We start from the raw sequence: 236,867 nt of genomic DNA, 5'->3' as shown, positions 1-236,867 counted from the left end.
GCCCACGTGACTGCAGAGCTCCCCTTCCTGGAGATCGTGGCCAGGACCCTTCTCGGGCTGAGCGTTTCCGGCCGGACCCGAGAGGGAGCATAGGTGACTCCCAGACTCTGCGCCCTTGCTGGGACCTGAGGATGGCCCTGCCCAGCTCGGCGGAGAGAGAGAGCCGGAAGCTCGGGTCTCGCAGCAGTCGCGCTCGAGGTGCGCACGGGCTCCGACGTCCCCAAACCGATGCAACTGCCGGGGGTGCTCTGGTCAAATGACATCAAAGTGACTTGCTTCTCTTTTCTGTAAAAAGAACCGAAACCCAAGCTCAGAGGCACGCAAAACAAAGACTTCTTTCCCAGGTCCTAACCTGCCTGTCTAGTCCCCTTTATGCCCCTACCCTGCTCCCAGGGGCAGCATGTCCTGTACTGGGATCCCACGCGCAGCTTGACCCCTGTGCCTCTCCAGGACAGCAGGCAGCAAGACAGCCGAGGGAGGTGGCCTCCGGCTGGGCCGGGGGCTGGGCAGGGAATTTGGCTCCCAATTCTTGCTTTTCTCTCCCTTCCTGCTCTAGCCTGCGGGAAATCCTGAAGTGGCCACTCGGGATTGGGCACCTCTCGGCTTCCATTCGGCACTGAGCATGCTCCATGGCTTGTTGGGCTGTAAGGACACCTGGGCATGTACCCGGCTGGAGTTCTATCGGGGCTGGTAAGGGTGTGGACAGATGAGCTGGTGGGTCCAAGGCCTGCCCAGCGCCCAGCAGACAAGGAATTGAGACATTAGCCCAAGAACTGCACTATAGTGCCCATTGCCCTCTGGCTCCCACTTGGGCAGGTGGCACCAGAGTTCAGAGACGGGCCTGGACCACTACGATTTCTCAAGCACCCCTGAACATTAAAAGGAGAAGAAGAAGAAATTCCAAAACAGGATCATAGATAAAGTGGTTCATTTAAACATTTTGGTTGGAGAAGTTAAGAAAAAAACCAAAACAAAACAGTGTAATATAACAGTGTTGTTCACAAGATAATTAATGAAGTAATAAAAAATGTAACTTATCTGCTAATGGGACCTGAATTTAAATATGTGATGAACATATTTCATTTCATTATTGTTTTTCTGTGGCTTTATATGGAACCTCATCTAGAGATACTTCAAAAGTCTAAATTTGAGTCTTTAGCTCACGTGGAGCCACCCCTTCGCCCGCTTCCCGAGAAAGGAAAAGTGTCTTAGGGCCAGGGTTACCCAACAGACCTGAGCCTAATACTCAGACAATAAACACTATCCTCATTACTAAACAGTGACTATGAGTCATAGTGTGTGCTAGATACTTAACATATTTTGTTGCATTTCATCAGGACAAGAGCCCAGTGTTGTGATCCCCTTGTTACGGGAGGAAGCTGAGGCAGTGATGCACTGCCCAGATTCCCCTTCATGGAAAGGCTTGTTGTCCCAGCTGCTGGAAGGTGGACAGCCTCCAGCTTTTAGCTCCTTCAGGGACTGCCTTCACTGCAGAGAGCTGCCTTGCCCAAGGGCATGCCCTTCCCCAGGCTGCCTGCATTTAGTGACTGATCTAGGTGAGGGTAAAGGACTGGCCATTTTGGCCCAACATGGAACAACTCTGATGGGTCATTTTGGCTTCAGAGCTCCCTGTGGAATAGGTTGAAGCTATCAGGCCTACATGACAGCTCAAATTCTCCCTCTGCCCAGTCCAGCTTCCTCCTGGCTCCCATCCACAGGTGTTAAGCCCAAGGGCCCTCAGTAAACATCCTGCACGCTATTCTCTGTCTCTGGAACCAGGGAACCAGGGAACCAGGGAACCAGGAATTCAGCCTGCAATAGGCCCAGAGAGGTTAAGAGACTTCCCTGAAGTCACTCAGTATCCAAGTAACAAGGAAAAGCCTGGGCTGGGGAGGCAGGGGAAGAGCTAGAGGGTCTGGGGGTCTTTGTAACAGAAAAGGGACAGGCAGGAGGTTGTTCAGAATCCAAGAAAGACCCCTCAAGTCCACAGTTCATGGAGGTCCCAAGGGCTAGATCTCCCTGCTTCACTGGCAGGGACACCCATAGCCCCAGTGTCAGCAACTCAACTAGACTAAATCCTTTAGTGGATGGCTTTTGGGGCTTCCTCCTTGGAGGAGATGGAATTTGAGATAAGCTCTAAAAGTATGAGCAAATGTGGAAGCAGAAAGGCCAAATTGGGCAGCAAAATATAGCAAGGTAGTTGGAGGGGTGGGGGATGGACTGGTGGAATGACATTATTGGATGATAGGCAGGCTGGAAAATTCTGTGGGGAAGGCTCTGAATGCGGTGATCTGATGTGGTGTGCAGTGGGGGCAGGCAAAGGCTTTCCTCTAGCCTCATCTCATTCCACCCATTCCACCCATGCACTCTCTGTGACATCCCACCAACCCCCGCCCCAAATCCATTTCCTCTCGGGGTTTGCCTCTGCTGCTGGCCTGGTCTGGCCATGGCTGATACTGAAACCGACTATTTATAGCCGTTGAAGACAGATGGAGTGGCAGGGCCAGTTTCCATGACGCCAGGGCTCCTAGAGGGTGGCTTCCTCTCTGCTGGGTCCCCCCCCCCGCCCCGTCCCCTCTGGGTACATCTCCTCTCCCCTTATGTCTAACACTCTGCTTCCATGTGGTTATTCCTTGGGTAGCATCAGGGCTGCGCCTAAGTGAGAAAAGAGCAGGAGGCCAACTAGGAATGACAATGCTGAATACAGGTACCACCACCTGGCCCCGTCTATCCCCGACATTAGGCCACATTCCAGACTGCAGAGAGGTCTCAGCCATCACTCCTGGGTGATGTGTGCCTGGGGTCTTCTTCTCCTACACCCAGGCCTAGCCACCTAGCCTCTTCCTTCAACCCCCACCCACTGACCACCCGAGGTTATGAATCCCAGATAGAAAGGGAGGATACAAACCACAGAGGAGTTAAAAGAGGAGGTAAAAGAGGTCAGAAAAAAATTAGTTAAGGTGGGAAAATGACTGTGAAGATATTTGCTTCGACCCTTTGAAGCATAGTAAAAAGAGAGGTCTGCCATTTGTCAGCTGTGAGGATCTGGGAAGTCATTTAGGCTATTGGGGCTGTTTCTTTCTTCTCTTTTAGTCAACAAGTATTTATTGAACCCTTACTGTTTGTTCTGTGCAGTAGAAAATCAATAGCAAACAACCTCCCTCATGGAGCTTACATTTTAGTGTAATGGACAAATAATGAAATAAATAAACTATATGATATGTTTTGTGTATGTATGTTTATGTAGGTGTGTATGTATTTAAATAAGTATGTGTATGTGTATTTGCATGCATGTTTTCCTGCCAAAAGACCCTAGAAGCAAAGATAGTCCAAAGCAATGAGTACACTTGGTATCCAGATGTTGGTTTCTAAATACCATAAAAGGAACCAGGACTTTTCAAGGAAATTCTAGTGCTGTGTCAGGATAGGTGCAAAATGAACCCAGAATAACTTGTTGTACAGAAAGTAAGAAAGTGCTTGAAAAAGTGGTAGGGGCATGTTAGAAGGACACAGATTCCTGCTTAAAGGGGCTCCCATTGACCAAATTTGGGATAATTTAAGCATTAAAATAATAAGGAATTCTAGCCTGTTGGAAAAAGTAAGAATCCACAAGTCCTCACAGTAGATAGCTAGCTAGCTAGATGATAGGTAGATTAGATAGATAGACAGACAGACAGACAGACAGATGGAGGGAGGGAGGAAGGGAGGAAGGAAGAAGGGAGGGTTCTTGGTTACAGCAGAGTTGTGAATGCCAGCTAGTAAATGTAGAGGGAGTACAAGAGTTTGAAAATCATCATTTTGCAACTATCATAGTAAAGATCAATTCAGGCAAAAATCATCACTGGATGCAAAATCTAGGGTGAGAGTTTGAGGAGGAGAAGGATGTTTGTATGGTCTTCAAGTATCTCCCCACAGATTGCTTATTAGATGCAAAGGATAAAAATAACAATACATGGTGAAATCCAACACCATCTTGCCAAGAGGTTGAAATTAACATCACCAATGAGGGGCAAAAGAACATGGGGTGACTCAAATATGACATCCTGAGAAGGATATGACATTGCTATGTAACTTTCCAGGCAGGAAAGCATAATCTGAATCTAATCCCAAGGAAACATCAGACAACCCCTTATTAAATAAAAGAGGATGGGGGAGGGACTATACGCTTCAAAAATAGCAATGTCATAAAAGACAGAGAAAGATTGTAGAAACGTTTTAGATTGAAGGAGAGTAAAGAGACAATCCAAATGCAATATGTCTGATAGTAGACTCAACCCTGTACTGGAGGGGGAAATGGACACAGATGGTAGGTTAAAGTATTACACCAATGTTAAATGTGCTGGTTGAAACCTAGACTGTGGTTGTGTAAGACAATATCCCTATCTTTAGGAAATGCACACTAAAGTATTTAGGGATAAAGGGCCATATGTATGTAACTTATTCTCAAATGATTCAGAAAAAAGTCACATGTATGTGAGTATGTGTGTGTCTGTGAGAGAAAAAGTGCTCACAAATGAAGCAAATGGGATAAAATGTTAACAGTAGGTGAATCTGGCTAAAGGACATATGGGTTTTCTTTGTACTGGCCTTATTTTTGGAACTTTTCTGTAATCTTGAACCTATTTCCAAATAAAAGGGGTTTTTAAAAAGAAAAAAATATATATGAAATATAAAAATATGGTATGAAAGGGTTGCAAATGTTAATAAAAGTGATAAGGGAAGACTTCCCCAGAAAAGTGATTTGAGTCCAGACCTGAACCAGGTAAGTGAGAAATCCATGTAGCTATCTGGGGTAAGAGCATTTCAGGCGGAGGAAATAGTAAGTTCAAAGATGGGAACAAGCCTGGCACGGTCATCCGTCATTGGCAAGAAGGCCAGTGGGGCTGCAGCTGTGTGAGGGAGGTGGGAAGGAACAGGAAATGAGGTCAGAGAAATAACAGAGAGCCTGACTGGGCAGTGCCTTGTGTGGCATTTTAGAAGCACTAGGAGTAAGAGGGAAGGACATGAGGGCTTGGTGCAGAGGATTAACATGGTCTGCCTTTTGTTTTCAACACTCTGCTTGCTGTGTTGAAACAGATGGAAGAGGAGGCAAGCGCAGAAGCAGGGGCGCTGTAAGTCGGTTGTAGTAATCCAAGCGAGAGATGGTTATTGGCTGGGACCCAGGGTGGGAGCAGAGGAGTCTGAGCAGTGCTTGGATTCTGGCTATATTTTAAAGCATTTGCTGACGGATAGGAAGGGAGGTACAAGACGGGTGTCAAGGATGACTCAAGCATTTTGGCCTGAACAGCAGCTACAAGGATGGAATTGCCATTAACTGAATGGGAAGAGCCTGAGGGAGAAAAGCTATGAGGGTACACTGAAGAATTTAGTTCTGGACATAATTAAGTTTCAGACACCCATCAGATATTTCAGTGGAGCTGTGGAGCAGGCTGTTATATATATGAGTCTGGAGTCCATGGGAGAGGCCCAGGCAAGAGAGGAGCATCTAGAGGATTTTTGAAAACACGAGAGTAGATGAGGGCACCGGGAGGATAGGACAAGAGGTGAGTACCATGGATTGGGCCTGGGAACACCAACTGTAAGATGTTGGCTTGGGAAGCAAGGAACTACCAAAGGAGACTGAGAAGGAGCAGCTAGTGAGGTAGGACGAGAACCAAGAGAGAGTGGCATGCTGGAAGCCAAGGGAAGAAAGTGTTTTGAGGAGGAAGGAGCGATCCGGTGTGTGAAATGCTGCTGCAAAGTCAGGGCAGCTGAGAATTGAGAATCAACCACGAGATTTAATGCCGTGAGGGTCATTGAGGGTCCTGAGGAGAAAGGTTTTGTTAGGGTGTGGGGACAAAATCCTGGCTGGAGTGGTTTCAATAGGGAGTGAGAGGGGAGGAATTGGAGATGGTACAGACAGCTCTTTTGAGGCATTTTACTGTAAAGGGAACAAGAGAAACGAGGTAATAGCTAGAGGAGGAACAAGATCAAGAGAAGTTTTTCCTTAACTGATAGGGGTCTAGACCTTCTTTGCAAGGTCGTGGAAAGGTTGCTGGATATAAGGGACTTCATTGTTTCTGGGTAAACGGGGCACTATTGTTACTCTAAATCTCTCTCTGGCCTGCTCTGGGTTGACCTTCTAATGCTCCCCCTGGATTAAACTTAACTTCCTCTCATGTTTCTTTATGCAGCTCTTCTGGAAAGCCGTAGTCTCTCTTTTCCTGGATTCCCTCTTCCTCCATCTCGCCTGGCTTCTTTCTCTCATAATTTCCTAGAAGTGACCTCTAGGTCCACACCAATTGCTCTGGCACACCCCTCTTTACCCTCCTCCTGGACTCCCAATGCCTTATTTTAAGGAGTCCTGCTTTGTTATTTTTTAATTTTTTTAGTGAGGAAGATTGGCCCTGAGCTAACATCTGTGCCAGTCTTCCTCTAGTTTGTATGTGGGACACCACCGCCACATGGCTTGATGAGTGGTGTGTAGGTCCACACCTGGATCTGAACCTGCAAACCCCAGGCTGCCAAAGCAGAGTGGGTGAACTTAACCACTACACTACCAGGCCAGCCCCAAGGAGGACTGCTTTAATTCTTTGGAAACTTTTTGAGAATACTTAAGACCATTCATCTACAATTGGACTCCCAAGCTATAGGTGATGAGGGCACCTCCAAATCCACAATCATTTTGTGGGTAGGAAGCATTTTATCATAGAAGAAGAGATCTCAGGAAGTAGTATCAGTTGAGGGAGGGCGTAAGAGGATGAATTCTTAGTGACAGAGAGGACAGGACAAATCCAAGATAAGTTCCAAGGAAGAACTGACAAGTCCTGTCAACAGTTGTACGGCAATGTATATGTGTTGAAAGCCTTAAATCAGCACACCCTTTGATCTAGCAATTCCACTTCCAGGAACTTACCTAGAAAAAAAGTAGGCATGTAAGGTACTAAGAGTATGTAAAAGGTTGTTCATCATAGAATTGTCCATAATTGCAAAATTTTGGAAACATCCTAAGTGTCAACAATAGAGGGCTGCTAGATATACCATGGCACATGGATACCATGTAATCATCAAAATAATGATGTAGAGATAAATATGTATTGTCAAGAAAGGTATTTATGATAAGTCACCAAACAAGTTATGCACATATGTGTAGAACAGTTTTATTTCAATAACTCTGTATTGTTTAAGAAGTAGAAAAAAATAACTTGTAGAAAAAGGGGTAATAAAGTTAGGAGAATAGGTAAGATTGCACAGGCAACAGATTATAGAGAGAAGCTTGGGGAAAATCCATATTGAAGCGGTGAGGAGAGGATGAGAATCTGCAAAAGAATTCAAAGAAACAGCGAGGGAAAAGGCAGGAAGATCTCATGGAAGCCAAAGAAAAACAGAGCGGCCAGGAAGGGCTTGCTTGTGATACTAACTGCCGGTTGGCTACCCAATGCCATTCCTAGCCCTCTTCTGCCTTGCCTACCTCCCTTTGGTAATTTCTTTATAGCTGGGAGTAACCACATGTTCAGCTCCAGCCAATGAGATGCGGGAAGATGTCTGCTGGGGGGCTTTTGGAAAAGATTTTTCTTCCCTAATGAGGAAAACATGCACAGAGAAGACCTCTGTCCTCTATTGCTCCCTGCTTCTTGCCTTGAAATGCAGTTGGAGGAGGCATGCGATGCTGGGAGCTGCTATGGTAGCTAGCTTGCAATCACAAAAGAAAGGCCAAGGGAATCAGAAATACTAACCCAGAGCCCTGTGTGTTTTTTTCTTTTTCCTTTTTTTCCCAAGGAAGATTAGCCCTGAGCTAACATCTGCTGCCAATCCTCCTCTTTTTGCTGAGGAAGGCTGGCCCGGAGCTAACATCCATGCCCTCTTCCTCTACTTTATATGTGGGATGGCTACCACAGCATGGCTTGCCAAGTGGTGCCATGTCTGCACCCAGGATCCGAACTAGTGAACCCCAGGCCACCAAAGCGGAACGTGCGCACTTAACCACTGTGCCACCGGGCTGGCCCTGCCCTGTCTTCTTTTCTGCAAAATGTGAGACACATCTGTGTCAAATAAACTGTCACTTGTTGGGCCACCTGCTATTGCAGTTGAAGTCATTCTTAATTGAAATATGAAGGAGTACAAAGTTCTTGGTGGCCTTTGAGCTCTGCAGATCTATGATGCTACACAGGGGAGCCATAGTGCAGGCAATAAAGGGTTAGTGTAGTGGTGAGGAAGTACAGGCAGTGAGGCTAGACACTTCTGAGAAGCTTGTGAGTGGTAAAGAATAGGGTGACATGGAATCAACAGAGGTGCATGAAGATTTCTTCTATGCCGTTGATGCTGTTGTTGGCTCTGGCAGAAGACTAAGAGGGACAGAGACCTTTTATTGAACTTTCAATGTTCAAGCACATCATAGCTGTTCATCAAATGGTTATCACTAGTATCATTATTCCATGAGGTCACTCTTAGAGATGTTATAATCTTTGGGTAAACTTTAGATGTTCTGGAGGTACACTGGTCTGCAGACTTGCCCCGGCTGTCTGTCCTTGGAGGCAACAGAGTGTGATCAATGGAAATGACACTGGCTCTAGAGTCAAACTAAACCCACTTGCTTGCTGCATACCCTTGGGCTGAACTCTGAGTCTCAGCTTCCTCACCTGTAAATGGAGATAAGAATACCTACCTCATAGGGTTGGTATGAGAAGTAAATGAGATAATGCATAGAAAGTGCTGGCACACAGTAGGCACTGGAATAACTAGAGAGCTCTGTGGTGGGCACTGCAGGTTGCCTTCCAAACATCACTTCCTCTTCCTCCTTCCTAACAGATCTCCACTTTGGTCCAGGCATCTCCCCCTCCCAGATAAGGAAACCCAGGCTCAGAGAGCTTAAGGGGCATTTCTGAGGTCTCACAACCTAGTGAGTATCAGAGGCAGCACTTGAACTCAGTCTTCTGACCCTCAGCCCATTGTTCTTTCTACTACCTCTCCTTTTTTGGAGAAATTAGCACATTTATCCAACACAAGATACCTGGCACACACAAGTTCTAAACTGCAGTCTGTTTCTCCCCAAAAGCAAGAGAGAGAAGCCAACTGGCTTTTATGACCTAGACTCAGAAGTGACATACCGTCTCTTCTGCTATGTTCTATTGGTCACACAGACCAACCCTGATAGAATGTGGAAGGGGAATACCGGGAGGCGAGAGTCACTGAAGGCATTCTTGGAAGCTGGCTACCACAAGCATCTTAACATTACTATGAAAACAGTTTTGACTTTATGAATTTCCCCAAGAGGGCTTGGGGACTCCAAGAGGTCCACCGACCCCAATAATATAATCTCTCATCAATCTACATGATTTATGCTACTATTTTGAAGATGATTCTCACATCTCTTTGCAGATTCATCTCACTTTATCAGATCTCTCTTTAATAACGAGTTTGCCAGAGAGACTCTTAACTTACCCAGTATGTTGCCTCTGCTGATGCCAGAGTGAGGAAGAGCAGAGTACTTGTCCTCCAGGACAGACCTCATAAACTAAAGTGTCATGTGGTCATTCATAATACCTCATCAAGGCCTGTTGCATCCATGGGTTCATCTTAAATTTTCTTGAATATTTTCAATCTGAACCACCTTCTTCACTAACCCATTCCACAAATTACCTGTACCAAGTGGTAACTTCTTTCATTGGTCTTAAAAGGTCTGAGCTAACCCTGAGACAGGCTTGATCTCTACATACTAAGACTTGGTAAATACACCTGTGTACAATTCACGCAAACACTCTTCATGACTTTGAGATGCTAATCTTTGTTCCCTTTCAGAAGAGTGCTAATATTTTTAGTGCATGATACAGTTGTGGCATGCCCCCCTGGTCACATCAGCCCCCTCCTCTGGATGGACATCCTCCTCCACCATGTTCATCTCAAGACGTTGGCTAGCAGAGCTTCAGCACATAGCTTGCATTCAGCTACACTGAAGTTTGTACTGGGACAGGGCAATGGTGTTCCATCTTCCAAAGTTTGTGACAATAATGCTCAAAGTCCTGTTTGCACAGTGGACCACTCAGTTATCTATCCAGCTACCTTCTGCTCTTCTTATAGCTGAATACCCTTCCCCTGGCCTTTTCCTCTCCCTCATTCCATGAGGTTCCGGTGGGGCTGCCAATCATGCTCCTCCCCCTTTCGCCAAAATGATTAGTCCAAGGAAGGGTAAATATCCAAATTGGGCCTGCCAGGGCCTAGAATTGTTTTCAGGAAAGCCAAATAGGAAGGCCCTTTTGTCTAGTCTAGAGTCAGAGAACTGGAAGAATGAGGCTGGAGCTGCCTGCAGTCATGTTTCCTATTGCTGCATTCAGTAGGTGAAAATGTAGCAAAACAAGACCACAATGCCAAGAATAAGACAAATACAGACAGAAAGTTTGAGTCTCTGGATTCACTCCTGCCTGAAGCTAGTTCCAACTCTCTTCTTCCCAGTGACATGATTCAAGAATGGCCAGTAGTGTTGGGCTTCTAGCACTTTTCATTGAAAGGACCCCTCATACAATTGACTCTTTGGGCCAAATTATATTGTGAGGGATATGCTTCCTGAAGGAGCATATGCTGAGAGATAATTCAGAGAAGATCTAGAAAGAGGACTCTGCAGAAGGGGCTGGCCAGTAAAAAGGCAGGCAAACCAAGGACCAGCATTTCCTAAAAGCAGATAATGGACTAGTTTTAACTGGGTGGTGGGGAAACAGACACTCCCATGAACTTGGCAGGAGTATAAATTGGTATGATTCTTTCTGGAAGGCAATTTGGCAGTATCTCAAGATTTGAAATGTTCCTGCTCTTTGAGCCAATAATTGCACTCAATGCAGCATTGTTTGTTGTGGTAAAAAGCTGGCAATAACCTCAAATATTTGCATCATCAATAGGGGATTGGTTAAGTAGATTATGCAAACATGTCTAAGTTCTGTTGTTAATGGGGGAAGCATATAAGATGATACAAAGCATTTATTTATAGATGTATGTATTCAGTATGTGCAGAGAAGAAAGCTTGGAGGACCATACATTGGATAGTTAGCAGTGGTTATCTCTGTCTGGATGACTATAATTATGGAGAACTTTCACTTTCTATGTTTGTACAAGCCCAGAATAATTTGAGAGATTAATTTTTGGTTTATTTCTGCTGCTGTAAGAAAAAGGCAAGATAATGTTTCCTTTCTTTCACTATTAGTACAGCCATGTGTCGCTTAACAATGGGGATACATTCTGAGAAAGGTATTGTTAGGCAATTTCGTCGCTGTGCAAACATCACAGAGTGTAGTTACACAAACATAGATGGTATAGCCTACTACACATCTAGGCTGTATGATACTAATCTTATGGGACCACCGTCATATATACGGTCTAGTCGTTGACTGAAACATTATGTGGCTCATGACTATATTCTAAGTTCTAGGATCTCTGGCCCCAAGGATTCATTCATTCATTCATTCATTCATTTGATCAATAAAGGATTGAGTAACTGAGTGCCAACTATGATAGGCACTCTTCTTGGTGCTGGGCATATAATAGCAAAACAGAATCATTACCCTCATAGATTTTATATGACTATGAAAATAAGTATCAGATGGTGATGAGTGTTATGGAGAAGCATAGAAGAAGAGAAGGGGGATAGAATGCTGGGGTGGAGACAGCAGGGTCCTATTATGTATAAAGTGGTCAATGAAAGCCTCATTGAGAAGGCAACATAAAGACCTCGAGGGAGGGAGGTAAAAGCCATGGTTTGTGGGGGAGGGCCTTCCAGGCACAAGGGATAGCATACATAAGCCATAAAGCTGAAGCATGCTTGATGAGTTCGAGGCTATAAGATTGTGTGACTGGAAGGAACAATGAGAAAAGCCAAGGTAAGGGATAGGGGCAGGCAGTGTGCCAACCGGACTTGAGGCCATTGTACCACTCTGAGCGAGAGGAGAAGCCACTAGAGGGTTGTGGAACAACTTTAAAATGATAGTTCTGGTTGCTCTCAGACTAAAGTAGAGGAGGCGAGGGTTGAAGCAGGGAAACCAGTTAGAAAGTGATTGCAGTGATCCAGGTGAGAGGACATGGCTGGACTATGGTGGTTGAAGTGGTTGGGTCCTAAATGTATTTTGAAGATATGGCTGATGGATTTGTTGGACAGGATGGAGGGCATGAGTGCCTGTGACTCAGGGCCCAGTATTGAGGCTGTCAGACCCCTGGAAGACAACCCTTCTCCAAGACTGAGACATCAGCCCACTGAGGGGGATCCCACTGAGTCACCCCAAACAGGTGGCAGTACAAACTGGTGCCTTGAGTTGAAGGAGACAGAGGAGGGTAGAACCAGGGCAGAAAGGGTGGATGTTTTGGATTTTCTGTTATGGGACAGACCCATCAGCCGTGTGCAGCAGGCTCCACCTCAGAGACTGGTGTGGTCCTAAGCATGGGATGCCAGGAGAGGCTGGATGCCTAGTGCCATGGCCTTGCCACACTTGCCACACACCGTTTGGGATGGGGAAAAAGGACAGACTGCAATTTCACCCATCATAGCAAGAGAAGACTCATAGCCAGATTTAATTTGATTTAGAAAAACTAAGTGCTGTGCCATTTCCATGCCTTATGGAGCAAATAAGACCCATTATACACACTTTATAATGTTTCACTTTTGCTTTAAAGAGATATATGCATTATTTTTGTAATCAGAAGAGACATAAACAAATGTTAGAAAGAATGGTGAAATGGTCCACAATAATTAATTCAGTGAGGGTCACGAAGTTAGCTTATTGAGAAAAGAGTAAGGTAAGAAGTGGAGCAAGATGGAAGGCAGATGGTAGGTGATTAAGAATGGAAAAGGAGAGTGTACAAAGTTGAAGCAGTGAACAGAAGCCTCATTGGAGAAACCTGGCGAAGGAGAGAAACAAGGAATGGTAAGAACAAACATACGCCACACAATTCCGAATAAAGTTTATTAAATAATATGTACAGCAAATGTAGTAATTCAGCACATCTAGTTATCAAATCAATCCACTGCAATAAAGAAAAATAAATGAACAGAAAAAAATCTGTGTCTGCACAGTACATGCTCTTGGTGTGTAATTGAAATGGCAAAACTTTAAATTAATTGGTTATATAGAATGTCAGTTATTTTCTTTCAGAATATAATCCTTTTTGTAGTAACTTGTTCTAGCAATGGGGCTTACTATTACTGCAGATAAATATGACTGCAAAAAAAAGAAAAATCAAAAACAAAAGAAAAACTATAACTGAGATAACAGTTACCTTCTCTCCCAGAAAGAATGATTATTTAAAATTTTAACACTTTTCCATGGCTATTTTTGTGCTAAAAATCTGCAGGTGAGTTATTTGGAATTCCTTCATTTAAATAAAAATGCAAAAAACTTCATGACTTCCTTATTTTACCCCCCTTCAGTTCAAATTTTTAAAATTATTTTTCTATACAAAGTAGGTACATGGGCTATACAAAGTTAAATATACATATTTACAGTCCCACTTCTTAAGCATATGATATTTTTCTTTTACCGATCCCAGAGAGACTGTAAAAGAGAAGTAGTTTGAGGCCTGCCTTTGCCCAGAAGCATGGCTAATATATCAAAATGTGTTGCAAGGCATGCCGCCCATTACTTGCACTTGCTGTTAATAAACCTGTATAAACATTTCAGCATAAAAATAGGTATTTTATATTACTAAATGTCTGAAGACAAAAGAGCCATTGGAAACCTTTGTTCCCTGTTTGTCATATGTAGGAAGCTGAAGTTTGATGCAAATTTTAACATATTTTATTAAAGATGGGCAAATTGGTGAGGCATACCTGGGTTTCTGGAGATATACAAATACGTGAGTCTGGCATCATATGCAAATGTGGCTTTACAAATTGGTTTTATTTTCTAGCTGTATTTAAAGAGGTGTTCAAAATTACCTATTTAATCAAGAAGCGCCCCTCAAAAAACTATTAGATAAGATCATGTTAATAGCTTGCATCTAAGAAAAACAGGAAACACGTTAGCCAACACAAGAATTACATTCCAAAATGGGTGAAATGCTGCCGTGCAAAATGCACGTGCAAATGCACTTGTACTATAGTCCCTCAGAGAGAGTAAGTGAGAAAAAAGCAGTGCCCTTGGATGGTGGAGTGGACCTTCCAAAGCTATGAGTCTTATTTAAGGAATATCAAGGAGGCCCTTTCTACTCAGGAAGCTCCTTCACCCCACCTGCACCCCCACCCCCACCATCAGTGCCACAGCCTTTTCCCCTTGGGATTAAGGAAGGCTTTGCTCTGTCCTAGTTAAAAACAAATATCTCCGGGAAGAGGTAACACATTCCTCTTATGAGTCATTTACACTTTAGTGTGAAGGAGTCAGTGGCAGTTTCTTTCCTGAGAGCAGGATTTGAAAGAAACACAGGGAGAGTGAGGGTACTGTAGCTGACTGAGAGGGGCTGGGCAGCAGATGGGATCCTAAGATGAGTAGTGGAAGCAGAAGCTGAGGCAGAGGCACTGAAGACAAACTTTACCTACTTATGTAAACTCCAGACTTTGGGATAACTGTCCTGGGGCAATTCTGAGCTATGTGCAGACAGCCAGGGTTCCTGTACACACCCTACCACCTACAACTACTACTCCTATTTGTGACCTTGGATGTGTATTTGTGGGGAGGATGAGAGTTTGAAGACTATAGAAATGGTTCCAAGTATTTCCAGCCCTAAACTACTCTCAGACAAAGGTTCTTCCAGTACCCTACTTGTTCAAAAGTGACCTAACAGAGACATAAGTATGACAATTCTTTCTAGGATCCTTCCAGGGAAAATTCATCTCTTCCTCTCTCACACCCTTCTTAGCACATATCACAGTCTCTCTTGATTTAGTCTTTTGGTGCGTGTCTGTCTCTCCAATCACCTCTGAGTTCCCAGCAGGCAGGGAATGGGTCATTTCTATCTTTATTTTTCCAAGGGGTCTAACAGAGAGGCTGATAAACATCCTTAAACTGGACAGAGTTGTGACTGAACACCTCAGACGTCACAGGGGCCTCCCCTCCTCAGATCTGGCCCCCCACAAAGGACAGATCTCCTGGGAGTGGCAGAATCACTGCCTCACACTTAGGGCCACTGCATCTGCACCTTCTGCTCTGAAGAGAAGCCTCAGGAGGGTGCACCAGGATGCACAACCCTGGTTTACTACATTCTGAATGGTCCTTCAACTCCATTGGGGAGTAAAAACGGAGACACGGTGAGTGTCTTCTAAGGCTTGGAGCTACATCTTGCTCATCGGCATCCAGTGTACATCAGTGTATGTTAAAGGAATCACTGAACACCATCCGTGGTTTTCTGTGAGAAGAGGCCTATCAACCCCAAACTTTCCTGGCCAAAAACAATCCAGAAAAGAAAGATTAGCAATGGTGTTTTGATCAATGAAACTGTGCTGCCCTGAAGGTGACCATTTATAAAAGCCAGTGATATGGGAAAGGAGCACACTACAAGTGACCTCAAGAGCTACCGGACTTCTTGACTTAATCACTCAGAAATACAAATCTATCTGCCTGGTTACCCAGCTCCCATGGGCAAACCTTGTGTGCTTTTCTGTCTGAACACCAGGGGCGTCAATGGCCATGCTGCATGCAGGCTGAATAGACAGGGCGCCTGAATTTTGCCTCTATTTCCCTATGTACCTCAGTAGGTCCAGTGAGGGACTTGACTTGTGTAGTTTGGGGGCCTCCATCACTGTCTAGGGATGGCCTCAGCAGCCCAGATGGATCTCCAGCAGTGTTGGGGATTCAGTGGGCTCTGGGGAGGCTGGGGATAGAGACTGGAGGAGTCTGCGTGTGCAGCCTTTGGAAAATAGCTGGGGATCTGCCTGGTGCTGGGAGGGCTGCTTCAGGCTAACCGACCCTTTTGAGCCAGAGCTGGTCAAGGCTGGGGCAGTAAGAGGCATTTCTGGGCTAACTGCTCCTGGACTGTGCTGCAGGTCAGATAACCCAAGAGGGGTGAGGAGGGGAAGGCTGGAGTGGCTCCCAGAAGCAGCCAAGTAAATACAGATTTGCCTCATTCCTTTTTGCTCAGCACATGGTTCAGCCCTGTCTGATGCACAGTAAGCTTAGCCAGGCTCAGGATTTAAACACAACATTTCTCTGTCCTTTCTTTTGCTTCTTACTTTGTCCATTAGTTCTCCTACTGACTCAACGTTTAAATAAAGAGACCGGTTTGTGAATTATGCTTCATCCTCCAATAAAAATAATCTCTGTGGTTTTCAGTCTTCTTATAGATACAAAGGCTTTACATAGTTGCCTGGAAAAGTACCAAACTGCCTTGTCCTTCTTGAAGTACCTATAAAAAAGCACACATACGCACAATGAGAAGACTCACCCATGTGAGTTCAGAGAACAGCATATGGTTTCCAAAGCACTTTCCTCTATCTTATCCCATGTAGGCTGAAAAATAATGCTGGGTGTAAGCAAAGCAGGTATTTCTAATACTCCCGTTCTTTCAGAAGAGGAAACCCAGGGTCAGAGAGCTTAAGTGATGTTTCTGAGGTCTTACAGCCTCATAAGCATCAGAGGCAGACTTTGAACCCAGATCTTCTGACTCCCAGCCCACTGCTCTTTCCAATACTCATATTTGGAAGAATGAGCACATTTATCCAACACATGAAGATACCAGAGATTTAGAATTCCTGAACTGTAGGATTTCTAAAAGTCCACTGGATATCAACACATCAAAAGGAAATTCCTCTTATAAGCCTGTGCCTAAGACCCAGATTGACTCCCTGTCTTTGCTACCAACCATATTAGGGTTCCCGTTGAGCCAGGAACACTGAGCTATCTGGGAACAAAGCCCTTCCTGGCCTGCTCCACGTCCAGAATTGCTGGATCCCTAACATAGTTCCTTCTCTTGGGAGTCTCTCTCTAAAGCTGAGGGTAGGGGTGGTGGCAGATGTTTGTTGTGCCTCATTAGCAGACATCACAATTTGATCATTGTATCTTTTTCCCAACTGGTTTGGATATGGCTTCAGAATCCTCTTGAACACAACAATTTCAAGCAGCCACTACCAATGGGTTGGAGTTGTTACCCAAAGTGAAACTTCTTTCTTCAAAGCTAAAGACATCTAAAACAACTAGTTGAACCCCTGAGGGGGATGGTCAAGAAGGATGCAGAGAACTGGGATGGTAAGGCCCAGAGATGTGTTCACATAGCTAGTTACCACTCTCTTTACGGATGAGAAAAATGAGCTCTGCTGGGTTACTTTATTCAGTCTGAATGAAAACACCTTTCCAAGTGTTTGAAGAATGGACGAATCCAAAATATTTCCTTTACCTAGCTGCTGGGGATGCCCCCATTAGAGAACTGCCACCTCTCACCCCATCCCAAGTTCTCCTAAAAAATGTAAATACTCCTGGAAGAGTTTAATGGCTAATAGATACTAAAGCTGCACTCTCCAATATGACAGCACATGTGGCTACTGAGCCCCTGAACCATGGCTAGTCTGAATTGAGCAATGCTGTAACTATAAAATATACATCAGATTTCGAAGACATTCTTAGGTACAAAAATTTTTTATACTGATTACCTGCTCAAATGATAATATTTTGAATGCATTGGGCTTAATAAAATATATTATTAAAATTAACTTTACTGGTTTCTTTTTACTTTTTTCAATGTGGCTTCCAGAAAATTGTAAATTTTATACATGGTTTGCATTATGTTTCTACTGGACTGCACCGCTCTAGAGTGTCGCCGACTTCTCGGACCTGATTTCCTTTTGAACAGAACAACTCGAGGCAGTGAGAGCCACAGGCTTCTGGGGGTCTTGGGAGGATGGGGTAGCTTTCTAACAGGCTGGTGAGGCCAAGGCAAATCTTTCTGGCCTCCCATTTATGCTGAGGCCTTGCTGTTCTCACTATCTCAGCCCTGACATAACTTCACTTCAGCAAAGCTTTTCCAGGGAGAATAGGAAAGAGCTAGTCTTTGAAAAGAAGAAAAAGGTAAAGCCAGGTGTAGAGGGGAAAACCGAAGCCAAGAGTGAGTCAGTGGCTCCCAACATCATATTCATGCCTGAGCAGAAAGCACACAGGCTTGGGGAGAAATGGGCCTGAGTTCAAACACCAGCCCCACCATTTGCTACCTGCATGGTGACCTTAGGCTAGTTACTTAACCTCATTGGGCCTCAGTTTTTGAATCTGTGAAACAAGGATAATTCTTGCCTTAGGGGCTGTTTGTTGGGAGAACTTCAAAAGGAAAGTATATCCAGCAAGTGTCTGTTTTGTAACAGAATCTCAAGAAAGGTTGATCTCTCTCCCCTGTTCTATAAAGGTGAATCCTTTCTTTTAATTAAGCAGGTTGCTTTGCTTAAACTCCTTAGAAGCCTGGAGTAAATAAATAAGGTCTTTGGAATGTCTACATATATGCTTGTGTTTCATGGTACAGACTGAGGCTCACTCAAATGTTCTTGTGTTGTTTCATAAGAATTTTAAAAAATAAAATTTCCAAATGTAGAACAGATATATGCAAAATAGAAATACAAACAGAACTCAGTTAATGAATTTGACAACTGCCCTTCCATGCAGTAGATGTTGGCATATTTGGTTTTGGGTCGAACATTAGTATCATCCACAGTGTCTTGAGAACAAACATAAACTGGGTGGCCCAGCATTCCTAACGGTAGTTAGGAATCTTCTTTCTGTGCAGAGAATACTGCTCTTTGCATGGCTCATCACTCCTACTTATTCCTTCAGTACACAACTAGAAGAGCATGATGAGATCACTTACCAACAAACCATCCATCATCACATTTTTCCATCACATCAACAATATCTCCATCTCGGAGTTCCAATTCATCATCGTTCTGTGGTATATAGCTATACAGTGCTTGGTAGCTAAGTCTATAAATGAGAACATTGAATATTAAGTGACTCAAACACTGATAGGATTAAATAATGAATTTTTAAAACCAATTTTAGTTAAATCAACCTTCGGGCAGTGTTTCCTACTCATCAGTGGAGATAAAAGTATTTTATTGACCATTTCTCTAATAACTTAGCATCGGAGAGATCCATTCAACATGTGATAAGTAAATTAAGACTGACAGGGATGGGGAACTTCTGAAGCAAGTCATGATCTGTCCTTTTATTTAGCTTTATTTGGGCACCATAGCCAAGCTTTTTTGTCTAGATGCTCCCCCTTTCAAGTTAATCAAATTTTTCTCTTAAGACAGGATAATATATGTAAATTATCAAGGATAATCAGAAGTTACTTAGGTCCAGAGACAAACATTAATTCTGGTCTAATATACTGTTATTGTATTAACATTATAATAACGTAATTGGAGAGCATAAGGCAACTGTCATATATATATATAAAGATATAAAAAGTACATTCCTATTGCCTCACTGTTTAGCAAAACTACCTTGAGTTTCTTTACATGCTGACACACACTTCATTAATTGCTTTTAAACGTGGATGTCATTTTTCTGAAACTCCTGGAAGCATTTTGCTGTTTTTCTATCCAAGCGATCTTTTGGGGTTAAGATTTTTATTTACTTGCTAGTTGGCCTAAGGCAATCTGGTCTGTGCTGTTCTGTCTGTCCTAACAGCTACAAGTTGAGAAAGCTGGACTACTTGGGGTGAAATCCGATAGCTGCTTTGGCAATGAGGAAAAGTTTGGTTTTTATTTATTCCTTTGACAAATACTTAAGAAGCATCTACCATGCAGCAAGTTCGCAATTCTGTTTACTCACTATTTTGAAACACAACAGTAGCAGGCAAAACTTTGCAAATGAGCCAATCATCTACCATTTCCAGTAGATGTCAGAGAATTCCCATGTTTGGGCAAGAGAGACTAGAAACAAGGAAGTGGAGTCAGTTCCCAGAAACAAGAAGTTCGTTCTCCTCTGCTAAAACCAAAGGGACAATGTAACTTTACGTGTTTGTTCAAATGTAGTGATACTTTGGTAGATGGATATGTCTGCCAGGAGGAAGGTCTCTAATGAGGAATTAAAGAGATGCAGATGGATTTCAAGTCAGAAAATAAATACATTTTTGATGTTTCTGTATGTGTCTGCTGTCTCCTACTCAACCTGGACTCCTCAGAATGCCTTATCCCCTTAACTTCCACTGTGGCTGCTTTGCTAACCTCAGCTCTGGGAAACAACTCCTGACATCTGCTTCTCTGTTCTCACTCCCAGACAATGGAGACTGGCTGGAGAAGTCCCGTACCCTTGCTGCTTGGGTCCCCCTCACCATGTCAGGTCTGATTTTGGACGGACATCATGCTGCTCAGGACACGGTTCCATCGAGTCCTTCCCCCAGCTCCTCTGCCACTTCTGGTGCCCAACTCTCAGCAGAGGGCTCTTCCCTCCACCCCTGTTTCCTGAGAGGAAGCTTGCTGTGGGCAGCACTTCGATTTTCATCCCCTCTGGGTTTAAGTCTCCACCTTCACCCTCCCTCCTGTCTGTTCCCATGTATGAGGACGGGTCCCTTCTCCCGGCCACGTTGAACTCCCTTCCCTGGGCTATTTCCTTAACTCACATCTTCTCTCCTACATCTTTCAACTCTGTCAACTCCTTCTCCTCTGGTACAAAAGTGCTGAAGTCTCTGCACCCTAAAAACACCTCCCTTGTCTCTGCTACCCCCTTGTTCTATAGCCCCGACTCCTTCCACTCACCATCAAACCAACTCATCAGACCTTTCTAACGTAGCATCTGCTCCACCTCTCTAACACTGCTGTCTCAGAGGTCACCAATGATTTTTCCAGTTCTCAGATAGAACGCCTGGAGGACACTTCTCATTTCCTCCCCTCCTTGGCCTCTCTGAAGCAGGGGGCACAGCTGACCAAACACTGCTTACTCTGTTCCACACAGGCGAGCGCTCCGAGACCTTCTCCTGCATCTCTTGCTGCTCCTTCTCTGGCAGCTACTCTATTGCCTTAAAAGGATCTACCCTCGGTTCTCTTCTCCCTGTATCTTCTTGGGTAATCCTGTATACTTCCATGCACAAAGCACCTGCTCTGTCCTAGCCTAGGCCCTCATCACTTCCTTGCTGTATTCATATCTCCTAATCAGTATCTTTGTCCCTTGTCTCTGAAATCCACCCTCCACTCTGTTGCCAGAGTTATTTCCCTAAAGCAAAATATAATCATTATGTTCCTCATTTCAAAAACCTTCAATGGCTCCTGAGTGCCTACAGAATAAAATCCAAACTTATTTCAATTGTATCCTGGATTCTACAATCTGGTCCCAACCTACTCCTTGAGCTTCGTCCCTTTCCCTCCGTGAACTGTATACCGGAGCCACATGGGCCTTCTCAAACTTCTCCAAACACACCACCTACCCCAGGCCTTTGCACATGTGGTTTCCTCAGCTGGGAAGACCTTTTACCTCCCTGTTCTAGATCTCAAGTCCAATTTGTCTTTCAATGTTCATCCCAAATCCCCTTTCTTGCTTGAATAGAGTTTACTTCTATGTACTTAAAACATAGGTGATAGCCGGTAATTTTTTTTTGAATGAATGGATTGACTCTATTCATTCATCCTCAGTCAGAATGAACCACTCCTTCCTCTATATTCCCACAAGAGGACTGAAACCAGTTAGACAGCTCCCCTTTGCCCTTGTATGGCACTTAATTCTTTACCTGTCTCTCTCCCAGGAGTCCATGACCTCCTATGTTTACCTGCCACCTCTTTTCATGTTGGCTGATTGAAACATGACCTTAACTAGAAATCTGCATAGAAGCTGGAAGTGATTTGTTCCTTCCCACAAATGGCTGCTCCCATAGTCAATCAATGACCCACTTTCTAAGGCCAACAGTCTGCTAAAAACGTGAGAATTGAAATTCACCAAGTGTACTTACAAATCTTGTGAGGTTTGACTCCTGTCTGGGGTGACTCTTCGCTGCTGGGCTTGAGGTTGCTGAGAAATGATTAAAGATGATTTATTGTCAGAAGGGGATACCTTGTGATGAAAGTCAAGGGGATGAGAAACAGTGCTGCAGTAATGAACAGATTTTTCGGCAATGTTTATGATCTCATTGCAAACTGCTTCCTGTGAGGTGGCCCCGAGATATCCAGAAACCCCCATAAAAGTCAACATGGGGACAAAAAGAAAAAAAAGAAAGAGAGGAAGAGATGTAACATTCCAGACGAAGCACATAAGTCCAGGGAAACAACAGAGTTGAAGATCCAGGTTAAAAAAACAGATATTCCCGTAGTGGAGTGCAGGAGGAATCCAGGCGTAAGCATGGAAAAACAGGTAAGATACAGAAGAATTTGGGATTTAGTATGAATATTAAAAAAAAAAAAAAGGCAGCAGCATAAAAGCCTGTAATTAGTGAGTAACTGTTACAAATGGAATAATTTTAGGACAGAAATGCAAGTATGAATCCCCAAGCATGCACTAATACATTAATCTAATCCCACATGTAGGCAGAGTAGATATATTGTCTCAATTCCTCTGCTTTTTTTTGAAAGGGAAGGAGGTGGCCTGACATCTCTCTCTACTACAATGGCCATATAATTCAAGTAAATAATGGCTCTTGAGTTAACCAGGCATTACTCCAGTCTGGACTCTAAAAGTCAGTAAGGACTCTCTTTAGAAAAGCTACATTCTTATTCAACAGGCATCTTACCACATAGCTCTTTTCAGATTCTGTGAGATCAGGTCCTGCTCTCAATGAATGATGAGAAGGCTGTGATCACCAAGCAAATTATAAGGGAGACAATTTAGCAGATGTCACATTGGAAAGGATTCAAAATAAAAGCATGAGCAAATACGCGTACCACACCATCACATTCGATGACACCGGATACTCGCGGCCTACGGCCACCGAGTTTCCAGAACAACACAGTGGGTGCACAGGAGAAAAGGCAATGTACACAGTTAGAAGCAAGCTCCAGGCAATGAAATGGGAAGTTGGGAACATGGCTGCAGTGAGATAAGAATGAACAACACAGGGTCCCCAGTTTGATAGGGAAGACACACAGAATGGCTATCTTATGGAGCAGTTATGTCCCTCCACAACCACACACACTGGTCCCTCATTCTCAGTTGGCATCTACGGAAGGGCTGCTGTATCAAAAGCCAGTTTAATTTATGTTGTTGACTGGGAGCCTCCTCTGGCAAAGCAGGCTCATAACATTAGCAGGTATGCTATATTTCAGTCCTTACAAAAACGGAAAAAGAGAGTAACGCTTTTGAAAAGCCGCTTGGTAATATCCGAAGTATCAAACAAGACTGTTCTCCTGGAAAAATCTGCACAGGACGCACTCCAGCTACATAGGAGATGAGCTCAGATATCTCTCAGGGCAGAGCCTGCTTCCAGAAATAGAACTATGCATCCTGATACAGCTGTAGAAATGAAAACATCACTCCTCACTCACCAGTTCAGGTACCACATGCTGACATGGAAACACGGGTGCAATCATGGCCAAGCAAACCTGTCTTTTAAGTGGGACTCCCATAGTAGAGGCCAGGCCTTCACTGGAAAGGTGTTTAGAATCATTTTTCTCAGAGAGGAATTCAATTCCAAGCTCTGGGAAGTCTCCCTAAATATATATATTTGAAGAACAACCCTTGGAGAAATCCTCCAGGTAACCTGCAATAATAGCAATGAGCCATTGCAACTCCAAGATCTTCTAGAAGGGCACTCAGAGATCTTTTGTATATGACTCGCTTGTTTTACAGAGGCCCAGAGAGGGCGAGGGCCTCCCCTGAGGTCACACAGTGAATTAGAGGTAGACTTGTCTCTCGGATTCATCTACTGCTCCACCAGACCTTCTCTTTCATCCTCAGATCATTTCCCACATTGTCAAGTGAGTTCAGTGACATTATCTTCTCTGAGTCCCACAGAAACCCTGGAGACAGGCAGGACAATTTATCCTGTTATTTTCTAAAACCCAGAAAGCTGATGCTCAGAGGGGTTTAGTGCATTCCCCAAACACAGACAGCTAGTGAGAAGTAAAGCTGCCAGGCTAGTCTTTCTGCTCCACCACACCACCCCCTCCTGTTCATCTCCACTGTATATGTCCTCATCCTTTAGCATGCCCTGCAGGACCAACTTCCATCCTAGACATCACTCTATACTCTTGTCCTTTTGGGAAACCTCTTCAAGTTCTCCAAGCCCATTCCAATCTGCAATCACTTAAACGAGTCCCCTTGGACTCTGGCAGGAGTGAAGGAAGAGACAGAACTGGAAGAGGCCATCTCATGCTCCCTCTACAACATCTCAGGATCTACAGGGCCTTTGCCAGGTAAATGGGAGCTGACCTTGTATGGCCTCACTCACCACCCATCCAACCTCTGGATCAGGGCTTCTGTGTAACAAAGGAAAGTAATGATATTCCTTTACATTTCCAAGCACCTCCTATGTGGGCTTTCATGTGGTAGAAGAATGAAACTTATTCTGGGCTCCCTGAGTAGGTAATACCCACAGGCAGATTTTGACTTGATAGAACGAGAAGCTTTCTAAAAGAGCCGTCCAACGATAGAAGGGGCTGCCTCCAGAGGAAGTGAGTTGCCTGTCACAGCAGCCCTCCAAGCTGAGGCTGTGCTGACTGTTACTAGTTGGGATATCACAGAGCAGTGCTCCTAAACTTTAATGTATGTAGGTACACCTGGGATCCGTTAAAATGAAGATTCTGATTTGACACATTTGGGGTGTGTCCTGAGACTATGCATTTCTATTTGGTGAAGCTCATGCTGCTGGTCCACAGGTCAACTCTGGGGAGCAAGGCTGTAGAGGACCTCAATTATCTGACACTGAGGTTCTTTGGCTATAGTGTGCCAAGACTGATCTGCGTCACACCTCATGAAAATAAAAGTTCTCATAAAGATCAAAATATTTCCAAACTCCAGCGGGTGGTCTAATGACCTCAGGTGCAACGCAGAACAAAGAGGACGTGGACAATCTCCTGACATGATCTCCACAGCTTACAGAAGCCCACTAGCATCTTTCAATCAACTTAATTCCGAGGATTGACTGGAATAGATCATCTAGCAAATATTCGGCACTTAAAGAGGTTGGTGAATCAGATACAGTGAGAAGGACATGATATTTTACTATCCTTTTCTGTTGTAAAGCACTTTTTTATTTTAGCAGCTTTCAAAGCACATATAGGTCCATTACTTCATCTGACTCTTGTACTACCCCTTGGACTTTGGAGGGCAAAAAAGGAAATTTTAGGGCTCAGGGAAGCCTGAAGACTTGCACAAGGTGGCAAAGCCGGTGAATGCTGAGCCTCTCAGTGTCTGATCATCATACGCCACTTCCCTCTTGAGTCATATTGGGACAGCTGGTATAACCATGATAGCAACACCTGGCTTCTGTCTCTTCTGAAAACAGGCACTGTAACTGCTCTTCTTGATGACTTTTTCTTTAAGTAAAAGCTATGGTGTGAAGTAATAGATATTGCCCGGTCATTAACCCAAGGCTCCACAGTACTGGAAGGGAAACTGATAGTCCAGCTAAGACCTTCCTCGGTCTCAGGTCATATTCACATCAGAGGATAATCATCACCATAGCCTTAACATCTAGTGCAAACTTAACTCATCTGTAGGGATCACTTGATTCTTTAACATTTGTGGGACAAAATGAAGGAAGAAGGCAAGATAAACATTTATCCTATTTGCTAAGATTCAGTTTCTCCCTATTTGAAATGCTTTCCTTAGATTTAAATCAAACATCTGATAGGGATGAAATATAAACCAGTCTTTTTGGCTGGTGCCATGGGGTAGACCCTCAGTGGAGGTGGAAACTATTAATATCCATCACAGGGATTTGCCCTTCACTTTGAAGGTTGTTTACCCTCAGATTTTTTTCCTCTAGGCATATGTTTTTTCTCTCCCTGCCCCCATTTTCTAACCGTGTACAGCTTTATAGATCTCTTCCTCTGAACCTATGCAGTCCAATGTGGTAGCCAGTAGGCACATGTATCTACTGAACACTTTAGATGTGGCCAGTATGAAATGTGCTGTAAGTGTAAAAATACACACTGGATTTAAAAAGCTTAGTACAAAATAAAGAACGTAAAATATCTCATTAATAATTCTTACGTGGATTATATGTTAAAATGATACTACTTTAGATATATTGGGTTAAATAAAATATATTATTAAAATTAACTTCACCCGTTCCATTTTACTACCAGAAAATTTAAAACTACATATGTGGCTCACATCACAGTCCTACTGAACAGTGTTCCTTGATCCCACCCCAGGTCATCAGGGTCTGCCCTATTTAAGCCTAAAACCTGATACAAGTTCTAACCAGGCCCTCACCCAGGGTTAAGAATAAAGGGAGTATTATCCTACACTAAGTACATTTTGGACTCTTGCAGATACATTGCAGTTTTTCACCTTTACAAAAACAGCAGTCAGCCCAACACACACACATACATACACACACACACTGCACTTCCCTCCCCTCCCCCATCAACAGTAAGCAGGTGACAGATAGTTGCTGATTCAGAAACTGCTTTTCTTCCATATTTGAAGACGTACACACAAGTTGCCCCTCTTGGCCTAGAGCCCTTGTTTCATTTGCCCTGAGCGAGCAATCCTGCATGCGTCCTTGCTCTGTTGGCCTTCACTTCAGAAGTCCCTCAGAAACCTGATCCTAGCTTCCTTGGGGCCGTTAATCCCTCGGGATCGTAAAACACCTGGTGCTGCTGCAGAGTTACTAAGCATCCTCTTCCAGTTTTGGGTGTGTGCCAAAGCCTTGAAGACCAAAATAAATTGTCCACAGACTATGAAGAACAGCAGGAAGTCCTGGCGATGTGTGCAGGATAGAGGAACTCAACCTCAGTGTGGCCCCAAACCCCTCTCGAAATACCAGGAGTCTCTCGGAGATGCCATTCCTCTAATCATCTCACATCCCCTATCTTCTCATCTCCTCAGACCCCACCTCACCTTTCTAGTCACCCACAGTGGTCCCCCAGGGGTACACTGGACTGGGACTGAGAAAATCTGGGTTCCAGGCCAAGCTCTGACACTAATTTATTATCTTTTGAGCAAAATGCTTAACTTCTTTGGACTTCAAGTTCTTAATAAAATAAGGGGATTGTACATGATTTACATAAATGTCCTTTGGGCTCTTCCCAAAATGTCCAAACTCTGCCAGAGGAGTCGGAAGACCTGAATGATGTGGGCTCCTGGGTTTCAGCTCTAAGAAACCTCCACAGGACTCTCAACACAGTTTCTGACTCCACTGAGTTCTCTTGAGTTTATTGAGAAAAAGATCCCAGCTTGAACATAAAACACATTACAACCAATTAGTTCAACTGCTTACCACCTAGACTTAATCTCCTTGCAGATTACTCCATAGATAACACATGAGCTTTGTTGTAATTTGAACCCGATTACCACACTAAACTTAAATGCTCAGCCTTCTCCTCATAGTCTGCACTGTGGTCTTCAGTTTCTTTCCTCAAACAAGCAGAGGAGTAATGGCAAATGTGTATTCAAGTATGAAGAAACCAAAAGCTTTCTAAGAAGATACCTTTGTACTCAGAGTGGGAGAGAATGAGAAGCAGGACTAATTTGCAAAGTACAAATTCTGAATTTTATCAACTCTGGATTTGTGTAACCCAACATAAAAGGATTCTCCCATCTTCTACTTTTTTCCCCCATCTTCCTCTCTTAGGTAGACTAGGGTAAGGAGGACAAAATAAACTACCTTTGTTTCTTTTCCCTGTTAACCTCAGTATCACACAAGTATTTACTGAGTCCTAACTACACGCTATGTGCTAGCTGCTTTCATCTCCACATCTCATTTAATCCTCATAATAACTCAATAAGGTGGTCAACACTTACCGAGGCAGGATTTGAACCCTGGTCTCTCTGACTCCAAGTCCTGTGCATTCCCCTAAATCCTGGTCTTCTGGGCTTGTGCTCTGCCAGAGGCAGATGTTCTGATCAAGAGGTCACCTTAACTTGCCCAGTATTCTGCAGCTGTGGCATTAGGGTTTCTACTGACATCCACCACTTCTCCTAACACCTTGTCAAGGGTGGACACTTGAACTTGAGGTCTGAGTTCCCTTCCCTAGGTATTGAGAGAATACCTGCTGGTTATTTTTGTAAGAACTGCAGCCAATGTTTCTCCTTATCCCGTAAATTGTTAAATACTCTCTGCATTTATTCAGAGATTTCCCTCCTGAGTGAGTCAAAGGAAAATGTTTTCCACTTTCAGTTGGCTATCTTAACATTTTTAACTTCCTTTCTGTTCTCAGAAGTTGCATCACATGCTTTCTCTTCTATTTTTGATTTCCATGCTCGCAGCAGGCCTATACCTTTGTTCTTATCTTTCTGGGAACTAACCTACTTTCCACGTGCTAAGGGACATTCCCTCGAAGTCACCAAAGCCCATCTTTCTGTGGTCAGTTGAGTAGCTTTCCTTCCGCTCCTTTCTCTAAGGCCGTAGACTAGTCTGTCGTGTTTCTCAGATGCATGCTTCGAGGACACACAGCTTTCCTGAATACTTTTATTTTAAACTTCATGCCCTCAAATTTTATTGTTTGACTGGCTTCCTTCCCTTTAGGAAACAAACTGACACCACTAAAGCTTTGCCACTTTTCTCAGGCCTCAGTTTTCTCATCTCATCATAAAAGTCAAACAGATTGGGGATTCTTACCCTGGGGATCCATGGACTCATGGGAGCTCTCAGATGGACTCAGGTGGGAATCTCTTCATACTTTATGCAAAATTCTGTGTGTGCCACCCTCTTCCCCAAACTGTGGCCTAGAGTCCTCCAATGACCTCAGATTCTCAAACTTTCCATGATCCAGAAAATGTTACGAGTCACTGGAGTAGATGATCTTTAAAGATTATTTATTTTTTTTAAAGTATGCATTTTGGTGAGGAAGATTGCCCCTGAGCTAACATCTGTTGCCAATCTTCTTTTTTTTGTTTTTCCCTCCCCAGAGCCCCAATACATAGTTGTATATCCTAGTTGTAGGTCATTCTAGTTCTCCTATGTGGGATGCTGCCACAGCATGGCTTGATGAGCAGCGTGTAGGCCCATGCCCAGGATTTGAACCAGCGAACCCTGGGCAGCTGAAGTGGAGCATGTGAACTTAGCCACTTGGCCATGGGGCCAGCCCCTAAAGATTCTTTTTAATTCAGATATTCTATGAGGCTCTCTCACCAACTGCAGGGGCTCAAAAACCAACGCTGGACGCCAGTCAGCAAACCACTATTTACTTGGGGAAGCTCAGTAAATATTTGATGATGCCAATGACGGAGATTTCCAAGATACTCCTCCCCTTTCCTTTCTTGATTAATTGTTCTAAACTTTCTTGGCCAAAATTACATCCAACAAAATCCAAGAACTGGTTGATGATTCTGAATTCTTGGGCATTTTGTATGTATGTGTTTGTCCACTTAGTTAAGTTGTTCCTCAAATAATAAAAGGAAAAACTTTCATTTTTCAATTGAGATGGTCTGCAGATCTAGAGCAAAACTACTTAAAATTTTGTATTTGTTCTTCTTTCTCCTTTCAACTGAAATTCACACAGGATTTTTAGCTAATCATAGAATATCAAAGCTAGAAAGAATTTCACTTCTCTTCTCAAATCTTTTGCCATGGACAGGGAAGCTGTCAGAGAAGGGAAGTCACTCCTCCAAAGGCACACAGCAGCCCAATGGCAGAGCTGAAGCTAGAACTCAAGTATCCTGACTTTCAACGCAGTGCTGTTCCCACCCAATCCTGGGTTCCCCTGGACACCCCCTGCACTCCATTTACCCACTTCTGCTGTTCAGAGAACACACACCTAAAACATGCAACCGACCCAACGTGATATCAGTTCGGGAGTCTACAAAGGAGTGAAAAGTCAAACCGTTTCACAAGTGTTCGCACATCTGCAGAGAGCTAGGGGCAGCAGGTGACTGGACAGGTAACTAAGGGGAAGGAAAGCAGCAAAGCTGGGATTCAGCACCAAACAGGCAAGTTTGACAACGGATTCGCAAGGGTCACCTGACTGTGAGGAAGATGACTGGCACGCTGTTAGGAGGTGCTGCTGAATGTCCGTGAGGCACCGACGAGCCCGTCCAAGCTTTGCTCCCAGCCCCTTCTCCAGACTCTCCCCTTCCATCCACCTGCAGACCCCCTAAGTCTCATCCAAATCAGGAGCCCACCATTCCCCACCCCACTACATGTTCCTACTTCTGGGCCTTGGCTGGCCTATTTGCTTGCCTTGAATGCTGCCCCCTTGCTGTTTACCTATTGCAAAACTCCCTGTTCTTTAAGCCCCAGATCAAACGCCACTTTTCTCATGAAGTCTTTCCAGACAGCCACCTTCCCCCTCCTGCTGCTTATTATTTCTCCCCATCTTGAACTTTCAGAGTGAACTGTTTGTGACTCTCCTTCCTTGTCTGCATCATAACTATTTATGAAGATGTCTTATTCCCCCAATGGAGAGTATACACTCCTTTAGTTGGGGTCAGTCATTTTTTATGTTCACTCAACAAATATTTATTGAGACCATCCATATACCAGGTGTCATGGTCCCTGATCTTAGGGCACTAATACTCTTATGGTGACAAACAGAAGCAACGGGGTGAATACAAGAGAGCTGAGATGTGCCCCCATAGGTCAGGTGCAGGGGGCTGTGGAAGCACAAAGTCAGAGCACTGAATCCAGTCTTGCAGGGGTAGAGGTAAGTTGTCAGGAAGGGCTTCCTGGAAGAAGTAACATCTAAGTGGAGAAGTGCAGGACAGGTGGGAATTATTCAGACAAACAAGCAGGCGAGGCTTTGGAAGATGAGGCTGACCTGCTGTCTAAGGTCAGATCACATGAGGCCTTCTGAGCCTGTGAAGGCAGAGAGACTTTCCTGAGAGCAACGGGAAGCCCCTGATGATGTGCACCCCTCTCTCTCTTGCAGCGCTTAGCACAGTGCCTGGAACATCCTGGATGCTTGAATGAAAGTAAATGATCATAACATTTCAGAATGTCTTTTCATTTAAGGCTCTCAGGTTAAATTCCCTTTGTTTATTGGTCAGACACTCAACCTAGCTTCCCAACAACTATAATAAAATTGGCCTTTTGGTTCAGATCCCCACAGCAAGGAGAATAGTGACTGGCAGTTTTCCTGATAACAGAAACTGGTCTGAAATGCATTTATCCAAATAAGCAACACAGCCTGAGGTCACGTCATCCTGAACAGAGAACACCTGTCATTTAAGTCCCTATCATCTTTAGCTTTGACACCCAGAGAGGGCCTCAAGAGGCAGAAAGATTCTTTTGAAGGACCCCACTTCCCGAGTTGCTGGCTCCTGCTCCCAGGCACAGGAGGGCAAAGGAAAGGGGTGAGGAAGGAGGTGTGTGGGGAGGGGCCCTTTTCACGCAAACCTCTAGCTCTTAACAAGGAGGCCAGCGTACAAGGCCTGGGCACACCCATGGAGAAGGGGCTTGAGCTGGAAGAGCAGGAGGAAGGGAGGTGACAGGAAGTGGTCCACTTGGGGTCTGGCGGTCCCCAAAGAAAGGAAAATCAACTTTCAACAGGCCCGGCTTTCCGTGTTGCCAGCTCCTCCCCTCCTATCCTCCATTAGGAAGCGGGAAGTGTACACCGGACCTTACTCGGAGCTCCAGCACCACGCGCTCTTCCTGTATACACTGGGTCCTGGAATCGGGCCTTATGACTCACTGCTGACAATAACAAGGTCTCCAGGCACCGTGGGCTGACTTGCAATGTTTACAGAATTGTTCTTGTGTTACAGACATTTAATTCTTTTCAATAGCCACTTCACTACCTCTCCCCAGTGAACTATTCTTTCCTTCACTGGACACGCCCTTTTCTTCCTCATAGAACACACATTCCAGGGGCACCTGTTCTGGGGCCAGGCAAAGCCTTCCCCAGGTATTGCTATTTTCCATCAGCCCCACACTCAGGGCAGGACCACCAATCCACTTTTATGGTGCCTTCCCCCAGGCAAGGCACCACACTTACCACATTTAATCCTCACAACTGTCCTATGAGGGAGGGACTGTCACTCCTACTTTGCACACCAGAAAACTGTTGCTCAAGGAAGTGAAGTGGCTAGCTAGTGAAAGGCTAAGCCTGATTATTTATCATTATGCCACACTGCCCTTCTCTGCAGCAAACGATCCTCCACTCCCGATGGTTAGGCTGGAGCTGGAGGTCTGGCCTCACCTGTGGTCCAGGCCTCTGTGCTCCTGAAGCCTCCAAGTACGCCTCTATTACTGCTCTGTCCGCCAGTCTCACTGGAACATAGGCTCCTCAAGGGCAGGGATGCGATGCCCTCTGTACCCTGCCCAGAGGCCGGTATCCACAAGCCTTGAATAAGTATTTGTTGAATGAATAAAGAAAACTTTAAAGGGAAACTGGGACTGTAGGTCTGAGGATCAAGCATAGTCTCTGTTGAGGCATAGTACACAGTAGATAATAAATGGTTTGAAAACATCTTCAAGAATTCCATCTGGTTCTCAAGACATTCTAGAATGTTCTCAGTTCCAGCAGCAGTTCTAGATCACCCCAAATGGATAGCTTCCATTTACAAAGTGCTAACCATGTTCTGTTCCCGCTCCCCATGCTTGGCACTTCACAGGCATTACTTCATGGAATCCTCTCAACCACTCTATGAGGTAGGTGTCACCTCCATTTCACAGATGAGAAAACTGAGGCTCAGAGAAGGGAAGTAACTCCCAAGTCACTAGACAGTAAGAGGCAAGCAGGCATTCAAACCTGGCTACTTTGGAGAAGCTGCCCAAAGTCTTTGACTTTTGGGGTATTCAACAGCATAGCCAAAACTAGAATCATGACCTACTTGTCAAATTTATCTCCCCACCAAATTTTTCAGCCCTCAACATGCCCTAAGGCCACCGTGGTCCAAAACCTGAAATCTTTGCAGCTGACCCAGACAGAAGATGGGACAGTCACCTAAAAATCCGGCGTGCCCATTCAAGGACCCCATACCTGTCAGAGCCCCAGCACTGGGCCTGCACGCCCCTCCTCAGAACCAATGCATCTGTTCATCAGTGAACAGAGGCCCCGCAATCCCACACAAACACGAGACAGGACGAAGACCTGACGGAGCTGAGCGCAGGCAGAGCGCCATGGGTTATGGAAACAAAGTGCGTCTCACACAAAACCAAATCACACTGAGCAAACCGCAGCCTGGTGTTCTCAGCTGTGTTAGTCAGAGCAAACCGAGGACGATCTCCAAGTCATGAATGGGGCATGAGGAAGGCCTGCCTTCTCTGGGGCTTTTGCATGGCGCCAGGAGACACCCAAAGTGGGGGTAATTTCTGTATCACCTCAAGAGGCCAGAAGACAGACTGTCCTTTGCCTTCAACTGTCCCCAGCCCTGACACCTTAATTGATGACCCCTCCATTCCCTCCTGGGTAATATTTTTGCTCCCAAGGCAAGCAAACGGGTCTCACTGGCATCTACTCGGCCTCGGTAGATGGACCATGGGTGAGACGTCCGGCCCACCCTGCCAACTGAGACGCCAAGGCACACACAGTCATGCTGCAGGCCTACCTGGCTCACACCACTCCGAGCAGCCTTCCTCTCAGCCTGCTCGCCACCTCTATGCAGCTCTGTCTGCTCAGCCTCCCTTCCCGGAAAAGGGCTACCCAGGGGCTTGCTGGGCCGGCTCTCCTCTGGGGTGTGGAGATCTGAGAGTCTCTGTTCAGTGCTCAGGCACCTGACCACGTCTGAAGGTTTCAAGCAGCTCTTCTTAGAGATCTTGGGTCCACCAGGGCATCTCTCACCTGCCTCCCTCTCTGCTTTCCTCTCATACCATCTGCTCTCTTCTCGCCATGGCTGCCGCTTACCCTGGCTGCTAAAGGCATTGCTAAGCTCTGAGATGACCCTATCAGAGCTCCCAAGCGGTGGCTGGGAGAAGCTATCCTGGCGGACACCTGAAGTTGGCATATGGATACCACTGTCTCCATTGACATGAAGGGAGGCCTGAGTACTGGGTGCCAGGGAGTAGGCTTTGTGGGGGGCGGGAAGGGCCAGTGGGGAAGCTATCGAACGTGGGGTGGAACGATCTGACCAACTCGAGTGGGGTAGGCTGAGGGACAGGGAGGGATTGGGCCTTGCCATCAAGGCGAGGTGGTCAGTGTCATAGATAGAAGCCTCTGGCAAAGGAGGCAAGGGTGGGGTCAGGGCCAGAGGACGCCTGCCTGGGACCCCTACAGTCAGCGAGATCCACTCAGAGGTGACGGCATGCATCTCAGGGGACAGGGCTCGGTGGGGGTAAGGCAGAGATGAGGGGGCTCGCATGATAAGCTTGCTGTGACTGGGAAACTTGAAAAGAAAAGGAGAGAGAGGAAAACAAAAGAAAGAAGCAAAAGGTACAAGCGTCAGCATAAAGAAGAAAGAGGAAAATAATCACAAGGGACATATAGAGAGGAATGAAACGGAAAAGACGAGCGGACACTCTGGTGTCCAGAGAGGAAGTTGTGTGGTTAGGTCTGGAGATAAACTGGGATGTGCGTGTGTGCAGGCGGGGGAGGAGGGGAGAAGCAAGTGGTATGGAGATGGGAGAAAGGGTCCCATCACTGCAGGTACACGTGGTGCCGGCCTGGTTTGCAGAATCAGACTTGCAAAGGGACACACTGGAAGCTCCCCACCCAACCCACCCAACAACCTCTGCAACTGAAGCCCTGACTCAGAACCACGAGGTTAAAACATGACCTGCCACTGCCCTGGCCTTTCCTTGGCTTTTATTCTCTCTAGGGGGCCCGGCAAAGGGCCTTCCAGAGAAGAGTATGAGCAGTGTAGTCATTTTGTTTTATAGTCATGCTTGCCTATGGTCAAGTGAAAAATCTAGTGGAGTTCCCCATATTATTACAAAGCAGAATGCCCTCCTGAGCCAGTGATGGCGGGTGGAAGAGGAGGAAATGGTTAGAAGATGAGAGAAAAGAAGCACTATCCAAGTGTCATCCCAGGTCCCTGGGTCCTGTTCTCATCCCTCTGGACATCAATCTCTTTCACAGGAGGTCAGCCCACCATGCCTCCCCAGAGCCCAAGGTCCTAATTTTTTCTTGGCTTTGGGAAAACGGGGATGGGTTTGGAGTAATGTATATTTTAAAATGTTTCCTCATAATTAATGTTCAGGTAAGCAAACATCTTATTATAAACCTACTGCCTTTTAGCCCAGTGTAGATGAGTTCCTTTTCCAACCTAGTTTCTGCTTGTAAAGAATACTCTGGATCTTTATCTTCTGCAGGCCAACCTTGACCAACAAGATGACTAAGAGAACCACACTGGGCCATGGTATGTATGGTACCGTGGTGGCACCCAGGGCACCAGCTTCACAGAGGATGGGATGTTCCCAGTACAGAGTTTTGGACCAACCGATAAAGACTCTTATTTCTCTCCCTAGTCATCTTTTCCCCAGAGCAATCAGCTTAAGTCCCTCCTTTATCCGCTAACATTTCTCCCACCAAGTGCTGAAAAATGTCATCTGTATGCATGAAAACCCCAGTGTGTCTACTCTACATTGCTCAGGACAGTTCTTAGTCACAGTGCTGAAGAACTATCCCAGAGGGGCTATTTGCCAATAGCACTGTGTGTTTGTCATGCTGAATACGAAAGCCAGTGATGAGAAGCTTAGGTACCTGTGGGCTTGCAGTGGCACTACGACTTGGGGAAGAGGAGAAAGGCAGGTCGATGTAATCCACAGGGTTTTTCACCAGTGGCCTTTTGATCACGTCCACATAGGTGATGGGGAAGATGCCTTGCCGGGACGTCCCTGGGATCCTCCCTTCGTACCAGTTCTCATCCACCTGTCGAAGCAGCATGATCCTCTCACCCTATAAGATACAGCAAGGTAAGGGTCCCTGTCCCACCACGCCTCAGCATGTCTGAGGCCCTGCCTGAACCCTGCTGTCCTGCATTGTTTATTGCTCAGAAAATCCTTCCTTGCTGGACCTGGATGGAATTAATTTCACTGGACTAGAGATGCTAACAGCACTAGAGCCACCTGGATGCTGGGAAGTGAAGCTTGGTCTCTAAATATTTCAGTAAAGGAGAAGGCCACATTCATTCCCCCAGGTTAGCAGACAAATGTAGTGTTTTGACTCATTTAATACAAAATAGACAGAAATCCGATCTTCTCTAAGGCAAAGGTTTTGGGGGGTTATCTTTTTCCCTCCTTTTAATAACTTTATTTTTTCCTGCATTGTTCTAGAAAAATTAAAACACAAGTAAACATAAAGCAGAAAATAATCATTACCCATAATATTATCATGTGGGCATAATCACTGCTAATGTTTTGACAAAGGCACTTCCCAGATTTAATCCTATACATGTGAATTAGACTTGCATATATTTTTTTCTTAAGATAATTGTGTATGCACTGTATTTCCCTTTTCCAACTCGTTGTTTTATACTTAATAACCTACTTATTTGTGAGCTTTATTATTTGGAGCCTCCTAATTTGTCAAGAAATATAATTCTACAGTTTTATTGGTGTTGCACAGCTTAATGGACCACTGCAGGGTCTTCTTTTTTTTTTTTTTTTTTTTAAAGATTGGCACCTGGGCTAACAACTGTTGCCAATCTTTTTTTTTTTTTTTCTTCTGCTTTATCTCCCCAAACCCCCACTGTACACGGTTGTATATCTTAGTTGCATGTCCTTCTAGTTGTGGGATGTGGGACGCTGCCTCAACGTGGCCTGACGAGCAGTGCCATGTCCGCGCCCAGGATCCGAACCCTGGGCCGCCGCAGCGGAGCGCGCGAACTTAACCACTCGGCCACAGAGCCAGCCCCATGCAGGGTCTTCTATTGTACGTATAATGATGTGATTACTAGTCTCCTGATGTTGGGCAATTAGGTTGCTTCCAATGTTTCTCTTTTCTGTGAGATGGCTCATCTTTTTCCAAGGCATGTGCTCACTTCCTTCAACCCTCAATACAATTACTAACTTTAATAACTTTAGCAAGCCAGAGAATTCTGACATGTAAAGAGGGTGTTTGAATTCCTGGGAAGAACAGAGTCTCTGCATGGCTTAATTGTGTTCAAAAAAGCATGCAGAGCTCCTCGAAGGCAATAATGGTGATGATGATGCTGGCATCTCCTGTTTACTGAGCACTGACTAGATCCATGTGTCATGCTGGGGGCTTCACATACGTTGTTTCATTTAATCCTCTTACAAGAGCTCTATGAGGGCCATTTATCTTCATTTTTTATATGAGGAAATGGGGCTCAGAAAATTATTTAACTCCCCAAAAGTCACACAGTTGATATTCTGTGACTTTTGACTTTAAAGTTTTCAGACTTCTCCGGTGCCGAAGCACTTGCTTTTCTCCCCTTGGCCACACTGATATATTGTAAAACCTAGTGGCCAACACAGTACTTACCACATCATTAGGTGCTCAATAAATGTGGGCTGCATATAGCTTATAAAAGATGTCCGAGATTCCAGAAACACTGCCTTTAGTTAGTGAAGTCAATGTAGTTAAACCTTGACAAGCCTAGGGTCTACTTTTAAATACTTCACCTCAGAAAATTCTCCAATTGCCCTTAATGCAATCCTTGATTGGGCGCATCTCTTAGGCATACCGACTGGCAGGCCACTGCAAGGCCACACCCCACAATACCAGCACCATCCAACAGAGCCCCAAAGCATCGGATGAGAGGGTGGCTTACCTTCCTGAAGGACATTTCTACTTGTGTGTCACCATTAAAGTTAAACTTAGCAATAGCTTCTCCATATTCCAAAACCTGCACTGGTGTCAACTTTTTGGGCTGAGCCTTCTCAGCAGGAGGAAGCAGCTGGGAAAGGAAAAGACGCAAAAGCAAAAGAAGAGAGGAAAATGGGGAAATGAGAGGAGAGGAGGAAACAAAACACAAGTTTTCAGTAAATAAATGGTGCTTTGGGCACAACCAAAGGATATTCCTTAGAAAGAAAGGAGCTGCGGTACCTCAATGTAGGTGCGCGGGAAGATGCCCACGCGGCCGTGGTGCTCTCCCTCATACCAGTTCTGATCAATCTGCTTGTAAATGTAAACGATGTCTCCCTTCTGCAGAGGAAGCTCCCTGTCAACAGAGGGTCATGGCATTTTAGCAGATGTTTCAATATGTGTAAGAGGAAGACACTCAGTTTTTTAGCAAAAGGAGACCTCAAGTGAGGTCAAAGGGAATAAATTACAGAAGAGGGGGCTCCACATTTGAAAGTTTGAATCTCACTATTCAGGAAATTACATTACCTTTGGCATTTTTCTAGTCTCTTGTGGAATCAATGTTAACTTTCACACTGACGAGCACTCGAAAGTGCTCAGAGGCCTTGTTAGTTTGCTGTGGTTTTTCTCAGTTATCTTCTGTGAATGCCAGTCTTATGCTCAGCATATTTATGCAACACACAGCAATGCACCCAGCAATCTTAGCTGATGTCCATTAAATGATGAAAAATGTCTCCTAGATACTTTCACTGCCTTCACTACCCTCTTCTATGCCAATAGCAAGGCATGCCTTCATTGCTTTAAACTACCCTCAAATTATTTGCACTAAATTGATATCCTGATATTATTTCCTCCATTTAGCCACCCATCCACCTATACACTTTGTCATCTATCCATCTATCATCATGCAATAGAAAAGCTCTGAAAGTAGGCCAATCTGGGTTCAAAACCCAGTTATACCATTTACTAGCTCTGGGGCCTTGGGCAAGATTCTTATCTCTGAGATACTTTATCAAAATAGGAGCTAATTCAGGGTTGTTGGAGAATTCAGCAACAGACTACTAACAAAACACCCAGATGGTGCCTGATATATTGTTAACACTCAGTAAATGTAAATTAATTTCCTTTTCAACATGGAAAAGGGATCTTGGAAAGAAAAGTAGATTTTCCTTCAAATGCTCTTCATGTCTTTTTTTTTTTCAATATTTCCATATCCATCCCTTTGTTTGCCTCAATAATAATGGTGTTAACCTCTAACCAGGACTTTTTATTTTATTTTTTTTTAAAAAAAAAGAGAAACATAAAGATAAATTATAAGCAAAATGAAAAAAGGAGAACAAAAATTATAACTTGAAATTTTCTTGAATTAAAAAAAAGTGACCTAGATCTTTTCCATTTGAGTCAAATCAATAGCATGGAAAGCAAAGTCTCTGACTTCAATTTGGAGGGGTGTGCCTGCTTTGCAGTGTGCCAGGAAGTCCCACGGTACATGAGAGCTGCTGGCTAAACAATGGGGGCACATGTGGAAAACTTCACAAAGTCAGCACTGTGCTGAAGGAAAGAACAAGGCAGCCTTTGTGGGTCTCACATTGGTAGACAGGATTCTAATCCTAAAGAGGCCCATGAAGGGATTCTGGGCATTCATCTCCGCAAGAAGGAAAGTCTTTGGCCAAATTTTTGCCATCGTCCTCCTTGGGGGTGTTTCTGAATCCCGCCCCCCCCACCCCGACTTTAGCTCCAACTATGAACACATGGATGTGCAAGACCCTCAGCATAGCCACCCTGCTGGAGACCTACAGGCTGCACACTCTGCCACCCTCAGTGACTTGCAGCTGTAGAGGCAGAAGGCTGTGACGGCCCCACTGGTAAGAAGGGAGGATAGCTTGTATGAGAATGAGAGGTCTGTAGTCGTGGCCAGAGATGCACCACAGGGTGCTTGGGGCTGCCACGTTCTTGTACTCTGGACCACACCCCAATCTCCCAAAGAAATACATGACAGAGTCTGGCAGTAACAAGGTTTGAGAAATGATCACATGATATACTTTAGATCTTTTCTGGAGTGTCACCACGTACATTGGCACAGTAGAGGCTCACAGGAGCCTTGGGAAGGAAACTTGTTTAGCCTTGTTGAATCCTGTGTTCCCACAGAACACTTTTTTGAGTAATATACTGTAGGGAAAAACAGAACCCAGTGACAGAAGATGTTTAAAAGACTCAGGTCTATGGATCTGTCGTTTACTCCTTTTAAAAGTTTTATTAACTTCTTTCGGAGGCAGCATGGTATGATGAAAGCACTGACTCAGGAGAAAGGAACCCTCTCTCCAGCACGAGCAACAGTGATAAATGGTGACAAGTTCTGTCTATCTCAGCTTTCTTACCTGTTCTATTTGACAGGGTTGCTCTAAAGACAAAATTGTTTCAAGATGTTGCTAAATGAAATCTAGGTAAATGTAACATTATCATCACAACACCATTCAATGAATATTATATGGACCTTTCTCAATTCAAAGAAAAAGGGAAAGGTATCTACTTGATTCAACTAAAAATTTATATATCTGTTATCCTGTCTCTGGTTAAAACAAAAAGGGGGAAGCGCTGACTTCTGCTACACTGTGCCACATGTTTTACAAGGATTACCCCAGCTGTCCTGCAGGAGAGGCATTTTTATGCCCATCCTACAGATGAGGAAATTTGAGGTGGAAGAGGCTGATGACTTGCCCACGGTCAGAGAGACAGTAAGTGGCAAAGTCAGGATTCTAAAGCCCATGATCTTTGCAGCACATTATGCTGCCACCTCTTGATAGCTGATGAGCTAAAGGACTGGAGTAATTACAGACAAACCCAAGTGCACTAGATTTGTGCCTACGTTCTGGAAACTCTGGCCCAGTCACTCGTTTTGTGTTGGAGGAGGTCAGAATTATGGCTGAGCAGCCTCCATGGCCCAGCATCCGAGGACAGGGAGCTCTCCCTCTCATCACCAGACATGAGGCCTCCCATCAGCAGGATAACGGGATGGCTGCTGATCATTGCTGCCAAAGAAAACTCACTGCCCATTTTAATCCATAATTGGATATGAAGTGAACAGCTTCCTTTTGGAACCCAGTCTTTGGTAGTGTTTCCCAAATTTCATTCCATGGAAAATATAACAGTTTCCTGGTTGTCTAAATTTAGATAATACTGGGTTAAATAAACCAATCAGATTAGGTTTCTTCATTGAAAGACTTCTAGAGCCATTAAAATGCCAACAGCAAAGTATATCTTCAAGGGGTGCAGGAGGTATAAACAGTATGCAGTGGTTCCCAGACTCATTTCTATGATGGAACACTTTCTTGGAGAAATATTTTACAGAGCTAGCACTCCGGGGAACATACTTAGAGAAGTGCTGGTCTCCTGCGGGTTCCCACAAGCCTTTAATCTCTCAGGATATTACAGCAAACTGGTACAGTTATCATCCTAGAGACTAGTTCAAGTTCCTTCCACAGAAAGGGTGGGTGTAACAGTACAGACCTCAGAGGATTACAGTGTAACCTATGTAACACTGTGACATAAAGTACTTTGTAACATATGTAAAAAGCTTTGAACAGTGCTTGGCAGGTAGTAAACTCTATCAACTATTGTTTTTTATCATTATTTCTCCAACTCTTCTCTACAAGTGAACTTCTATGTTTCAAAGAGGCAGTGAAAATGACAAATAAATATGAGTGGTGGCACTTACTTTAGTGTCTGAGCTTTAAAGTCAAATTTAGCTCTGGCGGGTCTCATCTAAACACAAGAAACAATGACAAGTTAAAATCGCAATTCATGTACAGTGTAAAGGACACATTTTCACAAGTTTCCAGAAAGCAAAGCAGAAAAATCCACTCTAACTAGTTTGTTCTGGTGTAGAAATCTGGGCAAAATTCCACTTGTCTGACCTTAGCAGACCGTTAGATGGATGTTCGGTCAATTAAATCATGCATGAGAATCTCCCTAAGGACAGCCAGATCTGGGGAAGAGATAGTTATAAAAGTCCCAAAGCTGAAGTGCTGGTTCCCCAAAGCTGACCATGGCTATTAAAAAAAACAAAACAAAAAGCAAAAACAGAGGTAGCCAGAAGTCCTAAGACAAAGAATGTCTACTATTTTGGAATTATCACTATCTTACTCTTCAGAGGACATCTTCTATTTGTCCGGCTTAAATTATGATCTGCAAGTGGAAAACCTGATTCATCCTTCATGTCATCTTCACCTCCACATATCTCTCATGGTCTGTGAGATCATGCCAAAAGCCAGATAAAGTGAGCCATGAGCTCACTCTTTCTCCAGGGCTTCCATTCCTCTTAGGTAGCCCTCTCCTTCCAGACCCCAAGGGCTGGAAGTCACCCTCAGCCCCAATCTCTACTTCCTCATCAAGCCTGTCATTAAGTCACAACAACCCACCCTCCCACCCCTCCACAACCCCGCTCAGGCCTGACCTCTAGTTCTCACAGGCACAAAGCTTCCTTTGAGTTCACATTCTCTTCGCTCTAATCTACTGTCACTCAGGAGCACAAATAACATTCCTCAAATACTTCTGTCACATCACTTCCTTGCTTTGAAGTTGGCCAAGGCTCTCAACTGTCCCTCAGCTCAAGGCTCAGTTCCTGATGCAGGTTAAGGGCTGTGAGTAATTTCTCCCCACTCATACCTAACTGCTTTTCTCTCTTATTAGACCCTCTTTCTGTATTTGCTACCCCTTATCTAGACCTGCTTTGTCTGGAATTTCTTCATCTCCACTTCCAGCAAAAAGTCCACCTTTACTTACCGTATTTGCATATCTTTCTTTCCCATTATTAAAAAGTCATTATTTTAACTAATTTTTTTTTAAAAGAAAGGTAGGGGGGAGAAGTCACGTGGGCAAGTTGTTTAAGGCTGCCAGTCTAATTCTGCCTGAAGCCGTGAGCAACTCCAACTTCTTCAACTGCGATCACTTTCTGGTCTAGGGAAACAACGTGATGGAAATTAAATTACACGCCTCCTCTTCAGTATTAGAGGGCGTGGAAAAATGGGAGACTCCAGGTGAGGGAAAAAAATGGTATTTAAAAGTTTCATCAAGTTTAGTTTTAGACTCTCATTCCTCAGTGATTTCCAGGCTCCTCAAGCTAGGGTCTTGTAGGAATCTTAAGGGCCATGAATTCTCCACAGGAATTTTCTGTTTTTGCATTTTCATGTTGATGTTTCCATCCATCTATACACATACATATTAGAGGTCAACTGAATGCCGACCTTATAATCAACACCATACAATTTCAATTGCCTGCATTTGTGTCTGTGTGTGACCAAAAAGTATAATTTAACAGTTGTAGGCACATAAGGAAAGAATAGATGTGGGGTTAATGATAAATGACAAGTTCACAAGAGAAGGCCAAAGGACCAAAATTGCATGGACAAAAATTTCAGAGTGATTCCACTCAAAAAACTGATGGTCACCCCATGACAGCCAGCTGTAGAACTGTGTGAACTGTACAAAATTTATACTAAAACAGCACCAGATTCACACTTTGAGTGGTAATTGAGTTCAAGCAAAACTATATCTCCTATCAATTAATAAAGTTGTACAGGTTTACTATTTAATTTGTAAATTGAGGGTTGCTGAATTTTTGCTTTTTTCATTAAAGGGAATCCATACATTACTCAAAGTTGAGAAACGCCGATTCCATTGAACTTTTTTTTTGAGGAAGATTAGCCCTGAACTAACATCTGCTGCCAATCCTCCTCTTTTTGCTGAGGAAGACTGGCCCTGAGCTAACATCCATGTCCATCTTCCTCTACTTTATATGTGGGACGCGTACCACAGCATGGCTTGTCAAGCGGTCCCATGTCCGCACCTGGGATCCGAACTGGCGAACCCCTGGCCGTCAAAGCGGAAAGTGCGCACTTAACTGCTGCATCACCAGGCCTGCCGCTGAACTTTTAAGACATATAATCTGAGTCATGATTGGTTATCAAGAACAGCATCTCTTTGTTATCTTTCTATATCTGCCTGAGGCCAAATCCATATTTCCCTCCCCTGGCCCACAGTATTGTGTTACTTACTAAAACAGAGATGATTATTATGGGGCGCCTCTTCCACTAGACTACCAGCTTCCCAAGTGCAGTCTGAGTTCAGTTTCTGCCTCCCCATAGGGACCTGCACAGAACTACCAGCCACCCAAATTCTACTGAATGGGACTGACGTATGTCTACACAGCCTGGGGCACCTGGGACTTGGTCTCTATTTTCTCATGTCCCTCAGTCAACATCGAGGGCAGTGATTTTCAAAGTGTGGTCCCCAAACTGGTATCATCAATGTCACCTGGGAACTGGTTAGAGATGCAAATTCTCAGGTCCCACTCCAGAATCAGAAACTTTGTGGATGGGACCCAGCAATCTGTATTTTAACAGGCCCTTAGGGGGTTCTGATGTGCCCAAGTTTGAGAATCACTGCTCCAGAAGGGAGGCGGGGTGGGTTGGGCAGTACTGGCCTCTGTCCATGAGTATTCTGTCTCAGTGGCATTCTCGTTTGCAAGTGTTGTCTATACGGGGTGAGTATGCAGCCCTAGGGGGCCTTTGCATGTTTCCATCTTCTCCATCACTCACAAGCAGGCAGGCCTGTGAATGAGGATAATCCATCACCAGAGCATTCAAACAGGGCAGTTTTGAGGGCTGGGGGCTGCCTTTCCCTTGCATCTGAGTAACAGTTGCTAACTTCTGCCTCTTCCTTACATATTTTCTTTTTCTCCATCACCTTAGAGTCTTCTTCACCTCCCCAGCTTTCCCTCTTTTAATCTGCTTCCTTCATTCCTCCCTTTGTCACAGACACCTTCTATTTCTTTAAAAAGCAAAACAGAAAACAAACCATGCGATGAGTAGCCAGTGGTGCCTCTGTCACTCAAAAGGTAGAACCATGAATATTAACCTATTGAAAGATTATAAAACTGTACATACTTTGGTGCCACTCTTCCGTTTCCATACCCACCATGGCCCAGATACACACACTTCCCCAAAAGGAGCTAATCTTCAGCAGGGCTACTTAGGGTCACATGGCAAAACAAACTCTGACGCAAGAGGCAGCACTGGCCAGCACAAGAATTTGAACACGTTGACCTTAGTGCGGCAGCCAAGGCCTGGCTAAAACCACTTCAAAGGTTTGCACTTCTTCATTCTGTCTATAAGGTTAAGTTTCATAATCTCAGCTAAGAAATGTCAAAATTAAGGAAACAATTGAAATATCTCTCGGAGAGCTCTCTTCCCCTCCTTGGGCTTGTCCTAACTGCAAAACTCCTTGGGTTTCAAAATTCTTCAGTGAGGCTTCAGCACTAGTGAACACTTTATTCAATTAATTCATTCTATAATACCAAGCAGCAGTATTGTTTCCTGGTATTTCAATATTAATATCACTAAATTTCGGGGCCTGTGTAAATGGCGTAAATAATGCATCATAGCTAACTTTTGTAATACAAGTTTCATGAAACCATCTCTTCAAAGAAGAATCTTATAATTGCCCACACTATAGCTACTAATGCATTTGGACTAAAGGTTCAGGTTTCTAAGCAGAACGCACAGGCAGCACAGTATCATGATAAAATGCAGGATGTGGAGGACTGGACTCATGAAGACAGCCGATGCTCTAAGGCATGCATTAGGAGTGCGCGCCAGCAGATCCCGGCCCCACAGCCAGGCATGCTTGAACATACAGAGCACAGGACGTAATGGGAGTCATGTCCACTGACCAGCCACAGAAGAGCCAAAGCAAGCCTAAGGGAAGCCAGGATGACAGATGCTGTTGGGAGAACTAATCTGGCCTCCAGAGGGCAATGCTGAAGGGAGGCAAATATGGCTTTGGGTCAAGCAGCAGATAGAGGCAACCAAAACAGACCTCTGACCCAGATTTCCTTTTTGCCGTATCGTCTATATTGAGGAGGTCCCCAAAGCGCTCATTAGTGATAAACTGATGGTGCGTCGGAATGACGCCCGTGTGGCGTCGAGCTGCAATATCGGCCTCTTCTTGCTCTCGTTTAAGTCGTCTCTGGTCCGCTAAAAGTTTCTGCCATGAAATTGCATAAAATGGGCAGTGAATCATCTGGTCCAGGGCATTGGAAAACTGCCAACAAAAACAACTAAGGAAAAAGGTGCTAGGTCAATAGGGAGGAAACTTTAAGGGTCAGATGTCAGAGGCGCTTTATGGCCACAACTACTAAGTCCTGCTATAACCAGCCCTCCCCGCCTCGTGCACTGTGTAGGAAGGAGACAGCATTGCACAGGAGAAACCCACCAGGGGAACACTGGGATACAGGGAAGGATAAATTCCACACAGTTACACTGTCTGCAAACCATCCCCTGGCTCGGCCAAAGCCTCCTTCCTGCCTCCCGATACATGGGCAGCAAAGGCCAGGTGACCCAGGGTACATCAGGAGCGTTCCCAAACATGCTGGGCTGGCGGCAGGGGACTGGAAGTGGTTCCTTACCTGGCTTAGGCAGTGATGAATTCCCACAGTATATTCTCATGGTGGGACCAGGGCTGGCTGATTCCTTCTGCCCAAATCAGGCCTACCACACCTGCTATGGGCTTTTACTATGTGGGGTTGGTGGCAACTAGGTCATTTTTGTGCTTCCTATATCTGTTACTCTAACATGCTCAACAGAACAGAGATGGCCATTTGTGAAAATATGGTACCCCTTCTCCCAGGCCAGCCAATCCGTCCTCTGGGTACCACTTTTAGGAGGCCTTAGCACATGCACCAAAGGCTATTTATGTAACTAACAAACAGCATCACTTACTTTCTCAGGTACTTTTTTACTTAGATGAAATGTCTTTATTAGATGAAATTAAGCTGAGCTTAAGGCAATGATGTAGAATATAAATATAGAAGATAAACTAAGTAATGGTACTTCAGTTTAGAAGAAATAGTCTCTCCTAAATTAAGGAAATAGTCATCTATTTCTATTTTTAAAGGTCTTTTAAAATAACTAAGTAATGTTGCATTTTACCAAATGTCCTCATTGCCTATAGAAATGACCCTATAGAATTGTAAGGTATTTTCTCATTCCATACCAATCATACATTCCTGAGATTAACACTCTTTGTAAGAAAGCACTAATTAGAACTGATCATTCCTAGCATTCTCAATAAAACATTAGTCTTCTTCCAGCAGGCAATTAAATGCCTCAAGTGACACCTAGCCCCAAAGGATGAGGGGCCCATTTTTCTATTTTTCTCCAGGGTCTACAAATAATAAAATGGCCATGGGATTTCCAGTGCTCAGGCAAGTTGTCATAAAGATGAAATGAGAAAAGACATGAAAAAGTGCTTTGCAGAGCACAGCAAAGCCCTGGTTTCTAGCTCTGCCTCTAGTATAGGTTAATCTGCTATGCAGCCCCAGGCAAGCCACCACCTTGGTGCGGTCCTTTCCAGGATAAAACAAGAGATTGACTAGATGACCACTAATGTCCCTTCCAGGACTGACATCCTGACATCATCAATGCTAACAGTAAAGCATTTGCATAGAAAAATGCCAGGACTCCCAATCCATTAGTTGGGAAGTATGAGTCTTTCTGCAGCCATGGGAACAGACTGATGCTTGAGGCTGCCATACCCCTTGTGCTGGTAAATGGCCAAAGTTACACAAACTGCCAGTTACCCCTGGTGCTCTGGCAAAAGTTACATAAGATCAGTGAAAGTAGACAGTGAATGGAGCAAAGCTCCAACCCAGTATCTGAATCTGACCTCAGTAAATCCATCATTCTGAAAGTTTAACCACATAAGCCAAAAACCATAGACAAAGACACAAAATTTTTAAGGATCTGTGAGCCAGTGTTATTTAAGAAACAAGCTGCTCACCTTCCATATGCAGCTTTTAATATACCAATTGCTAAACCAACTAAGTAAAATATGCCTTCTATGTGGTAGGCAAGAATTCTATCACGAAACCTTCCATGTTGGATACTAGGGTTTATACTAGCAAAATGGAACATCATCTTCTTTCATCATAGCAGCCCAGGCCAACACAGGTGGGAATCTTGTATCTCAGTGACAGTGACTAGAAATGAATCTGTTCTGTGGCCTGATGAACACCCATTGTATGTGAGTTTTTCATCTTGTTATTACAAATAATTCTGGATATGGAATGCTTCCTCCTGTTTCTTCCCATGGACACGTGCAAGCGTCTTACTGAACACTGTCTGTATTGTCCTGGAGAGGGGGAGAGCTATGGGCTCTTTTGCCTCACCATCTGGCAGTAATGATTATCATCCAGCTCTCCTCAAAGTCAGCCTTACCCTAAATCCTTAAGGAAAACCCACCTAAACTCTGAAACCACTCAACAAAACAGAACAATGTAGAAAAAGTGCTTTGGACTTTACAGGAAAAGGGACAACTGTGTACATAGGAACACCCTGCCGCTCCTGCCACCAGATTCAAAGCAATTCTTCCATCTTTTAATTCATTACAGAAAAATGGGCATCAGAGTGTGTTTAATCTATAGGACTCCTTCTCCCAGGAATGCAAAGTCCAGAAAGCATGTCTCTTAACAACACTTTATCACAACAGAAGCTTGTGATTTCACCCATTTAAGCTGATAGGCAGAACTACCTCTTCCTAAATCCCCCAGAGGATGGGCTCCTTTCCTGGCCCTGTCAGTCATACATTTCAGTAGCTGCACAAAAAAGTCCACGCCCCAAAGTTCTTGGCTGGGTTTTACCAACGTTTATTGGGGTATCCCTCTTCTTCTGAGTTAAAGACAACTTCTTCCAATTGTTTTATAAAATGCATCACGGTCATTATTACTTTTCAGTTTCCTCTTTCTCCTACTGCATCCTTCCCAATATGAACTGTGCTTTGTGCCAACAGAGGGATGGGCAGTATTGGAGAAATGTGTGGGTGGATCTCCCTAGAGAATAATAAGGCAAGGGTTAAGGGAAGGGATAAAAAAGTGAAGCAAACTCCAGGTTCTCCTAACAAAGCACTGAATGCAGGAGTACTGGCTAGACTTGGCATTTAGAACCTAGCACCTTGGGGAAATCAGTCTTATTTTTTGGAAAAGTAGATCAAAAGAGGAATGACTGAGCCTATGTCATATAACATGTCACTCGTGAAAACTCCAATCTTTGCTTCCAATTGCTGGGCCATATTGCTTCTCTGACAAATGTTTAGAATGTTTACTTCCTTCATATTTTTAATCTATGCAAGAGCTAAGAGATTTTAAAGATAGCATTTACCTCTTTATCATCATGACGCCTTCGAATAAATTCTTCTGTGGATTCCAAGTAATCAGCTGGTATAAAATGTCTTGGTGATTCTGAATCTTCAAAACAACAAAGTAAAATTAAAATAGGCAAAGATTTAGTGGGAAGCCAGGCTGGGAAAAGCTTTCACCTTTAATCCACGATAAATATCAAGTTTTTACTGTTGTTGAGACCAATGACCAATAATCAAATTCTGAAGGAAAAAAACCCAAATCCCCCCCTCCCACTTTTTGGATTTATTTGTGAACTAGTTTAATACAAAGAAAACTAATCAGAAGACAAAAGGTGAGCAAAGAGAGAGGACCTTCTTTGAAAAGTGTCCCTACTAAGAGGCGTGCAGGATCTCACAGGGACACACCGTACACTCACACACACACAGGGCCACCGAGAGAGGCTGCCTCTCAAAAAACCACGGGGTGAGTCGGGATTGGTGTGAACTGCAAGGGGTTCAGGAGTTCAAATGAACAAATTTCTCAGATGAGCTAAACGGCCAATTTTTCTTTCGAAACAGAGTTTGGTGGTTAGTCTAAATGACATGAGGGCTTTGTTTTTAAAGAAGTGCAGCCACTACGAGCCATGATTAATTGCCAAGCAAAACAAACAGAAAACAAAAGACGGACCAGAAAATGAGCACCAAGGGCACAAGGGAGGAGGGGACAAAGCAAGCACAGTGAAGAGACGGGTGAGACCGGCAAATACACAAAATGCCACCTCCAAGGGATGCTCCCAGTTCACTTTGTGGGTTGTTGTTCCTGTCCAGGCCATGGTCTGAGTACAGCACAGAGTTCCCATTATTAAAGGCCCTCAGGCAGACCTCCGGGACCACAGGTCTCTCCTGAGGGGGCTCTGAGACCTGGCACAGCCTGGCCATGGTGTGTCGGGAGGACATCCGTCTAGGAACCAAGGGCTTTCCCCCGGAAGGGGGCTCGTCCTGATGGGGCTGACTGGGGAGGTTTGGCTTCTGGCCTGCCCGAAGGCCTGAGAAGTCACCAGGGGAAGGATGTCTGGGGTGGTGCTGGAGGGGCTTTTTCAACCGAAAAGGGAGGGGGCTCATCAGGTAGATGTTCCTGAGGAGCGTGCTCTTGTCCCCTCTAGAATCCGGGCGCCAGTCAGGCTGTCTGGACGTCTGCTGCTGCTCGTGCTTCCGGATGGTGGTGAAGCGGGTATATGAGGCTGGGCAGGTGCCCTTACACTTGTTGAGGCGGTGTCTGGGAAAGTCTCCATGAACACTGCCACTACTGCCCTCTCTGCTGTCACTGGAGACATTTGAACAGTGGTCAAGCTCATCAGAGCAGGCAGAGAGAGGCACAGAAGGCACAAGGCCCCTGAAGCCCAAGGTGGGGTCCACCATATTGCTACGTGTCGGGGAGGCATAGACTCCCCCAGGGTTCATCCCGTCCATCTCCCTGGGCCGGAGCTTGGTTGACTCCAGGAGAGACTCGGCTGAGCGGGCTGAGGTCAGGCCACTCTGGGACAGCACAGGCGTGGGGGACTTGCTCAGCCTGCCAGACAGGTCCAGGGATGGCATGGACCGGGACCGCTGAATCAGCTGCTCAAAAGCTGTGATGCGGGAGGAGACAGTGTGCTTGGGGATATGCTCTGAACCCTCCTGACTGGGGCCCAGCTCACCCCTGGCCAATGCCAGGCTGCTCCTTTCAAAGTGGGAGGCAAGATCCCGCACACTGGAGGAGGAGACAGATCCTAGGAAGAGGCCAGCTCGGTTGATCTGATGCATGTCCCGGTACAACATGGAAAATTGCATCCCAGCCTTTCTCGAGAGAGGGCAGGGCCTCCTGGCGCTGGTGCTGTACTCCTGCAGGCTCATGGTGCTGCTCGACTTGCTGTCATAATCCCGCCGGGAGCGCATGAGCAGGTTCTCGATGCTCCCCCCAACTTGCAGGGGGAGACCTCTCTTGGAATCATTCAAAGAAATGGAAACACAAAGGTTCTCACAGCTCTGAGCCTTTTCTGATGGCAAGAGGACACTCTTCTGTTCCTGCAAAAGAGCGCTGGGAGCAGAGAGCCTGGGTTTGAATTTGGAAGGAAGGATTTCTGAAATGCAGGCTTTCGCAGCGGACAGGGGCTTCTTGTGTTTACATACAGGGCCTAACGCATTGCTAGTGTGAACCGTTCGGCTATGAACTGAAGATGAAGAAATCATGTGAGCATTCCCACCTTTACGATCCACTGGAAAGCATGCAGAATAAAATAAACAGACCCATTAGGTTAAAGCTAAAAGCTGCTTAAAAAAAAAAAAAAAAAAAAAAAAGAGAGGTAACATGCTCATTTGTCATAAGGGCTTTTTTTTTTTTCAATTTCCAGTTGATGTCCGGAAGCAAAATAATTTGTGCTGCAAAGCAGGTGCAAAGATGCAACGAAAAATGGCCACCCTACTAGAGTTAGGAAAGACTAACAAAGCTCAGCTAATTTCTAAGAAAAGGGAATCAGAACGAAAAGAGAGAAAGAGAAATGCGTCAGGGAGAGCAAGGCTGGGGATTCAAAGGAAGGGGACTATTAACACCAGAAAGAAAAATGGCCGGTGAGAAACCAGGGGAGGGGACTAAGAGGGCTCAAAGGCCTGGACAGGGATTGAACAAGGCCAACTTATCTCTGTTGTGGGAGGTTCACCCGCTGCCAACGCCCTGACAGCAGTGTGGACGGGCGGGAGGCCTCCAGGCTGCCCCCAGTTACCTTTAGTGGAGGCCGAGCTGGATGGTCGCTTGAGCCCACTCAGGCCCTGGAGAGGGATGTCTCCACCTTCCAGGACGCTTTTATAGATCTGCCTCTCGTTCTCCAAGCTAGAGAGATCTCCAGGAGCCCCATCTGATTCCCTCTTCACTGCGTGGAAGTTGGAAGAATATATACTAAGAAAAACACAATGTTAAAAGAAAGAGAGAAGAGAAAAAAAATAGTTAAGAAGTTAGTATTTTTAACATTTTTGCAGAAAGCACATTACCAGCTGAGGACAAGAAACACACTTCCTGACATCCTACTACAGCACCATCCTTTCTAAAGGGCATTTCTATTTAGAAACAGAGTTTTACAGACAAGACAGGCCCATGGTGCCTCTGAATGCTCAGGAATCATGTCCAAGAAGCAAAGTGCTCTAACTGAGATGACCGCATTTATGCTTTAAAAGAATAACTCTGAGAAACACTGCCTGCTGAGGGAGGGCAGGAGAGAGACGGGAGGAGGGCAGGGAGGAGGGCGGGGGGAGGGCAGGGGAAGGGTTGGGAGGAGGGGAGGGGTTGCTGGCGGCCCGGTAGCTGCACACAAAGTAGAGCAGTTGAGGACATGAGTGGAGCCTCTGACGTGTCACCAGCCAGAGCTGGCGACTTACAAGTTCACTGCTTGGATTATTTTTCCGGGTTATTCTTCACAAGCACTTTAGCAGATAAAGAACAGTGAAAGGAGGAGGTCCAGCTGTCCTGGGTCTCCAGGAAAAGCAGCCACCAAGGACAGTTGGAACCTGGGATTCTATACGCTCTTACTATCCCAGCCACATTTCACACCCACTTCTTTCAAAATTTGTATTCAGAACCTTATGATGTGTATTATGAGTATAAACTACTGCTCATCTATATCCTTCACTTATTTTTATCTTGTTGAAATTCTAGGTATTTTTGCAAGTTACCACAAATCCTTTTTGGAATGAGGTGAGGCACAGAAAAATCTAAGAGCACTTACTCACTGAACCCCTCCCTCCCCTTCCCCTAATCCCAGTCTTCTATGCCTCACCCACTGACACACTGACGCACACGTGCGTGGGCACACGTGCACACACACTCTCTCTGTCTCACTCAGACAAGCAAATGACCCTTTCCCACAAAAGTACTCAGGATTCCACTAAGCTGCTTTTCAATCCTACCGATTTCGGCTTACTGGTATCAATATGGATTTTTCAGCTCTGAAGATGTATGCAGCTTCACTCCTATTTCCTCATCCCAATATTTTATTATATTATCAAGTGTATAGGAAAGCTTAAAGAATTATAATAGCAAATACACATATATGCCCCCCGCCACCACATTCTACAAGGAACCCGGGGCTGCATTTGCTTTATCACACATGTATGCATCTCCTTCCCTCTCCCCATCCACCATGATGGAAGTATTTTTACAGGTCACGCAGCCTCTGGGTCCCCACGGTCACAGACAATGACAGCAATAGCCACCCCACACAACTTGTGAGATGTGCTATGTGGGAGGCACTGTGCTGAGCGCTCGATCATCATTCTCTCTTTAATCCTCACAAACAATCCTACTTTTTCTATTTTCAGACGAGGAGATGAGGCACTGAGAGATGCAGCCACTTGTCACATCAGCCACGGTTACTGGAATAGCAGAGCTGCGACTGGAGCCTCGTCATCGGGCGCCACACAGACGGTATTCTCGGCCGTTGTTTTATATATAACATTTCCCTACAACCAAGGAGGAAGTGCCTTCCAAGAACCCAGGCTCACACACCACAGGAAACAGTGGGCTTAAGGATGCTCAAGCTCTGTGTACGTCGCTGCTGCCAAGTGTCACCTGCCACGAATGCACGCCTGGGATGAGCGGCTCCAGAACCCAAGAGTCAGAAATGGAAAAGAGCTGGATACTCCAGTAGAACAGGTGATGTCTCTGAGTAGCTAAGTTCCCCTGAGCAATGCAGTTGTTTCTAGCACTGGTAACACCCCTCGCAGTTGCTGCTGCTTACTAGGCCCTTACCATGTGCCCACCACTGGCATCAAGAGCTTTACATGCTCTATCTCAGGGGACTGCCCAGGCGGCCATGGTTCCCCCAGCTCCCTCCTTCTTTCTGGCCTAGGTCAGGGGATCAAATGCTTTTCCCTTTTCCTCAGCCACACGGAAGAATAGCACTGGGAATCTAAGGGCAAAGAAAACCAACCCTCAAAGCTGAGAACATAAAGGCATGCGAGGGAAGGGAGTCTACAGAGCTGCTGCCAGGGTGTGTGTCTCAGGGGAGAAGCCTGCGGCAGGGGCAGCATGGGGCAAGTCTCTCTCCCCAGGCTGTGCCTTATTTGCAGGAGCTCGCTAGACTAGAGGGTCCACAGATAGACTCAATAAATATTTGCTGAATGAATAAAAGGTTTCTGAAAGTAAAATGGGTGCACATGATCTGATTAAGGATATGTCTTGATTTGTGAGATTATGCATTTAGAAATTCAAATTCACATAACACATTTACTTAGGGTGCCTAGCTCCTGACATTGGTGACCAGGGAGTCATCAGAACGGTGGAAGAGTAAGACAGCAGGGAATAGGACGGCCCAGGCTTAGGCTGGCTGTCCTTACTGGTGCCCCTGGCCCCTGCCTGGAGGTGCCCACTCCCACCACTAGAGACAAAGAGTCTTGGCTTTCCATGCTGGGGGGCCAGGCCTAGGGACAAGGGAAGCCACCCTTGCAACTTGTGGCTCTCCTGCTTCTGCCAGCAGAGGACGCTCACAGACACCCTCCCCAACCACCCCCTGCCAGGTTCTGATTGACAAAAGTCATCAACTCTTAGCTGGAGGGCTGGAGGACCCCTAACGCTGACTTGCAAGGTTGTAGCACTATATGCCAATTTAAATAAATGAAAGCTCATCTAACGTGGCTTTACCTTTGAATTTTGTAATTAAAAATAAATCTGCCTCTTTTCTAAATTGTCCTTTCACAGTCCACGCTCTTTTTGGTTGCATTTTCTGATTTTGTCCTTCAGTTTAACCCCATGTTTCTCCTTTCTGTGTGACCTCAACCGCAAAAATGATCCAGGTAGAGCTGTCCTTTAGCCTTGCCAACCAACAGGGGTGGTGACTGAGGTCCATTTTGTGAGGGGACAGTCTCTAAAGCCCTGCTCACCTTGCTGTGGGGCTACCAGACCTCTCTCAGCACTGGGGAGTGACTGTGACAGCGGCATCTATCCTGCTGTCCTTTGAAGTGCCTCAGCTTCAGTCAGAACTTGCAGCCCCATCTTCCCTAGTTCCTCCTAACTTTGGTCACGACTCTCAGCCGTGACCTCAGCTGCCTGACCTCATGCCTCCTCTGCCTCACCAGTGGTCAGAACTCACCTCCCACCTACAGCCACCCCACTTTCTGGCTTTAGTCCATCCATTATCACCATTTTTTCCTGCTTTCCCACCAGAACAACAAAACCAGAGCTCAGGAAACCTCTCAGGATGGATTTGCTATAGCCAATTGTTTTCTTTCTGATACCAAAGCCAACATGTTTTTTCCAGATGTGTAACACTTTGCGACTCAGGTGCTCCTTGTTTAAAAAGAGTATCTAAAAGCTCTGGAACATGTTTTTAAGTGTATCATCTCCATCAGATCTCCTAGAGTTGGAAAGAAAGACAACATTGTTGCATTGTACCAAAAGGCAAACTGTGGACCAGAGTGGTGAGGCGTTTGCAGAAGGTCACTAAGTTGTCCCATCTTTGCCTTGTTCAAATAGATCAGAGAGGATGAGAAACGCCTCAAGCAGACTTGCTGAGGAAGGCGCAGTCAGGATTGGCAGCTACTGATGACTTAACAGGTCGAGTCCAGAAGCTCAGCTCTCAGCAGATTGTGCTGAGCCAGTTCCCAGGTCAGAAGGAGCGAGCCAGGAGACACTATGGAGAACTCACCCTCTGGCTAAGATGCAGAGCTGGCTGCTGAGTTCCAAGGAGATTCAATGAAAACACACTCACTGGAAGAGCGAAGTGAGAGAACAGAGCCATCATCTTGGGGCCAACTGTTTCCAATTGTGCTAATGGGGGACTCTGGAGGAGGCGGGCGGGGTCCTGGCAGGCTGTCCTTCCAGCCTGACTCCAACAAGGAATGTGGATCCGCTGAGGCAAAGCGCACTTTGTTTAAAAACTTGGAAACAATGTTTCTCTGACTCAATTTCTTTCACCTGTAAAACTAATACCCGTGGTGAGACTGCCCACCTTCAAATCTGTTACCTATGTAGACCTCTTTTGAGCTCCAGACACATACATTCAACTGCCTTCAAGAAATCTCCCCCTAGATGTTCCTCAGCCATCTTAAACCCAACATGTCTCCTTGCTCCCCAAACTTAATCAGTCACAAAGTCCTGCTTACCCCCGTGCCTGACACAGCTCACGTTAATCCCTATGCTCTCTTCCTCCCCAGCCACCCCCTCATCACTGCTCACTTACACCTCTGCAGCAAACACACAATCACTCCCCAGTCTTCAGCCCTGACTCCCTCAAATCATCTTTGCAAATCACTGCCAATGATATTTCTAGAAAAGATCTCAATCTCAAAAGAACGCCACTGCTCATTTTATTCACTCAACAAATACTTATTGAGCACCCATTAAGTATCAATCACTCTCCTGGGTGGAGATTCAACAGGGAACAAAAAACAGACAAAAAAATTCCAGCCTCGTAGAATTCACTGTTCAAAACCATTTGGTGTTTTCAGGAAAAAAAAAACCGAACTGCCTTTTTTTTTTTTTTTTTTTAAGATTGGCACCTGAGCTAACAACTGTTGCCAATCTTTTTTCTTTTTCTGTTCTTCTTCTCCCCAAAGCGCCCCCCCCACCCCCCCCAGTACATAGCTGCATTTTCTAGTTGTGAGTGCCTCTGGTTGTGCTCTGTGGGATGCCGCCTCAGCATGGCCTGATAAGCGGTGCCATGTCCACACCCGGATCTGAACCGGCGAAACCCCAGGGCGCAGAGGCAGAGCGCGAGAACTCAACCACTCAGCCATGGGGCCAGCCGCAAAAGTAACTGTTTTTAACTGTGGCTTTGGGGGAAGGTGTCTAGACACTCTGGAGAGGGTAGTTTCATCTTATAGCCTTTTGTACCACATGAAAAAAATTTATTTTTCATATTTATAATATTATTGCTATTCATCTTTTATTTGTTGCTCCTCTATAAAGCCTTCCTTTCCTCCCCTACAAAACAGAGGTGCTTACTCCTTTCTGGGTCCCAGCACTGCGTTTACCACACTGGATTCTGATTACTTACAAGTCTGTCTCCCCATTACACTCTGAGCCACTTGACAGCAGGCAGTTTATCTTACTAACCTTTGCATGCCAGGTGCCAGCATTGTTAATCAATAAATATTAGTGGAATAAATGATTCCATAAAATTAAATGCTTATATGCACAGATTTCTGACATATTTCTAAGGTCCAGGGGAGTCTTAACGGTTCCTATAGTTCTTCAGGTGTTTTGTGTTTTGATCTTAAGTTAGAGTAAGAGGAAAAAAGTGTTTTCTTAAAGAGCAGCTTGTTCTTGAGTGCCACCTGCTGGCCAAACAGAGTAAAGCTCTTTGGTTAGGCAAAGAACGTGCCTGTGCTAATCAATGCTGAAATGCTAAGCAATTAGTCTACACTGCTGATTTATAGATCTGATAACTCTAGGGTAATAAAATACAAAATTGGACATACATTGTGATAATAAGTATAACAAATATATTTTTTGAGAAGAAGGACTTCCCAGGTTCTTTTAATATTGTGCTATGTAATCATGTTAGTTAATAAAATTCTAAACTCTAGTCTGTTGAAGACATGCAAGTGAATTTAAAACACCACCATTGCCTCTCCAGTGACCACAAAGTTTTTCAACCTGGACCATCTGTGACTCCTCCTTCTTCAGTCCTTGGGTCGTCTTGCCAATATTTCTGTCAACACATCATTCCCATCCACCCAGAGAAAGGAGCCAGAGTCAGTTTACAAGCTGCCTGTCTCGGTGCTAAGTGAGTTGGATTCTAGTCAATGAAGATTATAGCTGCATTCATTTCATTTATTCAGCAAACATTCATTGCGCACTTTGCTACATGTCAGGCACTGCACTGAGGCTGGCTCCTCATCAATGCCAAATATGGAAAAACCTTACCCATTTGAAGAAAGTGGGAGAAAACCAGGCCTGAATTACTCAAAAATCCCCAAATGGTAGAATAGCAGGTGAGAAAAACTCATCTATTCCTACCGAGTATTTCAGGAGAGTTAGGCTATGGCTGGAAAACCGAGGTCTTTGGAGATCTATTTCAATGATATAAATAAGAGTGCCTGATAAATTAACACATCAAATATCTTTATGTACACAAATACTCAGACTGTCTGAAAGCAGTTTGCTCTTTTAAGCAGTTTGCATTAGTCCTGTTAACTGCTAACACAATATTACAAATGGTTGCTTACATTGTTTTTTAATCATTCAAATACAGTAAATCATAGCCTGCCTTCTGTTAATGTATTCCCCACCCATGAATCAGGATGGGGCAGATGAGAGTTTACTGCCCACACGAGTCCCCTGGCCCAGAACTTCATTGTTCCTACTCCAGCTATAGCTCTGCCACGTACCAGCTGTGGAACCTTGGACCTCACACTGCCTTTACATGCCTGTTTCCTCACCTAATAAAATGGAGATTAAAAACAACGCCTGATCCTGGAATGCTGAAAAGACGAAATGAGGTAAAGTATATAAGATGCTCAAAACAGCACCTGGCACATAGCAAATTCTCAATAAATCATTAAAGTTATCATTTCATTCAAGACCTGTGCTCTAACTCTGACAGCCCGTGGGAGCTCCTTTCTCTTCTCACTTTGCCTTCTTATTTACTAATACTTATTTTGGGGAGTGTTTTGCCCCCCAAACTATTAAGGGATTATATCTTATGTTCCTATTATAATACCTAGCGTAGTGCTTAGATCCAGTAGAGCTAAGGAATTCACTCAGCCAGCCACTGAGGCAGCCTCCTCTGTCTTGTGCATTTTGGGGAGATGGGAGTGAGGAGGTAGAGGGGGAGACCAGGCAGCAGGGCTAACACTGTGTAGTCCCGAAAACAGCAGGAGCAGGGAGAGATGTGGTGCAAACAGGCACTGGCAGTCAGGACTGTCAAAGTGGCAAGGTTTGTCACTGACAAACAGGTGGACTGGGGGACAAGGAGAGGGTGCTAGGAGCTGTGGCCTTGAAGAAGCCCTTTACCGCCGCCTAAGGTCATTTGGTGGGCTTCTCCTCTGGAAGCACACCTCTAGGACCTAGAGGACCTGTGACTTGCCATCCTTGGAGCTGAAGGCACAGCTCAACCAGCTCCTTAAGAGAGTGAGCGTCAGAGCCCAGAGTGGAGGGAGAAAGGGGAGGTGGTCTCAATGGTTCTTCTGAGCTTTGATGCCTCTCTGTCATACTGGTGGCCTGATCACCAACCCCACAGTGAGTACAAGAGACTTTATACCTGGCCTTTTCCAGGATGGAACTGGCCTCTAAGCCAGGTAATTTTTCCTCTAGCTGCTGTCCTATTACATCTTCTTAATTTCTTCTTATGCTCTGGGGTATATTAATCATAATCACTAATACACATATTTATAAAAGAAAAATTAACAGAATGGATCTAGCTAGAGATTTGGTCACTACCCTAAAAGGATTAAGGTTTTTCCAGTTTTCCACTGAAATACCCAAATCCCAGCTGACTGACTTTCAAATGAAACTTCTCTTGCAAAAACGCCTTCTCTGGCCAGCTAGGTAGGACATGCTCAAGTGATCATAACATTTGCCCAAAAGATCCACAAACTCAGCATTCTGACCAAGTCAAGCTTCTATTTGAACAGATGAACTGTGCTCATTGTGGATTTACCCAACCCAAACAGAAAAGGTAAGAGTTGTACCTTTCCTCCTTGTCCTATTTCAAAGAATGAGCTATAGACGTGATAAGATGTGGAGACACTCCTACCTGAACAAGCTCCCAAATTACTGGGTGCACCAGACACTATGGAGATTGCCCTCAAGGAATTTATTATAATTTATAGCAGTTCTAAAAGCAGAAGAGCATAATTCAGGTATACAGCAAGAGAAATAAGTGCCATAAGAACCACTAACGTGAGACAGGGGCTAGGAAGGCCCAGTCAGCACCTGTTTATACAAGCTAAAATGCTTGCTATTTACCATGTATGCCAGAGGGAGGAGCAGCACTGAAACATTTTCAGCTGGGATAACAGCCACATGGCAAAGTACTGAGACAAGTACCCTGAAAGAGGACTCAGGATGCTTTGGAGAGGGGGAAAGGAAGCTGGTGGTTACACCAGGAAGAAATGAGTGAGGCGTGCACACACCATCCAGGCAGAATCCTAGGATTGGTCTGGGAAAATAAAGCCACATCTCTGAGAATCAGACAAGTGAGACCCCCTTGGTCCCATCTGTCCCCGTGACAATCCAGCCCAGGACCCAGGCCCCCATTCCCCCACCCCGATACCAGATGCGCCGTCTCAGTCGCACACGCCCTCCCTCCAAGAACCCGCCAATGACAACTTTGATTCTACACTCAGACAAATAAACCCACATTCTAAAGGTAAAGATGCCAACACCGCGACAAGCTTATCAAAGGAAGCATCACAAAATTAATTTGGAAGAGGAGGCGAAAACAGAAGAGAAATCATTAGAAGACTACAATTAAACTGCTACTTATTACCAAACTGTACATCATTCGAAGCTACTAGACTGCTACGAATAACGTACACTTGGGTCCAAAACACAAGCCTCTCCCCATTTCTGACATCTCATACATTAAGCCATGTAAACAGAGTGGCAACTTACTATCCAGGAGGCTCTGAAGAAATTTCCGGAGTGGGGCTGACTGCTGAGCTCTGTAAATGTCAAAAAACAAAAAAAAAGAGTGTAGATGATTTACTTTGACTCAGATATTTCAAGCCAAGGGGTCAAAGAGAGAAGTCCCTTTCCTTTCCTAATTTAGATAAAAGACCTCTGGGAGACAGGGAGCCTGGCTGGAAAGGTCTCAGTGCTTGTGGAGGGCGGTGCTCTTTCTCTGGGAGGATTTCTGGGCAAGCGGCCTCTCTCACACTCTGGCCTTCTGCCTCCCAGTGGCTGCAGCCAAGCTCTCCGGGTGGGTGAGGAGATGGCCCACTCATTATATTTATCTTCAGTCGCAGGCCCATTAGGTGGCTTGGCCCACCATATGGGCAACATGCATTAGTGACATGGACAGCACAGCCTCCACCAGCTTATCCCCAGGCCTCAGACCACCCCCTGCCTAGCCCACCACAGACCCCTTCATGCGCCCCAGATGCCACATCCAGAGAGAGGGTCACCCGACACTTTAGGTGCAGAATGAACAGAAACACATTTGAAAAGACCATAATATATTTAGATAATTTGTTTACCCCTGCAGATTCAGAAGTGTGGAAATGGGGAGAAATACAGTTTCACAAAACCTATTAATGATCACTTCAGCATGAGTGGGGGAACATTGTATAAAATTACAGGCCACGATGCAAAAGGAAGAAAACAATTAAACAAGAGCTCCATGCAGAGATACAGCAACATAATTATGTAGTTTAGGGTTTCTGTTGTTGTCGTGGAGAGAAAAAGGCAAAGGGCTCAATATACTTGTTTTTAAAAATAATGTGCTAGTTGAATAAATCCATGAAAAAGTCAACTTTTAAAGGTACTCCTATCCTATTAATGACCATTTCAAAGAAAACAAGCTATCTGAAGGAGGAGAGATATTTGGGAAAAGGAGAGAAACACCAGGAGAAAGAAAAGGAAGAGATTGTGAAACAGGGAGGAAGAGATGACAGGAGGGGAGGCAACTTCATCAGGGCTCACTCACCTGGCCCTCAGCCTGCTGGGTCCTTTCATTTCTGAGGGCACCTCTGCCCCCTCTCCTCCCCCATTATTCCTCAGAGAAGGCTCCGCTCTAATCTCTGCATTCATCCTCCCAAGTCCTTTTGCCTGCACTGGTCTCTCCTGCCCATCCTCTCCTGGAGTCTCCCACCCTTGGCACATGTCCCATTCTGGGTCTTCATCTACTTTTGAGGGTGATGCCCCTGTCTTCGTCTTGGAACTCCTTTTGCAAAACCCTGCTGGGTCCTCTGGGAACATCCCACCCCTTTCCTTCCTGAGCACATCTTTCGATCAGTGCTGTACCCCTGGGGGATCCCCTAATTCCTCACCACATATTCTAGGTCCCATCAACTGCGCACCCAGCAACCTCCAAAGTCTTTAGAAGCCTCTTGGTTATCAAATCCATGGACCTGTCCTTGGAGTCTATCTTTCGGGACCTCTCTGGAGCAGTGGGCAGTTCTTATACTTTCTCCTCTTGCTCCATCACTCACTTTTCCTCCTACCTCTCTGAACTCTTCTTTCTCTGACTCTCCCCTTCTCTTCCATGTCATCCAGCATCCCAATGGGTAGTTGTTGGTCTCTCATCCTTTGTCTCAACATGAATGAATTTTACATCTACTCTAGGTCAGGTGTCTTCATCTGCTCCCAGTATGTCAACTATCACTTCTCTTCAGGTGACTCCAATTGACTTTGTAAGCCCCTGCCTCTCTCAGGAAACCTAAGTCCTATATTTCCAACTGTCTACTGGATATTCTGTGATATCCAACCAGTCCCTCAAAAATAACTATCTAAAGCAAATTCCTTCATCTTACTTCTGCAATGATTTTTCTCCCCATCTTTCTTATGTGACATACTGATGTCTCCATTCTTCCATGTTCCTAGCCAAAATCCTAGAGTTGTCTTTGTCTCCATCCCATCCCCCAATTCTTTGCTCTTCGCACAAATTAGTTAAAATTTCCCATTGCAATTTCCTCTGAGATCCCTCTCTCATCTACTCTTCCTTTCCCTTCATGCTGGTGCCCTGGAGTAGGGCCTCTTATTACTACATGCCTGGACTACCACAGTAGCGTTCTTGCCCTCTCAACCACCAAATGGAAGTTTTCCTTTTAATTCAGCCTGTCCAGAGTGATGACACTAACCTTCCTAAAACACTTCCTGAATTACATCAATGGTCTGAGGGCAAAATCAATCATCTCCTTAAACATATTTTCTGAGCCTCTACAATCCACGGTCAACCCTCTTTCCCAGACCTACCTCCCACTATTGCCACCCCAAATCTTCTATTACAGCTGAATTCATCTACTTGATTCCTTAAATACATCCTAAACATATTCACTTCTGTGCTCTTTTCCGTATCTTAAATGGCTGCCCCCTACTTTCACCATGTACCTAAGTTCCATCCATCCTTTAAGATCTCAGCTAACTCCTCTGAGAAGTCTCCCTGATTTTCCTCAAGATTTCTCTTTCTCCTGGTACTTACAGCTTATACCATTCATTCAGCTCTTAGCAGGCACTGCTGTGTACTGCTGGAGATCCTTTATTTAGAAGTGTGACTAAACTATCATGATTCTGAAGGCAAAGTCCATTTATTGTGTGATTTAGAAGCTCCCTCAGCGTGTCTCAAACATATCTGGGACAAATGGACAACAGGTATCTGAAGCAACAGGAAGACGATTCATTTATGCATCAGACACTTCTCTGTGCCCATCCTGCCCCAGGCAGGGGTCTAGCACCAGCAGCCATCTCCGCCCTCAGGGAGGCTGCAGTTAGTTCAGCTGCCTCCCTGCCTCTCTAGCTGCCTTTCCTCCTCACATGTGTCACAGAACCACTCTTGTTATTTTAGACTACTTTGAAAAGTGCCCCGATTCATTTTTGGCTGACCTGTAACCTCAGTGCTCCCGTCCTGCCCAGCTCACGTTAGGACTTACCTGCAGGCACAGTTCTCACTGTAGAACCAGCTCAAACCTTCAGTCCCACAGGGGCTACAGCTGGTTCCAGACTCCACCCTGGTTGGAAACTCCGCCCCCACTTTCCCCGCCCCATCACCTACTGCCTTGATTGCGTGCACTCTGGCTCCCCGTTTGTGCCTCCTCCAAGTTCTGAAGGAACTGCTGGCTGCCCCCTCCTTCAGTGACCCTGGATTTCTGAACCCCAACTCCCCTGATGTGCCCGCAGTTCCCTGGCTTCTGACCCTCCTACCCAGGCCCCCTGGCTGCTGCCGTAATCCCCTGGTATTTTTTGCCCCTGCCCTGGTTTGAGTCTCTGGCACTCATGACTATTCGTACCCAAACCACTCATGCTGGTGGTCTGGCCCTCCGTGTCTTAGCTCTGCTTAAGTATAACACGGCCCATTAGCATTTTCCACTTTTCCTGCCATAGCTTGTGGGCCTTCCTAGCTTCTTCAGCAGTGTCTGCATTCCTTTTTTATTTTCTGTAAAGATCCCCTTTCCTTGTAATAGCCTCTTTTGTTCTGTCAGGGAGCCCTGGGGGCAGTTTTCCAAACATTTGGGGATTTTTCCCCCCTTGGGAACCCATTTACCTTGGACTCTCTCTCTCTTTCTGACATATCCTTTAATAAACCACATTTGACACAGCTCCCTTTAAAAATATCAGTGCAGGTTGAGTTTCAAATGCTTGCTTGCGGCCAGGCTGTCTGGCCTCTGGAGCACATTTTTTCATTGAGAACCTTCTGACCTTTGAAATTACAAATACTATTACTCTGACAGTGCCAGGCACATAAGAGGCACTCAGATCACCACTGCTGTGTTTTTGAAAATGATCTCTGAGGTTGGTATCTCCCAGGGCTGCAAAAAAAAAAAAACAAAAAAAAACAAGGGAATTGCCCAAAATATGGCTCCCTGAAAATTCAGAGAAGGTATACTGAGGGGAAGGAAGGGAAGTTAAAAGAGTCACCCTCTGAAAGCAGAGAAAGAGAATAAGAAGGCGGGGGAGCAGTTTAAATCACCAGCCACTCTGCATATATTTGAAAAATCCCCTTTAAGGAAGATGCCAACCTCAAAAGAAATCCAAGCAAAAATTAAGTCAGGGGAAGAGGAATCTACAACGCAAGTCAGAAAGCCATGCAGCTTAAAAATAACCAGCAGCACCGTTTATCACCTCAGCTACATCAAAAAGCAGAGAACAACGAAGAAAATAAAACAGAGCTTGAAAAAGAACGGACGGCAGGAGAAAAGCGGGGAAATACCTGGGCCAGCTCTGCACTGGGTGTTTTATTAAGCGTCTCCATTTTTTCTAAATCTGCCTCTAACTCTGTCTGGCAGAGGTTGAGATCTTTTTCTAGGTTAGTCTGGTTCAAGAAAGAAAAGATGGGAAAGAACGTTTTAGTTTAGAGGAAAGGCAGGAAGAATGGAAGGTTAAGTTTGAAAAATGAATTTGTTTAGTGTTACACATTAATAAGGCAAAGATGGCATGACTCAAACACAAAGGGCTCACTAAAAATTAGTTAAAGACAGGAAAACAGGGAATGCAACATTAGGCATATCAAATAAATCCTGAAGTTATCGGAGCTTGAAAACTCTAATGCTACTTGCTAAAGAGAGGAGCTACAAATACCACAAAAACCTACCTTTAGGGAAATACCTATTTTCTCTCTTTTCAGAGTATGGTGACTGTGACAAATACTATATGTCAGAAGAATAAGTCATTGCTTTAAAAACCTCTAGACATTAGTGTAAGTCTTAGAGACTTTGTTAAATAATTTTATCATCAAGCCAAAAAGAAATGTTATTAAGTTAAAAAAAAAAAGTGATAACACAAAAACCCCACAACACACTCACACTAACCAGGCTAGAGAGCACACACACAGCCCACGGAGGAGGCACGGAGGAATTACCTTTCTATCCTCTCTAGGAAGGATAGAGCAGTCTCCAGGAGTATAATCCCATATCTTTTTGGGAGGCTGACGGGAAGCAGAGGAGGAAATGAAGAAATGAGCATAAAGACATAAAGACAAACACGGAGACTGGCTCAAACAAAGAGGGGCACACTAGGAGAACCATATCAACACAGGAAAGTGAACTCAAAGCAAAGGGGCGGACGCTCGGCCACCCAAGGAGGCCGCCTAGGGACCCTGCAGAACTTGGGAGCTGGAAACATTAACTGGGAAGTTTGTTTCTATGTCTGTGTCTCAAGAGTAAATCATTGTTGGACTCTAAATATTGAAAACTTAAGGAAAAAGGGGAAAAAAACCATTGACACCAATTTGAACAAAAATAGAACCTTCTCAACTCCTCATTGTTCTTTTCAAACTAAGACTGACACTGAGATTCTATATAAGTGGATACATCAGAAGATTGAAGCAATCTTCTCCACTGTAAAATTCATTATGTGTTAATCAATGTGTGAATTTGGAGATTTGGCCAATGGAGGGTAAATTAAACTAAATATGCTTTCTATGGTTTGTGGCAATGAAATCCACGTACAAAATGGGTGTTAAATATTGCACTGTATAACTAGACAATTCCACTAGACAATTTTAACATGTCGTTTTACAGTTTAACTAGACTTTGATAACATGGCTACTGCTAGAGCCATACCTCCCATCTCCCCCAGAGGACAGAGTTTATACTTTGAATTTAAACAGCAGACTGCAAGGTTATTTTTCTTTTCTCCTTTAATTCTTCACGTTAGAATTAGAGCTGCATTCCTGAGACAGAAATCTGCCAGGAGGACTGTCATAAGTTTAATGAGGGAGGGGCTCAGAGGGTAGGACATCCAGAAGTTACAAGTCACTTCTAACTCTGGCACCTCTCTCCGGCCAAGCAGACCTTCTTGTTCTGCCTACTTAGACTTGAAACTTCTTATACAATGACCTCTGCGAAGAAGAGATCATTAATAGCTCTTAGAATTTTGTACAAATTTCATGATAACCAACTCTGTGGAAGCATTCAAACTGGTTTACATTGTGACATTTTGCCTTGAGCTTACTTATAGAAATCATATCAATTTCTGTAAAAATTAGAGGAGGAAAAGGAAGAAAAAGTTGACACTCAGGCTCTTTGTAACGAATTTGCAAAAGAAAAGCAATCTGATTCCAAGGTAAGTTCAACACTGACAGCAACAGGTCAGTAATGTCAGCTCTGCATATGTACGTTCTGCAATTTGTAAGTAAGTGCTATTAACAATTATCACTCATCTTTAAACACTTAATACACTTTCATCTGGATCGTTCATCTGCAGAAGCAGACTTTTTCAAGCCACTCATGGTACCCTACTCATGTCTTTACTGCAGAAAACTAAGACAGTGTTTACAAATTAAATTAAATTGGTTTTAAATAATACTCCCCAAAATGGTCTCTGGAGTCTTCAATTATTTGATATTCTACAACGACTTATTAGAGCTAAAAGGCATTACAGTCAGGATCTTGCTGAATTCTCAGCTCATTCTGGGGGGCCTTTAAGTGAAGGGGCTGAGGAAGAAAGGAGTTAAGGTAGACGTCTCGCGTCACAGTTCTGACAGGCTTTACTCACTGGGTGGGGGGGCCCTGAGGTGGTGTGGAATCAAAAGTAGAAATGATGATTCACATGATTTAGTAGTTTTAATTTCATTGTGCTTCTGAACGACTGAAAAACCTTCCCAAACAACTCCCATGGTTTACACCACTTTTATTTATGTCTCTTACTCTTTTATGGTCTAAAGTGATTGGGGTAGGAGAGAAGAAAACCTTTCTCCCCACTCCACCTTCTTCCCAAACCTTGGGAGTAACGTCCAGTCATCAGCCTGGTTCAACTAGATAACAAGCCCACCCTTAGGATGCCTCAGACCGTAAGGAACTGTTCATCTTAACACTGTTCCTCAGGATATGGGCATTGACTAAGTTATTTTGGCAAGTCTTCAAAAGTATTATCTTTTATTACTTGAAAAGAGCTACACAATAAGTAGTAGTCCCATTTAAGAAGGACTCTAAGGTCTATGGAAGCAACACACATGTCTTCAGGGAAAATGCCATTTTGGAAAAGCATCTCTAAGTCTTTAAATAATTAAGAAGCAGAACAACAGGGTCGGGATACAAATTATAGGAAGGTCCCAATACACAAAGGGACTGTGTTCTCAACATTTATTTGGATTGGTCGTGTGGTGTCCAGACTACAGTTTCCAGTAGAAACAGTGTTAATTTACTGAGCTCTTCACAGAACCTATTTATTGTTTGCTGGGACTGAAAGATTGTCCATTGCTAACAAAAATGGAATTATTTGCAATGTTAGATTTAGTAAAACAAACCAATCACGATTAATTAGAAAATATTGTTTCATAATGTTTCCTAAAAGCTGATATTTCAGATAAAATTAATTTATTCAGCAAATGAGGAGATGACTAGAAATTTGTGGATTCTGAAAGGGACTTCAAAAACCAATGGCACAGACTCTTTTTATGCATAATTTAAAGCTAATACCTTTTACTCTCCCTGATGAAAGTATGGCATTACTATTACATATATCAATCATGGTCTTTTTTTGAGGGGGAGGGGAATTACACATATTAACAGAAGTTTTTGTGAGATAATTGGGCAGGTTTTAAGAAAAAGAAGAAAAGGAAAAGGGTTAGGATATTGTTAACTATTTGCACATGGAAAAGATTGCCTGCGGTAGACTTCCTTGATGTCTGAATGACGGACAGCAGGGAAAAAAGGGAGAGAAAGGAGAAGGGAGGTCTTCAAAGATTTGGGGAGGGGAGGAGATGGCGCAGACTTCAGGTTAGATGCTTCCCCCGCCACTGGTCAGTAGGTGGCGCTGTTCATCCATGACAGCTTAGCCGCACCAGCAGACAGTGTCTAGGAGGGGCAGGACGGGAGAAACGCCTGTTCCTACAAGCAGGTTGTTTGCAAGCCAGGTGCTCCTAACTCCGAAATACCTCAACTTTCAAACAAAGCTCAGCATAGCTAAATCAAATTCCTAATTCCAGAGCATCAGCTTAATTTCTCTTTGTCTTCATCTTAATGAAAAATATACACAATGGAATTTAACATTTTACTGAACTATAAAGTTAATTCCCATCTGCAAACAAAACTATCCTTCTAAATCATAGTGATTCAAATGCTGGATTCAGTGCTTAAAGTCTCACACAAACATCTAACGAAATGTTTTATTTTTATACACTTAATCTCCCTCCACCTGTAAATTCTTTTTGCAGCTGTAATAATTAAGACTTTAAAGTAACTGGAGTTTTAAAGTCAGTTTCCAATCACCTCCAGTGGAAAAATGAGGTCAATTCTCCCTTCTGTTTGATACTCATTCAGGTGCGGGCCTAAGAAAATCCTCCTTTAAGTACCAAAATTCAGTTTGTACCAAAGCCAACTTAGACACATCACAGGGAAGCTGCAGAAGAGTAGGCTGAACACTAAATTTGCCAGAATTCCTAACTCTCATGTCAAATGTTGGTAAATATTATCCTAATTCATAGAAATCGTTCCCTAAGAGTCACCTGTAATGGGTTTGAGTTCGTGGATCACATCTACACAGAGAGGCACTTTTTGGCCTGCTAAGCACTTGCCTTGCACGTGTAATTTCAAAACTTCTATTTAAAGCAGTGACACTGCTGGTCTTCTCAGGGGGTAATGCATTTTCCTGCTTGTCTTCAGGATGCCATAAAGACTTTGGTCACAGAGCTGAACCAATGGCTGAAATAATGCCATTCACAAGGCGGGTGATAATTATTGCTAGTGGTGGGAGGTCCTAAGACAAGAAATGATTTAGTCATGTCTCCCTGGGATCTTCTGGCAAGAAATACTTTCAGAGCTCACTGGCCTTTCTTGGTGAAGTAACACAATGGAAAGCTTACAGGTTGTAGTGAGAAATGGACGAGCCCACCATGGACGTCTGACACGGCTGCTCCCCACTTCCTGAATTCCTTACGAATAGATCTGATTCTTTAGCAGCAACAATGCATCAACAGCATTATTTTAAAAGGTGTCTATAACCACTGAAGCTATTAAACTTACCGGTTTCCCAAACTCCAATTCCGAAAAGAATTTATACCAAGGTTCATTCTTTAAATCTATCTCTTCTGGGCTTATATCCCGACTCTATAGGGGTTGGTGATAGGGAAATGGAAGAGAGAGAAGGATAACATTATGCAAAGATTACATAGGAACAGGCCAGTAGAGATGCAGTGGTTTCCAGGTATATACAGCAACTGCATTCAACAGCAGCAATCATCCATTTTTTACTGACACTAGCAAAATCAGGGAGCTAAAACAGTTGGGAGAGGATGGGTCTATAAAATCAAGGACACTGGGCCAGCCCCGGTGGCCAGTGTTAAGTTCAGCACGCTCTGCTTCAGTGTCCTGGGATTCGGTTACGAGGACAGACCTACACCACACTGTTAGTGGCCATGCTATGCTGGCGGCCCACATACTAAAAAGTACAGGAAGAGTGGCACAGATGTTAGCTCAGGGCAAATCTTCCTCAGCAAAAAAAATAAAAAAATAAAAACAGGGACACTGAGGTAGGGAGCAGTGAGTGAATCATTCTCAGTCCTAAGGCAGAAGGCAAATAAACTGAAGATGGAGAATTCTGCACCATACTGCTTCCCTCCACAACAAATCGGAACACAGGCATAACAATACTCCTCGACGATTATCTGTATTGTGGGAGAAAAAGATTTCGTCTTTACAAAGAACTACCAGTTAGGAGCAAATTACCTGGTGAGCACACCAAACATTTAGTCATCTATGCCAGGTGAGTAGAGCAAACCATTTTTAAGGGCTAGTACAGTTTTAGTACTTTTTTGCAAGGCTGCCTTAAGGTTTTCAAAATAAATGCAAATACTGACACTTTACAAAAGCCAATTTGTTAATACTGCATCTTTAATGGCACATGAGTACGTGAGAAACCATGTCCCACACACAGTAAAGTGAAAGATGATATAAGTAAAAACAGAGGACACAAGTGAAAAAACATTTTTAACAAGCACCTGTGGGGGATGAATACAGACAGAATAAACTTTGTGTTCTAACAAATAAATGTGAAAGAACTGGGAAAAAAATAAAGGGAAAAGCTGAACAAGACAGATAACAGAACAACAGGGGGGAAAAAACTTCTGGGTTATGTTACACAAATAAGTTAGATTTCCCACTTTATATCACCCTGAGAGGTACTTCACACAGACTGATAATTTGATTCCGTGGGATTTCATATTTAATCAAATATTTATGAAGTTCTGGTACCTTGCTCTGTGGAATAACATGTGTTTCTGGAAATAATTAGCTGGAAAATGAATGCCTGGAAAGCAAATCAGGTTTCCCCTTAATAAACTGAAGATACGTTCACATCAGACAAAAGTGTTAGAGACTCGTGGCTTAATTAAACTCATTTATGTATGTACGTTTCAAAAAAAAAACCTTGATAGTCATAAGAGAGAGAGAGATGGTGATTTTCTGACAACAATATGAAACAGAAAATGTACATTTTCCAGGGAGATTGAAAACAACATATAAGAAACCTCACTCTCTCAGGGCTACAGCCCTCGAGGAAGGAGGCTGCCAGGCCTGCGGCCACATCTTCAGGGAGACCGCTTCCCAGAGCAGCTCTTCCTGGACCCGCCTCTCAACGCTCGGTTAACAGCCCTTTCACAGCTTGTAGAAACGGCTTAAGCCTTCTTGGTGACCTTTACCAATCCCTTCTTCTAAAATCCTTAGAAGAATATTTGCCATTATTTCTACTTTTGCTTTAAATAGAGGAAGACATGGCAGAGAACTTTTCTTTAACTGAAATCCACCGCATTTAAGTTCACTGAAACCAGAGGACAACACAGAGTCTGTCCTCTTACATCCACACTGAAACCTCCTCCAATTGTCTTTAGGAGGTTAGGGCTTAAATCTTGAAGGAGAAGGCGTGCTCCTTCTCAAGGGACTCTGTAATTATGCGAAATAATGGATTCTAAATGGATTCTGTATTTGTCCAGTGAAATGAGACAAAGTACCTACAAGGACACAACTATTCAGGCAGAACTGTTTAGACACTGGGACATCCTAGATCCTTATATGATGGGTTTTCATGAAACTTATTTCATGTTTATTATTTTACGAGACTATTTATAAACTGCTCTCTGGGAATAGGTTAAGTTTTGGGGTTTTTAAATAAAACGTACTAACTCTGGCAGGAAAGTGCCTGAATGTTTTGGTACTCAGTCCTGAATGAATTAACCCACTTTATTGCCAAAAGCTGTTTGCAGATTGTTTTACTGCCGAGGTTAACACTGCATCGAGAACTGAATCAGGAGGTATGTCCGTCAGCTCGGCCCGGAGCAGCTGGCCTCAGTCCTCTCAGCTGCCCGAGAGAAAGTTAAAGAAGCAACACCACACAGCACTAACATCTGCGTTTGATTTTGCCATTTATAACTCAGCTGTGAATCCAATTATGGGATGGACAAATAGAAAACGTCCTTCTGGATGCAGAGCGGGATCTCTGCACTGGCAGGCAGGGCAGATTCCTCAATGCCAGGTTACGTTCTCTGCCACCCTGGGCTATTCTTTCCTAGCTCGGCAAAGTCCTTGGGAAGGGCAAGTGACTTGCTAGGAAAACGCCTGATTCTCCTCAAGGACAGTCTTGCTGCTTAGACAGGAGCCAGAGACTAGTTTCAAATTTTAATTAAATCAATAATCTGAGTGTGCTACATTCATTTGCCCAGCACTTTATAATGTTCATATTCTTTGACCCACATTATTGCACTTGATCCTCTCACTCGGTAGAGGTGGGCAGGTCAGATTAAGATTCTGTTTTACAGATGAAAACTCTGAGGTTCAGAAAGCTTAAGTGACTTGCCCCAGGGCATAAGGCAGAGTCAGAATTTGAACTCAGAATCCAGATCTTCCACTTCCTGGTCCAGTGGTCTTTGATCTATACTGTATTCTACTACACTTTTCACATTCCCCAGGAGAAGGGGGTAGACCCACTAAGTTTGCAAATAATACCAAGCTAAAGCAGGGTAAGTGACAAACTTGAAAAGCCGGGAAGGAATTCAAAGTGACCTGACTATGAACTGGGAAGAAACCAAATTGGTTTTATACTTTGAAATATATATTGTGTCTGTAACTGCTCTTTTCACATCTGACCTTCCCACTATATTCCTATGGGAGCAGGGACCCCAACATCTAACCCAGGGCTTGACACATAAAATTATTATATATATATTTGTTGAATTGAGCTAAAGTTCTGTAAGGGACTCTGGAGGAAAGCAAAGAGAAGAAAGCCTGAAAAAGGCCATTTCTGACAAAGGAGGGTCTGACTAACAGATCTCCAATTCCGAGGCCTGAAGAGAAGAACGTGGACTCATACTACGATAAGAGGGGGCCACGTAGTTACGAAGAACTTCATATGAGTTTGCCAAGTAGCTGAACAGGTCATGATGGCTATAAACCTCCTGAGGGGGATTTTGAAGGCAGTACAGTGTTTCATCTGTCAGGGACGTTCACTCCAGCGACAAGATGAGCTCTAAGGTGGCCTTCACAGTCTACCACTCAACCCTTCCTGCAAACAAAGAATAGATGTGTCTACAAGGTCACAATTTAAAATGCAGACATGAGTACCTCGAATTAGGAAAAAAGCGTTATTTTTTTTTTCCCCAAAAGGAGTTGTGCATTTCTGAGAGTAAATTTAGATTCTACATCTGTCACTAGTTACCATACTTATTCACAGTTAATAATAACAAAAAAGCATGTGCGCGTGTGTGCGTGTGTGTGTGTGTGTGTGTGTGTGTGGTGGTTGGGTGGGGGGTGTCCTCAAATTCTGGCATACCAGATATTGGATACCAAAAGGCAAGACTCACATTCCAACTTTTCTGTTCATGTGGCCAAAAGAGCAGGAAAAAAAATTCAAAAATAAAGGATTAATTCAATGACTGTGAAGAGTAGACTGTGAAAAAATAGAGATTTGACTGAAATTTCTTTCTAAAATGGAAGAACAGTGCTAAATAGAGTGAAAGGCACTAAATCAAACAATTGGACAGTCATGTTCCTCCCTGCCCCGCCTTTGGCGTTTATGTCCCATTCCTGGATCAGCCCAGGGCCTGGGACAACACAGGGAGTGTCCTGTGTAGGAACGCCCACATGCTGCCTCAATCCATGTGGACGGTCACCACAGCTCTCCACAGAGGGCCCCCTATGGGGGTACTATGGGGTACTTTTCAGGGTTTTGGATAAACAACATAAACAATCCCAAGAACTATGGTATGGAGCATACTTGTAATCATCACAGTATCAAATGAGAAAAACAAAACTATTCTTTTTTCCCCCTAGTTCTGAATACTGGTCAGATTACTAGAAAACAAGGAAAGGAGGAGGAAACAAAAAAGAAATTAAGAAAAGAGGCAAGGCTTCAATAAAAGCAATGACCATCTATGAACAATAACATTGCCAAAAGAAAAACACCCAAAGGCCTACAGAGCCCCTGAAATCATTTAAATGTATTAACATGTTATGATGCGTCCCCAGCTTGGTTTTCAAGTGTCAGGAATATACCCAAAGCACATGACTTTCTTTCCAGGAACGCCTGTGTGGTAGGTTACCTTCCATGTTTATCATCTCCCAACAGGGACAGAACTTACAATGAAGCGTGGAGTCAGAGGCAAAATTCTCTGCTCCTCTCTGAACTTTCCGCTTAAAATAACTGTGGTGCACAGTGAATGCTGAAGAATGACAACTCTAAAGCATTTCTGTGAACTGTTGACCTTTTCTCCTAATTAAAATTACTTATCCCTTTGTGCTTTTCAAGATGTCACATTTTTATTTTAGTAAAAGTCAAATCAATTATTCCTTAAAAACACGTAGAGCAGAAGAGGTGGAGGGAAAGTAATTTGAACTTGCATTTCAGAGGCCTACTTATTCTGCACTCAGTGTGGTAACAGCATTTTAATAAAAACCAATCCCCAGCATGATAATTCCATCCTGCTGGCACGGCTGGAGCCCTGCAGTGTGTGTGGAGCTTCCGACAATCCCTTTAACCATGAGCAGAATTCTGAACCAGCTTTTTCTAAGGAAGGGTAAGTAAAAGGAAGCATGATTGGCAGATATGAAACTAATCAGTTTGCAAAAATTCTTCCCGGTTTCACAGAAGAAGCTGCTGTTCCAGGGTGGTCTGCTACACCTGTACAGGCCATGTTCCCCACTTATAATTGCTTGGAGATGTGAACTTGCACAGAGAACCAGAAACCAGATTGAATATGAAATTCGTCCTCAATATTGCACTTGTCAAAAAAGGAAGACCTAAAAGACATATTCTAACAGTCTGGGGCTTTTTTCTAAGTCATAACATCACATTAATTATTTAGCTCTTAATGATGCACTAGTAACTTCCACAAAATGTATGCATGTTCAAATAAGAGTCACTTTAAAAAAACACCTGACTTTCATCCAGTTAGTAACAAGCCTGATAAATTAATGGTTAGATGTTTAAAAAAAGACAGCAGCAAAATCAATCTTGACATTAGTAAGAAATTTTAAATTAGTTAAAACCATGCACAAAAAGAGCAACAAAGCCACGATAAGAGGATTCTTTCAAAGCAGAATCTTGGGACTTATTTTATGAACACCTGCGAAAACGAAAACGGTAAAAATACTTCATTTTTTCATTGTCTTCTAAACAAAGCAAGTCTATCTCAAGGGAAAAAGAATGTAATCCAAGTGCACAATGCATCCGGATTAAAGAACGCGGGCAGGGGGAGACAAAAGAACTTTAATATGCACATTACCATCTTTTCGTTGGTCAGAACGGAGGACTTGCCAGGCTGATATTCATAAATGCTTTTGGGCTCTGCACGGTATTTTCTTGTATCCACTTTCTTATCTGGGGGCTCCCAGTCGTTTCTGTAGAAAGAAAATCCTATTAGAGCTATTTTCATGAAAATTGGCATCCGACACGGTCTGACTTTGGCCGACTATAGTCAAATAAAGGAATTTTTATATCTGAAGCCTAAAATCGGACTCAGCACGAAGCATTTAGTTGTGCTGGTTTCCTTCTCAAAATAACCAGCTAAATCTCTGTTTCCTTCACAAAAGGCCTGAGGTGTCCTGCGTGCACAACCAGGCACCAGGAGACAGAGAGAAGAGAAAGAGAAGAGAGAGCAGCAGCAGTAGCAAAGCTTGTTTGGAAAAATCCTTCACCTTGCTCTGCTCTCATGAGCTTATCATTCCCCAAACATGCCTTTACTTCCCACTCATGCTAGTGCAGTGAGAGAGAATGCAGGTCCTGGAGCCAGCCGGCTATGGTTCCAACCCCTGCTACAGCACTTGCCAACGAGGTGATCTGGGCCAAGCACATGACCTCTTGCTACCTCAGTTTCCTCATCTGAAAACCGGGGTTGTTGTAACAAGGATTAAATGAGACAGTACACATAAATCACTTAGCAGAGCACCAGGTCCATCGTAACCATTCAATAAATGTTACTTGCTATCACAACCGTGTTCTTCTCTATTCTACACCCCATCCCAGTAACCACAAAAATTGCAGCCTATGGCACAGATACTTAACCTGATCCAGTTATGGGTTCTAGAGGACACATGAATGCTTGGTAACGGTCTGCTAACTTTTTATGCACGTACATTACTGCATTTTGCACTGTCATGATTTAGTTTTTCTTGTAAGGCTATAAACTTCTTGAAGGCAGGGACAATGATTTATATATGCTTATATTCCTCCATAGCCTCTGGTTCAATCTGCACACAGAGTGCACCCAGTAGGTGCTTGATGAATGCACTTGTAAAGAATTTATGGGCATGCTCAGCCTTCCTTCAAAATAATTATCAAACCCTTAGGCAGATGCCACTTATGCACATATGGGACTTTTAAAACATTGACTTGTCTATAAAGATGGAAAAGGTATAGAGGTGTGAAACTGAGTGTGTATTTAAGGGAAAAAGAAATAATTTAGTTTGGCCAGAGCCTTTTTTGTGCTGAGAAGTGATGGAAGATGGGGCTGGAAGATACATAGGATACCCGTCAAGACGGCATAAGAAGGTTGCTCCATAGGGCATAAGAACTCACTAAGACAAAATTGGGTCATTTGATGTGGGCATTAAGAGCTGACTAATGCCATCGTTAGAACCAGTCCAAGCCTTACATCCCAATAATACGTGTTGCATGAATAAATAGATATTAAAAAGTGTGGCATCATTTTAAAATTATATTCTCTGCTGTGGACCCCATCAGTATGCACACAGAGTATAAAAACACATGACAAGGGGCTGGCCCCGTGGCCGAGTGGTTAAGTTCGCGCGCTCCGCTGCAAGCGGCCCAGTGTTTCGTTGGTTCGAATCCTGGGCGCGGACATGGCACTGCTCATCAAACCACGCTGAGGCAGCGTCCCACATGCCACAACTAGAAGGACCCACAACGAAGAATATACAACTATGTACTGGGGGGCTTTGGGGAGAAAAAGGAAAAAATAAAATCTTTAAAAAAAAAAAAAAAAACACATGACAAATCTTACACCTAAGATTTCTCTTGGAAAAGGTAAAAAGTAAGATAGTCAACATTAATTAAGCCCATACTATGAGCCAGGCACCACTAGAAACGTTATATGTATTATCTTGTCTTATCCTTGCAACATCCCTACGAATGTAAAATTCATCCCATTTTACAGATGAGGACACTGAGACTCAGAAAGGGTAAGTCACTACTAATAGTTGACAGAGCAGGGATTCAAAATCAGGTTGGCTTGACTCCTGGGTCCCATGCTGTCTGACCCAGCAGAGAGAGATTGTACATTACTGGTAGATTGTGTATGAGGGCCTAAAATCACAGAGCTGATTGTGGACAAGGGAGCACTTACCTTTCTGGGCTTGATTTTAGTGAGGAAGAGCGGGCCGGGAGGGGAAGTGTGGCCGACCTCTTAACTACCTTCTCACCATCAATGTAGCTCATCTCACTTTTTGAGCGAGGCACAGAAAGGGGAGATTTTGCTGGAGAAAGAAAGTGGGTACAGAAGACTTTTAAAACTGATGAAAACTGAAAACAGGAAGATGTCTTCCCTCATCTGCAATGCCCCTTCCTCCCCCACAACCGGGAAATTCTAAGTCACTTACTGTCTTCAGAAAAGGAGTATCGAGGAGAGTACAGATCTGAATCATCATCTATTGAACAAAACAAAATGCAATCAGGAGAAATCCAGCTCAAGTGAGAGAACCGAGTGACATGTCCCCCACTTCCACCGTCCTGCACCGGCATCCAGCCACACCAGGGAGCCCAGCAGAGAGAGGAGGAGCCAAGCGCTGGAAGCTACACCACGGCAAACCACATTTGAAAGGAGCTGGGTTTGTAGAGCCCTCCCACCCAAAGAGGACCTGCAGTCCAGAAGGTACATTCATGATGCCTGGGGGATGACTGCCACCTGACACCAAGAAAAGCATGGGGACAAATAGCCAAGGGTCCTCCTCAAAAGAACTTCCACAAGCAAAGCTGGAACACAGGGTCACCAGCCTGGCTGAGTCAGAAGCAAGGGCTGAGACAGATCCCTGGATGCTCACACTTAGAATCTCTGGTCTAGCCTGCTGAGTTCCCCCAAGGCCTGCTACTAGGTGGATGGGGAGGCCCAGAGGTGTGGCTGCTAGTTCCCCAGCTCAGCTGTGACCTGTTTTACATGCTAAGGATCCACACACAACAGTATTTAACAAAGAGGTTCTGCAGCTAAGAAAACCCTCAACCATTTGTTTTGATTCCACTTCAACCTGGTTCCTTGAGTAGCTTTCTCTCCTTGGAACACAACACACCGGTGGCAGATGTGGTTATCTGGTTTGTTCTGCAAAGGTATTGCCGGGAGGGAAGTGTATAAATTGTGACTCTGGATCAAGTCAAACTCACATGAGTTCCTGTGTTGTGAGATGGCTCTCCAAGGGTGAGACACACATCCCTAAATAAGCCAAGCACTGGGGCTCTCAGTGGCAGAGTGGAGACAAGATCTGAACCCCCCACGGAAGCAGCTGCACTGAACTAAAACTGAGACCACAGGCACACTTACGGAACAGATTTTAAAGCTGGGACTGTCCTGAAAAGGCAGGATATTTAGTCACTACATCCACGATGATCCCTCCAAAGCACTTCTCCAACCAGAGCTAGGCTGAAACAGTCAGCCTTTCCTATTTTCTAATATCTTGCTCACCTGAATTCAGATAATACGTTAATGACTATGCAAATCATTTTAAGTTTCAGAGCAGTGAAAGTCAGAATATTTTGTGAAACGTAAATAAAGCTAGCACAACTATGACTTGAGTAAAGTATTATTCAAAGACAGCCTCTCTAACTATCACTCTTTCCTACTTCCTTCTCCCCTCCCCACTTTTATCTGCCCCAGATCTCCACCATCCAATAAAAGCATTAAGTACCAAGTTATCTTTTCCCCTCCCGCCCCCTTTTTGCTTTAAAGGATAAGAATGGATATCAAAGTTGAACAGGGCTTAAGGCTCTCCTACCAACACAGCCAAGCCTTTCCCTGCTGCACACTGAGCACGCAAGCTCATGTAACTTCTGAAAATAGTGAAGAGAGAAAATGACATCCAGAAATATATATTTTGAAGTACTGTTCTGAAGAATTTTGTGTTGCCTTGTTGTTGTTTTTTCTTTTTCCTAAACAGAGTTTCGGATTATTGTACTGATAAAATGCCACCATGTCAAAGAAAACTAAAAATCAGCTTTGATTGTAGGGATTTCATTGGAAAAATGGTGCCTGCCAAATGAAAAACTAGCTTAGTTAGGAACCAACGTAGGTACTGCTTAAAATCCAGCCTAGCATTTTAGCTCAAAACCCTATGCATCCCTGAATCATGGAGAAATTACAGCCTATCAGTAGATGGTGATGTGAGAGTTAATTTCTAACTATTACCTGGCTCTTGAGGTAAGAAGGAAATGAGGAGGAAAATGACATTTAAATATTCAAAGATTAAAAAAAAAAAAACCTGAGCTCTTTAAAAAAATTTTCTCTCTAGAGCTTTCTAACACAGAATTCTAGAAAATTTGTTAGAAGAAAAAGAGAAATCATTCTTATAAGATGGGGAAAAAAATAGCACAGCTTGGGGAGTTAAACAATTTATGTATTTTGAAAAGCGGAAGTAGGAGAGATGAGAGGTGAAGGCAACAGAGAAGTCTGAATTACTGAACATCCTTAAAGCTATCTCTTATGTGGTGCAGGTAGAAAAATAAATCTCACCCATCCAAGGAGGGCCTGGGCGTCTCTGAGGAAACAAGCTTTTCGTTTCTCACAGCGTCCACGGGATCTGAGTCTGACACTGTGCACTTCAGTTGATTGGACTTTCAAGGGTAAAGAAATTGTACGGACTCATCTGAACATCCAGGGGATGTATACATTCAATTTTATGTTTGTCTTGCTAATCTAACAGAAGAAAATTTTACCTACACTTGTGAATAAAAATAACAGCAGTTAACCGATAATTTACTAATACCATCTCACTCAATCCTTGCAAAAACTCCAGGAGCTATGTAAATATTCCATTTTACAGACAAGGAAATAAGGCCCAGGGAGGTTAAGAAAATTTGCCCTTAGCCACACAGTGAGAAGGAGACAAAGCAGAAATGGATTCGAGGTCTTTCTGACTCCATTTCCCTGTGCTGCCTCTAAGCTCTGTGATGGGGAGGGGTGTTTTGTTCTATCATCACTGTGCCTCATCTGCCCAGTCCTGGGAAAATCTGTGGCTATTCCATTACAATTTTTATCACGGAAGAGGCAGGGGAGGCTGCTATTCTGAAACTCAAGTCACGCACTGTCCTGTTGGCCAGACTGACTCCCAGCCCTTGAAGCCTTTGCTCTATTTTTCTGCATCACCCCCTCCCTGGTGACACTTATGCAAGTTTTCTAAGTTACCCCACCACACTTTTAGTTTGCCTCCCGCTGGTCTCCAGGGACAATGGGTAAAACTGCGTCACTCTTGCTACATCTTCCACTTGCTACTCCTTGCAAACCTCTCCTGGCATGCTGAGTCCACACTAGGGTAGATGGGCCTGAAGTTAGAAACACCAGTTGATGCGTATGAAGTTACAAATACCAGTGAATGGAGAAACTGAAGATAAGGATCACCTTCTGCATCTCCATACACTAGAGTTAGTCAAACTAGGGAAGGGGGGAGAAAGAGAGAGAGAGATTAACCATAACTAAGACACATGAAACGAAACATTTCTCAAGTGATCTACGAACACAGACACTGTGTCTGAAATCCTGCCTTCAGTATTCTCGTAGGGTTCTTTAAAACTGTGCCATAATGGGCTCAGCTGAGCCGGGATCTTGTGACTCCTGCTCGTGGTGGAGCCACACGCGGATTGTGCCCCTCAGAGCCCAGCACAGCAAACACCAAATCTTGGCAGCAACACTCAGAACCTCCTGAGCCAGGGACTTCCAGGAAGCTCTAACACTAAGCGGGATTTACTCAGGGTGAACAATTCACTTTTGGGTCCCAAAGGCCCCTGCTGAGCTCTGATGTTTACACACCAACAGTTCCCCTCTGGGCTTTGGCACTCTGTCCTTGGAGGCTCCATTTGGGGACAGCTACTCTCCTAAAACTGCCAGGAGGCACATAATTGCCTTTCAGCCACAGAGACTTTAAATGAACTTCTAAAAAAGACCTTTTCTGGGGTTTTTTGGGGAGAATTTATAACAATCTTAAAGACACTGGAGAAAGTGCTCGTTGAGAACAGTTGTTCTATAAAAGAGATGCAACTGACTAAAATGGGATGGTGGGCAAAAAGCAGTACTTGCATAATCACTTGCCTATATCAATTAAGTTTCAGTTTTATGCATTCCTTAGGCCTTTAAACTTAAAATTATTTTTCTAATATCAACGAGTTATTTTTAACACAATCTTTTTTCACTGCTCAATTTAATTCCTTCTCCTGCTTCACCCACACACACCTAGGAAGAGAAAGGAGAAAGGGGTCAAGATAGACACATACATCCACCCCACAAACAAAAATATTCAAAGAAAAGGAGAGACATATGCAGAAGTGGGTACAACGTCTGGGTGGGACTGGAGAGGAAGAAGAAGCAAAAAGGGAAAAGGCTGAAGGTGCTCAGGAATAGTCTAGGGAGCTTGGGGAAAGATCTCAAAGCTGTCTATGATCTGGTTAAAGGCAATCGGATTTGAAGGGATGAAAAAAAGATCAACACAGGGTATAGAGAAGCTATAGAAGACAAATTCAGGGAAAAAATAGAACCTGAAAGAGTAGAAGAGAATGAGGTGGCACAGGACAGGAGCGAAGGGAGCATAAGTTTGGGAGGACCGGAGAGCTGGAAAGAGACTCACCATCCTCATCTCCTGTGGCATTCCTGGCCCTTGAAGGTGGAAGCAGAGTAACTGCTACTGTCTCCACTATCCTGCAGCCAGTCAGACTTTTGTACTTGCTAGGCAGAGAGCTTCCGGGCAGCTCTACTTAGGAGAGCAAAGGTGACCACTGCGAGCAGCTCAGCCCCTCCTCTGGGAAGGACTCGCTGGAGTTTGGGCAGGAGGCACAGATCCTGGCCAGGCACCTTCACAATAGAACTGTTTGCTTGAACTCAAGCAAAATAAGCCTATTCTTAGAAATCCTGTAAGACCAGTCGAGGATTATTTTAACCCAGATATAGATGTGCCTGGAAAATCAGCCTCATAAATCCTTGTCTTAGGGCATCCTCATCCAGGAATAAGGAAACAGCTCAATGAGACAGACCACTATGACATGTCACCACCTCCTAGGGATGCCTACAGTCACTTCACCAGGAGGTGGTAGTGGCCACCACCAGCCTGACAGTGGTGGAATAGGCATCCAAAAGCAAGGGGAAAACTGGTCTCTGGGATGTCACCTTTGGCTGATAGCCTTCACCTTGACATGGCCCAATGGGTCCTGACAGGCCACAGACCACAAAGTAACACACCAGTTGCCTGCTTTTGCTGATCCTGAGGCACCCTTTGGAAATATCTCCCCGTTTCTTGACATCAAGCATGTCAAGGGAGCCAACATCATCTGGCAGTGTTCAGAGTGGAAAGGGTAGCCCTTTTGAATCTGTATTCCCTGCTCTAATTCTATATCCAAACCCCCAAAACTGCACTGGGCGTGTATCTTCTTCCCTTTCTGAAGGGCAGGGAAGGGTGGTTTTCCTCAGTGATCCTCCATCCTGGCCATGTGTCAAATCACTCAAGGAGCTTATCCTAACTACGTATTCCCAGACGCCATCCCAGGAGACACTGGCTTAGCCGAGTGAAGCATGACTGACTCAGAAGCAGGCCACGCTGGATGCCTGGAGTGAGGCACACAGTGTGGCAGGAGGGTAAAGGAATCAGTAAAGCAGTGGAACAGAGTAGGTAAAAACCCATGTTTGGAGAGCCCCACAGAGCTGCGTTCGAATCCTGGCTCTGCCACTTCAGGTGCGATCTTGCACATATTACCTAACCTTTCTGAGCCTCACACTCTTCATTGATAAAATGAAGACTTACCTCATGGGATTGCTGGGAGGAGGAAAATGAGACAATAATTGTGATGCCCTCAGCATGGAGCCTTTTATTTGGTAGGGCTCCATAAATGGCAGTCCCGGCATAGTCATTGCAGTGGCTATGCTATTATTATTATTAATAGGATTCTGACTGTGAGCTGCTGAGGTGCTGGCCACCACCCTGCTGTTTCCTAAAGAAGGGGAGGGGAAGAGGCAGCGGTGGCATTTCTGAAGCTCTTTTTCCACAGCTTGTTCCTCTGGCTCCTGCTTCAGAAGGAAACCGTGGGCGGGATGTCTGAGGACTCCTCCCAGCAGCCCGTCCATGGTCTGGGTGCAGTGGTGGGTGGGGCAGGCGCTGGTGTCCATCAATATCCCCTCTCCCCACCCCCACAATCTTTTTGACTTAGTGGCATCTAAGATGCAAGAAAGGACATTTGCCTTTAAGATAGAGATTGGAGGGTAACTCCCAGACAAGTAGCTTTGGGTCAGAGGAAGGAATGACGAGGAGGAGAGGGTGCGTCGAGGGAAAGTTAAAAAACAAAGTAAAACTCACTTGCTTAGCCTTTCTTGAAAGTTATTCCCAAAGAATTTCTGGTAAATTATTTATATTTTTGATAAGCTTTCCAGCGACCAGGGCATGTAGTGAAATTACAGGAAATAAATCTCCTGAATTCATTCTACTGAATTCTTCCCAAATTTCCTAGCCCCAATTCTTCCCAGCTACCTCATGAAACAAACTATACACAACATCGCTCCAGTCCCACAGAGTAGTCTCAGAGGTTATAAAATGACTGGAAGTGACTGATTCTCGTCGAAATTTATAGAAGTTTCCTTAAAAGTTCATTTTAAATCTCATTGATTCAGACATGGTAATTCTATTTATCTTCTGAAAGTCTGGCCAGAAGTTTACTTTTTCACTGTTAGCTAGAGGGGGAAAAAAGAAGGTTGCTAAGCCAGGGTAAGCAAATTTTCACATAGTCCTTTACTATTGAGGAGAATCAGCTTTGAGACACTTAGAAATGTGTCTTTTTATGCTGTACCAACAAATAGAATTTAGACAGAGGCAGCAGCAACCCTTAGGCTAGGTTTTGACAGGTTTATTGCAAATAATTCTAGTTTCAAATTCTGAATTCAAACAAAACAAAACAAAACAAAAAACAAAACCCAGTAGCAACAACAGTCTCCTCCTCCCCAGGGGCTAGACTCTGGAACGATGGCTCACGTTTCTCAGTAAAGCTGTCTATTTTTTAATGCTCATTAAAGTCTGTGGGTAGAGCCTCGGGTGCTAATCCATCTTTAACATCTTTCTTTGAAAGGCATACATCTTTCCCACCTTAAGAAGGGGGTACAGAGCCCAGGGCACCTATCGGGAGCACAGGGCTGAGGAGGACCTGCCCGAGCTCACAGACATCAAAACCATAAGTCAGAGAATCCATTACTTAAAAAACATTAAAATAAAAATAATTCTTTAAAGCGATCTAACTCAAACGTTTCACTCTTTTGTCAAAGCTTTCATCTAATTGCATACATCTGTGATCTACGTCTGGCACTGTCATCTAGGCAGAAGTAGGGGCAAGTCATGGAACCTACCCTATTTTTAAAAGATCTCCAGGGAAAAAGACTTAAGACTTTTTAAAAACTTGTGTTAAAGTATAATCATCTGGTTATTATGAATTTTTTAAGTCCAATCTAATTTTTTCCCTTTTATCCCTTAAGACTACTTCTTCCTTTTCAGTCTTTGAAAATAAAAAATAGTAAGGTCTGCTTCCTAAATTATAGGTGAAAAGTTATCATGTCATCCTCTACCGTTTATGCCTGTAGACAAAATAACCTTAATTCCCTCTTATGCCTGACTTGATGTGTACCAAGAAGCAGACGTCATCATCAACCAGGGTTGCTAGGTGTGGCAGCTGACGACATGGCAGTTCTAGGTGTGAGACCACGAAACCCTACGTTCAGACCAACAGGCAGGCTAACAACGGGAGCCATAGCACTGCCCGTGACAGGCCTATGGCATTCTTCCAGGCCAATGGGAGCAACTGTTCTTCTCCAAAGGATGTCTCTAGGTGGCTTTCCTCTGCCCGTGTCAAAAGGATGCTACGCCTTCAGTCATGCTCTGTGCTTATCATCTTCCTTAGAAAGGAATCCTATCTTATTGAGTGAATTGGGTTTGTAAGTCCAAATAAAGTACAAATCAAAAACTGCAGTTTGTCAAAATTACCCTGAAAAAAGTTCTCCCTCATTCAACTCAGTCAGTTGTTTCTTAAGCAACGCTTTTAGCTAGAATCAGCACCCTAAGATAAAAACAGTAGGTTAGAGGGCCGGCCCAGTGGCATAGTGGTTAAGTTCGTGCACTCCACTTTGGTGGCCTGGGGTTGGCAGGTTTGGATCCCAGTTGCAGACCACCTACACAATGCTCATCAAGCCATGCTGTGGTGTCGTCCCACATACAAAAAATAGAGGAAGACTGGCAGAGATGTTAGCTCAGGGACAATCTTAATCACCAAAACAAACAAAAAAAAAAACACTAGGTTATCTCACACCAAATAGACTCTCATTTGCAGTGAGGAGGTCACTAATTAAAATTAAGTCATTGGCTTTTAATTTTTAAGTCTGAGTTTGTTTGGTAGACTTTTCTTTTCATTCAAAATAGGACACAGGCATGAAATGGTTGGAAACCAAAGACTAGCACATAGCAGGGAGTCCAAAAACAAAAGATGGCATTTTAACTAAAACTGTATCTAATACACCCCAGCCTGTCATCTCATACATGTTAAGTGAGCAGTATAAGTTTGGGGAACGACGAACTGGATGACTTTACCGATGATGAGAAGGACTGTGTGGAATGGTTTTTCTGAGCTAATTATAGCAGAGAAGAACAGAGGTGGTGGCACAGGGCTTTGTCCCTAAAAAAGAACTCTGGTTTGATGGTCCAAAGCCTTCACTCATAACATTCTCCAGCTATTTAACAAGGACCTACTGTGTGCCAGAAAGGTTTTTCCATGGCCTTCTAGACACATGATCTTGCAATTGCCACCACACTGGACATAGTACAATGAATTGGTCTTGTCTAATTCCTTGCCAGATGTGAACTTTTGAGAAGAGAGGACATGTTTTATTCAAGGCACTATCCTCAGTTTCAAGGACAGTGCATGGCACAGGCAAGTGCTCAATACCACTTGAATGAATGAAGTTAGAGCAGGCAACATCTCATCCTAGAAGAGCACTTAATGAAACTTCCTCTTGCATACTCCATCCACTCCCCTCTCTCAGGGTGACTCATCCAAAGATCAGACAATCCCTGGGACTAGGATCATTCTCAGGTTGTTGCCCTTAACTCAGCTTTTGGAATCTTCTTTGACACCTAGACTTTTTGCCCTAGAAAAGAATCTCTCTCAAATGTGGCTGTCTCTCCAGCAGGTCCAAATTCTTAGCCAGCTCTTTCATGAAACGTTTTCCAGCTTGGCCAAAGCCCTTATTTTAAAGAAATATCCTCCCCCAGTATTACTAAATCTCATACCTAGATACCTCTTTGGGAATTCCCCACCAAAGAGATACACCCTGAGGGCCCATGACAACAGGGACCCAGAGATAAGCCAGCTGCACATATAGGAACTGGGTAATTTTTCTGTTGTTAACAGCTTGGAATGTCTACCTCTTGCCCATCAGCCATAATGACTCAGCTTCCCTGAGTCACCGCCCAGCCACCAGCACCATGGGACCACCCTAAATACAAAGCCTTTGGTAGCTAGGTTCAGGCAGCTTTTCCCAGAACTCCACATGTTCAGAGGATAATAACTAAGTTACACTGACTAGCCCATTAATCATGTAGATCCCAAGGGAATAGGATTAAAATACCATCTAGATAGACTCCAGTTACACAGTCAGCGAGGAGCAAGACAACACCACAAACACGAGGTTAGAGGGAAGCAAATGATTGGGAGACAGCCCTTAGCCACCAGGAAAAACCCCAAAGTGAAAAAGAAAGGAACAGCACTGCTACAAAGAGGCACAAGATTTTCCTTTAATTACCTTCAGATTTAGGACTAGGAGTAGATGCAGGAAACTGGTAGGTAGGAGTGTAAGGATTGTCCTCTGCAGCAGAGAAAAGCAGCGGATTTTGAAACTATCCACCACGAAGTGGTGGAACTGACAAATCCCCAACTGACTCTTTCGAATGGTTGATTACCTATTTTAGTGTTATTAAAGCACACGGGCAGCACACTTAAAAATAGATTAATGAATTAGAAAGGACTTAGTTATTTTAATATAGCACATCATGCAAATGAGTGAAATTAAATTTTCACCAACCAAAAACAACTATAAAAAACAAAATCTAAAAGCCAAATCTTATTCCTATAATGGAACTATAAGAATTAATTTAAGGCTAGGACAACAGATACACTGTCTAAGTTTATGGTACCTTCAGAATTTTGCTGGATTTCAGGAAGTTCAGGGAATTTGTACGTAGGGAAATAAGGGTTTTCTTCAGGAGTGTCTAGGCAGAGGAGCAGGTTTGGGAGAGAGAATAGAGGAAGATACAAATGGAGAGAATGAACGAACAGGAATCCACACACAATTTAGGCTCCTTGAATTCTGGAACATACTAAGCTGCACTGATGATATGAAAGAACTTCAAACTGCTTTAAAAAATCCAGTCCTTTTGCCTGCATTACTGAGACACATCTAAGGACATAATATCATTTCTCTTCTAGGACAAAGAATTACATATACACAGGCTCCAGGAAGCAAGAGGCATTTAACACAAAACATGAAGTTTTTGCCTATTATAGGCAAAAAATATTAAGCATACTAATAAGTAATATGGAATGAAGACGTTATAATAAAATGATTTTTTAATCAAAATTTGACATTAGCATCAAGGCAAACAAGTGGATTCTTAATTTTCCAAACACCTCCCTACCATTAAGGTAGGTAGTTTCACTTAGAACCTGAAATTTAGGCTAAGTTGATAGCTTCAGCATATGAGAGGACCAACACTGTCTATGGGGCACAATTTTTCACATATTCACGGTGTCTTGGCATCTGGGCTGCCAAAGTTGGGTCCAAAGGTGAGAGAGACACAGACTGCTGGAGGAAATGGATATCAGCTTTAGGAAGTGACCAGTGGAACTGACACTGTCCAATCAGAGACCCAGCATTTAGCATCACCACTGTGACTGAGCTCATTTACCCAACCAGGGTGTATTTACTCTTGGCTCAGAAACGCTCAACACAGAGCACCTCAGTATCTAGAAACAGTTTGAAGAGGGGCACAGCCAGGTTCACTGTGAACACTGTAAGAGCTAATTAACAGTGATGTTAGCTGGCAACCACAGCTAATCAGAGAGATTGGTTATTTGTGGCTTAGGCCAACACCAACCAGAATGCTTTTGCTTTGCCTTAATGTGTCATCCGTGCCAGGCGGCCAGACTGGATTTGGCCACAGGGAAAGACAGGATGCTTTGCCCTTGGGAGGAGTGGTACCCTTCCCACGGTGCAGCTGCATCCCTGCCTATCAGATGACTGGTGGCACAGGTGGATGGGAGCTGGTGGAGTCATGACCTGCCCGAGCACTGGCCTGGGAGTCTCCCACCATGCTGGATCACCCGCTGACAGCCCAGCGGGGCCCTGATTTGGAAGTGCTTCTCTTCCATCTTGAACTGGCTTTGGTATGTCAGCTCTTGACTGACTCTCAGGACTACCTGGCAAGTGCTAGCTCCCAGCTGGGGAAGATAATTTTTCACATTACCACCACCTTACAGGTGCACCATGGCATTCTACTTCACAAGGCAGATTTGCTCTCATTTGGACCCTGCAACTTCCCTCAGAGGAACGGAAGTGGGACAAACACAGAAAGGTACACAAGTGGCCCAAGGTCACGTGAGTACTTGGTCCCCAAGGTGAGAACAGTTTTTAACTCCCACTTCGGTGCTTTCTCAACTCGCTCTGCCTACAAGGCAGTCATGGGCTGACACGGGCAGATGCATCTAAAGCTGGAAGCAGGTGGGAGTTGGAGCTGCTCGCATCCCAGGCAGGGAGATGCTGAAGCACAGGCAGAGTGCTGGGCTCAGCCTGCTGCATCCCACAACATCTGGGAGGGAGGACTTGAGAGCTGACCTCAAATCCCACATGTGAGGCAGGCGCACAAATGCTCCCTCCCTCCTCTGCTCTGAAGACGTATGGCTGGGCTCAAGCAGGCCGGTGCCCAATGAAGGCAAGCGACAGGGCGCCGTCTTCCGGCATCCTGAGGAGTGAGTGTAGGTCCTCACCACCACAGTCAACGTACGGGCACAGCACAGCTTCTACAAATGAAAATCAGTACCTCTGTTCAGTTTGTGGATCTGTTTAAACATAGTCTTGTACCAGTCTTTTGATCTCTCGGTGTTCTGGAGAAAAACAAAAGCAAAGAGTAAAATAAAATGAAAGTCCCGGTACATTTCAGAACTTCTAGGATTAGAAAATCAAAATGGAAAATGACAACATCTAAAGTCCAAACTCATGTAACTCTAAACATCTTTGCAATCTCATATTTAAATCTTTTTGTGTGTGTGAGGAAGATTGTCACTGAGCTGACATCTGTGCCCATCTTCCTCTATTTTATGTGGGATGCTGCCATAGCATGGCTTGATGAGTGGTGCTAGGTCAACGCCCAGGATCCAAACCCGTGAACCCCCGGGGCCGCCAAAGCAGAGCGTACGAACTTAAACCACTGGGCCACCGGGCTGGCCCCCTTAAACCTTTTTTTAAAATGCAAAACTCGTGAGAAAGAACAAACCAAGAGATTCAGACCCAAATCTGCAGAGTGATATTTGGCCAAAAGGATGCAGATTTTGAAAACAGTGGATGGAGGATCCACTTGAAATGTGTCCATTCTTATGTAATTTTTAAAAATTTCATTTTTAAAGAGAATCTCTCTCCATAAGTAGACGACTAAATTGAAGTAGAGCATAAGAGACAAAGAACATTTGCTTCCCAGGCTGTGCCCCACCCACTACACTTCTGTAGAAGTGTATCTACATCACCTCGCACAGGGCCAGATTTAGAACGCACACATTAAAACACAGCCCATTACAGCAGCCAATGCAAGAGAGTTTTCATCCCAACCACAGAACTAGGCTGGTGTTTGTGTTTGCTTGTTTTCTTCCGATAAAAATAAATCAAGCAAGGGGACAGATAGGTGGTTAGACCAGATATTCTCACTCCTACTTTATAGACGAAGAAATGAGACATATAAAGTCAAAGTCACCCAAGGCTGCAGAGCTGGAGAGGTGAGTGTGAGGGCCACCTAACATGATAGTTATGGGTAATGGTTTGGGAGTCAGACTATTCCGTTACAAGTTGTAACCCGTCTGAGTCTCTGTTTCCTCATCTATAAAGTGGAAATGACATTTGCATCCACCTTGTCGAGGGAATGATGTTTAAATGAGATGACACACTCAGCAAATGGTAGCTGTGATTACTATTAGTAATAATTCTTTCTGGTTATTATTATTATTATTATATACTTATTATTACTTAGGGTCAGACAATAGTTCCTTTGAGGCTTAGCCCACTGCAGTTTCTATTGGCCTCCCCAAAAGGGACACAAAAACCAGTCCATTTGCCAAGTGGAAATCACAGAGAAACATATGGCAGCCAGTGTTCTGGTGGGCACGTGGAGAGGAATGGAATTCCCTCTAATCCAGTTTCAAGAGTCAGGCTTCCCGGGGGGCTGGCCCCGTGGCCGAGTGGTTAAGTTCGCGCGCTCCGCTGCAGGCGGCCCAGTGTTTCGTTGGTTCGAATCCTGGGCGCGGACATGGCACTGCTCATCAGACCACGCTGAGGCAGCGTCCCACATGCCACAACTAGAAGAACCCACAACGAAGAATACACAACTATGTACCGGGGGGCTTTGGGGAGAAAAAGGAAAAAATAAAATCTTAAAAAAAAAAAAAAAAAGAGTCAGGCTTCCCGGGAACTCCTTAGCCTGCAGGAGGCTGCCACACCTGTCCAGCAGGGAAGAGCTGAAGCAGGGCTGCTATGATCTGCTCCCTCCTGGAGGCCTCGGCAGGCTGAATCCATTCTGTGGTTCCCTGAGAGCTTCCTCCTCATTCTGGATGACAGGCTGTCTCCCATCCACGGGAACTTCTTCCTGAACCCATAATCAGGGACCCTGAGCCCCGCACACTCCCCAGGGATCTCTGACCCTGGACTAACAATTTCTGAGCGTGCTCCATGAAATGATAATGACGGAGACTGGGGAACACTGCCCACATCGTTTTCCCCTGGAAGATTCACATGCCCAAAGCCTCTCAGCTCTGCTGCAGAGAAACCTCCCTGACTTTGTTCCGTCCAGCTCTTCCCCACCGTCATTTGACCACAAAACCCTTTTTTTCACAAGACTTGGTGACACCTGGCGTGTGCTTTCGGAAAAGCTGCTGCACGCTGAGCCAGAAGCTTGTGGGGCTCAGGAGGCTGGAGCACAGCTCCTGGAGGCTCTATGGCCCTCAGCAAGCTTGGAGAGCAGACAGTGGTAAGGACCCTCCCCAAGAGGCCTTTATAACCCATGGCGGGGGTCCACATGCACTCAGGGCGTACACTTGTCACTGGCTTAAGAGGAAGCCTAGGAAGGACTTCCAGGTCAGTATTCGTACCCGGAGTGGAATGCCCACTTCATCCATGGAAACATCGCTCAGGTCCTGAGCGCTCTTCACCACTCGCCGACTGTCATCCTTTGCCTTTTTTTCAGTAGCCCTGCCAGGTGAGGTGGCTTTTTCCTGGGTTGGTACCGAGGCCTGCTCTCCCACTCTTCTTTCTGAGACAGGATCTGGAAGTGAAAAACAACCACTAGCTGAAGCTCTTCTGGTGGCCTCAAAGCAAAAACTCCCAAACAAGCCAGCTGGGAGAAAGTGTGTTTGCTAATTCTCAACTGGAACGACTTTCATTCAGAGCAGGGGTCAGCAAACGAGGGCCCAGCCACCTGTTTTTGTAAATAAACTTTTACTGGAAGACAGTCACCCCCATTCATTTATGTATTATTTACGGCTGCTTTCAAGCTACAGTGCAGAGCTGTGTAGCTGTGACAGAAACTGTATGGCCTGTGAAGTCTAAAATATTTACCATTTGGCCCTTTAAAACGTTTGCCGACAGCCTGGTAAGTGCCCTGCAGAGCTATGCACTTGGGCCTCCAAATATCTGAGTGGTTCTGACAGTTCTAGAAATTCAGGGAGCAGGTAAAACCACAAGGAGGTGGCCAAACATTACTTGAAAGTTCTTTTTCCATCTTGGGGAAGTCATTTAACTGTTCTGTGCCTCCATTTTCTCCTCCAAAACTGGGGCTAACAGCTCCATTGGCAAGCTCGCAGTGATGTTGTGAGAGGACCTAACAAGATAACTTATGCCAAAGTGCTCAGAAAGCTGTAAACTGCCAAGTACACATTAGAGTTTATTTGATTCAGGACCCGAGGTTAGAGAGAGCTAATAAACACACTCTGTATGGTCTACAGACGGTAAAATTACTTAGTATAATCTGTTATTCCGAGCCACATCATTTATTTACAGGAAGGCATTTACTAAGCACCTCCCAGATGCTAGGTATTTACATGCCCTGTGGACACAAAGGTGAACCTTTCTGAGCACCAACCTCCAAGGAACTTATGGTCTGGTGGGTAGAAAGAGCAAGAGAGGCAGCAATGAGAATGCAGGGTGACCAGGGCTGACAGAGGAGTCAGCGTCCAACTCAGCTGGCTCAGGGCCGAGCTCTCAGAAGAGGAGTCAGCCAGACAGACAAGAAGTGAAGGGTGCTCCTGGCAGAGGGAACAGCATAAGCAAACGTAAGGGGGCCTTTGAACTACTCTGAGCTTATGATGTGCCAGGTATTGTGTTAAACTCTTCATATATATGATCTCAGTTCATCCTCCCAATAACCTTTTGAGGAAGAAACTATTACCACCCCTCCATTGTTTTTAAACAGTTAAGGGGACCAAATCACAGAGAAGTTAAAGTACCCTAAAGGTCACACAGCCAGCTTACAGTCAAGATGGGATCCGGTCTAGTGTCCACCTGACTCCAGTGGTCCTCTCTGAACCATAGCCTGTCTTGCCTCCCTCAAAAATGGCACCAAGGTTTCAAGCCTGGGAGCCTGGCCTGATCCAAACAGAGAAGTCAGGAAAGGAAACTGGGTTGGGGAAGGCAGGGAGAGATGGCTGCTTCCACGCAGACACAGTAACACTTTGAGAAGACAGCAAGACATTCAGGTGGAAATGCCCTGGAGGCCCCTATAAGAAATATGGGAGTGGGGTCCAGGTGAGAGGCCCTGATGGAGTGCCATTTTGGAGCCATTGGCACAGAAGTGATTGCTGAAGTCAAGGAAATGGAAGAGCTCAGTGGAGAAGGTGAGTGAGAGCAGTCAAGGGCCAAAGTCAGGCACTGAGGAATGTCACAGTTATAGGTTAAAAAGCAAAAAAGGATCCCCCAACTGATGCAGGTGTCATTAGAGGGACAGGAGAGGAGCCAGAGAAGTACAGCGAGGTGTCACCGAAGCCAGAAAAGATGGAATTCCAAGAAGTGGGTGGTTAAACATGTCAAATAAATAAATAACTGCAGCAGAGGAGGAGGCATTAGATTAGGCGAAAGAAGAGTCACAGGACGGCTCTGAGGAAGAAATTTCAGGAAGGCAGTGGGGATAGATGCCAGATTGCAGGGAAAGGGACGAAATGTGTGAGCAGGAAGTGGGGCAGTAAGTAGGGATGGAGGTTGTCAGGGAAGGAAGGAGGTGTCAGATGGCAACCAAAGAGGTCAAAAGATTAAGGGGCAAAAAGGTTTATACCAGGGGGGTCTAAAGTCCTAACAGGGAAGCCCATGAGGTGAGACTGAAGGGGATGGAGACGTGCCCTAGCAATCAGCAAGTGCTCACTACGTGCTCACTGATTGAGGCAAAGGCTCTCATCTAAGAGAAAGGAAAAGGTGCAGAGTGCTGGCTGGACGACCAAACTTTGGCAAAAAGGTGGGACCCAAGGGCACATGCAAAGTTGTGCCAAGGTCAGAGATGTCTGTGTGTGGAGAAGAGGTCGAGGAAGTGGGGAAACACTGATATCAGCATGCTCAGCTTCACGACTTCACAGCCTGCTCAATGGGGCCACTCTGCCTGGATGGCAAACTAACTTCTGAAATGAGGACTCATTCTGGGACCACAGAACGATTTCTCAACATTCTGTAAGACTCAGCTTAGCAAGTACTTCAGAAAACCAGATCCCTGGCAACGTCACCATTGGCTTTAAAGGATGTAAGACAAGACTGGCATCATGGGATGAGTTCTCACGCTCCCAGGAAATTCCAACAGGAGGCCACGGATCTGGCAGGAAGCCTGAAGCTCAGGGGATTTCAAGTTACCAGAGTCTACCCTTAATATGGCTTTGCTGAGCATTCTCCTCCTACCTGGAAAGGCCTTCCCTAAGTGTGCTCAAGAAGCAGCAGGGGACACTGATTGCAAGCTCTGTCCCGCTTTGGAGGCGCTCACGCTCCTCACTTTTTAATGTCATCTCTTAAGAAAAGATTGCAGATATGCCATTCTCAGGGTTTTCAGACCCAGAGAAGTTTTTTAAAAAATGTGTAGGGCAGGTAGCGCTAACAACAATCACTTAACTGCAAAAGTCAAGCTGACAGTCCATGGATTTGTTCCAAAGCTGCCAGGCCTTTTGATCTCCAAAAATTAGTCCTGAGCTATGTTACTTTAGAAGCTTGTGATCATGTGACTCATGACTGAGTGGATTTCAATACACAGAGGGCTGAACTGCAGCCCCTGAAGAAAAAATGTTTCTTTATATAGTGAAGACCCAAAGTGACACCTCTTTGTGCCACACAGGTGACAGGGCCACTCTTTGACATCTGTGTTACAATGAGGGCTTGCTGCTACTTCTCACTGAGCAAATACTGCTCCCTCACACAACATCCTGGAGCGTTTCCTTCTAATCATTTTTTTTTTTTTTTTGAGGAAGATTAGCCCTGAGCTAACTACCGCCAATCTTCCTCTTTTTGCTGAGGAAGACTGGCCCTGAGCTAACATCCATGCCCATCTTCCTCTACTTTATACGTGGGACGCCTACCACAGCATGGTGTTTGCCAAGCAGTGCCATGTCCGCCCCCGGGATTCGAACCAGCAAACCCTGGGCCGCAGAGAAGCAGAACGTGCGAACTTAACCGCTGCGCCACCGGGCCGGCCCCTCCTTCTAATCTTATACTGTGCTTTCAAAAGGAAGGTCCTGGAAAGGGCCCCTAAATAAATGATGCTGCTGACAACCTGACATGGGGCCTCTGTGTTTGTGGGAGGCGGGAAAGCTTCCCTTCCTTTCACACCCAAAACTTTGTGTCGAGGATTATGGCCATGCTTACACTTCTCTCGGGCAAGGGAGGCATGGCCTCTACACCTATGCCAGCCCCTCTGTCCTAGCCCTTATCTTGTTTTCCTGTCTGTCCACCCAAGGGGACCATAAGCTTCATGAGGCCAAACACTATGTGGGTCATGTTCCAGATGAGTCTCCCTGAGCGTGAAGCCCCATGGAGGCTTAGTAAAAATCTGTTAAAGGGAGGGAGGCTGGTGGCCCCCTTCCAAGTCCCATTACCACAGCTGTGATGGGCAAAGCCTCCTTACTCCAGGCACAGGCTGGAGCACCAGCCCAGCCAGCCCTCTCTCCTGCAGGAGCTTCTGAGACAAAATGGTGCTTCTTCTTTTTAAACAAAAACTGACATTTAGTGAGCACTTGCTTTATGTCCTACTCTACCAAACACCATGAGTGGATCTGTCCCAATGTTCAAGGAGGACAGAAGCATTAGGCTTATTTTAGAGCCCAGGAAGTGGCTGGAGCCTGCCAGCTTGGTGGAGAAGCCCTGACACTTACATAGCACTTTCCTGCGTGCAAAGCATACTCCCCTTCCTGTTGCATATGATCCTTACAGCACCTCTTTGAGGAAGGGCAAGGATTACCATCCCCATTTCCCACATGAGGAAACTGGCCCAGAGAGGTGAAGTTACTTACCCAAAGAGAAACAGCTACAGGAGGGAAGAGCCAGACCAAACTCTGGGTCTCCTAACTTGGCTGGGTGCCTTTTTCATCTATTCCACTGCTCCTTTCCAAATCTCAAAGGCAGGAAGGAGCCCACAGGGGCTACCTTTTTTTCAGAGCCACCTTGTTCTCAGCAACCAGGGCTGGGACCAGGGATTGAAGTGGGCTGCAGTGTGGCAGCACCAGGAGAAGGCAGCGAAGGGCACCTTGTTCTCAACCACAGCCTGTCCTGGTCCAAGTCCTGATAAAGCCGAGAGGGTGTGAGAACCTCATGTCCTCCCCATCGGGCTCTCCACGAATCACAAGGACAGCAACAGGATGAAGTAACACAGAAATCATGGAGCAGCTGCTCAGAAAATGGTGGCTTTTGTTATCCACCAGAGCAGAGGTTCTTAACCCTGGAGTTCACGAGTATCTGCAAATCCACCATGTGCATACATTTGCACACCTGTGGCGTTTCTAGAGAATGAACCTACTGCCTTTACTAGATTGTCCAAATGAGTTCATGACCAAAAAAGGTTACAAACCATCACATCACACCATGCTGTTCGAGGGCAGCACGGTTCCCCGACAGAATCCCAGAGCCTGACTCAGTGCCTGACACAAAGTAGGCACTCAGTAAAATGATGAGTGAATTAATGGAGGCTCCTACTGATAACAGCAACTCACGTCTATTAAGCACTCAGTGAGCGCCAATGCTCAGTGCTAAGGTGTATAAGCAGAACCTATGAGGCACTAAGGCAGTCCCCATTTGACAGGTAAGAAAACTCATCTGTAGTTTAGATCATTAGTAACCCGCCTGAGGTTGCACCAATAGTTAAGTGGTAGAACCAAGATTCAAAGCAGAATGGCTAACAAACGCCATAAGGAAATGGCTAAACATTCCCATTCCTGGGTTTCCTCATAATTTTGACCTACAGGTTTGTTCCCTCCCCATCCCAACTTGTCCCAACTCTACACACATTATCAGGGAGTGAGCCTTGATACCTGCTTATATCTGTAGTCACCTCCCACCACTGTTGGTTCTTGATGAAACTTGCTACTCAAAGTGCGGACAGTACAGAAGCAGCATCAGCATCACCGCAGAACTGGTTAGAAGTGCAAATTCTCACCCATGCCCATCAAGTCCCATCTCTGGAACTGTGGCCTGGGAACCTGGGTTCTGACCAGCTCCCCAGGAGATGCTGAGGCCAGCTCAAGCTCAAGAAGCAGGGCTCTCAGAACCTCTTCCAAGCACTGCTGGTCTGGAGGCTCTCACCTGGGTCCATAACCCCACTTACTGGCATTTGAGGTTGCCACTCAAAAAGAAAAGAACTTGCCCACACTTCCCAACCCTGACTTGTCACATCCTGGAAGAGGGAGAGAAGAGAGGCCTGCCACTAACACTTCATCTAAAGCACAACTCTCTGTTCTTTTGATTCAGAATATCGTATTTTTTCTCATCAAGGCACTTATCACAGTTCCAAAGGACACACTTATGAGTTTGGGTCACTTGTCTGGTCTGCCCCCACGAGCGCAAGCTGCAGGGAGGCAGGAATCATCTCTGTTCTCATCATCTTTGCAGTCCAGCAACAAACAGAGTCCCCAACACATCAGAGGAGCTCATAAAGCCGTGCTGATCGAATATCAGGTGGTAACCAGAAGATGGCTGTAAGAGGAACAGGTGTCAATGTGTAAATAAATATTTCTCACCTACCTGAAAGGCTACTGAGTCTTTTCTGCTGTTCTGTGATAAGAGAAAACATACACAGTGTAAGTAAGATTTACACAGACATGGTAAGACCAATAAGTCCCGGCATAACTTGTTAGGGTCCCAAAATCTGCATCCTCACCATCCTCTGGACTCAGATGCTGTATAGTCCAGCTGAATGCAAGGGTATTCACATGGCTCCCGTTATCAAAGTGTAGTGTCTCCTATCCCCCTCCCCCTAGATCCACACCGGGATTCAGGGAACTGTCACTATTTTCTAGTTGCTTACATCTTATCTCAAGAAAGATGATCTGCTCACCGAAAGAGACCCTCCCAATTCCCTGGTTTCAAGTGAGCAGGACCTTATATGACCCCAGTCTTGGTACCTTTTGAGGGAAATATAATTATAATCATAACCATGGCAGCTATGATCTCCTGAGAGCTTGCTAAATGCCAGACATTGTTTTAAGAGCTTTCACGTGTTAACACTTTCAATCTTCAGAACAACTCTGGCAACTAGGTCGGCACTGGCTGCGAGACCTCAGATAAGAGGCACAAACTATCCAAGACGACACTGAACATCAGAGCTGAGTTTAGAACATAGATTCCCCAACTCCTAGTCTATGCTTCTTTCCACCAACTCTAACCACCAGACCCCCACTGTTTCTTTTTTTCTTTTTCTTTTTTCATATTTAAAGATTTTATTTTTCCTTTTTTTCTCCCCAAAGCCCTCCGGCACACAGTTGTACATTTTTAGCTGTGGGTCCCTCTAGTTGTGGCATGCAGGATGCCACCCCAGCATGGCCCAATGAGCAGTGCCATGTCCGCGCCCAGGACTCGAACCGGTGAAGCCCTGGGCCGCCCAAGCGGAGCGCGCAAACCTAACCACTCGGGCAAGGGGCCAGCCCCACCCCCACTGTTTCTTAACATTGAAAGTCTATGAGTTTCTCACCCTCCTGGGCACTCACGAGGAGGGGAGGCCAACATCTCCTTTGGAGAGTTCTGTGTGTACGTGCTAGGGGATAAGCACAAAAATGACCTTTACCTTCCACAGCTGCTAAATATAAAGCAGCCACATAGATAAAAATAGAACACTTGCCAGCTCATGGGTGCTGTCATCATCCCCCTTGGGCACATCCCCAGCCTCCCTCCGAATCAGTGTGGGCAAGAAGTAAACAGAGCAGCACAGGCGCTCACAGCCGGCGGAAGTGGCCCTATCCACCTCTGGCATGTGGACAAGGTGCACACTGGACAACAGAAGCCCAGCAGAGCTCTAGGCTCAGTTCTGCCAGTAACTTGCTGGATGACACCGATCAATCATGTCAACTCTCAGCCTCAGTTTCCTCATCTGTTAGGTCAAAGTGCTCACTGAATCTATGCTTCCCAAACTCTGATCTGGAAGCTGGAGGCAAGGCCTTCCCCAGCAGACAAAAGCAAATTTATTCAACTTAAAAGACTATATTGTTTCCACTTCTGAGGTGTGAAATGGCCTTTCTTCCATAGAATGTCACGTCATACAGATAACAGCAGTTATTTTTCAGGAGTGTTATTTAATAAAGTTAGAAATGAGCAATCCTAGGGTAGTCCCTAGACTGCTGCATGTGACCATGAGATCCAGAAGTCTGGGAACCACCGAGCTCTCGCTCTCCAAAGGGGTCTGTGGACTGGCAGCAGTGACATGCCCTGTAAGTTGCTGAAAAATGCTGACTCTCAGCCCCACCCCTGACCTCCTGAATCTGAGGACTCCCAAGGCTTGATGCACATTAAAGACTGAGAAGCTCTGAGCTCAGGGACTCATGCGCCTTTTCAGTACTGAGAGCTTTCTGATTCAAATCCTCCTTGCCAGACTGATTGTAAGTGATCTTCCCTCAGACACATGTGGATGAAAGTTCAGGAAAGTGTATGCACAACAGTCAAAGCCAGGCCAGATGCACAGGTCCCTCTGATTGTTTGCAGTAGGGGAAGCTGACTTGGAGAGAGAGGGTTATTGTCACACTGTGCCTTGGGACAGTCTAGGCAGGAAAAAAAAGGGAATCTTTTTTAGGATGACTAAACTAGAATTCCAAAAGTGGAGTAAAGTTATCATTCCCTGGGGAGACTCTGCAATAATTAAGCAATCGTTTTTACGGGTACCATCTATGAGGCAAAGCAGGGCGGCCAGGCTGGCTAAATGTCAAAGCAAAGCGAAAAACGCTCGACCTAAAGCCCACTGACAATTAGCAATCCAGGCTGGGCCAGCTGTTGCTTCCATTCTGGACTCTTCCTGCCCCACCTCCTTAGGGAACACATGGTTTGCTCTTTATGGGAAGCTGCTTTTAACTCCAAAAAACTAATGTACTTGTATCCTTTTCTGAAGGATGTGTGATTCAGGCTGCACAATTCTGATTTTTAAGCCCAAGGGCAGGACTTTGACAAAAGAGAAAGGCAAGAACCAAAGGCATTAGGGTAAACAAGAAAAATCCATTTGTTCATGGAAGAAACAAAAAGGAACTACAGGCATTTCTGTGCCCAAAGATGTCTCAGTAGGTGTCATCAGAGGGACACGGTAGAAGCAGCTGACATTACACTTGGCATTTCCCAAAAACCAAGTTGCCTTGGGAATAAATCTCATTTTTAAAGAAACTGCCTTTCTTTCTGGGAACTAACTTGCTTCTGTTTGATTGGATTTTTTTAAAAAGTGAGTCATAAAGAAGTTCATAGAAAATGAAAATTTCACTTTGTCCTGCATTACGGACACTTCCTGGGCAGAGAAAGCCACTGCCAGGATGGGCATGGGCTCTTAGACAGCTCAGTGTGGGAGCTGGGACCCTTTCTATCTTTTGAAGAACCCAGGTTCATGGGTGAAAATCAATATGGGGCCACACATATGAAAAAATAAAACTACTAAAACAACTATTTAAGATTTGAGTGGGAAGACTTTAAGGGAGAAAAAATGTTTCATTCATCTGCTTTTCAAGTTAGAAGCAGGAAATAGAAAACTCCATTTAATATGGAAAACAATTAAAAATAGACTCCAGTCCCATTTTCATCCAAGTTAACAGAGAGGGGGGAGGGGAGGAGAAAAAACTATGAAGCAGGGGAGCAGGGAGTCAAGAAAAGAAAGATTTGATCTGAGCTTTGGGCTCAGAACAAAATAATTTTTTTTTTTAAAGGTATGCTTTTTTGGTGCGGAAGATTGGCCCTGAGGTAACATCTGTTGCCAATGTTCCTCTTTTTTTTTTTTTCCTCCCCAAAGCCCCAGTATGTAGTTGTATATCCTAGTCGTAAGTCATTCTAGTTCTTCTATGTGGGATGCCGCCACTGTATGGACTGATAAGTGGTGTGTAGGTCTGTAACCGGGATCCCAGCCAGTGAACCCCCGGCCTGCCAAAGTAAAGCGCGTGAACTTAACCACTCTGCCACGGAGCCGGCCTCTGAACAAAATAATTAAACTTCCACTGTTCTTTGCAATCCAGACTAAAAAGACCTTTCTACGCTAGGAAACCACACACACAAAAGCTTTACATTTCACACTACAAAGGAGTTTTGTGAAGAGAAAGTTTATTCCCCTACGGAATTCCCAAAAGGAAAACTTGAGATTTAGAATCGTCTTCTGGAATTTTAAAGCAGAAGGGTCAACACATACAATTATTACCTCAAAGCACTTCTGCTTCACTTACAATGCCCCTTCAGAGAAGGAGAAGAACCAACCAGAAGCAGTCAGAGAAACTAAGGAAAACAAACATGAAAATCCTCAGCAGAGCTGTTGGGGGCCACACAGTGTCAGGGGCAAATAGCCGTGTGGTCCTCAAGTCCCCAGAGGGTGTGCTGAGTGACGGCCCAGCGCAGTAACTGCTGGCAAGAATGAAGGCCGGTGAGTCATTCAGAGAAGGTTCAATAACCTCTGTTTTAGAGTACAAAAACATGTTTTCTATTTTAGAAAACTTTCCATACACTGTGTTTTATCTTTTTAATTTTGGCACTCAAAATTCTGCTTTCTAGAAAATTCATGTCAAAGAACTAAATGATTTAGAACTGTACCTAGATTTTCCCAGAAAAGCTCTGATTAAAATTCTTATGGTGAGGAATTAAGGAGCACACACTTTTTCTTTTCTGTCTTCTTTCTTTTTGGAGCTACCATCTGAAGAAAACTGCGGATACTCAAGGTGTGGAACATGCACCTCGCTAGCTTCCTTCTGCGGACACCTGACATCATCCTAAGACAGGGCTTCTGTCTGCCTGCTGTAATCGACTTTGTGGGTTGTGGGAGTGAGTAAACTGGGGCAGAGGGCCTCAGGGAAGGATGGGATTTGTGGAAATTTCCTTGGAATGGCAGAATTCTTGCCCCAGATGTCAAAGAGTAGCTATGCTGATTCCAGTGGGCCGAGGGAGTGGTGCGCTGCGAAGCTCCCTTACCTCGATTGTGTTGCAAGAGCACAATAGTGGGATTGACAATTGTCGTGGAGGGGTAGGCAGATGTTGGCTTGCTAACTGGTGCAAAGGTTTGGGAATCAGTTCCAACATGGGATGAAGAAACTTCATTTAGTAGAGGACTTGAATCCTGAAAAGAAAACAAATGTTGTAACTAACTATAAATACGTGAAACCTAGAGTTAATGCTTTTTAAAAAGAAGAAATTTAAGGCTTTACAAGGACCTTAATTATAAAAAGAAATGGCATCAATGAGACATATCATTAAATCCAGTTAGAAGTTTAATCTGGAATGCTTATGGTCTTTGTTGGTATTAGTAAGGGGAGAGAGGGAAGGTGAATGATACTGAAAGTCTCAGCAACATCATTCATTATTTTCACCTGGTAATAACTGTGGATCAACCTGGTTACTGAAAAAGCAAATTCAAATCAAAGTAGACTAACATGCAAAATTCATGCAATTCCAAATGCGATCCAAGAATGAGAGCTGGTTTAATTGGGAAAAATCAGGAAAGTTTAGTACACTTGTTTAAAGAAACATGAGACAATGTGAGAACAAGAAGCCATGATGTAAGAACAGGGAAGAGCTAAATATTGATACTCTCGGAAAGCTACTCCTATCATCTGCATCACTGAACAACCTCGCTAGCGCTTGCTTCTGAGATGTGGATATTATCCTGTCCTACTGTGACCTCTTTTCACTCCAATATTGAGGGACAAAGATCTATGAAGTAAAACTTGTGAAAATCCCAACTTCAAAAACCTGAAGACTCTGCCAGAAATACCAAAAAAATTATTACTACCAACATTATAATCTGTATGATGGGAATAATGCCAGCCTTCCTAAAGACGTGAAAATAAGACCTCGAAATGTAGTAAGGATATGTAGATAGTTTCCTCTATTATGGCTATAAATTTTACAAAGCCAGAATATCATTCTTAAAGAGTTTGAAGAATAAGACTTTGATAGTTACTCTCCAGATAAAAGTATGATTCAAAGCAATTAGTATGCTCCATCAGGGATCAACTGCTCTGTAAGCACCTGCAGGACAAGGGCTATGCCTCTCTTCCTCCTTTCCCCTTGCACCTGCACAATGCCCTGCAGACAGCAGGCTCAGTAAATGCCACATAAGTGACAGGAGCCATCTACCACCAAAGGTGTTTCTGAACAACTTTTGTAGCAAGAGAACATATGCCCATCAAAAGAGAGGCAGTGACTGTCAGCACCCAGGACAGCTCCTCACACACAGTAGGGGCTTCCTACAAACACTGGCTTGCTCAGTCTGACCTTTCTGAAAGTGCCCTAATGTCGAAGCTGTTATCTATGAGCAGCAGCTCAGGGTGAATAAAACCTTTTCCCAAGACTTGAGAGGCACAATATGATCTTGTACAGAAGTGCCTCATCTCAATTTTTCATTTGTAAAGTGGAAAACAATTACACTTATCCTAATTTACTTCCAAAGTGATGTAATAAAGATAAACGACACATGAGTGAAAACTCTGCCACAGTGCACCCAAGAAATCAGGCATACAGCTCTTTAAAGTAAAAATGCCTAATGTGATGTTTGGATGGAGCATATAAGCATTAGGCACTTCACAAATTTTACTCTGTGGCACAAGTTTTATTTCTGGAACATCACATAAAAAAGGCTATTGACTAAAATAAGCTGGATCAATTAACATGAATTTTCTTCTTCCCTTTTATTCTCAAATTTCTGCCAACGAAGCAGATATCAACTAGTGGCTTGGCCACCATCCACAAGGGATTCTGCTCTTCTTGATAGTTCTCGTGCAGTGGAGAACCCAAGCAGGTTCCTTTGTCACCTCTTACTGTTACCCAAGGCCAAACCAGAAGTTATCAGGTCAAGTGGAGTCTTCCCGGGAAGTCTGTACTACACTGATCAGTCAGGTTTGGGAAATTGAGGACACAGTCCCAACTCATCTGTCCTGGCACACCTGAAACAAACTCAATATGAAAATCCAGATCTACACAAATGATAAAGGATAGGGCATACAACAGAACTAATCACAATGGTACTCTAGCGCACCAAAAATAAGACTCACGTTACCTGCTGCTCCAGAGAAACATTCTGAGCCAAAGGGAAGAATGCCTGTACCCTCCAAAACAACAGCGGCTTCTAAACTCACCTATAAGTTGAGCTGGGGTGAGGGGAGTGCATCAGGGAACAATCTAGCATTTTCCTCCAACAGGGCTGAGTTGCAAAGCTCAAAGCTAGGCTATCCAAGCCCCTGGGCCACATTTGGCCAGGTCTTTACCTAACTGCATTGTGCTGCATCTAGAGATTTGAGAAGAGGTCCCAGCCCAGAATGTAGCTGTTCTCAGCTTTGGTGTGCCTGATATCTGACTATAAATTCTCCTACAAGCCAAAAAACTGTTTCCTTCCTGCTTTCTGCATGACTGGCTTCAGTATTGAGCCATTTGAGGCAATCTTATAAGCATACCTCTTTACGCAAAGGGTTGTCAGTGAATGTTTATTTCCATCAGCCAATTGCATAACCCACCGGATCACTATATCTCAAAATGTGGTCCGCAGACCTTCAGCATCACAATCCCCCAGGATGTGTGTTACCAAGTCTGAGTCCTAGGCCCACTCAGTCAGAAACTCTAGGAGTACAACCCGGAGCTGACAATTTAAATGAGCTTCCCTGCCCCTCAGATGATCCCAGGTACACAAAGCTTGAGCACTGATAACACTACTCAGATAAATCCTCTGAGAGCAGGGGCCATGCCTTGCTCGTGGATGTTCCCACAGAATCTAGCAGGATGCCAAGAACACAGAGAAACTCATGAGTAATTGTTAATTAGCCAGTTACTTATTTTTGAGGAACTCTGGCCGCTATTTGCTCAGGTAAGTCCTCAGCAACGTAGCCAATATTTATTGGGCACTCTTTCTGTGTCAAGCACTATAACAGGACCTTTTACATACTCAGTCCCACTGCACCCCACAGCCCTGGGAAAGATCCATGTGTCCCCATTTTGTGACTCACACTGAGCTTCTTTCAGATTCTCTCAATTCCCAGGGCTCCTAGGAGAGAATAGACTGAGTACTCTGACTCAGCTTTTTCTCTAAATGCACTTGGGCTTTCCCAGCTATGATGGGGACTTATCTCTCACAGGACTGGATCCAAGGTGTCAGGTACTTTAACTTCCCATGACCACTGGGGCCACTGTTTTGCCACAAAGGCCCCTGTGAGCCACCACTCAGGGGCCCCAGCAATTTTCTGCCTTTCGAGGAAACAGTCCTAACATTTGTACAAGGCTTTTATATCCCTTTGTGCAATTAAACTTGACTCTTTTTTTTTTTTTTAACCCAGTCTCTGCCATTGCTGTATTTAAAAGAGAGTCTGTTTACTTGCTAAATCAACAAGAGTGAATCTTTTCCTCCCCTGGAATCCCCCTGCTCCCTACTGAAGAAACTGCTGCTGGCTTTTCCACACAATTCTTTAGCTTTCCTTAGCTCTCAACATTACATTTGCTTGGTCTACAAAGAGTATAACTAACCAAAGGAAAAGCCACAGAGGTTTTCTCTGAAGGAAAACAAAGTTCTTTCAGGAAGGTGTGCATTCCAAACAGGACAGAGAGGAAGAGGGACTTAGACTTGTGAAGAGCCGTGAGAGTCCACAGACACACACGGGAGGCATGCACTCTAGTGGAAGCAAACACGATCCCAGTCATCTCACAAGCACAGTGGCAGCCAACACTTCCCTCAGAACTTAGTACTTCAGTGAGAAAGGGGTTTTTTACTGCTGGGAGCAGACATTCAGGAAAGCCATGAGGAAGGGATTCCAGCAAGCTTACGGTACTTGAAACAGCTCCCGTGAGGTCAGGCTCCGAGACTCTGTGGAGGCCCTCCGGTACTGGAGGGACCAGCGGAGGTGGTGGTGAGAAGGATGGTGGTGTCTGGCTAACGGGGGGGAAGGAGCCAGGAGTGCTGGCTGGCTGGCTGTGGTGGGGCCGCCTCTGCAGACGAGGGGGAATGAAATCATCTAGAGTCGGCAAGGTCAGAGGTGAGCCGGCAGGGGCGGTCGCCGGGACTGGGGGGCCAAGTGGCCCCAGAGATGCTGGAGGTCTGGTAGTGCCTTCTTGCCCTCTGTCAGTATTAACCAGGTAGAGAGGGACAACTATTACCTCAGGCTGGGCTGGGCTGGAGGAAGTGGCATCCTGTAGGAAATAAGGGGGTCATTACGTAAAGGGGTACGGCAGGGAAGAAGGAATTCCATATTTAAACAGTTGAGAGCGGACATGCAATGATGTACTCTGAGAAATATTTAATCGGTGCCCTTTCCTCAGAGTACATGAGACAGTCGGTGCTAGCCAGTTGGCCTGCTGACACTCTATGACACAGAGGGAACTCCATCCAAGTTTACTTTCCATCCATCTATTTTTGAATCCTTTTAACACTTTAGAGAGAGAAAAAGAGAGAATAACAGAACAGGCAGGCAGGCTGTGCTTAGCCCCAAAACCACTTGCAGAGCCTGAAAGCTTGGGAGTAAATACAATTTCTTTGGCACTTTGCTATAAAACAAACACTCCGTACCTCACCATATCATTAGTCTACGGATTCCACACTCTGACATACCTACATGTTTACAGAAAAGAGAGAGAGGGAGACACAGAGAAGATTGTGCTGAGATGTTTAGAGAGAAGAATTCGGGATTCTAGCTGCAGCAGCATTAATAAGGAAAGAGAAGGTAGGGCAGCCCAGAAAATAAATGAGCTACTAGCATGAGTTTCAAAAGAGACGGTGTAGAAGACAGACAAACATTCCTATTTCCTTGCCTTGGCTGGATAACACGGCTGGAAAAGGTAAGGTTCTTTTCTCTTCCGGTTTTCGGGATCAGAGGTAACCTGGGGGCCTAGCACAGGTGGTCTCACTGCGTCTGGGAACGAAGGCCGAGTCCCCAGGGAAGGACTCTCACCATCTTTACGGATGTCAAAGAATAGCTTGGGAGGGTCAGGAGGAGGAACAGAGAGTGGCTTTCCCTTGCCGGCTGTGCGGGAGACAATGCTGGGAGCCGGTGCTCGAGTGGCTGCAGCTTCAGAGGGAGTGCCTTTGGCTGGATCACGTGCAACACAAGAGGAGTTTTCCAATGCCACCAGGCGAATGTTATTGGATAAACAAGGTACATATAAGCTGCTGACCTTTTTTTTCCCAACCACCTCATGACGTGGGTTAGAGCTCACATTCTCACTATAAACTGTCCTGCTGGCTACATAGTGATGCTGAGGTTGGGATGAAGCACCAGGGAATGTGGAACCCAGAAGCGAGGGCCCAGGACGCATCACACCCTTGGGAGCTGATCTGGCTGCCAGAGGGGCAGAGACAGGCCGGGGTCGTGAGGGATTCTGCTGGCTGGGGGTGCCGGGTGGGACATAAGGCTTTGGTGAGCTCCGGTAAAGGGAGTCCTTATAGGGACCACAGATGGCGGGGGGCTGCCATGCAAAGCAGTCCTCTTTAGGGAGAAGTGGGTGTAGGGGAGAGAGAATCTTTAGAATTATTTTCAAGGCACAATATCAAAATGGAAAAAAAGAAAGAGGTGGGAAAATGGAAAGAAGGACGACCATTAGAAATAGCAGTGTAACATGATCTGAAGAAAAAAACAATTCTTGACATGTTTTTAAGCAAATCCTCAGCTTAGACTCCTCATGGAGTCTACATTTCTCTTCGGTGTAAAGCCAAGGACTGTATCATACTCACCTGGGAAGGTAGGACAGACTCTCCCCTACATCCAAGGAGGCTGAGCTCAGCTCAGGAGAGGCCACGTGCTAAGTCAATTTTGATACCAATCCTTGGTAGACCTGCACCCTTTTTAGACCTCCTGACTGAAGAAGGGTGCCCAAGGACCAAATGCCAGTGGAAACAGCCCTAGAGCCACCAATTTTCTCATATCTGCTTTCCTCAAAGATTTTTCTCTTTAAGTTTTCAGCTTTAAAAGTTCACTGAAACTCTTGAATGTCTTTCATTGTCTTCCCTTAGGAAATGGAGAATTGGAGGAATCATCCTTATGCGTGTTTACAGGAGACAGATGTCTTAATTGAATCACTGAGATTTAGCACTCACTTCTATAAGCATAAATTAAAGCTCACCAAGAAGAGAATGCTAAGGACTTAGAATCCACACGTGCTCTTTTCTCAGAGGAAACAATTTAATGGAACTAATTATTAGAAGGAAGACAGGCATGAGATTAAAAACATGTAGTCTCCTATTTTTGATGCACACAGAACAAACGTATCAGGCAATGAAGCACTTGATTGGCCTATCGGCTTGGACTGTGTCTGGTTTGTCAAATTCCAGCCCCTTCCTATTTCCCACCCAGCCCACCACAGGGCACAGAGAATCCTAGAGGGGAGTGATCAGCCTCAGGCTCCTGGCTTAAGCCCAAAGCTCTAGTTCCAGGTTCAGAGCCAGAAAGCTGTAATTCACATCTCATTCCCTCTCCCTCAACAGGGCTCCTAGCTCCTCCTTGAGTCTCAGAGGGGCAGAGGGCAGGAGATGGGGTAAATCTCTAGGCTGATCCTCATTTCAGTGAGAGCCATCTGTCAACCTGTGGCTGAATGGGGAATCAGACCATAAGATGAGGAAAATAAAGTTTATTTTCCTAGTGTTATAGACTGAATGTGTGTCCCCCAAAATTCATATCTTGAACCTCTAACCCCAAGTAATGGTATTTGGACGTGGAGCCCTCAGGAGGTGATTTGGGTTAGATGAGGTCCTGAGGGTGGGGTCTCTATGCTGGGATTAGTGTCCTCATAAGAAGACGTAGAGAGACCAGAGCTCTCACTTTCCACCAGGTGAGGACAGAGTGCAGAGGTGGCCGTCTACATGCCAGAAAGAGAGCTCTCACCAGGAAGTGAATTGGCTGGCACCTTGATCTTGGACTTCCCAGCCTCCAGAACTGTGAGAAATAAATGTCTGTTGTTTAATTACACCTGTAATATGGCTTACTTTGTTAAAGTAGGTAAAGCTAAGACACCTAGACTTCCTTCACTGGCCCCTATCTTCAAAGAAAGCCCAGTACTGGAATAAAACCAGAACCTTCCTCCAAATTGCACAGGTAAGGTATACTAGAGTTTGGGCAATAGCTGGTAAATAAGCTGTGATCAAAAACTAGGAGGGTACAAGGGTAGGGGTCTACTTTGGAGTTGTTTTTTATTTTATTTTGTGTGGTGTTTGGGTAGCAACTTTCCCTTCTGGAAAGGGATGTTAGCAAGGGTGAATAGGTGACAAATAAAAAAGTTTTATGAGTCTGGATTAGAGTATCAACCCAGAAATAGTAAGTAACCTGTCCCTTAACAAACTCAGTTTTCAAGTAACAAATGACCTGGATGAAGGAGAAACTATCTGGGTATCCTAGGCTACCTCGATGTCATGGGCACAGGGTGCCCAGGATGGTACGAGTGGAATGTGGCCTTATGTACCAGCCAGAAACAGAGATGAAGAGCCTCTATTCAGGAGTCAGCAGGACCAAACCTTCCAGATGTACTCACTTGGTTTCAGTGAACTTAGGCTGGAGGTTGGGGCATGTTTACAGACTAAACGACGCTCTCTAGAAACAAAATGTTTGAACTAGCCCGCACTAAACGGGGTAAGTTGATAATGGTTGTCAGGGAGGTAAGTAAAAGACAATTTTGAATTAGACTCTGGTGTACTTTTACTTTGAGCTCAAGTGTCCCACATGTGATTCCTTCTTGTCCAAAGATAGAATAGAAATCGGTTTCGATGAGTTTTTAACTTAATTTGGCCATGGCCATATATGGTGCCAAGGCTGCATTACATCAGGCACAAGCCTTCCCAGGGCTTTGACCCTGTAGAGAGGACGCTTCCCCAGAGTGTTGACAATGCACTCAGAGCCAAAGGCCTTCCTGTCCTGGGGCTTCTTTTAGCCCTAAAGAAGGAAGGGGACAGGCACAGTCACTTTACGTGGAAGGAACTACTTTCTGCTTTATTGTAAACACTGTAGGAACCACACAGGCAGTTGGCATTCCTCCCCAGCTGGCCACTAATGAAATTCTATTTCTCTTTTTAGAAGGCGGGGCAGTGAAAATATGGGGCTGCTTGAAGAATCTGATACGTTCCTAGTTTATACAGTTCCAGAAACTGGCAATCCTCACCTCTGCAGGGACCACCATGATGATGCTGTCAGAGAGAGGGAAGCCCTGGTTCTGTTACTGGGGATGAAGAGAGCAGGGCAGAAGGTCCAGGCTGGCAGGAGAAAAGGCAGCCTATGGGAGATCAGGAGAAAGGATTCCTCTCTGGCGCTTGAGTCTCCTGGACCCCAACTCAGTCCTTCTGAGAAAATGCTAGGCCTGCAGGGGTCTGAGAGTTTTCTTCAGCTGACATCAAGCCAGGGCAATCCCCAGCCCAGCCAGCCTTGGCTTTGTCTAAGCCAATGTGTACTGACAGCTCTGGCAACAGCTATATAGACATTTTTGCTCTCAAAAAACAAATCCAAAAGGTAATGCATGACCTAAAAGTTCTTGAAATTTGGATGGCCAATTTTACACTGAATATACAGAACAAAACCTCTATCTCAGCAATTTACCAGGTTCCCTTTAAGATGCCCCAGCAAAAGGAAAATTCTTGGATAGTGACAGATAAGAAAATACACTATTCATAGAAGATATTACAGGATGTTCACCCTTATTATGAGGCTCACCCTTATAAACTCCTTGAGGGCAATGTTTAACACCGTGATCTGGACACAAGAAACGCTCAATAAAGCTATGGTAAATAAATGTGTTTAAAATGAATTTTTATTTACTTTGCATACTCTTAAAACGATCTCTTTAGAGCTGTTTACAAAGCCAGAAGAAATCAGTGAATTATCCTTTGGGCTAAGCCACTGATAGTGGAAGAGGATGTGGTTCTACACTTGCCTGGATGATCAGCACTATTTCCTATCAGGACAGAGCCAAACACATCTGTTCTTGAGATGGCTGGGAAGGAAGTGTGCCACAGACAGCACACGAGCACACTGGGAAAGGTCTTAGAAATGGGAAAACTATGGGAAGTCATTTTCTGGACAACTGACCTCCCAAGTCCCCACATCTAAGGAGGACTTCAGGAGGCCGGACACACTTGTAGCTCCTGGTTCTGATCAGTGGCCCTGTATGCACACGACTGTACCTAGGGGAGGCAAGCTGCGGCAGGGGCGGAAAGCTTAGTGGTGCTGCTCAGCACACAAGGCAGATGATTCAGCAACCACTTCCAAGCCTGAGAGGACAAGGGTCTGCAGAGACGAAAGAAGACATCATCTGACTCGGTTTCATTTCAGGAGCCAGCACAATTTTATGTCCTCAGCAGCCAGACGATCATCAAAGAAGGGGGGTGGGAACCAGGAAGGCATGCGGAATCCCTGGGTTCCTCGTGAGCTCCGGGAGCACTTTCACAGAAGGCAGGCACAGGGAAGTGGACCACACAAGGAATGCATTATTGCCACATATTTCGAGCAGCACAGCTTCCTTTAAGAAAAGACTGCTCCATTCCACAGATGTGGCTCCTCTACATAAAAATACTCTTCCCAGATTGCCTGAATCAAAACAGGGTCTATTCTTTTCAGCAAAATGGCAAAGTAGCAACAGGGAGGGGAAGGAAGAAGGATCAGGAAAACAACCTAGGGGGATCCCGACTCCAACTGTACAACTTGGGGGGACCATCTTTTGTAGGGTAAAGGAAGGTGGTTTAAGCTCTGCTGTACTGCCATTCCAACTTCTAGCTGCCTGCTCCTGGGCCATGGGATTAGGGTCCGGCCACAGCTACCTGATTGATAAGGATAGAGTTGCTGGAACTCGTACAGCCCAAGTGCAGCAAATTAATGGAATAAACACAACAGCACACTCTTCTCTTGAATGTTACACTCTAAAGAGTTTTTAACCAACAGGCTCAGAACTTTTTCCCACTTATTCAAGGCTAAATGGATTCCCTCTTTCAGAACACTGCCACATGCATTTCAAACCTAGAAAACATCAGTCCTATATTTCCAGTGCCCTGGCACAGACCAACCTCATCCCACACTTCTGCTTCCCTTGACCCCAACTTCTCCCTAACTCTGGTCCTTGTAGAGCTTTTCCACAGTGGGCCAAACGTGCGACTCTGAACCTAGTCCATTATCCAGCTGAGCAAGCTGGACATCACCCATCGAAGCTAAAAGACTCAGAAACAGGCACCACTCACCAGCCCCCATGCCACCCTTGGGCACATGCCTACCTGGGGCTTGTCGGAAGGAAGGTTGGGATGCACACTTCTGTAGCCCTTGGCAGCAAGTGAAGAGGGTTGGGCGTTTCCATTGGCATCAGCGTTAGAAGAAAGCCTCCATTCATCTGAGAGATGGAAAAAAGAAAGAGAAACTCCTCACTCACAGGGAACACTCCTTGGTCCCCCTCTGGTTTAATAAGGGTCCCTGGTGGAAGGAAGGGACAGAAAGAACTCAAGAGAAACCATACCTGCTGAGGAATTCTCTGACTCCAGAACTACGTGTGGTGCAGAAAGGATGAAAACAAGAAGAGGGACAAGCAGAAATGGTTACATTGGCAGCAAACAAGCATGTACTGCAATAGAAAGACAAAAATCCAGCACCCCATTGCCTGACACAAAATACCCTCAGTCACGATGGCCTAATTACCATAGGAACCCACTCTAAACCATGATGTGCTCACAGGCACTGACCTTTGAAAACACAAGGCTCACATTCACAGTAATGAAGAAACAATTGTTCCTTGACATTCTTATTTTACAGACAAAAAGGCAACAGAACTCTACTGTCCAGTCCCTTCTCACTAACTCTCATTTCCCTTCTTCGAGCCTGATGTGGGCTCAGAACGACCTCTCCTCATTAGCAGCCTGGGCTAATTAACAGACCGGGAGAGGGAGAAGTAGATAAGCACTTTTTCCGTGGCTGTTGGTGCTGGGCTGGGGGGAGAACGTGATTTAAGCCCAGAGGTATCTGCTGTGATAAGGACTTTTTTTCTCCCTGCCTGCTTTTCTTCTTTCCATTAAACATGCCACATAAACATTTCAAAATCTAATCACCCTTTCTGCATTTTCATCACACGACAAGGCACGCTTGTCCTTCAGCCAGCTATCACCCTGCCCTCCCAGCCATCACCTAACATATCTGAGACCCCGAACCTCCCCTAACTTGACCCACCTGGCACCATGAGGCAACAGAGCACAGTGGTTACAAGCTCAGCTGGGAAGGCAGCTGGATCTCAACTCAAACCCTGGCTCTACCACCGAATGAGCTCTGTGACCCTGAGCAAGTTATAAGCCTCGGTTTTCCAGTCGAAAGTGGGGATAATGATATGCCTGGTTCATAAGTGTTATAAGAATTAAGTGATATAAAGCATGAGAAATGCTTAGCACGGTGCCTGGCAGAGCTCAGGAAATGTTTGCTATTTGTCATCATCTTCTGCATCATCTCTTGTTTCCATTCTCTATCCTTCACCTAGCCCAGGGGCTGGCAAACTTTTTCTACAAAGGGCCAAATAGTAAATATTTTAGGCTCTGCAGGCCGCACGGTCTCAGTTGAAACTATTCAAATCTGCTGTTGTAGCACAAAAGCAGATATAGACAAAATGTAAATGAATGAGCATGGCTGTGTTCCAAAAAACCTTTATTTATGGACACTAAAATTTGAATTTCATATAATTTTCAGGTGGCATACAATATTATTCTTTTGATTTCTCTTTCAACCCTTTAAAAATATAAAAACTACTCTTAGCTCATGGGCTATACCAAAATAGGTATGGGCCAGATCTGGCCCACAACCCTTCGTTGGTCAACCCATGATCTAGCCGATCCCTTAACTGGCTTCTTTTCCCTGGCTGCCTACTCTTGCCTTACCCTATATAGAGCTAAAGAGGGGGATAATATTCCAGCTCTCACAGCCCAAGCCTCCATTTCTATGTAGGTCCCTCAAGGACTAGAGGTGGGTTTTCCAGATGTCAAGTTTCCAGATGTCAGTGTCAAGTTAAACACCTTTCTAAGCACTAGACATTGTTAGTCACTTTTGCATCATTTTAGTATTTAACTTAGCGTACACACAAGTTTGTGAAGTAGGTAATCAAAACTTCATGGATGAGGAACAGAAAAGCCAACTGACTTGCCCAAAGTCATACAGCCAGGAAATGACACAGCAGTCAGCCAAGCTCTCCAGAATGAAGTACAGTGCTCTGTGTACCACCCACAGCCACCAGCCCCACACCAGCCACAAAGTAGAGCCTACATTCCAGGGAGGTGCTGGAAGCCAAAAGATGCTGGAGCAAAATGCAAGGCAGAGGAAAAGGTTTTGAGTGATTGGCATCCATGTATAGCAGTTTAGCTGCATCAGAATCACAAGGACAGCTTGGTAAAACTCAGACTACTGGGCCCATCCCCAGAGTTTCTGCCTTAGCAGGCGGGAGGTGGAGCCCAAGAATCTGCATTTCTAACATGATCCCAGGAGATGTGAAGGCTGATGGTCCACAGCCCACACTTGGAAAACTACTGATATAAGGTATACTTAAAAACATCCTTATTCTGGAAAACTAACTGTATCCGGTTTTGCTTATTTTTTCCCCCTCTAAGCCAGAGCACTTATAACATGTTTCAGTTGTATAGTCCTTTAGCAGGCTGCCCGTTACCTATGAATTATCCACAAAGCAGTGGCAGAAATATATTTGTCTTCTCTTCCCAACCACATAGTTGGGAAATTTACAAGACTTGAATTTTACTTCCATTACTGCAACGCACTGGCTTGTGTGACCAAAGGCAAGCTGTTAGTCACTCTAAACTTCATTTTTCTCATCTATAAAATATAATCCTTACCCAATGGACACCTCACAGGGTTGCTGAAGATCCAGAGATCAGGTATGTTAAGTATCCTAAAAGCAACCATTTTCAACACTGATGGCTGTATCCATCCAGATCCCTAGCCCAGAGATTTCTTTGTACCCAGCAGGCCCTCAAGCACCAGGTAACACATTGTGACAATGATTCTCCCTCCTCCCCTGCATCTATCACTTTTCTTATCCCATCTTCCTCTCTAAGTTATTTCTAGTCCACCTCTGTCAAGTCATTCTATCAAATTTGCTAGATTTACACCTACACTAAATATCAATAGGTTCTGAACAAAGGGCTATCAATAAAGGATACAAACTTTGTACATGGATTTGCAGGCACTTTATTTTGCCTCCTCTTTGGTTCACAGTTGGGTTGGTTCTACTCAGATGACACTGACAAACAAACGTGTCATGGAAAGTTGAGATGTATCTGTCCCTGCAAACCTCTAGGTATCAAAAAGGGACTACCATTTTGGCATCAGACTGCCTAATTTGAGTCCTTGATAACTGCACGTCCTGCAGCAAGTGACTTGGCCTCATCTATGAAATGAGATGCTGTGTACCTCTTTTGAGTCATAAGGACTAGATGGAAGTATCTGGCATAAAGTGTGTGCTTAGTAAAATCAGAATCCACAGCATAAGGGAAAAAATTTCCCCAGACAGAAATAAGAGTTGTTGACTTCTTCCATTTGATAAATAGCCTCAAGAACATAATATCCTTGGGGATCAACCTACTTTTACTTCTCATTCCAAGTCATTAAAACTGTTCCCCTTATCCTTCCCCAAAAAAGGCAGTTCCCAGGACCTCTCTCAGCATGCCTCTCTTCCTTATTAAAGGAGAGCTGCATTTCCGACATTCTATTATCCTTCATCTCTTACCTAGTCTTCTGAACCTTGAAGGTTGGGAGCAGCCCAAGGCCATCTGTGCCTGAGTGCAGCAGGTGAAATTTTATATACATAATCATCAATTATTAACTCTTGGTCGAGGAGACTGTCAAATGCTTCTTTCAATAAATGTTACTTCAGAGCTTGTGAGGGGGGAGGAAGGCCTTGGAAAGTTGGATCCTAGACAGGTTTTGCAGCCCTGAAGAGACCGAGCTTTTCCATAGTATAATTTACTTTGCCTTATCTTTTCCTCCATCTGTTCTTTACATACAAATCTTTTCTGGCCTGTGGCCACAGCCTCCTGATATTTTCTTTTATCTCATTCTGTACTAATTTCATTTTGGTCTATTCCAAAGTTGTTTTGCTGATCAGTTCTTCCTGTGATCTTAGGATAACTTTCATTGAGTCAGATTTGATGTATTCTGATAAAGTAAGCAAGAGTTAGAAGAGAGGTGTTAAAAGTGGGTCTAAGTGTTCCAGATCTTATTTGTGTTTTTTATTCATGCTGTGTGGTAAAGAATTTAACCTTACCTAAAAAAGTTGTCTGGCCTCTGCCATCTGGCTTCTGGGAGTTAATCTCTAAAAGCCCTTGGAATGTCACCATGATTGGAGTGTCTTTATGCCACACCAATAATGTGATTTAGGTTAGGGACTTTGAGCCATCAAGAGCTCAACCACCTAATGGACTGGTGAGTGCCATCTGTGCCACATGGGCAGTGGATAATGCTTACGTAATGCAGCCCCAACAAAAACTCTGGACACAACAGCTCAGGTGAAATCCCTGGTTGGCAATACTGAGGATACTGTCACACCTCAATGCTGGGAACTAACACATCCTGGCTCCACAGAAGAGGACAACAGAAGCTCCATGCTTGGTTCTTCTCCAGACTCCACCCTATGTGCTGCTTCCTCCAACTGATTTTAATCGCATCCTCTCCCTGTAATAAACTATAACTGTGATTATAACAGCTTTCCATGAGTTCTGTGAGTCCTTCTAGCAAATTATCGAAACTAAGAGTGGTTTTTGGGATCCCCTGAACTTGCAGTTGGCGTCAGAAGTGAGGGTGTTCTCTTGTGGGGACTTTTCCCCCTCAGTTTCTTGGTTGGCCCTAATTCTCACACATGAGCTCATAAAAAGGACTCAATTAACAGGGGTAGGAAGTGTGTTTAACTGCTTCAAGGTCAATTTTATGATTTTTTTTTTGCTATTGCCATTTCTGGAGAACAAATGTGAGGAAATGAGTTGATTGCAGCTCCAAGAATCTTTATGTCCAAAGCTAACTTTGCAGTCAAGAATCAGGCGGGAAGGACTGGAGCCAAGTGGCAAAGAATTAACAAAATGCAAAGGTTGAACTGGACTTTGGCTATGAGTCAGAACAAAGGGATTGATGGTCTTCAGGCTACACCAGACAGGAAACTTGGTATCACACCCACCACCAGTTCAGGCTCCCTGTCTCCACAAGCAAAAACACCCTGACCTAGGAACACAGACGAAGTCACTCTGAATCAACAGGGCCGACACCCGGACCTGGCCAGGCAATGATATCAGGCAGCAGGGATAAGGCGATGAGGTCTCTCCCAGGAGCAGGGAGTCAACACTAAGATTACTGCAGCTCTTTCCAGATGGTTCTGATCCGAAAACTAAGGCCCACATTCATAGATTAGGAGGCTGGCCAGGAAGCCATGGTTAGGGATCCAGAGTCAAGCTACCATTTGAGGGCAGGAGCCTGGAGGGTAGGTTTAAATTGGGCAACCCCAAGGTTGCCCATCATCTGTCACTCCACCTCAGAAAACGTCTCCATCTTCCCAATATTCACTTGGATGCAGACGGCTCCCAAATCCACACACTGGACTCCAAATTTCTAAATCCCTGTTAAAAGCTTCCTTTTAGAAGTCCTTCTCATGCCAAGAAACTCAACATGTCAAAAAATGGAATGCAACTTTCCTTCACAAATCTCCCATCACCATGCAACTACCTTCACAAATCCTCCACCACCATGAGGGCCACAATTATTCTCTTAGTCAACCCGGAAAGGCACTTCCTCGTCAGCGCTCCTTGAACACACTGTATCGAGCCCTGTCATTTCACTCTTCCAAATACACCTCTACACTTGGCCCCTGCTCTTCATTCCCACTGCCACCATGTTAGGCCCAGGTCCCCATGGCCTCTAACTGAAATTATGTCAAGTCTTTAATGGGCCTCTTGACCTGCAGTAACTAGAATGGTTACCATTAAAGGGCCCCTGCTGTGTGCCTGGCTCTGTGCTAAATCTTGATACGAAACAGCTCACTGAATCCCAACAACTCTATTGTAATCATCCCCATTTTAGAGATGAGGAAACTCTCCAAGGTTGAGTAATTTGCCCACATCACAAAGAGAAGAAGAGGCAGTGCTGAGCCTCAACAGAGGACTATGTGACTCAAAAACTATACTGTCTCTCCCAGGATGAGTGAGTTGGAGCAAGGACTGGAAGTGGGGGATAGCTCTGAAACTTGGGTGTCAAGGGGCCATATAAGGGAAGAAATTAGGACACAGGCACCAGGCAGTAGTGCACGACTGGAGCTTCCAGTCCAGGCAAATGATCAGCAACTTGGAGACCTAACAGGATGAAGAAAGGTGGTGAAGTGAGGAAGTAAGTCAGAGAAGGAACAGACACAGCAGCTGGAGGACTGATGGCTATCCTCTAATTCTTTAGAGTACTTGCATTATAGAACAAGATCTTTTTTCACTCAAATTAGCTGTTAGAAATTCATAGGAGACAGAATTATTTGGGGACTAGAGAGAGCTTACTAAAGTGCTCAAATCACGACTGTAGCATAAGCCTAGAGATAGTGGGGCCAAGAGTACTATTTGCATTCTATGTTAGTGCCACACTGTAACCACCAGGGGGCACTCAAGGCTCCCTCCCCTCCACCACTCAGATTCACCAACGGAAGAAAGGCTAGGCAGTTGATAAGATCATTTTACAGGTTCATGGGCTATAGGTATGGTCTTTCTCTTTAAATTATCCCTTAGGATTCTCTCTTCCCCAAATGTTCCCCAGCTTAGGAGCCGGATCTTCCCAGTTAGGCCTGGAGAGGTGGGATTAGGCTAGTCTTAAGAAGAAATTATTTTGCCTTCTTTCCTTAGACCCACCTTTCCTGGAGACGAAAGTGGTAAACTGCAGTGGGGCGACAGCCAGGTAGGTGTGAGTTCAGGAATATAGAGCCAAGAAGCTACTTTCAACTTGTAGTGCTGGGGGCCACTCATGCCTTCCCTGAGCCTAGGAGGAAAAAAGCCCTCTCCAGGGACCAACATTGCCAGAATGGGGCTGGCGCTCAAACCCTAGCCTGGACTCGTCCTTGGACAACTGCCTTGGCACCTGTGACAGGCGGCTGGGACAGGACAAGTCAATCTCCAGGATGCTGGGCAATGACCACCTCCATCCTATATAATTCCATCTTATCACAACATACCACTCCCCACTGTACCAAAAGGGTTTGTGTGCCCACTTCCTTTCCTCTCTGGTCTCAAGGGAGTGGCTATCACCCAAGTTCATTTTCTCCCTTCATTTCCTTCAAGAAAGAAAACTCCTGGGGCCGGCCCTGTGGCCTAGTGGTTAATTTCGGCACACTCCACTTCAGTAGCTTGAATTTGGTTCCCAGGTATGGACCTACACCACTTGTTGTCAGCCATTCCACATAGAAAACATAGGAAGACCAGTACAGACGTTAGCTCAGGGTGAATCTTCCTCAGCAAAAAAAGGGAGGGTGGGGAGGGAAGGGAAAGGGAGGGAGGGAGGAAAGAAGGAAGGGAAGGAGGGAGGGAGGAAGGAAGGAAGAAACTTCCATCTCCTACAACAGTAGCTCTCAAACGTGGTCCTTGGACGAGCAGCATCAACATGACCTGGGAACTTGCCAGAAACGCAAAACCTTGAACCCGACCTCAAACCTACAAATGGGAATCATGAATCCTAAAAGTCTGGCCTGGGGTGGTCTTTGTCTTTCTACTTGTCTTTGGACTCAAGGTGATTCTGATGCAGCTAAGGTATGGAACCACTGCCCTACGGAGTGGAGAGGAGCTGCCCCACCTTAACTAAGCTGACTGTGCCCATGGAACCTCAAAGTCAGTGTTTCCCAACTCCAAGAACACTTGGGTTGTGGAAAGCCTTCTCGAGAAAGCCCAAAATAATCACAATCATAACCTATTAACAGCAGCTAACATCTACCAGCTCACCCCATGTCACCAGTTGTGGTGCATAACACTTTACATACTTCATCCTCACAATAATGCTATGAGGCAGGTACAAGCATCAACCCCATTTTATAGATGGGATCGCCAAGGTTGCACAGCCAACAGGTGGCAGAGCAGGACGTGAACACAGACCTATCAGGATCCAAAGTCCCAGGTCTAAACCTCAACACCATGTTCTAGACAGCCCGGTTTCCCGCATGATGAGTCAGGGTGGGGAGGTGGGCTTCAGGTGGGTTTCTTTTGTCTCCTTTCACTCCTAGTTTGTATTGGCCTCAGAATTGCTCTCCTGATCCTGCTCCCTCAGCTGCAGGTCACCTCCCCAGGCCTGAACCCCCGACCCCACCTCTGCTTTCCTGGGCACTCGGTGAATCAGCCACCTGCACTTCTCAGTCTCCCCTGGCTTCTTCCCCTGCCCCAGCTAAGCTCTCAGAAGTGTGGATGGGCTCAGAGAAGCCTAATCTCTAGCCTAACTCACCACTCCCTCCCCATGCCCCTGAGCCACCTCTGTGCTCACAATGCAGGCTGCAGAGCCACCAGCTCTTTAACAAGGTTTCTGCTCATCTGCTCAGTCAAAAGCGAAAACAGTGGTGGTGACTGTTGTGCCTTCCCCTGAAGCAAGGCGTACCTGTCAGTTCAGGGCACTGACCACTACCCATCACAGAAGGGACAAGGAGCTGACTGACCCAGGGGCCCCTGGGAGAATTAGGAGGCAGCTGATGAATTCACGCCCTTCTAAGCAAAAGCATAAGACCTCCCGCCCTTCCCACGTGGCTTTGAACACCTCCCCCAGTCCCATGGGAAGCGCACCTGGTTTGCTTTCATGTTTCGGGGTTTCCTGAGGACTCACGGGGCCACTGCTCGGGATTTCCCTGTAAGAAGACGAGGCCCGGAGAGTCACTGCTCCTTTCCCAGTGCAGATTTTTGTAGGATCCATGTCTGAAAAGGAAAGACCCAAAGACAAGACTGAATCCAATGCTCCTGAAGGATTAGAGCAAGAGTCAGCAACTTGTTAGAGCTGGGGAATGAGATGAACCTGGTTACAGCCACACAGTCCGGTGGTCAATGAAAATTAATGTGTAGGTGGTGGAAAGGGACGAATCACATTTTCCGAGATTTACCATGTACCATGAGGTTAGGGGAACACGGAGGCAACAGTGAGTTCTGAGTAAATGTATGAGTTACAATATCAGCTGTAAACATTTCAAAATGAAAATGAGTTTATTCCTTTTATTAAATGAAGTTTAGCTTGGTGAGCAGACTGACCAATTAGTAAGGCACAGTTCAAGAATGAATTTGAGAGATTTCTCAAGGTCCCAGATCATCCTTCTAGAAGAGCACGTTGACAGCACAGAGAATTAGGCGGTGGTTCTGTGGAGAATCACTGCTCCCTGCAGTTCTCCAAAAGGGAACGGAAAAGAAAATCTCTGTATCAGCAAGTCAAGACCCCTGAAATGATGAGACAGGACACGCTGCCTGGGGAGAAAGATCCTGAGTGAGAGCCTCACATTCCAAGCTTAATTAAGGAAATTCACACCAAAGAAAACAACTAGAAATGCTAAATCCTTCAATGAACGGTGTTCATGGCACCCCCAGCTGAGGCTTCACTGGGTCCCGACCTCTCCTACAGTTTGCGCTGGCCTAATAACACACCCAGGTCATCTTTCAGAACCCCACTGAGGAGGACTTCAAAATAGGCTTCAAAAGATCTGAACGCTCAGCCTCAACGAAACTCGGTCATGGCGAGGCAAGAAACCAGTGCAGACCACACAGTTCTAGAAGGCACATGTGAAGGTTTCTCTTTGTGCAGCTGAGCTGGAGTGCATTCCACAGTTTATTTTCTCAAATTTCTCACAGCACAGCCTGGATCTCTGACCTAAAATTGTCAAGACTGGGATTACGGGGTAAAGTTTAAGTGGGCATTGGGCAGGATGTGGGCTCAGACACCCAACTCGTGCCCATTCCAGTGCCAGGATGAGAAGCAAAGCCTTTTCTGTCCTCTTTTCCACTTCGGCAGCCCCCTTCCCGACAACTCAGATGGAACAATCATTTGTATTATAGGGAGAACAGATCCACCCCATCAGCACCTCTTCCCCTGGAAGCAAAGCACGAAAGCACAATGGATGGCAGAGCGGCAGCAGCCCTGGAGAGCATCGGACTTGTCCAGCCCCATCAAGATAAGTGACCGATGTCACAAAACCATCAGGAAAACTGATTCATGGTCTTTTCAGAAGGACAAGGGGCAAACTGACAAATCCAGCCCATCCACAGGTTCCTGGATGCACAGCCAGATCTGCCCAACTCCTGAAAGCACCACTGGGATAAAATGCCACCTTGGCCTCACTTGTCCCGTTTTGTACAGAAGGAAGCTATGAGCCAGAGCTGACATCTGAACGGCACCCCTCCTTGGAGAGGAGAGGCAGGAAGTGACTGCAGGTGACATTGGGGTGGGGAATAGAGTGTTCTAGGACACGGCCCGGCCCGGCAGGCATCATGAGGTGCACCGAGGTTTAGTATGTAAGGCAGCTGCTTCAAGTTCAGCCCAATTCAGAGGTTCCTTGTATAACCACATTAACTCTCGGGGAGACCGGAGTTTTAAATAAAGTACTGAGAGCTGGAAACCTCTAGGGAGAGCCCCAGAAGTCCAGTGGCTCAGACTCATACCACAGTAAACGTCCAGCCTCTGGACGGACCTTCTCCTAAAGGGGGGGTGGGGGGGGGGGCACAGCATCCGCCATGTTAGTCCTTCCCCACACCTGCCAGCTTGCAGAAAAAAACCACACACACACATTCACATGCACACAGAGGAAGAAAGGAAACCAACTGAGGAAGTGAGAGGGAATGGCTCCTAAACATGCAAGGATTAAGCCACCACGTCCCTGTTAGAAGAAGAAAGGAAAACCATGCGTTATCTGCCAACAATTAAAAAAAAAAGAAACCAACCCAAGGAAAGATACCTGGAGGGAGTACTAGGCCTGAAGAGTTTCTCACTGTCTTCACAGGAATTATTTTAACAGCAGAAATAGAGCGTGCACGTAAAGGGTCGGCAGTTGCTGAAAACACAAAAGAGTAAATGGTGCATCCAGACAGAACATTTGGGAAACACTCAGGCAGTTGAGGAACTGCGCAGGGACAATAGGAGGAAGTCACCCATAAGAAAAGAACAATACGAAGAGCAGTGGATGCAGTAATTTAAAATAACCAGCTTTCTCTCTCGAGTTCCGCACCAAGACAGCAGAACCCTCCCTCCCTCCGTCACCCCAAGGCAGTTGGTCAGCGTTATCTGTGCCTCCTGCCACACCAGGAACTTGCCAAGGCTCTGGACAAAGAGACTTACAGAGATGCAGATGGCCTGGCAAACGGAGGAAGGGGAGAGCAATCAGGGTCCAAGGGGCCCCCTGGGAGAATGCCGGGGTGTCTGAGCTGGGGGAGGGCTCTGAGGAGGCGAGCTATGGCTCAAAGGCCCCGGATGAGTGGAGGAAGGAAAGGAACAAGGTCGTGAGTTGCCCCGTCCTTCCAGCCATCAGAGCTGCTTCCCCAGAACCATAACTTCTAGGGTCCTGGGCCTGCTCTAACAATCACAGCTCTCTGTCCCCAAGCAAATCAGAACCCCCATCTGTTGGGCAGCAGATGGTCGTGCTTAAACCCACCCGTTCCTGGACAAGAGGTTGCCAAGTGTCCGAGCGCATGCTCAAGACTCTGGGAAGCACCCAAGTGCACAGCCCAGGATGCTGACACCCAGCTGAGCTTTAAAGGAGCTGGGATAACTGCCTGGAATGTGGCAAGGGCTGCTGTCCTCAAATCCTGGGTGCTCATGCTCATCTATCCACAGACTTCTCTCAGGCCCCTGCCTCCTCAGATTCTGGAATCTCAGCGGTGGGCATATCCCCAAATCCCTCTTCCCAGAAGAAGCCTGTTGTGAGGCCTCCCCTCCTTCTCTCTCTTATGGCAGCAAATAGAGAGATGGGAGTTCAGGCACTACAGCACCAATGTCACCCCAGTGAGCAACACCCAGGGGTCTTGTGGCCCCAGAACCATGTAATAACTGGGGGGTAAAGCTGTTTGGGAAGCAAGACTCAGTGCTGCATCAGTATCGTGCTGGCAAGCCCGTCAAGGGACAGGAGGGAGGGAGGCACCTCGGCGATGGGTAGTCCACCTTCCAGTCCACCACGCTGCCATTTCATAAGGCATATGGCAGTTGATAACTAAGATGACAATACCACATGTATTAAGATACAAACATGCTTCCACAGCAATCCTATTGACTGCTTTTTATGACCACCTGGGAGACTGGCTGGGTGCGAGATTTTTGTTACCATTTTCAGAGGAAGAAGCAAGAGGCTCAGAGAGCTGCTCAGTCATCCAGTTCTCAAGTGAAGAGGCTGAGGCTGGAGCTCAGCTGTCCTGGCACCTGGTTCAGTGACCTCCTCCCAAGGCCACCTTGGTGACCTTCAGGTTGCACCTGCCTCTTTCGAATTAAAGGTGAGTCTTACTGAGAAGACAGTGGAATCCACCTCCACTTGCCACCCCATCCACACACCTCTGAAGACTCCTCTATCGAATTCATGGGATAGGGCCAATGGCCCCACAGGTTTTAAAAGCACCAGAGCCCCCACATCTCCCCATACCCCTCATCAGATGCTTAAACACTCCCCTGCAGGCACTCCACGGGCACTACCCTTTAACTCTGCCTGACAGAGTTGGCAACTTGGCCAAGGTTGTCCAAGACCCCAGGGACGCAGCTCCACACCATGAGTGGAGAAGGGCAGCTGGGCAGAGAAGCAAGGAGGCAAGGAGAACAGGAGAGTAGCAGGACCCGTCCTGCCACAGAGGAACCCAGCCCCCAGCTCCATACACCTCCTGCTCTCTATGCCTTCCCTGTCTGGCTGTTCCTTCTGACGTCACACTTTGCCCTGTCTCTAAAGGAATACATGGGAGAATGAGATGGAAACTACAAACAAAGGTCAAACATGCCAAACTCTCTGAAATGATTCTTTGAGAGATGGTGCATTTTGACTAAAATGCCCAGTGACAGGACTTTTGCCCTCCCTCCTTGATACCATAAAATTTAATGGGGTGAGCACTGATAGAAACACTGGAACTCAGAATTTGAAACAGGAAAAAACACTGCAGATTATCAAATTCCCTCATTTTCTAGATACGGGAACTCACAATCATGAAGACGAAGGACCTCCCAAGACATGTGTTTGTGAGCAGCAGAACCAGGTCTCAACCCATATCTCATCATGCCAACTCACACCACACTGCAAAGGTGGCACGGGAAGCCCTGCGGCCTGGGTACTTGGGCAGCCACGTTGAGACATTCAGGATGAGAGAATACGGGGCAAACGGGACCTCAAAGGTCACCTTATCCATCATCCATTTCACACTTAAATCTTTTGTCCTCAAATTTTTAAAAACTAAAAATATGAGAGAATTCAGGTCAAACTAATGCCACTGAAATAATTTATTTCAGCAATTTAGGCTCTTGCCTCAGGGTCAGGACCGTGAACATGTCACTATTTATTACAGGTGAAGGTGAAATGCCAGGTAAGGGAGACATCAGGCTGATAAATGCCACGCGCACAAGGCGTACCTTGGTCTGTGTATTTGATCTGTCATTCGCAGCATCCTGTGAGCTAGAGACAGTTTTTAATACGTCACCTCCCAGTGGGAAACAGCAGCCTCAGACTCACGAGATACAAGAACATGCTCACAGTCTCAGAAGGTCAGTCTGGGAAACAGGTCTCCAGTTCATGGCCTGATTAGACCAGTGATTGTTCCCACCAGGCAGGTGGCCCAGGCCGGACATACTCCACTCCTAGAAACACTTTCCAGTACCCAGCCAGGCTTCTCTTCAAGAGCCTTACCTTTGTCCTGCCCATTGCTGCCTGGGGCCAACCCATTCACCACGGCTTTAGAAGCACCAACGTCACATTCTGAAAAAAAGAAAGAAAAAGAGCACACAGCTTGCGATATGTGTCTCCATTTACTGAGTTTACATATAGTCTCTCTGTATAACCCAGATACATTCTATATAAAATGGTTTATATATATTCTGTTTCCTCAAATTCTGGGACTGAAGCCCTGTCCCAAATCCCCATAGCTCCTGTGGCTGAGACAATGTCACCCTACCTTGGCTCTTAACAATCAGCCGCCCTGACATAAACCATAGGGACAGGCCATCCTGGACACCCCTGGATCCAGACAGGAGGAGAGGCACCACCCCTCCCCACCAGCAGCCTGGCCCTCCTGACACCACCCCACAGGCTCTGTCCTGCTCGCTGGCCCCAGTCCACCTCCAGATGCAGGCTAATTCTCCAGACGCCAAAGTCTCCCCTGCACCTACATTCCTGGGATGGATGGAAGGTCAGAAGAAGAAGGTCAGAAATCCAAGTAAAAGAAACATCACAGCCTCCATCACCCCATCTGTTCTTTCTTTGACTACCCCTTCCACACACACCTGTCCTTGTGACCGTCTCTTCTCCAGGACTGTAGACCTCGCTTCAGGCCTCCCCAAGCCAGCATCAGGGCAGACTCTGGGCTTCCATCAGGCCCAGATCATGTCCTTCCTTTGCCTTTTTTTTTTCTTTTAATCAAACATAGTTAAACTTGAAGAATTTTTGAAAAATAATTCCATCACCTCAGACTCAAGTCTCTGCACAGCGTGTTGGTGTCCCGTTGCCTGGGTATGCCTCAGCTCCACCACACACTAGCTGCGTGATCCCAGACAAATCATTAAGCCCTCAGGGCTCTGGTTTCCCTGTCCACAGAATGGGTGGTAAACCTTGGCCACCATTGTGGGTTTGCCAGGAGAATGAAGGGAGACAACGCAAGAAAAGCACTTCCCCCGATGGCTGTCAGCCCAATCCAAACAGAATAAAAAGAATGCATCATTTTCACGCTGCACTTTCCACCAAAGGTTAAAACAAATGCTTTCTACATAGTTTCTTTCTTCCTAATGATCATTTTTAATGGTGGCATAATATTCCATCAAGTAAACATACATTTTGAACCTACTCATTCCCACCTTCAAGGCAGTAATGGTTTTGTTTTCTTCAAATTAAGATAGAAATTCCCAAGAGTGGGATTATCGGGCCAAAGGGTCTAGATTTTTTGGTATGAAATGCCTCCTTCCAGCTCCACGCCCGAGAGGAAGAACTCGGGGAAAAGTCCCACAGGCATTTCCACACCCTCCCCCTCCTGCCCGCCTCTCCATCTACTTCTTCACCTTCATTCATGCCAGGAACGGCAAGGCCAGTTTAGACTAACTCTGATATTAGAAGAGCAAGAAACTTTAGGTTGCAGAGTAAAAGTTAAAAAAAAGAAAGCCCTGGTCTGTTTTAAATGACAAAAACAAAAGGCCAAACAAACAACAACAAGCTACAAAGCAGGAGCTACTGGCAGTACCCAAGTCTACTTGGTCATAGGGGAAAAGAAGGTGAGTAGCCTCTTTACATACAGCAAAAGTGCTCAAAGAATTGGGGACAAGCCACGTCCCCCTCCTCGCAAAGAGGAAATCTGAGCTCATAACCCCCCGGCTGGAACACCAGCCATGTCCTGGGCATAGTACTTAGTACTTTAGAGGCACTGCCTCATTTAATCCTCACAAAATCTTGGTGAGTTGGCCCTTTTATGATGTCCATTTTACAGAGGAGAAGGCAGAGAAGAGCCCACCACAGGCTTAAGGCCACACAGTTAGTTGGCAGGTGAGGAAGCCACGTTGTGGCCCTGGACTGTTTCACTGGAGCCCTCGTTGGTCCTAAGCACACCCTATCCTGCACAGTTGAGGATTTGGCTAAAAGGACAGTGTAAGTCAATAAATGGAAAGGCTTTTTTTTAATCTACAGGAGTCTCTGATACACGCTGAAGATAATGCAGGATGGAGAGACCCGTGATTGAGACATCCACTGGGTCATCTCCTGCCCCTATTTAGATCACAGGTCTCGGGGAGGCTCCAGGGCAAGCCCAGCAGCCACAGTGGACCTAAATCTCCAGATGGAAACTTCTCTGCCTCGAATTCTAAACTAGAAAGCTAACAGGTCCTGGCTTCACACTGAGCAGGGAGCTGTTCCCTTCTCTGTCTTCCGTAGCCCATGCTTCCACCTCAGCTCTAAGCTAAAAATACTCAAAACTGGTCATTTGTTGAGGTCTTGATTGTTACCACCAAAGGCACAGCAAAAGGGTGAGCAAAGTGCCCTACCAGTCTGGACGAAGGAAGTAAGATAAGCTCACACCCCGGGGCAATTATGGTTGATTTGCTTACTTTTGCTGCAAGCACTCAGATTAAGAAATGCCACCGAAGTGTACACACATGTCAACACATATCAAATTGTATACTTAAAATATCCACAGTTTATTGCATGCCAATGTTATTTCAATAAAGTGGCTAAAAAGTAGAGGTAAAAGGAGCTATTATGAACATTAGGACATAGTGCATGTAAAGTGTATAGCACAGTTCTTGACACATAGTAGGTACTCAACAAGTCATTAATAATGAAGATGATGATGGTGATGACAATTTACAACAAAGCTCTGGGGCCTACCCAGGTCTCAAAAAATAAAAAATGAAATGCACTTGGGGCCTTCAGAGTAAGTGGGAAATCTGGATAAACTGCCCAGTTTTATAAATTTGTCAAGAAAAACAGGTTTTAAATGACTTACCAGAGCTCATGGTGGTGACAGGACAAGTTTTCTGCAACTAGGGCTCTGAACTGCTCTGCAGAAAAACAGCACACAATGGAATTGATGAACGGCAGGTTCAAGATAAATCCCTATGGTTCCCATTAAAAATGCAAACACCCTTTAGGACCCTTGACAAAACAGCTGAACCAGGAGTCACGTGGCCAGACTTCTGGTTCTTGGTCGGCTACGAACTAACACAACCTTGGGCACGTCACTCAACCTCCTCGGCCTCAGTTTTGTCACCCACCCTCAGTTTAGACACTATCCAAGATCTCCTCCAGCTCCAACCTTCTATTAAAAACCTCAAGTTACATGAGTGTACATGAGTCAGGGAGAGGGTGAAGGAAGGAACCAAAGTTTATGAGAATTGGTAAAATCACAACACAAACTGATTATCGGAGGTTAACAATAATAACATATAGTTTATTATGCACAAAGAAATGTTCTAGATGCTTTAAATACATTAATTTATTTGATCTTCACGACAACCCCACAAGGTAAGCACTGACACTATGTTTACACAGATGAGGAAACTGAGGCACAGAGAGGCGAACAGCTTGCCTGCCTCTGTGGCTGTGTTGATACTGGAGCCCCACCAGCCTGACATGAAGGCCCAGGTGCCTGGGCACTGCACTCTACGCCTTGAGGTGGGAACGCATCCATTTACGCACCACTGATATGTAAGTGGAAACCCTCTCATTCAATACAGTCATTCCTGAGTCCCCAGTAACCACTGATCTGCTTCCTGTCACTACCTCTTCTAGAATTTTATATAAATGGTGGTATAGTGTATACAATCTTGCGTTCCTGGCTTCTCTCACTTAACATAACAATTTAGCAGCTGGCCACATATGTGTGGATCTATTTCTGGATTTTATTCTGTTCCATTCATCTGTCCTTATCCAGTAACTCGTCTTGATTAATCTGGCTTTCTAACATGTCTTGAAATCAGGTAGTGTGAGTCTTCCAACTTCATTCTTTTTCAAAACCATTTTGGCTCTTCTAGATCCTCTGTATTTTCACATAAAGCTTAGAATCATCGATTTCTACCAAAAGCAAAAAAAGTCTGCTGGAATTTTGATTGGGATCATGTTGAATCTAGAGATCAATCTGTGTAAAATTAACATTTTAACACTATTGAATTCTCCAGTTCACGGGAATAGACTCTGTCTCCCTTCATGCAGGTCTTCTTTCCCTCAGCAACGTTTCGTAATTTTCAAAGGACAGGTTTTGCACATATTTTGAACAGCAAGGTCTAGTTGAACACATCGGAAGGACAATCAAAAAGCAAGTCTTCAGGATCTGTAGAACCTGCTGTTTAAAGTGTGGTCCCCAGACCAGCGGTATCAGCTGAGAGCTTATTAAAAATGCAGAAACTCAGACGTGACCCCACACCAATGAAATTGGAATCTGCCCTTTAACAAGATCCACAACTGGTCCCTGTGCACTTTAATGTGTGAGAAGCAGTGATGTAGAAGAAATCACACCCTGGCTCCTGAATTGTGTAATAAGAAGGTCAACATGTGCTCTGAGGGTCGGCACAAGGAGACACTTCAGTTTCCTTTTAAATGCACTGAAGCCGGGCACTGGGCTACTGCCTTGCTCGGTCATTGTCCTTGGAACTGACCGAGTAGAATTCTAAGGGCAAAAAGGAAATCATTCTAAGTCCTTTGCAGCCAAAATCCACAGTAACTTTGCTCTGTCACTGTCAAATACACCTGAGACTATGCGTGACCTTCAACAGCCCTCTCAGATAGTTCTCTAAGCTATGGAAACATTTGTTCGTTCAGTTAAGGAGCGCAACCTGCTGTGTTCTCTACGCCCCACTGGTTTCCAATCCTAGTTTTATGATCCCTCAGTTGGCCTCCCAGGACCAAAAGAGTTGTTGTGATATCATCCAAACATTTTCATTTTTAAAATAATGATGTTAAGGTTTTATTAACTCAACTTTTAAAAACATGACTGAAGAAATGTTTTTGATTCAACCATGAAGCTATCTTAACAGAAAGTATTTTTCTTTCTTTACAGTCCTTTCTAACCTTTATCTGCATAAATAGTATTTACATAGTTGTAAACATAATGTCTGGATAGCTTTGTGCTCTAATTTTTAAATTAAATATTTCATAAACAGTTTTCTGGATTTTTACATAGTCATCATAGCTATCATTTTAATGGATGTATAATATTTCATTGTAATAACACTCCATAAATCATTTACCAATTCCCTCTGTATAGATTAGTCTAATCCATCTTTTTTTTTGAGGATGATTAGCCCTGAGCTAACTACTGCCAATCCTCCTCTTTTTGCTGAGGAATACTGGCCCTGAGCTAACATCCGTGCCCATCTTCCTCTACTTTATATGTGGGACACCTGCCACAGCATGGCTTGCCAAGCAGTGCCATGTCCGCACCTGGGATCTGAACCGGCGAACCCCGGGCCACTGAAAAGCGGAACATGCGCACTTAACCGCTGAGCCACTGGGCCGGCCCCATCTTAATTTTACAAATAAGTACGTATCACAATGGCATTCTTAGGCTGGGGAAGAGATGAATGGCAGTGTCATGAATCACACAAAAAGGATGATGCCTCAACTTACACCTGATGAGTAATCACTGTCATCTGTGGTTAGCCCTTTGCACATTTTATATTTCTCAATATAGACACCAGTAATTTCTAACTGTCAGTCCCACTATTTCTTACAAACTGATCTAAAGTACAAATAGTCAGGGATAACATCTAAAATACCAACCATCATTTTGCCACAAATGTCCACCAACCAGAGTAGACGCCAGTTGTAGCATTCTCTAGGAGGCCCCTCCCCATACCAGGTGACAACCATTTAGTGGTTGGATTGTAAGAAGACGGAAGGAGAAAGGGCTCAGGGTGGTAGGACACTGTTTCAATATTTTAGGAACTAGTATGACAGAAGCAGGTGACAATGACAAGGCATAGGTGAGTACCAGCTCTGCACACACAGGCTTTTTGAGCAGTGGGTTCTATTGCATGCTCTTACTTGGTGATTGTTTGAATCTGCAGCAGGCGACACAGGAAATAGGGGGCAGTTTAAAATAAAATAAAAACTGCAGCAAGGGTGGCAGTAGCAGCTGTGCCAAGGACGGTGCCCAGTGTCCAGTTTTCGCCAGTGGTGGCGACAGCAGCGACATCCTATCCAGACTATTCCAGGGTCTGATTTTGGCGCTGATTCCAGCCAAGTCAGCCTCCTTGAATTCCTACCCCTGCTCTGAACGCAGTTCCCCAGCCTCCCATAAACTCCGTGAACTACCCAAGATTCTTGCCAATAAATCCTTCCCCAGTTTGAGTTAACCAGAGGCAGTTTCTGGTCATCTGCAACCCAAGAATCTCAACCAGCACAAGGTGAGACAGAGGAGGGAATCTCAAAGGTTTCATCTGAAGAGAAGAAACTTCATTCCTCTCTCCTGAAGTGGGGCCGGCCAGATCTGAATCTCAAGTGGCTCAGCAAATGGTTTTGTCTCTACAACCTGAAGAGCTCTGAGTCAGAAACGCAGGGATATGAACAGGAAGCTGCACAAACTGAGCCTACCCAGAAGAAAGCTGAAAGCTTGACAGTCATAATCTAGTCCCTGCAGTTTATTTAGAAACAGTACAAGCTATTACAATCATATGTAGAACATGAGGGTTTTTTTTATATAGAAACCTCTGACACAATATTTGTTTAAAAACTAAGCTGTAAAGAGCTTGATTTGGTTGAGAACATGATGGTACATCTTTGGAATGTGTCCCATAGGTCCCCTCCAAAGGAGGCAGGCACCTTTGGGTAAAAGCCAAAAAGATGAACTGTGCCATCTAGTGGCAAAACCAGACAGGTGCAAGTGGGCAGCTATGCCCCAGAGGGTTGCAGGAACCTACAAAGTGTCACAGCTTGGGTGGGCCAGGTAGGGTCAAGCTACCATTCCATCCCTTGGGCTGTTTGGGATCTACCATACTTGGTCAAAGCACAACAGCATCAACACAAACATTCCACCAGAAGAACAAGATGTGAAGTAGCCAGACTTGTAAAGAATTCATCCAGATAATTAACAGTTCGGCATGGTCCCTCCCTAATTCCACGACCCTATAATTCTGAGATAAGTCTTGATGACAGAGTGAATAATAATTAAAAAGCAAAAGTTACACTCACGCTTCCAGCTGAAATGGGATCCAGTAACTAAATATGGGTTGTTTACTGGGGAAGGAAAGAAGGTCCTTATATGGATGGTTCAGGGATATGCGAATAGGAAGAATCGAGTTTATCTGTAAAAATGAATTCGAGGTCCAGCAAAAGTTCTTGGAAGAGAATGAGGCTTGGGTTGACCTCTCACACAGCATGCTCCATCTTCTCCATAGCTTACCCCCACATACATACACACACACACAAACACACACGATCATAAGCATCATAAGTTTCTGGATGGGAGACACTGTGTCATCCTCAGGACTGAGCACACAGTGGGTGCTCAGTCATGAACTTTGCTCTTATCTTTATCTAGCCTTCAGAGTCTAACTTTGGAGTCGTATCTTCAAGAGAACCAGGAACCTCCTTAACTTCACTATAGTCAGTTAAAAGGAAGCTAGCTCCCTACTCCGACCAAACCCTGGTTATACTCTACAATCTGGGGCCTGATCTGATGTATTTTCAGCTCTTCAGATGGCTTGAAAAAAATAGGGACAGCTCACAAAACCCAAGAATAAGTGCTTGGCCTTATTGCTTTATATTTTGCTGATCCACCAGCAAAGCCACATTTCTCCAATTTTTTGACAGCTCATCTTCTTCTCAATCTCTATTAGTTCCATTTCTCTTCAAATGCACTCTCTACATTATTGGAGAGGGTGCAGAAGGCCCTTTAATAAAGCCAGAAAGGATAAACATTGAGTCGCTGACACTTCCTTTCAAGGGGAGGAAGTTAGGATAAACTTGACCCTGACATTAACTTTGGTCTGGAATCCCACGACATGCTGGGGGCTCAGAACACAACAAGCACAAGGTTTCAGTGAAAAGACCGATGGTTCTGGAGAGGGAGCAATAGGAAAACACATCACAAAGGCCATCCCCCATGTCCTCTCATTTCCTCCTGGAGTCCCTCCAACGTGGTTTCCGTTCTAACCAATTATCTGAAATGGCCTTCAGAAAGGTTTCCAGTGCACACACATGGCCAAACCCAACAGTTTCTGCACTGGTCGGGGCCTCAGTGACCTTTCCGCTGAATTCAAGACAGTTAACTCCTTCCTCCTCCCACACACACTTTCTGGTCCTGATTTCTAAGTGTCACTGTGGGCTGGTTTATCTTGGGCCATGAAGATCCTCCTTCTAGAACAGGGCCTCTGTGGTTCTTCTAGGAGTTTAAGAGCTAGAGGGGCCCTGAGCTGGGTCCTCATTCCTAACTACACACTTCCTTGGGGATTTCATCTGGAATATTAGAACCAGAAGGATCCACGCAGGTTACCTAGTCCATTTTCATAGTTTTTCCACCTGTATTGAAAGGAGGTTCCATGAGCCCCTTCTGGCTGCTGTGGGGGAACCCACCCACTCCCCAGCTTTCACTTCAACCCGGGCAGCAGTGCTTTCAGCGATTTCATTCATTTATATTTCCTGAGCTTCCCTTGGATAAATGGGTTCTGTGGCTACAAAAAAAGCAAAACAAAACAAAAAGTTCATAAACCAAAAACCCACTCCCTTATTAGTTGGATTCAAAGAAAGTCTCCCTTTGTCTTGCTTTTTCACTCTTCTACTGAGCCCCCTTTCCCTCCTATCCCTCTTCTGCTTGCTCAGAGCCCCCTCAGCCTTTGGCCTCTGGGCAATGGATACTGAATTCCAGATGAGAATCTGCCCTCCACAGCCAATGCACGGACTGGACAGGGTCATTTCCCCTTTAGGATCTTTCCACATCACCCCGTTACTCACCAAACAATGCAAAGTCCTGATAATCAGCTATAAGAACCAGCCGAGTCCATTACTCATCTCTCCCCACCTTGCCTTCCCGGTCTCTGCTCCTCCAATCAGGCCTCATACACCAAGCACACTACACAGTGAGCACCTTCCAGCAGGGCAGGGTCTTCTTGCTCATCTCTGTATCCTAACACCTAGTATGGTGCCTAGCACAGAGCAAGCACCCAATTAACACTGGTGGAGTCAGCCTCTGTCCCTTGCACACATCTGAGTACACCGCCTTCTCTTTCCTTTGCCACCCGCCTCCACTCCACACCTGATAAGTTGCCTAATCTTGTCAATTCTTCCATCTTCATGACTCATGCATCCCAGCCACCTCTGCTTTTCCACCCTCACACTCACCATTCTATCCCATCACCTCATTCCTAGACCATTACAATGGCCTGATAAGTTTCAGAATCACCCTATAGCCCATGTACTGCCAAGTTCTGACTTTAGCAGTGAAAGAGTTCCTGGGTCCAATTTCAATGGGGAAAAAAAAATCCACGGGGTCCCTATAAGCTCTAAGGGGTTGGCTGGGCAGTACAGGGCAAAAGGAAAAAGGCAGTGAACCTCCCAGGAAAGAATCCTGTATCTAAAACACAGGCCTGATGATCCCATTCAAAGAGCGTTTCTTTAGCACCTACTACGCATCCAAGATAGCGCTTGGCCCAGAGATGACCAACGTGAATCAGACAGCTGCTGTCTTTGAGGCCATCACAGTGCTATAGAGTGACAGACAGGTCCCATCTAAATAGAATATAATGGGAATCCCTTCTGCTGGAAGTCTGACATAATGTTACAGGAGTACAGAAAGAAAAGGAATAAATTCTGCACGAGAGAGAGAATCAAGGAACGAATAAATACTAAAATTTCCAAATGTTCAATGACATACCTTCTAAAATTACCTCAAACATCACTACTTTGGGAAACACTGGCCTAAAAATTCAAGTCCAAATTCCTTACATACCATAAGACCCTGTAAGATGAGATCCCAATTACTTTTACAGTCTCATTTCCCCATGTCCTTAATAAGCCCTAAAGACCACATGCCCCATATTTGTCATTCCTACTGAATCCTGAACAAGATATCGCATTTCCAAGTCTTTAATCTGTCACTTTCCATGAACGCCCTTTCCCTCATCAACCCAAACTTTAAGGCCAACCCCAGTAGTCAGATCCACTTGCCCAACAAAAACTAAAGGTTTTTATTTTGGTTTAGTTTTGTTTTTAATTCCTATTAAAAGTCATGATAATAAGGGGCCAACCCAGTGACAGCATGGTTAAGTTCGGCACGCTCTGCTTCAGCAGCCCAGGTTCATGGGTTTGGATCCCAGGCACAGACCTACACCACTCATCAAGCCATGCTGTGGCAGCGACCCACATACAAAAATAGAGGAAGATAGGCACAGATGTTAGCTCAAGGCTGCTCAAGCAAAAAGAGAACAACTGGCAACAGATGTCAACTCAGAGCCAATCTTCCTCACCAAAAAAAAAAAAGGGGGGGGGTATGACGATAAGAAGCTCATTTTAATAAGACCTATTTATAATCACAGAATTCAGAAATCCTACGCCCAGGCTCCCACTAAAATCGTCACACTCTCACTGTAGGCCCATGCCAGAGCAGGGTCAGATCCTGAGCTAGAAAGTGAACTACCAATAAATCTGCAATCATTTATCTTTTATACTTAAACAGAGCCTCTAAATCAACAAAGTTGACTCTGCCAAGAAAATTGTTAACAAAAAAAATACAGCCCAAAAATAGATTGAAGTCTTATAAATGCAATATTATTTGCACCTCAGACAATAGAATTTAGGAGATAAAAATGTAATCATATATTATCTATGTTTTAAAATGCATGGTTTGCAGCAAACATAATTGAGAGGGTTAGTATCTTTATTTTACAGTGTACCCCTACTTATTCCCAAGAAAAAAAATTAAACAGGCATTAAGAAATAATTCCCAGAAGAAAAAAACGCAAATAATAAACAAATCTATGGGAAAATGTTCACTTGACCTGATTAGTTCAAAAAACAACAAAAAAAGATTCAAATAATGACTAACCATTTTTTCTATGTGTTAAATTAGTCCACAAATTTAAAAACACTAACACTCAATGTGGACAAATGCAAAGACACTGACATTTTCCTACACAGCAAGTGACACTAAATTGTCATCACCATTTGCAGCATAAAACATCAAGAGTTATTCACCTCAACCCCTTTGTGTTTTAGGGGAATCTAGCTCAAAGAACGAACCCCAAAATGACAACAAACCTACACAGACAGACACTGACCACAGCTTTATTAACAATAATGAAAACCTAGAAACACTCCAGTGTTCAGTGATGGGGACCAATTACATGGCGACATACCCCCTGGGTGGACTATTGAACAGTTATGAAAATAATGATTACATAAATCCCAAAACATGGGAAAAGACTTATCATAGGATTAGGTGAATAAAGCAGGGTGTAGGTCCGTGTGACATCGTGAGTGTAATTATGTAAAAAATAAACACATGCGTATATTTGAAAGGAAATATGCCCAAATTCTAATAATGATGTGGTAGTGTGGAATTACAGGTAATTTTTAAATTGTATTTCCATTTTTCAAACTGTTTATAATGTGGTTATAATACATTTCTTTTTTAATAAAAGGTAATTGTTTTTTAGCTCAAACCTGGCATTGACATACAATTGTGTAACCTTTAGAATTTTCAAGAGAAAAATTCTAGGAGACAAGCTGAAAAAAATGGCACTAACAATCTTGTCCATTAGAACATGGCAGCCCCACATAATGCAATCTTCCACAGGCCTAATAGCAAATACCCCAAATGTGGAATTCCAACATTAATCGCCAGTGATTGCTTTTGTTTAATGAAGCCAAAGTACTCCCCCACGGCTCCTTATGAGGACAAGGCGGGCAATAAAGCAACTAGAACATTCAGCCAGATTTCCTAAAGAAGCAATTGCATCAAAACGTTTCATCTTAAAATAGTCAGCAGGGGCTGCCAGGTGACAATGCACACAATACCCCATGATCCCTAGGCCTGCTCCCTGCCAATTCCCCACTCCTAACAAGACTTCATGGCATTCCAGAGCTCTGAGCTCCTTCTCAAACTCTTTATATGTACAACTCGGGGCACACAAAGTTTCTTAAATATGCATTGTTAACCAGGACAAGACTTAAATACAAAAACTGGCCCATTTGTGTTTCCCAAATATGGCTGTGTCTACAGAACCAAAAAAAAAACCGTCTAATTGCAGCATCCAGTACATTTGGAAAGCTCCACTGAGACAAGCTGGATCAGTCAAACAAGGGCAGATTCCCAAATTCATTAGATAAAAGCAAAACGTCTTAGCTTTGTTCCAGTTGTAAACACATCACCTCAAACTAACAAAGGCAAGCCCAGGATATGGATGACGCCTTTCCTCCGGAGCAGAACCATACAATGTCTACCTGTAGAGACAGCACGAAGGAAAGCATTTTGAATTCTCAGGAGAGTCCAGCTTGGGCCAGAGGCCACAATATAGGTAAAGGAGACTAAGAAGTTACTGTGTGTGCCTGAAAAAAGTCTTACAAAGCTGAAAAGGGGTCTGTTAGAGCTTGAGAAAGGGAAAGAAGGGTGCATTTGATATGGTAGGAAAGGTGTCCACTCTTACAGACGATCCACAGTTCCCTCTCAACTTCTCTTTTAAACCACAAAATTCCTAAGGCTACGTATTTACCACATCATATATCACATAGACATCTGCAGTACAGGCCCATACCATGCTCAGGAATGCGGGAACAGAAGTTCCATTCAGTAAAAAGACTTTGGGTCTTTTGCAAATACATAACTTAAATACCTCAATTCGTAATACTGGCTTATTCAGGAACTGCTTGTTTTCCTTAAGAAGTTTTGAAATTTTACTGAAAGTGTACTAACCTAGCAAAAAGCAAAAATGAAATACTAAAAACATTATCTTTTCCAAGAAAACCTCTCTTCTCAGTGGCATTTGTTTAATAACTGAGGTGGAACACACTTAGATTGGCACCAGAATCAATAACCGCTGAACTCAGGCCTCAGAGGCTCAAGACTGCATCAGATCGTTAGCGCCGCACTGTAATAAATGTGAGACCCCGACTTCCATCAATCACGTGGTGAATTAAATGACGTTAGCTACTTTTTTCTATTCGCTTAAATTTTGCACTAATTTTAGGCAGTTTTTTAATATATCAGGTATAAAAGCTACATCCAAGCATTTGAGAATACAGTGCAAATTTCTGAAATGGGTTTTCTTCAAACTAAGCTAAAACCACTAAAATATTGAATATAGTGCCAAGCTCACCACAAACAAAGTTTTTTTTAAATCCGCATTGTCTCTCAGACCATACTACCTGGAAATAGACCAGCATCTATTATACATTTATATATTAATAAATAAAAATTATATATATATATGCATCTATATATATACACACTGCCTTCAGTTGCTTTATGTGTATCCAACTATATCAATAATCACTTTCAACATCAATAGTCTGAATGTACCACTTCAAACACAGACACTGTCAGAGTGGGTCAAAAATAAGACCCAACTGCATGTTATCCATAAGAAACCCACTTTAACGATAAGGACACAGAGATTAAAAGTAAATGGCTGGAGAAAAATATACCATCCTCAAAAGAACTAGGTTTGAATCCAGACTCTGCAAACTGAGAAATCTCTTAATTTCTCAGCCTCAGTTTACTCACCCATAAAAGAGAATAATACTGAAATTAATAAAGTGTTCCTGATTAAATTTTAAAATATAAATGGAACGTAAATTGTCTCATTACAAAAGAAAAGTATTCTAGTGAAGAAGGTGCTGGTCCTTTTTCCTTCATCACTTTAACAGACTGATGAATATAATGACTGTATATCTTTAATCATGAGTTTGATATTACCAATATCTACCTGGACAAAACGTCAGGCTTTACAAACTGAAGTAGCATCTAAGACCAAGAAACTCATCTCTGATTCTGCCTTTCCAAGCAAAGTCAGGCAATGAAGGACACTCTCGACAAAGGCATCATTTTTAAGAGACTTGGGAGTTGCTATCTCTTTAAGATCAGGTCTCAAGGAACCAAATCATTATTATCAAGATCCATTCACTGTGCATGCACTCTGTGCAAGGCCCTGTGTTCATGCTTGAGAACAGACAGATGAACCATCTCTTCATTCCCTAAATACCGACTGCGGGCCAGCCACTTTATATATGTCATTTCCAATCTGCAGAACTCCAGGTAAGGTTTCCATACTCATTTTGCAAATGGAGAAACTGAGGCTCAATAAAAGTTAAGAGAGTCATTGAAGAGTCTTGCGGAAGCAAACAGAAAAGCTGGAATACAGATCCTGGCACAGACACCCAAACCCATGCTCCTTCCACTCTATGATGTGGCCTCACCCAAACAAGCACAAAAAGTCCCTGCCTGAAGCAAGATACTCCTATATGAAAGGGTGGTGAGAGAATATACAAGCCTATAGAAGAGAGATCAATAATTTTGGGGGTATTTTTATCCAGGTATGGTAATAAAATAACCAAGTTTATCACACAAGATATGTGATGGTGCCTGTCCTCAGAGACCTTACATTCTAATTGAGAGAATAGTCTTAAAACATTGATGAATCACTAAAGACAGCATGGAAGAGTATATATGGACTGCCCTCCACTTGGGGACTTGCCAGCTAATAGAATGCCAAGCTTCAAAACTTACTGGGAAACACCCGAGTACATGCTGACAAAAGCATCCTTTTCTGAATTCTTAAAATATCCCTATGGTTCTTAAGATATTAACTTCTCTATAGAGAGTGCTCATTGGGGGAGGTTAATCAGATAACACACAGCATTTTCCAGCAGCCCTTAGGAAGCAATGACACCCATCAACACCCCCTTAGCCACACACACCTTTAAAAATATGTAGAGGAACTCTAGAATAAATATAACTTGGACTTTACTTGCTGCTCTGCCATTTACTAGATGCATGATCTGAGGTTAATCAGTCAAACTTGCTAATTTCCTCATCTATAAAATGGGAACAATAACAGCTGTCAATCTCAGAGTGTTATGGTGAGGATTAAATGAGGTCAAGGACATTGAGTGCCTATCACAGTATTAGAAAATGCTCAGTGAATTTTAGCTGTTTTCAACATGATCGTCATCATCATCAATAGCACCTGAGGGTAAGGCTCAAAACCACTTTCTCCTCAGCTGGTTTCTCTGAGAAGCAGCAGAAATCCTTTTTCATCTACAGGAAAGCTCATCTTTCCAAGCTAATTAAAAGAACAATCTCAGGGAACAGTTAAGTGCACATGTTCCACTTCGGCAGCCCAGGGTTCACCAGTTCGGATCCCGGGTGCAGACATGGCACCACTTGGCACGCCATGCTGTGGTAGGCGTCCCATATATAAAGTGGACGAAGATGGGCACGGATGTTAGCTCAGGGCCAGTCTTCCTCAGCAGAAAGAGGAGGATTGGCAGCAGTTCGCTCAGGGCTAATCTTCCTCAAAAAAAAAAAAAAAAAAAAAAAAGAACAGTCCCAGCTCTCTTTCCAGAGCTGACTGCACCTACTTCCTCTCCTTTAGGAAGTTACATGGCCTGTCTTTCCCCAACAGCACAGTCCCCCTTGTAAGTCAACTTCCTGTAAGAAGCAAAGTTACCAGTCTACCCTTTCTCCTGATAGTTAATTCTCATGGATGTCAGTAGCTAGGTAACACTTGATTTACATATAAAACTTATTGTCTTCCATGTCTTTTGCTATTAACAAGCTGTTCTCCTCCCAAAGTGCTAAGCTGGAGTTTCCAAGGTGGTTTCCACAACGGCAGAGCTTAATACACGGCATACAATGTGCACAGAATAGACCCAAGGGCCAGTTCAGTTGATGGAAAGGATTTGTATTGAAGAGTATACAGAAATAACCTTGGGGAGATGGTGTGCACATGCCACAAAATGGCCTTGAATGCCGGGCAATGGCATTTGTGCTTGCCTCCATCAGGCCACAGAACCCAAGGTAAGTTCTTTAGAAGAGAAGTTCCCTGCTTCAAGATTAACAGATTAATGCGACTGAGGCACGCAGGACGAACTACAGAGGTGGTGGAACTGGAGCAGGGAGAGTAGGTGAGCTGGCTTCTTGTGAGCTGAAGTCAGGCCAAAAGAGGGTGCACTGACTAGTCATTTTTATCAGACATCCTCCCCCCCAAAATTTCCCTCAACCCATATATACTCTCTCTGCCCCGGAAAGAAGCTCCCAGTAAATTTGTTTTGTCCCTTTGGCTGTTAAAAGCTCCACAGAGGCCTTGATTACAGCAATGGTAGGTGACAATTTCTACATTTGTCTTGTCTTGCTTATTTGTAGCAAAAACTGCTGCTCAGAGAGAATTTGATTTTCTGAGCTTACTCCTTAAATCTCATTCTGCCACTTTTGCCCACAGCAAATCTTTTTTTTCTGCCCAATTGCCTTGGTGGCTGACAATATAAAATCATCAGAAAATAAAAGGTGTCAAAAATCCCTTAGAACTCAAAGAAGTTTACTAGCTGGAGACACTACAATAGCAACCATTAAAACAGAATGCAAGATGACAGAATCAGGGATGTTTAAAGGATCATTTTCAAACTAATGTTAAATAGATGAGTTCTCAATGCAAAATGACCTTGTCTTCACAATTCACAACTTATACAAATATAAGATGCTGGAAGAAAAGAACTATGTATTCAATTACAGTTAATATTGGATTGGGGGGGAGGACAGGACGAGGACACTGAGATCCTGATTAAGACAATACTAAATCCCTCACACCCAGCTCCATCAGCAGAGGTCCAGATGTTCAGGCAGTGTCTCTACTGCTGTGAACCTCAGTCTCCCCCACATGCAAAACAGGGATTAAAATAGCACCAACTTCCCTGCTGGAAGGATTGCCCATGTAGTACAGTGCTTGGCACACAGTAAAACCTCAAGAAACGGTCGTGTATTGACCTAACTGGTTTATTTCCCATTTATCTCATTCTAATTCCAAAAAGGAGGAGAGTCGGAGGCGGGTGGAAATCCTGGTTAATAAAAGGCTCCAGTTAGTCACTGTTTTACTTTAACAGCACTTTATTGGGATTCTGTTTGAAGGGGGCGAGGGCGCTGCAAGGAATGAAGGTTTTATGCCTTGGACAGAAAAGACATAAAACTTGTGGCGGCCCCACCCAGCGCTCTGCATTTGTAGAGAACTTCTCAGGTTACAGAACAGAAGTGCCCTTGGCTGTCTAGAAAACAAGTTTGTAATTGAGTTTAATCTTAAAAAAAACAAAAAAAAAGGAAAAGAAATGCAGTATGGTCTGTCTTTAAGAAGGTTTCATGTGGCCAAAGGACTCAGAGCATCATACAATTTCAGGGCTGGAAAGGACCACAATTTCCAAATGTTATGAGCCTTGAAGTCCTGACAAATCCATTGAGATAAGAAAATGCAACATCCAGGCTTACATCCTCCCTGAAACAGAAAGAAGCCCCCTCCTGCCAAGCTCTTCCAGCAGGACAAGGGGGGAAAGCCAAGTCAGCGATACGTGACACAGCTACTACACCTGTGGTCCTACTGTGCAAATTTCTAGAAGCTAAGCCCCCTGAAGATAGGTGTCTATGACCATATGAGTTTGTAAATCATGAGGGCGCTAAAATGTTATTCTAAATTGCTCTTAAAAATTTCATCGTGGCATTCTCTTCCCTCAAAAAACAACAGAAGAAAATTAAAATCTAAGGTTTCATAAGATTTTATAGCAAGTCCAAATGTCTTTAAAACCAAAGTCTAAGATCTTACATACAAGTACAAAGTTGGAGAATAAACGTCTTTCTCCTGTCTTTAAAAATACACCGCTAATTTAAGTCAAGTCCACAAGCAAATGCCTTTTGGTGATTCTGGACCCATTTATTCATTCAATAAGAGTTCACTAAATGTGAGGCATTGAATAGTGATTGTTCTCACTGTTGAAATTTACAGTATGGTCTACATGTCTGGAAATCAAACCATCACAAATTCTAACAGAGGGCATTTTAAGAAGACTGCGGAGATGAGGGAGAAGATAGAGGTCCCATACAAAAACCTCCCCTGCTCTTTAAGTATGCAACAAAAATCTTTCATAGAAATGTAACTTGAGAACTCTTGGGTTGCTTCCCAGTCTTCTTAAAGGGAGCTTCAGCATTTGTGGAGTTTGGTGATTACACTTCTGGAGGAAACCCAGTTTAAGAAGCATGTAATTATAGACTTTCTTCCTAACTGTTTAATAATAAAAGTGCAAAAATAAGTAAGTTTTTTCTTATACAAAAATGTAAAGTCTAAGTAAATACACTAGATTATAAGGGGGAAAAAACCTAAAATACGAACTTAAAACTCTTAAAAAGAGAAATGAAAAATACTTGAACTGTCAGCATGGTAGTGAAACATTTCAAATTCCCATCTGCCAATATCACAGCTCTAAAACTAACTGGCAAATTTAAATGCAGAGAATCAAGCGCAGTGGGGTCTCGGGCAGCATGAATTCTGGAAAGGCTACACAAAGTTCGCCAACAGGCTTTGCTAAATTGTCATGTCCAACCAGTGAATTGGAACAGAAAATCCCAGTGACTCCAAGTTACGTATATGTGTGATTTAAAATATTCACACTCCTACCTCACTGCTGGTTACTCCAAAGTCCAAAGAGAAGGGAGGAGGAGCAGGCAGGCTCAGGAATGTGCCCTAGACGCTAACCTAGACGCTAACCAGATGAGAACTGGCTGGAAAGGCCCTTTCCTGGAGTCACCCAGCAGTCGGCATTTACTCGTTTAACATGGACAAGCCGCGAGTCCTTCCAATGGGGTGCCAGACAGGGAAACCCTTCCCTTGCCGCTCAGCTCATTAAATTCAGAGTGAAACCAGCTGCTGGGAAAGGCAAAGAGTGACCTAGCCATGGCTCTGGAAATTCCTAGCAAAGAAAATTGATGGAGTGCCTGCGTCATGGGAGCTCATAGATCACAGTGCCAGAAGGGGGATTTCAGGCCATTGTAAGGAAGATAAGGAAATCATCCTTAGTGTGTTGCTCTGCTCCTGGATGGAAATAAAGTACGATTTCTCCACAGGAGGTGCTGGGTCCACATTCCAGTCCCCTGGCCCCACGGGCCTCAGGGAGGGAGGGAGAGCAGAAGGAGGGAGACAGGCAGAGGGACAGGGAATCCCCAAAGACCAGTAAAATGTTGTGGATGAATAATAGACCAACCCAAACAATATTTCAACAGGACAAAAAAGATCAATTCTTTATAAGAATTATTAAAATTATAGAGATATACATATAAAATTCTTCACTAAACAAACATAGTTTTATTTAAATCTTATTTCATTCATTTCTTCTATCAATGAAATCTACAAATGACATTAAGAAATTATATTTAAATATAGATGTTATGTGAAATCATTTTTAAAATCAAAGAAATCTTAAGATAAACAAAGTGCTTGTTTTTCTCATGTCCTGATTTTTTTTTCTTTCCTTAAAGATAAAAGTATATCTGTAATACAGAGTATGGCAAGACACAAACTGACCTCTCTTTGGCTTTAATTTCATTACTTAAAAGCCAAAAATGCTGCTTGTAACTATGTTGTAACTAGGTTGGAAGACCCTAACAAAATCGCCATTGCCATTCTCTTTTTGTGGAGAACTGGCTATTGTCTTTACTTCTACCCTAAAATAAATTATATTTATTAAATTAAATATTGGTTTTTACCCTTGAGATGAGGTAACGTTGGGTCTTTCTCTTCATCCCTTTTCCTTCAAATTTAGTAATTTCCTCCAAATTTCCTGTTTTATAAATTCACAAATGACTTACTAATAAAAGATTTTTCTCAAATGTAAGCTTTCTTCTTATGGATTTTGAGAAATTACTACTTGCAATGCTGTTCCTAGTCAACTCTGATGACGTGGAGAATTCAGAAAGGGCAGGAGAATTTTAAAAATTATTTTCACATGTGCCCTTCAACTACATTTTTAACTTGTACTTCAGTTTTCACTATAAATTTGAATTTTCTGGATTTAAAAATATTTAAATCCAGATAATTCTCAAAATATTCCTGCTGTACTAGAGGGACTCAAAACTGCCATAATGACATTCATCACCTGGGGAGGCACTTGTCTAAAATGCAAAGTACAGGTTCTGCTCCCAGACATGTTGACTGAGAAGTTCCAAGGGGGCCCTAGAAGCTGCATTTCTGGTGGATACGGTTTAAGGCCATACTTTGAGAAACACTGGTCAATATGACCAAGCTACTGCAGCATCATGGATGAAGTGTCCAGAGTTCAACCACAACCCTTTATACAAAGCTGGAAATGACCATGAGTTTGCTGCCTCACTTTAAATATAATTTATAATTTGTGCTGATTGTGTCATTATTTCACTTAAGCAGGGAGACAGGTTTTTTTTCCCCTGCAAAATGTTCACAGTGAATAAAACAACGTGCAAATGTAATTCCACATGCAGGGCCTGCCAGGCATGGCTGCTGCCCCATCTGCACACAGTCTGGCACGGGGTTTCCAAATGAGAAGTTTACCAGGACCACATTCATCCAGTCGCTTAAATATTTCTAAACTGGATGTTTGAGAAAGCAAAGAATTCAAATGTACCCCAAATTTAGGATTATTTCATATCATTAGCCATAAAATGACTATAGCCTTAAAAAGAGGATATATTTTTGACGCCTGTTGATGCCATCTAAAGAGGAAATGTTTATTTTTTAATCAGTCAGGGTTTGATTCCTAATAACCCATTAATACTTTCCTATTATATTATTATAAGGAGAAAGTTTTCACTTTATATCAGACTCAAACCCCCAACTTCTCAGTGTGTTTCCATTAAACGTAGCCTTTTAAAATATTCAGCAACAGAAAATAGTTTCTTGTAGAAAGCAATTGGGAAAGCAATTAAAATCAAAAAAATTCAAAAGTGGTTGTTCAAGTATTAAACTCTTTGGAAGAATCTCTTTTTCATCTCAAGAGTGTAGTTTTTTTTTTAGATTTAACAGGTTTATTATTTTTTAAAGTACAAAAAAAATATAAGCACAGAACTAAACATTTGAAAATTAAAGAAAAAGATCCATAATGTCACCACCCTAACACAACCTCTTAATCTGTAGGACCAAACTTCCACAAATATCACTCATCCCCTGGTGAACCTGTTTCTGATGCAGGTAACTGCCAAGTATTCAGGATTACCCCACTCTGCAACATGTAAACTTTTTTAATTTGGGGGGTGGGAGGGCCACATGATCAAGCTCTGCTTCCCATTTCTTTTGAAGGGTAGCCAAATCTGATTTTTTCCCCTAGTAATAAAGAAAATACAATTATAGTATCATCAAGAGCCCCCCCTTTTAGGCACAGGCACTATGCTTAGCATGTTACATACAATGTCTCATTTAATCCTAATAATCTTACAATGTATGTATGTTCTGTTGCTACCAATTTAGAAAGGAAGCAACGGTTCACTGTCTTCTCTGGGGTCCCGGGACCAGTTTGTCGTGGAATTGTGGCATAAAACCCAATCTATATCTGACCCTAAATCTCAAGCTCTTAACTACTACTTCATACTACAAAGACGTGTCTTGCATGGCACTGCATTTCTCTTCCTTCCACTCTCCGGCTCATTTTGAAAACAACTTTCCATTGCACTTGTTTTTATCGTGATGATGAGAATGTGCTCAACGAATTATTCTACAAATTGACCTAGCCTTTAAGAAGTGTCTGCTCAGACAGTTTAGTGGATACCAGGGGAAAGGTGGGGTGGGGGGTGGGCACAAAGGGTGAAGTGGTGCACCTACCACATGACTGACAAACATTAATGTACAAATGAAATTTCACAAGATTGTAACCTATCAACTCAATAAAAAAAAAAAGATGGCATTAAATGCATTTTAAGTGAATCATGGAATTTGGAATAGGAATGTATCTTCTTATTCCATTCCAGTTGTACTTTGTATAACTTTGGCTTCAAATATATCTATCAAATCATAAATAAAAATCTCCCAGTCAAAAAAAAAGAAAAAGAAGTGTCTGCTCAGTGCCACACACCGTGCTCAGGACTGGCTGCAGAGAAGAATACTACCAACCGCCCTTGAGGGGCTTACAGTCCAAGCCGTGGAGGTGCTTAAAAGCAAGACAATGGTTTTCTTTTTGTTTTCAAAGCCACGTGCTGCCTGGACATCGTCCACTGCTGGCTGCTGAGAGAGTGACAGTGAACAGAAGCTTGGACTGAGGCCTGTGAGCAGATATAAGTGACGCCTTTGCTCCACGAAATGAACTGAGAGCTAGTTAAGGACTCCTTGCATGGTCCACTCGGAGTCCTTCACAGCACAAATTCCAAAACTAGAATTTTTTTGGCTCTGTAAATGGAGACATTAAATAGGAAACAGTTTAAAGTAAAACCAAGTTTGGGAAAACTTGAAAAAAAAATTTAAAAACTTTCACATAGTTATCCTCTTTGGGTCACCCTCCAATCCCAAGTGGTTGTTTGAGTCCAGTTGTTTACTCCCTTGACCTGACTCTTGTCAACTCAAGTGGCAAAGATATCCCAAGTTCCAGTAAACACATGGCTCTTTTTAGCACTGGCAGAAGCACTGGAAGAGAGCTGGGAGGAGTTTTTTGGCCAAGTTTGGGCTACAGTCTTAACAGAGGAGCAGTATTTCCCAGGGTCCAGCAAGGCAGTGACAGGTAATCAAGGTGAGAGAATCCTAAGGAAATGGGTCAGTATGGGTGGCCCATGGTCATGAATGTCTGCTTCTCCTTCCATCGCTAACCCTTGGCAATTCCATGCTCTCCTTTAACAAAGAGAGGCCTGTTGCCTCTCTACCCAAGCCTTCAGCTTCCCTCAGAGGCACGGTGATTAAGAATATAGGCTCAGGGGCTGGCCCAGTGGCTAAGTGGTTAAGTTCGCGCGCTCCGCTTCAGCGGCCCAGGGTTTCACGGGTTCAGATCCTGGGTGCAGACATGGCACCGCTCATCAAGCCATGATGAGGCGGCGTCCCACGCCGCACAACTAGAATATACAACTGTGTACTGAGCGGCTTTGGGGAGAAGAAGAAGAAGGAAAAAAAAAAGATTGGCAACAGATGATAGCTCAGGTGCCAATCTTTAAAAAGAAAACAATATAGGCTCAATCAGCTCCATCACTTACTAGCTGTGTGACCTTCCAGTGCTCCCGTCAACTGAGCAAGTTGCCTCAGCTTCCTCATCCGTAAAATGGAGTAATCACAGCATTCCTCTCACGTGGCTAATACAAGGCTTGGCTGGGATAATATAGGCAAAGCACTTGGAAGCATCTGGCACAAAGCTGGGCATCATGCAAATGCTTGATAAATGACAGCTGTTAGAACTCAGGGCACTTGCTGTCTAATCCACTCTTTGTCCCACTTATGTGACAGCTCCTGTAGTGTTTATTCTTCTGTAAACCAGGAATAATTCTCTGAAGGGGGTGCCAAGTACTCTACACATTCTGACGTTCTCTCTGCTCTTTGCAGTGACCTACTCTTATGGGATGGTCAATAAATTTTTTTGTTCATTGTTTTTTTGGTTTATCTAGCTATGAGGGACCTGTACAAACTCCCAGAAGTAAGAGACTCTCTTACACTTACTTGGAACTATCTCAGTACCTTACTGGAAAGTCTTCAATAAAAATCATTGCTGGGTTTATTTTGTAGTGAAGGATCTTAGAAATAATCTAGTTTGACACCTTCACTGTATAGACCAGAAAATAGTCCAGAGAGGAAAGAAGCAGCCTGCCCACGAAGTCAGAGTGAGCCTATCACCCGGATAGGAATGAAACAAGGGCTTTTAACTCCCAAGCCAGTGCTGTTTCCCCCCAAGGATGCTGCCCTGAGTCCAGACAGTTAATTGGCTTTACCTTTCTACAGACCAAAAAGTAAGAATGCCATGCTAAGGCCTTTTTCAATTCTTTATTCTTTATTTGCTGCAAATATTCTTTCTGAATTTTCACATGGTGCCTTAGACGTAGTAAAGGGGTAATAAATATTTTCTTCATTTGATTTTACATAAAAAGGCAAATGATACACAGATATATACCCTATGAAAAATTCTTCTCTAGATACTTTCTATAGATAAAGAAATAATGGCATGTTCTAGATAATGAAATACACTAGTTGCTATGGTCTGAATGTTTGTGTCCCCCTAAAATTCATATGTCAAAAACTTAATGCCCAAAGGAAAGGTATTAGGAGGTGGGGCCTTTGGGAGGTGACCAGGTCATGAGGGCAGAGCCCTCATGAATGGGATTAGTGTCCTCACAAGAGAGGCCCCGGAGAGATCCCTCACCCCTTCCGCCATGTGAGGGTCTAACACCAAGTCTGCAACCTGGAAGAGGGCCCTCACCAGAACGCGACCATGCTGGTGCCTTGACCTCCAACTTCCCAGTCTCTAGAATTGTGAGAAATACATTTCTGTTGTTTATAGCCATCCAGTCTGTGGCATTTTGTTATAGCGGCCCGAACAGCCTAAGACGCTGGTTAAATAAGTTCAATTTTCGAAGAATGAGAAATATCATGAATATACTAGCATCCTTAATGTGGTTTATCTTTCTATGGGCAAAAAGGCATCTAGGCCTCAATGACCACAATTCTGCATTGTACGACACATCTCAGACTATTAGGACAGCCCCAAACTCAAATTTTCTATCACTTGGTACCAACAAATAATTTAAAATTCTCCCCAAGTTCCAGTTTTTCAGAAACTAGTAACTGAATAAATCAAGTCAATAAGCATAAATAAAAATAAACATAAGACACAAGAGACTAAAAACACAAAGGGAAAGCTCACAGGCTTACCTCCAGAAGCATGTACACATGAAACAGAACTGAATTTGTCTATAACTGTAGATGTGATATGTATTTGTAAAAGTCCCCAATATGAAAAAATAAAATTAAAAATAAAAAAAATGAAATACTGAAAGGCCCCCGATGTGGAGCCAATGTGACAGCAGACACAACTTGAGAAACAGCACAAATTCTACAACCAGAATCTTTAATTACCCGTTTTCATGAGGAAGAAGCAAATGGCAAGAAAGGTGGATATCACAGATTTCTTTTTTAAAAAAATTTTTTTCTAGATATATTTTGAAGTCAAAAAACATTGAACTCAAACTCCTACACTTTCTATATTATCAGATTGAACCATATCAAATGGCCTTTTTTAAGTCAAAAATAGTTAAATAATGGAATATCACACTGTCCAAAGTAACATAGCATTATGAGGGAACATAAGACCTCTGTCATCGAAAACAGCCTAAAGCACGGTTTCAGGAAAGTTCTCTATTTCATAATGATTTTCTTCAATGAACTCTGGCGTGGAAAAAGCAGGATTCAGGGTCAAGAATTGTCTAAGTTGCCAAAAACTCCACTGACCAGAACTCTTCATTTTCTAAGCATTCCCATTGAAGTTTTACTGCAGAATAATTTATGAGATGTCTGAGGCATGTTGTGAAAAAAGATACGTCTGACATTTAAGACTATTTTAAAACATCTCTCTTGTAAAAAAGAGCTGAAGGCGTGGCAGGTTTGGGCCTTGCTCCTGCCTGGAGAGAGCTGAAGTTTTTACTAGTTTAGGGCAGGAACCTGGCGCAGCTTCAAAGCTCCAAGGCCCAGGAGGGCTCTCCACACACCCTGAGGTGCTATTGGGCAAAGACAAGGCATCTCTGTTCCTCTGTGGGGCCTCAGCACTCTGTTTGCCCTTCAAGGTTCCCTGCTGCCTAAGGAAACATGCAAAGTATTTCCATGAAGGCCCACTGCGTGGAAGCAACAGGAAATAAAGGTTTACTCCAGTGACTCCCTGCTAATAAGGAGGTGGGGGTCGCATCTGAGAATCAGTTTTCCAAGCAAATTATTTTTACCAGATGTTTTCAAAGGCAGGTCTGGTGCACAGTATTTGACGGGTGTTGTTGTTTTCTGGAATAAAAGAGGACTTGACTGTAAGATATATTCTAACTGAGCATTTAAAGCCAACTCAAATTCGAAATGACATGAGGGAAAGTAACTTCCTCAGAAACTTGACTTTTAAATTTTCTTAGGGCAAAAGATAAACTAGCATTCATATGCTCTGAAATTTCCTGAAGGCAGTAAAGTCAGTTCTTAGAAAATTCAACCTTTCCCGTCTGCTAACAAAGGTGTTAGGCTGAAGAGACTTCACTGGAGCAGTGTGGCCCCAATACAAAAACTGGAGTCAGAGGTACCCTCTGATTCCATCATGACCTCTTTCTTCTCCCAACCGCTTGCCCACCGCCCACCACCAGCACCATTTCCATTTGGCGAAGGCACCTATGAATAGAGCACCCTTTCATTCTACTCCCACAGCCAAGCCTCCCCAAGCTGTGCCATATGTCTGAAAAATTTTCCTCTACCTCTTCCTAGCCCCTACAAGCAAAGCTGCCTATTCATGCCCTTCAAATGGCTCCCACATCCTCCGAAAATATTTTCTAGAATGGGACAGATCCCCAAAAAGGATGGATGACATTTCCATAGCCCCAACCCACCTAGACATGGAAACCGCACATTTATAATCTTTATCTGTTCCCCATCTATGTAATCTGCATACTTTTATTGTTAATTTACATATTTGCCCAGTGAGCTATTTCCTCCTGTCTACTGATTGATCAGAGTAACACATCTAGCTCAGAAAATGAGCTTCTAGAAAGCAGCGTTTTCAGCCTCATCACATGGAGAGAGACTGATGGAAGAGAGGATGTTCTGCCTGAAGAAATGTGTAGGGAAAGCATGGGGCTGCGAGTCTGCCAGCAGTTTGAATTTTGCCTCCTTCATGGCCTAGCTACCATCTAAAGGTAATCTGCTTTGCCTCTTTGAGCTTCACTTTCCTCTTCTGCAAAGCATGAAATAATAAAACCTATCTTTGGGGTTATAACGAGGACTGAATGTGATACACCTAAAACCCTGAGAATAGAGAGGAATTTAAGTCCTCCGTCAACCATTGTTGCTTTTCCCAAACTCTGCCAACACCTTTTATAGTTTATTTAAATCTCCTTAAATCACCTGATTTGACAGTGCCATATGTTTCCTGCCAGGCCTCCAATACATTCAGTAAATGACATTTTCCTTAACTCATCCTCCTCTCCATCTCTCCCCTAACATACAGTTTTCTACCTAAGAAAAACTCACTGCTTTTAAAAATATAACCCTTTATTCTTCAATGTTTAGTTACTTTCAAATTATCTGAATGTTCAACTTCCTGTATAAGTCTGGTTTACCCAAATTATAAGTTCTGGTATCATGTCTGATTTACTCTGTATTTGAAGTTTCTGAATTTCTGATTTATCTCAAAGCTCAAAGTACCCTCACAGACACCTAGGCCAGCATCTCCCAAACTGGGTTCCACAAAACACTGCTGTCAGAAAAGTTAGCAAGTATCTGGCAGAAAAGGAGTTCTGGAGTCTAACAAATCTTGCCATGGTGACTCTCAGAGACCCTCAATGACATATTTAGGTATCTGAGAAGTCTTGCCATAAAGAATTCTGTGGAAATTCGCTAAAGCAACATTGAGCTAACTCCTTTGGCCACAGGACCCCTTGCCCATCCCTACCTATAGGGCACCCACCTGTCCCTGTAGAACAGATTTCTATTAAATAACCCTGGAAGGGGAGAGAAGAAAGAGGGAAAACTCACTTTCCCAAGATCAGTCAGTTAGTAAATGGCAGAGCTGGCTTCAAACCCAGGTCTCTGAGACCCAAAGCTCTGCTCCCCTCACAATACCAGAGGTTCTCAGACTTCAGCACATGGCGGACCCATCAGGAGGGCTTGTCAGATGGCAGACTGCTGAGCCCACCCCGAGACTTTCTAATTCGGTGGGTTTGGTGTACATCTCTACCTAGTTTCCATGGAACATTGTGCTGAGAGGGAGCACACTTTGAGAACCACTAAACCACACCCATCTGTAGTGGTACAGGGGCTGCACAGTGCCTCGCCCTAAAAGTAAAGACCTAGTGGGGAAGCCAAGGGATAAACATGGGAAAATGCCTACAGGACACCAGGGTTAACAACCAGCAGTTCAACACATGAGGCGATATCTAACTCAGAGCCAATCGAATGGCCCAGAGTCAAAGAAACATAAAAACTGGACAGCGGGAATTGAGCTAGACCTTAAAAAATAGGACGGCCCGTGTATGAAAGAGAAGAATTGGGAAGAGCATTCCAAGTGGCAACAACAGTTCCTATTATCCAAATACTTGTTTGTAGAGTCGCAGCCTTTTGTAGCCGGAAGGAACCAGGCCTGCCCGTCTTTGGAGAGCACTCTGGTTCTCACACTTGAATACGGGTGTGACTGCTATTTCAAAAATTCACAGCAAAACACTTAATGCAAAAGAGAGTAGCTCCTCTCCAAATAAGTGCTCTGGAGAATCTAGCAAAGGTCTTCCTGCTCCCTTTCCAGCTGCAGCTTTACTTTCCCTGTCAACCTCTCTGTCACCTCCCCTTAGCTGCCCAGCAGCCCACCTCCAAGACATTAAATCCGGACCAAACAAAGCTGGCCAATAAGTCTACAAGCCAAGGGGCTCATGGTTTTCTTGGGAAGTGGAGGTAAGACAGTCAAAGAGGTCCTCCTGCAAGTGCCCTGCTAATGGAGCTTTGATGAAATGAATGTTTCTAGACATCCCCATCTGGGAAAATAATTTTCACATGTTGGCTATTGCAAATATCCTCAAAGGAATAATAATTTCCCCAAAGAATGAAAACACTATTCTCTATGATCACTTCAGGGGCTGCCATAACTCACTGTGGCCCCTAATTTCGAACTCGCAATGCTGTTGCTAGCTACTGCTTTCAAAGAAACAGTAATGACGGGGGTAGAGAAATAGCAAGCCTATCTCTAACTCACTCACTTGCAGGCATTCATTGAACACTTGGTTAACATAAGGTAGGATGCAAGCGACAATGACTGAGATGTTAACTGTCCTCCCAGTTAAGGCAGAGAAAGCATACTGGTAAACCATGGGGCAAGTCAGGAGAAGAGTGGAGATGAAGAGCATTAGAGTTTAAGGTGGAGCCGGTTACTTCCAGGGTACTGTGGTGGTAGCAGGAGGAAGTAGGACACAGGAGAGGAAAGGTTAGAGGAATTGATGGTTCATGAGCACCTGCTCTGTGCCATACACTGTTGGGTCCTTCACCTACTTTCTCTTGTCATCCTTCTAAACTCCTAGGAGATGATCAGTGTCTTCATTTACAGATAGGGAACCAAAGCCCTGATTAGGCCCAAAGCTTAAATCATTTGCCCAAGATGAAACAGTTAGTAAACACCAACAAGGGGAGTTTAGCTCTGGTTTGTCCAAATCCAAAAGTGGTGGTCTTTGATGATGTAAGACTTAAAGGCGATATAAGATCCCGTAACTTCCACCACCAAAATCAAATAAATCAGGGTAAGTAAACTCTCTAGTCTTTTCCACAGATTATTTAAAACATGGTGAAATCATTAAATAACTTTGAGTCATACACACATACCCGCACAAGCTATATAAGTGCCTAAATGTAAAATATTTAAGTATTGTAAGGTTCTAAATTGGTTATGGGGGGAAAAATTTGGACCATTTGTTAAAAATTATCACCACTGGCAATACATTTTATGCCTTTGAAGGCGCTTGGACACCTAAGTATAGTGGCCTGAAACACAATCTTCCCTTTTCTCCTCCAGGATATTACCCTAAAGTAATAAGGAAATGAAGGAGGGTAGGATGAACATGAGATTTCAGTAAATTTAGGAGAGATATAACCCACAGACTCAAAACTGTAATATGACTTCTAAAAGCCGCTGAGAATGGTTCAGAAACATGCAGCGATAAGTACACCTTAGGTTCAGGTGTTTTTACATCATACACAATGATAATACTAGTAAATACATACAGACCTGTCTATATGCCCAGCACTGGTCCATAAACTTCATAGAGATCAGTGATTTTAATCATCACATCCTTCCTATGAGATAAATACTATCTCAGAAATGAGGAAACTGAGGAACAGAGAGATTAAGAAACTAGCCAAGACAACAGAGCTCAATAGTAAATGGAGAAAAGAGGATTTAAACATAGGCCCCTGGGCTCCAGAGCCCACACTCATAACTACTGAGATGGATGGCTTATCCTATGGCAGATGTACAAGATTATCATTATACTGTGATTTTAATGGCAAAAGATTAAAATGGCCTGAATACCATTCATAAGTGATCGTTTATATGTTAAGACAGATCTACTCAATGGAAACAACATAGCTACTAGAGATTATTAGGTGGCTCAAAATGTGAGATGGAATGATTTCTATGATTATGGTTAAATAAAAAAGCCAAGTTCAAAATACTGTGGATAGTGTGAAGTCATTTGTGTGGGGAAAATATACACACACATATATTTATAAATGCAGAGAAAATCTCCAGGATAGTATACAAGAAACTGGTGCCTGGGATGGCTTCTGAAGAGAGAACTAGGTACCTGGATAGGAAAGAGATGGAAGATTTACTTTTCAATGCAAACTTTGTTCTTATTTTTGAGTTCTAAACATGGTCATGTATCACCTATTTATTTAAAGCAAATTCAAAAAGAAATGAATATCTGAAAAACATCATGGGGAAATGTTTTTGAACCTAATTCACAGTAGGAAGGGTGACAGAACAGTCTATGACAACAATTCTCATTCATTCCATAAAGAGAAGTGAACAACTTCCTGCAATTTTTCATAGTAGAAATTCTGAAATGTTTAGAACTAAAAAAGGAAAAAATAATTATGCTGTCTACTTTCTTCAACTAGGACACTTGTTTCTTAAAAATGCAGTGGAAAGATTGTAGGAAAGAATTCCCCGTGTAGATGACAGTAAGAGTCAAAGTTTGGGCATGGGGTACGTGTGAGAGAGCAGAAATTCCTAAAAAATAAAATAAAATAAAGATGGCAGGTAATGACCCAGCACAACCACTGTGTGGCTAAAATAGAAATGGGTATGTCACCTCCCGACACTAAAGAAACGGAGTCTCTCATGTCCTACAAAACATGCAAGGCATCTTGCCTTGCCAAATTTAAACGGGGACATTATTTTTAAGTTACTATAATTAGTTCCCATTTGTCTATGAATCAGCCTTTATGAGGCAATAGCATCTAAGCCCCATCAAATGAAACCTGAGGCAACATCATCTCTGTTTATTATTTTGAAAAGAAAGAGAGGGTGCCAAGTTTCCTGCAACACCCAATTCAAACACTGAAATTTGCAGGACAGAATGTCCTGTTGTCCACATTTGAAGATAGGAGTATTTTTTCATCTAATACATCAGTCCCAGGTTCAGCTGGCAACAGGAAGGAATTGAATTCCAGAGCTCAAAAATAGGACTTAAATACTAAAGCACCTTTCACGGCTCATATAGGATAATATTTACATTATAACTCCTCACACTGCAGCATTTTTAAGAAGTGCCCATGTTTGTGAACAAACATGAAAAGGTTAAGATATCTGCCTAAGTGACAAGAGATTGGTAAATGCAAGTGTTTTAAAGCTATTTTTACATTCCCTGATACACTGCTTTTATAATTAAGTTTCTCACAAGGAATGAAGAGTTTCAACCCCAAATATAAAGGTGGGGGAGGGAGAGCCTGCCTAGGTAGCCTGCATTTCTCCTCAATGAAACAGCTCCTCTAAAGGGTTCTGGAATCAGGTCTATAAATACACTAGAATCTTGTGGCCTCCAAAGGGAGTCCAGACAGAGAACAGGTAACAATAATGAAGACAGTGAGAATCTGGAAGAGGTTTAATGGGAACCTTGATAGGTCCCAGAGACCCAACTGGAGGGTACAAGCCCAACACTGGAACTGAGAGAACGAACCTTGGTTGGCAGTTCACGAGGGATCATGGCACATTTGAGTGAGGGCAGTGGGTGCAGAAGAGAGAGATACACTATTCACTTGTCCCCAGATTCATTATATCAAAGTCTTCACATTTTCACGCATGCCCATGTGCCCTTGATAAATGTTTATGATGTACCTGTATTTTTTTTTTATGGCAAATACCATGGGTTCTGGTCCTAGTTTCAATATTTACTAGCCAGGATCCCTTCAGCTAACCATTTTAACCCAGAATCTCAGTTTTGCCCCTTAAATATAACAAGAACAAAAAATAGGGGATGTGAGAGTAACTCTTGCCCTGTGTAACGTCACAGAAATTCTATAAGAGCCAAAATGAAACAATTAATAGCTTTCAAAATTTAGCAAATGTTTATATAACACTATATGCCAGGCATGAGGTGTTGTACAATTCTTCTAACAACCCTCTGATATAGGTACTATTACTCTCCCTGATTTATAGATAAGAAAACTAATGTTCAAGGAGGCTCGATAACCCCCCAATGTTACATAACTAGGAAGTGGGACTTGTACTCTGGCGGCCTGACTCCAGAGTATGCGCTACTATAAGCTATACCAGAAAGCCTATATCATCATCATCATTATTATTAGGACCCATCATAACAAACCCCTCAGATTACTCCCAATTCTACAAATGAGGAAAATGAGGCTCAGAGGTTAAGACACAAGCAAGCCAAGATCATAAACCAAGCACATGGCAGAGAGCCAGGAGCTGAAACCTAGTCTAATTGTGACTCTGGACCCTGCACTCTTAACTGCAAAGGTAACAAATATTTACTCTGCACCTACCGTGCTCGAAAACAGTATTTTTTAAAAAGGTGAGGAGGTGTTGTTCCCTCAGGAGCTGAAAGGCTCTCATGCCACCTCAATGCTAAATCAGCCCCACCCACGCACCCCAGGGCCAAGGCCGGAGCCCTGCGCACAGCAGCTGCCCATGATAGCTGATGCCAGCGAGGATGATGATGACGACAAATATTTGAGATGTGGGATACAGTTTCAAAAGGGAATCGGACTACTCAATTTGGAGGGGAAAAAGCCCAATAGGGCAGAATGCTGACAGTTTTAAAACAATGTGAACAAGTGTGGTCTGTCTCAACAATGGAACACTTTAGGCACTCTGCTCATCCCTACTAACCTTTTAATTCTTGAGGTAGGGTGACCACGGGAAACCCCTCAGTTGGTCACCCCAGAGGGCACACATTCGGTTTTAAACTCTTGACCTTCCACCCCCAGCCCCTGGTTCCAGCACAGCACCTCGCGCATAGAAGGCACTCGTATGTCTCAGTTGGTTAGACAGAGGAAAGGAGAATATTTTATTATTCCCAAGTACACTCACTTCCACTATACAAGTGTTGCCAAGCAGCAATCCCCACACTGCTAAAATGACTGTGTGAGAATCATTTTAATTAGCACTGTCTTTGTTTGTATGCAAATGTACATTCCTAAAGTGGGTCCTTTAAAAAGCTTTCCCTAAATCAACATCCCTCACCGAGATTTTTTTCGGTAAATCCTTTTCCATAGAGAGTAAAGAGAGAAATTTCAATCCAGCCTGAGTCTTAATGACCCTGAATCTGTAATAATAGAGTTAAGATGCTTTTCTTTTATAGGAATGGCAAGTCTAAAATGAGGAAATGTGAGGCACTTCCAGGCACCAAGACAGAGCTGCCCCTTGACTTACTGTCCGAAAATAGGATGGGCGACTCTGAGAGAGGGCACTCTCCCAACAAAGGACTCCTCTTGCAGACAAGTGCAATGCCCTGCTGCCTGGATCCCCCAGATGACAGACCTGAGGGTCAGTCCTCAGAGTCATCACAAGCAAACTTTCCAATCTCCCCCCTCTTCTCCTTTCCCAAATGTCCTGCTTCCAGTTCAGGCAGCCTGTTCTCTCTGCCGGCCCATCCCTGGCCTGTTCTCATCCTTTGGTTCTCTGACCCAGCGGCTGGGCGGCCTTCGTCTTGTGCCTCAGCACAGGGAGAGGCCCAGATACTCCTCGAGAATTCAACCCTGGCAGAGGTATTGGTGGACCCAGCCCAGCCCTGCCCTGGGTGGGAGTTCTGAAGAGCTGGTCTCTCGGGGAGTCAGGGTGAGAAGAAAAGTTTTGAGCAGTCGGCAGGGCTGAATCCTGTCCTGAGTCATTAACTCAGTCCTGCATGGTTATGCCACACAGTCCAGAGAGCCAGTCACAACTTAAAATTAGAGGGAACATGATGGTGAGAAGCGAAGTTCTCGGAAGGATAAACAGGGAGTCAGAGGTTATCTGAGCTTGGAGAAAAACTCCTGTGGTCCAAAGAGGGTGGGCAAGACTGAAGCCAAGAAAGCCCTAGAAAGTCCTTTATATGGCTGCAAAGCACTCCTAGCATCAGAAGGCTCTATTTGCATGTCTGGGCCACAGGAGGAGGGAACAGAGTTGAAGCAGAACAAAGGATGGTAGTATTTATCAGTCAGAGGAAAGTCCAAAAGGCTAATGTCTAGGGTGAGTCAAAACACATGAGAAATGTGAATAACCATCAGGGGAGGTATTTTGGGTATTTTTAAGCTATCATCAGAGCAAGAAGAAAAGCCAAGAAGTAAGAGGCCTGCTTAGGGCAGCCAGAGTAACATGTCAGCCAAAAGAGACAAGAGAGACAACTCCTTGCCTGTGCAGTTTCCACCTCCTCCATCTGAGAGAACGTTCCTCACACTGGAAAAGGCAACTCTGGTACGAGGCAACTGAAGCAGAAGACAGGTGTGGAGCTGGGAGAGCCACAGCCACTTCAAGTAACGTCAGGTTTTCAGGCTCAGATGAATCACATCCAGAGAGAGCCGAAGTAGGAGCAGGTGTCACAGATGAATCACTGTCAGTAATCCTTCAGAAGTCTCAGAGAAAGGAATGGTGTTGAAAGATGAGGAACTCAATCATTAACAAAAGGAAAATTCTAGAAGGATTCACCAAGAAGCTTGGCATCAATGTCCAGAAAAATTCTAGCCCGGAGTAGTAAACAGATGAATACCTAAGAAAAGTGGTGGTCGCCAAGAACAGGTTTGAATAAGTACCAAATTAACCAATTCCCATTTTTTATTAGATTTATTAGACTGATTGTTCAGATTAGTGTAACTTCATTTGAGCCAGGCTTTAACAGAGTTCCATGATATTCCTGTGAATATGACAGAAGAAAAATGAGCAATTACGCAGGTTTATCTAGAGATGATTGACCCACCAGGCCACAGGCAGGTGGACATAGCCCTGCCCTGTCCATTTTAGTCAATACCTTGTGTCTAGAGGTGATACAAATGAGGAAGGGATCACCACCTTGTTAGATGATGAAAGATAACTTTTAAAATTTCTTCATAGGTTTATAAGATGAATCAAATCTAACAAGATGAAGTTTAAGATGAATACATGTGAAGTCTACATATTTCTGGGGGAAGCTGGGGATGGGGTAGTTCTTTGGTTGACCATGTGCTCCACATGAACCAAGAGCCTAAAGCAGTTATTGAAGAGTAGTCAAGTCTTGACTCTATCAGTGTCCTTATGATGATCATCAAGAGAGCTTCCAGATTGGATCCCAACACAGCTCCTAGCATCAGAGCCCCGTTCTAACTCTCCCCTTAAGAATCACAATTTTCTGGCATCACACAGAAAAATTACACACCCCTGGAGAAAAGCTCCAGGTTGGGGCTCAAGAGAGGCCGCCTCTTAGAATACACCTTCAGGTCACAGCCCAGCAGTGTGATGGATGACACCTTAGAAACCCGTTCTGGTCAACACTTGCTGTAGTCAAAGTTGGTTGTCTCAAGATTGTCATGCTCAAAACCAGCCAGCATAAGGGCCACTGCCAGTGGAGGTGGGCAGGGAGGAGAGGATGTGAGGAGCATTTTAAATTTGGTGACATCCTTCTCAACCCAATGACCTGTAACCAACAAGCCAAGCTCCCTGGATGGAAATGCCTGGTTGGAATGTCTTCTTAGCTCATCAGTCAGACAAGCACTTTGGAGTTTTTTCCAAGAGACATCTTTGAAGGAAATTAGTAGATGCCAAGCAGGGAATACAGCAAATTAAAATACTTCCTGACACAGTCCAAATTCTTGGCTGATTTACTTCCAGCTCAATAACTGGAACTCAAGACCAGCCCAGGGAGATGCAGAAACAGGCTCCCACATGGCTGGGTGCCAAGAAGGTCCAAAGAGGCTTCAGAAACCCCTAACACCAAAGACACTGGGCTTGTTCCAAGCCACAGGATTCTAGAGCTAAAGGGGGCATTGGACATCATCTCGTTCTTACTTAAAAAAAGAAAAAGTGAGGGGAATATGGAAGTGCTAAGGGGAAGCAGTGCTGCAGAGCTCCCTAAAGTATTAAGGAATTTAAGAGCCCAATCTCCATCCAGAGTAGCTTTTCCAAAATGGGCATTTTTCGCCATATACTGTTTGGTCAGTTAACAGAGGAGCCTAAAACCAGTCACTCCCCCATCCCCAGTGCCAAATGAGTGAACCTCCAGTCCTGGAACTTCAGGAGGTACTTCAGACCAAGGGAGATGAGGAGAGAGTTCAGATGACCTGCAGTGACCTGGAACCAACCTCACACAGCTGCGTCGTCGGTGAACAGGCAGTAAAGGAACGAGCCGCACCCTACACTCGGACACTTTAACCCTAAACACAACATTCTAAATGTCAAATATCGTCCAAAAGCTCAGAGGCAAGTTTTGAGATGCAAAATATGCAAACAAGCCTTTCTAGACACCTCCCTTCACATCCCATGCTCCAGGGATGGGTTTGGCAATCAACACTCACTTTTTTTTTTTTTTTTTTTTTTTTTTTTTACCGATACAAAAAAAGTGGACAAGTGTCCGCTTTCTCTCTCCTAAGCCTTCCCCATTCCAGGGCTCTGTCAGAGCTCTTCTGCTTGCTCCAAGTAGGAAACTTCCATCGTGCACTAGCAATCTTTAGCACAAGCTAAATCAGGGCAATCTGGAGACAGGAAGAACCGTGACAGCAGCCAGGAGGGGACAGGCTGAAGCAAAAAGCACTGAATGTTTGAAACCAAACCCTGAATCTGCAATTCCTCTGTTTACTTAGAAACAGTTGCTGATGCTTACCCCAACCAAAGATAAACTAGGACAAACCCGGAAAGGGAAGGGGAAGCAGTGAGGTAAGGACTGTTGTAAACCTCGCACAATGCAGAGGAAAAGCTCCTCAGCCTGTCAGGACACAGTTTTCCTCCCCACCAGAAAAATGAGATAACATGACACTATGAATAGTGACATTAGGCTGTAACCAGGCCCTAAGCAGAGGCAGGGGCTTGCCATCTTCCCATACTTTGATCCACACATGCCTGTGGAGGTTGCTGGGGTACCGTGGAAAGAACACGGCATTTGGAGTCAGAGGAGGTGAATTTGAGTCTTGGCTCTGCCTTGAGCAAGCTGTGTGACATCAGGTCAGGAACTCAACCTCTCTGAGTTTCAGTTCTCTGTGAACTATAAAATGAACGAGTTGAACTAGCTGATCTTGTAGTTTTTTTTCAGTTCTACCATTCTGTTATACTGCTAATACTGCAGCAAAGCAGTTATGCCTCCATTCAGCAAGCATTTACTGAACACTTTCTGTATGTCAGGTGCTCTGCTGGGCACTAGAACGGTCTTGCAAGCAAGGAACCTTCCAGTCCACATACGCCAACAGCCTGTAAACAAGCTTCTACAGCACAGAGGGAGAGACATGTGACCCAGCACAGACCGGAGCAGAGGGCAATCAGGAACAGCTTCCCAGGAGTGATGCCTGGGCCAGGGTTTGAAGTAGAAGGCATTTAGGCCAAAGGAAAGGGTGATAGGAATAATATGTACAAAAGTACACAGGAATGGCCCAACAGGGCATGCATGGTGGGAGGAGTTCTGAGATAAAGGGCCTTACAAGCCACGCTAAGAAGAGCTAGTGCCCAGCAGCCCTGGGGCCCCTCACCTGCCCTGCTGTTCACCTCGACATCTCCCTATAAAGCCACACACTTCAGGGTCAGCTTATGCCAACTCCAGGTCAATCACCAAGCAACCATCCAACCCCTGCCCCCCAGTTAACTTTTGTCCCTGAGTCACAGAGCCAGGCCACACCTGCTGTCCACAGAAGCTCCCAGTCACTCAGCAGGCCTTGCTTTCAGCTTTTGCTCAGCCCCTAGTCACTGACCCACGGCAGCTGTTCCAAATAGTTTCCATCTTCCTCAGAGCCGCAGCCACATCCCACCCACCCCACTCAGGTTCAGTGGATGATTCCCACCTCCTCTGTTTCTGGGAATGACGGTCCAAGTACAGCTCCCATAGCAACCCTTCTGCCCACCTGTCCCAAGTTCCTTCCTAAATAGCCCAGGCCAAGCTGTGCATATCTCTGCTCACAAATACAAAGGAAAGAGACTCTATTAGGAAACAGAAACCACACTCATCAGCCAGTGCAGCCTGTGGCCCATACATTCGACTGGGCTCTGAAACAAGTACAGTGATGGAGGATAAGGTACATGGATGTACTCCACATGCCAAAGGCATCATGTAAATATTACCAGCTACTCCATAACTGCTGGCTGAATAAACAAGTAAACAAATAATCACTTTGATGTTGAAGAGGCAATCTAAAGAGTTGCAAAATACACCGTATCTTCAGGCATATGATCAAGAACGCAGCCTAGAATTCTGCAAGAAGATCCTTTCTATAATGGCAAGGCCTTTACAAGCCTGGTCTCTAGTCCTAGACCCTAGGGTTCCTAGTCCCTGCTTTGCTCGTCTACCAAGAGCCCATTTAACACCAACCCAAGCAGCACTGAATCATCTTAGTGCCATTTATTACTGAAATAAATTTCGTGAGGCAAATAATACACTTAATATAAAATACATACTCAATAGGTTTAATGGATATCCCGTACATATTACATTATACTGTGTGTATTTTATTTTTCCATGCTCTAAGTGCCATTATAAGTTCTCAGCCCGTGAAAAGAAGAACACCACACTCTCAGCCAACTGCTGACAGAGGCCCACTACAAAGCGCCCTTAGCCGCCTGCATGGCACCGTCCTGCGCTGAGCAGGTTCCACAACATGTACTGTTTACTCTGTTAAAGCCTGTCTGCCTGCCATTTATCTTTTGTTCTGGTCAACGATTTTGATTCATAATGGTCAACAGATGGTATGCAACGGGTGCTGGACCCGCCACAAAGAAAGGAAGGAAAATAATCACCCCGGATTGCAAAATTTAAGTGTGAGAGTAGTCTAACCAGTGAACATGGGTCAGATTATAGGCCTGGGAGACTCAGTCATAGGAAATGTTCCATAGAAAAATCCTTCTGCCTAGTTCACCTCTGCGCCATCTACTCAACAGAGCTGGAGTTCTCTCCCAGTGCTGCGAGTTCAGGGTTACATCATGAGCTCACAGTACAAGACTCATAAGACTTAGTGCTTCTTTTGTGTTTATTACAGGTAACCACGAGGAATAAATGATGACATTAGGAACCCTTCTCCACGGGGACTCTGCTCTTCTCACTCCATAGAACTTGTGATGTAGCCAGTACTCCAGAGTTTTCCAGAACACATGCTAGCACTGAGTGAGTGCTGTGTGTGACAGAACAAGGGAATTCTAGATTGTCAGTGTTTGCGGGAAACCCAAACATGATCTCATTTTATGTAAGAAACAAAGCAAGCCCAGGGTCGGTAGGTTGTCCTAGGGTAGGTGGCAAGTCGGGGCCCAGCCAGCAGCCAGGGGAAAATTCCAGTCTCCTCATCCCCTGGTCAGCATGTGAAAAGTCCAGGATGAGCTTTCACCCTAAACCCACGAAGCTAAAAACGAAAAAGGATCGAGCTGTTGTCTCTATCCTGGTTAGCATTTCGTTTTCAGAAGTTCACAAGGATTTTAAAAGGAAAAAGGCATTATTCGAGGAAATAGAAACTGCTGATCACAATAGCTCATAAAACGGGGCTGGTTTAGATTAAAGGCAGATGGTTGTTAAAGCTCTCGGTGGGTTTGCTGGCTTTGCCTTGTTCATGTGAAGTTCCCTTCCTGTAAGCTACCGGATGCTTTGGAAGGAACCAGGGCCCAAAAAACTAACAACTCTGGGTGACAGAAGTCACCAACGTTTTAATGAAACAGTTTTATATTTTTGTCTGCTTATTGTAAAAAGGGAAAAACTAAGAAATGTTCAGCTCCTTCAAGTTCAGTAGTTCAGTTCTACTTGAAAGAAAAAAATTGGAAATATTTAAGAGCAAATATAATTAGATTTATATAAATGTTCCCAAGATGCAAATTTTATGAGCAAACTACATTATACAGAGTGCATGCTATGTTTCAAAACTAATAATGATTTGGTATTTGTAAAGAATACTTAAAAATTACATTATTGCTTTCTTTCCTTCCCCTCATTTAAAAATGCACAAATCTCTTTAAGGACAAAAACATTTGTTTCACTACTGCACTGCCCCAACTATTTTCTTCCTATCATTTTATTTTCTTTCTTTCTTTTTTTTTTTTAAGATTTTATTTTTCCTTTTTCTCCCCAAAGCACCCTGGTACACAGTTCTGTATATTTTTAGTTGTGGGTCCTCCTAGTTGTGGCATGTGGGATACCACCTCGGCATGGCCTGATGAGCAGTGCCATGTCCACGCCCAGGATTCGAACCAGCGAAACCCTGGGCCACCGAAGCAGAGCGCTCGAACTTAAGCACTGGGCCACGGGGCCGGCCCCCTCTCCCTATCATTTTAAATTTGGTTTCCATGATTTAAAAAGGAGGATGTCAAAATGATGTTTTTGCTGAATCTCAAGATCCCTTGATTTTTCAAGATAGGATTTTAAACTGAAACTGTAAGTCAGGGGTTACAAAACCAATAGCCTGAGAGGGCCAAACAGGTAACAATGGGTGGTGTGGGCACTGCAGCAAACTGGGACTCGTGTGCCCCATGTGAGGGGACAACTGCTGGTTCCACTCCAGCCCACACTGTTCCATGCAAGAATATGGCCCAAAACCGAGAGATATTCTAATTGTCAAGAGCAGCTAGAAATCAAATTATGTAAAATGTCCTGACATTTAAAGTTCTGGTCACTTAATTCAAAAACTTTTAAAACACTGGTATTTAGTGGACAGCTGGTTTGCAACCTGCCACAAAGGACAAAAATGCTATAAACATTGGGGCTGGCCCCATGGCTTAGTGGTTAAGTTCATCGTGCTCCACTTAAGCACCCAGGTTCACCTGTTCAGATCCTGGGCATGGACCTGCACCACGTCAACCATGCTGTGGCAGCAACTCACATATAAAATAGAAGAAGACTGGCACAGATGTTAACTCAGGGCTAATCTTCCTCAGCAAAAAAAAAAAAAAAAAAAAAATGCTATAAACATGATTAACTCAGGAACAAATGCAACATCTAGAAACACAAATTTTGTTGGAAAATGAAGGTTGATCTCTATACACTTTTTTTTAAACCTATAATAACTTTTTCTATAATAACTTTTCTCTTGGCCAGAGGAGGGGGGAAGCAGGAATAAATGAACTTGAGAAAAAAATGAAATTAGCTGTTAAAAAGCAAAAAGGATAAAGGTGCCTCTACCTCCTTTTTTTATTAAAACAATAACAATTCACATAAGAGTATTTCCAGCTGTTGAGCCCATATTGGGACAATTCTGGAAGCTGCAAGTTTCACTGAAGTTAGGCTGCCTTAAACACAGCTATCTTCACTAAATTTTCTCCATCTAATAGAAATGCCATCCTAGAGCGGGACCTACCACTCAGAGCTGTCCAGATGCAACCGATTTTACAATGGTACACTAATGGTTTGTGTGACTAAGTTAGAAGGCACGATAACCGGGTAGGAAGTGTCACCTCCTGAAAATCTAAAAGTATTATATATGCAAACTGTGCATGCGAGGATGTGCCTTAGAGGGGTTCTTGACCCCTCCCTGCCAAAAGCCTAAGAACCAACACCTAAATGATTATAATAGTGAAAGTTCAACTGTGCAAGTTCAAGCACAAATAACGCAGTCATTTTTTCAAGCATACCTCTACAGAAACCATTTTTATTTAATCACTGCCATAATCAGCAGACCAGAGAAAAATCTCTCTGAGCAAAACAGGGTGAGTCATCTCTATGTTGATAAGGGGACTGCAGGATGAGGGCACTGCTGTGAAGTAGGAATCAGATGGTGCCTTGTCTAAATTAGTCAGTGGAGCAATCAGAATGATTTCTTCCCATCACACTCAGTAATCACTGGAGATGATGTTGATCTGTCGGTTTTAGCGATAACCCCAAGTACGATCTCATGTTTACTTCCCCAAACTAGGAAAAAAAAGAGAAAAGACAATGATGTGTTTCACTGTTCGTAGTCACTGGATGGAAAAGGAGAAAATATCTTGTTTTTACACATGGTTGGCAAATGTGATACAACTTCCTGTTTAAAAAGTACAAAATCAAATGTGTAAATCTCTTGGAGAAACACCAACACCTGAGAAATGTTGCTGCTGTACAAAATGGTTATTATGTCTCTGTAGGACACAATAACTTTGGCCAGAAAGCGACCTATGAACCTCTGGTGACACAAACCAATATGGCAGCCCAGGGAGATACTTGTAGACAATGACCCCACAGAAACTGCCCCCAACAGCACACACTCCAAACAGCAGTGTGGTGATCAGCAGCTTTGGTCCTAGAGACTGAATTCTAGCCTTCACTTTCAGAAAAGGGACCACTTACGCAAATCCCATTTTGAGCATTTTCCTACAGTAGCTGAGATTCTTAAGATGAGGAAAATGAGTTTGGGTTGCTTTTAAATTTGACTGAACTCTGGGGTTAGAAACTATCAACGACAATGGATTCCAAATCCCATGTCCTGTTTCACAATGCAATGAGACTTTGCTTTAAAGGGCAACACGGAAATGTCCAGTTGAAAGGATGATAATTTATGGCTCAACTCACGGCAAGTGCACCTCATTTCAAATTCATATTTGTCTAAAACAACTGAATAAAACATTGGCCAGAAACAGCCTTAAATCCTTTCCGAAAGAAGGAAAGGAAGGAGAAAAGAAGAAATTGGCCTGATTGACATATCCCTATACATGCAAAAATTTGAAATTCAAGTTAAAGAAGCCTGGTCCCAACTTACCGATGAACATGAAGCCTCAGAACAGATAAAGGCAAAGGACACTGAAGAGGCAACGGCCTCAGTCACAATACTCCCTGGGCAAGAGCACCACAAAACCAAGCAGTGAAGGAAATTGAAGTTTTCTTAGATAATTGCTTAAGTCTGCAAAGGATACTATCATGCTTTCTAAAGCTAATACATAAACATGGTACCAAAAAATGTAGGGTATAGAGTGAAAAGCCTCCTTCCTACACCACTGCCCTCCCCACAAGCCTACTCATCTCCAGCATCTCCTCCTGAGATGGTCCACACACACACACAAGCCAAGAGGCTGCACTCTGCTTTCTAACTTAAGGAAGATACCACCATTTTTAAATGCCCCACCGCTCTAAGTCTCCAGGGACACGGGAAGGTACCATCTTTTTTTTAATTCCTAAAATCACTTACTAAGAAGGAAGCAAGGAGGAGAAATCCTCCCCGCATGATTGTCAGTAAGTTTCTTTCTTTTTAATTTTATTTACGTTCCACTCTGTGAGAAAAGAAGACAAATGAAAACCAGGGTTGATGCCAGTCATCATGAATACCATTCCACTGAAACCTTCATTTTTGCCATAAACCATTGGTTACAGATCTAGAATGCTACACAATCAATGCTTATTTTCCAGAGATTAGACGCTCCAGAAGTACCGCTGAGAATAATTTTCACTGAAATACGGGGGTCTTGAAATACATGTTAAAGAGAGTTGAGACTGCCTGTTACCCAAGCGATCTGAAATAGCACATTTTAGAATGCTGCTTATCACACTGCCCGCAATAACTGCACTGATTTCCCACTCTTTTGTCCTTTTCACAAAAGGCCTGAAAAGATGAGGCCTGGGGAAAAAGCGAAAATGTTTTCAAAGAAGGCAATCTTGAGGCTATTCAAAAGCCTCTGGGGAGAGCCAAACTGAGAGGCTAGGCTCACTAGGGCAAGTCGGAGACAGGTGGGGCCTGAAGCCCGGGCGAGAGGGAGGAGGGAGGCAGGCTTTGAGCTGGTAACTGTGGGAAGGGGGCAAAACTGTCTAGGGTGGCTGGGGATGACAAGACTAAGGAAACTCACCAGGTTACCTGAAAATGGAACAACTAAGGAGCCCAATGAGATTGTGCGGGAAGCTCAGTGGGGCACTTTCTCTGGGAAATGGACAAAAACAATACAGAAGAGCTGCACTTTGTGCCAGAAGCCCACAAACAGAGAAAAACATCTATGATCCAGAACTGATTCTCACAGCAGTCAACGGCAGTTAAGGGGTATATGGGTGGTACCCGAAACATGTACATCTACTACAACCATCGCGGTATATTTTTGCTTTTTATGTTGGAGCCTTTATCCTCGATATTTCAAAGATATTCTAAATATTTCCTAAATCGTGGCCCTGCAAATCATGGTCCTGTTTGACTTTTCACAGAATTTTATCACATCTAACTTTGCAAAATGACTGATTTTCAGGCACTTTCACTCAGTGAACTTTTTTCTTTCATTTAATGAACTTTTGGATGATATGACTGTAGGATGAAAAAGATCTGAAATGTATTAACAACACATTAAACTTAATCATCAAAATGGCTTGTAGAAGTTCCAGTGCACATAAAGAACAGTATAGATTACAGGCTATTATTGGCAAAGGACGCTGGATCCTGCTGCTCGCCAGCCAAAGGCACGGCCATGTGCCAACTGCGTAAATGCAGTTTATAATTCACTCAGCTGACCAGATTTAAAATTATGCAATTCTAAAACTAACTTTCTTGATTTGAAGGAGTTACAGTGTTTCAAATTTTTTATGTAAGGTGAAGCTTTATTGCTATTTTTATATCATATCTTATTTGAATAATTTATATTTGCATGACATGGAATCATACCATATTCTTTAGCATATGTCTTCATTTACTTCTCAGTAGGGATTTTATATGGAAAATCCACCCTTTGCCTTTCCTCTTTTCTCTTTCCAAATCCTACCTATCCTTCCTTTCTCTCCCTAAGTGTGATCTCATCCAGTTTCATAGCTTTAAACACCATCTGCGTGCTGATAACTCTCAAAGGTACCACTTCCAGCCCCAGTCAACTCTAAATCTCTACAAGAACACCAAATGGGCATCTCAAACTTAACATGTCCCAAACAGAACTCTCAGGGTACCCCCCCAAACCTCCCTCTTTATTCCCCATCTCAGTAAATAGCAACATTATTCACCCAGCCAAAAACACTGGACTCATCCTTGACTCTTCTTTTTGCCCATACCCCATACCCAATCTAGCAGGCTCTACCTTCAAAATATATCCTGAGTTTGACCATTCACATCATTCGACAATCACCATGCTAATCCAAGCCACATCCTTATCTCTTGCCTGGACCACTGGAAGGGCCTCTTACAGATGACACTGATTCTACTCTTGCCTCCCAAGTCTGTTCTCCATTCAGGACCCAGAGAAATAATTTTAAAGCACAAAGAAGATCACATCATTATTCTACTCAGACTTCTCCAACAGTATCCAATTGTACTGAGGGTAACATCCAAACTCCGTATTACAGCCTACAGGATCTGGCTCCCACCTACCACTGATCTCATTTCATACCACTCTCCCACCCATAACTACCCACCCAGCTCAAAGTGCTTCCCTGAGGGCTCCCACCACAGAGCTGTTCCTGCCTATAGGTGGGACTCCGGTTGTAGGACCCAGAATGTCCACTGTGTCCCTTTAGACATAGCCTCCCATGCCTGAGTTGGGCCCCACCTATCCTGACTGCCTTTCCTTCCCACTCCAACCCCAGCAGTCTGCAAGCTCCCCAAGTGGCAATGACATTGGGGTGTGTGTCACTGGTCATACGAGCACCTGTTCCACATGATGGGAGCTGACCAGGCAGTCAGCATCAAAAAAGCCAGCTTTTCTCAACAAAGTGTGGCTGGAATCAAGATGTAGGGGTCATACTGCCTCTCTGGCTCATGGTGGTCCTTCTCCTCAACAGCTCAGGGGAGAACTTCAACATCAACTAGCTAGCATGCCTTGAAGCATCCTCATCTCAGCATTGGAACACTTTGTTAAGGATCCATTTTTGCCTCTTTCAACTGCCACAGAAGCAAGACATTTACCTGCTGTGATGAGTAATTAAGTTTCTTTCAAAAAAGGAAGAACATTTGTTAACTGTGGAGTTATCTGATCTCAAATAAAAATGAAGGTAATTGTGGAATACAGTTAATTCATCCTTCAAGAAAACGGCAGCTACAGTGGTGGGAAGGGGAAAAAAAAGGAAATGCAAATCTCCTGAAGAAACACTCTGGAGGGCTCAGAAAATAGGTATTTAAAAATCCATGTTTCGACATATGTGTTCATATTTTAATTTGTTAGTTTAGAATTGCCCTGTCTACATCTCAGAGCCAAATAGGATTACTTTATATTTGCCCAGCACCTCATCCCCTTTAAAGCATTCTCACATACTCTCATTTAAGCAGGACAGGATTCATTTCTCTACCTGGGGCCCAGAGAGGTCAAACAATTCACTTAAGATCCCACAGTAAAAACCACAGAATCAAGAAGGTAGCAGAACCCAGATACACCTAGGCCTAGCCCAGTGTCCTTCCTTCTATAGTAGAAAGGACAGTGCGGTTCTCTGAAAATCACACTCTACGGTCCATTGAAAAGATTTCCCTTCACTGCAGAAGAAAAAAAAAATGCATATATTCACCAGTGCTTTAAGGTAGTGGAAAGATGCATTGGTCCCGGAGCTCTGGGCAGGGAGAGGGTTTCACAAACTCTTCCAACAAATGCCAACCCCTGAAATGACAAACATACAAAACACCACGTGTGAATCAGGCACCCTGTGACCTCCTTCCAAGGAGGCCATCCAAACACCAATTGCCAAGCACCCTGTTTAGACTCAAAGCCCACATCCTCCTCTTCCAGCCCCGCTCCCTTCCTAGCCTGACTTTCCCAAATAGAACAAGAATCTAGTTCACCAGCTGAGATGGCCCCCATTAGAATCAGTGGATCTTGGGCAGAAAGAAGCTTTAGAGATCATTTGTAACAGGGATCACAAACCAAAAGCTCAATGGGTCACATCTAGCCTGTAGAAGTATTATATTTATCTGCAGGATAGGTTTAGAAAATTTGAGACAGAATTTAAAAATCAGAGACATCAGATAAAATCCCAGATTTCTGGCTCCTCTATAAAAAAAAAAAAAAAAGCAGAGGATCTGTCAACACAGCCCACATTCACATCTGAAAATGATCAGCTGGTGCTAGTAGCAGCGCCCTTCATAAGCCAGCTTGGCTACTCCAATATGTCACAGTCCCTACCGCTCCCTACTGTCTCAACACAGAACAGAGCTGTGCTTATCACTGCCCCTGCAGTATTGTTGCGGAGGTTACAGAAATTATTTCCCTCTCCTATGATTCTAACAAAAGTGAGAACACAAAACAAAGAGGCTGAGTTCCAAGAGAAAAAAATGGTAGAGTACATACAGCAACTTAAGTTGGTAACCTCATTCCTGTAGACATTTGCAACTCCTGAACAAGTACAACACTCCCATTTTATACAAGTTAAATATAAGCAGGAAACTGACTTGCCCACTCCCACAGTTAGAGGCGGAGCTAATTCTAGAACCTAGGTCTCTTGAGTGCCAATCCAGGATTCTTTCTCCATGCTCCATTGCTTAGTAGTCTTATATTATGAAGCAAAAAATATTTATTTATATATATATATACACACACACACACATACATATGTGTGTGTGTGTCTCAAAGCTAATACCAAATTCAAGGAACTACAGATGAAGTATCCAACCCACTCTGTACTAAAATGCTTGCCATACCTTCATTTAGCAAAGAATACACAAGAGTAAGTTATCAGGTTCCCTAAGGGTTCATGTCCTAATGTGACATTTTCAATAATTTTGCTGCTTAAGTACAAAAAAACTCTTGCAAATATCATGCATCTACTACTTTCAAAGTGCTCAGTTAATGTCCTAAACTGTCTGAAATACTCTTCATGCTAGAAAAATGTTCCTTAATATGCATCTTGAATACAAGGTTATAAATAAGCTTACGTACAGATGCTAGCACTGTAATAAACGAACAATGTTCAACTATAACATCTTCGCGGGAGTTATTTATATCATCCCCTCCAAGAATGTATTGATTTTTTCACTCAGATATTTACTGAAGCCTATTCCACACAAAGCAGTGTGCAAGGTGGTGGAGACACAAAGATGAACAAGATCCAGTTCTTGCCTTGAAGTCGCTCTGTTAAAGATCCAGACACCCAACAATTCTAAATGGATGGATAAACAGAAAGAGCTGAGTAGGCACAGGTGTTATGGGAGCACTAAGCAGGGGCTCCTAGTGCAGCTGAGGTGACTAGATGCTCCCCAGCAGGACAGAGGCCTGAGGAATCCTAAAGCAGGATGGGAGTGGAGCAGGCAGAGGCGAACTGAGGGGAAGGTGGCAATTATAGGCAGCAGGACAACACGGGCAAAAGCAAGGAGTGAGAAGAGCCCCTCCAATTTGGCTTTGCCTGGATTTCATGTTACCTTATGGATCTTAAAGACCCCTGCTTTGTGCCACATGACCCAACATCTGCTGAGACTCGATGCACAGCCCCACAGAGGCACTCTTGGAAGTTTATCTTGCCAAGTGCCCTTATCAAGAATGCTGCCAGTTCAGCCCTGCTCCCTGGCAATGACCACTTATGATTCCCTCAGGGCAACCCATGCTATCCTAGAGTCAGAAGGGCCCAAGAAACATGGGGTTAGAAACACTGAGGCTTCCAGTATTTCCAGTACTCCATGATGTCTCTGAGAAGACAGTAAGTAGATTTTTCCCTGTGCCAGTCACAAGACAGTCGCTCAGGGCCTGGATTTCTATGGCCAGAATCTACTATGCAGTCAAGCCTCAAGCAGGAGTTTTGTGAGAAAATATCCCAGAATATCTGCCCATCAAAATCCCCAGGTGGAGTACTCTTTTTCTTCACGGATAAGAAAAGGATGAGCCGCCAGCCCTGATCTGGGCTGAGGCAAAGCCAGGGGACAGCATTCCCATAAGACAAACTTTTGGAAAGGGGCATAAAGAGGAGTCAAGACTAAATATACAGACTCGGTTAGGGTTCAAGGCCAGTAAGAGGATAAACAAGGAAGCAAAATTCACTTCCCTGATCTGTAACCAGTAAGCAGGTTCACAAATCTGGCCAAAAATGAGAATCACCTAAAAACTAAAAAAAACCTCCTGGGCCCCAGACCTACTAAATCAGAATCTCTGGTTTAGAGGCCCAGGGATTAGTCAAGATATTCCAATGCCCACACTCTGATACCCTTTTCCAAATGGGTATCTTTCATTCAGAGGCTTCAGGAGCTCCAGAACAATCTCCTCAAGGTTATTAACTCAGCATCCTCCAGGGAGGAGTCAAGGATCCAGGCTTTGGGGGAGTTGCACATTCTTAGTATGTTTACCCACTCCCTACATCACATTATGACAACCATCACTTAACTCCTTTTTATTTTAAATAAACTAAAAAACACAGAATGCCAGCAGCCAGCATGGCAACTGGGTAAGTGAAGGGGGCCTCCCTCTTTGCCCCAGTGCCTATATACCATGACCCAATGCCAGTGCCTCCAGATAAACTATTGGAGTTGTCCAGTCTCAGCAGATCTGAGCCCTTGTACATCTGGGTAGGCTCACCCTACAGCAGAGCAAACGGTCTGGGAGCATCCAGTCATCGAAAGTGCCCTTCGAGGAATAGCTCCAAAGCACACAGCACTCTGATCAGGTCCTTACTGCCCACCAAAGAACAAGATACTGCAGATCAATGCAATGCCTGGAAACCTGCCAAGCTAGCTGAGCACTTCTCTTCCCAGAGTTCCACTTTGTGGTCAGGTAATGACGTAAGCAATCTCAAGCCAGGAATGGCAAAGTTAACGCTGTGTACCACAAAAATGAGAGATGGGAGTAAGATGCTTCCCTGAATGGACCAGCCTAGAAAGATCTCTTACCCAACATCACCAGATGCTACCAGGTGACCTTCAGACAGCCCAGCACCAGAGATACCCACGACCGACCAAGGTCAGCCTTCCTGATTGCAAGGCCTAGCAGCAATCCATAGTATCTCTCCCTAGAACAAGGAGTCTCCCGAGCTTTCCCTTCAACCTAAGGGTCCTCCACTTGAGCCATAATGCAAATTCGGCTCAAGCGTAGGTGGAGCAGAAGTCCAGGAAAAGTGCAAGATACTAATTTGCCCCTTCTGGTGGTCCTTAATTTTTAGGCAATCCATTATTTCCTGCAGTACCATGATGTCCTTACCTAAAATATAACCCTTCTCTGACTCACCTCTCCAAAAGAAATCACAAGAGTTGCTCTAGGCCCTGCCAAACACCTTGAACCATCACCTCTCTCATTTATTTCCTCATCTCCACCCCATCCCAAGAATATAGGACAATACTGGATGTTGTGAAAGTCACATTAGCCACCTTCATTCCTACCAAACATCAATCCAGACCAGCCAACCAGCTCTGGACCATCGGGAGCCTCTCAGGTTACCTGTTCTCATAGTACTCTGTCTCTCTCCTTGACAGCATGAAGCACTTACTCGTGCTTGCCTTTTTGTTTAAGTTTTAAGGGGTCTTTTGTTTGTTTGACTGACTAATCACCATATCCCAACATAGTGCCTTCAAACTCTCCAAGTTCCTTCAAGACACAATTCAAATTTCATGTCTCCCAGCTAAAAGATGATCGAGCCAACCCATTTCCCAACTACTCAGACTTGTCACTAGCCTCTGAAATCTAAGCAGCCACTAATTAGGCCAGTAACTTAGTGGACTAGGAAGGACCCTGCTCAGAAGGTTCGTCTAGAATTGAAGAAAATCCGCAACTGAGCTTGAGGCTGACTGACTCCGGAAAGAAAGAAATCAGAATAATTATCTTATTTCTTTTGTGCTTTTTTAAATATCACGCTACATTTATTATTTTAAGTGACTTTCTACAATATGCAAAATGAACTCCTTTTTTGACCTTGAAAAAGTACTATTTTTTGACCCTATTTCCCAGAGCAAATCCCACTGGGGCCATGCCCAGTGCCTCATCCTCAGGACTTGAACACCACTGAAGCTTCCAAAATGCTCAATGCCAAGGTGGCTCAAACATCTCTCGCCTCTGGTCCCACTGCCCAGCTGTCCTCCGTCCACACCCATTGGCAGAGGAAAGTGGGTTTGTGGGAGGTTTTTAAAGATCTCCCACCCACTCCACAGATTCAGTAGGAGGGAGAATGAAGGTTTCCAAGTTCTCTGAACGTCATAAAGCTCATAAAGTAGAATAAAATTAGTTGAAAAATAGCAAAATGATTTTTAGCTCCCCTTTTAAAAAGAAAAAAAGCACGCCTACTTTGAATGATTCAGTGACTTCATACTTTCTTCCACTGGGATATGCTTTTCTTCCTCCCAAAGGGGGTGGTTCCCTCCCCCCTCCCCCTCTACTCCTAAGACAAGACACCTCCACAAGATACTTGTTCTATCTGATTTCCGGCCCAGCGAGAAAATCTTGGCTAAGCCCAGAGTACCCCCCCCTCTGCAGATGGCCAGAGGCTCCCTCCCCCTAGGGTCTTTGCTTTTGCGGTTCTCTCTGACTACAAAGCTCTTTCCCAACCTCTTGCCAGGCCTGAGGTATTCTCACCATTGGGACCTCAGATCAGTTACCAACTCTTGACTGAGGCCAGCCCTGACTACCTAACCTTAGTCTCATCTGCAAAAGCAACCTTTGTAGAACATATCACAATCCGTTATTATCTTATTTATCCATGCTGCCTTCCAGAGGAATCTTGCCTGACTTGTTCATTGCTTGTAACCCCAGCACCACGACAGTCCCTGGCACAAAGCAAGTGCTCATTAAATCGCTGCTGAGTGGGTGAACGAAGAGGTGGAGGCAGGCCAGTGGGAACAGGGCTAAGAGCCCTCCAAAGATGCCCTATGGAATGAATAACTTCATCATGGCATAGCCTCTGGAATGGTCTCCCGGTTTCTCTTGCCTTGATTCTTTTCAGTCTTGTTGCTTCTTAGATACTGGTTCTACCACTGTATACCCTATACCCACCCCAACTGCTCACACTTGGGTATTCCCCTGGAGACTCAATTCCCAATTTGGCTTCTCCTACTCTGCTTCCATTCAGCCATCCTCGGCTTGAAAAATTCAGACATCTACAGGGGTATCTGACCTTTGATGACCTCAAGACTCTCAGGGATCTGACCCAAGCCCACTCTTTCTGCCGTATCTCCAATACCCCAGCTTCCCACTTCAGCCTCTATCACCAGTCAGCTCACAGCTCAGCTATGTGTGTAGACGTACCATTCCTAGAGTCCAAACCTTTGCTCAGGCCTCTCCTTCTGCTGCCTCAGTACCTCTTAGCTCCCTCTCATCCCTCAAATGATGATGCCCTTTGAAGCCGTCCCCCTCTACCCCGCAATCACGACATCTACCTCAATATCCTCAAATCCTTTCTTCTGTCTGTTTCCCCCAACTGACTATCCCTTGATCATTAGGGTCCAATCTAACTCATCCCTTTTGGCCCTGAACTTGGCACAAAGCAGGTACTCAGTAAAGGTACACTAAATTGAATTAACTTGTTTTCTCTCTTACAATTCCCATTTCCACAGTGACTCCCTGAAGAACCTTAACACTCAGCATAAGTAACAGAAAAGATTCTGTTGTTAAGCACATTTATTAAAATCAACTGAAAAGAAATAGCTGGGTGGTAGTTTCATCATTGTCATCATACTATTATAATAATATGAATATAATAAAATGAAGACCTGAATCACGAGAGGCAGAAAGGTATGGGACAAAAAGTGTTGGCTCTGGGTTCAAGTCCAGACTTGGCCACTCACTAGCAGTATACTCATGAGCACGTCACTTTCCCTCTCTGGTCCCAAGTCTCTTCCTCTGTAAAATGAAAGGGCTAGTGAGACACAAAAGATCAGTACATACGGCAGTATGGGTCCATTTGTATGAAATGGCCAGAACAGACAAATCCACCGAGACAGAGAGTAGATTCGTGGTTACCAGGGGCTAAGGGGAGGGAGGGAAGGAGGAGTGAATGCTAAAGGACACAGGGTCTCTTTTTGGGGTGATGAAAATGTTCTGGAATTAGGTAGTAGTGATAGTTGCATAACACTGTGAATATACTAAAAAATACTGAATTGTATACTTTCAAAGAGTTAAAATGGTGAGTTTTCTATTCCATGAATTTTATCTGAAAAAAAAACAATCAAAGGGCTAGTCTAGAATACAAGTTGAAAACTGAAAGCTTAACAGCAGGCCAACGGCATGTTCTTTAGACCTAAACAGAGTTCTTGAGATATCTGCACAAACAATTTAAAAACTGAAGACTTTCTGGACTGCGGTGGTGGTTACACAAATCTACACTCGATAAAACTGCACAGAGTACACACACATGCGTATGCACACGCACACACAAGTGCATATATAAACTGGTGAGATGTGAACAGGGACTGCAGATCGCAGCAGTGTCCATTTCCTGGTTTTGATGCCGTACTATAGTTATGTAAGATGTTACCATTGGAGGAAGCTGGGGGAAGTTCACATAGGACCCTGTACCATTTTGTTTTTTGCAACTTCCTGTGAGTCTATAATTATTTCTAAAAAAAAAAAGCCAAAGATTTTACCTTTTAAATAGTGTAGATTTGTGGCTTCTTAAAATAGGAAGATCTGGTGACACTGGTCCTCAAGGACAAGGGTCGGAGGGAACTGGGGGTAGCTGTTCCCCCTTAGACAGGCACAGCTCTCAGACTCATCTCCCTAAACGCCCAGGCCGAGCGTCAGCTGCCATTTACCATGGTGCTTACATTGCATTTTCTCTTACAGAAGAGAAATATTTCTCTACCAACAGCCAGAAAATGAAAGACCAAGAGGGTCCTGTATTTCCAGAAAAAAAGGGAGACCGCAACATTTTTGTGAAAGTGAAGAACATTCCTGTGAGTTCGATGTGCAATCTCTCACCCTTCATGGCATGTCACCTGCCTGGCCTCTGAGGCATCTGAGGTTTGGACCCCTGGACTATAACTTTTTGGGATCTAATTTCTTACTCTAAGTCAGCAAATAAATTTTAAAATCAAACCACTGGAAAAAAACACAGCTTAAGTACACAGTATCCCATTCTCCTCTAAATATTTTGGTTCTTCTGTCTCACCTTTCCTGAGAACACAGGATCCTGCTCTCAGCCACCCAAAGGGAAGGTTCCAGCCCCTTATGCACGATCACATCCAGATAAACAAGCAGGATTTCTTTTTTTCACTGAAACTGCAGTTCTGTTTAGTAGGGGAGGGAAAAGGCCCTCAGGGCACGCATTCCCCCACCTCTCCCATCACACCACCACCCCCACCCCCAAAGAACATGCTTGGAATGCAAGTGTCCCTGAAAGGGGGTGGGGTAAAGTCAAAGAACCCGGGTAAATTGCCCAGCGAATGCTTTTAGTGCAGTTGGTTCCAATGGGGCTACACAGAAGAGTCACCTGGGGCTCTAGACCGAGGAATTGTAATAACCTCCTCAGGTGACACTCACGCAGACTGCCCAGCACTGATTCCTGCGCTGGCATTTGGAAACCAGCAATTTAGAAAATTGTGACCCCTTGCTACCCAGGGCTACCAGGCAAGACACACCTCTCCAGTCAAGAGATGCTAGAGCTGTGCTGTGCTGTAAGGTAGTCACCAGCCACACATGACCACTGAGCCCTTGAAACGTGGCTAGTGTGACTTGATGCACAAGGGTAACTGGATTTTGATGACTTGGTACAGAAAAAAATACAAATATTAAAATACATTTGAGTATATTTTAAAATATAAATATTAAAATGAGTAAAATGTCTCATTTTTATATTGATTACATATTGAAATGATAATATTTTAGATATTTTGGGCTAAAGAAAACATAGTTAAAATTAATTTCACTTGTTTCTCTTTACCTGTTTTTTTTTTTTTGGTGAGGAAGATTGTCCCTGAGCTAACGTCTGTGCCAATCTTCCTCTATTTTTTCTATGTGGGATGCCACCATAGCATGACTTGATGAGCGGTATGTAGGTCTGCACCCAGGATCTCCCGTGAACCTCAGGCCGCTGAAGTGGAGCATACAAACTCAACCACTACACCACCAGGCAGGCCCTCTTTTTACCTTTTTAATGTGACTACTAGAAAATCTTAAATTACATATGTGGCTCACATCACACTTCTATTGCACAGCCATTCTGGAGGAGACACTCAACATTCTAGCATGGAGATTACAATCACAAAGGAAAAATGAAGACTTTGGTCAAGCCTGGTCTCCACCTACCAACTGCATGATCCTAAGCAAGTTATCAATCTCTGACACTCCGTTTCCTCCCCTGTACGTGAGCATGATAACTGATAACATCCAGCACCTTGGGCTGAGGGTGAGCTTGAATGAAAGAGTAACGGAAAGCGCCAGGCATGGCATCTTCCCACGGCTGGGACTCAATCAACACCTGCGCACTTCCCGCCCTTCTTCCTTCTCCAATTTCCTTCAGGCCATAAAATTTGAACCCAGGATCTCCTGGCATCAAATTTACTAACCATAATGCCCAGTTCTGCCCAGTGGCTGCAGGGGGCACAGAGGCTTTCCACCCAGAGTGTACAAAGGAATCACCAGGGAGCCCCAACCCCCTAGAGACTCAGACTCAGTCCATCTGCTTTGGGTCCAAGGCATGCGCATTACTCACAAGAACCTTGGAGCATTTGCCACCTATGGTCCAGGAGTCCCTCTCAGAAACACTGGCATGGCTGAGGAATTGTGACCAATAACATCAGGGCTGCCTCGGGATTTCCCCAGCCCGCAGACAGGCCAGCCTGAACAAGGCAGGTGTGGCCCATGGAGAGGCCAGGAACTGACCAGGGCCTTCCCCCAGCAGCGGGCTGCTTTCCCAACACCCTTTAAAGCTAGGTAGGAAATGACTGTCTGCCCTGGACATGGTTTCAAACACCAGAAGGCAGCTGACACTTCCTGCACTCATACAAGGCCCCTTAAAAATATCAAAAAATATAGACAATTTCAAGGTGCCCAATAGCTTGGCAACTGGGCTAAAAAGATTGTGCTGCTTATCACTCCCACCAGCAACATATGAGAGGAACTAAGGCAGGTCCTCTTTCTGCCCTTGCCTGGTACCCAAAAAGCACCAATGCTCACCTGAACTTCTGGATGTCAAGCCAACCCTTTGGGCACTTCAGCAGAAGCAATTCTCCTGCTCTCATAGGAGCCGGCACCTCCACGCACAGACCTGCAAGTTCCAGCAGGCTGTTTATTCTGGGTCCTTAAGCCTCTAGAAGTCATCTTACTGAACGTGAATACCAAACAGGCAGAGCAACAGGTCAACTGGACCCCAGGAGGCACACTGGCAGAAGAAGGCACTCTTTATCTAAACCAAACAGCCACTGCTCGTTCCCTTGGTTTAAAAACCCTCTCTGTGCTAAGCCACCTCCATCTCGAACGAGTACAAAAGAGTAATTTCTTGCAGAACAAAAATTTAAATATCCTTCTCCAATAATATTTCTGTCATTAAAATATGGCGAAGAAACTCAATCTTTTCCTTTTTCTCAGGGTAAATTTCCTCTCGATGGAAAAAACCACAATGTGAATGAATCACTACATCTTCCCCACTAAGTCTGAACTGCCTTATATTTTTTCGGAAATAGGGTATAAAGTAAATCAGCACTGAACCTGAGAACTCTGACATCTTTCTTTATTTTTAATGCAGGAAGCTGATCTGGAGTTTGTTCAGAGGTAATAATCCAGGCTACACGCTGACTCTGGCACGCCAGCCCTGGACGCCCACCGCAGAGCGTTTCCCTCAAACCGCGTCCCTCCAGAGTCTGCTTCTCATGTTCTTCTGCCCCACAATCAGCCTCCGTCCCGACAGAACACACCAGTGTAATGTGAACACAACAGGGTCTCTGTGTAGCCCCGTCTCCACCTGGTAGCCATGCGAGCAAACAATCCAGCCCAAACATAATAAAACTTAGCTCAAAATGTTACTGGCTTCCTTGTCAGACACCAACAGGAGGGAATTAAATTCTTAACGCATAGGAAACTATCTGTAAAATCCTTCCTCCTTCTCTTCCACTTGGCATCTCATACAGACAGCAGCTATTCCTCTAAAAACTCTCCTTTCCTCTCCATCTCCCCATTCTCCAGCTCATAAACACTCTTCCTTCTCCTTTCCTTTAGCCTCCATTCCTTCTTCTCTCATACAAGGATTGGGCTTTTTCAGATAAAAATATAGCCCCTACACATACACACACACACTTCGACCATCCACATCTCCTGGTCCTCCAACTCAGCCTCTACTCATTGCCATACCTCTATGTGAAAAAGACCCGGAACTGAGCTCACCATGCCAAAATTCTCCTTGAAAGGTAGGGTAACTGGGAGAGCTGAGTACTAGACAACAGAATTCCCTTTAGCAGAGAGAAGAGGAGAAAGTCCATGGACACTCACGGTGGCATGTGGCAAGAACTACTGAGTGCTAAGCTAATTACCAGTGGTGCTACATGTCGCCACTCAGGTCAGCTGGCCCAGCTTCAGAAAAGATGCTTTTATATCCAGGTTAGACCTCTGCTGGATAGAGAACTCCAGCACAGCCATTAATAAACCACCCCACCTTGGTTTCCAAAAGTTTCTCATAACACATTGGCTGGATGCATCCATTACCACATTAATGGGGATAAAGCAGCACATGGAGAGGGGTATTTCCAGGTCTCTCTCTATAGCAGAGATTCATCCTGGTGCTTGGAGAAGTCCAAATGATCTGAATATATGGAGCTGTGGGGCAAGCACCAGAAAGAACTTCTGAGATGGCCCTGCTTATGCAAATGGCTTTGTTCCTTCTTCACCACACAAGGCAGGCGGCAGTGAGGAGGGAGACGGAGAAGCTATGATGAGAATGACCCATGATTGCTTTCAAGAAAGCAAGTAGAGGGGATAAGAGCCAGACAAGGTAAAAAGTGATGAAGAGTTGTGTCAGGTTGTGAAGGGAGTCAAGAGGAGAGATAGGGGACAGCTACATGGCACAAGTGACAGAATGATAACCTAAGTTCTGGCTCTGCCACGAATTAGCTGTGTGGCCCTGGGCAAGTTCCTATCCTCTCTGAGCCTATTTCCACTCCCCAAAAATAAGAACACTGGCTATAAGTGATCAGAGTTCCTTCCTAGCAGTGACATTCCATGGCTTCACGATTTTAAGGGTATCTGCTGTGGAGGTCCTGGACAGACAGATAGGGAATAGAAAGGCAAACAGGAGCAAGAGTACAAACAATTCCAGGATCTTCATTATGAAAATACTCATCTCATCTATGAAAATACTCACGGCAAGCTTCTAAAGCTGTAGTTGTCAAGCAAGATCAGTGGTCACAGGTCAATTTCTGGGCCCATTAATCTTAATAACAGAATAATGTGAACACTGTACTTGAAGCAGGCCATCTGCTTATGGGCTATGCTGAAGACACATTAAGGACAGCGCCTTCCTCCCACGGTGGTGAGACCCTCTCCATCCTAATGAAGGCCAGAGTTCATCCTCCCTGGTTTACAGAAGAGAAGACAGGCTCAGCGAGTCTGAATGACTTCCTGAGTCACACAGCTTCGAAGGGCAGAACCAGGAGAGAAGCTCAGATTGTCTGACACCCCACCTATCGTTAAATGTCAATTAGATAACTGTGTGGGATCCCCGCAAAGTTTGGACACTTAGAAACCCTACACAGATGCTCCTAACTGGTCTAAGAGGATGTGAGAGGATTCTGCAAAGGGGCAAGAGCAGCCTTTCCTTCCTCCACCACCTTAACAAGCAGGGTGATCACCAGCTGTAGGGAGTGGCATCTACCTGCGATCCTGCTACAGGTACAAATTTCCACCTTTAAGCAATGCGAGTGGTGGCTTGTACTCCAGAACTGAGGTACTCTAGATCCTGGGGTCAACTGAAGTCATACGCAAAGACTCTACCACTTTCTAAATGTGAATCCATGGGCAAGTCACTTAAGATCTCAATGCCTCGGTCTCCTCATCTGTGGGATGGGGATAACACAGTACCTACTCCTCACAGGGTTATGATGAGCATTAAAAGAGGTAATACACGTAAGTGCTTACCACCATGCCTACAACACAAATGTTAGTTATCATCACTATAATTTTTCTGGGAAAGAGTCCAAGGCTTTCATCAGATTCTCAAAGGGGTCCATGGCCCAATAAAAATTAAGAATCCCTGTTCTACATGCTATCCTTAGAGTGAAACTGAGGTCATCCTGTGGGAAGAGAAGTACCTCCTCTAGCTTCCTCACCTTTCTGGAAGAAAGGGATTTGAGGCTTCTATGCCCCCCGCTCCTGGAGAGCAGAATACAAAGAATTCTGATAAACTGCACTGGAGGCACTCAATAGTCATTTCTGTACCTAGAAAACACCTCCTCGCACCCCTTAAGGCCCCACCCTAAAACTGGGAAATTAGAAAGGAGAGACCCAAACCCCACCTCCAGTTTCCACACCCTTGGGAATAAACCCTACCTATCCTGGCCCCTCAGGGTGCAGGAGGAGCAGCTTCTGGCACTGTGGCCCAGCCCCTCTGTTCCAGTTGTCTGGCCACCTTTCCTGCACTTCCTGCTGTGGAACCGTGAAAAGAGGGTCAACAAACTCCAGGTACACAAGAAGGTGATATGTTGGGATGTGAAGAAGCTCTGAAGTTCAGGTCTTGGTCTGGAAAGAGCCAGTTAAGGAGGAAATAAATTAAAGAGAAAAGGTACAGAAGGTGTAAGAGATAGGAAGCAATTTAAATCCCGGCTTTGCTCTTCTTTGGTCTCACAACCTTGGACAAACTACTCAACCTCTTTGAGCCTCAGCTTCCCCATCAATAAAATATGGGGTTAATTAATAGTCCTTCCTTCACAGAGGAGTTATGAGGCTCAAAGGAGATCTATGTAGACATTTAACATAGTATTGGCACACCATAAATGCTCACTCAACTAATGCCAACTATTATTATCATTATGAGGATTATGATGATGAAGGATGAGGCAGACAAAGGTTAACATAGTCATGAAACCCTTACTGTATTATTGGTTGGGGTTGTTTAGATGTTGCATTAAAAACGAAATCAAGGCAGGTTTGTGGGGAGAAATATCAGAACCAGAGGAAATACAGGGTCCTGGGCCCAAAAGAGAGGAGAACTCTAACTGCAGAACCCCAACCTTGGGTCCTCAGCTCGGAAAGTCCCACTTAGGTAGCAATGAAGGTGGAGAACATAGATGAGTGCCTCACAGAAGGACCAACTCAAATGTTACGCGTCTTTACCCTCAGTGGGAACAACATCAACTCCATAAAGCAAATAGGCAGTTAGTCTCTCTTTGATTGATCAACAATCGGGGAATTACTGCTTAATACACACAATGTTGGTTTAGATGAAATCTTTCAAAGTGTGGGAAGTTGAGAAGAAAAATAAGTATAAAAATAAAAGAGGCATCTTTGATGGTAAAAAGACTGAGGACAACAGTTCCCGTGGCATCCCTGGCTCCAACGTCCCCAGGTTCCAATCTGCTCTCCCTCCTGTATTCTCCACCTTGTTACCTCCCTGGCAGACTAGGAATGAGTTTGAAAGCAATCATGTTTTCCAAAGAATTTTCTCTAATATAAAAGTAATACACATTCATCAAAGAAAGCTGGGAAGACAAGGAAGTCTCAAAGGAAACACAACAATCCAGCTGCCAGTGTTAACACATTGATTTATTGCTGCCAATTTCTCTAAGGCAAGTCATTTTTATTTAAAGAATAACATCACACAGTTTTCCTAAGATAGCAACCATTTCTGAAGATTCAGTAAAAGCCGTAAGAATCAAGAAAAGTTTAGAACTGGTTGACAAAAGGGAGACAACTACACACACATGCACAGACAGACACATGCACGTGCAGGTCTTGCTTCTCAGAGGCGTGTCAAACTCACAATGCAGGATGCTCACTCTGACCACCCCTGAACTATGAAGTTTAAATTTAGAGGATCAAAGAAGAACCCCATCCACTAAAACAATGCTTTTAAAGTATCAAAAAGTCTAGCATTTCAAACAAGCATTTTTAAAAACACATTTTAATAAACCCAAAACCTATGATGTGTTCCTTGGCATGAATCTGAGTCAGTTCCTGCTGGGGTTCCAGGATAGGATTTCAAAAGATACTGTAACTATTCCCCATGTCACTGATACCATTCTATCAGACTTCTATAAATCAAAATCATAATAAAAAAGACAGACAAAACTGAACGTCTCTGGCAACACACTGGGTGCTTAGAATACATGAGTTTTTACCAGCATCTTTTATGGCTGCCTCTTAAAACCATTTTTAATATCATTTATGCCAAAGTAATAGGAAGAGTAATTTGTTGACTAGTTTTGACAAATTGTACCTTCAAGGTTGCCCTCATCTGTTTAGTGGACGGAAGTCCCAGACAAGGATGTCAGTCCAGCAAGAAAGAACTTCCCAGTGAGAACTGCCACCCAACAGTGGAAAGGGTGGCTCCCTGAGGGAGGGAGCTCCTCAGAGCTGGAGGTATGCAAGCAGAATTTTACAAACCATGCAGCTTCCAAAGTCCCTTGTAACTTTAAGATTCAGAGTCTTTGTTTCTTGCAGCGGATGATGAAGGCACTGCCCTATTGCCTTCCCTCACTCCTCATTCATGAGAAGGACAGGAAGATCTCCGCTCTAAGTCCCAGTGGAATCTTCTCCAGAACTCAGAAGGACCATAAATAGAGGCAAAGGACAGGATACGCGAGGTGGGAGTCACTCACGAGCCCGGAGGAAACAGGTAAGACCAAAGGAAAGGCCTCTAGAACTGGACAAAGAATTTAGAGGGGTCGGAGTGGCTCTGGGAACAAAGTGAAACTCTCAGGCTTGGAGTAGAGTTCACGCGCCCTACCCTAAGATTGCATTGGAGCAAATTTTCTGGAAAAAGTGGCACTTTTAGGACTTCATACAAATCCCTCTGGGTGCCCAAGACACAGGAATCTCTGCCTGCCCCACAAACCCTGGACATCACCAGTCAAATATGAACAGAAGCTGTCTCCTTGAGAGAGTCCTTGAACTGAGAGCTCAAGGTGCGTGCCTACCAGGACCCCCAAGATAACCAAGTCCAGCCAGCAACGGCCCACAATTAACTAGGGTGGTGTATTTTCTCCTCACTCTACTTTTATGATAATAGCAAAAGATTAAAAAAACCTTGATATTTGATCCAAAAACAAACCTCCAGGAGACACCCTAATTCAATTCAGATTTCAATGGGCCCTTGGTTTTGGTTGGTCCATGGAGCTAATAACACATAGCCCAATTCAAACCTATAACTTAGAATTTTAGAGACTTTTGTAAAGTCTTATTGGCAAGACTGCAAAAGGTCAAAGGCTGCGCAGGTAAGGCATCCTTGTCCCTCTGGGATAAGGCATGACACTCATGACTTTTAGAGCAGCCACACAGGCTTCTTCCTCCTCCAGACACAAGGAGTGGTGGTGTACAAGGAGTGGGAGGAGCGCTAAATCCTCATCTTACAGAGTAAGAAGTCAACAGACAATGTCCCAAAGTAGCAGAACATGCAAGTTACTCCAAAATGTGGAAGTAAACACCAAAAGAATCAGCTAAGGTTTTTAAATGACTGCCAACGGGGAGCGGGGGATAGAGGTGAGAGCGCAGGAGATTGTGGTCCTGTAGCACTATCTGATTCTTGAAACTATACGCATGTGTAACTTTGATAAAGACGACAAATTTAAAAAAAAAAAAAAACAGGGAAAAGGGCTAAGATACCTCGGATGCATGTATTTTACAACTTGAGGTAGAAAAAATTAAATAATACTTTAGGTAAATGATAATATTCAAATATTGTTTCTCCATATTTTCCAGAGTATTATATTTTAATAAATTTTTTCCTGATTAAAGTAATACCGTTCATTGCTTAAAAAAAAAAAACCTCCAAAAAAGGGAGGAAAAAAGGAAAATAGTTAAAATCACCGTCCAGAGATACCAGTGGACAATCTAGAGGTATTTTCTTTTCACAGATGTGCATGTGTACATGTATCAATGAAAAGAGAATTTTCTTTAACTCTTTGGACTGATCTAATGACCATAAGGTTTTTGTTTTGAGGGAGAAGGAATATTTTACTTCGAAAAGTATTAAATATATTGGGCCTTTGCTTCTTATATCCTAAGTTAACATCAAAGTTTCATTCTATTAAAGGATAAGCATGTCAGGTTGTCATATTTGACTACACGGTACATTTACAAAAACAAAACAAGAAAAATCCTTTTTGGATAATGATGTTGTGATTTTCTCAGAATTCCTGAACATTAAATTATAGCAAAGGAGAGGCGGTCTTACTGCAAATTGGTTTCACGTCAACTGTGATGTTTCCTGACTCTCTCTGTGTGCCTTGTTTGTTTCTTCCTACGCAAATCTCTTTGCTCCACCATCCCCCTCATCACCTGTCACAACCTTCCTCCCCACTCGACTCTGATTTCCTGTTTGATTCCTCTCTCACACACCTATATCTTCTCCCTGCCACCTTTAACCTGATGCGATAGGGAACTGAAGTCATATTCTTATTACCCTTTGCATTCAAAGAACAGAACTGGATGTTTGTCTTTAAGTTTAAAACTAGAATACAAAGTATTCCATTTATCCATTTTCTAAAAGCCCATGTTGCTTTTTTTTCCCCCCCTAAATAAAGGCAGCTACAATCAGGCCTAGGGCCTAACTAGGAAACCCTCAGAAATAAGAAGACTTCCATCCCCTACCTGGAAAAGCCAGTGTAGACATGGAAGAGGCCTTGTGTCGGCAAGGGGGTAGCTCCCCAGAGGAGAAGCCAGGGAGAAAGACTAACGTCAAAGCCAAGTAGCTCTGCTCCTGGGGCACCCAGCCCAGCACCACCCCATGTCGAGGAGTCGATAGGTCCAGAAGGCAAACCTAAAACTATCAGAGCCGACAGAACCACCTATTCCTCCATCCCTCTAAGCAGGATCCGCCGCTTTTTCTGATAATCCAAAACGCCTGGGTCTTTTTTCCACAAGAGCTTCTTTTAAAATCAGGTCACCACCCTCCCCGCACCATCCTACACATATGATTTTTTTGTAACCCAGATGCTGGACACATCTTTCAACAGCTTTCTGGGTCCTGATCACACATTGAAGTGCAAGCTCTCTGGCAGCCCTGAGAGATCTATGCACTTCACATAGCTGCCTTCTACAGCTCCAAAGGGTCTGGGCAAAAGCATTGACCAGGACAGACCCAGGCACAATCCTAGGTCGGCCACAAGAGGCCTCCCACGTAGAGAACACAAATCTGATCTGGTAATCCTGCCAGCAGTGAATCCACCTGCAGCCTTATCAGCCAGCCTTCACTTCCCATTTTAGCCACAGGCTCCTAATGGCATTCTTCCCATTAGATGCCTCACTAAGATCAACATGCATGGTACTGTGTCTACCACACACCCCTGGGTCTATGTCAAAAAAGGAATATGATCCATTTGACAGGCCTGTACTCCAGGAACTCATACTGGTTCTTAATTACCGCTGCATTCTTCCTGGTAACTGTTCCCAAGCCACCTCCTAGTGAAGATACATGAAAACTATTTAAAAAAAGAAACTGGAGTGCAGATGAGGCAGTTCTGCTTTCCCCAAGTATTTCCTGAACAAAGACAGGCAATAGCTCCAGTTCCGAGAAATAAACCAGCAAATTCCCATACAGTAATTTTTCCACAAATGATGTAGGCAACTGGGGGAAGGGGTGTGGAGGGGTGAATAGAAGGGATGGACCAGTTCTCATCAAAGAGTAGTAGGATTAGACAAGTTTTTATACAGTGGCAAATGTTCCTTTTGGACTTGCTTCAAACCTGTGTGTGGGCTGATTCTCTGAAATAAACAAAATTCTCTTGTATAACAGAAGTTATGGGATGATTAAGAGGGTGAGGATTCTGGCGGAAAAGAAATCACCTTTGACTAAATAAGAGCAGCTCTTCTGCCCACACTGGGTCTTGACTCAGCAAAACCTGACCAGGGACGTGGAGCCACATCAGAGGGTCTGTGTAACCCCAGATGGATGGGTATATGCTTTGTTTTAAGCTCAGCAACAACCTGAACTAGTATAGCTTTATGAGTACTGAAACGCCCTGTTCCACCCAGGAAAGGGCTAGAATGCCAATCCTGGCTTCAATCAGCTCCCATACGCTGCTGAGGGAGGCACAATGTCCTGAACAGCAGTTGGTCAAACACGTGTGAGGGAGGTGCAGCTGCCGAGCTTTCATGTTTACCAGGAAGAAAGAGTGTTGATTTTGCAGATTTTTGATAATATTTTCACAGCCAGTGTTATTCCCAATCCATTTAAAATGCAATCCGAACAACACCCCTTTCCTCTTCAGTCTCCTTGAACTTAAACGGTTCCTTCAGCCTTGGCCTTGGCAACCCTTTTCTCTGTACTGGCCGCACCTCGGTTTGCCCAAGTGGAGGAGCAGAGGGAAACCAGGATCTCTGCAGTGGCAGCACAGGGCAGGGAGAAAAGGATTAAATTCAGACCCAGGGCACTCGGGTTTAGGACCCTTGCAGCAAGGAGCTGCAGGATCTCTGTGGGCCAGCTAGGGTCATCCAGGAAGGACTCACACGGCTCCAACCGTCTTTAGGTCTGTGGTTGTACTGAACTGATTCCATGTTCTCGCTTTAAATTTAGTTACCCAAATGCAACAGGCCAAGAAAATTAAAAAGGACTAGAATGAACTAAGAAGTTACTTTAGACTGAGAGCAAAGAATGGGCAAAGCAACCAGCAATCTTGCCGGAGGGATCTGGCATGCTACCACAGAAAGGATCCCGGCTAGAAAGAGCCATTTACAAATGGGCTGAGAGGTTGCCCAGGCCCTTTCGAAAATTGAGTTCTTGGGTTGTTTCCTGATTTTTTTTCCCACAATCTCAAACATGGACTATTATGTAGAAAGAAAAAAAAAAAGAGATGTTTAACGGGACAAAATATATCCTTGGGAGACACAGGAGGAATGCTGTTTGAAGTAAGGACCTTTTCTCTCTGTCTCTCTCACACACCAACTCATACACATAATCAACTAGCCTTATGAGTCATCCACATGGCTGATGCCCAGCTAACTCTGTTGTATAAAGAGGCCTCTGCCAACCACTGATGCAGTGGAATAGTTGTCTGACCAGCTCTCTTCCTGATTCTGGTCTATTTTTGGTTAAAAACCTCGGGCTTCAGTTAAGACCCAGACCTGTCTGGGGCTCCCTGCCTTAGAAGTACTATTTGATGGTGGTGATCCTCAAGGGCTTGCACTAAAAATGAGTTTCCATCGAAGAGACACTGTGGAGATCAAGCCCATTCTAGACCCTTTTTGCCTGGTTTTGAGATCTGTGCAGGATCAAGCAGTGGTCACCCCAGCCCAGAAACATCATGGTGATCGTATGCCCAGCACCACGCAGACATAACTTCCACAATACTTACAATATAATTCTAGAGTTAAAATTAGCCCACTGAAAGCTAACCAGACAGTCATACAAAGCAAAAGAAAAATCAGAACAACCATCATCAGTCACAAGTTGTGAGAATGGATCAAGCGTGGGCTGCAAAGGTGACCTAGACTTTGCACTGGCCTTGGGGCAGGAGTAGAGTTTGTGTAAGCAGAATACAATGGAAGATACTCCAGGTAAGAGACCTCTTTAGAGACCATAACAGAAACCCTGAGGCTTTCTTCTTCTCAGAGAAACTAATGACCAGGTCATATGCTGGCTGACCAAGAAAGTAACCATTAAGCAAACCTCCTTCCCTCCCAGCCCCAGGGCTTTGTGTCTCTCAGGTATGGAATATAGACTCAAAGGTTGCAGACTCTAAAGAGGAGAGATGTCCAAGCAGGGGCTCCCAGGTGGTTGGAGTAAAAGTGGTGCCCACCACATGGTGGCCGGCTGAAAAGCAAGTCAAATTCTCTTTAGTCATCTCCCTAATTGTGGTTCTGAGATCCTGCATCAGAACCCGTAGACTCTCTCCAGACCTGAGAAATCAAAATCTCTGACGGTGTGGCCAGGGTATCCGGGGATCATACTGAGTGGCTTGTTTAAAAACACAAAGTGTGAGAATTGCTGCTAGCCTGTTCAGTCTGTCCTCTTCTGAAATGAGGGTAGTTAAGGAAAAGGTGAGGTGCCTCAATTAGGAAAGAGATTTAAGCAGAAAGTTCACACGTAGTGGACAGAGGGAAGAAAGTGGCTGAAGCAATTAGTGGAAAATCTCTTAGGGTGAAAGCGAGAATATGGTGATGAGCCGCCTAGCTCCACAACGAGACCCTCCCGCCACTGCAAACTTGGAGGTGATTTCTTTACAAGAGGCAAAGAGGGCTTGAGTTTGGGTGATCTGGGCCAGTCTCAAGAATGAAAGAGTTCATCAATGTGGATGAGACTGTCCAAGTTTTGCTCAAAGCACCCTGCAAGAGGTACCTTTGGCCCTACACACCATAGCCCTGAGAAGCGGGGACTACCAGAGGCCATCCTAAGGGATCCAAGCAAACAGTGAAGCTGCCTCCACCCAACTCCAGACCTCACAGCCACTGACCTAGGGTCACCAATGCCCACTCAACTCTGTGATGTCTGCTTGGTGCTGGGGCTACAACATAGCCCCTGAACTGACATCTACACTGACCATCGCCCGAGGGTTAATGAGTTTCACCTGTCACTCTCTGTCACCTCTGTCACCTGAGGCAGTGGCAAGGCCAAGCAGCTCCTCATCTAAGTGGTGTATGCCAAAGGTTCTCAAAGTGTGGTCACCAGCCCAGCAGCATCAGCACCATGAGGGAACATGTTAGAAATATAAATCCTCTGGCCCCACTCTAGAGCTACTGAATCAGAAAGTCTGCAGGAGCCCAGCAATATGCAGCTTAATGAGCCCTCCAGGTGATTCTGAGACAGCTAAAGTTTGAGAACCAGTGTATTATGCTAATAATAATATGAACCATAATGGTAAATTGACAAAAGTGGCATCTATTTACATAGGTCTACAAAACACTTTCAAATATATTATCTTAGGGATACACTCTTCTAATCCTAAGGTCCTATAATTCATTTGAATCTCATAGCAACGCTGAGGTAGATAAAGCAGCATTATCATCCCATTTTATAGGTAAAGAGATTGAGGCTCAGAGAGATAAAGTAACTGACACAGGTTACCCCCACCCAGAGCCCACTCAATGACAAGACACAGGAGAGTCACTGAGACTTAACTGTAAGTAATTAAAAGTTACCAGCCCACACCAATTTCTTTCCCCATGGCCCACAGGGATACTGCTGGTAGCAGGAATGAAATTGACATTCCTTTTTATCTGGCCCATTATTACTTAGCTCAAGCGACTATTTCTAAGACCGTCCTCCATTAATTCTGGATTTAAACTGAAAAGTGATTTTAAAACCACTGCAAGACAGATCCACTTAGTCTCAATGCTGACCTGACACAGACAACAATCCTCAATTGATAAATGGGCCAGGCACCAAAAGTTCATTTACATGCTGGAGGGTTAGAACTCAGATTGCATTTTCCCACGGATACAACTCGGAGATGGTGATTGGATCCCCAGGTCAAGCCAGAAGAGTCTGTCTGCACGACGAGAGGGAGAAGGGCACACCAGTAGGTTTGGCAGTGAGCCAAAGGTTCAAACCCCAGCTTTCCTGTTATTAACAAACATGAGCCAGAACCCCAGGCACTTAGCCTTTCTGGCCTCAGTTTCTTCACCTGGAAGTCATAATTCTCACCTTGCAGGTTGTTGAGAGGATTAAAGGACAATGTATGTACAGTGTCTGCCACATAGTAGACATTCAACAAATGGTTGCAGTTTATATTAACTCCTAAAGTAGCAGCCATACTATACCTTTGCCCTAAAAACTATGCAATTCAAAAAAAAGAAAAAGCATACATTTGAAATTACAAAAGGAGTGACTGCAGGAGGATTAACTGCCTCCTAAAAGACTACAGGGAAGGAAAGAGAGAGGCGGGCTCAGTGGTGGCACAAAAGGTCAGGTTGCCTGTCCCCTCTCCCTGCTTTGGCCTTCTTTCAGCTCTCAGCTCAATTATGGCTTCTTTGGGAACCTTCCTTGGCCTCCCAGACTGGGTCATATCTCTCTAGCGTTTACTCCCAACTACTTCTTCATAGTTTTACAGTGATTATAATTTTACCCTTATTTGCTTAATGTCTATCTTCCCCTGCAACCCCATAAGCTCCATGGAGTCAAGGCCCAGGTCTGTTTATGTTCACCAGTGTATCTTTCCCTGGTACTTCACCTTGTGCCTGGAACACAACAGGCGCCCAAATATTTGGAGAATGAGTCATACCAGGGCAGCTGGGCAGGGATGGGTGACGAGAAGAGGATGTTATGTGCAGGTGCCTGCACATTAAGTGCAGATAACTCACAAGTCAGAGGTCTGGGACTCAGGGTTACCTGGAGAAGCACATGACTCTTTTTCTGCCCCAATAAAAATCAATCTGCCTCTGTCATATCACTTGGCCAAAAAAAGGATGATTATTAAACCCACAGGTACCCTCGTCCAAGGGGCATATATCCCCAGGGCCTCAGTCTGCTCCAGGGCAAGTTCTGAATGAAGTGAAGATACTGCAGAAATCCAGGCAGGTTTGGAATTTGTTGCAGTTCTCCCTACCTCAATATCCGTTAAAGACGAGGGAAGATTCTGCCTCACCCTGGCTTGAACTCTGAAGCAAGGTATGGAAAACGATGCAGCCAGCTGCAATTTACTGGGTGTCTATATATACCAGGGAGCAGTCCCAGTTGATCCTCCGAACCTAAGGAGGTGGGCATGGTTCCCACTCTACAGATGAGGAAACTGAGATTCAAGGAAGCTAGGAACACACTCACGATCACATACTTATTAAGTAGCAGAGCCAGAATTGGAAGCCAAATTAGTCAGATTGTAAAGTGTGTGCTCTTAGCCATATTCAGCTACCTATCCCCACACTGATGCAGTATAAGTCTCCCCAGACTGTGAAGGATACACAGGCCTCAGTGACGCAGTGCAATGCTGTAAAATACACTGCAGAAAGGAGACAATTCTAATCCCATTTCTTCTACTACTATGTGACCCAGGTTAAGTCATTTTGCCTCTGTGAGTCCCAGGGAGGCTTCCTCCCCCACAACGTAAAAGGGTGGACTGTAACATAATGACTGTTAAGAGAGGAGACCCAGTGCTGTTGAGCACATAAAATGCCTGCCAGTCAAAACATATCATGAAATCACATCTGCCTGGCCCTCACTCAGGACCCTGCTACGCTGGTGCTCAGTTCTCCCTCACCCAAAGGGGAGGTTAGCTGGAGACTCTGAGCTTTCTTGTGGGGAAGGAAGGAATGACAGAGGCCACTGACTTTTCTACTAGTCCCCCTGAAACTGGCTTGGAAGGAACCAAGGATAAGCAACTAGGAAAAGGAGACTGCTTACCATACATTTAATTAAACCCGAACCTCCCTTCCTAGGAAATTGAAAAAATACCATATGCTGTGAAAGAAGGAGGCATCTATCCCCAAGTTTTCCTTGGGCTCATGCCCACCAGCAGTCTTCTATGCAGCACTAGCTCCCTCTGGGATGTATTCAACATATACCCAAGATCAACTGCAGGAATGGCCTTCAGAGGCCAAGGCCATCCGTCCAAGCAACAGTCTCTCCTTGGCTTCAGCCCCTGCACTTCTGTACAGAGTGATCTGGAATTTAAAGCCTCTTCTACAAAGCCTTACAAGGTCAAAAATGTTCAAGTTCTATAATTCCTATCATGAAAAGGCCGTGGAACAGCACAGACTAAATGGCCAACACAAACGACATTTCAGAAGCCAAAATGCAATAGCCGAAACGCGGAGTCAGCAACGGGCACAGCAGGAGCCAAGGAGTCTGGTGCTGGCCAGGCTCTAGCAGCACTCAAGCTGGTGCTGCCCCCAGCCCCCTGGGCAAGTCATCACCTCCTGCCAGTCCCTGCCAAGGGTGAGCACAGTCACCCCCAGCACCAAAATAGGAGTCACAAACAGTTGACATCCATTTTTGGGAAAGTTGCTGACCTCTGAGCCATCACACACAGTGCAAAACTCATACTGACTTTTACATGTATGGCAAGGCATGGGGAAAGGGCCAAAGCCATTTTGTAAAACGTTCATCAAAATAAAGTCTGAACTATGGGAAGGAGCAGAGGGGGGAGTGAAGGAAAAAACACCCTCCTTTTTTCCCCACAAGCCTAGTTGCACTAAGTCTAACAATATATACAAAATAATTCAGGGGCAGGGAAGTAGGGAGAAACAAGGGAAATACAGGATATGGAAAAATGAAGAGAAGAGAATGGGGTTAAAGAGGAAGCCCAGTGTCAAACTACCCCCACCTGAAGCTGCCTGGGTAGCCGTGGTCTGCTCCCCCAGCCCTACTCACCAAGGCTGTTCAGGATGGAAGTCTACAATTCCCCCTAAACATCAAACATCAGAGACATAACACACCCAACAAACCAATTCTACTACGTCAGCACCCAATTTCCGGCAAAATAAGAAAAGCAAACTGACAAACGTTGAGTAGACTCACCACCAAGTTAAGATACCACACAGAATCGGAAGACATCTCTCGCTTCTGAAATAAGCTCTTAAACGTTTAAATATACTTAGGCAAACCCTTTCAAATGAAATAAAATACACCTTTACGTACAAAACAAAAATTGTAAGTTATTTAAAAATAAAGGAAATGTTACACCTGCATACTGAAAGGTGTGAAAAAAACCACCAGGATTTTGCAATAAATGCTGGGAGGCTGAAGAGCCTGCAGAAAGGCTGAGAATAGATCTAGTCTATTAGATCTAAAGCTATGGTTTTACAAATCAGGGGAAAGCAGCTAAACTGAGACCAACAGATTTTCACTCTCTGTAAACTGTGTTAAAAATGGACATTTCTACAAGGAAATATTTAAAGTGGTTTTTGTATATTAACCTGAGTACTCTGAATACCATCTCCTCTACCGTTCAGATATGAAAAAGAAACAAACACAAAGGATGGTTCCAGGTCTATTTGCGCCCTGAATTCAGTACAATTATGACAGATGGGTCCTGCACTGGATGACAAGACAGAGAGCATTTATTAAACACCTATTGTCTGCCAGACCTCAGAGATAAGGTCCCACTTTTTCCAGACCCCTTGTCTTCCCAGTCTCCAAACGGCCATGACAGGTTAAGAATGGAGAAAAAAGACTGAAGGTCACCCCACGCCTTCAGATACAGCTGCTATTTAACAGCAGGCAGAGGTGAATGGCATACAGAGAGAGCTCGGCACTCTGCGTAACTGAGGAATATGTCAGCCCTAATTTAGAGAGGACTCCTTCATTTTAAGAGGCCGACAAATGTAGACTGGTTAACTCTTTCACCGTCCTTTCTTTAGTGGCATCTGAGCCAATCTCCCCACCCTTCGGGCCCTCCTAATTAAGGGCAGAACTTCCTCCCCCAATTTTATCTTGTTTCTGGTCACCAATAAGGTTGAATCTGGGATTCTGCTGGAACTTAGAGTGTTAAAAAAGTGAAGGCTGTCCCTGAAAAAGTATGAAGTCCCATCACTACCTTCAAGAGGACAAGTTTGCCTGGTCCTCATAAAGCTCAGAGCCAGGTCCCAGTGTGGTTACAGGTTAGAGAGAAACAAGAATGAGGAAGATTACACAGTCCCAAGACCCAACCCAGAAGGGCCTCCTTTTCTCCCTTTTTTTCTTTCTTGTTGTTGATTATTCCATTTTTGTTTTTCTAGTTAATCAACACATATTTCTTGAGCCCTTAACATTTGCACATCTCTCATTTTAACACAGCCTCATCAACGTCATGCAACGGCACACAGCACCTGACATTTCATGAAGTCCACCCTTCAGAGATCTTGTCGAAAGACTTTCATGAAAAAAAATAATCTGTAAAGTGCAATTTCACCAAATGTGATTTTATGTTGTTGGACCACAACTCCCACCAGTACCCTACACCCCACCAACTTCATGTCAATATTCAGAATCACAGGTGCAAAGTACTGATAATGAATGCAGGGCCAGAGTTCTGTCTGCACGACCACGTATAGGACACAGATGAGCCAATTTACAAAGCTGGTGCTAACAATCAAACAGTAATAAAGAGTAACAGCAGCTATGATGTCTTGAGAACATCAGGCATTAGGCTGGTGCATACATACATTACTCGGTTCAATCCTTACAACTGTGAGGTCAATGTTAGCATCCCAGCTGAATGGAAAGGGAAAGCTGAGCTCAAAGAACTTGTCTGCAGACACATGGCAAGAGACAAAACCAAAATCTGGACCCAAGATGGTCCAACAAGGCTCTTCTCCCAGGTGGTGGAGAGGAATCAGACAGGACTCAGAATGCCTGCAGCACATGCAGCAAGACCCTCCCCAGTTCTGCGTGCCCCTCCCTTCTGTGTATAGATATGGCCAATGGAAATGAATGCTGGGGGTGGGAAATCTACATGCCAGAAATGTCATGGGGAATGATGGCAGTAAATGTCTGTTTTTCATGATTTTTAAGTGAGGGAAGTGGGAAGGGAGAAATCTGCATGTAAACATTTTCTCTATGCCCCTAATAACGTCACCTACCTCCCAAACCATTATCTCAAGCTTTTTGCACCTGAACATTCTGAAAGTAACTCTTGCTATGTAAAAGCACAGAGAAACAAGGTCTGACCTGGCTGGGTTGTAAAGAAGCAGTCTGTACTATTTTATTCAAGTTATATCGAAGATTTGTTTAGAACTTTCCGATTTCCAAGCTAACACTAGACTACTCCCAGAGATCTAGGCTCTCAGAGCATTATTTGCTTCTCTACTTCATCCTCAGGTACCAGTGATGGAAATGACAGGAGTACATGAGCGCTATCAGCCTGGCTCCGAGCTCCTGACCCTGCAGCAGGCCTGCAGCCAAGCTCTGCAGCCCTGAGTCACTGAAGACTGGGGCACACGTGTGTGGCATCAAGAAAAATACCAACAAGAGGCGATATATTCCCATTTGGAAAACCAGAGAAAATAAAACCACATTCACCAACATTCCTATGGTAGTATTATTTTGAGACATTTCTTTGCAGTGTTTTTCATATAGATTTAGCACATGATTATGACCGTAGCTTACACACAACTCCATTGCCTCTTCCTCCAATTATACTTCTGCACGATTATCAAGGGTCACCTGTTTGATGGAGCCCTTCCATAGCCATGCCCTGGCCCAGGTGAAACTGACCCGTTTCTCCTGAATGCTTCCACTATCCTCTGAGCACACTTGAATCATGCTCCTCTAAAACTTCACTAATTAACTTATACATCAGGCTCCCCTGGAAACCAGAGCCCTTCCAAAGCAGTCTGATTGTAAGCTTTGATTATTTTTCACATAGTTGGCAGAAACGACACCAAAATGTTAACAGGGGCCAAGTTGGAGTGGAGCGCCATGACTGATTTGTTTTAGCATTCCTTCCACTTTTTGATGTGGTTCCAAATTTTCTTTAGACAACATATAATTTCTTTCATGCATATTTAACTGACTACGAAAGTTTCTTAGAACTGAGTCTGATCAACTTCAAAATCACACCAAGGAGAAAGAGGTTAGACAACACGAGACAGGGGCAAATGTCCTGATTTTAAAATAGGAAAGTGGGCGATTCTGAATCCTACAAATAAATAAGCCCTGATAACTAGAAACCAATAATGATTTCTGGCAAAATTACAGAACAAATGGTTTGGGGACATTTGAAAAAAGAACGTGAACATTGGAAAAGGCACTGTGGGTGGGTACATGATGACCAAGTCATGCCAAAAAGCAACCCATTTTTTTCCTGTTGTGATTACCAAGTTGGTAGACCAGCTGAAATGAGAGGATAATGCATCTTGATTTCAGCAAAGCATCTAAAAAAATCTCCCATGATTCACTTGTAGATAATTTAGTGAAAGAGAGTCAAGCAGCTTGTACTAGCATATGACTATCTAGCCAATTGAACACCACCTCTACAGAATACACTTTGCTCCCTCCTTTCAGCCATCCTGTACTTTGTACACAGCCCTCTCATGGCACTTAAACCTGACTGAGCTACTAGTCTGTCTCCTGCTAGACCCAGGGTCAGTACACTATGGCCCACAGGCCATATCCAGCCCACCACCTATTTTTGAAAGATTTTATCGAAACAGCTATGCCCTTCGTTTACACCTTGCCTATGGCTATTTGGGCACTGCAATGGCAGAGTTGAGTATTTACAAGACTGTATGGCCCACAAAGCTGAAAATATTTACTACATGGACCTTTAGAGAAAAAGCTCTCCAACTCCTATACTAGATGATCATCACTGTTCAGGCAGGCAGGTTGTCTTATTCCTCTGTGTACCCTCAGCACTACCACAGTGCCTCGCACACATTAAACATCTGGCAAGTAAATGCATACACTGGCATCTTTAATGGCTTGATGACAAGCTAGAGAAAGGTTACTGACAGCAGGACACAGTGTTCAACTCTTAGCCACACCCTGTCCAGTGTCTTTTTAAAAATGACTTGACTAAAGATAGACAGAGGAGGCAGGCTCATCAAACCTCCAGACAGCACAAAACTGGGAAGAGCTAATGCTATAGATGACAGAATCAAGATTCAAATGATCCTGACAGCCCAGCATTCTGGGCCAAAAACAAAGATGGTTGTGCAAGAATAGGCTGGGGAAAGTTCTAAACTTCCTCGGGTCCATGAGACCTGCCCTGGCAACCATTCACGTGAAACAGAGCGGGTGCTGTCGCTGCCCACAAGGTTCATTGGAGCACACAGTGCCAAGAGTAAGGCAACCTCAAATGGCATCAAAAGTAGGACAGTATCCAGTTCACAGAAAAACGGTAATACTCCCACTGTACCCCCACAGCGGTCAAGCCACAAATGCAGGATTCAGCTCAGGTCACCAGACTTTTTTTTACATGAATTTTTTTTTTTTATGGGTTACAATCACATGATTTAAAAGGCACTCAACAGTTTTATAATGAAAAGACCCCATTCCATCAGGTTTGCAGCCAACCCAGTCTCCTTCTCAGAGGCTAACAACATTACCTGTTTCTTTTGTACCCTTCTAGAGGTACTGTTGCATATACAAGCAAATAAACATATTCTCCTCTCCCTTTATTTGTACAAAGGGTAGCACACCATATACGCAGTTCCACACTCGTTTTGTCACTTAAAAAAATATATCCTACGGAGTACCATGCCAGCACTCAAGAGCAGCCTCATTCTCATCTGCGGCTGCAGAGGATTCAAATGCACGGAGATTCTAGATTGATGAACACTTAGGTTATTTTGGTCTTTTGCTACTACAAACAATATTGTAAGGAATAAACCTGCATCATTTGTCACCTATGTAGGACTATCTGGAGGACAAATTCTAAGAATTGGAATTACAAGAATAAAAAGCGGATGCATTTATAATTTTGATGGATATTGTCAAACGGGACACTGCCTTTTAAAGAGAGTCGTGGACAAAACAGTTTCCCAAAAGAGGAGGCTGGAAATTACGTCCCAGAAGGGAGAGCTAAAGAGTCTGTCTTAGTGTGGAGAACAGAGGGCTGGGAGGAGAGATGAGCACCATCGGCTTCAGATACCCACGGCTACCACGAGTCCTCATTCACTCACCACAGGCATCCCTCAGAGGCTTACATACATCATCCCACTTGTCAACCCTGAGGGATGGGCATTTGTATTCTCACTATGCAGATAAGGAAACTGAGGCCACCGTCCTCTTGCCAAAAGCCACAGAGCTGATAAGGGGCAGAGCCGGGACTCAAACCAAACTAGCTGACTCCACCATCTGTGCTCCTCACCCTTACAATTCCCAGACCCTCCAACCGGCTAAACAGGAGAATCACCTGGGCAGCTTCTGCACCAGCCCTGCGCTCAGAATCTGATCTAACTTGTCCCGGCACAGCAGGCACAGGTTTAACAGCCCCCTCTCAGGGGAATCCCATGTGCAGTCAAGGCTGAGCACTATCGCTGCAGTCTACAGCAGCCCTCCAACGAGGGCAGGCATCAGAATCACCTGGAGCTCTTGTAAAGACAATTTTCAGGCCCCACCCCCTGAGTTTCTGAGTCAGGAGGTCTCAGGAGGTCCTGGGGAATTTGCATTTCTAGCAAGTTCCCAGGTGATGCTAATGCCGCTGGCCCCAGGCCATGCTTTGAGAACTACTGCTCTAGAAGCTAGAGATACTAGTCCTCTTTGTGATATACAGCAATTAACATTTACAAGGTACATCACCCCAGTGCACTTTCACTGCTTTAGAAGGTCCAAGGGGATAATGTTCTCTGCAAAATGAAGTGAAAACAGATATTCAAGTGTCTTAACCAAGTTCATACATGGTTACAAGTGGCACAAAAACTTTCATTTCTTCTTCTTTTTTTTTTTTTAGTAAATTTCTTTAGCTTCTACTCAGGTCTTCTGACATCTAGTTCAAAGCTCCTTCCACTACACTAACACCAGGTTCTAAGTTTCAGGAGGCAGGAACCTTGCCTATCTTGTTTACTCTTATTCCTCCTGCACCTAAAACCTAATCGGTACTCAACTCACATGCTTGACTGAATGAATAAACAAATGAGAGAATGAATGATGATGTGTAAATATAGTGAGATGTGGGCCCTATGGGGAAAATTATAAGACAGGTTGATGATAGCTCCTATTAAAAAATTCTAATAATTAGAAGCATTTAAAAATAAAATGAACTGCCTCAGTGAATAGTGAGCTCCTGGTCTTGGAGAGACACCAGCAGAAGCCAAACAGTCAAGTGACAGAAATGCCACAAAGAAACTAACTATACATTCCAAGGTGACCTCCATCACCTCTAACAGCTTTTGCAAAGCTAAATTTTAATTCTTGTGTATTACCATACAGAGGAGGTACCCCATAAATCCTTCTCGATTATTGGTCAGCTAGCCTGCCAACAGCTTCACCATGTAAATTTAGACTCACTACTTTATTTCTGTGCCTCAGTTTCCCTGGACACAAAATGAAGGGGTTCGTCAATCTCTGAGGATTATCTAACAAAACGACTGGCAAATAATAAACAACTAATAGATGTACCAAAGTACTTAAAATGCATACAACGTCTGCCTTTTCTCCTCTCTGCCATTCTGCACTGCAACTAATCCTGCACCTAATTGCTACTTCCATGAAAATTAAACTTAAGGAAGAACCAAGGGCAAATTCAAATCAGACTGATCCACCCTTTGAATGCCATGCCTTCACCAGTTTAACTACTGGTCTATGATTTTTTAAAAATCCATTCTTCCAGAAGTCACATATTGGGTACCCAGTGGGCAGAGAATGGTGCAAGATCCTTGGGGAATACATGGAAGGGTCACACCAGCCCTGCCTTCTTGGGTGCATACCTACATCTACCACTTTCATCGTCTAAAGACAGCTTTGGGTTTCCCCCACCCAGATAATGTGGAGTGGTTCACCAGAATTTACTAGTATAGAATCCCATATTTACAGATTGATTTTGGCAAGGAAGACCATAACACAGAATAACAGAACCAGAAGTCAACCAAGATCCAGAAAGTTATTAATTTTTAAGATCTAGGATACCAGGTGCCAAGGTTTCATCTTTATGATGGGCCAGAATACAGCGCTCTGCCTGGTCCAGCCCTGGCCTAAGAACCATTTCACTCACACGTGAATGACATGAAGGGCTCAGGCTAAGAGTGGTTCTTAGGCAAAAGCTTCTCACAGTCACCAGCATTATGGAGTCTTAGGGGCTACTAGGAGATTTCTGCAGGGAAAGAATAAGAAACTGGGGAAGACTCCCAGGCAGCTATATAAATCCCTTATTTACTTTGAACAGTAAAAACTGTTTTTTCAGACACAATACCAAAAAATGAGAACACACATAGCAGCTATTAAAACATTGTGAACCTCCCTTAACATCCTCACAAAGATGACTGAAAGGAAACCAAAGCAGAGATGCCGGTTGTCAAAGAGAAGATGAAACTTTTGGCTCCATGTCAGACAATGCAAATAACCTCGTCAGAATGCAGGAGGCCAAGGCAGAATGACTCAGAGAAGGGAAGCCAGTCAAACACTCCAAAGCCAGAGATGAAAAGCTGAGATGGGTGTTTGCTGTAATAATTCAGCTCATAAACAGATTCTGACAGTCACATTCAGGTGCACGTTAACAAGGCTTTTCTTCCTCAAGGAATATCAAAACCAGCCAAAACCAGTCTGCTCAAAAGCAAACACCATCAAGATTCAGGACACCTAAGCTATGGAGCAGTTTGCTGAAGGCATCATTGCAAGGATAAAACATCAAGAAAGCTAACATTTTATTTTTCCAGTTCCTGTGTACATATCTGTGGCTGAGGAGATTAGAGCTAAAAGGATGAGCGGTTGAAATCATGTAGCCCAGGGGTCCCAAAACCCTAAGATGTCTAGGAATCACCTGGAGTGCTGGTTAAATGCAGAATCCCAGGCCCCATTCCCAAGAGTCTGGTTGTATGAATGAGGAGGCGCCACCCCACAGGGACTCCATATTGCAATGAGCACCGCATGCCATTCTAAGGTAAATGGTCCCTAGACCGTCGTTTGAGAAACACTGACCTGTCCAACAGTCTTTTTTTTAATAAGTGAGAAAAATGAAGCCCAGAAAGATGATGTGTCTTGCCCAAGCCCAACTTCCCAAGCCCAGTGCTGGCTCCACACACAGTATAACCCAAATTGTTGAAGGGCATGGTCAACCCCTAGGGCAGCAGATAGCATCCTAAACAGAGCCTCTCACCAATGAGAGAAGCTGCAAAGGGTTCCCTGGGAGGAAGACTGATAAATAAATATCAGTAACTGCATTAAGCAGGGCCCCTATGTTTCCACAGGACTCAGTCCACATCCCAATCACAATGTCACCTGCACTGTCATTTCCTGTTCACCTCTCACTGTGAGCACCTGCAGGGCAGGGACAGGCTCATCCATCTCTGCATCACCACTATCACACAGCAGGCTTTCATGAACTGTTATTGTCAGATCAAAACGATTACCGCCCTCTGCCTAGAATGCCTTCCAAGAGGCTGGTCCACCTGGCATATTTCCCTCTCAGCCTTCCAGCCCCAGCTCAGGTGTCACCTCCTCCGAGAAATAACTGTCCCTTCCCCCATCAGACACAACCAGGTGTGCCCTCCTACCTCTCCCAGAGGACCCTGTACATACCTGTTTGCATTTATCACACAGCTTTGTAGTTGTCCTGTTTACCTACGACACTGCTCCTTGAAGGCAATTATTTTGGTCTTTGAAACCTCAGCACCAAGCTCAGCTTGCCATGCAGAAGTTGCTCAACAAATGGTTAGAAGGTATTCAATAAATGGGAGGTGGATAAAAGGATGGGAGGGAGAAATTAATTTTAAATACCTTGCTACAGACTCTAAACCCTATAAAGTTGCAGGGGGAAAAAATCCCTATTATTTCCTCTGTTCATATTTGAAGTCAAGTCACCATCTCTGGGGCACCACTGTGATCAGAGAGCTCCCTCCTCCCAGCTTATCCAGAGCATCTTGAGGTCCCGGGGTCCTCCCATAGCAGCCACAGTCCGTACCTTCTCTATTGAGCACAGGGCATTTATCTCTGCCCACTTTGTCCTGGTATCTCCCCTTGGGCATCCGTGGACAATACTCCAAGAGGCGTAGGCCAGGCATTGTGCCAAGGGAGGGACTCCAGAGCTAAAAAGGGGCTTTTCAGGCAAAGCTGATGTCTCCTTGAGATGAGGCCAAAGCCAGACGGCCGCCCTCCACCGGCTCTCATGTGCCCCTTCACTCTGGCAACTAAGCTCACAACGAAGTGGAGCCACACTCAGTTAAAAACTTTGAGGCGTCAACTCTATGGCTTACACCCTGACACTCCCTCACCTTTGCAAAGCCCTGTACAGCTGGCAAGGTTTGCTCCACCCTTTAGCTCTCTGCTCCCTCTGCCCACGGAGCTGCCAGGCAGGTCCCCATTTTACACATGCGGACACTGCTCTGAAAGGGTAAGTGACTTGCCTGAGGTCACAGAGTTTGAAAGCAGAACTGGGGAAAAGAGGAGCTGTTCAGACTCCCCACCTAGCACTCCCTATTGCTGCCACACTGTCCACCATCTTTCAATCGTCTCCAGAACCCAGGGTGGTTTTCCCACGCTCTCATTCAGGGCCTTCCATTTTCAAATCCAACAAACCTTTAGGCGTTTTTTGAGACTTTCTTCCTAGTCGCGCTTTAGCTGCTATATAACAAACCAGATTTCCTGTTTCTTTCTTGTGTTTATTATGCTCAGGATATCTGTCCTGGTGCCCTGAAAATTAGTCCCATAGGAAACACTCAGCTCCTTCGGAACTCTTTTGACACTAAAGCCCCTTTCTCCTGAGAACCTTCCTTTAGGGGCATAACAAGGCCGGCAGCCGCTGATAAGCCCCAGTGAGGAGCAGGGAAGCGGCAGGGACTTTGAGTCAGGCAGTCAGCCATCCCGGCTCCACCACCCACCATGGTCAACTTGCTCAGTTTCCCGCTCCATAAAATATGGATAATAAAACCTAACTTAAGAGGTTGTTGCCAGGATTTAAGATAATGTATGCACTGTAGCTAGGGGCTGACGTGGGTAGCCCCCCAAAACTGGAGCTGATATCATTATTTCAGCTGCTTTCAGGCACAGCCCATGTGGAAGTGGGGGAAGCACAATATATATTTGTTTCTCCTGCCCTGAGAATTCTTCTCATAGGAAACACAGAGGAAGGCCTCCTGCCATGAATAATTACAGTCATGGAGGAGAAATCAGAAATGAAGGCGGCTGCTTTGACACCTCAGGAAGGCAAAAAAGGAAAAAGATGATTACTCTCCTAGGGCTAACGAGGCCTCTCAAACACCCCAGTTCCCTCACTCCCAACCCCCACCACCTACAGCCATGTTACCTACAAGTCACTGAAGCCCAACGAGTCTCATTTCCTCATCTGCACAACAGAAATAACCTTAGCAACAGCCCTGACTGTTCAGGATGACATGAGGCAGGGTTTCTTGGCATGTGGTCTGTAAACCACCTGTACACTGGGCCCTAGTGGATAACTTACCAGCCCCTAGTCCCTGTTCCTTCCTTCCTAACAAAGCCTCCATTTTGTTCGAGTACCACCTGTCCTCCACATGGGTGCAGAAGTGTAACCGCCTTCTGGTCAACAGGGATGGGCTCAGGAATGGACACGTAACCCAGCTCCAGCCAAGAGGCATCATGGGAGAGTGTTGATGTGCCTCAGGTAACTTCCTGGCTCCTGAGAGAGTGTACCAGAAATGGATGTATATCCCCCTTCTTCCCCTGGATGCAATTGTGTCTGACTAAGATGTTTGGAAATGCTACAGCCATCTTATTCCCAGCCTGCAGATGAAGCCAGCACCAAAGATGGCAGAGAGGGGAAGAACCTGGCACCCTGTTGACATTACTGAGCCACTGAAACAATCAACTCTGAAACCCATCCTACCTCTGGATTCAGAATTACCCCACTGCACAGCTCCAGGAGGCATGATTCACACTGCAGTCCACATGAACAGAGGGTCGTGGAGTTGTACAATGCACCACTACTGTTGGAGAGACAATGACATTCCCTATTGTCAGCCAATCTGAGTTGGAGTTTGCTACTTGCAGCTGAAAATATCCTGATATAACCCGCATAACCTAGGGAACATGTTAAAAATACTGATTCCCTGGTTACCAGGGAGTAATATGTATTTTTAACAAGCACCCCAGGTGTTTCTGATGCTCCCCAAAGTTTAAGAACCACTGCTTTAACAGAATGGAAGGACACTCGGTGCAGTGCCAGGCACCAGTCAACACTCTAAGCATCTGTCTAAAATGGACGTACCAGAGAAACACCATCCCACCTTCCTATTTCCTGTGAAAAGCTACTGCAGAAAGAATAGATGAGAGCAACAGAGAGGGGAGTGTGAGTTGTCAAACACATCTTACCTCTTCCCACAAAAGGCTGCTCTGCACTGTTTTAAGAAAATGTGTGCTAACGCTCAGCCAGAACCCTCTTCCATGACAACCCAACTCAATTCCTTTCCTCAGCAGCCACAGCTAGAGTCATTACCTGGAATCTCTTTCAGAGCCGACCACAGCACACAGCACAGTGGCTCACGGCCACACGTCTAGACATCCCCGCTCTCCCAGTGGCCCTTTCAACTTCATTAAAAGGTCATTTTCCTGGCCTGGCTATTTCTTATCCTGGACTGATCACCCCCTGTGGCACCAGGAAACTGCAAGGGAAGCTGGATTTATTAGAAGACAAAAGAAGGAGCTGACTGAGCCACCAGGCTGATTCTTGAAATCATTGTTTTTGAAATGTCAGAAGCGCAGCATCCTTAGAGGTACCCATCCCCCCTCCTTCCAAGAGGGAAACCAAGACCAAAGAGGGGGTGGGACTTGGGGTTCCCACTCACGTAGGTCGTTCTTTCCAGCATTAGTCAGTCAGGGAGTTTCTTACCAGGGCAATGGCAACAAATGGAGAGGGCACAGAGACTGCTTAGTATGGAAAAGACAAGACTGAAGGGAGGAGCAGGTAATAATTTAGAGGGACCTTTGCTGGATACCAGTTGCCTAGATAAACCATGAAGGCCAGGGGCAGCAAAGGACATCTCATCTACTCTATTTGATGTTAAGATCCTTGAGGCTAGATCTACTTAATTAATTTGGACTTATTTGCTCATTCAATAAAAATCTGAGAGGCTATTAAATGCAGTGCACTACACCAGGGGTCACAGTGACAGAGGAAGGGGCAGAGCTCAGGATAACATGAAGGACCCCAGTGAACATTGTAACAGTGACAAATACTTAAAGTAGAAAGTAAAAAGCAAATCCCATTAGAGGAAGTGTCTTCAGAGAGCATCCCAAACCCTCCCAAGTTCAACAGTAATCCAGCACCCTCCTTCTGTGCTTCCTCAACAACCTGAGCAAAATGCCACCATTACAGCCACTACATCACACTGTCTGGTCCACTCATCCGTGTCTCTCTGCCTCCTACAGCAACAGGCTCGTCTTGTTCATCTTGTTCATCTCTAGCACAGGTCCTGGTACAAGGAAGCACTCAGTGAAAGCTGGTTGATGAAATGGATGGATGGATGGACGATGGATGGGTAAGTGGATGGACGGAGATGCCAAAGAATTCTGACCAGGGAATCAGGAAAGGCTCCCTGAAGGGCTGAGGCATCTGAGCCGGATCTGAAAGCATTCAGACAAACAAAGATGAAGGGAGGACCCACTTCATCCAAAGTGCCTAGTATCACCTTAGGCAGAAAGCTGGTGCCTAATAAGTGCATCCTGAATGAGTTTACTACTGAACTCAGTGGAGGCAGCTCAGTGAAGGAAGCTGGCTTCATTTCCCCCAGTCTTTTGCTTCTGCCTAAGTAAACAGAAGCAAATCCTAAATAGCTATTAAATTGATAAACCAAGGGAAAGGCAACTGTCTACCTGTCTCTACAAACACTACTATCCAAAGCGAATTTAGCAGAATAAGGACACTCCATTCCTACTAATGCAGAGTTTTCTAGGACATACTGTTAAGTGACAAAAGACAATGTATGTCACTTCCTCTTACATATGTATCTGCATATAGAAATATTAGAAGGATCCATAAGAAACTAATAAAAGTAGTTACCAATCTGTAGAGGAACATATCATTTATCACCTAAACTGGGACACTTTTGAAAGTGAAAGAGGGAGTTATTGATCATTCACTGGAACAAAGAACACAAACTAGGACTGTCATGGGCAAACTAGAGTGTACGTTCAGCCCACCTAATGGGGGCCAGCTTAGGGGAGGGAGTTAAGTGGACACGGCAAGGGTGAGAATAAAAATTTTCAATGCATACATTTTCATAGTGTTTTGATTTCTGAGCCACGTATATGTATCAAGTATTTTAAAATGTAATGATCTTTTTAATGGGAAGAAAAAAAAGGCAAAGAATTTGGCCTTCTACATTTCCTAGCCAAAGGAAGCTCATCTGGGGGCACCACTGAATAGCCACCCCGAAGAGCACCCCTCAATACAAAGTGAAATCACCACTCATAACACAGCCCTCTCACAGTGCCCAAGAAAACAGCCCTGAGAGAAGAGAGCTGTGCATGGCCTAAAAAGGCTTTGACTCCGCGCAGGGCCAGCTGAGATGGGGAACATCGGGGGAATATAAACAGTGTGAGACAGACATAAAGCAGCTCAGGTTTTACACAATCATGGCAACAAAGTGAGATTGATTCGAGACTGAATTAAGCCCTTTATATTGTTTCTACTTAAAAAGGAAATGTATTGACTACAGTCCTCCTCACAGATTTATCTTTCCTGACATCAAGCACATTCATAACCTATTTTAAATTCCAAGGAACAATGCTGGGGTTTAGGAAAGTGAATACCAGGGTGTTTTACCAGCATGTTGCAGAGGCCGGGGAGAAGCTCCTCTGACTTTTAATTGCTCCGGAAACAGGCATGATGTAGGCTTTTTTCTTATCAGTCATAACCTCAAGTTAGAAAAACGCTTACCCAGGATGCCTGCACTTCAGAACGAGTCTATCTTTGGAAGAGTGCTTTGGAGCCATCTTAGAGACCACGAGTGGTGTCACTTTGGTCTTTAGTCTCTTTCGTAACCATCTCCTCCCTTCAGACATCACTACCACATCTCCAGCTCAGCAGATTTACCTGAATTACCTGGACTAGAATTACCTGGACTAGAGAATGTCTCATCTCCTGACTCCAGGCTCCACCAAGCCCTGCAGGCACTGATCTTCCCAAAACCAGCCTGACCATGGCCCTCTGTGAACCCTTCAGGGGCTCCACACAGCCTTCGGGATTGCAGGACTATATATTTATCATCCAAACAGGGACCCTTGAGAGTAAACGGGGGCACTATTGACAATCACACTGGGATGACAGCCAAAGCCACCCTGGGAAACTGCAATGTGAGGTCATCCTACTGTAGGATAAATCCAACTCCCTTAACATAGTTTGAATTCAAAACTCTCCACTCTCTGGCCCCAACTTACCCTTCTAGTCTCTTTGACCCTGACCACATCACACGGTCCAATCACGATGGACTTGCAGTTACCCAGCATGCCTTGGGCTTTACTCTCTCTGCACATTTGCTCATGTCATTTCCTCCTTCTGCCTCCACCCCACTCTCATCCCCAGCCAGTTTGTAATGTCCCCCTCCCCCACCTCTGTAGGTCTAACCCCTACCTTCCTTCAAAACCCAAGTTGAACAGTATTATTCTTTACTGCATTCATTCAACAAATATTTACAGACTGCTCACTACATGTTAGGCACATAATGAGCAAGACTGAAAAAATTCCACCTTTTATAGAACTTTAATTCGTGGGTGTGGGTGTGAGCACAGTTGTGACAGCCGGTACTAAGGATGGACACAGGGTGATATGCTGGAAAGTCTACTCTGTTACAGAATAGACATACCCACCCCCACACAAGGCTGTGAGCTCCTTGAGGGCAAAGCTCAAGAGAACCCCTCTTACAGCCATACTGTACCCATCACATACCCTTGGATACAGCCAGCACTCATCAACCATTTGCTGAGTAAAGAACTAATATTAAAGACGCTTACTCATTTGGTCTGAAGACAGTTTCCTAACAACTAGTTCTGAGTTCTCCATGAATTTGTATGGGATCAGAAGGGAACCTGAATTTCCACTGAGCTTCAAGAAATACCCCAGGTCCTACAACTGTGACTTTCATCAACATTGATGCTAGAAGGGAACTGAAGTCACCCGGTTCAACCCTATGTTGCTCCTCCAGAGGTAAGTGACTCATCTAAGGTCACACAGCTAGTTAGTGACTGAGCCGCTGGAGAGGTCAGAAGGTAACACAGGAAGGCTAGAATTTAATGACTGGATAAGTGACCAAAGGAGTCACAAGTGGAGGGCACGTGGAGGAAGGAGGGGACCCTGGTAGCTGGAGTGGCCAGAGAGCTTCATGAAAGTGGTCTTGGGGTGGGGCCCTGGTGATGGAAAGGAAGTGGGGGATCATTCCTGTCAGCAAAGCCAGCAAGAGGAAAGGCACTGTGGTTGGAAGCTTGGTGAGGGAGGGCTAGCTTGAAACCAGGGTTCTCCAGGGAGGCCTGCTGCTGAGGCAAAAATCTTACCTGTGACGTACACCAGCAAGACAAGGGCACCCACACACCTTTTCCAGGTCTGAACTGGAAGAGGGGGCCTGAAGTAACAGCAGATGGAGGTAAAGTAGTGTATGCTTTCCTCAGGACTGTCCAAGCCGTGTCCCCTCAGGAGAGGGGGCTTCTCGGTCTGACCTGCTCAGCTACTGGCAATGCTCAGAGAAAGCTGCTCACAGAAGCTCAAGCGAAGGCCATGGTCCTGGGGCTTTCCCAAATTTGTTTGCCTTTCTGCCCTAAGTGGCATGGAGCAGACTAGAGTTAAACAGTAACTAGGAACAAAGGTTTGGCCAGCTGCATAGTATATCCCAGCGCCTCTGCAACACGTGTACCCCTTTCTCAGACCTTTCTGATGAGTAGTCATAGCAATAATTTAATAAGGGCACTTTATAAAGAAAAAATAGACAATTCACTGGATCTGAGTTCTTATTTCAGTTACACACGGAGAAAAAGCCAGACCAATTCTCAGCAGCCTGGACTGGACCCACCCGCTCTCACCTGCTGTGGCTCATCTGTGGCCCTGGGCCACCCTGGCGTGTCACTCCTTGCCGGAATTTTTCTTCCTGGCCTCCACCCACCATTGCCACCACCCCCGCCCCTCAGGGCTCAGTCACTGAGGGGCCCAAACTGCAAACATCCACTAAGGTACAAGCTAAGTCTCGGGAGCTAAAGGAACAACTCAGCTTCTTCAGATGCGCTTTCCAGATGGCCTTCCACAAGCCCTGTGCTCTGAGGTAAACATACAACCAGGTCCCCAAAGGGCAGGGTTCCTCAACCTCGACACAATGACTTTTGGCGTGGAATACCTCTTTGTTGCGGGGCTGTCCTGTGTATTGTTTAGTAGCATGCTGGCCTCTACCCACCAGATGCCAGTAGCACCCCCTAGGTTGTGACAACCAAAGATATCTTAGATATTGTCAAATGTCCCCTAGGGGTAAAATTACCCTCAGCTGAGAACCACTGCCAAAAGATGACCCCCTCTAAATGTACTATTCCAGCCCCCAATGCTCAGGGCACCAGGAGCTCCTGGTCCTGCAAAATAGCTTAGGGGCTAAAGGCAGAGCTTCCGACTGGGGGGACCTGAGCTGGAGTCCTGGCTCTATGTCTTACTAACGGTGTGACTTTAGGAAGATTGCCCAGCCTCTTTGAGCCTCAGTTCCTTCATCTGTAAAATGGGAACAATAAAACAGCACCTACCTCATGAGGAAGCCATGGCTGTCACATAAAATGACACATAAAGACTGTCTGGCACAGTGAGTATTCAGTACATGTTAGTCATTATTTACAGGCCTGGAAAATTCCTTCTAGCCAAGCCTAGAGTTTAGTCTTCTATTTCTGCGGCTTCTGATCTTCCCCCTCCTTCCTATGCCCTTTCCATCTGTTAAATGCCTTTGGTCTTAACCTTTGGTCTTAAGGAATCCTTCCTGCTGGTTCAAAGGCATCTGAGGTTAAAGTGAAGGAAAGAAAACACACATACACACACACACAGAGGACCTTTCAGATCCAACCCTGCCCAGACCAACTCTCTACACAAAGGTTCCCATTGTTGTCTAAAAACAAACTTTTCCACAGGGAGGCCTTAAATGAGCACAAAAGTCTCAAAGGCTCCAGACTCTTTGAGTTCTCACCCCCATTCTGCCCCTGACCTTGGCATATCTCTTCTCCTCTCTGGGCCTCAGTTTCTTAATCTGTAAAATGAGGGCGGTAGACGCCCGTGAGTTCTCAGGGTCTCCCATCGCCATTCCCTGAGATACGGCACCGTCCACGGAAGGCAGCCGGATCCACAGCTTAAGAAAGCACTTAACTGAGAATAAGGCTCATAAAGATAAATCATTCTCTTTTTTTTTTTCTACGTTCCCAAGAGCCAAAAGAATATAGTATCTGCAGAATACAGAGATGGGTACTTGCCGCCACTGGAGTCAGAGACCTAAGTAAAATGAAATCCTGCCCTACTGAGACCTCGGGCCAATTAGTTTCTCTCTCCAACCCTGTTGCCTTATCTATAAAATGGGATAATAATAGAGGCAGAAATGATGGAAAGATTACTAGACAAAGATCATGAAAGCGCATGGTAGAGCTGGTGTACACATTAGGTACTCAAAAAATTTATGCCTTCCTTTCTGGACTATTTTAAATTTTGTAATATAAATCCATGTCTTTCTCCACTGGAAAGTCCTTCCTTCTCTCCTTTCCCCAGGCTCTGTCCAAGCCCTCCTCTGCCAGGAAGCCTTCTCTGCACAGACTCTGCTTCTAAAGGTCCAAGGCCATAAGTTTCCCAAAGATTGGCTTGGGGGGACAAGGAGCAGAGCAGGAGGAGGAGTTCACTAACAACCAGTTCCCTGCCCTAAGAATTTCCTTTCTGTGAATTCAGGAAATTTAACCCCTCCCTGCTCTGCCCCAGAACGGAGCCCTGACCTCAACAACTGCATAGGTTTAGAATTTATACCTTCATTACGCCTGAGTCTCATAACCACCCTGAGACAGGCAGGATGAGTCTGGACAGCACCCTCTCCCGCAGCTCCTCATCCAGTCTGGTCACCCAGAGCCTCTCCCGCAACTCACTGTGCACTCCAGGAAGACAATCAATAGGACCATGCAGTTTCTTCTCTTTCCTCTGTGGGGCGGTCTCACAAATCTCCAGCCCAGACCCTTCCCTGGCTGGAGCCCTAGGACTGACTGTAGTGACTCTACTGTCTGAGAGGACCTTGAACCAAAAGGCAGAAAGGCCTGCTGACAAAAGAATGGAACTCAAGAGATGAAGGAATTGGCCCAAGGTCTCAGCTAGTTCATGGGCAGGGCTGGGTTAGAAGAGCAGTCTCTGCGCTCTAGACACACCAAGCCTCTGCCCACACCCTCTTCTGCACCAGCTGGTCCCCCTCCTGTCTCAGGATCACCATTCTCCCAGGCCGGGAGCTTGCAGTCACCTCTGCTCTTCTCTTGTCTTATTTCTCTCACCCTCTTAGCAACAAGACCAGTAACCCCCAGTCAGAAGGGACTGCAGATGGCCCTACCTCGCAAGCCCACTGCCTGGTCCCCATCACCTCAAGACAAGGAGCCCAGGCTGAGTTCCCCAGATGCCCATTCTACCCACCAAGGCTAGATTCCTCCTCCTTCAACATGCCTTTTTCATGCCGCTGTCCTGTCCAACAACCTGCCATGGCTTCTCTGTCCCACTAAATAAACCTCTCCTGCTCAACATGCCTGACCCCCAGGAGCCAGTTTCACCCAGTCCAGCCCACTGGTTTCGCCCTGCTCCTCTGCGTGCCCCCTTCTACTCATCAGGATGATCTCGCCTCAGCTCCCTCTCTAGACCCTGGTCCAGATCACTCCCCTCCTTTGTCAAGTTTTCCCTTCTCCCCTTTCCCCTATCCTATTGGTCCTTCCAGGCTCTGTCCTAGGCCCCATCCATGAGGACGCCTCCCTTGACCTCCATGGCCCACAGCAATCTCTAAGTCCTCTGCACATGGTCACCAGTGCATAGTTACGGGCCTAAGCCTGATTTCCTCCTGGCCTCTCTTGTCACTACACTGCCTGAGCCGTATGAGCTTTGCCTCCTCACCAGACTGCAAATGACCACCCAACACTCTGGCCACATTACTCCCACCTCCAACCTCACTCTGGCACTTATTCCACAAATATTATGAGTGCCTCTAATATATCTGAGTGCTCTTGAAACCCTCCTTACCCTTCAGGGCACATCTGAAATGTCACCCGCTCTGTGAATCCTTCCTCAACCCTTCCTCCCTTCCAGGAATCTTCATCTCTCACCTTAAGACCTCTTAGTTGTTCTCAAGCCCGTGTCCCCAAGTGTCCTCCCTCAGATCCAGACCTTCCTTTCCTTACTCATGTCTGGGCCTCCCACAATACCTTATACCAAGAAGATGCTCAATGAATGGCTTTCATAGTGAACTGAAACAGAATCTGTCCAATTCTCAGGCCGATCTATGCTCCCGGGTGGCCTTAAGAGCCGTACATCCAAGCAACCTCTTACTATTCTTCCAAGATTGGATTTGGGCCCAGACTGAGTCAAATGACCTCTTATCATTCTCCCAAAATTAGGCTTTCCTCTTTAATTACACTTTATCTAGCCACATGTTATGTGGATTCTAATTACATAATTACTTCAAGCCCTGGGACTTAAGAACAAAAAAAGAAAAGAAAGGGGTATGTATGATTACACAGGTAAGTCAACACACCAAATATGCATATTTACATAGACCACATGCCATTTTCTTGTTCATATACAATTCTGTAACCCAGAAAATACAGTCCCCAGAGGGGTCTGAATCACAGTGAGGCAAAAATCTCACTGGGTGTGAGTAGATGAAGGAGAACTTCACAGGAAGCCTAACCCTGAGATGGTCTTTGAAAGAGGCTTAGTCAGTCCCTAGCCCTCTCCCCTTCTCTTTCTACAATGAGGAGAAGTGGCCGTGTGACCTTGGGTGTGGTAGATTTGGAATGCATGACCAGGCCTGATCCCTCCTGACCAAAATATCCACCCTCTTCTGATTCCAGGTACTCACTGTGCTGTCTCTCTCCTACGGCACATTTGCACAATTCTCTCTCCTACTAGACTATGTCCATCCTGCAGATAGGGGCCCAGTCTCATCCGTTTTTGGTATTCCCGATTCTCAATCTCTCCCAATACCAGTAGGGGCATCTAACAGGCCCTCCTCTTGCCTCATATTCCAGCTTTATTAAAGTACCGGCCCCAGGGCCGGCCCGGTGGCGCAGCAGTTAGCACATTCCGCTTCAGCGGCCCGGGGTTCACCGGTTCAGATCCCGGGTGCAGACATAGCACCGCTTGGCCATGCTGTGGTAGGCATCCTGCATATAAAGTGGAGGAAGATGGGCACGGATGTTAGCTCAGGGCCAGTCTTCCTCAGCAAAAAAGCAAAAAAGAGGAGGACTGGCAGCAGATGTTAGCTCAGGGCTAATCTTCCTCAAAAAAAAACGTATTGGCCCCTCTCCGAATGCACTAAGCATTCCCATGCCACTCTACCTTTGCATGTGCTCTGTCCTCTGCCCTCTATCAGGAATGCCCTCCTCTGGTCCATTCCAGCTCCCCTCCTGGTGGCCTCCACTGTGCCCTGTACCTGTCCTAACTTAGTGCTCATCACACTTTGGCATAAAAACCCTTTCATGTCTCTAACTCTCCTTCCAGACCAGTGGTCATCAAACTTTTTGATCGTATCTCCTATTAGTAAAATAGCTTTGAGCATATTTACTTATAAGGTAATTTTAAAATCTGCGCTACTGTTAATAGGAAAGTTAAATCTTTCTTATATTTGAGTTAAAACAATAACAGAACTTTAACTGATAATGTTTTCTTCCTGCCCCTCAATGGATATCTTGAGAGCCCGCCCACTGCTCCAGGTTAGGAACAAGAAGAAGATAGAAGGGGTGTTTTACTTTCTTTGTATTCCCAGAAACTAGTACAGAAACTAAACTTAATAAATGAATTAATTTACTCCACAAATAATGAGCACCTCCTGTGGGCCAGGCACATGCTAGGCACTGGGGATAGAATGGTGACAAGACACAGCCCTTGCTGCTGTCATCATGGATTCTACAGACCGGCAGTGCGGGCAGACGAGCAATGATTTTCCAAACAAGTGTAACAAAGCAGCTGAGACAGAGGTTGTGAAGAAGGTTCTGTCCAGAACCACCAAATCATGAGAACCTCAAACAGGAGAGTTTAACCTGCTCAGGAGGGTCAGAGAAGGCTTCCCCAAGGATATGCTGCTTTGCGTAAGATCTGAAGGATGAACAGCACTAAGTGAAGGGAGGGAAGAGCACTCCAGACTAAGGAAATCTCATGGGCAAAAGTCTGGAGGCTGGACGGAGAAGCTAAGTGCCAGGGGTTAACAGAGGCCAATAAAACAAAATGAATGAACAAGCCCAAAAAGGATGATGAGTTCTACTCCTCCCCCTTACACCTGTCTACTTATCAAAATAGACCACCCCCAGCTTCGTACCTCTGGAGGGGTCACTCAGCCCCGCTACTGCCCAGCTCTGGGCCAAGCAGAGCAGGTGGCTCTCTGCCTCCCAGCCGGTCCTGCCAGGAGCAGGCCCCGACCCCTTCTGAGGAGCCCAAAAGCCACAGGAAGACACTCCTGAAAACCAGGCATGTTGCCATGGGCACCACCAATCAAAGGCTCCTGGGCAGTTTAATTTTTAAAAGAGAGTGTTAAATATTTTACATCTTGTAACAGCACTGTTTCTTCCTTGTCTACAGTGGAGAGGAACACCCTATATGCCTTGAATTTAGGATTTACACTAAATAAATGCCAATCTGCAAGACAGTCCATGGAGGTGTGCCCCAACTGCCAAGGGCATCCTCCAGACTTCCTGGTTGCCCAGGTGTACATTCCTTGAGGGAGCAACCTGGGAGATCCAGAATCATAGCGGCAAAACCACTTCTCTACCAGAGCTCCTTTGACCCCAGGAAGGGAAAATTATTCACAATGATGCTTCAGGTGAGTATGTAAATAGGCCATGACTTTAATAATTAAAGACAACACCAAGACCGTAGTCTATAATGCAGGCTGGTGGGCTGCGGGCCTCCTCCTGCAGCAGCTGTCTTGAGGAGCCATATCTTCTATCAGTGCTCAGGCATGACTAACATTCCCCAGTTCCTGGGGGGGCTCACCCCCTCACACCTGCCAGTGCTGGCTCACTAATGAACCATGTCCAACATAAAGACTCCATAAAGCTAACACTAAATAGTCCTAAAAGGCCTGAGACTGCCTTGGCCCAGGCTCGTGGGCCTGGCAACCTGATTTTCAGCAATCACCAGCAAACCCTGCTTAGGCCCTCAGCTCTCCCAAGTCCCAGCTCTCTCCAGCCACTCTATTTTCTGTCCCTGTTAGTATTTTGCTTTCTCTGGAGCCTCTATTCATTTTGCCCTGCTTAAAGGAGCCTAGTTCCTACTTTCCCTTGGCTTCTCCATCCACATCCCTGGCCCGCTCTCAAGCCCACTTCCAGGCCACTGGGGCAGCGATTCAGATCTCCCAGCTCTAGTTCTGGCCTTTTTGACCTCATCCTTGGTTTCAGGATCCAGCCTCCTGTATGCACTGTCTATAAAGAGAGGCCCAGGCACAGGAGAGTCAGCAGTGTATATGTTCCAGCAGCCTTGGAAAGACTCCCTAACATCTACGTACCACAAATATGTTTCCATTTCCACCCCTCCGTCAATTCATTATAAGCAACTACAAACCTGACCATCACTCTGTGCTCACAGGAAACCATCAGCCAATACTAGATATGCCCCAACTAAAGACAAACTCTAAGTAGAGAAGCAACCTGCAGATGAATTATCTATTTACATGTCAGTCAAGGAAACTGCTCAAATGCCATGCAATAAGAGAAACTGTTTGGATTTCACAAGGTACGTCCTGGTGACCCCGCATACTGGGAAACCAGCTCAAAGGCTGGCCTACAGGCATATGTTAATAATCAATGCATAAGGCATTATATAAATGAATAATGAGTTTTCGTATTGACATGCCGGCAGAAGGACAATTCCGGGATCTACTAAGTGGTCATTCCTGCTACAGTGGCTAAGAACTAGAAATTCACCCATGATGAAGGAAAATCAATGCCCAACAGGAATGAGATTGGCAGAGCCAGTTATAGGTTAAGGTACAAGTACTCCATACTCCTGATCATTGGTATTGGTATTGAGGCAATATTTTTACGGCACAGTGAGAATCCAGGTTGCCAGGAACACTCTCCTCATAGATCATTCCTGGGTCCGACATTACTTCACACCTACTTCAGGTCTGTCACTGGCCTCTCTCTCCTCCTGCCACGTGTGCCTCACTCTAGTGAGGTGAGATGCCACAGGGGTTATGCACATTGAGAGCACCCTCACTAACCCCACCCCTGACACACACGTTGTCACAGTAAAACCTTTCTTCTTCAAAATCTGAAACTGTTGAATGTCTGCTGGGGAAGACAAGAGCCTAGCCCTCTTGGCGTTAATGAGGAAATAAACTCCAGGAGGGTGAGGCCCATGTCTATGTGTTCACCAATATTTGTTTAATGAATGAAATGAGACTGTGGCTACAAAGCACTTTTTAAACTAAAGTCCCCCAGGCAAGCAGGGCTTCACCTATCAAATGAGGCACCCTCCCACCCCTGGGGCTAACATCAGAGCTCTCTTTCTCCTCACCCAGCAAAATGGGGCACCTCTAGAACACAACGCTACATTAGATGGACCAGCTAGCAAGACTGAGCACCGGCAGAAATGCAAACCACCAAGCGATAAAAACCTCGAAGTAAAGACCAAGATCCAAGTGCTAAGTTACCTGGACTTTTGTCCTTTCTCTCTTCTGGACATCCCTCTGCTGCACAGGGGGGATGCAAATGTCCATGCCTCCACCCCTCCAAGGCGGAGACATAGTAAGGGGAGAAGAAATGCTTGGGGACAGGAGAAAGGGCTGTGGGTAAAGACAGACCAGGAGGAAGGAAACATCAAAAGGATCCCTGTTCAGAGCACCAGTGACCAGTACTGGGAGGCAGAGTGCTGGCGTTTTTACATCAGCTCATACAACCAAAGCAGCCCCTGGCTTAGAAACAGTCAGTTATGTGTCCCTCTCCAGGTGGTCAGCCAGCTCTACAAACATAGCCTCGCCGGCCAATGTTCTTTCTCCACTCCATGGTGCACTATTTGAAAATGCCTCCTTGACTCTACCAATAACTTGTGACCCCTTCTCATTCTCAATACAGCAACCAGCGTTACTGAGCGATCACTATGTGTCAGGCACAGTTCTAAAGACTTGCACCATCCTGTGAAGTAGGTACTATCATTTTCTCCATTGTACAGGTGAGACAACTGAGGCACAGACTAGTAAGTTGCCCTAGAAAGCAGCAGAGCCAGGATGTGAACCCATGCAGCCCGAATGCAGAGACCCTACTCTTAGTCACTCTGCTCCCCTATCTCACTTCCAGGAGAGAAAAGTCAAGCTCCAAGATAAGAGATCTGTTCCCAGATCACGCCCACCCAGCCACGTGACCTTAAACAAATGGCTTTTCTATGTCTCAGCTGCTTCAACTGTGAAACAAAGCTAATCATAGATGGCCTGGTCTAGAAACAGAATCTTAGCTCTGTGGCCCAATGTTACCTAAGAGAACTTCCTCAGATGATAGAAATGTTCTATATCTGTGTTGTCCGTATGGCAGCCACTAGTCTCATGTGGCTACTGAGCACCTGAAATGTGGCTAGTGTGACCAAGAAACTGAATTTCAAATTGTATTTCATTTTAATTAATTTAAACTTACATGTGGCTGGTGGCTACCATGTTGGAAAGTCCAGCTCTAGTCTTTAAATTCTAGGATGGCAGGTGCCATTTCTCTTCAGTCACAGCTGTATTCCCAGAGCCCAGCATAGCCCCTGGTCTACGGTTGGTACTTAATAACTATTTATTGAACAAATCAAAAGCAAAGAACTTTCCAGGTGCTCTAATACAACTTCATCTTCCACACAGGCATTGATTCTCCAGGTCCCCTAGCTAGTGGACCTCTAACCTTGGCTTGACAAGGAGCTCAGGGCCTCCCAGTGCAGTACCGCGGGGAATAGCTCTCATGATGAAAAGTTCTTCTAAGGAGCTAAGTCTGTCTCCCTGAAATTTCCACTTTCTAGTCCTGGCACGTTAGCTCACAGGTTTAGAAAAACCAAAATAAGTTATGAAAAAGCACTTAAACATTTTTAAACACTATAAACACAGGATTATATCTGTAATTCATTTTCTTTAAGATGAATCCGATCTTAATTCATAACAGTGTGAGGCCGATTAAACAAATACACGACGGTGATCTGTTTGAGGGGAAGAATCCTCTAGCGCCAGGGCTGTGGTCCAGAGCTGCTGCCTCTGCTGAGTTTAATATCGACACATTCAAGCATCCCAGCTCCATATGCGAGCCAGGGAGCGTGCGGCTGGACTCCCAAAGAACTAGGCCTTGATCTCCGAGCAGGTTCTGGGGATTCTGGCAGAGCAAACTGTTTCATATTTCCTTGATGTGCGTACTCCTTCTAAGTGGAAAAACCTAGCGGTTCCCATACACCTCCTATGCACCAAGGACTGTGGCAGACACAGGAGATACAAGATGACTACAGTGTGGCCCTCACACGGAGCCCACAGTGCAGAAAGAGTAAGAGGTTAAATTTGCAGAGTACTTACTCTGTGCAAAGCACTGAACTACAATCAGGAGAAAGACAGATAAACCAGCCACAATCAATTCAGTATGACACATGCCATGCAGACGTATGTACAAAATACTGAACTGGCTGCCTTAGAAGAGATACCGAGAAGGATCTTAGCACTGTGCCTTGCACACAGCAGGTACTCAGGGCAGTGAACTGAATCAAATCTTGACCAACAGCTCATTTTAAGGCTGAGAAAACCAAGACCCAGAAAGTGTAAGTGACTTCTCAAGGTGACCCAGGTAGTCAGTGATGGGGCTGGAGATAGCACCTGGGCCTCATCCTTCATCAGCCCAACCATCTACAATGCTGTCTCACGGTGCTTCTTATCCTTCACTGCATGGGGAGAAAGGCAGGATTGCTGCCTGTTATTATGTCTATCTCAGAATAAACAATGGATTTATTTTTGTAAGAGTGTATATTTGGGACCCTCTTGAAATCTCGTGACTAACTATATGCATACCATCCTAGAAACATGCATTCAATCATTTAACAAACATTTATTGGGAGTATACTATATATTAGGCACTGGTTTAAGGGTTGAATAAAGAGATGAAACAAACTTATGTTCAAATCAGAGGGCTGAACACCCATATTTATCTCTGCTCTCTCTCAGAACTCCACTAAAAGGACAGCAGAGGAATTTGTTTTTTAATACAAAAGAGACAACGGCAGACAAGATATGTCAACAGAACTCTGGAAAACAGAGGGCTGATCGCCATGCGGTAGCTGATTTGGGTTTCTGCTTCGTCTGCCCTGCTAAGTGCAAGCAGGGGAGGAAACCACTAAACAAGTGGCAACTTACACCACAGAAACAGAAGGCGGCTCAGGAACCGGAGGCACCAAGGACTGTGAGGGGAGAAGCAGGAGGCGGCTGAAGAGAGGACAGCCTGCTAAAAGTTGTACAAGGAGCAATCAGACCCCAGGGTCCCTCTGCAATCTGCTTAACCTGGTGACTTCCCTCCCTCAGTCAGCAGAAGGTGGAGGTTCCCTGTTTAGACAAATGACACCAGAGACTCTCTGGATTCAGACACATTTAAGAGAGGGACACAGGTGAAGGAGGAAGGGAGAGAGGGGGCAAACTTTCACAAAATGGATGGAATGAAAGTCCGCCAAACAGGGTACCCAGCCTCCTTCTCCATCAAGGCTCCCAGAATGCGGGACTACCAGGCTGTTACACCCCCCAGGCAGACTCCTCTCCAGGAAAACCCAACATCCCCAGAGAAAAGATCTACAGGAACTGACATTTAGGTGTCCCCAGTGGGAGAAAAGGGGAACTCTCTGCTGGATCACCCTGCAATGAAGTTAACAAGCCTTCCTTGTTGCACAGATACCCAATCAGCAATTTGTTGTCCACATAAAATATAAATGGACAGTCAAGGATCCGCATACATGGAAGGACGGCTCCAGTGGGAAATACAGTAACCAAAAGAAGCAGAAAAAGGACTTAAAGGAAACAAAGACAACACAGGGGACAACAGGAAAACACCAGAAACACACAAAAAACACCTATTTTAAGTGAATTTATGGCACCCATAAAACAAGAAGAATAGGATGCTATTTACAAAAAAAAAAAGAAAAGTGAGCAGAGACTAGGGAGCCCTAGAAAATAAAACACACAAGTATGTTTCACACAAAAGCATGAAAGCATAAATAAAAAATCCAAAAGGGTTCATTAAAGATAAAGCTGAAGATATCTCTCAAAAAGTAAAATGAAAATAAAATGAAAAACCAGAAATAAAAGATTTTAAAATTACAAACTCAACCCAGTAAGTCCAATATCCAACTAATAGGTGTTAGAAAGACAAACCAAAGAAAATGAAGAAAAGAAAACTGTCAAAGAAAAATATAAGAAAATTTCCCAAAACTGAAGGACGTGAGTCTTCAGATCAAAAGAGCTCACCAAGGACCCAGCACAATAATTTTCAAAGCAAGAAAATTTCAAATACAGAGAAAGAGAGAATATCCTAAGACTTTCCGTGAGAAAAAGCCTGTTACCCATAAATGACCAGGAATCAGCAAGGCATTGGAATTTTTGACATCAATATTGGAACCCAGAAGATAGTCGAGCAATGCCTTCAAAATTCTAAGGGAAAATGGCTTTCAACCAAATATTCTAGGCAAATCAAACCACCAAGCAAGTGTGAATGCAGAAAAAGAACATTTCAGACATGCAAGTTTGAGGTGATCAGCGTCCACAGACTCTGTCTCAGAAATTCCTGGAGGAATATATCAAGAAAGAAGAAACAGTGCATCCAGCCCAGGACAAGCTGAAGGAATCCCAGGATGAGGCCTAGAGGCCTAGAGGTCAGTGGGTCCAGAAGAGGAGAAGGATGGAGGCGTCTAGGAGGAGATCTCCAAGAGAAAAAAAAAATGTAATAAAATAAAAAGGAACATACGTGATAAAAGAGATGTTTTAAAATGCTGTCAGAGACTCTGGGAATTAGTAATAATTATATAGAAAACTAAATAGAAGAAAGCAATTATTAACTCAAAAAAAGACATAGAAGAAAGGAAATATCCTTATAATACAACTACATGGCTCAGCCATGAACACTATTTACACAGCCAAAATAATGTAAGCCTTGAATATCAACGTGACCAAAAACTGTGATGTAACAGTAATGGGAGGGCAGGGAGGAAGGGAAGTATGTGGGGAGGGGAGACTGGAAGAGAGGAATAAGGACTCCTCTAATCCACAGTAGATCATAAAATATAACATCTACAATGAACAATCAGGAAACAGCATTGTAAGTAGGTAACTTACAAATATGATAGTACTATCAGGAGAAACAGCTAAAAGAGTTGGAAGTAACTGTGGTAGTCAGAATAACGGCCCCTCAAAGATGTCCATATCCTAATCTCAGAACCTAGAAAGGAACTACATGGCAAAGTGGAATTAAGGTTGCAAATGGAATTAAGGTTGCTAATCAATTGGATTTAAAATAGGGAGATTATCCTAGATTATTCAGGTGAGCCCAAAGTAATCACAAGGGTCCTTAAAAGTGGAAGAGGGAAGAGGAGGAAGGGAGTCAGAGGAAGATGTGACTATGTTAGAAGGTCAGAGTGAGGCAGTGGGAGGACTCCAATGGCCACTGCTGGCTTTGAAGATGGAGAAAGGGGGCCATGAGCCAAGGAATGCAGGCAGCCTCTAGTAACAGGAAGATGCAGGAAAGAGATTCTTCCCAGGAGGGGACACAGCCCTGCTACCACCTTGAGTTTAGCCCAATGAGACCCTTTTCAGACTTGTAACCTACAGAAGTGTAATATAAATTTGTGTTGCTTTAAGCCACAATGTTGGTGGTAATTTGTTACTGAAGCAAAATCACATTCAGTGACTGACTCTGGGGACTGGATCAGCAGGACCAGGTGGGGTGACACAGCCCTCTTGTAAAATTTGAAGTGTTATTTGACTTTTAAAACTATATATGCGACTTTGATGCCAATTAAAATTTAATTTAAAAAGAGATGAAATACAGATTCTCTCTTGCCAGATCTCACAATCTGGTGGAGAAGACAGACGGGGACAGACAGACAGAAGACAGACAGCTATTCCTGATAGGCAAATGCAGAAAGAAAAGCACCTCTTTCAGCTGTGAGGGGAGTATGAAAGGAGGAGTCAGCCAGGCAAGGGAGAAAAAGGCCTTCTGGGGAAGGGACAAAGACCAGGGAGAAAACCTGTCTCAGGAACTTGGAAGAGCTCTGAACGCTGGGACACCAGCAGGTCTGGCAGAGCTGGGGGAAAGGCTGGACAGGCAGTTCTCAACACCACCAGGTTTGAGGCCTGCCCACTGCTGGCTTCTCTGGCTGGGGTAAGGGCCTGCTGTGCATATTTAGGGTGGGTACAGACAAGTGAAGGCCCAAGATAAACCACATTTTCTTGGACCATCAATTGTAAGCAACAGTAAAGCATTTTAAATACTTTTATACTAAAACCAGCACAGACATATTATAGAACAGAATACAAAATTCACGTGAATTGTTAACATAAAAACTGGAGACTCCAAGGTGACTTCTTCTTTGAGAGGCCCACTTTAGACACTAAACGATCCACTGACCACTCAGCATCAAGACTCAATCTTCTCTGAGATTAATAAGTCAGAAGAAGAGTTCAAAGCACTATAGCATGCATCCATCAAAGCATTGGGGACTTCACATCAGCAACCTGTGGGTGGCTGCCTACCGTCCCTATGTCACCACGAGACACCTCTTGGGTCCCAACCAACACTAATCAGAAAGTTGAGAAGCATCTCATTCTTTTCCAAAGGGGTCTGGGTCTTGCTACTGCCGGACGGGTTAGCTCAGCCTAGGGAAACAAAGAAAAACCACCACAGTTTATTCTTCCTCTTGGCCATAAGCCTATCCCTCCTCCTCCAACTCTGAGCATTACCAGAATCACCAGCAAGAGCCTCAGCTTCCCCATCAGGACCCCCAACCCCTTAGAGGACAGGCCTCTGTTAGAGAACACACTCCAGACACTCTTTCCATGGAAGGAAGTCAAGATATAGGGCACATCTCTTGGGAGAGGGTGTCCCTTGTGTCCACGATACAGGGGTGGAAACTTTTTCTATTGTTATAGCTGTTTTTGTTATAAAAACAATTATAACCACATGAAAGTGAGCTGGGAATTTTCTTTTCTATAAGGAGCCACCGCTGACCACAGAAGAAGGGGGAAAGGACTCAAGGCAAGGCCACACAGAAGTAAAAAGCAGTTTAATTGGGTTTGGTTTGTTTGTTTTATGTGTAAAACACACATACACACATTCAAAAAGAGTGAACTCAACTGATTTCAAATTAAGAACAGAAAAGACAACATTTTAATGACACTACAAAGCTATATTATTGACAGTAAAGAAAGGATCAGGGAGGAGGGCAAGGAGAAAGATACAACACGAAAAGAGAAAAAAAAATGTATAGAGGAAGGAGATGTGGGAAAAGAAGGATGGGAAGACCATAAGATACAGGGCCAGACACACCTGCCTAACCATACACAAACAGAGGGAACAACTAAAGGATCACGGAGACACTTCCTAGGCCTGAAGAGTTAGCCAAAGTAAACTACACTGTTCAAGGCCAGCTACTGGCTTGGGCTACAGACTTCATGTATTATCTCTTTTTATCCTTCCCTTTGAATGGTTACTGATCTGGTTAACCACTGTTCACAGCTCTTTAACTGCTCACTGAAACATTCTGAGGCTTAGCTCAGATCTCAGGCCAGAAGCTTCCTGCAAATGAGCAAGAATTCAGTAAATCAGTCACATCCAAGTATCTCCTCTGAAAAGGGAGTACGTAAAACACTATCTCATAAAACGTGCAAAGCACCAATGAAAGTCAGAGGAGAAAACGCTGCTTGAGCTGAAAAGAAATTCCATGGAAAACTATTTTTGTTGTGCATTAAAAAAATCTGGGACTTCGGAGCTGGCCCAGTGGTTCAGGGGTTACGTTCACATGTTCTGCTTTGGCAGCCCAGGCTTCACCGGTTCGGATCCCGGGTGCAGACCTACGGCTTGTCAAGCCATGCTGTGGCAGGTGTCCCACATAAAACAGAGGAAGATGGGCATGGATGTTAGCTCAGGGCCAGTCAAGAAGAGAGATCCCACGAAGACTCAAAGTTAGTCCCAGCCCCAGGCTGGACTCTCAGTCCACCCACCCCCAACCCTTGTCTAAACCAAGTCTCTTCTTACTTACTTCCCTCTAAGGGCCACAGAAATCCGCCATATCACAACTGACAGCGCCTCCCTCTTCCAGCTCCATCCCTCTTTCCTCCAAGCCTGAAGACTGTTTTCCCCTTTCTCACCTGACCTGCTCCCAACCTCCTACCTGGTCTGTTTCTACACTCTCCCTTCTTCTGCCCCTATTTCCTCCTCACTGTACTCCATCTTAGAATCATTTCTCTGAGAGAGGAGGGGGCTTAAGAGATATATCTAACACACAAGACCTAGGATCTCTCCACCTGGGTTCCTGCCCCAGCTCTCCATCTTGCGAACTGTGTGACCTTGGGCAAATCGCCAAACCTCTCAACCCTTCAAATTCCTCAGCAAGGGGAGTTCAACCTGGCAATCACAGAGATCACTTCCAATTCTCATGTTCTAAATATCTAAACCTTCACCTGCATAATCATAAATAAAGCAGTGAGTTAAACAGACAGGAAGAAAGAATGAACTATAGAAACTCTTTCCTCAGCATTCTGTCACCCCCCCCCCACCTCATCTCCCCAGCCAACCACCCACTCTGAGGGTCTGTGCCTCTCACTCTGGGCTGTTCTAGCTCTGAATTACTTACATACAGTAAAACCTCATGAATTGCACTCGTCAAGGAAAAGGTGAGTCTGAATCCAACAGAAGCCTGAGTCCTGGCACACTTCTTTCATGCCGTTGAGCAACACTGTGAATCTAACATCAGTTCAGCAAACAGAAGAGAATCTAAAAAAGCCATCACGAACGGTACGTGTGAATCTAAGAACAGCAACACTGACAGGAACCCCAGAAAACGGTCTGCTCCAAAGCCCTCCACTTTACCAACAAGGACACAGGCCCAGAGAGCAGAAGCCAGGAGGCCAAAGCAGACTGGTGGCCAGGATCAAAGTCAGCTGTCCTACCTTTGGTCCAGAGCTCTTCCACCAAAGCTTTTTGTGACCATCCGCTCCCTTTTTCATAGAAACAGATTAAATTCTAAATTACCAGTGAGTGCCCTCTACAGCAAATCTATTTCCATGTCCAGGGAAGGGTCCAGAGCTAAGTTTGCATGACCAGATGATTACTAATGCTGCCTAATAAAAAGCTTTCTTTCCTGAACCCTGCTCATTCATTCTCTGAAAAGAAAACTCCAGACTCTGCTATCTATATTGAACTCTATTTTGGAGAGGGAAAAAGGGGGGGAGCAGAACAGTTCTTTGTTCTACCAGAAAGAAGCATCTGAACCTCCTTTCCCATAGCTTCTGTCTCACCCCCCAATATTCCCAATCCCTTCAAAAAAGTTCACAGAAACTCTCCAACTAGAATAAAAGAAAGCAGGTGAGAGGAAGAAAGGGCCAAAGTGGGGTGGGTGTGGAACAGAAGATGGCAATACCCTCCCATCTCTACACCCCATGGGGTAGAAAGCATTTCTTTTTGGTTGCTAATACCCTGCTGGGAAGTCACCAGAGCTAGTTTAACTCAGGGCCCTCCAGCTGAGAAATGAGCTCTCTGCAACCCCTGGAGGACTAACCCTTTCCTAACCATCCACTCTACCAATGCCCAGGGTAAAGGTGCCAAAGGACCAACCCTTCCGTGCCATCCCCCGGGGCCAAGAGCCTGAGACATCAGACATCAAGTCAGAGCTTGGCTGGCAAGGAGCTATTTAAGGCAGCATCAAGAGGGTGGGGTAGAAAATTGCTGGCAGCATCCTCCTACTCCACCCCTCTGTCACAGCCAACACACAAATGCGCGCGTGCACACACACACACACACACACACACCTCTCACGCCCTAAACAGCCATCTATCTCACCTATGTCTCTAAGGGCTGTATATCTGGAGCCCCAAATCTCCAGCATGTGTTTTCTGTCACGGAGGCTGCGGTCCCCACCCGCTGCTCACCCCACTTTTAATCCACTCCCTTCTCTTCAATCAACCACGAAGCCACCTTTTCAACCAAAAACGCAAAATTGAATCTAGAGCTCAAAAACCAAGGAGGGAGTGGAAACAGACAAGCCATCCCTGGCCTCCACTTACGAGAGGAACAAGGGCGCAAGTGGGGTTGATGTCAGAGGCCTGACATGCCGGATAGGTTCCATGATGTCTCTAAACGAACCTCTCTCCAGTTGAAGAACATCTCTCCTGTTGACGGTGAAATCAATTCGAGCAATTTCAGCAGGTCGGCCCTGTGACAACAGGAGCATCCCAGCGCTCAATTTAAAACAAAAATCCAAAGGCTCAGCCAGAACATGCTGGGAAAACCCAGGGTCTGGATAAAACGAGCCACGCTCGGTGGGATCCCTTCTGCTTTTATGTAGCTATATAACAGCGTAATAAATTCTGTCTGGCTGAAGAAAGCATGCACTGGTGAATTTCAAAGCCATCTTACGACAGTGGATGCACGGGGATGCAGAATTCGACAGCACGTTCCCCTATGAAGGGAATATAACGACTTCAAGCCTCTCTCCCCTCTATCTTGAATGGCGCTACCGCTTATCAAGGAAGCCACGTAGGAAAGCAGCCAGGGGAGAGCCGGGGATGCCCAGGGAATTCGGAGAGAGGAGTTGCTTTCTCTCGGTGATAAGCTGCCTAGCAAGATGCTGCCAATCACTCTGGGGGATGAAGGAGCACACACATGTACTCGCTCATTCAGGCAGGTCCTAGGCCAGACGAGTCGTCCTTGCGCCCCTCCCGCCGCCCTCTCATCCGGGGGGATGCTGATGAATGAACACACCTGAGATGCCTCCATCCTGCCGCTCGCTCCCTCCTCCTTCCTCTGGCTGCTGCAGAGGAGCCCTTCCTCGGTAGTTTCACTTTACAGCGCAAACCCACCCGGGTTTTGATGTCTCCTCCACCCACCCATATTGCAGCCAGCCTGAAGCAAGCGGACGTTGTCTCCTAGCAGAGGCCATGATCGCACGTACCCCCACCCACTTAAAAAAAACCCTTAATCCCCGGAACCCCCGCACCCTGGGGAACTTTCCTTGAAAGACTGGGGATTCATCAAACAAGCAGGAAGGAGGGTTCGGCCAAGGGGGACCACGGTTTTCCCCGTGACTACCAGGGATGCTCTGGGGGAGGGGGTCCCCCAAGTCCTTCCAATAGCTGGCCCTTTAAACGCGCCTCCTCCAAGCGCGGAACAAAGGCGCCGCCCGCGGGGGCCGGGCCGGCGCACGCCCCAGGCGCCGCCGCCGATCAGGCGAGCGCGGGCGGGAGGGCGGCTGGCGCTGGCTTACCTTGCGGGTCGCCGGGCGGGCGGGCTGCGCGCGTCCTGCCCCACTCGCACTACACGCTGCAGTTGGCCCCGCTCTGTTTTTCTGGGACTCGGCGCTGACTTCACCGACACTCCGCGGCCGGCCAATGGGCTGCGGCGGCCGCCCCCTCATTAGCATGCGTCTGGAACTGTCCACTCCGGCGGCGCCCAGGCGGCGGGCGGGGCCAGGAGGCGGGGCCGGGCCCAACCGTGACAGGAAAGGGCGTGTGCACCAATGGGAGGCGAGGAAGGGCCCGGCCGCCCCGCCCCGCGGCATTGTGAGCGAGGCCCGCGGGCTCGCGGATCTTGGGCAGATAACGCGCGCGCGGATCCAGTAACCCTTTCTGTTCTGGCCGGCCGCGGCCTGGGTCGGAGGTCGGTCCCGCGGGCCCTGTGGTCCTTAAGAGGGGTCGCCCACTGGGAGCTGGGAAGGAAGCTTGGAGGCATGAAAATAACAGCTAATGTGTCTGCAGTGCATATGAGTTATTTAACCCTTGTGTTCTGGTTTGCTCATCAGTAAAATGGTATTATAGTGCCTATCTCTTAGGATATAATAAAGATTAATACAGTTAACGTGGGTAAAGCGTTTAGCTCAGGGCCTGCCCGTCGTGCTGCAAAAATGTTTGCTACTATGATTATTACACTCTGTACCAGCCAATGTGCTTAATGCCTCCTATATATTTTCTCATTTGATCCTCATAACCTTATAAGAGAGGCACTATTACAAATCCCTATTTTTCAAGTGGGAAAACTGAAGTGTAGGTTTAAGTGGCTTAATGAGGGTCACACAGAAAGCGGTGCAATCAGGATTTGAACCCAGGCTCTGAGATTTCATTCATGTACCACCCACTTGCTCAGGGGCTCCATGGCAGACATGTGCTGGGCCCTGGGGTTACTGCAGAAAACAAGATGGGCAAGACGCCTCCCTGTGTGAAGCTTCCATTTTAGTGAGAGAGACAAACAAATAAACAAGTGAATAAGTAAACAAGATCATCTGCAATGTGAAAAGTAGAGTGAATAAAATAAAACGGGGTAATGTGCAGGTAGAGAGAAGAGTGCTTTGATTTTTAGGGTTCAGAGCTAACCACTGCACTGCATCCTGACCTCCTCCATCCCTTCAGTGTTATAGAAAAAGAATCAGAGGCCCAAGGTCACAGGGCCAGCAAGTAGCCGGCCTAGAACACGCTCCCTCCACACCTAGCTTCCCACATCCCTGGGACACCCTGAAGGTTGGGCAATCATCCCTTGGATCAAACACAACTGATTGTTGTCAGCTGTCCTTGACAAGAATCTTCAGCCAGAGCACGTTCCTGGAGCAACAGGCTGTGTGTGGCTAGGTAAAGGCAGGGCTTGACTGCACAGCCTGATGGGGAACACATCTGCTAAGGTTCTTAGTTGTCAGGGAACAGTGACAAGTCTTTGCTGTGCACCTGCTATCCTCTGCTGTGGAAAGAAAAAAAAATTAGAAGACTCTTAGCTGCCTGGGAGCCTACTCTACAACTGAGGTGACAAGACACCACTAGAAAACGACTCAATCTAGGGAGCCCCCAGCCCAGACCTACCCCGACTTGCTCCTCATCCTACTGTTTTGCAAAGAAGACTGGACTAGGAATCAGGCTTCCCAGGCTCGACTATTAACCTCGTCCACCATCTAGAGAAGACAGTGCCTCATGGGCCTATAAAGTAATCAAAAGGCTTTTATCAAGCACGCCTAGTCTGCTGTGCACTATTCTGTATTTGTGCTAAGAGCTTTACATGCATTAACTGACTGATCCCACACAACAACCCTAGGAGGGAGGACTATTGTTATCTTGAGGTTATCCACAGAGGAGGAAAACAACAGGGAGAAAAACTAAGTTACCCACCCAGCAAATTCAGGGCAACACCATTTAGAATAGCAAAAATAATTCAAATGTCCAGTTTGAGTGGATTGGATAAAAAAAAAGTACAGGGCAACCATATGACAGAATATCATACAGCCAGTAAGAATGAAAAAGCATTAACACATAAAGATGTTCATAATATATTAGTGAGTGGTAAAGTAGGTTGAAAACTAGTTTTATGCTGCAATCCCATTAAAACTATTTCTTATGGGATTATGAATGATTATGTTTTGCTCATTGATATTTTTCTGATTTTTTTCATAAACATCTATCAAATTGTTCAATAATAATTTTAAAATGAAAAACCAAACTACCTGTGGAGATGTGATCTGTAGACAAGGCCATCCATATAAGTGGGAAGTTGCCTCAAGGCATCTTAAGTGAGCCATAAGTCTTCCAGTCATCCCCCAAATGTCGAACTCCTCTGCTACTTTCAGTCTGTGTGTCATCCGGGTTTACGAGATAAATGGAAAAATACTAGAAGGACAGAAGGGAAGGGAAGAGGGGAAAAGAGAGAAAGAAAAATCCTACTATCCTTCAAGACGCATTTCAAATGTCTCCTCCAAGAAGTCTTCAGAATCATGGTCTAATAACATTTTAACACTGAAAGCAACCCAAGAGATCATTAGGTGTAATCTTGTCAATTCATTCTTGTCTCCAATCATTCACTGATTCATCTGAGTAGCAGGCCCTGTGCTGGGTGCTGGTGAGACCTGGCTCCCTCCGTCCCAAAGGTAATGGGAAGCAGAGGCCCAGGGAAGGCCAGCTCCACAGGCATGCAACCTGTGCTGAGGAGGGTCCCACACTTGGTTGATTGTTCTGCTCTTGCCATCTTGAAATTTTTCACTATTTAACAAGAGGCCACACGTTTTCATTTTGTTCTGGGCCCTGTAAATGATGTGGCCTGTCCTGGGGAGGAGAAACACCAAGACCTTATCAGTGTATCAGTGACCAAGCCTGGAGTAAACCATCCTCTTATATGAATGACACAGTCTCATGCCTGGTTCGCCAGGGAAGTATAAGCACTTCTGCTTTCCAGCCCTACAGCACTTCATTTATTCTTTTCTCATGGAATTTACCATATTTGGCGAGAACTCCTGTGTATATGTGTGTAGTCTTATTCCTCATCCTCTCTCCCCACCAGATTGTAAATTCCATGAGGTCCTGGCTTGTGTCTGCTCATCTCAAACAGTGCTTAGCGCTGTGCTTTACACACTGTTAAAAATGTGCTTAAGTTTAATTTAATCTTATTAGTAACTCCTCGTTTTTTTTTTTCATGTGCATAAGATTATTCCCAGCAGTCCTTCCGCTGTTGGAGAGGAATAAAAATATCAGGCAGGAACGTGGAACACACAAACCAGGATCATAGATATCATCGCTTAAGCAGGCCGTTAGTGGGAGGACTTGGGGAAAGAGGCAGCAGAGGACGGCCCAGAGCTTCCTTTCCTCCATCTTCAGGGTCACACAGACTGGGAGAGAGGGAATAGACAAGATGATCTAGAGATGGCGGTAAGCATAGTGATTAAGCCTGTGGGCAGAATCCTGGCTTCAGTGCCCTAATATGAAACTGTTGTGCAAGCTCTCGGGTCCCTCATCTGTAACATGAGGAAAACACAACCTTCCTAAGGTTTACTTGTGAGCTGTAGATGAGAGCACACGTGTAAAGTGCTTACACACTGCCTGACACGTAAGCACTCACTAAGTGGATATTATTACTGATATTACTAGGAGGCCAAGTTGTGAAAGGTGCTTTCTTAAAATGCATTGGTTTCGGTAACTTGTTTCCCCAGTTAGCCAAAAGATTGACCATGGTCATTTTCAGACACATCAGCTGGAGAAGTCTAGGAGAGAAGAAAATCAAATGAGACAAAGGAATTATGAACTCCAGACTTTAGCTGTTATGTCACTAAAACCCTGGTAATTATTTGTACCTAATTACTTTTGTAGTATCTTGAAGAAAGTGAAGCAAGTAGTAGAAAGAACCAAACTTCCTTAAAGAACCAATTCTCTTGTTTCTTACTGATTAATTACCGAGAAAAAAGGAATCTACACTCTTGTGCCCAGGGGGCACAAAACTGATTTGAAGATCACGGAACACTAGATCCAAGAATTCCACATTCCTTGGAGGTCAGTGCTGGCAGATGCTGCTTTAGGGAATTTTGCTGAGATGGATGGAGGTTGGTCAGGAGAAGTTTACGGGGCCAGGTAGAAATGCGAGGAGCCATGTGGATCGCTGTGCTTGAGGAGCAGGCCCGAGATGAGCATGAATCAGTCACCCCAAGGGTCTAGTCACCGGACCTCTGTTTATCAATCTAAAAACACTTGCTCCAGCATGTCTTGTGTTGTTGCTTGGATGAAAACATGTATACGTAATCGAATCCCAATTCTATACAATTGTAGTGTATTTGACCAAGTGCATAAAGTGTGGCCTTGAGATTGTGTTATGCTCAAGTCGAAATAAGACATTTAAAATATTGACCTGGGTGGACCTTTGAGAGAAATCAGAAGTACAGAATAAACTTCTCTCCACTTCCACTGTATCAGTGGATGTGCCCGCCCTAGGTCAGGGGTTTGAGAGGGGGTTAAGCAGAGTGGGGCCATCTGAAGGCAGCTGCTGGAAGATCTTGGTCAGGGGCTTCACTGAATAGAATTTGCTGAGTTTACTTTAGAAGACTTACTACTGTGAAGTAATTTAGTCAGTGAAGTGTTTACTTGGGAAAACCATTTTTGGGGCTGGTGGATACAGCTGACAACTCTGAGAGACGCATTCTGATTGAGGCTGGAAAGATAAAGGAGGAAGGAAGCCAGGAAGGAGGAATAAGAAGGGAGAAAGGAGGAAAAAGAGCGTGGCACAGGGAAGCAGGGGAGAGAAAGAGAAAGTGAGAGATAGCAAGAGGGAGGAAGGGAGATCATTAAATGGCCTGAGGAGAAAAATACTGCAACTTCAGAAATAGGGCAACTAGCCTCACTAAACTAATGTAACCTTAACAAGGTTAAAAAATCAACAACAATGGTGTTAAGGGAATAACTGACATTCTGGAGGCTGTTGGAAGCTTGTCAGAGGT

At 44.7% G+C, this 236,867-nt stretch overlaps 1 protein-coding gene across 50 annotated transcripts; it reads right to left on the bottom strand.

The window, feature by feature from the left end:
- Window positions 1–12,906: 12,906 nt before the first annotated feature.
- Window positions 12,907–232,040, bottom strand: SORBS1 (sorbin and SH3 domain containing 1). Of its 50 annotated transcripts, none has more exons than XM_070486370.1 (34): window positions 231,903–232,040; window positions 172,262–172,350; window positions 128,588–128,642; window positions 125,794–125,862; window positions 122,881–122,976; window positions 120,734–120,862; window positions 112,432–112,458; window positions 112,196–112,308; window positions 105,787–106,149; window positions 101,953–102,097; window positions 97,564–97,593; window positions 91,461–91,633; window positions 89,150–89,213; window positions 87,248–87,322; window positions 86,857–86,919; window positions 77,441–77,488; window positions 77,188–77,317; window positions 75,109–75,223; window positions 69,362–69,445; window positions 65,257–65,322; window positions 64,609–64,710; window positions 60,357–60,406; window positions 51,532–51,704; window positions 48,814–48,899; window positions 45,476–45,643; window positions 41,316–41,362; window positions 37,844–37,958; window positions 37,569–37,694; window positions 35,537–35,731; window positions 33,447–34,220; window positions 22,582–22,641; window positions 21,808–21,998; window positions 18,730–18,842; window positions 12,907–16,290 (listed from the first exon to the last, which is right to left on the bottom strand). In XM_070486370.1, the coding sequence occupies exons 3-34, from the start codon at window positions 128,595–128,597 to the stop codon at window positions 16,223–16,225; spliced, it is 4,068 nt and encodes a 1,355-aa protein (XP_070342471.1). In that variant the 5' UTR covers window positions 128,598–128,642; window positions 172,262–172,350; window positions 231,903–232,040; the 3' UTR covers window positions 12,907–16,222. The 50 variants fall into 50 exon arrangements, with proteins under 50 accessions (XP_070342471.1, XP_070342492.1, XP_014713925.1 ...); XM_070486391.1 differs by having other exon boundaries at window positions 21,808–21,866; XM_014858439.3 differs by lacking the exon at window positions 22,582–22,641 and having other exon boundaries at window positions 21,808–21,866.
- Between the last annotated feature and the right edge of the window lie 4,827 nt (window positions 232,041–236,867).

This window comes from Equus asinus, chromosome 2, assembly GCF_041296235.1.
Source record: "Equus asinus isolate D_3611 breed Donkey chromosome 2, EquAss-T2T_v2, whole genome shotgun sequence".
NCBI classification, from domain to species: domain Eukaryota; kingdom Metazoa; phylum Chordata; class Mammalia; order Perissodactyla; family Equidae; genus Equus; species Equus asinus.
Note: the sequence above shows the minus strand (reverse complement) of the source record. Positions and strands in the feature narration are given on the sequence as shown.

What these genes read in the sequence shown, in the direction of transcription:
- SORBS1 (XM_070486370.1), bottom strand. An exon ending in AAAGGAAATCTGGGTCAGAG is followed by an intron (nt 41,363 to 45,475) that starts GTCTGTTTTGGT and finishes TCTTGTGTTTAG; the next exon opens with ATGAGACCCGCCAGAGCTAA. An exon ending in TGATGATGGATGGTTTGTTG is followed by an intron (nt 16,291 to 18,729) that starts GTAAGTGATCTC and finishes GCTTTTTTATAG; the next exon opens with GTACTTCAAGAAGGACAAGG.